This window comes from Myxine glutinosa, chromosome 1 (genome assembly GCF_964187855.1).
Source record: "Myxine glutinosa chromosome 1, kmMyxGlut1.1, whole genome shotgun sequence".
NCBI lineage: Eukaryota > Metazoa > Chordata > Myxini > Myxiniformes > Myxinidae > Myxine > Myxine glutinosa.
Genome location: NC_136261.1, coordinates 412,458,259 through 412,746,616, shown reverse-complemented (window position 1 = coordinate 412,746,616; position 288,358 = coordinate 412,458,259). Strand labels below are relative to the sequence as shown.

General features: G+C 42.7%; 1 protein-coding gene across 1 annotated transcript; it reads right to left on the bottom strand.

Moving 5' to 3' along the window:
* Positions 1-56,304: 56,304 nt before the first annotated feature.
* Positions 56,305-285,991, bottom strand: LOC144888261 (uncharacterized). Its single transcript, XM_078785864.1, has 36 exons — positions 285,868-285,991; positions 275,022-275,454; positions 121,290-121,430; positions 118,390-121,154; positions 118,055-118,102; positions 117,593-117,653; positions 117,428-117,435; positions 115,517-115,558; positions 115,334-115,360; positions 114,588-114,596; positions 112,275-112,345; positions 110,668-110,704; positions 109,137-109,155; positions 108,831-109,002; positions 108,675-108,713; positions 108,415-108,575; positions 108,254-108,261; positions 107,616-107,755; positions 96,503-96,741; positions 96,284-96,431; positions 95,858-96,011; positions 95,432-95,586; positions 95,076-95,091; positions 94,157-94,181; positions 92,154-92,228; positions 77,953-78,092; positions 77,779-77,873; positions 77,267-77,332; positions 74,349-74,528; positions 74,023-74,044; positions 72,494-72,552; positions 72,312-72,389; positions 71,822-71,879; positions 70,861-71,287; positions 57,731-57,871; positions 56,305-57,597 (listed from the first exon to the last, which is right to left on the bottom strand). Exons 2-36 carry the CDS (start codon positions 275,440-275,442, stop codon positions 56,846-56,848), a joined length of 6,999 nt encoding a protein of 2,332 aa, XP_078641990.1. The 5' UTR covers positions 275,443-275,454; positions 285,868-285,991; the 3' UTR covers positions 56,305-56,845.
* Positions 285,992-288,358: the final 2,367 nt, after the last annotated feature.

The following is a 288,358-nucleotide window of genomic DNA, read 5'->3' as shown; positions in this document are numbered from 1 at the left end:
CACTTTTCGCACTTGTGTTGGTGCAGGAAACCACTATTGCACTTGTATTAGTGTGGAAAAAAACACTTTTTGCACTTGTGTTAGTGTTGAAAAACCACTTTTCGCACTTGTGTTAGTGTTGAAAAACCACTTGTCGCACTGTGTTGGTGCAGGAAACCACTTTTGCACTTGTATTAGTGTGAAAAACACTTTTCGCACTTGTGTTAGTGTTGAAAAACCACTTTTCGCACTTGTGTGAGTGTTGAAAAACCACTTTCGCACTTGTGTTGGTGCAGGAAACCACTTTTGCACTTGTATTAGTGTGGAAAACCCACTTTTCGCACTTGTGTAGTGTTGAAAACCACTTTTCGCACTTGTGTTAGTGTGAAAAACCACTTTTCGCACTTGTGTTGGTGCAGGAAACCACTTTTGCACTTGTATTAGTGTGGAAAAACCACTTTTCGCACTTGTGTTAGTGTTGAAAAACCACTTTTCGCACTTGTGTTAGTGTGAAAAACCACTTTTCGCACTTGTGTTGGTGCAGGAAACCACTTTTGCACTTGTATTAGTGTGGAAAAACCACTTTTCGCACTTGTGTTAGTGTTGAAAAACCACTTTTCGCACTTGTGTTAGTGTTGAAAAACCACTTTTCGCACTTGTGGTAGTGTTGAAAAACACTTTTTCGCACTTGTGTTGGTGCAGGAAACCACTTTTGCACTTGTATTAGTGTGGAAAAAACACTTTTCGCACTTTGTTTAGTGTTGAAAAACCACTTTTCGCTTGTGTTAGTGTTGAAAAACCACTTTTCGCACTTGTGTTGGTGCAGGAACCACTTTTGCACTTGTATTAGTGTGGCAAAACCACTTTTTGCACTTGTGTTAGTGTTGAAAAACCACTTTTCGCACTTGTGGTAGTGTTGAAAAACCACTTTTCGCACTTGTGTTGGTGCAAGGAAACCACTTTTGCACTTGTATTAGTGTGGAAAAACACTTTTCGCACTTGTTTTAGTGTTGAAAAACCACTTTTCGCGCTTGTGTTAGTGTTGAAAAACCACTTTTCGCACTTGTGTTGTGCAGGAAACCACTTTTGCACTTGTATTAGTGTGGCAAAACCACTTTTTGCACTTGTGTTAGTGGTGAAAAACCACTTTTCGCACTTGTGGTAGTGTTGAAAAACCACTTATCGCACTTGTGTTGGTGCAGGAAAACACTTTTGCACTTGTATTAGTGTGGGAAAACACTTTTCGCACTTGTGTTAGTGTTGAAAAACCACTTTTCGCACTTGTGTTAGTGTTGAAAAACCACTTTTCGCACTTGTGTTGGTGCAGGAAACACTTTTGCACTTGTATTAGTGTGGAAAAACCACTTTTCGCACTTTGTGTTAGTCTTGAAAAACCACTTTTCGCACTTGTGTTAGACGTTAGTGTTGAAAACCACTTTTTGCACTTGTGTTAGTGTTGAAAAACCACTTTTCGCACTTGTGTTGGTGCAGGAAACCACTTTTGCACTTGTATTAGTGTGGAAAACCACTTTTCGCATTTGTGTTAGTGTTGAAAAACCACTATTCGCACTTGTGTTGGTGGAGGAAACCACTTTTGCACTTGTATTAGTGTGGGAAAACCACTTTTCGCACTTGTGTTAGTCTTGAAAAACCACTTTTCGCACTTGTGTTAGTGTTGAAAAACCACTTTTCGCACTTGTGTTAGTGTTGAAAAACCACTTTTCGCACTTGTGTTGTGCAGGAAACCACTTTTGCACTTGTATTAGTGTGGAAAAATACTTTTCGCACTTGTGTTAGTGTTGAAAAACCACTTTTCGCACTTGTGTTGGTGCAGGAAACCACTTTTGCACTTGTATTAGTGTGGAAAAAAATACTTTTCGCACTTGTATTAGTGTGGAAAAACCACTTTTTGCACTTGTGATAGTATGGAAAAACCACTTTTCGCACTTGTATTAGTGTTGAAAAACCACTTTTCGCACTTGTGTTGGTGCAGGAAACCACTTTTGCACTTGTATTAGTGTGGAAAAACCACTTTTTGCACTTGTGATAGTGTTGAAAAACCACTTTTCGCACTCGTGTTAGTGTTGAAAAACCACTTTTCGCACTTGTGTTGGTGCAGGAAACCACTTTTGCACTTGTATTAGTGTGGAAAAAACACTTTTTGCACTTGTGATAGTGTTGAAAAACCACTTTTCGCACTTGTGTTTGTGTTGAAAAACCACTTTTCGCACTGTGTTGGTGCAGGAAACCACTTTTGCACTTGTATTAGTGTGGAAAAAACACTTTTCGCACTTGTGTTAGTGTTGAAAAACCACTTTTCGCACTTGTGTGAGTGTTGAAAAACCACTTTTCGCACTTGTGTTGGTGCAGGAAACCACTTTTGCACTTGTATTAGTGTGGAAAAACCACTTTTCGCACTTGTGTTAGTGTTGAAAAACCACTTTTCGCACTACCTCCGAGAGGCCTACCCGCCTCGCATAGCACGTGCTGAGACCAAGGAAGCGGGGACGGGGAGTGAGAGTGGCGCAGTGGGCATGCCCCTGGACGAGCCGGCGAGGCGATGGAGGCTCTGATTGGCAGAGCATTGCGCCAATGCTGATGTCACCGGCCAGAGATATTATCAGCGCCGGACGCCTTGGCTGGCAGTTCAGTTCAGAGTTGGATCGAGAGTTCGTGTGCACCAGAGTGAGGAGTGAGATCTGAGTCAAGAGTTCGTGTGCACCAAAGTGAGGAGTGAGATCTGAGTCAAGAGTTCGTGTGCACAGTGGCCATTGTGCAGTTGAGAAGATCTGACCCAGAGCAGTTGGATTCCTGGCACTTCGCAGTTCAGTAGTTCAGTAGTTGATCCCAAGCAGTTGGATTCCTGGCAGCGCAGTTCAGAGACCCCGACCCGAGTTGGGCTGAGGTGTAGCCCGAGTGGAGCTCGCTGTCCTGCTGTGGGACCTCGTGGTGCTTTGGAGCTTGGCGCATGGACCTCGGGTGCAGCGGCGAGGGCGTTGGCTCGGGCCTAGCGGGGCGTGCGAGGCGGATGGAGGATTCTTCCAGGCCGGGAATTGAAGACGACAAGACAGCTAAGACCGAGCTCCGCATACCCAATTACATAACGGACGTTTTTATTTTCGTATTCATCTCCCTCGTCTCGTGTTTGAAATCTGTTGTGTGTGGGATCCCAATTTAGCTACCTTATTTTATTATCGGCACGCATTTTCCTGTCCTGCCTTTTTCATTTGAATAAACCCTTGTATTATTTTGCATCCCCCATTCAAACCTGTGCCGCCTGAGTTAATTTCCTCTCACAGGACCGGAGCTACGCCGGCGTTCTGCAGTTAAGTGCTTTCACCGCAGCCTCCATTTCCCTTCTTCCTCCTGCGCGGCCATAGCCGAATCCGTGTTTGGGTAGTTGCCTCCAATAAGACCGTTTAGGCTATCCGCAACTCTGATGTTAATCGGCGTTGCATGACAATACCATGGTTCTTGAAAGTACGAGTATTATGAAGGCGATTTTTGTTAAATAATATTCAAGTATTTAATTCAATTTAAATGAACATTTGAAAGTGTAAAGTAAAAAAATGTTTCAGGTTTTACCACCATTTTATCCAGTGGCTATTGCACCAACCTTATCATTCTAACATGTTACAAGAAAGGGCATTCTTGGGAAAAATGCCAGGGGCAAAGAAAAGGCTCCTTTATATGGTACGTGCCATGTGGCAAACTATAGAAAAGAAGGGACATTCCTTATCTAGGTACAAAATGCCAAATAAGGCCGAAAAAAATATATTGCTGGTCTCTGGTCAGACCAAAGTTCCAGAATTGATGTGGCGATGAGTTTTTTTCTTTTTTTTCTTTTTTTGAAAAGCATGGATTGCACATATAAAGGTGTTGTTTTTTGTGTCCTCATGCCATGCGGTCCTCCTCATCTGCCGTGGCGCTATCCAGAGAGAAATTAAAGATAGCCAATGGGACAGGTCGGCCTTTTTGTAAATAATGAACACAAGCTTAATAAGTTATTTTAAATGTATTTATTCTGAAAATCATTAAGTTCTTCAAGCATATTATAGACTGCAATTTCGTTCTCATGATCGCCTCGCCGTACCGTCAAACATTCCAATGCATCGATCGCGGCAACACTGCGCAAGCGCAAGTGGTCGAACAGGCCTATGGTCTCCCACGATCTCTTCTCCCAGTCCACCAGATTATCACAGACATGTACAACTTAATGACAGATGAGATAGGATCCAGGCCTAACAAAGGAGTCCACCCGCAGCTCTCTAGGCCTTCTGGTTGCTTCACACGAACCCGACAAAGAACGTCTTCGTTTCAATAAATGACAATATCCAGCCGATTGGATTAATGACGGCACGGCACACAAAACTATTCATATCTTCGGAACGGCTGGTTGGATTTGAATGTCCCAAACTAAGGGGCATTCAAAAATCTCATGTGCATGCTGGATTACCCTTGTGTTCTTAGGAGGAACCAAGTAACGTTCTATGAATGTTCATATGAAGGGGCGCCCTACATCGAGCAAATAAAATAAATTTACTTGTTCATGCAGCTGTATGAATCATTGCCATTTTTCCCAAGAATATCCCTTCTTTTCTATCATGTGCCACATGGCACACACCAAAAAAGGAGCATTTTATTTAGTTTGCCACATGGCACATACCATATAAAGGAGCCTTTTCTATAGTTTGCCACATTGCGCATACCATATAAAGGGGCCTTTTCTGTAGTTTGCCACATTGAGCATACCATATAAAGGGGCCTTTTCTCAAGTTTGCCACATGGCGCATACCAGAAAAGGGACCTTTTCTATAGTTTGCCACATGGGACACACATACCATATAAAGGGGCCTTTTCTGTAGTTTGCCACATGGCACATACCATATAAAGGGGCCTTTTCAATCGTTTGCACATACCATATAAAGGGGCCTCTTCTATCGTTTGCCACGTGGCACACACCATAAAAAGGGCCTTTTCTATAGTTCGCCACATGGCACATACCATATAAAGGGGCCTTTTCTATAGTTTGCCACATGGCACGTACCATATAAAGAGGCCTTTTCTATAGTTTGCCACATACCATATAAAGGGGCCTTTTCTATAGTTTTCCACACAGCACATACCATATAAAGTGGCCTTTTCTATAGTTTGCCACATACCATATAAAGGGGCCTTTTCTCTAGTTTTCCACACAGCACATACCATATAAAGGGGCTTTTCTATAGTTTGCTACATGGCACGTACCATATTAAGGGGCCTTTCTATAGTTTGCCACATTGCGCATACCATATAACGTGGCACATACCATATACAGGGGCCTTTTCCATAGTTTGCCACATGGCACATACCATATAAAGGGGCCTTTCTGTAGTTTGCCACATACCATACAAAGGGGCCTTTTCTATAGTTTGCCACATACCCTATTAAGGGGCCTTTTCTATCGTTCACCACATACCATATACTATAAAGGGGCTTTCTATAGTTTGCCACATACCATATAAAGGGGCTTTCTATACTTTGCCACATGGCACGTACCATACAAAGAGGCCTTTTCTATAGTTTGCCACATGGCACATATCATATAAAGGGGCCTAATCTGTAGTTTGCCACATGGCACATACCATATAAATTGGCCTTTTCTGTTGTTTGCCACATACCATATAAAGGGGCCTTTTTCTAGAGTTTGCTACGTGGCACATACCATATAAAGGGGCCTTTTCTGTAGTTTGCCACAGAGCACATACCATACAAAGGGGCCTTTTCTATAGTTTGCCACATGGCACATACCATACAAAGGGGCCTTTTCTATAGTTTGCCACATCTCTATATATAAAGGAGGAGTGTCTGTGTGTGTGTGTGTGTGTGTGTGTGTGTGTGTGTGTGTGTGTGTGTGTGTGTGTGTGTGTGTGTGTGTGTGTGTGTGTGTGTGTCTGTCTGGATGTCCGCTTACAACTCAAGAACTACACATCGGAGAAAAGTTTTAGACACAGATTCGGAATCAGCATAAAATCCCGGTGGTTTTAGGCTACGTTTTATTTTAATATCAATGGTTTAAAAAAACCGCGCCAGCTGCAATTCCATGGTGTAGTTTGTGGCGGCGCTAGACGTTCGGGGTGTATTGCAATGGTTTGTCGGGTTTGGCTGTGGGTCCAGAATAGCTCCCATTTCCAAATGTTCTTCCACTTTTATTTTGATTCTTCTGTTACAACGCCTTCCTTATCTACCTTATATCCCCCCGACGAGGCCTCTACATAATTTCATGCGGCAGAATTTCGTGCATTTTGAGTGAAAGAAGTGAGGCGAAGTTGTAGGAGGAATAAGAGGCGCGGTCACTGTGGAGGCCTCGATCGTGAGTGGAAATGGCGGGAATTGTGTTTGTATCGCAAAGTAAAGGATCTGCATTCATTTCTGAACTTGCATTGGTGGATTGTTACACATCTGCATTATTTTTCATTAAAAAAACTTTATGTTGAACTTGAAGGCTCCAAGCACGGACTATATATATAGCCCTCATTGAGGTAAAAATAAAAGTAAAAAGCCTGCTATCGCTTGCCAAGCTAGCCGTTCGCCCTCCCCCTCCCCCTCCCTCTCCCTCTCCCCTCCTCCCTCCCCCTCCCCTCCCCCCTCTCCCTCCCCTCCCCTCCCCCCTCCCCCCTTCCTTCCCCTCCACTCCCCCCTCCCCCTCCCCCCTCCCTCTCCCCCTCCCCTCACCCTCTTCTCCCCTCCCCACCCTCTCCTCCCCCCCCCCCCCCGTTCCCCTTCCCTCCCCTTCCTCCTCCCCTCCCTTCCCCCGCCCGGCGATGCCGGGTACTTCCCATGGCCAGCTGTACGTGGGCTGCTCGAGGGTTGGAAAAGCAAGCAATCTTTATGTCTTGGCACCAAGTAAGAAAACCAGAAATGTTGTATACCAAGAGGTTTTGAGAAATTGAAAATTGACAAAACGTCATGTAGGAAATGTACTGTGAAATTGCTCTAAAATATACATGTTCTTTTCATCATATATTTGTATTATTCTTATTCAACCCGGGTACCTCAGCTAGTACCATATAAAGGGGCCTTTTCTATAGTTTGTCACATAGCACGTACCATATAAAGGGGCCTTGGGTATAGTCTGGGACATGGCACGTACCATACAAAGGGGCCATTTCTATAGTTTGCCACATACCATACAAAGGGGCCTTTTCTATAGTTTGTCACATTCCATACAAAGGGGCATTCTATATAGTTTGTCACATACCATACAAAGGGGCCTTTTCTATCGTTGCCACATGGCACATGCCATACAAAGGGGCCTTTTCTATAGTTTGCCACATGGCACATACCATACAAAGTGGCCTTTTCTATAGTTTGCCACATGCCACATACCATACAAAGGGGCCTTTTCTATAGTTTGTCATATCCCATATGGAGGAGCCTTTTCTATAGTTTGCCACATGGCACGTACCATATAAATGGGCCTTTTCCGTCGTTTGCCACATACCATACAAAGGGGCCTTTTCTATGGTTTGCCACATGGCACATCCCATGTAAAGGGGCCTTTTCTATAGTTTGCCACATGGCACATACCATACAAAGGGGCCTTTTCTATAGTTTGTCACATACCATACAAAGGGGCCATTTCTATAGTTTGCCACATGGCAAATACCATATAGAGGGGCCTTTTCTATAGTTTGCACCATACCATATAGAGGGGCCTTTTCTATAGTTTCCACCATATCATATAAAGGGGCCTTTTCTGTCGTTTGACACATACCATGTAAAGGGGCCTTTTCTATAGTTTGCCACATGGCACATGCCATATAGAGGGGCCTTTTCTATAGTTTGCACCATACCATATAAAGGGGCCTTTTCTGTCGTTTGACACATACCATGTAAAGGGGCCTTTTCTATAGTTTGCCACATGGCACATGCCATACAAAGGGGCCTTTTCTATAGTTTGCCACATGGCACATGCCATACAAAGGGGCCTTTTCTGTCGTTTGCCACATGGCACGTACCATACAAAGGGGCCTTTTCTATAGTTTGCCACGTGGCACATACCATGGAGAGGGGCCTTCTCTATAGTTTGCCACGTACCATATAAAGGGGCCTTTTCTATAGTTTGCCACGTGGCACATACCATGGAGAGGGGCCTTCTCTATAGTTTGCCACGTACCATATAAAGGGGCCTTTTCTATTGTTTGCCACATGGCACATAACAAATAGAGGGGCCTTTTCTATGCTCCTGGCATTTTTACAAGAATATATCTAAACACACATCAAGTGAATCTGTTGAAAATTGATGATTTCTGTCACCAAGACCAAAGACATGTTCCCCTCAAAAACAACCCACTTCCAGTTTCGCGCGCGCGCCGCTGATGCAGTGCCCCCTGTTCCCGGGAGCCTCGTACTCATTTTGCCGACTTCAAAAGGACGACACGCTTGGTCAACACACCTGGTGTTATTTTAACGACGTGACCCTGACATATTAAATCAGCCACATTAAACATGAAGCCAACACCAGGATTAGTTTAACAGGTAACGAAGTAGACCGTCACTCGATATCACACAAACCTCCACCAGGATAAACAGGTGACGTTTTGTATCCACTGATAGACATGATCTGGATTCGGCCCTAAACCGAAATCGAATCAGTCCCGTCTTCCTCTTCCTCTTCTTCTTCTTCTTCTCTCTTACAAGTCTCATCCCCCTAGATTCCCAATAATCCATCCACAACTCTTTGCCATATCTTACTCTGTATAATCATAATGTTCGTCCGATCTCTCTGTTAATATTGTGAAGAATCACTTCAAATTATCGTTTTACAGAATATCTTGCTCAGTATTAATAATAAAATGAGAAACTCCGAACAAACCTTTTCCTCAGAAGATCCGACCCGATCACTGTTTCAGCCGCTTGTGGAAAAGAACACGGAGCCGATGTCAGTTCAAGCAAGTCATGTTCCATGTCCTGACCGGAAGTGACGCCGGAAGTACGTCACCACTGTATGCCATAATCACCCACTAGGCGGTGAATGTGTATGTGTTACGGTGTATGTGTTATGCAACAAGTGAACACCCGTAACAACACCCCGTGACGTGTACACATGCATCAAGTTTCCTTGCATTGTATATTTGCATTATAACACCGTTTTCATTGAATCTAATAATCCAGTGAATCCCTGTGAAATGACCAATGTAAAATCATTATGTGACGTAACATTCAATTTGAGGTACAAATTATGAAACAATTAATTGATATTCCCTGTTTTTTAAAATAATTTATTGATATAAAATCAATGTGTCACTCCCCACATTTTATTTACATTCCTGTTATGTTAAAAAGGATTCCGAAAACTTGTCTGACTTTTTAACAGGTAACAAACATGTATCGAGTTCACCTGTAGTCAGGTTCACTATGTTTTTTCGTTCAAAATTTTGGTAGATTAGCAAAACTATACATTTTTGGAATATTCAGTGCATGAGGAATCCAAAAATTAATGTTTACATTTGCGTAGACACCTTTGCGAAAATGCCACTCAGGACAGTGATGAAGATCTGGAAAAGCATATTCCTGAACGGTATAGACCTCGTACATCCTGTGTATAGGACTTATAGTTCAATCTGATACTACCTATAACTTCCTATAACAACCCATAACTTCAACGGACTTGCAATGTCATGTATTATATAATACAGTGAAGGAGCTGGGGCTCCCACGTCGATCGAAAGAATGGACGCGACAAAAAGCTGGAATTCATCCGAGTTGCTTTAATCAAAACCAAACACTCAGGCACTCTGAAAAGCACGTTTATCGGGCAGCAATATATATATACGTATTATCCCGGAGCGTCCGCCCAGGAAAGGCGAGAGGGGGCGTGGCCCAGCGTCCTTGCTGCGGCCTGGCAAGTTGAGGGCGAGCCCGCCCGAGGCCTGGCAAGTTGAGCGCGGGCCTGCCCGGGCGTCCTGGACGAGCCCGGCATGGTGATTGCTCCGCGTCCTTGATAGGTGCAAGGCGATTGTGAAAACCCAGCGGTAGCCGCTACACACGTCCCCCCAGAATCGACTTGCACCGGCAGGGTCAATTTGAGGGGGGTCCTGATGACCCGGCCGAAGCGACCCCTGGCGGGTCGTGGGAGGGGGTACGGTGTGGTGGCGGGCGGTCGAGCGGGGGGCACCATGGACGGGGGGCGGCCTCGCCGCGGCGGAAGGGCCACCCGTGGTGGGTGGTCGACGTCCACGTGCGCCGGCTTGAGGCGGTCCACCGCAATCCGGTCCGACCTGCCGCCGATGTCGATGACGAACGACTTGTCGTCCCGTCGCAGCACCCGGAAGGGCCCGTCGTACGGCGGCCGGAGTGGCCCCCGATGTGCGTCGTGACGCACAAAAACATACTCCGCTGTGCGAAGTGCTGGGGGGACGTAGGACTGGGGGTCACCGTGGTGGGATGTTGGCACGGGGGCAAACCGTCGGGCGGCCTCCTGGAGGTCCGAGCGCTGGTGAGCTGCGGACCAGGGACTAGTAGCGTCGGGCACAAATTCGCCCGGGACGCGTAGCGCCTGGCCATAGACAAGCTCGGCGGTGGATGCCTGGAGGTCCTCCTTGGGGGCCGTGCGGAGGCCCAAAAGGACCCACGGCAGCCGGTCGGCCCAACCGCCGTCCTGAAGGCCGGCCATGAGCGCGGCCTTCATGGAGCGGTGGAATCGCTCGCACAACCCGTTTGCTTGGGGATGGTAGGCCGTAGTACGGTGGAGCTTCACCCCCAGGTTGCGGGCGACCGCGCCCCACAGCTCGGAGGTGAACTGTGGTCCGCGGTCTGACGAGATGTCCGCCGGTGCGCCGAAGCGGGCGACCCAGGTGGCGATGAAAGCCTGCGCCACGTCGGCGGTGGTGGTGGAGACGAGGGGAACGGCCTCCGGCCACCTGGTGGTCCTGTCCACCATGGTGAGCAGGTGTGTGAACCCCCGTGACGGGGGGAGGGGGCCCACCAGATCCACGTTGACATGGTCGAAACGTCGTTCGGGCACGGTGAAAGGTGCCAGCGGGGCCTGGGTGTGTCGGTGGACCTTGGCCCGTTGGCAGGCCGTGCAGGTGCTGGTCCAATCGCGGACGTCCCGACGAAGGCCGTGCCAGACGAATCGCGCCGACACCAGCTTCTGGGAAGCTTTCCGGCCCGGGTGGGAAAGGCCGTGGAGGGAGTCGAAGATGCGGCGTTGCCAGGTGACGGGCACGATGGGGCGAGGCTGGCCTTGGGAGACGTCGCAGAGCAGGACAGTGTCCGCGAAGGGGATGTCGGCCAAGCGGAGGCCCGTGTCCGCCGCCCGGAGGGCTTGCACCGTGGTGTCGGTGGTTTGGTCCGCCGCCATAAGCGCAAAGTCCACGCCCAAGTGGACCGCGTTCGCGCTGGCCCGGGAAAGACAGTCGGCCGCGGCGTTGTGTTTGCCGGCGACGTGCCGGATGTCCGTGGTAAACTCCGACACGGCGGAGAGGTGGCGCTGTTGGCGGGCCGACCACGGCTCCGTGACCTTGGCCATGGCGTAGACCAACGGCTTGTGGTCGACGAACGCCGTGAAAGGTCGGCCCTCCAGGAGGTGGCGGAAATGGCGGACGGCCAGGTGTAGACCGAGGAGCTCCCGGTCAAACGTGCTGTATTTGAGCTCGTTCGGCCGGAGCTGCCGGCTGAAAAAAGCGAGTGGCTGCCAAACCCCGTTCACCCACTGCTCATGTACGGCGCCCACCGCGTAGTCGGAGGCATCCGTGGTGAGGGCGATGGGAGCATTGAGCACCGGGTGAGCGAGCAGTGTTGCGTCGGCGAGGGCCCGCTTTGAGCTTTGGAAGGCCGCATCCATTGCTGCGGACCAGGCGATGTCGTGCTTGGCCGGCTTGCCCCGGAGGGCTTCGTAGAGGGGCCGCATGAGTTGAGCAGCGCGGGGCACGAAGCGGTGATAAAAATTCACCATTCCCAGGAATTCCTGCAGGGCCTTTATGGTGCGGGGACGCGGGAACGTGGTGATGGCCTCGACCTTGGTTGGCAGCGGCACGGCCCCGTTCTTGGTGATGTGGTGGCCCAAAAAATCAACGGCCGTCGTGCCGAAGTGGCATTTGGCCGGGTTGACGATGAGGCCGTGCTCGCTGAGGCGCCCGAACAGTGTTCGGAGGTGGAGGAGATGCTCGGCCCGGGACGTGCTGGCGACGAGGATGTCGTCCAGGTAAACGAAAAGGAACGGCAGGTCACGCAGCACGCCGTCCATCAAGCGCTGGAACGCCTGAGCCGCGTTCTTGAGACCAAACGGCATCCGCAAGAATTCGAATAAGCCGAACGGCGTGATGACTGCCGTTTTAGGGACGTCGGCCGCCCTGACAGGTACCTGGTGATATCCCCGTATGAGATCAATTTTCGAAAAAATGACCCGTCCCGCCAGACGGGCGGAGAAGTCTTGGATATGCGGGATCGGGTACCTGTCGGGGGTGGTAGCATCATTGAGACGGCGGTAGTCGCCACACGGGCGCCATCCACCTCCCGGCTTTGGCACGATGTGCAGTGGCGAGGCCCACGTGCTATCGGAGCGCCGCACGATGCCGAGGTGCTCCAATGCGTCAAATTCGGCCTTCGCCACGGCGAGCTTGGCTGGGTCGAGGCGGCGGGCCCTGGCGTAGACCGGCGGGCCCGTGGTTGGTATGTGGTGCTCGATCCCATGCCGTACTGCGACGGCCGAAAACGTCGGCCGCGTGAGGGCCGGGAACTCCGTGAGCAGGCGAGCAAACTCGTTCGCCGCCGGGACGGCGCATGCCAGCTCGGTCGGCGTGGAGCTGCTCAATGTGCATACCAGGGAGCTGAAGGTTTCGGCGTTGATTAAACGACGCCGTTGGACGTCCACCAGCAGTCCGTGTGCGCAGAGGAAGTCGGCGCCTAGCAGAGCAACGGGCACGTTTGCGGTTACAAACGTCCAAGCGAAGCGTTGGCCGCCGAAGCAGAGGGTGACGTTGCGCGGGCCGAAGGTGCGGATGGTCGATCCGTTGGCCGCAACCAAGGAGGGGCCGCAAACCGCGGATTGCCTGTCCTGGTCAGAGGCGGGTATGACGCTCAGTTGGGTGCCGGTGTCGCACAGGAAGCGCCGTCCGGACGCTTTATCCGTGATGAACAGTAAGTTGCCCATGTGGCCGGCGCTCATGGCTGGTAATGAACGCCGGCCCGGCCGTTTCCCGGCCTGCCGAAGGTGCACGGGGGTCGGCATGTCCGGGCCTTCTGTCCGAACCTGGCATGATAGTAACACCACGCTTGGTCAGGTGGAGGCCCCGGTCGTCGTGCTGGAGGTGGTCGGCTCGGTGTAGCGGCCGCCAATTGCGTCGGCAGCTCGGTCGTCGACCGTGCCGGGTGCGCGGGCGCCATGGGTGTAGTGTCGGACGGCGGTGGGTCCCATGTCGCCGCGGCGATGCGCTGTCCTGCGGCGGAGATCTTGTCGGCTTCTCTGGCAAGGGCCCGGGGATCTGTGATCGTCGTGCTTGCCAGGGCGAGGCGTACCGGGTTAGGCAGCTGACGGAGGAACAGCTCCCGGAACAGGAATGCCGGAGAGTGCTCGCCGAGCAGTGAAAGCATGTAGTCCATTCGCTCGGAAGGGCGCGTGTCGCCGAGCTCGGGCAGGTCGAGTAGGCGCCGTGCGCGTTCCGCCGATGGGAGTGCGAAAGCGTCGAGGAGAAGCTTCTTAATCGCGCCGTATTTGTCAGCGGCTGGCGGACTCTCGAGGAGGCTCAGGGCGCGGGCTGCGGTGGCCGAACCGAGCGCCGCTACCACATGGTGGAAGCGGGTGTCGTCGGCCGTGATGCCGCGCAGGGCGAACAGGGACTCCGCCTGTGCGAACCAAACCGCCGCGTGAGCCTCCCAGAAGGTAGGCAGTTTAAGGGCGACTGCCGTGTCCATGTCGGTAGGTCACCAATGAAGGAGCTGGGGCTCCCACGTCGATCGAAAGAATGGACGCGACAAAAAGCTGGAATTCATCCGAGTTGCTTTAATCAAAACCAAACACTCAGGCACTCTGAAAAGCACGTTTATCGGGCAGCAATATATATACGTATTATCCCGGAGCGTCCGCCCAGGAAAGGCGAGAGGGGGCGTGGCCCAGCGTCCTTGCTGCGGCCTGGCAAGTTGAGGGCGAGCCCGCCCGAGGCCTGGCAAGTTGAGCGTGGGCCTGCCCGGGCGTCCTGGACGAGCCCGGCATGGTGATTGCTCCGCGTCCTTGATAGGTGCAAGGCGATTGTGAAAACCCAGCGGTAGCCGCTACAACAGTTATATTGAAGGAGCTGTGCTCCAACTCGAATCGAAAGAATGGACGCGACAAAAAGCTGGAATTCGTCCGAGTTTCTTTATTGTGTCAAATCAACTCGGGTACTCTGAAAAGCCCGTTTATCGGGCAGCAATATATATACACATTATGCCGGAGCGTTCGCCCGGGAAAGGCGAGACCGGGCGTGCCCGGGCGTCCTGGGCGAACCCTGGAAAGTCGAGTCTGGACGTGCCCGGGCGTCCTGGGTGAGCCCTGGAAAGGCGAGAGCGGGCATGCCCGGGCGTCCTGGGCGAGCCCTGAAAAGACGAGGCTGGGCGTGCCCGAGCGTCCTGGGCGAGCCCTGGAAAGGCGAGTCTGGACGTGCCCGGGCGTCCTGGGTGAGCCCTGGAAAGGCGAGAGCGGGCATGCCCGGGCGTCCTGGGCGAGCCCTGGATAGGCGAGACTGGGTGTGCCCGGGCGTCCTGGGTGAGCCCTGGAAAGGCGAGTCAGGGCATGCCCGGGAAAGACGAGACTGGGCGTGCCCGGGCGGCTCGGGCGAACCCGGGAAAGGCGAGTCCGGGCATGTCCGGGAGAGGCGCGTCTGGGCCTGTCCGGGCGGCCTGGGCGAGCCCGGCATGGTGATCGCTCCCTGGCCGCGTCCTCGGCAGGTGCAATGCGATTGTGTATACCCAGCGGTAACCGCTACACACGCCCCCCCAGAATCGACTTGCACCGGCAGGGTCAATTTAAGGGGGGTCCTGATGACCCGGCCGAAGCGACCTCTGGAGGGTCGTGGGGGGGGGGGGGTCCGGTGTGGTGGTGGGTGGTCGAGTGGGGGGAACCGTGGATGGGGGGCGGCCTCGCTGCGGAGGAAGTGCCGCCATGTGCGCCGGCTTCAGGCGGTCCACCGAAATCCGGTCTGACCTGCCGCCGATGTCGATGACGAACGACTTGTCGTCCCGTCGCAGGACCCGGAAGGGCCCGTCGTATGGCGGCCGGAGTGGCCCCTGGTGTGCGTCATGACGCACAAAAACGTACTCCGCTGTGCGAAGCGCTGGGGGGACGTAGGACTGGGGGTCACCGTGGTGGGACGTTGGCATGGGGGCAAACCGTCGGGCAGTCTCCTGGAGGACGAGCGCTGGTGAGCTGCGGACCAGGGACTGGTAGCGTCGGGCACGAATTCGCCCGGGACGCGTAGCGCCTGGCCGTAGACAAGCTCGGCGGTGGACGCCCGGAGGTCCTCCTTGGGGGCTGTGCAGAGGCCCAAAAGGACCCACGGCAGCCTGTCGGCCCAACCGCCGTCCTGAAGGCCGGCCATGAGCGCGGCCTTCATGGAGCGGTGGAACCGCTCGCACAACCCGTTGGCTTGGGGGTGGTAGGCCGTGGTACGGTGGAGCTTTACCCCCAGGTTGCGGGCGACCGCGCCCCACAGCTCGGAGGTGAACTGCGGCCCGCGGTCCGATGAGATGTCCGCCGGTGCGCCGAAGCGGGCGACCCAGGTGGCGATGAAAGCCTGCGCCACGTCGGCGGTGGTGGTGGAGATGAGGGGAACGGCCTCCGGCCACCTGGTGGTCCTGTCCACCATGGTGAGGTGTGTGAAACCCCGTGAAGGGGGGAGGGGGCCCACCAGGTCCACGTTGACGTGGTCGAAACGTCGTTCGGGCACGGTGAAAGGTGCCAGCGGGGCCTGGGTGTGTCGGTGGACCTTGGCCTGTTGGCAGGCCATGCAGGTGCTGGTCCAATCGCGGACATCCCGTTGAAGGTCGTGCCAGACGAATCGCGCTGACACCAGCTTCTGGGAAGCTTTCCGGCCCGGGTGGGAAAGGCCGTGGAGGGAGGCGAAGATGCAGCGTTGCCAGGTAACGGGCACGACGGGGCGAGGCTGGCCTTGGGAGACGTCGCAGAGCAGGACAGTGTCCGCCGCCCAGAGGGCTTGCACCGTGGTGTCGGTGGTTTGGTCAGCCGCCATAAGCGCGAAGTCCAGGCCGAGGTGGACCGCGTTCGCGCTGGCCCGAGAAAGACAGTCGGCCACGGCGTTGTCTTTGCTGGCGACGTGCCGGATGTCCGTGGTAAACTCCGACACGGCGGAGAGGTGGCGCTTTTGGCGGGCCGACCACGGCTCCATGACTTTGGCCATTGCGTAAACCAACGGCTTGTGGTCGACGAACGCCGTGAAGGGTCGGCCCTCCAGGAGGTGGCGGAAATGGCGAACGGCCAGGTGTAGACTGAGGAGCTCATGGTCAAACGTGCTATATTTGAGCTCGTTCGGCCGGAGTTGCCGGCTGAAAAAAGCGAGTGGCTGCCAAACCCCGTTCACCCATTGCTCATGTACGGCGCCCACCGCGGAGTCAGAGGCATCCGTGGTGAGGGCGATGGGAGCGTTGAGCACCGGGTGAGCGAGCAGTGTTGCGTCGGCGAGGGCGCACTTTGAGCATGTAAATGCCGCGTCCATGGCTGCGGACCAGACGACGTCGTGTTTAGCCGGCTTGCCCCGGAGGGCTTCGTAGAGGGGCCGCATGAGTTGAGCAGCGCGGGGCACGAAGCGGTGATAGAAATTCACCATTCCGAGGAACTCCTGCAGGGCCTTGATGGAGCGGGGACGCGGAAACGCGGTGAAGGCCTCGACCTTGGTTGGCAGTGGCACGGCCCCGTTCTTGGTGATGTGGTGGCCCAAAAAATCAACGGCCATCGTGCCGAAGTGGCAATTGGCTGGGTTGACGATTAGGCCGTGCTCGCTGAGGCAGCCGAACAGCGTTCGGAGGTGGAGGAGGTGCTCGGCCCGGGACGTGCTGGCGACGAGGATGTCGTCCAGGTAGACGAAGAGGAAGGGCAGGTCGCGCAGCACGCCGTCCATCAAGCGCTGGAACGCCTGAGCCGCGTTCTTGAGGCCAAACAGCATTCAAAGGAATTCGAATAAGCCGAACGGCGTGATGACGGCCGTTTTTGGGATGTCGGCCGGCCTGACAGGTACCTGGTGGTATCCCCGTATCAAATCGATCTTCGAAAAAATGACCCGTCCTGCCAAACGGGCTGAGAAGTCTTGGATGTGCGGGATCGGATACCTGTCGGGGGTGGTAACGTCGTTAAGGCGGCGGTAGTCGCCACATGGGCGGCAACCGCCCCCTGGGTTTGGGACGATGTGTAGTGGCGAAACCCACGCGCTATCGGAGTGCCGCACGATGCCGAGGTGTTCCAAGGCGTCGAACTCGGCTTTGGCCATGGCGAGCCTGGCTGGGTCGAGGCGGCGGGCCCTGGTGTAGACCGGCGGGCCCATGGTTGGTATGTGGTGCTCGATCCCATGTCGTACTGCGACAGCCGAAAACGTCGGCCGCGTGAGGGCCGGGAACTCTGCGAGCAGGCGAGCAAACTCGTTCGCCTCCGGGAGGGCGCATGCTAGCTCGGTCGGCGCGGAGCTGCTCAATGTGCATGCCAGGGAGCTGAAGGTCTCGGCGTTGACGAGGCGACGCCGTTTGACGTCAACCAGCAGCCCGTGTGTGCAGAGGAAGTCGGCGCCCAGCAGAGCCATGGGCACGCTTGCGGTTACAAAAGTCCAATTAAAGTGCTGGCTGCTGAAGCAGAGGGTGACGTTGCGCGGGCCGAAGGTGTGGATGGCCGATCCGTTGGCCGCAACCAAGGAGGGGCCGCAAACCGCGGACTGCCTGTCCTGATCGGAGGCGGGTATGACGCTCAGTTGGGCGCCGGTGTTACACAGGAAGCGCCGTCCGGACGCTTTGTCCCTGGTAAAAAGTAAGTTGCCCGTGTGGCCGGCGCTCATGGCAGGTAATGAACGCCGGCCCGGCCATTTCCCGACTTGCTGAAATAGGCCATCAGCCAGACCCCCAAAATAGGGTCCATTGGTACCAAAATGAGGGAGTAAGCCTAATATTGATTTTTGGATAGGTCTTTACCCCTAGAATATGAAAATATGTAATAGCAAATTCAACCATGCAGCTAAATGGGTGTTATCACCTCATTTTCAAAATGGCCGCCAAAATGCATGTTTTTCTTTTAAAAACACCATGTTTCATATTCTTGTAGGAATTTGTAACAAATAGCATTGCGTTTTGAGATGTTTAAGACTTTACAACTCTCTTAAAGTATGAAATACATCATCTGAACTTTAATCCAAGAAGATAGAATCCAATATGGCGCCCAATTTCACAAAATGGCTGCCATCATAGCAACAACTTTATGCACAAAATATGCACGAAAATAACTGGCATTCAGTAGATTTGCAAGTATACAGATGGAAAAAAGTATCGCACCACCACGTATTTTCGACATAGTGGAAATGTATCAATGAATTTTTGCACCTTTTCGTTGCGGTGTAGGGTAATCTTGTGCAACATTTTGTCCAGATGTTGGAACGCAATGAAGAGAACAAAATTGGGTGACACATTCCTGTTTAATGTGATTGTAACAAGGCCATTCGCAAAAGGGTGTTTTTGGTCCAAAATCATGCTTGACAAAAGTTTCAGTGTAAACCAATAATGCAACATGTTACAGGGGCCAAAAACTCAAGTTTGGCGCCAAATCAATAGATGACCATCAATAGCCTCTGTAAGCACCGCCACAGTCAATATCGAGTGTAACCACCATTAGCTTGGATCACTGCCACAACACGTCTTCTCATTGATTGAATGAGACGTTGAATCTGGCGCTGTGGCAGTCTGTTCCATTCTTCATGCAAAGCCTGCTCAAGTTCATGCAAGTTCTGTACAGGAGGTTCCCTCCGACGTACTCGGATACCCAGAAAATCCCATACATGCTCGATTGGGTTAAGATCTGGGCTTCTTGCTGGCCATGGTAGTGTGGTGACTGCTTCTTGCTGAAGGAAATCAATAACTACACGGGCTCTATGGGGTCTGGCGTTGTCGTCCATGAAGATAGGCCTGGTTAGCAATGGGTGATCGTCAAAATGAGGAACAACAATTCTGTTCAAGATTTCTTCTCGATACCGTTCACCATTAAGATTGCCTCTAACTGTCACAAGCTCCAACGTAGTCATGGGACAGACATCCCCATATCATTATGGAGCCTCCACCAAACGGAACCTGCTCCATAATGTGTCTTTGAGCACGTGCTCTTCCATCAGTATGGAATAACAGAAAGCGACTTTCGTCAGACCAATGCACTTTCCTCCAGTTGGCTAAGTTCCATCGTCTCCGTGCTCGACACCACTCCAACCGAGCTTGCTTGTGCTGTCTTGTAAGCAGTGGACATCTGATAGGTCTCCGAGCGTAATACCCAGCAGAATGCAGGCGATTCCGAAGAGTCTTCAGCGAGAATCGTCGATTAGGTAACCACGCTCTCTTAAGGGCATTGCTTGTTGCAAACGGACGAAGTCTAACCAGTCTGGAAAGAGCTCTATCCTCTCTTTGGGTGGTACAGCGAGGTCTTCCTGTACGAGGCCTGTCCTTCACATCATTTGTTTGTTGATACTTTCTTATCAAACGACTAATACTGGTATGGTGATGTCCCAATTGGTTAGCAATCTGTCTCATGGAATTGCCAGCAGTCCACATACCAATGGCCTGCCATCTTTCAGCTGTTGTTAGCTGCGGAGGTCCCATTTTGACGTGCTGTTTGAGATGAAGTTTCAACACAACTTTATCTTTCAATTTTACCGGTGGAATGACTTCTCCCTATACCTGTGTTTAGAGCATGCTGAAGCTAACAGTTGAATATATAGCCACAATGTTAGTTGAAGAGCGACTGACCCTCAGTGGAGCTGTAGAGAGATGCGAGTCTTGGAGTCTTAGCCTATACTGAGTTTTGGTCTAGTTCACCTCAGTTCACATTTCTTTGTGTATTGTGCATGAGGTTTGAGCAAGCATTCAACAATTGCTTAGTAATCCTCATCGTCCTCATCCTCATCCTCATCTTCATCTGTATCTGGTTGGTTGATATCATCATCTGAAGGTCGATTATTGCAGTCCTTCAGCTTACACATATCGGTGCACATGAGTCCATTTACCAAGCATACGCAGCGTGGTAGCTCACACTTTCGCATACACTTGCAAGCGAGAAGATCCAACATAGCGTCAGGTGCGGGCTGACCATCCATCCAGTCAACTCTAAGTTCATCTTTCCCTTCAACCTTTACAGTCTTCCATCCCTTTCCGACATGACTTGGGACTTTGGGATCCTTCTCCAAGCATCTTCTCCATATTGCAGCTTGATAGTTTGCCCTCTGTGCATGTTTGACAAGGCAGTCCCTGCATGGTGGAAGCTGATAACTCTCCATCTCGCCTTTCTTTGCACAGAACAGATGATATCTGAGAGTATTCACCTCGGTGGATAGAGTCTTGGGTGCATAGTTGCGGCATGTGAAGGCCTCTAACTGGTCCATGAGCTCTGGAGAGAGATTCCAATCTTGACCTACTTGGAGGAACATCTCTGTAACATCTCTGTCAGTGGTTAGAAGTGTCAGGGAACTTGATTTCCCTTTACCAGCAAAAGCACTCGTCGTGTCGCATCTTGTGTATGCATGCATTCCAAGCAGAGCTCTGCATGTACTTATTCCAAGTGACCCAGCAACTTTCCTCACATCAACTACTCTTCGTCTGGTCTTAGAATGGAACTTCTGGAATAACGGTGCTCCAAACTTGTCATGGAAAGCAACACAAATGATGAAAACATCTGTGTCCTCTGAAGAGATTACTACAGCTGGGAAGCCTTCCTTAGCAGCATGGGCAGCATGGAAGAGAAGCCTTCCATCTGCTTCTTCTTGTTGGCATTGGAGCTCTGGAACCACCTCATGGCCTTCGGAGGTTATCTTGTGGCACTTGTCACCGACGGTTGCATAAAGGGTTTTCCCTTTGAGCTTGTCTTTGCACTTGTCTGTTTGCCATTCATGTACGATGAATGAGATAAGACGGATTTTGTTGCTTATTCGTGTTAGGATGCTTCTCCACTGCCTCATTTTCTGACTACTTGTTATGTCTTTCACCTCGAATCCAGTCTCTTCACCCCGTAGTGATCGTTCGCTATTCTTGATTGAGTTCTCTACGTACACGTCAAAGACGACATCTATCCGGTTGCTCTTTCTTCCATCGTTTAGTGCCATTGCCAGAATTGTGGTTGCTACTTCTCCGTAAGTACTTTGGTCTCCTCTTATCCTCTGGACTAGGCTCATTCCGTCTATTATTGCAGCAGAATTATCTGGAATTTCATCAACGGCTGAATCTGATACGTTCTTCTGCAAGCTGTGTGCTAGTTTCGCCTTGTCAGTCTTCCGCAACAGGCCATCGGGTGTACAAAGGGACCATGGTACAGGACCAAGTGGATGGGTGAGGACATCTTCCATATGCAGGTTGCGTCCTTGTGCCACCACTATGATGCGACCAAACAACGACCTGTCAGCTTTGAGGATAACCTCCTTTCCACTTGCTTTAACCACCTGTTTCTTGTTCATGTCTTTGAATGTTTTAAGCCTCTGGGTTTTGATGGGGTCGTGGAACTTCTTCTCAGGTGGGTCTTGTTCCAACCGCTCCTTTACGAATGAGTTGTATGCCTTCTCGCCGATTTCTTTTGCCCTCTTTAGATCACTGGCGACTTCTTTGGTGGCAACTTTTGCAGTGGAGATACTTTGAATCTCCCGTTCCTCCGCAAATGGGTTGGTCCATCCTTGGATAAGATTTACAACATTTCTGACAGCTTCTTCATCTTTCTGCATTCTTGGTTCCTGTAGATCAGCATGGTGAAGGTGGGATTTGGTACACTTTGTCATCTTACGCAGGTTTCTAAGGAATGCACTTCTGTATTCTGCGGCAATGTAATACCTCTTGATGGCTCCGGCTTTCAGGCTGAACCGCGCTGTGCCTCCAGCAGTTTGCGTATCCTTGTTCACTGTAACTTCAATGGTCTGGTCAACTGGTATTTTTCCAAAGGGATTATCACCAGACAACTGTACAGAAAAGTGCCCCTCCTTGAAAGCCTCATATACATCTGGATTTGTCTCTGGAAGATTCGTCATCTGAGCAAAGTATGCAGACAAATACCTCGCATAGTTGACCTTGTCGTATGCGAAACACCATGGGATCATAGCTCTTATTGCACCGAGGTGTAAATCCCAGTTTCCTTCACGAGATGCACGAAGTAGACCAAAAAGGACCTCTTCTACCATGTCAATGTAGGACATCCGGTACCCTGACAGCTGTCCATTGTTGTGATGAAGATGATCAAGGAATTCTGCCCATAGCTGCATCAACTCTGTAAACCGTGGACTCTGAAGTAGGCTGTCGAATACCTGTTGGTTTAAATCATCAGTCATCTTGTTGACCTCTTCTAAGACTGCCTCGATTGTAGGACTCTGCTGCTGTAGATGATCATCTATCCATTGTGTAAACTCTGCCCATACCAGTCGCATCAGAGCTTCATAGATACATTTGTGGGTTCTAACAGCACGATTGTATTGTTTTCCATCAAGGACTCCGTTGAGCGAACCCTCAGCTACTATCCCAGATTCGATGCACACCTCTTTCAATCCAGCATCACTGAATCTCTTTCCAATTATTCCAAGAAAGTTCATGATGGTATGGAATGTTCCCATTCTCAAGAGGATATTGCAGAAGCGATCTTTGTGTTTCCAGGCTATTTCAGCAGCTTTTGCATACAGCGCTTGATCCATGACAACTACAATTGTCTCGAGCGAAAGATTCTGCCTGATGTGCTCTGATCGTTTCAGGATATCGAATACTGTAGTCAACTCTGTTGCTGGTGCATTGATAGTTGGTAGATATCCAACCACATCTTCTGATATTGGCACCTCATCTCTGGTTTTGATATTGAACCCAGTCCAACTTGGGAGTGTCTGCTTGTCAGTAGTTGTTTGTCTTGCTACGACCCATAGTAGATTCTTGCTTCTGGCCTCTTGGGATGCTTTTCTGGCGTCTAAGACAAAGTTGTCATTATTCTGGAGAGGCTGGGGACCCACACGTGCACCAGCTACATATACTTCTAGCTCTTCGGACTCCATATTAAGGGTCCTCTTCTTGAGTTTCTTAGCTGGTGGAAGATTTGGTTTGGGAGGAGGAAGCGGTCCATAGATCTTGGATTGCAGTGCTATTCCATTCACGCGATGTGATGTTCCCTTGCCTGTTAGTGTTTCTTCAAGTCTGTCTATGTTATCCCACACCAACTGCGTATGGATATGAGGTTTGATAGATGTTGGAAGAGCAACTTGCTGATTGAGTTCTGTTGCTAACTTTTCAACACACAGGGCTGTGTCATTCTCTTCTAGCTGGTCATAAGACACTCCATGTCCGAACTTGTTCAGTGTGCGTATGATCTCGATGTTGCCAGTGAGAGTTTTAACTGCGTATGAAAGCATCATATGTTTTGGTGGTTGGTGCTTTCCACGTGTCACAGCATATATCATGTCCTGACTAAATGACTGGACCAGGGTGGTTATCCTAGATGATTGAACCTTACTTGTCGGGTCTCCAGTTAGCAGCCCAATGAGAAACCGCTCCAGCTCATATGGAATAGGTGTTACATCCTCAGCATCTAATGGATGGTATGGCCAGGGTGTGGGTTTCATGTCGTCTTTGATTTTTGTACGAATTGTCGCTGATGTTTGATCTATGATCTTGTTGGAGTCTTTCACTTTGTTTTTCCATATTTTGAGTTCCCTTTGCAGACATTGATTTTGCAAGACAGCATCTTCCAATGATACATTGTCTGGTACCATCACCAACTTTCCCTTGTCATCTGGAAATATCTTCACCGAACTCCCCAGCTCATATTCAAGCGTTCTATGAACATGTTTCTTTGTGGACTGCGTTAGGCAATCAATCCCATCAGACAGCATGTATTCTTCTAATTTAGCAGTGAGTGACATGACTGGTATGATGGTCTTGTTTGGGATTACGTCTGTTCTGATATAGGTGAGAAGTTTTGCATATGCTTCTTTCTCGATCCTCTGATACTGTGCAAAATCATCTGTGTCATCGGGTCCATCTGCACCTTCAACCTCAGGCTGTATACATTCTCTGTTGTAATTCCTGTAGCATGAGAAATGGTAACACGCTTCTGCTGCCACAATATCTCTACTGGTAAGCGCTATCATATCCTTGTCATTTTTCTTTATTGCACATTCTCTCAATCTTTCATCTGCTCTGAGTTGAACAACTTGTGAAAGTTTTTCACGTGTATGAGACCCCTTCACATACTTGTCTCTGCGACAGAAGATGCACTCCGTGTCATACACTCTTTTCTCTACTGATGATCTCCTACATGGCCTTTTGGGAGCGCTGCTACCTCCTGCTTCAGATTCAGTGTCTTCATTGGCTTTCCTCTTTAGCATGTTTAAATCTCGTTTCATGGTGAACAGGCTCCTACATTTTCGGTGGTAGAATATTTCTGGCACTTCATTGCCCTCAAGCCCCATGGCAATATTGATGATATGTTCATGGTTCCTAACCTTAGCCGCTTCCAGTAATGTCAACCAAGATGTGTAGTTTTGTGGGCTCACCAGATGATCATCGTCATCCGATCTTGTCATGTGTATAACGCATTCTTTGCTTTCTGTGGCGCTGTTCATTTTGGAAAATTAGTAGACCTCATCACTTGGTGTGTACTATTATTTCTATTCTAATCGTATAGCATCTACTTTCTATCTACTCCGTTGCTCGTTGCTCCGACCACCGTTCCTACAGAAAAAAAAGCAAACAAAACAACAACAACAACGTTAAATTTTGTATGTAAAGTGGTGGCCATTTTGGACGCCATATTGGATTTATAGTTCTCATGAATATCTACTGACATTTAGAAAGATGTAAAATCATTTCTAACCCCTAAAACCAGGTATAAGATACCCAAATTTGGGGTATAGGGTGAATAGTGAAAAAAACACTACATTGACCATTGATATTTTGAGAAATTTGGCGGCCATTTTGAAAATGGGTGATAACACACATTTAGCTACATCGTTGAATTTTATATCACATATTTTCTTATTCTAGAGGTAAAAACATTGTCAAAAATCATTATTAGCCTTACTCCCTCAATTTGGTACCGGTTGACAGCCCTAGCTGATAGCCTAAAAGTGCACGGGGGTTGGCATGTCCGGGCCTTCTGTCCGAACCTGGCATGGTAGTAACACCACGCCTGGTCAGGTGGAGGCCCCGGTCGTCGTGTTGGAGGCGGTCGGCGCGGCGTAGCGGCCGCCAATTGCGCCGGCAGTTCGGCTGCCGACCATGCCGGGTGCTCTGGCGCCATGGGCGTTGCTTCGGACGGGGGCGGGCTCCAGGTCGCTGCCCCGATGCGTTGGCCTGCCGAGGAGATCTTGTCGGCTTCCCTGGCAAGGGCGCAGGGATCCGTGATCGTCGTGCTTGCCAGGGCGAGGCGTACATGGCTAGGCAGCTGACGGAGGAACAGCTCTTGAAAAAGAAAATCCGGTGCGTGCTCCCCGAGCAGCGAGAGCATGTAGTCCATTCGTTCGGACGGGCGCATGTCGCCGAGCTCGGGCAGGTCGAGCAGGCGCCGTGCGCGTTCCGCCGGTAATAGGGCGAAAGCGTTGAGGAGGAGCTTCTTGATCGCGTCGTACTTGTCAGCGGCTGGCGGGCGCTGGAGGAGGCTGAGAGCGCGGGCCGCGGTGGCTGAGCCGAGTGCTGCTACCACATGGTGGAAGCGGGTGTCGTCGGCGGTGATGCCTCGCAGGGCGAACTGGGAGTCCGCCTGGGTGAACCAAACCACCGCGTGAGCCTCACAGAAGGTAGGCAGTTTGAGGGCAACTGCCGTGTCCATGTCGGTTCACCAATGAAGGAGCTGTGCTCCAACTAGAATCGAAAGAATGGACACGACAAAAAGCTGGAATTTGTCCGAGTTTCTTTATTGTGTCAAATCAACCCGGGTACTCTGAAAAGCCCGTTTATCGAGCAGCAATATATATACACATTATGCCGGAGCGTTCGCCCGGGAAATGCGAGACCGGGCGTGCCCGGGCGTCCTGGGCGAACCCTGGAAAGGTGAGTCTGGACGTGCCCGGGCATCCTGGGCGAGCCCTGGAAAGGCGAGAGCGGCATGCCCGGGCGTCCTGGGCGAGCCCTGGAAAGGCGAGGCTGGGCGTGCCCGAGCGTCCTGGGCGAGCCCTGGAAAGGCGAGAGCGGGCATGCCCGGGCGTCCTGGGCGAGCCCTGGATAGGCAAGACTGGGCGTGCCCGGGCGTCCTGGGCGAGCCCTGGAAAGGCGAGTCTGGGCATGCCCAGGAAAGACGAGACCGGGCGTGCCCGGGCGGCTCGGGCGAGCCCGGGAAAGGCGAGTCCGGTCATGTCCGGGAGAGGCGCGTCTTGGCCTGTCCGGGCGGCCTGGGCGAGCCCGGCATGGTGATCGCTCCCTGGCCGCGTCCTCGGCAGGTGCAAGGCGATTGTGTATACCCAGCGGTAACCGCTACAATATCACAAATATAAAGACAATGGTTTTCAATTACCTTTGTTTGTTGCTTTTCTATAATCCTGAGCACTATTTTGAGGCCTTTATTGGATTCCTTGACCCAGAAAACATAGGATTAGCATATTTAATTAAGTCTCTCGGTTGACTCGAAGCCGAGATCGCACAAAATATGTATTTTATGGCGGCCATTTTAAAAATCCAAAATAGCGGCCATGCAGGTGTCTGTGCAAATGCCAACATTGATTTTCAGATTCTCCATGCTCTGAAGATTCCCAAAATGTACAGGTTTGCTAATCCCAAAATTTTGAAAGAAATTATATTTGTTCACATAGTGAACCTCACTCTCTTCATCACTGTCCTGAGTGTCATTTTCGCAAAGGTGTCTACGCAAATGTAAACATTAATTTTTGGATTCCTCATGCTCTGAATATTCCAAAAATGTATAGTTTTGCTAATCTACCAAATTTTTGAACGAAATTATATTTGTTAACATAGTGAACCTGACGACTGGTCCATAGTCAGGTAAACGTATCGATCGAGCTGTGTGTGTGTGTGTGTGTGTGTGTGTGTGTGTGTGTGTGTGTGTGTGTGTGTGTGTGTGTGTGTGTGTATGTGTGTGTGTGTGTGTGTGTGTGTGTGTGTTTGTTTGTCAGTGTGTGTCAGTGAGAGTCAGTGAATTGAAGGAGTGAGTGGGTGTAAGTGAGACAGATAATGAGTGAGTCAGTGAGGCAGACAGTGAATGCATTGTGTGAGTGAGTCAGGCATTGAGTTGAGTGAGTCGGTGTGAGTCAGTGAGTGTGTATGTGCGTGCGTGTCAGTGAGTGAGTCAGTAAGTGAGTGGGTGTAAGTGAGACAGTCAGAGAGTGAGTCCGTGAGAGAGTGAGTCAATGAGTGAGTCAGTCAGTGAGTCTGTGAGTGAGTGAGTGTGAGTTGGTGAGTGAGTAAGTATGAGTCGTTGAGTGAGTGAGTGTGTCATAGTGAGTGAGTGCATCACAGTGAGTGAGTGGGTGTGCATGTGAGTGGGTCAAGCAGAGGCAGATTAACATTTTTTGGGGCCCTGGGCACAAACCCTTTGCACAAACCACCGATATTTACGAAACCTCACCAAATCATAGAGTTGGCGAGAAGGAAAAACAAACCTATTGATTTTGAGGTCAAAAGTTCAGGATAGGCCAAAGGTCAACAATTTTGGCAGATTTGTAAAAATCCTCAATTTTCATCCGATTCACTTGAAATTTAAAGAAGATTTGCATTTCAGGACAATGAATTCAGCCACCAATTATTTTTGACGTCAACATCAGCGAAAAGGTCAACATCGGCCAAAGGCGAACAACTAATTTTAGGGATTTCCCAAGTATCGTTCTGTACACAACAGATTTCTTGTTACTTGCAAAATCGAGGATTTTTCAAGAAAATTGGTCGGTTGTGTTTGTGACTCTGTCTCTTTGTTTGTTTGTCACCGGCCTACAGGTCACAATTTTCAACCGATCTTCACCAAACTTCACCAAGTGGTAGAGTTGGTCAAAAACAAGAAGCATATTGTGTTTGGGGTCAATAGGTCAAAAGGTCAACATAGGCCAAAGGTCACCAAATTTGCCAAATTTCTAAAATCCCCAATTTACATCCGATTGACTTGAAATTTGAAGATCACTTGCATATCTGGTCACTGAATTCAACCACCAAGTATTTTTGAGGTCAACATAGGCCAAATGGTCAACATAGGCCAAATTTCTAAAATCCTCAATTTTCATCCAATTGACTTGAAATTTGAAGAGGACTTGCATATCTGGTCACTGAATTCAACCACCAAGTATTCTTGAGGTCAACTTAGGCCAAAAGGTCAACAAAGGCCAATTCGATCTTCGGCGGAGAGGTGGAACACACACACACACACACACACACACACACACACACACACACACACACACACACACACACACACACACACACACCTCGATCGATACGTTTATCTGACTATGGACCAGTCGTCAGGTTCACTCTGTTAACAAATATAATTTCGTTCAAAATTTTGGTAGATTAGCAAAACTATACATTTTTGGAATATTCAGAGCATGGGGAATCCAAAAATTAATGTTTACATTTGCGTAGACACCTTTGCGAAAATGACACACAGGACAGTGATGAAGAGAGTGAGGTTCACTATGTTAACACATATAATTTCTTTAAAAATTTTGGGATTAGCAAACCTGTACATTTTTGGAATCTTCAGAGCATGGAGAATCTGAAAATCAATGTTGGCATTTGCACAGACACCTGCATGGCCGCCATTTTGGATTTTTAAAATGGCCGCCATAAAATACATATTTTGCGCGATCTCGGGTTCTAGTCAACCGAGAGACTTAATTAAATATGCTAATCCTATGTTTTCTGGGTCAAGGAATCCAATAAAGGCCTCAAAATAGTGCTCAGGATTATAGAAAAGCAACAAACAAAGGTAATTGAAAACCATTGTCTTTATATTTGTGATATTTGTGATATTGTGAAATTAAATTTTCGGTGCTAATTTTTCGTACATGTATACACAATCGTCGGTTAATGGTATCGAGTATTCTGCGGCCTAGTACTCGTAGGCTTAGACTACCGTACCGTCTCCGACCTTGTGGTTTGTTTTTCTCTCAGCGATTCGTCGAATGCGCTGAAATTATTTTCGTTCTCTGTTTCGTACCAGTCGTTCACCCCGTACCTCCTTGTTTAATATCTGTACTCACAAAAAAAAAAAAAAAAAAACCCCCAAAAAAAATATTTCCTTCCCAGGTCTTATTCGTTTATTTGTTGTTCTTTTTGTTCGTTCGTTCTTCGTTCGCGATCACGTGGTTAGAAATGGATAATCTCTCCCCTGAACAACTATTTTCTCTCATATATTATAACACCCTTTTCTTCTTTTCCTACAAAAGGATGCTTTCGTCTTGCTCACCAAATCTATTCATTCCAAAAAATATATATAATACCATCTCTCACAGTTCCTCCTTTCTACATTCCCTAAACTATCCAGAACTCCATCCCTCCTCCAGTGTCCTCAAACGTATTTTTGACTCGAAGGTCTCAAACTCATTTTGCAAAAAATGTTCGTTTCCCATGAATCGTACACTTTTCAAAATCCAATCTCACCCCTCCCCTCCAAATCCTCCCCATCACCCATCCCTTTCAAATCTCCCCCCTTGCCCCTTCCCTCCCCTCCCTCCTAAACTCCCCCCACACCCCTCCCCTCCGAGACTCTCCCTCGCTCCTCCCCTCCTAGACTCCCCTCTCACCCCTCCTCCTCAAAGCATCCTCCCTGCTTCTTCCCCCTTCCAACTTTCACCTTCATCTCCCCAAACCTTCTGCCTTGCTCTTCCCACTCCTCAAGTAACACCTCACTGTACCTCACCCAATCTCCATCAAACCTTTTGTCCGCCCCATTCTTCCCTTTCTCCAAGCTATTCTGAAATCTCTGACACACCTTCAACAGCTCTCCCTACCTCTTCCTCCTCTTCCACATCTTACCCTACCCCTCCCCCCCCTGTTCTGGACCCGATGCTCCCCCTTCCTCTTCATTAATGGTATGGACCTCAAACATCCGGGGCCTTCGCTCAAACTTGACTGACCTCTCCATACAGGTTGCTTCTGACAAACCAGATGTGATCTGCTTAACAGAAACTTTCCTCCTTCATGATGTCTCTGATGCCTTGGTATCTCTCCCAGGTTACTCCCTCCTCCGGTATGATAGACCTGAGCCTCGTCCTGGAGGTGGGGTTGCTATCTTTATAAAAAACTCTCTTCCTCACTCGCCCTCCACTGCCCTCTCTCCACCTCACCCCCAGGAATACCTTTGGCTACGGCTTCCCCTTCGCTCCCACCTTTTGTTCATATGTGTGTTGTACCGTCCACCAATCATCGATGACTCCATCTACATCTCACTGTCTGATAAATATGGACCAACTTCTATCTACCCATCCCAACTCTCTCTTCCTCATATGTGGTGATTTCAATTGTCACCATGCCAGTTGGCTGGGTGTGGGTACCTCTCTCACCAGCCATGGCTCTTCAGCAAAGGACTTCTGCGACTCACTGGGACTGACACAATCTGTCAATTTCCCGACCCGGATCTCAGTCAACGGAGCATCTTCTCTTCTGGATTTGGTTATGACAAACTTCCCTGAAAATGTCTGCTGCTCTTCTTCTGCTCCAATCGGCTCATCTGATCATGTGCTTGTCAAAGTGGACATCTCTCTGACCATTCTCAGAGAGCCTCCTCAGCGTCGACGAGTCTGGCATTTCACTCAGGCCAACTGGCACGGTCTTCAAGCAGCCATCAATCATCTGGACTGGTCTCCCATCTCTACCGCCTCTGACATCAACTCATCCTGGGAATTCTTTCAAAGTAAATTGCTCTCTCTCATGCACAGATTTATACCATCTGGTCTTCAGTTGTCATACCCTTCCTCCCGTCCATGGTACACGGAATCTTGTGGTGAGGCTGTTGCCCTGAAACAACTTGCTTTCGTCTCCTGGAAAGCAAATCCAACGGAAGGAAATCTCATTTCCTTTCACAAAGCCCTAAACAAGTGTGTGTCCACCCTCAGGAGAGCCAGGAAACAATATCTCACCATTCTCAAGACCGAACTCTCTTATCTGTCTCCCTCTTCCAAATCCTGGTGGCGTCTGGTCAAATCTGTTTCTGGTGTTTGTTCCCCCTCCATCCCCTCCCTCACCTCAAACGGCTTAACGGCTGACTCCGCACGTGAAAAAGCTGAATGCCTCAACTCTGTGTTTGCCTCTAAATCTTGTGTCCCAAACCCATCCCTCTCTGTACCCACCGTACCCAGTCGTACCCAGCTGCTCCTGGACTCTGTGTCCTTTCCTCCTGACAAGGTGGAAAAGTTTCTGTCAACCCTCGACTCTGATTCTGCAACTGGTCCTGACGGCATCAGCCCACGGGTCCTAAAATCATGTTCTTCTGCTCTTTCACTCCCTCTTTCTGTTCTCTTCACCCTCTCTTTTGCTCAAGGTCATCTGCCATCTGCTTGGAAATCAGCCAACATCACCGCTTTGAACAAAAAAGGTGCAAAAACAGATCCCAGCAACTACAGACCAATCAGCCTTCTCCCAATTATCAGCAAAGTCATGGAATCCATCATTGCTTCAGATATTAAATCTTTCCTCTTCTCCAATGGCTTGATCTCTGATCATCAATTTGGTTTCAGACCTGGTCACTCTACTCTGGACATGCTGCTTCTGCTTTCTCAACAATGGATGGAGGTCCTCAACGCCAAACAGGAAATTAGAGCTGTCTCCCTTGACATTTCACATGCCTTCGATACGGTCTGGCACCCTGCTCTGCTCTCCAAACTCTCCTCCTTTGGTATCCATGGAAATCTCCACGCATGGCTGGCGGACTTCCTCTCTGGTCGTAGTCAACGTGTGGCCCTGAATGGGTTTCTCTCATCTCCTCTTCCTGTTCAGGCTGGAGTTCCCCAAGGTAGTGTTCTGGGCCCTGTGCTTTTTCTGGTCTTCATCAATGATCTCTCTGACTCTCTTGAAAATCCTCTCTATCTCTTTGCTGACGACTCTACTCTCTGTCGCTCCATTCCTCATCCCTCAGATCGGCAGTCTGCAGCCTCCTCACTCTCTGCAGACCTGGACAAAATCACAGACTAGTCAAACAAGTGGAACATGTCTTTCAATCCTGACAAATCTCACACTCTTACAATGTCTCTCCGAAAGGACCGACTGGACAACCCTCCCATCTACTTTCTCAACAATCCTCTCCAAGAAGTTCTGTCGCTCAAGCTTTTGGGTCTCACTATCTGCCATGATCTTTCTTGGGAAAACCACATTTCCAAGCTGGCCTCCAAAGCCAGTCGCCGACTGGGCATCCTCCGTCGTGCGAAGTCCTTCCTTGGCACACCTGAGCTCCTCACCACATACAAGGCTTTCATCCACAGCACAATGGAATACTGTTCCCCCCTCTGGGCTGGTGCTCCTGCCTCGCACCTTGCTCGGCTTCACGCTGTTGAGGCCAAAGATTTCAGAATCATTGGAATCTCCTGCGATGTAGTCAACGCCGAGGGCCTTTCACTCACTCACCGCAGGCAGGTTGGTGGTCTTTCTGTCTTCTACCAACTCCTCTCTGGCCTTGCTCCCCCAGCTCTCTCTGTGCTCTGTCCCCCCAATATTCCTTCAGGTCGCACAAGATCTGCCTGCAACCCTCTTATGGTTAAACTGCCAAAGTCTAGGCTCTCTGCTCACCTTCACTCTTTCATTCCCCTTTTCTCCCGCCTCTGGAACAAACTCCCCCACTCCCTTCAATCCCACTCCTCCCTCCAGGTCTTTAAAACAGCTGTTCACCACCATCTCTTATCTTCCCCCATCGAAAACCTTGATCTTTTCTACCCCCTGTAATTCACCCCAGAGTCCTTGCAGTGTTCATATGTTTTAATCCTCTCCCACCTCCCCCCAAGTCCTCCCGATGTCCCTGCTCTCAAATGTTGTGTTTGTGTCCTTCCCCCTCTTCCCCTCTCTTTTGTGTCCTTCCCCCTCTCTCCCCATCTTGTCTGCCGCTCCCCTTGTTTTTTGTGTTTTGTGTGTCGGTTTGTCTTTTTGTGTGATTCATGTTCGCTCTTTCACGAGCCTCGATCTTGTATACAAAAAAACAAAAAAACAAAAAAAAAAAATTGTAGCGGTCACCGCTGGGTATACACAATCGCCTTGCACCTGCCGAGAACGCGGCCAGGGAGCGATCACCATGCCGGGCTCGCCCAGGCCACCCGGACAGGCCCAGATGCACCTCTCCCGGACATGCCCGGACTCGCCTTTCCCGGGCTTGCCCGAGCCGCCCGGGCACGCCCGGTCTCGTCTTTCCCGGGCATGCCCAGACTCGCCTTTCCAGGGCTCGCCCAGGACGCCCGGGCACGCCCAGTCTCGCCTATTAGTAAGGGAAACATATGAAAATCTGTTAACTAAATTGTTACCAAAAAATTTCTTCACCAATATGTTTGTAAAGGTGTGTAATAACATGTGTTAAAATGTTGAAGGTCAACTCCCGTGGGAAACCCAGAAAAAAAGCTGTTGAATTCTCGTACCGAAAAATTATTTTCGAGAATTTTTATTTTTTTTAATCGGCCCTTAAGTAACTTATGAGGGGTCAAATAAGGGTTTTTCATGATTCTGAGTTGATTGTTAACATTTATATTTCACCACAGACACTCCTTTGTGGAAAAATAATTTCTAAATATATCTCATTTTCTACTTTGCAGGACATGGAGTCTAGCAATATGGATGAAGACGTTACTCCACCTGTGCTCAATTGCTTCATCTGTGCACGCTCGGATACACCAGCTGAAAGGCTCATACAGGCAACTCCAAAGGGAAACTCAACTTTATTGAAACAAGCAGAAACTGTCGAAAATGTTACTGTTGTGGAACGTATGAAGGAGGCTCAAAAGGAAGGAAAACTGAGGTACCACCAGAAGTGTAAAAATGATCTGTACAACAACTTTGTTGCAACCACCAAGAAGTCAGCTCAAGCATCAAAGGCAGAGAAAGAGTCATCAAAGTTGAAGAGAAGACGCACTACTTGTGAGTTCAGTTCATCAACTGGCTGCAGTTCTAGAAGATCACAGTCAGTTGACCTCCTGTATAAGGATGTATGCATTCTTTGCAACCAACCAGCCCAGCTCTACAAAAATAATCCAGCACAAGCTAGAAAGAAATACAGAGTGCCAGATAATTTGACTGCAGATACACTGAAGGCAAGCTTGCTGAAGACAGCACGGAGTCGCGGGGATGACTGGGGCACTGAAGTCACTGGACGCCTGGAAGGGATCAACGACTTGGTAGCAGAAGAAACACTGTACCATTTGCGATGCAAACTTATGTTTGCGAGAGGTGACAGTTTGTCCAAGACTGATGAGGAAGGAAAAAGGAAGAGAGGACAGAGGAGTATTGATGAGGAGCGAGAGGCAGTTTTTATTGAATTCTGCGAATGGTTAGACTCAGAATTAGAGCATGGGGTAATGAACATGGACCAAGTCCATGAAAAGCTGCAGGAGTTTGATCAGTCACCAGAGAAGAGCCTTTCTTATTCAAAGCATTGGCTAAAGATAAAACTTCTAGAGAAATACGAAGACACCTTGTATTTCACAACACAGGAAAGAAGGGCAGATGTACTCTGTCTCAAAGATGGCACCGACAATATTCTGCGAGAGCATCATGCTAATCTTGACCATGGAGATGAGAAGACTCAGATCATAAAGACGGCACTCAAGTTCATATCCAATGATATTGCCTTGATTGATTTAGGTCCAAAGTCATACCCCACCACACACAGTATGACTGACATCGATAGTCAGCTGACACTTGTTCCTGCAAGCCTTCAGATGTTCTTGAGACCGATTGTCAAGACAGACGAAAGAGTTGCCGTTTGGGGGCAGAATTTTATTAAGGCCTGTCGACCTCGGTCTGGAGTATTGCCACACCAAATGGGGCTTGCCATACAACTTGATCATAGATTTGGGTCAAAATGGATGCTCAACAAGTTCCACCGCCTGGGATACACTGAGTCTTACACGGAGACACAAAACTACAAATACTGCTTCCTTAATAGTAGGAGTGGAGATGATGTTCCAGATACTTCTTGCACTCTTGACACCATTGTGGAGGAAACCGATGAACAGATCAATGATGAGGTTGCGGTTGATGCTGCGCTTGAGGATCAATCAGTGATGACAGCCAAAGTGCCAGCCAGTGAAAGTGAATTGTCAAGTAATGATCAGGTGGTCTTTATGGAGGTTGGGGAAACAAACAATGCAGTCACTCAGTTTGTTGGAGACAATATAGATTTAAACATTGTCTCTATTCACGGAAACACTCCCTTTCACTCAATGGGTTGGATCGAAGTCACCTCTCCGGCACCACCTTTGCCAGATCCACAGACAACAGCAGCTTTCCCCCGGGTGAAGTTGAAGGCACTCGACAAAGCTAAGATCCTGAGAGGAACTGAAATAAAGATTATTCCATTTACGAACAGGAAACAGATAGGAACGAACGCGATCATGTTTCTCCCCCTCGCTGAGCTTTCCTCCTCCCTGGCTCATGATCAGCCACTCCTCACTCCAGGTGACACACCCTGGGCAGCGGCAGGAGTGATCAAACCAGAGACTCTACCTCCAACAGAGGGTGCAGCTGCACAACATTCACTCCGTGCCTACCTGCAGACCCGGGACTGGATCCTTCTACAGAGCATGTCTCTGAACCCCAGTGACTATGGATGGACAATAGGTGTGCATGGGTATGAGCCAGTTCCAACACTGGACCCCACGGCTCCTGAGGAGCTATTGCAGTTCACGAGCTGTAATTGTCATAGAGATTGCAGCAACCGGCGATGCAGCTGCAAGAAGAATGGGGTCACGTGCATCTCGGCCTGTGGAGTCTGTAATGGCATTACATGCAGAAACTGCAGTCATGATGTTGTTGAGTCTGAAGAAGACATAGACAATGACTGTTGAAACTTCTGACATTGTGAATGAGAAATAACTCTTGAGTATTATATATGTATGTGAAATAAAAGCTACTTTGTGTGTAAATGTAAAAGTGAAAATATAAATGTTAACAATCAACTCAGGATCATGAAAAACCCTTATTTGACCCCTCATAAGTTACTTAAGGGCCGATAAAAAAAAAAAAAATTCTCGAAAATAATTTTTCGGTACCCGAATTCAACAGCTTTTTTTCTGGGTTTCCCACGGGAGTTGAACTTCAACATTTTAACACATGTTATTACACACCTTTACAAACATATTGGTGAAGAAATTTTTTGGTAACAATTTAGTTAACAGATTTGTGAAATATCTCATAAAATGCCCTTACTATATCCAGGGCTCGCCCAGGACGCCCGGGCATGCCCGCTCTCGCCTTTCCAGGGCTCGCCCAGGACGCCCGGGCACGTCCAGACTCACCTTTCCAGGGCTCGCCCAGGACGCCTGGGCACGACCAGACTCGCCTTTCCAGGGTTCGCCCAGGACGCCCGGGCACGCCCGGTCTCGCCTTTCCCGGACGAACGCTCCGGCATAATGTGTATATATATTGCTGCTCGATAAACGGGCTTTTCAGAGTACCCGGGTTGATTTGACACAATAAAGAAACTCGGACAAATTCCAGCTTTTTGTCGCGTCCATTCTTTCGATTCTAGTTGGAGCACAGCTCCTTCATTGGTGACCCAACATGGACATGGCAGTTGCCCTCAAACTGCCTACCTTCTGTGAGGCTCACGCGGTGGTTTGGTTCACCCAGGCGGACTCCCAGTTCGCCCTGCGAGGCATCACTGCCGACGACACCCGCTTCCACCATGTGGTAGCAGCACACGGCTCAGCCACCGCAGCCTGCGCTCTCAGCCTCCTCCAGCACCCGCCAGCCACTGACAAGTACGACGTGATCAAGAAGCTCCTCCTCAACGCTTTCGCCCTCTCACCAGCGGAACACGCACGGCGCCTGCTCGACCTGCCCGAGCTCGGCGACACGCGCCCATCCCAACGAATGGACTACATGCTCTCACTGCTATGGGAGCATGCCCCGGATTTTCTTTTTCAAGAGCTGTTCCTCCGTCAGCTGCCTAGCCAGGTATGCCGCGCCCTGGCAAGCACGATGATCACGGATCCCCGCGCCCTCGCCAGGGAAGCCGACAAGATCTCCTCGGCAGGCCAACGCATCGGGGCAGCGACCTGGAGCCCGCCCCCGTCCGAAGCAACGCCCATGGCGCCCGAGCACCCGGCATGGTCGGCAGCGGAACTGCCGGCGCAATTGGTGGCCGCTACGCCACGCCGACCGCCTCCAACACGACGACTGGGGCCTCCACCTGACCAGGCGTGGTGTTACTACCATGCCAGGTTCGGACAGAAGGCCCGGACATGCCAACCCCCGTGCACCTTCGGCAAGTCGGGAAACGGCCGGGCCGGCGTTCATTACCTGCCATGAGCGCCGGCCACACGGGCAACTTACTTTTTACCATGGATAAAGCATCCGGACGGCGCTTCCTGTGTGACACCGGCGCCCAACTGAGCGTCATACCCACCTCCGATCAGGACAGGCAGTCCGCGGTTTGCGGCCCCTCCTTGGTTGCGGCCAACGGATCGGCCATCCGCACCTTCGGCCCGCGCAACGTCACCCTCTGCTTCGGCAGCCAGCACTTTAATTGGACTTTTGTAACCGCAAGCGTGCCCATGGCTCTGCTGGGCGCCGACTTCCTCTGCGCACACGGGCTGCTGGTTGACGTCAAACGGCGTCGCCTCGTCAACGCCGAGACCTCCAGCTCCCTGGCATGCACGTTGAGCAGCTCCGTGCCAACCGAGCTAGCATGCGCCCTCCCGGCGGGGAACGAGTTTGATCGCCTGCTCGCGGAGTTCCCGGCCCTCACGCGGCCGACGTTTTCGGCCGTCGCAGTACGACATGGGATCGAGCACCACATACCAACCACGGGCCCGCCGGTCTATGCCAGGGCCTGCCGCCTCGACCCAGCCAAGCTCGCCATGGCCAAAGCCGAGTTCGATGCCTTGGAACACCTCGGCATCATGCGGCGCTCCGATAGCGCGTGGGCTTCGCCACTACACATCGTCCCAAACCCGGGGGGGAGGTTGGCGCCCATGTGGCGACTACCGCCGCCTTAACGACGTTACCACCCCCGACAGGTATCCGATCCCGCACATCCAAGACTTCTCCGCCCGTTTGGCAGGACGGGTCATTTTTTCGAAGATCGATTTGATACGGGGATACCACCAGGTACCTGTCAGGCCGGCCGACGTCCCAAGAACGGCCGTCATCACGCCGTTCGGCTTATTCGAATTCCTTTGAATGCTGTTTGGCCTCAAGAACGCGGCTCAGGCGTTCCAGCGCTTGATGGACGGCGTGCTGCGCGACCTGCTGTTCCTCTTCGTCTACCTGGATGACATCCTCGTCGCCAGCGCCTCCCGGGCCAAGCACCTCCTCCACCTCCGAATGCTGTTCGGGTGCCTCAGCGAGCACGGCCTAATCGTCAACCCAGCCAAATGCCACTTCGGCACGACGGCCGTTGATTTTTTGGACCACCACATCACCAAGAACGGGGCCGTGCCGCTGCCAACCAAAGTCGAGGCCATCACCGCATTTCCGCGTCCCCGCTCCATCAAGGCCCTGCAGGAGTTCCTCAGAATGGTGAATTTCTATCACCGCTTCGTGCCCTGTGCTGCTCAACTCATGCGGCCCCTCTACGAAGCCCTCCGGGGCAAGCCAGCCAAACACGACGTTGTCTGGTCCGCAGCCATGGACGTGGCATTTACAAGCTCAAAGCGGGCCCTCGCCGACGCAACACTGCTCGCTCACCCGGTGCTCAACGCTCCCATCGCCCTCACCACGGATGCCTCTGACTACGCGGTGGGCGCCGTACATGAGCAATGGGTGAACGGGGTTTGGCAGCCACTCGCCTTTTTCAGCCGGCAACTCCGGCCGAACGAGCTCAAATATAGCACGTTTGACCGTGAGCTCCTCGGTCTACACCTGGCCGTTCGCCATTTCCGCCACCTCCCGGAGGGCCGACCCTTCACGGCGTTCGTCGACCACAAGCCGTTGGTTTACGCAATGGCCAAAGTCACGGAGCCGTGGTCGGCCCGCCAACAGCGCCACCTCTCCGCCGTGTCGGAGTTTACCACGGACATCCGGCATGTCGCCGGCAAAGACAACGCCGTGGCCGACTGTCTTTCTCAGGCCAGCACGAACGCGGTCCACCTCGGCGTGGACTTCGCGCTTATGGCGGCTGACCAAACCACCGACACCACGGTGCAAGCCCTCCGGGCGGCGGACACGGGCCTCCGCCTGGCCGACATCCTCTTCGCGGACACTGTCCTGCTCTGTGACGTCTCCGAAGGCCAGCCTCGCCCCGTCGTGCCCGTTACCTGGCAACGCCGCATCTTCGCCTCCCTCCACCGCCTTTCCCACCCGGGCCGGAAAGCTTCCCAGAAGCTGGTGTCGGCGCGATTCGTCTGGCACGGCCTTCAACGGGACGTCCGCGATTGGACCAGCACCTGCATGGCCTGCCAACAGGCCAAGGTCCACCGACACACCCAGGCCCCGCTGGCACCTTTCACCGTGCCCGAACGACGTTTCGACCACGTCAACATGGACCTGGTGGGCCCCCTCCCCCCCTCACGGGGTTTCACACACCTCACCATGGTGGACAGGACCACCAGGTGGCCGGAGGCCGTTCCCCTCGTCTCCACCACCACCGCCGACGTGGTGCAGGCTTTCATCGCCACCTGGGTCGCCCGCTTCGGCGCACCGGCGGACATCTCGTCGGACCGCGGGCTGCAGTTCACCTCCGAGCTGTGGGGCGCGGTCGCCCGCAACCTGGGGGTAAAGCTCCACCATACCACGGCCTACCACCCCCAAGCCAACGGGTTGTGCGAGCGGTTCCACCGCTCCATGAAGGCTGCGCTCATGGCCGGCCTTCAGGACGGCGGTTGGGCCGACCGGCTGCCGTGGGTCCTTTTGGGCCTCCGCACGGCCCCCAAGGAGGACCTCCGGGCGTCCACCGCCGAGCTTGTCTACGGCCAGGCGCTACGCGTCCCGGGCGAATTCGTGCCCGATGCTACCAGTCCCTGGTCCGCAGCTCACCAGCCCTCGGACCTCCAGGAGACTGCCCGACGATTTGTCCCCGTGCCAACGTCCCACCACGGTGACCCCCATTCCTACGTCCCCCCAGCGCTTCGCACAGCGGAGTACGTTTTTGTGCGTCATGACGCACACCGGGGGCCACTCCGGCCGCCGTACGACGGGCCCTTCCGGGTTCTGCGACGGGACGACAAGTCGTTCGTCATCGACATCGGCGGCAGGTCGGACCGGATTTCGGTGGACCGCCTCAAGTCGGCGCACGTGGGCGTCGACCAACCGCCATGGTTGGCCCTTCCTCCCCAGCGAGGCCGCCCCCCATCCACGGTTCCCCCCACTCGACCACCCACCACCACACCGGACCACCCCCCCCCCTCACGACCCTCCAGAGGTCGCTTCGGCCAGGTCATCAGGACCCCCCTTAAATTGACCCTGCCGGTGCAAGTCGATTCTGGGGGGGCGTGTGTAGCGGTTACCGCTGGGTATACACAATCGCATTGCACCTGCCGAGGACGCGGCCAGGGAGCGATCACCATGCCGGGCTCGCCCAGGCCGCCCGGACAGGCCCATACGCGCCTCTCCCGACATGCCCGGACTCACCTTTCCCGGGCTCGCCCGAGCCGCCCAGGCACGCCCGGTCTCATCTTTCCCGGGCATGCCCAGACTCGCCTTTCCAGGGCTCGCCCAGGACGCCCGGGCACGCCCAGTTTCGCCTATCCAGGGCTCGCCCAGGACGCCCGGGCACGCCAGGTCTCGCCTTTCCCGGGCGAACGCTCCGGCATAATGTGTATATATATTGCTGCCCGATAAACGGGCTTTTCAGAGTACCCGAGTTGATTTGACACAATAAAGAAACTCGGACGAATTCCAGCTTTTTGTCGCGTCCATTCTTTCGATTCGAGTTGGAGCACAGCTCCTTCAATATAACTGTATTACATAATACATGATATTGCAAGTCCGTTGAAGTTATTGGTTGTTATAGGAAGTTATAGGTAGTATCAGATTGAACTATAAGTCCTCTACACAGGATCTACAAGGTCTATACCGTTCAGGAATATGCTTTTCCAGATCTTCATCACTGTCCTGAGTGTCATTTTCGCAAAGGTGTGTACGCAAATGTAAACATTAATTTTTGGATTCCTCATGCACTGAATATTCCAAAAATGTATAGTTTTGCTAATCTACCAAAATTTTGAACGAAATTATATTTGTTAACATAGTGAACCTGACTACTGGTCCATCGTTAAGGTAAACGTATCGATCGAGGTGTGTGTGTGTGTGTGTGTGTGTGTGTGTGTGTGTGTGTGTGTGTGTGTGTGTGTGTGTGTGTGTGTGTGTGTGTGTGTGTGTGTATGTGTGTTTGTCAGTGTGTGTCAGTGAGAGTCAGTGAATTGAGGGAGTGAGTGGGTGTAAGTGAGACAGATAATGAGTGAGTCAGTGAGGCAGACAGTGAATGCATTGTGTGAGTGAGTCAGTCATTGAGTTGAGTGAGTCGGTGTGAGTCAGTGAGTGTGTATGTGAGTGAGTGTCAGTGAGTGAGTCAGTAAGTGAGTGGGTGTAAGTGAGACAGTCAGAGAGTGAGTCCGTGAGTGAGTGAGTCAATGAGTCTGTGAGTGAGTGAGTGTGAGTTGGTGTGTGAGTAAGTATGAGTCGTTGAGTGACTGAGTGTGTCATAGTGAGTGAGTGCATCACAGTGAGTGAGCGGGTGTGTATGTGAGTGGGTCAAGCAGAGGCAGATTAACATTTTTTGGGGCCCTGGGCACAAACCCTTTGCACAAACCACCGATATTTACGAAACCTCACCAAATCATAGAGTTGGCGAGAAGGAAAAACCAACCTATTGATTTTGAGGTCAAAAGTTCAGGATAGGCCAAAGGTCAACAATTTTGGCAGATTTGTAAAAATCCTCAATTTTCATCCGATTCACTTGAAATTTAAAGAATATTTGCATTTCAGGCCAATGAATTCAGCCACCAATTATTTTTGACGTCAACATCAGCGAAAAGGTCAACATCGGCCAAAGGCGAACAACTTATTTTAGGGATTTCCCAAGTATCGTTCTGTACACAACAGATTTCTTGTTACTTGCAAAATCGAGGATTTTTCAAGTATATTGGTCGGTTGTGTTTGTGACTCTGTCTCTTTGTTTGTTTGTCACCGGCCTACAGGTCACAATTTTCAACCAAACTTCACCAAGTGGTAGAGTTGGTCAAAAGCAAGAAGCCTATTGTTTTTGAGGTCAATAGGTCAACATAGGCCAAAGGTCACCAAATTTGCTAAATTTCTAAAATCCCCAATTTACATCCGATTGACTTGAAATTTGAAGAGGACTTGCATATCTGGTCACTGAATTCAACAACCAAGTATTTTTGAGGTCAACATAGGCCAAATGGTCAACATAGGCCAAATTTCTAAAATCCTCAATTTTCATCCAATTGACTTGAAATTTGAAGAGGACTTGCATATCTGGTCGCTGAATTCAACCACCAAGTATTCTTGAGGTCAACTTTGGCCAAAAGGTCAACATAGGGCATAGGCCAAATTTCTAAAATCCTCAATTCTCATCCAATTGACTTGAAATTTGAAAAGGACTTGCATATCTGGTCACTGAATTCAACCACAAATTATATTTTAGGTGAACATAGGCCAAAAGGTCGACATAGGCCAAATTTCTAAAATCCTCAATTTTCATCCAATTGACTTGAAATTTGAAGAGGACTTGCATATCTGGTCACTGAATTCAACCACCAAGTATTCTTGACGTCAACATACGCCAAAAGGTCAACATAGGCCAAAAGGTCAACATAGGCCAAATTTCTAAAATCCTCAATTTTCAACCAATTGACTTGAAATTTGAAGAGGACTTGCATCTCTGGTCAATGAATTCAACCACCAAGTATATTTGAGGTCAACGTAGGCCAAAAGGTCAACATGGGCCACATTTCTAAAATACTCAATTTTCATCTGATTGACTTGAAATTTGAAGAGGACTTGCATATCTGGTCACTGAATTCAACCACGAATTATATTTTAGGTGAAGATAGGCCAAAAGGTCAACATAGGCCAAAAGGTCAACATAGGCCAACTTTCTAAAATCCTCATTTTTCATCTGACAAATCGTCACTTTTCATCCTGTTGACCCGAGCTTTGATCAAGATTGTAAATTTAAATCTTCATGAAATGGACAATTTGCTGTATCATTGGTAAACTTTTGGGGGTGGGGGGGGGGGGGGTGGGGGAGGGCGGATTTTGCAAGTATCGTGCTACGCATGACGTCTTCTTGTTTGTCTGTTTGTATGTCAATTACCCACAAGTTACACTTCCAACCTGATCATCATGAAACTTTACGAAGTTGTAGCGGTAGTCACAACTGAGAAGCCTATTGATTTTTAGGTCAAAGATTATCTTGAGATCAAATTTCTAAAATAGTCATTTTCATCTGATTGCTGTGAAAGTTGAACAGCATTTTCATATTGAATCATCGCATTGGGGAATCAACTATCTTTTGAGGTTAAAAGGTCAAATGTCAACTCAAGGTCAAACTTATAAAATCATCAATTTATGTCTAAAAACTCATCAATTTTCATCCGATTAACCTGAACATTAAAGAGCAATTGCAAAGTGCCTCACTGAATTGGGAAATAAACTATTTTAAGGTCAAAAGGTTAAAGGTCAAACTTTCAAAATCATCAATTTTCATCTAAAAATCAATGAGTTATGATTAAGATTTGTCAACTCAACAAGTTGATTGTCAACTTTAGTCTCAATAAAATGGACAATTTGATGTCTCAGTGGCCACTTTTTGGGGTGGTTTTGGGGTGGATTTTATCAAGTATTGTGCTCTGCACGACGTCTTTCTTGTTACTTGCAAAATCGAAGATTATTCAAGTATATTGGTCAGTTGCATTTGTGGTTCTGTCTGTTTGTCTGTTTGTTACTTGCCGGAAAAAATTCCGGCAAGTATGTTGGTTGGTTAATTTGTCTGTCTGTCTGTTTGTGCACAGTGCTATGTCTACATCATTGCACATAGCATCGCCATACTTTAAACACATATTTGCCTTGCCCTGGAATAGACTGTGCCCAATTTTTAACTCTCTAGGCCCATGGTCAAGCTCAAGGTCACCCAATTAAGGTCGCCCAATCATTTGCACCTTCCAATTGAAGCCCCGCCCTTAGGGCGGGTACCGTTGCGAGTGATATATAATGGCGATACAACAATTTTTACCGCTTTGCTTTGAAGAATGGGAATGAAGGGGGAGGAGCATGTTAATATGTCTGCTTGAAGGCTTTGGGTGGTGAGGGGGCTTGAAGCCAGATTTTAATCTTACAGCCGCCATGTTGGTGCTCGCCGTCACTGCAATGCGAAGCGAAAGACGCCTCAGAGCTGTCACATTCACAATCGCTATGTTGTATGTGTTCCCGATATGTGTTTCCTTCATTGTAAAATCTACCAAGTCAACAGTTAAAAGGATTTTTAGCCGATAGGCATTACAGCCTTGGCAAGATCGATGGAGACAGCGATATGTTAGCTTATACACTGCCCAAATAGTGATGTGGAATTCTCTCATGTAGAGATTAAACCCACGTCGTTTGAACTTTTGCAGAGGTCATTATTTACTTTTAATGAGCCAAAATGGCCAATAAAAAGTACATTCCATCAAGTCCTCAGTCTCTGACTGATTTTTCATTTGTTTGTTTGTTACTTGCCGGAAAAGATTCCGGCAAGTATGTTGGTTGGTTGGTTTGTTACTTGCCGGAAAAGATTCCGGCAAGTATGTTGGTTGGTTGGGTTGTCTGTCTGTTTGTCTGTTTGTGCGCAGTACTATGTCTACATCGTTGCACATACCATCGCCATACCTTACACGCATATTTGTCTTGCCCTGGAATAGACTGTGCCCAATTTTTAACTCTCTAGGCCCAAAGCCTCCATTATGACATCATCATTCGATAATTTGACAAGTACAAAACTTCATCCAATCAAGATGCAATTTCTTGAGCGCCATGTCGGCATAAACTGGTGGAGAAAGTAATAATAATGATGACGTCATCGGTCACGTGGTCAGGCCGCAATCTTGGAAAAACCAAAAAAACTTTGCACCTCTATATCTCCGAAAGTGCTGAATAGAAAAAATTTGAGACATGGCTTATTGTAAAGAACTCTCCACGAATATATCAAGTCACTAAATTGGGAAATGTACTATTTGAGGTCAAAAGGTCAAAGGTCAACTCAAGGTCAACTTTTCAAAATCATCAATTTTCATCTGAAAAGCCGTCAATTTTCAACCGATTGACTTGAACATTGAACAGCATTTGCATATCGAGTCACTAAATTGGGAAACATACTATTGTGAGGTCAAAAGGTCAAAGGTCAACTCAAGGTCAAACTTCAAAAATCATGAATTTTCATCCAAAAAAACCCATCAATTTGCATCCGATTGACTTGAAAATAGAACAGCATTTGTGTGTTACCTCACTGAATTGGGAAACCAACTATTTTTGAGGCCAAATGGTCAAAGGTCAACTCAAGGTGAAACCTCTAAAATCATCATTTTTCATCTGGAAAATCATCACTTGTCATCCTGTTCACCAGAGCTTTGATCAAGATCATAAATTTTAATCTTCATGAAATAAACAATTTGCTGAATCAATGGAAAAATGTATTTTGCTTGTGGCAGCGGCGGCCACGGTTTTCTCGGCGGCGGTGGTGGTGGGCGGGGCGTGGCAGCGGCCATGAGGGGTGCAGCAGCATCAGCCTTGGGATCCACGACGGCCGCACCGTAACTCGCCCGCGTGTCGCAAGCCGCAAAGAACTTGTCGGCCTCTACGGCCAGGGCGCGGGGTTCCCTTATGTTGGAACCGGCCAGCGCGAGCCGTACCTGTGCAGGTAGCTGGCATAGAAAAAGTGCCCGGAATAAAAAATCCGGGGCTTGGTCACCAAGCAACGACAGCATATGATCCATCCGCATGGATGGTCGTGTGTCGCCGAGTTCGGGAAGGTCCAGGAGGCGGTCGGCCCGTTCGATCTCCGTGAGGCCGAACGTGGCGATGAGGAGACGTTTGAGCGCCCTGTACTTGTGGTCGGCCAGCGGGAGCTGCAGGATGGACATGACTTGGGCGGCCGTGCCGGGCCCGAGGGCGGCGACCACGTGCTAGTAACGGGTCTCGTCCGCCGTTATGCCTCGAAGCTGAAATTGTGCTTCGGCCTGCACGAACCACACCTCGGCCTGTGCTTCCCAAAACTCTGGAATTTTACCGTGACTGCGTTGTTGGCCATGGCGCGTTCAGTGGTCAGCAACAGCTGAACCAATCGGGGTCACCAGTGAAGTGTGGTGCTGCGCACATAACTTGCTTGCCAAAGAAGTAGGCCACACGTGTTTGATAAACCCAAAAGAGTCTTTATTGTTAAAGCTCAAACTGCAGCACTGGGCGGGCTCGAGCTTAGAGCCCGCATATATATCCCGAGGTCACGCCTCGTCCCCGGGCGTGGCCGATCGGTCGATAGGCGGGGCATGCTTTTCAGTTCCCCGCCTGGACGTTCGCGCCACCTGCTGGTGCACGGAATTCTTGTTCCATGTGCCCGCCACAATATATATTTTTAGTTTTCCAAAACATTCTTATTCCATTTTCAATTTTCAATTATTTTGAGAAATATATAATTTGTGAATTATATATTTTATTTTATTTACAAAAAATGTAATTCATTTTCAATTTTTTCAATTTTTATTTTTTCTCAATTTCAATTTTAATAATTGCAATGAAAAGTCTGGTAAAATTACTTACGTTATTACTTACAATGTTTCCACATTGCTTGTTTGTGGTGACGTTATTGCTTTAATACTCTGAGTCGTTTGCATTATACATCCCAATTTAATAATATTAAGAGATCCATTCAATGATGTTTTTTGTTGCTGTGTAGCCTGGTGTTGGCTTAGTGGTTAGGGTGCCGGCTTGGTATCCTAGCGATCCTGGGTTCGAATCCCGATCGATGGCTGAATTAACACCAGGGGGGTTGACTCAGCCTGTCATCCTTCTGAGGTTGGCAAATTGAGTACCAGCTTGCTGGGATGAATGATCCTGGTGTGTACCCTGGTTTAGAATAGGTACACCATATCCCTGCGCAACGGAAGAGCGTGACAAAGGGTTGGTGTCAGGAAGGGCATCCGGCCATAAAAACATCCGGCCATAAGGGGCATCCGGCCATAAAAACATTGCCTCAAAACAGGGAACCATGATTGTCATGGAGCCCGCAAGGCTAACCCCCACTCTAGCGGGGAAAATGGCCTCAAAACGATCATTCATCCATATTCTTTCAATGATGTTTTCTCTATTGTCTGATTGTTCTTGATTAATTTGGATTTCATCATTCTCATGCCAGAAAATATATTTAAAAAAAAATGCAGTATATATTTGAGATATTTTACCACTTTTAAGCATTATCGTATTTCTATTGGTAGATTTTATTGTATATCCTCAGCTTTCTCATTACGACCAATAACAATCGATGACTGTATTAGATACATACCTTTTGTTTTCGTAATAATTTTTTATCTTGGATATTAATATGCTCTCCTATATTAATCATTATAATGGGTATTATCTCGCTGTCAGTTTTGGTTATGTCTATCCAACATAAACCTTGATAAATATCTCCTTTTTCTCCCTGTTCACCTTTTTCTCCCACAATTACTTGGGTACTTCTAGGTCCAGTAGCTCCTCGTCTACCAATAAATCCTGGCCCACCCTGGGCACCTTTATCACCTTTTACAAACAAAACCTTTTGAATTATTGCTCCCTTTTCACCTTTAACTCACGGTACTCCTTGGTCACCTATAACTCCCAGTACTCCTTGGTCGCCTTTAACTCCTGGGTCGCCTTTAACTCCCGGTACCACAGGTCTTTTATTAATCTCACGGGTTTCCAGATTTTCCTCCCTTTCCTCCCTCTATGTTTTCTCCCTTTCCTCCCTCTCCTCCCTTCCACTCTCTTCTTCAACTCCATCCTCATCCCTTGCTACCCTAAAAGCATCTCCCCATAGAATATTGTCGCGCAACCGCAAAAATTAATATCAGGCGGTCACGGATGCCGACCGCGAAGGCCTTAGTCCCCCGAGGCGAAAACTGAATGGCAAATTTCCAAAACCAAAAGCTACCCCAAGCGCGCGGGATGGAGGGGAGCCGCGAGACCCCCCCCCCCCCCCGCAGCCTTATCTGTTAAATCAATCACCGGGAAAACTGCGTTCAAGTATGTACAGCAAATAATATAAGGGTTTATTAAAGGAAAACAGCGACAGGAAAAGCACGCGCAGGTAATGAAATATCTTAAATCGGGATCCCGCACACCAGATATCAAATACAAACGAGGGAATCTGAATTAAGGAAAAGAACACGTCATGTACTGGTGAACGTGCAACTCGGTCTTATCTGGTCTTTGTCGTTGACTTTGGCCGCCGTCCAACATGCGGCTCCTTTCGCCCGCGGCACGCCTCGTTCCAAGTTCCAAAGCACCGAGCACCACGCACCAAGCACCGATCACCACGAGGTCGACCCTCATACATGGTCGACAAGCCAACTCGGATCTCACCGGGACGGCCAGCTCAGGCCGTGAATATTCCAGGAATCTGCCAGGAATCTGCTCGGAATCTCACTGGAATCTGCGAGCCAACGCAACTAGGGACCTCACGAAACTGCCAGGGCCAGGAATCTCACTAGAGCGCAACTGCTCAACTCGTCCGTAACTCACTCGGGATCCAACTCACAACTCAACTCTGACAACTCTGCGAACTCAACTCCAACTCGACCGACTAAATGGCGTTCGGCGCTCGTTCATCAACTGCCCAAAAAATGGCGGTCGGCCTCGATAGTATCTGCTGGCCATTGACGTCAGCTTTGGCACACTGCCAACCAATCAGTCTCCTCCGCCGACTCGCCAGCTCACCCAGGTGCACGCCCACTGCGCCACTCCCACTCCCTGCTCCTTATGTCAAAGCGCGTGCTATTCGAGGTGGATAGGCCTCTCGGAGGTGTAAATGGCGGCGGCCATTCGGCGGTGTCCTGGCCTGATTTCTTCCTAAGTCATGTCAGGGGGGAGGGCGTTATTTAGTGTTGCACTAAGGATCCATCGGAATGTCTATGTGGTGTGCGGTGCCAAAAGGGACAATGGTTTGGCTAACCAGCGGAGGATACACAGGGGCGCTACTCCTTAATCCCTACACTACTTATCACTCGAACCTCCTGGTAGATTCACAATTACACATCTTAACCGACAAAACGCCGATACAGGAACTTATTACAAGGTAGTTTTCCTTACCACGACACCTCAAAGCATGTTACCTACTCAGATCTATCTGCTCTACATATTGCTCTACCACATCGACATAACAATATTGTACATATACTCATCTGGATTTTAAGATATTCTGATATGTATAATTATTTTTCTCATAATCGGATACCAATAGGATTTGTTGACAATTTCTAAAAGAGTTTCATATTTCATAACTTTGAGAAGTTGATTTTTATTTAATATTTTCATCAAGTCTCTATTTGTGGGTAATAGTCTTCTTTATGAGACCAATTAAAATAATCTATGTCTTCCAAGTTCATTGAATAGAACCAATTATACCATAAATCAAACATATTGTAACGGTTTTGAGAAGTGTAACAATTTTGGAGGAAGTGTAACGAATGTGAAAACGTTACAATGTGAACGTTACAAAAGTATGGTAACACCCTGGTAATGTAAATAATGGTCGCAGCCGTCCTAGTTAATTCCATGAAACTTACACGCAGGCCACGATATATCTTTTTAAATAGTGTATTTCCTTATTCTATGTAGGCTAAATATGTGTTTCCCACTAGATTGATTTTGCATTGTATCAAACAAAATAAGCGTAGGCCCTTTCAATTCCCAAATCATCTCCGCTCTCCAAAGTTCCTTTCAAAAGGGTGCGAGTTGTTTTCAATCCCGCAAACCGCCATTTGCCCATGTGCTAATCTCGGAGAAGAAAGGCGTCTCCACCTCGTCATAGAGGGGAGGAGTGAGCCAGAGGGTCGCATGACCAATCAGCACCGCGGTGAGCGACCCGGTGGGCGTGCCCTCGCAGCCGGCGGCTTGATTCCGCCAGAGGTGATAAAAGCGACTGTAAGGGACTGCTTCACCAGATGAGCTGGGAGAGGAGCGAAGAGGCAACACCAAGAGGAGCGGTGAGATACGAAACGCTCCAAACCAAAGAGGAGAGGTATTGAGATACTCGGAAAGGAAACCAGCTTTGGAGAGACGCGCTGAAAGGAGGGAGACGGCTCCACCAGACGAAGAGGAGCAGGTGTGCCGAGCCAGCGCGTGACGTCTACAGCAGCGGATACGCGACGGAGGATTTTCCCGCCAAAACCGCGAGGAATTGAGAGCTGCTGCCTCCGACTTTGCCTCCCTCTCCAGCAATCCACCTCAAGCCCTACCTGCCTGCAATATCCCCCGAGTGAGTGTGAACGTCGTCTGTCCTACTCATTGTCTTGGGGTTAAGTAAAATAAATAGTTTAAGTTAACAATACACTGTGTGACTGCTTCTTCCATCCATTGCTTGTAAATAACTTGATTGCTTTCTTTTTGCGTGTGTGTATAATAAATCTGTTCCTCCTCTTCTTCTCTCTTCCTTCTCTTCCGGTCGCATTAGAGGTTTCCCGATTGAATATCTGTGGTGCGATCTGGTCAACGTCGGGTGAAATCGGGTAAACTGTACGGACGCGGTAATACCAAACCGCTCGGTAAAATAACATCCAAAACCGCGTCTGTAACAATATCATACGTTTATTTTTCATATATCCTCCCCAACTATATGTCCTTCTTGATGAAGTTTAATTGTAAGTAGATGGTTAAATTTAATAAGAAAAGGTGTATGGTCTGGAGATCCAGGTGTTGTGGCTGTAAATTCTACTTGTTTGTTAAAGAGTGCTGTAGAATATTTTGTTAAATCACTGAATCTAACTAAGTCATTATCATATGTGGGGCTTGGATTAATTAATTGATTAATTTATAATTATTCTTCATGTTAATATGTTTTGTTATATTATATTTTTGTCATTCAGCCTGTGCCTTTGTATAATAATTTGATAAATCAATATCCAACTATCAGGATAATCCAATGATCGAACCATCTTTTCCAACATAAGTCATTTTTAAAATGAGATTTTTAATAATATCATAAAAATTTACATTATTGTTGAGTTGAAATAATATGTATAAACATAATTGACCACAACATTTGGAATGAATGTCTTGGACTTGAAATGTTTGATAAAGACCATTCTGTAAGAAGTTAATTACTTCAAGAGGCGGTGGAAGGCCATAACTACCGAAATAAAAAAAATTCTGACTATTAAGAATACAAACCCAAATGAGACCCATTCCCATCTTCTAAATTCATAATAATATTCTTTGTATTTTTAGACAGCTTTGTTAATTCATCTCTCATACAAATAATTACATGATCAATTTTTTGTTTTTTGCAATATTTTGCAAATTCTATATTTGATGTTGTATTCTTTCGAAATTGTTTGAACCATTTGTCCATTTATTTATAAGAAAGATGTAATCCATTACCCCTTTTAGTTAGTTTTACACCTGCCTGGGCGATAAAAGAAAGCATATCTCCAACTAACTATCTCGCTTCATCAGGTAGGCTTTGAAGCTTTTCAGCAAAATATACAATAACATCACTTCCACTAATTTGTTTCTCCAACTCCTTATTATGTCTTTCCAATTCTTTTTGAGCTTTTAGTTGTGCCTTCCTATCGTTAGCAGTTTTTACCACTGCTGAAATACCACCGGTCAAAGCCACCGCCGTGCTTAAACCAGAAAATAAAGGAACTAGAAATGGAAGAAATCCTCCTCTGAAATTTTAAATGTCAGTGAACCAGCATCATTCAAGGTTTTCACCTGCTCGCTTGTGAGCAAAACATCAAGTCTTTTATCTCCTTTTCTCTGAATTGTTTTAACGTAAATCACACAAGGCTTTTGATTTTGAATACAAGATGTTCATTTATCATGATTGATTTGACTAACATATACATCAGTTGATACTTTACTCATTTATTTATTATGAGAAAAAAAATCAATGTGATATTAGTCATAACACCATTATCTGTATTAATCCGCAATTCAGTTTCTTCCAAAAGCAAACAATGTGCATCAACTTCTTCACTCTCCCCTCTTTCAATGTATAGAGATGTTTTCCACTCTATTAGACTTTATAGTTTCCTTTTGAGAACTCAGGTCAATTGCATAGAGTGTATAAAGTTTTTGAAACGCAACCATATCCAAAATAGGATCATTATTACCGTTGCTTTCACACACCTTTTGGTTAAGACTTGTAGGCTTCCGCATAATCATTTTTTTCCCAATCAATTTCCAATCTATCTCACGGGTAAAATGTGCCATCAAGAGAAACCCGAAGTTGTTTCACCTTGGCATTATCACTCAGCGCATTATTCTTTTCAGTACCTTCATCTCCATCTGGTTTCTTTAAAATGAGCCATAGGTATCATGGGTTTCCTTCCAGAACACCTAAATTCCAAGTGTAGGTAGTGTGCTCCAGTTTAACATGTTGACATCTACTTTTAAGGTATGACACATTCAGCGGTTTCTTTGAGTTAAGTCTTCTATCTTTCTTTCTCTCTCTCTCATCTCTTTCGTTTTAAGATTAGGAGTATATTCACTCATATACCAACCCATTTCATTAATAAAAATATTATTATTATCACCAAAAGCATTAGCATCCCCAAATAGCAATCTATTTACATTTATCATTCCTTTGTAGTTGAAATCGAATTTTGAGTCAATACAAAACTTTATCATAATCACAAAATCCAAATATACCCTTCAGGGGAACTGCTCCGGTAAAACTATTGTCTGCTTTTGTATCATCGTTATACATTAACCAGGGTCTGCATTTGTTCCTGTTGACATATCAGATATAAAACCTTCAACAGCCCAGTAGTAGGAGAATGGGGGTTCTGGCTCACATAAAATTTGACATTGAAGTCAATGGGAAAAATTAAGGAAACGAATTGACTCCTTCCCCCTCTCTTAAAAAATTACACCCATTTCTACCTCTTTTTAAATTAACTCCCCCATTTATTATTGTGCTCATACGGAGGAGACACAACGAATATCTGATCATGTTTTATCTCCCTGATAAGATCCGTCCTTTTATCAGAGAAATCACCATCTAAAATATTGATAAATATTACATTAGAATTTAACTCTCGGTTTAGGTATCGCTGTTGAGCCAATATGAAATGATAAACTTATCTTCATGACCTCATCTGGCCCCCTTCCGAACCACATATCATTTTGAGATTATAAAAAATTATTTTCCCATTAAGGACTCCAGTCCGCATACCTTTAGTCTTTATTTCTTGACAACCATAAAAGTTCTCAGTCCATTCAAGGATATTGCCTCCTCGAGCCTCCAACTTACCCGTATTTAAATTTATTCGCTTATTTGTTTTATCGACTCTTACCCCTCTTATTTTTTTCAATGAGACTTATTTGATATTTATCACATTCATGATGTTTTCTATTTAAATGCCAAGGTTGTTGTTTTCTCCAATCTTTGGTTTGGTTATTGCTTGGTTCTATCATTTATATATTAGTAAAAAAGGCGCCGGCAACCCGTTAAAATTCCTTACCCCTCACCCCCCTTTTTATCTTATCACTTGTACTTATCACTTATGTTTATCTTAACACTTATAACCATAAGGGAGACTATCAATTCCATTTTCAAAAATAAACCTCTTATCATCAAAAGCTCCAAGAGCTTTCTTATTTACTTCTTCTGAATATAATTGATGTTTATAACTTTTTATCGCATTCATTTTTCTGAACACTTCACCAAACTTTGCCAAACTACATCAAATTAATACAAGGGATCTGATCATCACTCTGTTGCTGACAGGCACACATTGATGTGCACCTCAAATCTAAACAGCGACATTTGCAGTGTCGAGTCTTGCATTGCTTCTGGCATGCACAACAAATCATCTCGAGGCAACTTTCTGGGATTGGACTCGGTGACATCAGAATAGGCTCTCATCCTGAATCACCACGTAGTCAGGTTCACTATGTTTTTCCATTCAAAATTTTGGTAGATTAGCAAAACTATACATTTTTGGAATATTCAGGGCATGAGGAATCTAAAAATTAATGTTTGCATTTGCGTCGACACCTTTGCGAAAATGACACTCAGGACAGTGATGAAGATGTGTAAAAGCATATTCCTGAACGGTATAGACCAAGTAGATCCTGTGTATAGGACTTATAGTTCCATCTGATACTAACAAGGCTGCTTTCTTGCTTTATAAACCCATACCGATAACTTCAAAGGACTTGCAATATCATGTATTATGTTATACAGTTTTATCACAAATACAAAGACAATGGTTTTCAATTACCTTTGTTTGTTGCTTTTCTATAACCCTGCGCACTATTTTGAGGCCTTTATTGGATTCCTTGACCCAGAAAACGTAGGAATAAGCATATTTAATTAAGTTTCTAGGTTGACTCGAAGCTGAGATAGCGCAAAATATGTATTTTATGGCGGCCATTTAGAAAATCCAAAATGGCGGCCATGCAGGTGTCTGTGCATATGCCAACATTGATTTTCGGATTCTCCATGCTCTGGTGATTCCAAAAATGTACAGGTTTGCTCATCTCCCAAATTTTTGAACTAAACCTTTGAGATCCTCACGCCGTTCGTTACAACGTATCTCTGCGAGCATGCGTTTTCGAAACTGGTGGACATTAAAACAAAGATAAGGAGCAGGCGTGCATGCGAAAATGATTTGAGGGTGGCCCTTGCCAAAACAAAACCACGCATTTTCCAGATCGCCTCCCGAAAAGAAGAACAGAAAACGCATTAAGATGTAATTTTTCTTTATTTTTTGGTCAAATTTGAGGGGTTCCGCGAGTGTTCGGTGGGTTTCGTTAGGGTTCGGCACCTTTAAAAAGGTTAAGAACCACTGTCCTAGAACTTAACGGATGTCGTCACGAGGCGAGGAGAAACACGAACTACACGAACATCGCCATTGTCGAAACTGTTTGTTCACGCATGCGCAGGCGCAACATAGCAATACATCACAAAGCTCGTTTTTCGCTCACCTAGACTTTAGTCTGGTCGGTAAATGTATCGATCGAGCAGTGTCCATAGGTAAGTGAGGGAGTGACAGAGAGTGTGTATGTATGTGTGTGTGTAAGTCAGTCAGAGTTGTGTAAGTCAGTCAGAGTTGTGTGAGTCAGTCAGTGAGTTGTGTGTGTCAGTCAGTGAGTTGTGTGTGTCAGTCAGTGAGTTGTGTGTGTGTGTCAGTCAGTGAGTTGTGTGTGTCAGTCAGTGAGTTGTGTGTGTATGTGACTGAGTAAGTGAGTCAGTCAAGGAGTGATGTGATTATGGATTCGATAACCTTGCTGATGATTGGGGTCAGTCAGGGAGTGATGTGATGATGGATTCCATGACCTTGCTGATTATTGGGGGAAGTCAGGGAGTGATGTGATGGATTCCACGACCTTGCTGATGATTGGGAGCAGGCTGATTGGTCTGTCGTTGCAGGGAACTGGTTTTGGAATTTTTTTTTTTTTTTAAATAATTCTTACCTCTTGGTCTGGCCAGTGGCCACATAACTTCGACTTGAATCTCAACTTTGGGGTTTGTTGGAGTGGGAGGGGGGGGGGGGGTGGTGGGGGAGAGGTTCGTTCCCCTCTTCCTTTCTTTAGAAGTCTGTATTCAAAGGTATTCCCTCCATTAACAATGCATTACCATTAATGTTGAGAAAAATGTGGTGGCAACAATCTGTGTGGCCTTTCTTCCACGTTAGGACCTGTATAACCGAGGTGCTTGGCAGCAATCAGTGATGGCATGAAGTGCAGTCATGCCATGATGGTAAATGTTGTGCAAGGTTTTCAACTGGTTAGATCAGGATTACTTCTGGGGATATGCGCACTCCAAACTCTTCATTGACTGATAATTGACCATAATGTGCCATTACATATTCACAATAACACAGACGGTGCATTTGTGCTTTGAGGACCTCTCTTTATTGTGAAACTCTTCACAAATTCAAGTTTCATGAAAAACATAGGCAGGAGTCTTCTTCTGATAAACGATTTTACAACAAGGGTGTTCTGCTAACACACGTGGCAATGAACCATGTACTTCAGCTAAGATTGAGTAAAAATTGATGTTCAAACTGCCAGGGCAAGATCCCATCTTAGCATAACCAAAAAGGGACAAAAAAAACAACTAAATCAATGAGAAAACAAAATTCCGAAACATTGGTCACAATAAAAAAAGAACCAAAAAAAAAAGAAAAAAAAAAGGAAGTTCGCCCAGATCCTTTTTCAGTAAAGGATCATTCATTCATGACCTGGTTTGTGAAACTTCATTCTCATAGCTTTGTTCCAAGGGCTCGTTTTAGAATCTCCACAGAACCTCTGACAGCCTCCACTGTCGTTTGTTTGTTGTCATATTCCCTGGAATGCTTTATTAGTACTGTTCGGCTTTTCTTGATCATCCAGATTCCCTGTTGCTCCAACTATCACTGGTACATATTCAGGTTTCTTCAATTCCGAAATCCTCTTCACCTAATTTTTCATATCCTGGTATTTCAGATTTAAGCTCTCCTGTGTGGATCTTCATATGTGATTTCAAATTGCCTTTTTGAAAGAAACCTTTATCACATATCAAGCATTTGAGAGGATGCTCTCCTGTATGGATCGTCATATGTGATTTCAATTCGCCACTTTCAGAGAAACCTTTCTCACATATCGAGCATTTGTAAGGACGCTCTCCTGTATGGATCCTCATATGTTTTTTCAAACTGCAGTTTTGAGAGAAACCTTTCTCACATATCGAGCATTTATATGGATGTTCTCCTGTATGGATCCTCATATGTGATTTCAAATTGCCTTTTTGCGAGAAACCTTTATCACATATTGAGCATTTGTGAGGGTGCTCTCCTGTATGGAGCTTCATATGTTTATTATAATTGATTTTTGTTAAGAAACCTTTTTCACAGACAGAGCAATTGCGAGGGTGTTTTCCAGTTTGGATCCTCATGTGTGTTTTGATGATACTCTTTGAAGCAAAATCCATTCTGCATACATTACACTTATAACGTATTCGCCTTTTTTGCACCTTTTTGTGTTTGTTTAATTTTATATTAATATTGGTGTTGCGAGGTCCAGACTTGTATTTTACAGGAAGTGAGTCTTGATTTCGTGATCGTTTCTTCAAAAAAGCCTTCTTCTTTTCTGTCAAGCTGTGAATGGACCTCGTTTGTCCCATTTTACTTCTGGATTGTTCTACAGAAACAAAGAACACATTTTATTTTTTGTCAAAATCAAAATGCAAAACATTTAACACTTTTCAGAAAATTTTAGATTTTCTCAACACAAATATTGTTAATTTTTGTGAACTTTTTACATTTCCACTCACCAGTTGCAAAAGAGGAAGCACTTCTGTTTGTCATGTGAATATCATCTGAACCTTCCTTTGCTGAAGCACATGTTGAATCTTCTGTGACAGATGAATCGTTGTTGTGTTGTCTGCCTTCCATATTTACAGGATGGACATCACCTGTGTGCAAATCAGCATCAGTCTTTTGCAGGTAAATGAGATTGAGAACTATCTTTAGAGTTCATCGATCATGTTACGCCATGGAATGTGCACTTCAATTTAAATATAACAATGAAGATAAACATTGTTAAAAACAAAAATTCCGGAGGTGAAGCACGATTGAAACAGTCCTCTACATGACCCTGATGCAGTGTATCAGTGATACACCACCCTATTTAATATGTCGAAGTACTGCTAAACTGTAGGATAGTGGAAATAAGGCGATTTGTGTTCAACAGTGTTTCAGTGTTTAATTCAATTTAAATAAAATAAAGATTGTAAAATTAATCAAAATAAATTTCTGGAATTTACTGGCGGTAAAAATTTCTCAAAATATCCTTTCACACAGCTCGGAACAAGTGCGTATCGACCCTCAGCAGAGCCAGGAAATAATATCTCTCCACTCGCAAGACTGAACTCTCAAACTTGTCTCCCTCCTCCAAGTCCTGGTGGCATCTGGACAAATACGTTTCTCATGTTAGTTCACCTCCAATTCCCTCCATTTCCTGAAATTACTACACACATGACACTGCACGTAAAAAAGCTGAATGTCTCAACTCTGTGTTTGCCTTAAAATCTTGTGTCCCAAAACCATCTCTCTCTGTACCCACATTAACCAGTCGTATCCAGCTGCTCCTGGACTCTGTGTCCTTCTTTACCGACAAGGTAGAGAAGTTTCTGTCAAACCTCGACTCTGATTCCGCAACTGGACCAGGCAGCATCACCCCACAGGTCCCAAAATACTGCTCTGCCGTGCTGTCACACCCTCTCTCTGTACTCTTCACCCTCTCTTTTACTCAAGGTCATCTGCCATATACTGGGAAATCAGACAACATTACCGCTTTACACAAAAAATGTGCAAAAACAGATTCCTGCAACTACAAACCAATCAGCCTACTCCCAATCCATATTCGCTTGTGATATTAAATCCTTCCTCTTCTCCAATGGCTTGATCTCTGGTCATCATTTTGGATTCAGACCAGACCACTCTACCATGGACATGGACATGCTGCTTCTGCTGTCTCAACAATGGATGGAAGTCCTCAATGCTAAACAGGATTTAAGAGCCATCTTCCCTTGACATATGTCGTGCCTTCAATGCAGTCAGGCACCCCGCCCTGCTTACGAAACTCTCCTCTTATGGTATCTATGAAAATCTTCACACATGGCGTGGACTTCCTCTCCAGTCAACGTCAACGTCTCGCTCTGAATGGAATTCTTTCATCTCCCCTTCCTGTCCAGGCGTGAATGCCTCGAGGCAGTGTTCTCGGCCCTGTGCATATTCTTGTCTTCGTTAATGATCTCTCCAACTTGCTGGAAAATCCTCTCTATCTTTTTGCTGATGACTCCACCCTCTGCTGCTCCATATTACAACCCTGAGACCTCTTCCAACCTCTTCACTCTCTGCAGACTGGATAAAATCACAAACTGGTCAAACAAGTTGAACATGTCATTCAATCCTGACAAATCTCACACCCTCACTATTTCTCTTCGTAAAGACGGTTTGGAAAACCCGCTGTCACTCAAGCTTTTGGGTCTGACTATCTGCCATGATCTTTACTGGGAAAACCACATTTCCAAGCTGGCCTCCATAGGCAGCCGCCGACTGTGCATCTTCTGTCGTGCGATGCCCTTTCTTGGCACTACTGAGCTTCTCACCACATACAAGGCTTTCATCGACAGCTTAATGGAGTACTGCTCTCTCCTCTGGGCTGATGCTCCTGCCTCATACTTCATGCTGTAGAAAACAAACCTTTTAGTATCATTGGTATCTCCCACGATGAAGCCGATTCTGAGGGATTTTCACTTTCGCACTGCAGGCAGGTTGGTGGTCTTTCTGTCTCCTAATGGTTCCTCTCTGGCCTAGCTCCCCCTACCCTGTATGTGCTCTGTCCCCCAAATATTCCTTGAGGAGGCACAAGATCTGCCAACAACCCTCTTCTGGTGAAACTTTCAAATGCAAGACTCTCTGCTCACCTTCACTCTTTAATTCCTCTTTTTTCATGCATTTGGAACAAACACCCACACTCTCTTCAATCCCACTCCTACCTCGAGGTCTTTAAAAGCAGCTGTTCACCACCATCCCTTGTTTTCCCCCATCCAAATCCTTGATCTTGTCTACCTCCGTTAATACACCCCAAATCCACCTTTTTCAAATTCTGACTTCTTTCCTGAAAGTCAAAGTCATGTCCATTTGTTTTATACCATTTTATCCCCATTCCCCCACCCCTCCACAAATCTACCAATGTCACTGTTCTCTGCTATTGTTGTGCATATGTACTTTCCTCTCTCTCCCCCTCTCGTCTCCCGCTCCCTTTATTATATATTTTGTGTGTTAACTATTACACGAGCCTCAACTTTGTGTTTAAAAAATAATGAAAAAAATGAAATTGAATGGCACTCAGCAGCGCATCCTTTTGACTTCAAAAGTAGTTGGTGGTTGAATTCAGTTCGTTGATCGGAAAATCTTCTGCAAATTTCAAGTGAATTGGATGACAATTGAGGATTTTAGAAATTCGAATACGTCGTGGACCTTATCGCCGATGCTGATCTGAAAAATAGTTGGCGGTTGAATTCAGTTCACCGATATGAAAATCCTATTCAAATTTCAAGTCAATCATATGAAAATTGAGGATTTTAGAAATTTGAAGAATATGGTTGACCTTTGGCATTTGTTGATCTTTCGACTTATGTTGACATAAAAATAGTTGGAGGTTGAATTCATTCAGCAAATATGAAAATCCTCTTAAAATTTCAAGTCAATCAGATGAAAATTGAGGATTTTAGAAATTTGAATTGTTGACCTTTTGGCCGATGTTGATGTCAAACATTGTTGATGGTTGAATTCAGTTAGCTGATATGTGAATCCTATTCAAGTTTCAAGTCAATCGGATGAAAACTGATGATTCTAGAAAATAAAAGTGGTTGACCTTTGGCCTATTTTGACCTTTTAACATCAAAAATAAAGACCATTCTGTCAGATCACCAACTCTACCATTTGGTGGTTTCATGAAGATCGGTTTAAAACTGTGACCTGCAGACGAGTATAAGTGAGCAGACAGACAAACACACAAACCGGAGTGATCAATATACTTGTCAAAAAAGGATTTTTTGCCAAGTAACAAATAGACAAACAGACAAGGGTGACATGACATGTGTCATTGTGACAAGGGTGACATTCGCGACATGAGCATTGGAGAGTCTGCGCATGCGCAAGATTGGAGGTCACGTCTCTTCAAAGCTGTCCATGCGCGCACGGTTTCGAAGTTAAGTAATTTTTCACAATTGTGTTTTTGTCGAAACTGTATCTTTCCTTCGGTGTGTGTACGTATTGGCGTGTCTTTAATAGGATTCTCGGTGTTGGTTTTTCATACCTGTGTACAGAATCGTCGGTTAGTTCGTGTCGCGTATTCTGAGGCCTAGTGTAGTAGGCTACCGTGTACGACATTGGCTTGAGGCTTTGTTTTTGTCTCAGCGGTTCTTCGATTGCGATGCATTTACTTTCGGTCTCTGTTTTTCCCGGGCTTTTCACCCATACGTCCTTGTTTTCAAATCTCAACTCAACAAAAAAAAAAAAAAAAAAAAAATTTCCTTCTCTGTTCTTATCCGTTTGTTCGTTCTTATTTGTTCGTTCGTTCTTCGACCACGTTGTTAAAAAATGTTTAAACTGTCCCCTGAAGAACTGTATTCTGTCGTATATTCTAACACCTTGGCCAAAAAAAATTCCATCTCTTACAGTGCCTCTTTCATGCATTCCCTAAACTCTCCAGCACTCCACCCATCCTTCAGCGTCCTCAAATGTATTTTTGACTCGAAGGTCTCAAGAAACTCATTTTGCAATAAATGTTCGTTTCCCATTAATCGTACACTTATCAAAATCCAATCTCACCCCTCCCCTCCAAATCTTCCCCATCACCCCTTCCCTCCAAAACTTCCCCATCACCCCTTCCCTCCAAAACTTCCCCATCACCCCTCCCCTCCAAATCTACCCCCTTGCCCCTCCCCTCCAAATCTTCCCCATCACCCATCCCTTTCAAATCTTCCCCCTTACCCCTCCCCTCCAAATATTCCCCATCACCCCTTCCCTCCAAAACTTCCCCATCACCCCTCCCCTCCAAAACTTCCCCATCACCCCTCCCCTCTAAATCTACCCCCTTGCCCCTCCCCTTCAAATCATCCCCATCACCCATCTCTTTCAAATCTTCCCCCTTGCCCCTCCCCTCCAAATCTTCCCCATCACCCATCGCTTTCAAATCTACCCCTTGCCCCTTCCCTCCTAAACTCCCCCCCACACCCCTCCCCTCAGAGACTCTCCCTCGCTCCTCCCCTCCTAGACTCCCCTCCCACCCCTCCTCCTCAAAGCGTCCTCCCCGCTTCTTCCCCCTTCCAACTTTCACCTTCATCTCCCTCAACCTTCTGCCTCACTCTTCCCCCTCCTCAAATAACACCTCACTGCGCCTCACCCAATCACCATCAAACCTTTTGTCCACCCCATTCTTTCCTTTCTCCAAGCTATTCTGAAATCTGACACACCTTCAACAGCTCTCCCTACCTCTTCCACATCTTACCCTACCGCTCCCCCCCCCCCCTGTTCTGTATCCGATGCTCCCCCTTCCTCTTCTTTAACAGTATGGACCTCAAACATCTGGGGCCTTCGCTCAAACTTGACTGATCTCTCCATACAGGTTGCTTCTGACAAACCAGACATGATCTGCTTAACAGAAACTTTCCTCCTTCATGATGTCTCTAATTCCTTGGTATCTCTCCCAGGTTACTCCCTCCTCCGGTATGATAGACCTGAGCCTCGTCCTGGAGGTGGGGTTGCTATCTTTATAAAAACTCTCTTCCTCACTCGCCCTGCACTGCCCTCTCTCCACCTCACCCCCAGGAATACCTTTGGCTACGGCTTCCCCTTCGCTCCCACCTTTTGTTCATATGTGTGTTGTACCGTCCACCAAACAGTGATGACTCCATCTACATCGCGCTGTCTGATAATATGGACCAACTTCTATCTACCCATCCCAACTCTCTCTTCCTCATATGTGGTGATTTCACTTGTAACCATGCCAGTTGGCTGGGTGTGGGTACCTCTCTCACCAGCCATGGCTCTTCAGCAAAGGACTTCTGTGACTCACTGGGACTGACACAATCTGTCAAATTCCTAACCAGGATCTCAGTCAACGGAGCATCTTCTCTTCTGGACTTGGTTATGACGAACTTCCCTGAAAATGTCTGCTGCTCTTCTTCTGCTCCAATCGGTTCATCTGATCATATGCTTGTTAAAGTGGACATCTCTCTGACCATTCTCAGAGAGCCTCCTCAGCGTTGACGAGTCTGGCATTTCACTCAGGCCAACTGGCACGGTCTTCAAGCAGCCATCAATCATCTGGACTGGTCTCCCATCTCTACCGCCTCTGACATTAACTCATCCTGGGAATTCTTCCAAAGTAAATTGCTCTCTCTCATGCACAGATTTATCCCATCTCGTCTTCAGTTGCCATACCCTTCCTCCCGTCCATGGTACACGGAATCTTGTGGTGAGGCTATTGCCCAGAAACAACTTGCTTTCGTCTCCTGGAAAGCAAATCCAATGGAAGGAAATCTCATTTCCTTTCACAAAGCCCGAAACAAGTGTGTGTCCACCCTCAGGAGAGTCAGGAAACAATATCTCTCCGTTCTCAGGACCGAACTCTCTTATCTGTCTCCCTCTTCCAAATCCTGGTGGCGTCTGGTCAAATCTGTTTCGGGTGTTTGTTCCCCCTCCATCCCCTCCCTCACCTCAAACGGCCACACGGCTGACTCCGCACGTGAAAAAGCTGAATGCCTCAACTCTGTGTTTGCCTCTAAATCTTGTGTCCCAAACCCATCCCTCTCTGTACCCACCATACCCAGTCGTACCCAGCTGCTCCTGGACTCTGTGTCCTTTCCTCCTGACAAGGTGGAAAAGTTTCTGTCAACCCTCGACTCTGATTCTGCAACTGGACTTGACGGCATCAGCCCACGGGTCCTAAAATCCTGTTCTTCTGCTCTTTCACTCCCTCTCTCTGTTCTCTTCACCCTCTCCTTTGCTCAAGGTCATCTGCCAACATCACCGCTTTGCACAAAAAGGTGCAAAAACAGATCCCAGCAACTACAGACCTATCAGCCTTCTCCCAATTATCAGCAAAGACATGGAATCCATCATTGCTTCAGATATGAAATCTTTCCTCTTCTCCAATGGCTTGATCTCTGATCATCAATTTGGTTTCAGACCTGGTCAATCTACTTTGGACAAGCTGCTTCTGCTTTCTCAACAATGGATGGAGGTCCTCAATGCCAAACAGGAAATTAGAGCTGTCTCCCTTGACATATCACGTGCCTTCGATACGGTCTGGCACCCCGCTCTGCTCACCAAACTCTCCTCTTTTGGTATCCATGGAAATCTCCACGCATGGCTGGCGGACTTCCTCTCTAGTCATAGTCAACGTGTGGCCCTGAATGGGTTTCTCTCATCTCCTCTTCCTGTTCAGGCTGGAGTTCCCCAAGGCAGTGCTCTGGGCCCTGTGCTTTTTCTGGTCTTCATCAATGGGCCTTTCTCTGACTCTCTTGAAAATCCCCTCTATCTCTTTGCTGATGACTCTACTCTCTGTAGCTCCATTCTTCATCCCTCAGATCGGTAGTCTGCAGCCTCCTCACTCTCTGCAGACCTGGACAAAATCACAGACTGGGCAAACAAATGGAACATGTCCTTCAATCCTGATAAACCTCACACTCTTACGATGTCTCTCCGAAAAGACCTATTGGAAAACCCTCCCATCCACTTTCTGAATAATCCTCTCCAAGAAGTTCTGTCACTCAAGCTTTTGGGTCTCACTATTTGCCATGATCTTTCCTGGGAAAACCACATTTCAAATCTGGCCTCCAAAGCCTGTCGCCGATTGGGCAGCCTCAGTGTGGAAGGTCCTTCCTTGGCACACCTGAGCTCCTCACCACATACAAGGCTTTCATCCGCAGCTCTATGGAATACTGCTCTCCCCTCTGGTCTGGTGCTCCTGCCTCACACCTAGCTCGTCTTCACGCTGTTGAAACCAAAGCGTTCAGAATCATTGGAATCTCCCACGATGAAGCTAACTCCAAGGGCCTTTCACTCACTCACCGCAGGCAGGTTGGTGGTCTTTCCGTCTTCTACTGACTCCTCTCTGGCCTTGCCCCCCTCCCCCCCCAGCTCTCTCTGGGCTCTGTCCCCCAAATATTCCTGCAGGTCACACAAGATCTGCCTGCAACCCTCTTATGGTTAAACTGCCAAAATCAAGACTTTCTGCTCACCTTCACTCCTTCATTCCTCTTTTCTCCCACCTCTGGAGCAAACTCCCTCACTCTCTTCAATCCCACTCCACCCTCCAGGTCTTGAAAACAGCTGTTCACCACCATCTCTTATCCTCCCCCATCCAAAACCTTGATCTTTTCTACCCCCGCTAATTTCGGTCCCCTTGTGTTTTATACCTCTCCCCCCCCCCCCCCCCCCCTTCCCACGCCTCCTGCCCCCAAGCCCTCTCCCTCCCACACTTCTCCCTGCTCTCAAATGTTGTGGTTGTGTGCTTCCCCTTCTCTACCCATCTTGTCTTCCACTCCCTCTTTTTGTATATTTTGTTTGTCTGGTTGATTTGTTTGTGAAATAAATGTTAGCTCTTTCACGAGCCTCTATTCAGTATACAAAAAAATAAAAAATAAAAAATAAAATAAAAAAACAAGAAAAGGAACCTTATCGCAAGGAGGAGAAGGAGTCCATTTACTACTGTAACGTCTATTCAAGACATCAACAGTGGGGGATTCACAATGTCAACATCAACAGTGTCCCCCAATGTCAGTAGAGGAGGTACTTTAATGGACAAGCTGAAAAAGACCACATTGATCACCAGAGCAGCAAGACTGTGCCATCCCAAAAATTCAACAAAGTTGTGTCAACGGCACATAAATCCAAAAATAAAAATAAAATCAGACATAACGGTGAAGGCCAGAAGACAAGCTGAAGAAATTATGAGGTTGGGAGCCACGCGCTCACCATGGATGGGCAGAGGAGAGGTGGAAAAGTGGCCACAATGGCGCTGGGATGGACTGCACAATGAAGCAATGGTTTGGAATGCAGAGCGTTTCTGGTGACCCAGAGGTGAAGTCGTGGTGAGACAGAGGTGGAGGAGACAAAGAACCACCTTAATGGGGAGGGGAAACACACTTGCAATTGTAGACCGAGTGAAAACACCAACATAAATGAATGGGAATGAAAATGAGAATCACATGAGGTCGTGATAAGACACAGAAGGGAACTAGACGGTATTCATAGAATACTTACCCTGCGCAGTCAACTTGGTGCAAGCCAACTCTTCTATTTTTGAACGTTTATTTTTTTTTTTGATCCAATATGGCTGTTCGACCACGTGAGCGATGACATCATAAATTTATATTCTCTAAATAATTGTCGCATAGATCATGCTCAATAAATTTCAAACTGATCAGACTAAGCGTTGGCCCTGTCAAATTATGACATCATAATTATGGCAACAATGATGTCATCGTTAACAACACCTATTCCCCATATGGAATTCTTTGCAATGAGCCACGTTTCAATTTTTAAAATGCTGACATGGCACACACTTTACTTTCCTGCAATGCAGACACAAATGTTATATTTTCATCAAAAATCGTGGGAATTTTGCCAAATCTGTTTTGGTCATGTGTTAATATACCTCAGCAATCGACAAATCTGAAATCAAAATTTTATATGAGGTCAAAATGACCCCGTGAGGTCGCTCCGTACTTTGCCTGCTCATCGTGTGCAGTGTGATAATGAATTCCATGCCCACTCTAGATGAATTCTTCTTCAAACAATAACAACTTCTAGCTTCCAGACCATACATCCAATCATCTTGAAATTTTGCACACTTGTTACACTGCATTACCTCCACTACAATTTAAAGTTTCACGTCGATCAATGAAGCGGTTCAAGAGTTATAAAATTTTTAATATTTTCATTTAATTATTTATATCTGCCAAACCACATGACTCATCGAAAATTCCAACAGGTCATTTTAGCAGACTGACATGCTGAACATATCTGTGAAGCTTCCCCTCGATAGGATCAAAAAATGAGGGAGGAGCTAGGTTTTAAATGTTTATGCTTACGTCACCATGTGACGAATGGCGTCATGCTCGCAGACCTTTTACTTTTTTGTTCGTCTGGGGTATGTGATCCTGCCTGCAAAGTTTGGCCTCGGTCTTTCAGTTGTTTTGGAGAAACTTTGATTTCAGTGGTTTTTCAGGCTTTCCACTCAAAACAATATGGCGTCCAAACCACGTGACCTACAACGTCATTATAATTTTATTTCTGCATCAATTTATACCGAGAAGATGATTAAGAAATTTCATCCTGATCGGATAAAGTTTTTTACTTGTCGAATTATGACGTCGTCATTCACATATGTTATTCCACATGGAGAGTTCTTTGCAATGAGACCTGTCTCAATTATTTATGTGCAGCGCTTATTGAGATAGAGGTGCAAAGGTTTTTGGTTTTTCCAAGATGGCACCCATACCACGTGACCTGTGATCTCATAATATTCACTAAAATATTCTACAGCCGGAGGCCCTCCTATGGCGAAAATTTCATGTCAATCGGACCCACAGTTGCCGAGAAAATGAATTTTTAAAATGCAGACATGCACGTACGTACCCGAATGCTAAACCCTGCCTTTCGCTCCACGAGCGCAGGGTAACAAGGAGGTGAAGGAGAGGAGTACAAGGATGATGAGGAACAACGAAGACTGGAAAAAGAGCTGGCAAACAAAATAGTGGAGATGAGATTGGCACCATTTGGGGAAAGTCCACAACTATATGAGAAAACAACCGATGGACAAAAATGCTGCTTGGACGACACCCAAATACACAAGGAATGTGGAGTAATCCACTCACCCATCTGCAAAAATCTCAACATTTCAGTTCCAGAAAACTCATGCTATCGTTGTCCAAAAGCAATCATGGAAAACAATGAAGTAATCCCTGGCTCAGGTACAACCTAATTATCCCATTGAGCATAGAAAACAAAGGATTGTGACCAGATATCATATGTGGGTTCAAAAAAAGAAGGCAAAACACTGTCTCCTGCAATGCGGAAGAATGGCTAATTATAGGACCCGCATCCGGATCTTCACCAAAATCTAACCAACATGTCCTCGTCACACACACAACCTGTCCACCCACCAAGTTTTGTCAAAATCCATCCATAATGTTTTGAGATATTCTGCTAACAGACAAACAAACAGTGGTGAAAACATAACCTCCATCCACCTTTGGTGGCAGAGGTAAAAATAAATGAATAAATCACAGAACATCAAGGTTACTGCTTGACATGCTATGTTGTTTTAAAAAATACGTCACGTACCAGACTTGGGTGTTAATCCATCATCCTGAAAATGGAGACTGCAGAAATCACTGAGCCCAATTCCAGAGAAACCAGAAACGTTGTCCCAGTGCACATTTTGGGATCTGAAAATCTTTTCACAGAAACTGGAAAGTTCCCGAATAACATTCTCCAAAATTTAGCCAATCACAGCCGTTATCTAATCAGGTTGAGATAATGACATGAGGGATAGAAATCTGCAATAGGAAACCTAAATGCTCAATGGTTTTTTGAAATATCGTGAACACAAAAGTACATGGACAGATGATCGGTCGGTCGGAGCGACAGTAATATAGTAACAAAATTATTTTAGCACAAAAAGTAAAAACAAAAAAGGCGTCGGTTGATGGTAAAAACAATTTAAAACTTTTTTTTTGTGCCCCATTTTTTTGGGCCCTTTTTCTGATCGTCTCCGATCTTGTCTGAGGGGAAACAAAAAAAATACTTTAATTGTTATTTACCATCAACCGACACCTTTTTTGTTTTTACTGTATTAGCGATAATTATTTTGATACTATATTACCTTGTCACTACATTATTTTGTTGCAACACATTACTGTATTATTTTGTTCCTACATATTACTTATTTTGTTGTGATATTACATGCCTGTCCCAAGTTTGGTTAAAAAAAAATCCCATTGACAATTCACAAGTTATTGCAGGAGACACACGGACGGACAACCGAAGAACATGATACCTGCATATCAGAACATAACAAGGTACTGGAACTTTTATTCATGTTCACAAAATGTGGGGAGTTGTTGTTGTTGTTCTCCTCCTCCTCTTCCCTTTATAAGGGGGTCAAACGATACCAAGCTTCTGCCCAGCCTTGACCGTGATACTCCTCCAATCCCCTCCGTCCTCAGCCAACTCTCTCCACCCTCCAACCACCCCCACTTTACTGATATCTTTCTTCACACAATCCTCCCACCTCAACACAGTTTACCTCTCTTCCACCTCGCATATTTGCTCAACCTATCTGCTTTCTTTGCCGTTCTTTCTTCCCCCATCTGCACCAAATGTCAAGCCCATTTCAGCCGACATTTCACCAATGTCCCGGTCAAACTCATCTGCACACCAATCTCCTCCCTCAGTTCTTCCATTCTCCTTCTATCCACCCTCTTCACTCCCACAGTCCTCTTCACTCAGTTGTTCTTGCAAACCTGCAGTCTGTCATTGTATCTCTGTCAGTGCCACTGTCTCCAGACCCTAAAGGTAGGCCGGTGTTACACATCACATCAGAACCTTCCCTTTCATGTCATTAAAATCTCTCCGCCATTACACACTGCACCCTCCTCCACACTTTTGAACCCACCAAAATCCTCCCCCGCATCACTGCCTCTGTTTTACTCAAACCTATTTCCTTATCTGATCTCCTTCCCCTACAAACTGATATTCATTTCTTTTCTCTTCTGCCCAACCCACATCACCTGGGTCTTCTCCATGCTTATTTTCAGCCGATGTTTCTCAAATGCCTCTTTTCACTCACCAAGTACTCCTGCATCTCCTGCCCAGACTCCACCACAACAGTCAGATCATTCTCACACAATATCCTCAGAATATCTTTCATGTATACCTTTCATATTTCATGTGTCCCCCAATGCTGATTGCATATGCAAGGTAACATGAAAAAAATGTTTAAAAATATGCCCCGAATTACATTTTTTGCTATTCTACCATTTGGTATTCCATTTTTGCAAATGCACCAAGGGGGCGGGGTCAAAATGATACTGCTAATACACCTTATTGCCATGTGATCATAACAACCAAGTAGATGAATTTTTACACAATCGTTCAGGAGAAGACAGCATGACAGACAGACATATGGAGGGACAGAGCCAATTACAATATGACTACGATGAAGCGTCTTCATATTTTTCAGAAAGCGTGGTAAAACAAGGAAAAGCCTTCCATGAAAATAACTTCCTACATGCAGATAACTTAAATGTACCGTTAAACATGGAACACAGAGGTATTTAATGCAATTTCCCCCCACCCCCCCCCCCCCAAAAATAGGGGCAAATAGACCCCAATTTTAAAAAATACTGTGAACATCACGGGTGATGAAGGTTGTGGTCAAGTTTTTCAAAATAGTCAATGCAGTTTCAAATAAGAGAGCAAATAACCATTTTAGGATATCAGGCCCGCTCACCAGGCCTCACCCACCATCCCTCCCACCTCCTTGAACTCCAAATTTTTAATGCCGTGTATAAAATTGAGTTCCAACACACAAAATATAATTTTACCCAAGTTTGGTCACAATCCCATCAGCAGTTTTGGAGAAGAAGCTGCAAGTGCTTACGGACAGACTGACGACGCGCCATCCCATAAGCTCCCCGGAAATATGTTCCAGGTGAGCTAAAATTTACCTTGTAATCTCCATCAAAAATCCATTAATATTAGACATTACAAAACTGCACTAAAAGAGATTACACAGGTTAAAATAATACAAAAAAAACAATGGTAGAAGATCAAGATATTTGTTGACGTGTGATGTTGTATTAAAAAAGTCACATACCAGACATGGCTCTTGACCCATCATCCTGAGAGCGGAGGCTGCAGACATCACTGAACCCGATTCCAGAGAAACCAGGAACATTTTCCAATTGCACATTTTGGGATCTGAAAATCTTTTCACAGAAACTGGAAAGTTCCCGAATAACATTCTCCAAGTTGACGAAAATACTTCCCAACAGAGAAGAACCCGCAATCTGGACATCTTGCGGCTTCGAAAAAGAATTAATAAATTTACAGAAGTCAGCATACATTGCAAATTGTAATTTCTCTTTGGAGAGAGAAAGGAGCTCGATTCGCAATGGATCCGACTCAGTACAAGCTCGAATAACCTTCTGATTCTCAATTCCAAGCTTATCGATCACTGCTTGGGCTGTTTCTGCTCTCAGGCCTTGGGACATGAGCCATTCCAAGAAGCTCTCCATTGCACCGATGACCTGCCAAGGATACAATGCTTATGTTAATCACAGAAAAGTTATACATGTTATTTTCTTTACTGGAATGTTTTTGAGTTATTTCCATTGACAATCCAATCAATTATTATCCAATAAATGCGGGGTTTGCATCCAGTTTGTTCACCCGCTGTGTCCCATTTTGAAAGATTTATTATCAATCAGCATCTAATGAATGTGAGTTTTTATAAACAGAGACAAAAACAAACCCAGAGTAAACTAGAGGAGACCATTCGGCCCATTATGCTGCGCCACATCAACACCAGCCAAATTTCATCCACCAAAACGATGCAATTTCATTTGGGGAATGAGGAGAGAAATGTGGATGAGACGATGTGGCAGAACCAGGGATATCCCAAGCGAGTCAAATACAAATGAGGAAACAAAATTATTTTAATTGTTTAAATAACAAAAAGAGAAAAAGCAATCTTTTGTGTTATTTTTTCAGAGGTGGGTGGGGGGGGGGGGGGGGGAAAGATTTGGGTGATGGCGGTTCTTAGATGACAAACACACAACATCAACAATAACCGCTTGTCGAGACCCCCAAACAGGCACGACACTCTTCACTTCACTTCATTCACTCAGATACACCCAATCTCCCAATCCATGCGCAAGTCACAAACGTCTTGCCAATATCCCGACACTCTTCTATCTCTAATGCTTCCAGGTACCTATCTAATCCTAATTTAAACTTATATATTGATTCTCTTGCCACCGCCTTTCTCGGAAACCATCTTATGCATTAACTACTCTCTCAGTGAAAGACTCTTACCTTACTACCGTATTAACTCTTCTTTTCTTTACTCGGCTATGGCCCCTGATCCTGTCACTGTCTCTGCTGAATAATTTTTCTGCACTTAGTTCGTCTATACCCTTAATTATCTTAAACATCTATCATATCCCATCATAACTGCCTCCTTTCTAATGTATAAAGCCGTCTCCTTCAGGCACCCTAAATTAGTTGAGTCTAGCTAGGCCCGGAATCAATCAAGTAGGCCTGTACTGAAGCCTCTCGATCGTAGCTATGTCTTTCCGACTTGTGGTGACCAAAAATGGAAACAATATTCTGGATGAGGCCTCACTAAGTGCTCAAGTACATACTTCAATTTTATTAAAATAATGATATTAAAGATCGTTTTAAAAAATCCAGAAGTGTAGCGCTACTGAAGCAGTCTCATCCATCACCAGTATGGCCTTGCACAATGCAACAAGCCGATGTTGAGCCGCAGTTTAGAAGATGTTCGCTTTATTGATCAACACAGAACAAAGTGTCATTCGGCTTCGTACGACATATCCATATCAGCAGAGTCTTCTTCACCACAATCAAATCCAAATTTAAACTTATCCATTGGTTATGTTGTCATTGACATCATTTTTTTTTTTTGTATACAACATCGAAGCTTGATCGTCAGCACTGAGTGGCCTGCTGACGAGGAGGGGAGTGTCGTTGAAGCTGAAGGGAAAGGTGTATGCTGCATGTGTGAGAAGTGTCATGATTTATGGGAGCGAGACATGGGTAATGAATGTAGAGCAGCAACAAAGGCTGCAAAGGGTGGAAATGCGAATGGTTCGGTGGATGTGCGGAGTATCGTTGAGAGAGAGGAAGACAAATGACAAATTGCGAAAGATGATGGGAATAGAGCCTGTGATGGATGCTCTGAAGAGAAACAGGTTGAGATGGTTTGGTCATGTGTTGAGGCAGGATGAAAGTGACTGGAAGAGAAGAGTGATGGAAATTAATGTAGAAGGAAGTCGAGGACGGGGAAGACCGAGAAAGACTTGGCTAAAGGTGGTGGAAGAAGAAATGCAGGCAAGGGGGTTAACAAGGGGAGATGCTGAAAATAGGGCAAAATGGAGAAGATTGTCATGGGGACCGCAAGGCTAACCCCCTCTCCAGCAGGGAAATAACCTTAAAATGCCTATTGTTGTTGTTGTTGGTCCCTGGTCCTGTCACTGTCTCTGCTGTAGAATTATTCTGCACTTATTTTGTCTGTACCCTTCATTATCTTAAACATCTATCATATCCCATCATAACCGCCTCCTTATAAAGCTGTGTCCTTCAGGCGGTCCTTGTAGTTGAGTCTAGCTCGGCCTGGAATCAATCTAGAGTAGGCCTGTGCTGAACCCTCTCGAAAGCACCTATTTCTTTCCAGACTTGTGTTGACCAAAACCGCAAACAATACTCCATATGAGGCCTCACTAAGTGTCCAAATACATACTTCAATTTTCATAAAATGATGATATAAAAGATCGTGAAAAAATCCAGAAATTTAGCGCCAGTATGGCCTTCATTGTAGAGCACTGAAGCAGTCTCATCCATCACCAGTATGGCCTTGTGCACTTTAACATGCCGACGTTGAGTCACAGTTTAGAAGATGGCCGTTCTATTGATAAACACAGAACACAGCGACAATCGGCCTCGTACTGCATCGAGTCTTCTTCACCACAATCCTGTCCCTCTTACATGCCAGGCCTTCTCATGCTAAATATCAATATATACTGTTACGAATTTGGGTAGTGATATATGTAGAGCAGAGTAGATCTGAGTAGGTAACATGCTTCGACTGTCGCGATAGGGAATCTACCTGTAATAAGTTATGTGTGTTTAGGCGATTTGTCGGTCAAGTTGTATAACTGTGAATCTACCAGGAGACTCGTGTGTTAGGTAGTGTCGGGGTTAATGAGTAGAGCCCTTGTATGTCTCAGCTGTTAACCAAACCTTTGTCCTTTATAGCACTACAGACCACATAGACACAAGTTATGACCTTTAGAACAACAATAATGACGCCATTCCCCCCTGACATGACTCAGGAAGAAATCGGGCTAGAATGCCGCCGATAATGGCCTCCACCATTTGCACCTCCGAGGGGCCTACCCGCCTCGCATAGCACATGCTGAGACCAAGGAAGAGGGGACGGGAGTGAGAGTGGTGCAGTGGGCATGCCCCTGGACGAGCCGGCGAGTCGGTGGAGGCTCTGATTGGCAGAGCAGTGCGCCAATGCTGACGTCACCGGCCAGAGATATTATCAGCGCCGGACACCTTGGCTGGCAGTTCAGTTCAGAGTTGGATCGAGAGTTTGTGTGCACCAGAGTGAGGAGTGAGATCTGAGTCAAGAGTTCGTGTGCACAGTGGCCATTGTGCAGTTGAGAAGATCTGACCGAGAGCAGTTGGATTCCTGGCACTTCGCAGTTCAGTAGTTGATCCCAAGCAGTTGGATTCCTGGCAGCGCAGTTCAGAGACCCCGACCCGAGTTGGGCTGAGGTGTAGCCCGAGTGGAGCTCGCTGTCCTGCTGTGGGACCTCGTGGTGCTTTGGAGCTTGGTGCACGGACCTCGGGTGCAGCGGCGAGGGCGTTGGCTCGGGCCGAGCGAGGCGGACGGAGTATTCTTCCAGGCCAGGAATTGAAGACGACAAGATAGCTAAGACCGAGCTCCGCGTACCCAATTACATAACGGACGTTTATATTTTCGTATTCATCTCCCTCATCTCGTGTTTGAAATCTGTTGTGTGTGGGATCCCAATGTAGCTACCTTATTTTATTATCGGCGCGCATTTTCCTGTCCTGCCTTTTTCATTTGAATAAACCGTTGTATTATTTTGCATCCCCCATTCAAACCTGTGCCGCCTGAGTTAATTTCCTCTCACAGGACCGGAGCTACGCCGGCGTGCTGCAGTTAAGTGCTATCACCGCAGCCTCCATTTCCCTTCTTCCTCCCGCGCGGCCATAGCTGAATCCGTTTTTGGGTAGTTGCCTCCAATAAGACCGTTTAGGCTATCCGCAACTCTGATGTTAATCGGAGTTGCATGACAATACCATGGTTCTTGAAAGTACGAGTATGATGAAGGCGATTTTTGTTAAACAATATTCATGTATTTAATTCAATTGTTAAATTGATGTGGCGATGCGTTTTTTTCTTTTTTTGAAAAGCTTGGATTGCACATATAAAGGTGTTGTTTTTTTGTGTCCTCAGGCCATGTGGTCCTCATCTGCCGTGGCGCTGTCCAGAGAGAAATTAAAGATAGCCAATGGGACAGGTCGGCCTTTTTGTAAATAATGAACACAAGCTTAATAAGTTATTTTAAAATGTATTTATTCTGAAAATCATTAAGTTCTTCAAGCATATTATAGACTGCCATTTCGTTCTCGAGACCGCCTCGCCGTACCGTCAAACATTCCAATGCATCGATCGCATCAACACTGCGCAAGCGCAAGTGGTCTAACAGGCCGATGGTCTCCCACGATCTCTTCTCCCAGTCCAACACATTATCACAGACACGTACAACTTCATGATAGATGAGATAGGATCCAGGCCTAACTAACGAGTCCACCCGCAGCTCTCTAGGCCTTCTGGTTGCCAGAGAACAGAAATATATTTTTCTCGGCCAAATACAAAATAAGGGACATTCAAAAATCTCATGTGCATGCTGGATTACCCTTGTGTTCTTAGGAGGAACCAAGTAACGTTCTATGAATGTTCATATGAAGGGGTGCCCTACATCGAGCAAATAAAATAAATTTACTTCTTCATGCAGCTGTATGAATAATTGCCATTTTTCCCAAGAATATCCCTTCTTTTCTATCATGTGCCACATGGCACACACCAAAAAAGGAGCATTTTATTTAGTTTGCCACATGGCACATACCATATAAAGGAGCCTTTTCTATAGTTTGCCACATTGCGCATACCATATAAAGGGGCCTTTTCTGTAGTTTGCCACATTGAGCATACCAAAAAAGGGGCCTTTTCTATAGTTTGCCACATGGCGCATACCATATAAAAAGGCCTTTTCTCAAGTTTGCCACATGGCGCATACCATATAAAGGGGCCTTTTATATAGTTTGCCACATGGCACATACCATATAAAGGGGCCTTTTCTGTAGTTTGCCATGTCGCACATACCATATAAAGGGACCTTTTCTATAGTTTGCCACATGGGACACACATACCATATAAAGGGGCCTTTTCTGTAGTTTGCCACATGGCACATACCATATAAAGGGGCCTTTTCAATAGTTTGCACATACCATATAAAGGGGCCTTTTCTATCGTTTGCTACGTGGCACACACCATATAAAGGGGCCTTTTCTATAGATTGCCACATTCCATATAAAGGGGCCTTTTCTATAGTTTTCCACATAGCACGGACCATATAAAGGGCCTTTTCTATAGATTGCCACATTCCATATAAAGGGGCCTTTTCTATAGTTTTCCACATAGCACGGACCATATAAAGGGGCCTCTTTCTAGAGCTTGCTACGTGGCACATACCATATAAAGGGGCCTTTTCTATAGTTTGCCACATGGCACATACCATACAAAGGGGCCTTTTCCCTAGTTTGTCACATACCATAGAAAGGGGCCTTTTCTATAGTTTGCCACATGGCACATACCATATAGAGGGGCCTTTTCTATAGTTTGCACCATACCATATAAAGGGGCCTTTTCTGTCGTTTGACACATACCATGTAAAGGGGCCTTTTCTATAGTTTGCCACATGGAACATGCCATACAAAGGGGCCTTTTCTATAGTTTGCAACATGGCACATACAATACAAAGGGGCCTTTTCTATAGTTTGCACCATAACAAATAAAGGGGCCTTTTCTATAGTTTGCCACATGGCACATACAATACAAAGGGGCCTTTTCTATAGTTTGCACCATAACAAATAAAGGGGCCTTTTCTATAGTTTGCCACGTGGCACATACCATGTCGAGGGGCCTTCTCTATCGTTTGCCACATACCATACAAAGGGGCCTTTTCTCTTGTTTGCCACATGGCACATCCCATGTAAAGGAGCCTTTTCTATAGTTTGCCACATAACAAATGAAGGGGCCTTTTCTATGCTCCTGGCATTTTTTACAAGAATATATCTAAACACACATCATGTGAATCTGTTGAAAATTGATAATTTCTGTCACCAAGACCAAAGACATGTTCACCTCAAAAACAACCCACTTCCAGTTTCGCGCGCCGCTGATGCAGTGCCCCCTGTTCCCGGGAGCCACGTACTCATTTTGCCGACTTCAAAAGGACGACACGCTTGGTCAACACACCTGGTGTTATTTGAACGACGTGACCCTAACATCTTAAATCAGCCACATTAAACATGAAGCCAACACCAGGATTAGTTTCACAGGTAACGAAGTAGACAGTCACTCGATATCACACAAACCTCCACCAGGATAAACAGGTGACCTTTTGTATCCACTGATAGACCGGATCTGGATTCGGACCTGAACCTAAATCGAATCAGTCACGTCTTCTTCTTCTTCTTCTTCTTCGCTCCTACCCGTCTCATCCCCCTAGTTTCCCAATAATCCATCCACAACTCTTTGCCATATCTTGCTCTGTATAATCATAATGTTCGGCCGATCTCTCTGTTAATATTATGAAGAATCACTTCAAATTATCGTTTTACAGAATATCTTGCTCAGTATTAATAATAAAATGAGAAACTCCGAACAAACCTTTTCCTCAGAAGATCCGACCCGATCACTGTTTCAGCCGCTTGTGGAAAAGGACACGGAGCCGATGTCAGTTCAAGCAAGTCATGTTCCATGTCCTGACCGGAAGTGACGCCGGAAGTACGTCACCACTGTATGCCATAATCACCCACAAGGCGGTGAATGTGTAGGTGTTACGGTGTGTGTGTTATGCAACAAGTGAACACCCGTAACAACACCCCGTGACGTGTACAGATGCATCAAGATTCCTTGCTTCCTTGCATTGTATATTTGCATTATAACACAGTTTTCATTGAATCTAATAATCCAGTGAATCCCTGTGAAATGACCAATGTAAAATCATTATGTGACGTAACATTCAATTTGAGGTACAAATTATGAAACTGTGGCGGACACGATGGCTCGCTGGCGCGGTGACATCATTCCGCGCACCAAGAGGGTGTCGGCCACGCCCGAGGGGTAGGCGTGGCCTCGGGATATACATGGGGCTCGCAGCCCTGAGCAAGTCAGTGCTACAGTTTGAGCTTTACAATAAAGACTCTTTTGACCCAACGCGTTGTGGCTTACCTTCTTTGGCAAACAAGTTCCGTGCGTAGCACCACGCTACACTGGTGACCCCTTTTGGTTCAGCCGTCGCTGACCACAGAACGCGCCATGTCCAGCAACGCGGTCACGGTAAAGCTCCCTCGCGGTAAAGTTCCCTCAGGTAAAGCTCCCTTCCTCAGGAAGCACAGGCCGAGCGAGGTATGGTTCGTGCAGGCCGAAGCACAGTTCCAGCTTCGAGGAATAATGGCGGACGAGACACGTTACTATCACGTGATTGCCGCCCTCGGGCCCGGCACGGCCGCCCGAGGCATGTCCATCCTGCGGCACCCACCAGCGGAGCACAAGTACAGGGCGCTCAAACGTCTCCTCATCGCCACGTTCGGCCTCACGGAGTTCGAACGGGCGGACCGCCTCCTGGACCTTCCCGAACTCGGCGACACACGACCATCGGTATGGATGGACTACATGCTGTCGTTGCTGGGTGACAAAGCACCGGATTTTTTATTCCGGGCGCTTTTTCTACGCCAGCTACCGGCACAGGTACGCCTTGCGTTGGCCGGTTCCAAAATAGGGGAACCCCGCGCTCGGGCCGTCGAGGCCGACAAGTTTTTCGTGGCTTGTGACACGCGGGCGAGCTTCGGTGCGGCCGTCGCGGATCCGGAGGCTGATGCGCATGCACACCTCGTGGCCGCCGCCATGCCCCGCCCACCACCACTGCAGCGGCGAAAGCCGCGGCCTCCGCCACTCCCGCCGCAAGCCTGGTGCCGTTTCCACACCAGGTTCGGCCACAAGGCTAAGAAGTGTTGCCCGCCGTGCTCGTTTGGCAAGTCGGGAAATGACCGAGCCGACGCTCGGTAGCGGCCCTGAGCGTCGGCAATTCCGGCAGCCTCTTATTCATTACGGACACCTTGTCCGGGCACCGCTTCCTCTGCGACACAGGAGCGCAGGTAAGCGTCATCCCAGCCCACGCGTCCGACAAGCGAACCGCGGGCTGGGGCCCGCGTTGCTTGCAGCCAACGGTACACCCATACGCACATTCGGGAAGCGCTGCCTCTCCCTACAGTTCAGAAGGCAGCGCTTTCAATGGTCGTTCGTAACCACCAGCATGCCCATGGCATTGCTCGGTGCGGACTTCCTATGTGCAAATGGGTTGTTGGTGGATGTGAAGCATAGAAGGCTCGTCCAGGCCGAAACCTTTAGCGCGCTCGCTTGTTCGCTGAGCAGCTCGTTGAGCAGCTCACTTAGCGGCTCACCGAGCGGCTCACCAAGCGGCTTGCTAAACGGTTCCGTCCCGGCGAGTTTGGTTTGTACGCTTCCGGCAGCGGATGACTTTACCCGCCTCCTCGCCAGTTTCCCGGCCCTCACGCGGCCCACGATCTCGGCGGTGGCCGTCAAGCACGGGGTGGAGCATCACATCCCCACCGTCGGGCCACCGGTCTATGCCCGGTCACGCCGCCTCGAGCCGACGAATCTCGCGGTGGCGAAAGCAGAGTTCGCTACGCTGGAGCGGCTGGGCATCGTGCGGCGCTCCAAGAGTGCTTGGGCATCACTGCTGCACATCGTTCCGAAGCCCGGCGGGGGATGGCGGCCGTGCAGGGACTATCGCCACCTCAACGATGCTACCACCCCCGACCGCTACCCGGTCCCTCACATCCAGGACTTTTCCACCCGGTTGGCAAAAATGTCCCTCTTTTCCAAGGTGGACCTCATCCGCGGCTACCACCATGTCCCCGTCAGGCCGGAGGACATACCGAAGACGGCCGTCATTACACGATTCGGCCTCTTCGAGTTTCTGCGGATGCCCTTCGGGTTGAAGAATGCGGCTCAGGCGTTCCAGCGGCTGATGGACAGCATCTTGCGCGACTTGGATTTCGTTTACGTCTACCTGGACGACATCCTCGTCGCAAGCGCGTCCCGTGAGGAGCACCTCCGCCATCTCCGCACGCTCTTCGAACGCCTGGGCCAGCATGGCCTGATCATCAACCCCGCCAAGTGATGGTTCGGCGTCGCCGAAATCGACTTTTAGGGGCACCGCATCACCAGGCACGGGGCCATCCCCTTGCCGGCCAAGGTGGAGGCGGTCAGGGGGTTTCCGTGCCCCCGCACGATCAAGGGGCTCCAGGAGTTCCTGGGCATGGTGAACTTTTATCACCGGTTCCTGCCCCGCATCGCCCAGCTCCTGCGCCCCCTGCACGAGGCCCTCCGGGGGAAGCTGGGCAAAGGTGACGTCGCTTGGTCCGAGCCAATGGACTTGGCGTTCGCGGGTGCGAAGCTCGCCTTGGCCAACGCCACTATGCTCGCGCACCCGGCGCCCGATGCACCGATCGCGCTCACCACCGACGCGTCGGACTATGCGGTGGGTGCGGTGCACGAGCAATGGGTGAAGGGAGCTTGGCAGCCACTGGCGTTTTTCAGCCGGCAGCTCCGCCCGCACGAACGGCGGTACAGTTCCTTCGACCGCGAGCTCCTCGGGCTTCACCTGGCAGTCCGGCATTTCCGCCATCTGCTCGAGGGCCGTTTCTTCACGGCCTTCGTCGACCACAAGCCCCTGGTCTTCGCGATGGCCAAGTTCGCCGAGCCGTGGTCGGCCCGGCAGCAGCGTCACCTCTAGGCCGTGTCCGAGTACATGACGGACATCCGGCACGTCGCGGGGAAGGACTACCCGGTGGCGGATTGCCTTTCCCGGTCCATCGCCCACGCGGTCCACCTCGGGATCGACTATGCCCGGATGGCGGCGGACCAGACCGCCGACTCCGACGTCCAGGCCTTGCGGACCACCGTCATGGGCCTCCGTGACACCGAGGTGCCGTTCGACGGCGCGGGCACGGCCCTCTTATGCGATGTCTCCCTCGGCCGGCCTAGCCCCATCGTGCCCGCGGGCTGGCAGAGCCGGGTTTTTGACGCCATCCACGGCCTGTCCCACCCGGGCACGAAGGCCTCCCAGAGGCTGGTCGCCGACAAGTTCGTCTGGCATGGCCTCCGGAGGACCGTCCGTGATTGGACCAGGGCGTGCCTCGCATGCCAGCGCGCGAAGGTGCACCGCCACACCCAGGCCCCGTTGGCCCCGTTTACTGTGCCCGAACGTCGGTTCGACCACGTTCAAGTGGACTTGGTGGGACCTCTGCCCCCCTCACGGGGTTTCACCCACGTCCTCACCATGGTGGACCGCACCACCCGGTGGCCGGAGGCCGTGCCTTTGTCGGCGACGATGGCAGTGGACGTCGCGCAGGCGTTCATCGCCACCTGGGTTGCCCGGTTCGGCGCCCCCTCGGACATCTCGTCCGACCGCGGCCCCCAGTTCACCTCGGAGCTCTGGGGGCGGTCGCGCGGGGGCTCGGCGTCCAGCTGCACCGCACCACGGCCTACCGCCCCCAGGCCAATGGCCTGTGCGAGCGCTTCCATCACTCCTTAAAGGCCGCGCTCCGGGCCACCCTCCGCGACGGCGGCTGCGTCGACAGGCTCCGCTGGGTCCTGCTGGGCCTCAGGACGGCGCCCAAGGACGACCTGCGCACATCCTCGGCGGAGTTGGTCTTCGGACAACCGCTGCGGGTGCCGGGCGAGTTCCTCCCCGACTCCACGGCACCATGGTCCTCGGCGCAGCAGCGCTCTGCACTGCAGGAGACCGCCCAGAGGTTCGCCCCGGTGCCGATGGCGCACCACGGGTGCCCGCCAACGCACGTCGCCCCAGAACTTCGCACGTCGGAGTACGTGTTCGTCCGCCACGACGCCCACCGGACACCTCTGCGGCCCCCGTACGACGGGCCCTTCCGCGAAACAATTCACCCTGGACATCGGCGGTACTCCTGACAGCGTTTCCGTGGACCGCCTCAAGCCGGCCCACCTCGACGTGGAGCACCCCCCACCAGTGGCTCGGCCCCCGCGTCGGGGCCGCCCCCCGGCGGGCGGACCCCGGCACCGCCCAGCCCCGCCGGCACGCCACCACCCTGTCCTGCACCCATCCCAGATGCCGCCAGTGGCATCCCAGACGGCATCCCAGATGCCGCCAGCCGCCAGAGGGCGCTTCGGCCGGGTCATCCGTTTGCCCCGCAAACTGACCCTTCAGGTGCGCGGGAATTCTGGGGAGGGGGCGCGTGTGGCGGACACGATGGCTCGCTGGTGCAGTGACATCATTCCGCGCACCAAGAGGGTGTCGGCCACGCCCGAGGGGTAGGCGTGGCCTCGGGATATACACGGGGCTCGCAGCCCCGAGCAAGTCAGTGCTACAGTTTGAGCTTCACAATAAAGACTCTTTTGACCCTACGCGTTGTGGCTTACCTTCTTTGGCAAACAAGTTGCGTGCGTAGCACCACGCTACAAAACAATAATTAATTGATATTCCCCGGTTTGTTTTTATAATTTATTGATATAAAATAAATGTGTCACTCCGCACATTTTATTTACATTCCTGTTATGTTAAAAAGGATTCCGAAAACTTGTCTGACTTTTTAACAGGTAACAAACACGTTTCTCGCTCACCTGGTCCATAGTCAGGTAATCGTATCGATCGAGGTGTGTGCGTGTGTGTGTGTGTGTGTGTGTGTGTGTGTTTGTGTTTGTCAGTGTGTTGTCACTGAGTGAGTCAGTGAATTGAGGGAGTGAGTGGGTGTAAGTGAGACAAATAATGAGTGAGTCAGTGAGGCAGACAGTGAATGCATTGTCTGAGTGAGTCAGTCATTGAGTTGAGTGAGTCGGTGTGAGTCAGTGAGTGTGTATGTGAGTGCGTGTCAGTGAGTGAGTCAGTAAGTGAGTGGGTGTAAGTGAGACAGTCAGAGAGTGAGTCCGTGAGTGAGTGAGTCAATGAGTGAGTCAGTCAGTGAGTCTGTGAGTGAGTGAGTGTGAGTTGGTGAGTGAGTAAGTATGAGTCGTTGAGTGAGTGAGTGTGTCATAGTGAGTGAGTGAGTCACAGTGAGTGAGCGGGTGTGTATGTGAGTGGGTCAAGCAGAGGCAGATTAACATTTTTTGGGGCCCTGGGCACAAACCCTTTGCACAAACCACCGATATTTACGAAACCTCACCAAATCATAGAGTTGGCGACAAGGAAAAACAAACCTATTGATTTTGAGGTCAAAAGTTCAGGATAGGCCAAAGGTCAACAATTTTGGCAGATTTGTAAAAATCCTCAATTTTCATCCGATTCACTTGAAATTTAAAGAAGATTTGCATTTCAGGACAATGAATTCAGCCACCACCAATTATTTTTGACGTCAACATCGGCGAAAAGGTCAACATCGGCCAAAGGCGAACAACTTATTTTAGGGATTTCCCAAGTATCGTTCTGTACACAACAGATTTCTTGTTTGTCTGTTTGTATGTCAATTACCCACAAGTTACACTTCCAACCTGATCATCATGAAACTTTACCAAATGTAGAGGTAGTGTTACGTGGTCCTCCCGGTGCCTACCTGGTCTCGGTGACTCCCGGACCGTGAGAGGAACTTCGCCAGAAAGATTTATTATGTATGCGCTTTCGTAACGCAATCCATATGAATTCCAACCAAGAACAAATGATTTGCAATGATATATTTTCAATGGTAATGATACAATACCATACAATACATTTTCAATGGTACAATCAATGATATATTCCCCGAGCAATCAACCATCAACAATCCACCATCAACAATCAATCCCCTAGATGATTAAGATGGCCATCTTACATACGTGTGTCCCCTTTCCCCACTCCCGACCCCTTGGGTACTCACGACCCCTTTGGTACTCACGACCCCTTTGGTCTCTGTCCCTCACAATGTCTCTGGGCCCCTCCTGACCAAGATGATGGTCGGCTTCGCCGCACACGGGCGGTTGAACGAACCCCGGGCGGACGTGCTTCCACCGGGCACGTATCGTACTGGGAACCACGGCTGCAGCACACCCCTCCTGGCCAAGCGAAGCGGGTAATGTAAAGCAGGCAAAGCAACACGCCACTTGCAACGCGTGTTAGGCCCCAAAGTGCGACCCGTACGCGTCCTTGTAGACGGTGCGGCGAACTGTGCCAGACGCTGAGTCTGTGCACGGCCCCACGGCAGCTTGACGTGTCAAAAGGGTAGTTACACGTCCCGGTAACTCCTCTCGCCTGACGGGCTTGGGGACGCAGCTTTTCCACGCGGCTCAATATCGATCCCAACTCTGGTCGGAGCTGGGCGAGGAAGACGAAGCATCGTCGCTTCTCCCGGACCTCGTGTCTTTTCTTCTTCCGTTTCCGGTCTCCTTTTTCCCAGAAGGGCTCCTGACCCTTTAATCACAACAACCCTTAATCGACTACACATTGATAAGCAAAGACCTGAATTGTAATTCACATACATTCACATAAATATGTAACACTCCCCCCCTTCAAGAAAGAAAGTTTGAACCCAGCGAAAACTTTCTTTGCCGGCTAACTTGGATAAACAAACCAGATAACTCACCCCCCCCCCCCCCAACTCATCAGTTCCCCCCGGGCACAGTCATCACTTAAAAATAAAGCAACAAAATTTCACACAATTCCCTAGATTAATTCCCTCTGGACCAAGCGTCAACCACTTCTAGTTTCTCTTGAATGACGGCTAAGAGGTGGTGACCAAAGCCCCCAAATTTAAACCTCTCTATAGCACTTTTTCGGGAGGCCCAGCGGAGTATTCCCTACATGGACGCCTTAAGGAATGTGGAGTTCACGGTTAGTCCGGGGAGGAAAGTTCATTACATGGACGCCTTTAAGAACGGGGAGTTCACGGTTAGTCCGTGCAGGAAAGTTCACTACCTGGACGCCTTTAAGAACGTGGCATTCACGGTTAGTCCGTGTAGGAGCCCCGGCTCGGCGGCTCCCCCGTATATAGAGTGCTTCAACTTCTCCAGACTCCTAACAGTTACGGTGGGACCACTTGTCCCAGCCGTTATCTGACTGGCGGTCTCCTTCTCGGCCAGTGCTCTGACATTCATTTTTTTGGGAGGTGCCGTAACTCTGGGAGCCTCCATAGTAATATCGGCTGCTGCCAACTCCAAAACTACTGCCAAGTTGTCCTCTTCTGTAGACCTCTCGACGCCTACGAAATGCCTTCCCTACTGTTATGGTCCGACCCTCCAAATCCTTACTATTCCAATTCTTCTCTGCCTCCCTGGCGTCTCTTGTGCTTGCAAACGTGACAAAGCCGAACCCTCTTGACCGTTGCATGTCCCTGTCTTTTACCACCCGCACTTCCACCAGCGGCCCATATCTGTTGAAGACAGAGGTCAGAACTTCTTCCTCTGTGTTGAAGTTCAGTCCCCCTACAAATAACTTGGAACTTTTGTCGCCATCCCGAGCTGGTGGGGTGTTATTTTCCCTGCTGTGCTCTTTACCAACCCTCGGGTTACCATAAATTTGCCTCCCGGCCAAATCATTCCCAATAATCACAGATGCTCCCTCTACAGGAAGCGTGGCTTGTAAACCGATGGTGACCGGTCCTGACACCAAATCGGATTCCAAATGGATGACATGAAGTGGGGCACTAACACAGCCACCGATCCCTTGTAACCGAACACTATCACCCGTTGCGGTACTCTTTGACAATGGCAAAATGCCTTCAAGCATTAAGGATTGATGGGCTCCTGTGTCCCTCAAAACCCTAACCGGTCTTGGATTAGTCAAGTCTCCCTTGAGTGAGACCAACCCCTCATAAATAAATGGTCGGTAACTCTTCTGTGGGCGATTTCTTACGCTTGCCATCGCATTCGGAGTGGTAATAGTCGGACTCTGCTCTGGGTCTTCCCTTTTCATGCGGTAACAACTGGACATCAAGTGTCCAGGTTTCTTGCAAAAAGCGCAAGTAGGCCCGGAGGAAAAACTCGTGGTCTGCCTCGGGCCCCCCGAAAAATAAGTTTGTCTTGGGCCCGCAGCCCTCTGATTTCAAACAGGTGGGGTATCCGCGTTGTCCCCATAATCCTCTCGAGGCCGCCGCCATGTATTGTCGTTCTCCGCACCTGCTGTTCCCCACCTCCCCTGCGGAGATCCAGGCGAGGAGTTAGGTTCGTGGACCCCTATTCGGTGTGTTAAGGCATAATCATCTGCCATGGTGGCTGCGTCCCACAACTTTGGTACTTTCTTTTCCTGCAGGTACACTTTGATGTCCTCGTGGACACACTGTTGAAATTCCTCCACCAGGATCAAGTCACGCAATGTTTCGAAGTCTTTCCCGACTCCTTTTGACTCACACCACCGATCAAACATGTTTTCTTTCACTCTGGCAAACTCCACATGGGTCTCACTCTCCCTCTTCCTGGCATTCCTGAATTTTTGCCGGTAAGCTTCCGGAACCAACTCATAGGCTTTGAGGATGTGCTTCTTCAATACCTCATAATCTGCACATTGGTCCATTGGTAGCGCCGAATAAATCTCTTGAGCTTTTCCCACCAGCACACTTTGCACTAGTATGGTCCAGGCCTCCTCCGGCCAGTTTAACTGTGGAGCCACTTTCTCAAAGTGTGGAAAAAATTTCGCGACTTCCTTTTCACTGAAGGGTGGAACCAGCCTCACATGTCTGCCCACATCCCAGGTTTTCTGGCTAGGTGTCGACCCCGTCAGCAAGGGTGGTACCTCTCCCCATTCTCTCCTTAACTCCAGCTCCTTGAATTTAATTTCCTGCTGAAGCTCCATGTCACGTTCCTTTAATTCCCTTTCCGCTTTTCTCTCCTCTGCTTTTCTCCCTTCTAACCTTTCATGGAGTTCTCGTTCCACTCTCCTTTCCTCTGCTTGTTTCTCTTCTCTCCTCTCTTCTGCTTTCCTTTCTTCTTCTGCTAACCTTTCCTGGAGTTCTCGTTCCACTCTCCTTTCCTCTGCTTGTTTCTCTTCTCTCCTCTCTTCTGCTTTCCTTTCTTCTTCTGCTCTTTCCTTTTCTGCTTTCCTTTCTTCTTCTTTTCTTTCCTTTTCTGCTTTCCTTTCTTCTTCTGCTCTTTCCTTTTCTGCTTTCCTTTCTTCTTCTTTTAAACTTTCCTGGAGTTCTCGTTCCACTCTCCTTTCCTGTGCTTGTTTCTCTTCTCTCCTCTCTTCTGCTTTCCTTTCTTCTTCTTTAATCCGTTCCTGGCTCCGTAATTGCAACTCGTTTCCGGAGCTCAACGTCTTCTGGTTCTTCGGGTAGCCACTGCCAGGCTACCTCGTCCCATGTTCCTAATCCCACCATAGACTGTATCACCGTGGTCTGCAACTCTGCCTTCCTCAAATTAGTTCGGACCTCCAAGTTAAAATGTTTGGCCAATTTCAAGAGGTCCGCTTTTAGTAACGCTCGGAACTGTGCCTCACTAGGTGTTACCGCAAAGTTCTGTGCAACAAACGCCATGGTGACTATCGTTAACACCTGTTAACCTTCCCCCAAGACTTTACCCCAATTTCTCAAAAATTTACCAATTAATAATTAATTAATTAATTTTTATTACTAAAAACTATTATTTTATTATGTTATACAATTTTAAATCCCGGACGTAGACCCAATTGCGAATCCGCAAATCGTAATTTGGATGAGCCCCCAATTCTGTTACGTGGTCCTCCCGGTGCCTACCTGGTCTCGGTGACTCCCGGACCGTGAGAGGAACTTCGCCAGAAAGATTTATTATGTATGCGCTTTCGTAACGCAATCCATATGAATTCCAACCAAGAACAAATGATTTGCAATGATATATTTTCAATGGTAATGATACAATACCATACAATACATTTTCAATGGTACAATCAATGATATATTCCCCGAGCAATCAACCATCAACAATCCACCATCAACAATCAATCCCCTAGATGATTAAGATGGCCATCTTACATACGTGTGTCCCCTTTCCCCACTCCCGACCCCTTGGGTACTCACGACCCCTTTGGTACTCACGACCCCTTTGGTCTCTGCCCCTCACAATGTCTCTGGGCCCCTCCTGACCAAGATGATGGTCGGCTTCGCCGCACACGGGCGGTTGAACGAACCCCGGGCGGACGTGCTTCCACCGGGCACGTATCGTACCGGGAACCACGGCTGCAGCACACCCCTCCTGGCCAAGCGAAGCGGGTAATGTAAAGCAGGCAAAGCAACACGCCGCTTGCAACGCGTGTTAGGCCCCAAAGTGCGACCCGTACGCGTCCTTGTAGACGGTGCGGCGAACTGTGCCAGACGCTGAGTCTGTGCACGGCCCCACGGCAGCTTGACGTTTCAAAAGGGTAGTTACACGTCCCGGTAACTCCTCTCGCCAGACGGGCTTGGGGACGCAGCTTTTCCACGTGGCTCAATATCGATCCCAACTCTCGTCGGAGCTGGGCGAGGAAGAAGAAGCATCGTCGCTTCTCCCGGACCTCGTGTCTTTTCTTCTTCCGTTTCCGATCTCCTTTTTCCCAGAAGGGCTCCTGACCCTTTAATCACAACAACCCTTAATCGACTACACATTGATAAGCAAAGACCTGAATTGTAATTCACATACATTCACATAAATATGTAACAGTAGTCACAACTGAGAAGCCTATTGAATTTTAGGTCAAAGATTATCTTGAGATCAAATTTCTAAAATAGTCATTTTCATCCGATTGCTGTGAAAGTTGAACAGCATTTTCATATTGAATCATCGCATTGGGGAATCAACTATCTTTTGAGGTTAAAAGGTCAAATGTCAACTCAAGGTCAAACTTATAAAAACATCAATTTATGTCTAAAAACTCATCAATTTTCATCCGATTAACCTGAACATTAAAGAGCAATTGCAAAGTGCCTCACTGAATTGGGAAATAAACTATTTTAAGGTCAAAAGGTTAAAGGTCAAACTTTCAAAATCATCAATTTTCATCTAAAAATCAATGAGTTATGATTAAGATTGTCAACTTTAATCTCAATAAAATGGACAATTTGATGTCTCAATGGCAACTTTTTGGGGTGGATTTGGGGTGGATTTTATCAAGTATTGTGCTCTGCACGCCGTCTTTCTTGTTACTTGCAAAATCGAAGATTATTCAAGTATATTGGTCGGTTGCATTTGTGGTTCTGTCTGTTTGTCTGTTTGTTACTTGCCGGAAAAAATTCCGGCAAGTATGTTGGTTGATTGATTTGTCTGTCTGTCTGTCTGTCTGTTTGTGCACAGTGCTACTACGTCTACATCGTTGCATATAGCATCGCCATACTTTAAACACATATTTGCCTTGCCCTGGAATAGACTGTGCCCAATTTTTAACTCTCTCAGCCCAAGGTCAAGCTCAAGGTCACCCAATTAAGGTCACCCAATCATTTGCACCTTCCAATTGAAGCCCCGCCCTTAGGGCGGGTACCGTTGCGAGTGATATATAATGACGATACAACAATTTTTACCGCTTTGCTTTGAAGAATGGGAATGAAGGGGGAGGAGCGTGTTAATATGTCTGCTTGAAGGCTTTGGGTGGTGAGGGGGCTTGAAGCCAGATTTTAATCTTACAGCCGCCATGTTGGTGCTCGCCGTCACTGCAATGCGAAGCGAAAGACGCCTCAGAGCTGTCACATTCACAATCGCTATGTTGTATGTGTTCCTGATATGTGTTTCCTTCATTGTAAAATCTACCAAGTCAACAGTTAAAAGGATTTTTAGCCGATAGGCATTACAGCCTTGGCAAGATCGATGGAGACAGCGATCTGTTAGCTTATACACTGCCCAAATAGCGATGTGGAATTCTCTCATGTAGAGATTAAACCCATGTCGTTTGAACTTTTGCAGAGGTCATTATTTACTTTTAATGAGCCAAAATGGCCAATAAAAAGTACATTCCGGCAAGTCCTCAGTCTCTGACTGATTTTTCATTTGTTTGTTTGTTACTTGCCGGAAAAGATTCCGGCAAGTATGTTGGTTGGTTGGTTTGTTACTTGCCGGAAAAGATTCCGGCAAGTATGTTTGTTGGTTGGTTGGTTTGTCTGTCTGTTTGTCTGTTTGTGCGCAGTACTATGTCTACATCGTTGCACATACCATCGCCATACCTTACACGCATATTTGTCTTGCCCTGGAATAGACTGTGCCCAATTTTTAACTCTCTAGGCCCAAAGCCTCCATTATGACATCATCATTCGATAATTTGACAAGTACAAAACTTCATCCAATCAAGATGCAATTTCTTGAGCGCCATGTCGGCATAAACTGGTGGAGAAAGTAATAATAATGATGACGTCATCGGTCACGTGGTCGGGCCGCAATCTTGGAAAAACCAAAAAAACTTTGCACCTCTATATCTCCGAAAGTGCTGAATAGAAAAAATTTGAGACATGGCTTATTGTAAAGAACTCTCCACGAATATATCAAGTAACTAAATTGGGAAATGTACTATTTGAGGTCAAAAGGTCAAAGGTCAACTCAAGGTCAAACTTCCAAAATCATGAATTTTCATCCAAAAAAACCCATCAATTTGCATCCGATTGACTTGAAAATAGAACAGCATTTGTGTGTTACCTCAATGAATTGGGAAACCAACTATTTTTGAGGTCAAATGGTCAAAGGTCAACTCAAGGTGAAACCTCTAAAATCATCATTTTTCATCTGGAAAATCATCACTTATCATCCTGTTCGCCAGAGCTTTGATCAAGATCACAAATTTTAATCTTCATGAAATAAACAATTTCCTGAATCAATGGTAAAATGTATTTTGCATCAAAATATTTTAATTTAAACTTATTAATTGAAATTTTAATTAAAACTCATTTGCTCCACATATACATTTAACATAACGTGTTCTTTTTATTAATTCACATCCCCTGTTCGTGTTTGAAATCTGTTGTGCGTGGGATCCCAATTTAGTCCCTTATTTTATTACCGGCGCGTGTTTTTACTGTCTCTGCTTTTCCTGAATAAACCCTTGCATTATTTTTGTACATATATCTGGACGCAGTTTACCTGGTGGTTGATTTCAATAGTTAAGGCTGCGGGGACTTACGCCTCTTCCCTCCAATCCGCGCGCTTAGGTGTTTTAGATTTTGGAATCCGCCATTGAGTTTCCGCCTCGGAGTTAAAGCCTTCGTGATTGGCATCTGCGACCGCCTGATATAAATTTCGGCGGTTGCGCGACATTTGGTGTCAGGAGTTAGGGATTCGAACCTAGCGGACAATATTTTTGTCCGGAGCAAGGGAGTCGACGCCGGCTGGGTGAAAAACCCTGCCCAGCATTTGGAACCGAAATTTTTATAGTCGAGGCGGAGAAATTTGAATAATCAATTGGGCGTACGGAGCGCGATATCGCGTCTTCGACATATTTAAATTTGTTTTTTTAAGTAAAATAATATGCGCGCGGGGAACGACCTTCCGAAAAGCGGATGTCGGAGATCGACGAAATGGAGGTACGTAGCGAGGCCTCCGTCAGTGTAGGGAGTGAGCCGGAAATGGGGGAAATGGAGGATAGCGTTGGAACTTCCCCCGCCGGAGGGACGGCCTCCAGAGACGACCAGGCCTAAATGAAATTTATGAGGGATTTAATAAACGAGAGCAGTGAGCGAACCAGTAAGGAATTGAAGGGCGAAATGCGAGAAATGAAAAGTGGGTTGGAAAATAAAATGGAGGGAATGAGTAACGAGATGGGAAAAATTAAAAACAAAATGGAGTCCCAGGGGAATGAACTAAACGGAGAAATAAAGAGATTTGGTGCCGACGGGGCACAGGAGAAGCCAAAGGTGGCAAAAATTGAATCTGAACGGGGGGAAGCTAAATTGGGAATGGGAGAGAGTACGGCCCATGCAGATATGCATGTTGCTCACGAGCAGGGAATTGCGCCGGGAATGGCAAAGTTGGGAATTGCACCGGGAATGGCAATTGTGGCATGTGTACAGGTGAGCGTGGAGTGCCCACAGGTAGATGGAGACACTGCAGGTGCAGAGGTGGATGGGGAATGTCCACAGGTAGATGGGGAATACCTGCAGGTAAACGTGGAGTGTGCACAGGTGAGCGTGGAATGTGAAAATTGCAATAGGGAATGTTTCCCACCTGGCCTGGTTGTTTGTCGGGACCGGTTGGATGTCACAACACCTCAACAGGGGGATGAATTGGAATTGGTGCAGCACCAGGGCGGTGGTGCGGAGCAAGAGGTGGGAGAGTTTTTGGGGGTCCGTGTAATGGAGCCGGACCGGGTATTTATTGGGGATATTGATGAAGACCTGGCGGGGCCAGAAATGATTTGTGATGATGATGATGATGAGGATGAGGATGATTTGACGCAGCGGCTGTGGACCTGGGATAGTCCCATGGAGGTAGAGTTTGTTCAGGCCCAAAGGAGTTTGGGGAATGAGGTGAGTTGGTCCGAGGAGGTGGTTGGAATGACCAAGGGGACCCTCACCGTGCTCACCGATTTGGTAACGGAGGCTCCAAAATTACAGAACCAGTTGGGGGAGTGTGTTGACTCCGGGTTGGATTTGGACCTTGGAGGATCGGGGGATAGAGCCTCCAAAGATTTGGTCCCCGCAGGGAATTTGGACCAGCGGCAGGGAGGGGCAGAACAACCGGTGGTAGAGGTTGTTACCTGCAGCTGCGGTGATTGGTCACCTGGAGCCAAAAGTTCTAAAAGAAAATTTAAAATTAAATTTAAATGGGAGTTTGATTTGGCACAGCCATGGGGATAGTTGGTCCCCGGGTTGCGGGATTTGGACATGGGGAGGTCAATGAAGATGGCCTCGGGGAAAAGTTGCCCCTTTCGAAATTTAGTGATGCCATCCAGCTGGGGGGCTGTGCTGGCGAGATTTGGACGTGGGGTCCAGCCATGGGGGGGCATGGTACGACCTGGGCCCCACGAGGGGTCTGGTGGAGTGTGGCGTCCCTTGTCCGTCGGGGCACCGTCAGGGCTTGTGGCTCGGGCCGACAGGGTCACTGGACCCTGGTGGGGGTTAAGACCTCCAGGGGGGTCTGAGGTGGTTTCACTAGCCTGGGATGGCCTTTATTGAGGACCACTAGGGGGAGGTGTTGTGGGTCACGCTTTGGTGGTGGCACTGCGGACGGCCAACTTGGGCCTGATGTGGTGACCACCCGGGCATGCGACCTGACACCCTCTCCCTGAGAATCTGGGACAACCAGCATGTGGTGACCTGGCATGGTGGTTGGTCTATGGACGCGGGTCGTACCGAATGGACAGGAATGAGACAGCCTGCCGGACAACCATTGGGGCATCTGTGGAACGTGAGGGTGTGAGAGTGACCTTCCACAGATGCTCCGTTATGATTTATGGACTCTCGGGTTGGGAAGAGAGCCATGGAGTTGTTGAATTTGGAATGTGTAACGAGCCGAGCACATGGGCCATGCTCGGCTGGCATGTGTATGGCAAAGCATCTTTCTTTGGTTGAGATTAGTAAAATGTGAAAAATGTTTGGCACAGGTAATCTGTGGGTTAGATGTAAATTAAGGGGTGAATTTTTGTGAAGATAAATGGTGGACACTGTATCGTGACGCCATTATTGATCCAGGTGTGTTTGACCAAAGTGTTGGAGGCTGTGATAAAATTAATAAGGTAGCAGGACACAGCTTTCAACTGGTTGCAGGGGCGACTGTGCTGATATTTGGGATGCGGGATCATGGGGATGTAGTTGTGTGGTCTGAGGGTCAACGTGGTGCTATGGGTGTCCGAGGGGCGTGGACCATGTCTTCTGGGTGGGTCACCTGGTGGAGCATGGCTGTTGACTGGACCTTGGTGTGGTCAAGTGTGGGTGAGCACTGGGGGGCTGCGGTTCTGTGGACTGGGGAACGCGAGGGCGGCGTAGGTGACGTGAGGGGAATGACACGCAATGCGGCCGTCTCCCCCAGGGCCGAGGTTGTGTGTGCGCTAGTGTGTGTTGTGGCAGCAGGTGCTCACCACATTGGCCAGCTGGGGCTGGTGCAGCCCTGTTCCTCGCAGGGGGGGGGGGGGGGGCGAAGGATGGATGTTGGGTCACACCCTCATGGACACTCATGGGCCAATGCTGCATGTGTGAGAAGTGTTATGATTTATGGGAGCGAGACACGGGTAATGAACGTAGAGCAGCAACGAAGGTTGGAAAGGGTGGAAATGCGAATGGTTCGATGGATGTGCGGAGTATCGTTGAGAGAGAGGAAGACAAATTATGAATTGCGAAAGATGATGGGAATAGAGCCTGTGATTGATGCTGTGAAGAGGAACAGGTTGAGATGGTTTGGTCATGTGTTGAGGAAGGATGAAAGTGACTGGTTGAGAAGAGTGATGGAAATGAATGTAGAAGGAAGTAGAGGACGGGGAAGACCGAGAAAGACTTGGCTAAAGATGGTGGAAGAAGAAATGCGGGCAAGGGGGTTAACAAGGAGAGATGCAGAAAATAGGGCAAGATGGAGAAGATTGTCATGGCGACCGCAAGGCTAACCCCCGCTCTCGCAGGGAAAATGGCCTTAAAATACATGTTGTTGTTGTTGTACATCTTGAAATATTTTGAAAATGGGCTCATCCATTTTATATACTCTGAGAAAAAAAGTTTGGAGTAAGGAGCATCTTTAAAAGTAAACAGGTTTTCCCACATCTGCTTGAACCAAATATTAGACACCGTTAATGAATTTGGGAGGTTCTTATGATTATTACATTTTATCTTGCTTTCCCACATGGGTAAAAAATCATCCATTTTATATAGGGCTGAAAATATATAGCGGTTAATCATTCATCCTGTGTGTTGTTATCCCTATTATAATTGTGTATACATATTAGAAGTGACTCACCCAACCGTCTAATTGAGTTGAATATATCTTGAAATATTTTGAAAATGGTTTCGTCCATTTTATATACCCCAAAAAAAAAAATTCAATTTTCCGGTGTATCAACCGCGGTTTTTTAACGACGGGAAAACCCTAACAAAGGGGGTGCGGTTGCTACACAGTAACAGAAAAATTTGTGCATTGAAAAACTGTCATATCAACGGGACGTAATCTTTATATTACTTTGGGGTTGCGGGGATACAATGATCGTCAATTACGTTACGAAGGTAGGTTCAACGCCGATTACTGCTGCCAGTCAAAATACAAGAAAGTTTGAAGTTTGTAATATTTGATTTTTCTATGCGTGTTTGTGAAAATGTGTACTTTCACTAGTCCTCTTTGAATGACAGGTCACATAGTGAATAGAGTGTGCTAAATAAAGACAGGATTAAGTCACAAAACAAAAGCGTCAACATGGTAAACAGGATGTCTTGCACGGGACATTATGACGTACCTTTTGTCTAACCAACGCAGTAGTATACCTATTGAAGTCGGCTTTGATGCCGCCGCATGGGCTGGGCGAATGTATAAAACGGAGAGATCAACGGGGAGTTTCACCATTCGTTCTATCCTGTTCGAGCTATCAAGACCAAGCTTCACCATTCGCTTCTATCCTGACCAAGACCACAAGATGGCACCGCGATCATTCACAGCAGCTTTCAAGCTCCGTGCCTGCAGGTTTGCAGAAGAGTTTAGTAATCGGGCGGCCGGCCGACACTTCGGAATCGACGAGTCCGTCATTAGACGCTGGCGGACTAACAAGCAGACGCTGGAGACGAAGCCGAAGAAGAAGAAGGCGATGAGGGGCAAAGCAGCCCAGTGGCCGGCCTTGGAGGAGAGACTGCTAATGTGGGTGAGAGAGAAGCGAGCCGAGGGACACGCCATCGCGACACAAGCGTTGCGACTCCAGGCCCGACTCATCGCCAGGGAAACAGGGGTCGATGACTTCACGGCCAGTACGTCTTGGGCATACAGGTTCATGGGTCATCCTGGCCTTCCCATTCGCCGGCGAACCCACATCGCACAGAGTCTCCCTGATGACATAGCAGAGAAGACTGCTAATTTTCAGAAGTTCGTGATCAAGTTCCGCAAGCAGCACGACTATCCCCTAAGCCACATCGGCAACGCAGATCAGACGCCGCTGACCTTCGATGTGCCTCGAGGGACCACCATCTCGGCCAAAGGTGACAAGTTGGTGTCCATCACTACAACGGGTCATGAGAAAGATTGTTTTACGGTTATGCTAGCATGCACCGCTGATGGGGGAAAGCTGCCGCCGTATATCATTTCAAGAGGAAGACGCTACCAAAGGATAAATTTCCTCCGGGTGTAATCGTTCATGCCCAGGCCAAGGGGTGGATGGACCAAGCACTGGTAGATGACTGGCTCCGCGTCGTGTGGGGGAGACGATTTGGTGGGCTTTCGCGGCGACGGAGCATGCTCGTCCTCGATGCCTTCCGTTGTCACAAGACATAGGAGACCAAGTCAAAGCTGAGGGGGCTCAACACTGATCTGGTGATGATACCGGGTGGCATGACGTCGCTGCTGCAGCCGCTAGACGTTTCAGTCAACAAGCCGTTCAAAGACGGTCTGCGGCGCTGTTGGTCGGAGTGGATGCTGTCGGGGGACAAGACCTTCACCAAGACTGGGAGGATGAGGAAGGTGGACCTCCCGACGATCTGTAGCTGGATACTGAAGGTCTGGGAGGAGTTGCCGGCAGCCATCATCGAGCGGGCCTTCCTCAAGTGCTGCATATCTAATGCCCTTGATGGCACTCAAGATGACATCATCTGGGAGGATGAAGTGGCAGTGACCGACGATGGAGAAGAGGATAACGACGACGATGATCTCGCCTACCCAGACTCGGATGATGATCTTCGTAATGTCTTCCCTGAAGAAACAGATGACGAGGACTTCTTCGGATTTTAGAGCCTAAACCCAATGCCCCTTTTCTGACGATGGAGAAGAGGATAACGACGACGAGGATCTCGCCTACCCCGACTCGGATTGGACTGAAGAAACGGATGACTTCTTCGGATTTCAGAGACTAAACCCAACGGCCCTTTTCAGGGCCCCACATTGGCAAGAAAGAATAATTATAATGTTTTTAAAAATTCTCTTTCAACTCATTTCATGTATTTTCACTCTTTCTCTGTCTTCAGTTTCTCTTTCCTTACATCATATTTCGCTTTCCATTTTATTTATTTATTCTCTTCTCTTTTTTAAATTGTTCCTCTTTTTTTTTTTTTCCATCGAAAATCAGATTTTTATTTTTTTTTGGAAGTCGAAAATCGGCGGTGCGGTTGATACACGGGTGCGGTTGATGCACCGGAAAATACGGTACCCAAAAAAAAAATTCAATTTTTAATTTTTATAATTATTTTAGTGAAAATCAGGAAAATCGAGGAAATCAGAAATTTGAGACATTTTGGAAATTTTGGGAAATTTCGGAAAAATCATGAAAATCGAGAAATTCGAGAAAATTGAAAAATAAATAATTAATTAATTCGACCACTTCCGGTTTGTAACCCACAACTTCCTGTTTTTGGGGCAAGGGGGATACGGGCATTCTGCTCCTGGCCTGGTCTGGATCTTCCTTTTCTATCTACTTATGTGCTTTGGTAATCTTTGAGTATTTCACATCATTTTCTTTATCATGTATCAAAAGTTGATATGCGTTAAATTTCTCATATTTTTAATAGTTTTTAATTTAGTATTGAACGTCTCATATTCCGTTTTAAAGTTTTTAATTATTTTATGATTGATGCTAATAATATCAATGCACATTTTATTAGTCCCCTACCGGTGTACACCGGAGGGGACTATAGGTTTGGACGCCGTCCCTCCGTCTGTCCGTCTATCAGTCCGTCAGTCCGTCAGTCCGTCAGTCTGTCAGTCCATCACGCGAAGAACAGTTTTCCGGACTTTTTTTCTGAACTCTTAATGCTAATAATTTCACACTTGGTACATGGTTTCCTCATGATACGTTACAGATCAAGTTCAAACTTCACGACGTTTCGATCATTTTGGACAAAGTTTGACAAAGACAAAGTTGGTTATTCTCGAGTTCTCCTCAAGCTGCACCGTGCGCCCTCAGCCTCGTCTCGTGAACGTCAAAAGCACGACACAGCGCGCGCTTTCGGGAGGGGCGGAGCCAAGCCAAGCAACATATATATATACACCGATCATTAATTGTGAACCGGAAAATATAATAAATTACTGATATTTAGCGACTCGAAAGGTTCTTTATGAACAACTTATTTTCTCGTGCTTCTGCTGACCCGTCTGCAAGGTGTATAAATCGAAGTCCCGAGTGCGAATCACAGGTGAGCCCGCCCTGTGGTAATTAGCGATTGGGAACGATTCAGAACCTGTGGCTAAATAACCCTTGGTAATTTCCCCAACAGTTTTCCGGACGAAAGACTGCCGGTAGGGGACATGGATTGCAGCGCAATACTCAGAATGCTTGTTTATTTTTAATAATTTTTTTTTTTTTAATTTTCCAAAACATTCTTATTCCATTTTCAATTTTCAATTATTTTGAGAAATATATAATTTGTGAATTATATATTTTATTTTATTTCCAAAAAATTTAATTCATTTTCTATTTTTTCAATTATTTATTTTTTCTCAATTTCAATTATAATAATTGCAATGAAAAGTCTGGTAAAATTATTTTCGTTATTACTTACAATGTTTCCATATTGCTTGTTTGTGGTGAGTTATTGCTTTAATACTCTGAGCCGTTTGCATTATACATCCCAATATTAAGAGATCCTTTCAATGATGTTTTATGTTGTTGTGTAGCCTGGTGTTGGCTTAGCGGTTAGGGTGCTGGCTTGGGATCCTAGGATCCTGGGTTCGAATCCCGATCGATCGCTGAATTAACACCAGGGGGGTTGACTCAGCCTGTCATCCTTCCTAGGTCGGTAAATTGAGTACCAGCTTGCTGAGATGAATGATCCTGGTGTGTACCCTGGTTTAGAATAGGTGCACCGTATCCCTGCGCATCGTAAGAGCGTGACCAAGGGTTGCCGTCAGGAAGGGCATCCGGCCATAAGGGGCATCCGGCCATAAAAACATTGCCTCAAAACAGGGAACCATGATTGTCATGGGGCCCGCAAGGCTAACCCCCGCTCTAGCGGGGAAAATGGCCTCAAAACGTTCATTCATTCATATTCTTTCAATGATGTTTTATCTATTGTCTGATTGTTCTTGATTAATTTGGATTTCATCATTCTCATGCCAGAATTTTTTTTTTTTAATGCAGTATATTGTTACGGATCGCGGTTTAGATGTTACTTTGGGCCGAGCGGATGGTCCACCGCGACCGTTACAGGATCCCCGATTGGCCCGACTCCCCCAACGTTGACCAGATCGCACCACAGATATTCAATTTGGAAACCTCTAAAGCGACCGAATGAGAAGGAAGAGAGAAGAAGACAGAGTACGGAGGAATAACAGGATTTATTAAGTATTTTCACAAGCCAGAGCAACGAGAGCAATCGGTTATATTCAGCGAATGGAAGGAGCAGATACACAGTGAATCGTTAGCTTATACTATTCAATTTACTTAACACCAGGACAACGATTAGGACAGACGACGTTCACACTTACACGGGGGATATTGCAGGCAGGTATGGCTTGAGGATGGATGGTTGTTTTTTGGGAGGCAATGGAGGGTCCAGCGTCGATTGCTGCCTGGCGCGTCCTTTTTGTGGCCTGCGGCCCCTTAGCTGCCCCCTTAGCTGCAGCGCAGCTGGTCGCACGATGGCTCGCACACACCTGCTCGTTCAGGCGGCTTCCTTCTCCTCAGCGACAACGAGGGACAGCAAGCAAGAGGACGGGGTCAAAGCCAGAGCTTGGAGGACGCAAGAGCAAGAGGAGCAAGAGGAGCAAGAGCTGGAGGGGCAAGAGAGTGGAGTGCGTCCCGCGGCGACTTATATTGGTTTCCTCCCCGAACCTTCGCGCACTTTCTCGGGGGTTCCCGCTCCGCCCTCTCTTAGCCAAACCCCTTGTTCTGGGTTGGATGAGCGGGGCCGACTTACTCCTCCCCCCTATGACGAAGGGGGCGACCCGTCTTCTCTAGCCACTCCCCTTGTTCGTAATGGCCGCAAATGGCGAAAACCGGTCAGCAGCTGCAGGTACTGCGCCGTCACGTTGCACAGCAGTTCAGTACTGCAATAAACGTTTGCTGTGAAAGCTCAAGTGGGGGAATCCCTGGCACTTGAGCTGCCATGGATCATCGGAGGGGCCTACGCTTTATTTCGTTTGATGCAATGCAGAGTCAATCTAGTGGGAAACACATATTTAGCCTACATAGAATAAGGAAATAAACTATTTAAAAAGATATATCGTGGCCTGTGTGTAAGTTTCATGGAATTAACTAGGAGGACGGCTGCGACCATTATTTACATTACGAGGGTGTTACACACAACAAAACCATACTTTTCACCTTCGTTACACTTCCTCCAAAATTGTTACACTTCTCAAAATTGTTACACTTCTCAAAATTGTTACACTTCTCAAAACCGTTACACTTCTCAAATTCGTTACACTGCACCCTCCTTTCTTCAGGCCCGTCCTCGGGCCTACAAAACTTTAACTTAGTGTGACACGTAGGTGTAATTCCCTCTACAATTAACCTGACCCTGAGTGTGACAATCTTAAAACACAAATAAGTATGTCCCCCTATTGCATTGCACCCTGTCTAACAGACTCAAGCCCACAGCTAACCGAATTACGGAATTGTTCTCAAACTATACATTTACGGTGGGGAGCATTATTTACAGTGACGTTATTTCTTATTTACAACGCAACCCAGGACCTGTGTTTTTTTTTTCTTTTTAGGGAACAAGAAAAAGAAATTCCTGTTGGGAGGGAGGAGACAGCACGCATTGCATCGATGCACCAGTACCAATACCACCAAAGCACCCAAAAGCACCACAAAGCACCAAAAGCACCACAAAGCACCAAAAGCACCACTCGGTGCACAGTCACCATGGTTCATAATAAACACAACAAAACAACTGGTGGTGGTCTTCTCTTTCTCTGCTGGGCCGATGTTCTTCCCGACGTCTTCTGGCTTCATGCGGCCTACTTGGAAATAATAAAAAGCACAACTTGTGTTCATTTTTATTTAGGGCCTCAGGGGCCAACTAAGGGTGGTCCACCTGTTTGGCATAGGTGCCGCCTTACCGAGGTCCGCAAGCAAGATTCCCTGGCTACTATGGCCGGTCTCCAACAGAGGTGCCCTGCCCCAGAACCTGGGGTCCATCAAGTGGTACTTGGCCGCAGAAAAGCGGTCCATAAAGTGGTACTTGGCCGCAGAACAGCGGTCCATAAAGTGGTACATCAACGCAATGCATGCTGGTTCTGAGAATCTCGTGCGCACAATGGCCATCTCACGCACGCTCCCCTCGGCACCCAATGGCGCACAGGTCCTCAAGTGGGAGACAAAAGGGGGGAAGACAAATGAGCGAGGGGTAAGGTCACAAGGGTACACGTCAATAAAGGCAATGCAGGGTGAAGTGCGTACGGAGAGCGAAGTGAGAAAAACTTGTCCCTACCGTACGTCACCCCCCCTGTCACCTACACTACCCTTGCCCTTACCCCATATTTACAAGAATTTACACCTTTACAAATTCGTCACTACGTCTTGTCTTCCCCATCTTTCCCTTCTACACCAAATTCGTCTCCACAATCCCACTATCCAAAATTTGCCATCATCAATTCATCATCAATCCTCATAAGGAGGGAGAGATGGAATTACGCACAATGTCACACCCACGTCATGATGCGTCTCACAATCCAAAACATTTGCATTAATGAAAAATAATAAAACATGGCATGGTGTGGAGTTACCTCATCTCAGGTGAGTGGATGCAGATGGTGCGAGGAGACTTCAATCCTAACTATCCTCTAAATGACTTTAACACCCTTTACACTACCCGGGGTCTTTCCCTGCCAATCCATTGGCCACTTACTCTATGGGTTCTAACAACCAATTCCCATTGACCAAACTGTGGTGCTTCTCAATTTGGGGTCTCACTCCCCCGATTCATCTCCCGGTGCCCTCGCACAATTTCTGGGCTGTGACGTGGAGCTCTCCCAGCAGGCCTACCCACCTGCACACCTCCACCACTGTAGTTGCCACCCGAGCTTACCTGCTCCTCACTCCAACCCATCTAACTGGGGAAAGCCCCTCCTGGCTCTGTCACCCCTTGGTGCCCTCTGGCACTGGGCCACCCGGGTCCGTCCCCCGGATCATCGGGCCCCATCCACAACTACCGGCTCCCAGAGCCCACCTGCGGCCTCACCTGGCCGACATCCTCACAGTGGTGGAGTGCCCAAACCAACTACACACACTAACAGGCTACACGCCCAGCCATTTCCACAACACTAATGCACCCATCCAAATACCATTCTTTCACCTCGCACCACAGATGCCAATATCCAACCACAATTTACCTATACCCTCTACCTAACACTTACACTACCCGCCCCGGGTATCCGTGATGGGGGTCCACTCTTCCCCCATTCACACCTTCGCACCATCCACTCCACAATTTCCATCATACTCACTCCACGACCATCCATTCCAATACGCCATATATCCCATGCCATTTATTCCACACAACCATTCTCCATACCTGTTGTTGCACACCTGTGCACTCACACCTGGTGCCACCTGCACCCTCCTTTCTTCCTGGACCATTTGGTCAACACAACACGCAATCACCACTACTCCCTCATACACTGCTCCATACACCTGTTCAGTTGCACACCTGTGCAATCACACCTGCTCAATCACACCTGTTCAATCCTCAAACACACGGCATCATCTCATCTACCTACTCCCCTCTGAAACTTGCGCTTCCCAGTCACCCCTTTAAACTATTGCGCTCCCACGTCATTATCATCCACTCTACTCTACCTGCGTCCCCACTACAGGTGTCATTGTCACTAACTAAACCTTAACGTTACCTAATGTCAATCTCTTCTAGATCCCTACACACAATATCCTAACCCACCCGGGCTAGTTTTCACTGCCATCAACCCCATAAGCTAGTGCTCCTTTGCCCCCCTTCTGTGAGGGATCACAGAGTTGCCATCCCACCACATCGGGGAGGTCCTACTATCAATTTGGCACACCAAATTTCAGCCAATCAAAAATTTTACCAATCATCTGCCAATCACCGTACCAATCATCAAATTTCGCCTTTTTTCTAATTTTGGGGCCAAAACACTAACCTCATCACCCGTCTACTTATTAGATCCTCTCGGTGCGCCAATTCACTTCCACAGCCCGGCTTCGTACAGCCGAGCAATGAACGCGGGTTCTTTGGTGCCGGCCGCTGGATGCGTCCGGCACTCGGTGCAGGGACGGGGGCTTACCCGTGCCGAGATCCCACGCACCACCTCGGCGCGGAGCCATCCAATTGCCCGATCTCAACCTGCCGGAACGTCTCAATAAAAAGTGGTCGCCATGACGACCCTTCCTATCGGGCTGCCCGCTCCGCCTAGTGGAGCCCGGACGCGGCCGTTCCAAGCGAGGCACAGCGTGGATCGCGTACGGCGGTCCTTTCGAACCCGCCGTGGCTCGGATCCCCGCTGGTTCTCACGGCACGCGAAGCCCGGCACGCACCGAGGGCCCGATTCGGCTAAAAGTCGCTCTAACCGCTAACCCGGTTACCGTCAATGCCTCACCTGCATGCTTACACGCATACGCTACCCCTTTCTTGCTCATACCTCCAGCTGTTCCCATGCTCCTCGTACCTTTCCTTCCACACCTCGGTACACTCATTCCGCTCACAGACTTGGTCACACACCTGACCACCGAACACTTTGGCACACATTCGTTGTTCGCACACCTCACCAACACACCTCTTCGCGCCCCCTCCTCGGTCACCTCCTCTGTGACAATCACAGGTGTGCTCTCACTCGCACACCCAACCACGTGCCTCACGACCAACTCAAGTGTGCATTCCCACACACGCTCTACCATTCCAGGTGTGCATCCTTCCATTCCAGGTGTACATCCTCGCTCACCTGTCACAACCAACTCACGCTCCGTGTCACTCTCACTACTTTCACCTCCACTCTCGGTCGCGCACTCACCCTTACTCTCGACAGCGCACTCTTTCCTCATGCACCTGTCCGTTACACACCTTTCTCGCGCACACTCTTGCGCACACTCCCCCGTTACATCCTCTGTAACACTCACCACAGGCGTGCATTCTCCTTCACTCTTGACAGCACACTCTTTCCCCATGCACCTGTCCGTTACACACCTTTCTCGCGCATCCTCTTGCGCACACTCTTTCGTTACTTCCTCCGTAACACTTACCACACCGCGCTTCCATGTGCTCCCTCGCACACGCGCTACGACCGACTCACTCTCGACAGCACACTCACTGGTCGGCGCGCACTTTTTCCTCACACACCCCATGGTCGGACATTCTCGCACACCAGACCTGTCGCACACCAGAACTGTCGCACACTTCACCAACGGCCTTTCACGAACACCCGGATCCAAACCAATCCCCAAGCCGACTGAAGCTTTCCTCACATCATGTACATTTCCGATTATATCGCCACTCACCTTGGCACCTCGTCTCCGCACCTCTTTTGCCACCTGCAAACTCTTTATTTGGTTCATAAGCAGAACATCATGAGTTGAGCACCGACCTTGTACCAATTCCATTACCTCCTCCTTTATTTCTCTCTTAGTTTCTGTCCGTCTCTTCTTAATTTCACTCACCTCTTCTTCCACTTCCTCTAATTTTTGCTTCACTTTTATTTCCCGGTGCGTCTCCTCAAGTTCGTCCTCTAAGGCTACTGTGACCGTCTCTATGTGCATCCTCACCTGCCGGTCCTTTGTCTCCATTACCTCTGTCACCTCGTCCAACCTCATTGTCAGTCCCTCACGTACCATCTGACATTGCCTCTGTGTCGCTATCAAGTCATTTTTAATTTCTTTTTGTGTCGCCTTTAACCCTCCTAGTACCGCAGTGTTCCTTTGAACCTGCTCCACTAATTCCGTTTGTCCCTCTGTCAGCTGTTCCACCTCCTCCGTCAGATCTTCTATTCCCCCTTGTAACTTTGCCGTCCCATTTCTCACCTCTTTCTCCATACGCTTCTCACCTCGCTTTACCTCCTCGCGTAGCCCCGAAACCTCCTCACTTACACCTCGTCGTATCCCCTCTTTCATCTCCTCCATCTCTTTTGTAGATGCCACCCTCATCTGTTCCAATTCATCCCTCTGAGCATCCAGTTTACTTTCTAACCCGATTTGCACCTCCTCTATCTGGTTCCCCATTCGTTTGATTTCCCTGGCAGATTGTTCCCCTATTTCCCGCAATTTGTCCTCCATCCTATTTTCTAACCCCATTAACCCATTTTTCACCTCTTTTATCCCGTTGTCTAACCCCTCAAAATTATTGTCTAACTTCCCAAATTTCTTGTCTAACTCCTCAAAATTATTGTCCAACTTCCCAAATTTCTTGTCTAACCCCTCACCGGTACCCCTCGCTTCGTCCCTCATTACCCCCAATTGCTCACTCTGAGCCCTCGCTTCGTCCCTCATTGCCCCCATCATTCTGCTTTCCATTTGTTCCATACTGTCGGTTTTTTTCTGCATTTCCACCATGAATTGGGCCATGAAGGCTTGCATTTGGACCGCGCTCATTGGTTCCGCGGCCGTGGCCCCCTCAACCACGTGCGCGAGAGCGCCATTTTGTGCGCCTGATACCCCCTCAACCGCCTCCTCATTGCTCTCCTCCATTTCTCCCCTCTGATTCTGGGTTACCCCTAACCCGTCTATCTCCCCCACCGACATCCGATCGCCTTGATTGTCCATGGCGCGATCTCAAAATTCGGGTTTTATAAAACAAAATTTCGGTACTTTATAATTTTGACCAAAAATTTTTTTCCTACACGTTTTAAAAATTTGGTTCGGGCCTCGAATCTCACTCCTCGACACCAATTGTTACGGTACTAACACAATTGGTGTCCAAAATTTGGGCTAAATAAATTTAGTCCCAGGTTCGAATCCCAACTCCTGACAACAATTGTTACGGATCGCGGTTTAGATGTTACTTTGGGCCGAGCGGATGGTCCACCGTGACCGTTACAGGATCCCCGATTGGCCCGACTCCCCCAACGTTGACCAGATCGCACCACAGATATTCAATTTGGAAACCTCTAAAGCGACCGAACGAGAAGGAAGAGAGAAGAAGACAGAGTACGGAGGAATAACAGGATTTATTAAGTATTTTCACAAGCCAGAGCAACGAGAGCAATCGGTTATATTCAGCGAATGGAAGGAGCAGATACACAGTGAATCGTTAGCTTATACTATTCAATTTACTTAACCCCAGGACAACGATTAGGACAGACGACGTTCACACTTACACGGGGGATATTGCAGGCAGGTATGGCTTGAGGATGGATGGTTGTTTTTTGGGAGGCAATGGAGGGTCCAGCATCGATTGCTGCCTGGCGCGTCCTTTTTGTGGCCTGCGGCCCCTTAGCTGCCCCCTTAGCTGCAGCGCAGCTGGTCGCACGATGGCTCGCACACACCTGCTCGTTCAGGCGGCTTCCTTCTCCTCAGCGACAACGAGGGACAGCAAGCAAGAGGACGGGGTCAAAGCCAGAGCTTGGAGGACGCAAGAGCAAGAGGAGCAAGAGGAGCAAGAGCTGGAGGGGCAAGAGCTGGAGGGGCAAGAGCTGGAGGGGCAAGAGAGTGGAGTGCGTCCCGCGGCGACTTATATTGGTTTCCTCCCCGAACCTTCGCGCACTTTCTCGGGGGTTCCCGCTCCGCCCTCTCTTAGCCAAACCCCTTGTTCTGGGTTGGATGAGCGGGGCCGACTTACTCCTCCCCCCTATGACGAGGGGGGCGACCCGTCTTCTCTAGCCACTCCCCTTGTTCGTAATGGCCGCAAATGGCGAAAACCGGTCAGCAGCTGCAGGTACTGCGCCGTCACGTTGCACAGCAGTTCAGTACTGCAATAAACGTTTGCTGTGAAAGCTCAAGTGGGGGAATCCCTGGCACTTGAGCTGCCATGGATCATCGGAGGGGCCTACGCTTTATTTCGTTTGATGCAATGCAGAGTCAATCTAGTGGGAAACACATATTTAGCCTACATAGAATAAGGAAATAAACTATTTAAAAAGATATATCGTGGCCTGTGTGTAAGTTTCATGGAATTAACTAGGAGGACGGCTGCGACCATTATTTACATTATGAGGGTGTTACACACAACAAAACCATACTTTTCACCTTCGTTACACTTCCTCCAAAATTGTTACACTTCTCAAAATTGTTACACTTCTCAATATTGTTACACTTCTCAAAACCGTTACACTTCTCAAATTCGTTACAATATATTTGAGATATTTTACCACTTTTAAGCATTATCGTATTTCTATTGGTAGATTTTATTGCATATCCTCAGCTTTCTCATTACGACCAATAACAATCGATGACTGTATTAGATACATACCTTTTGTTTTCGTAAGAATTTTTTATCTTGGATAATATGCTCTCCTATATTAATCATTATAACGGGTATTATGTCGCTGTCATTTTTGGTTATGTCTATCCAACATAAACCTTGATAAATATCTCCTTTTACTCCCTGTTCATCTTTAGGTCGTTGATCACCTTTTTCTCCCTGTTCACCTTTTTCTCCCACAATGACTTGGGTACCTCTAGGTCCAGTAGCTCCTCATCTACCAATAAATCCTGGCCTACCCTGGGCACCTTTATCACCTCCTACAAACAAAACCTTTTGAATTATTGCTCCCTTTTCACCTTTAACTCACGGTACTTCTTGGTCACCTATAACTTCCGGTACTCCTTGGTCGCCTTTAACTCCTGGGTCGCCTTTAAATCCCGGTATCACAAGTCTTTTATTAATCTCACCGATTTTCATATTTTTCTCCCTTTCCTCCCTCTACTTTTTCTCCCTTTCCCCCCTCTCCCCCATCTCCTCCCTCTCCTCCCTCCCACTCTCTTCTTCAACTCCATCCTCATCCCTTGCTATGCGAAAAGCATCTCCCCATAGAATATTGTCGTGCAACTGCCGAAATTAATATCAGGCGGTCACGGATGCCGATCGTGAAGGCCTTAGCCCCCCCCCCCCCCCCCCGAGGCGAAAACTGAATGGCGGATTTCCAAAACCAAAAGCTACCCCAAGCGCGCAGGATGGAGGGGAGCCGCGAGACCCCCCCCCCCCCCCCCCCCCGCAGCCTTATCTGTTAAATCAATCACCCGGAAAACTGCATTCAAGTATGTACAGCAAATAATATAAGGGTTTATTAAATGAAAACAGGGACAGGAAAAGCACACGCCGGTAATGAAATATCCTAAATCGGGATCCCGCACACCAGATATCAAATAAAAACGAGGGAATCTGAATTAAGGAAAAGAACACGTCATGTACTGGTGAACGTGCAACTCGGTCTTATCCGGTCTTTGTCGTTGACTTTGGCCGCCATCCAACATGCGGCTCCTTTCGCCCGCAGCACGCCTCGCTCCAAGTTCCAAAGCACCGAGCACCACGCACCAAGCACCGATCACCATGAGGCCGAACCTTGTACACGGTCGACAAGCCAACTCAGATCTCACCGGGACGGCCAGCGCAGGCCGTGAATCTTCCAGGAATCTGCCAGGAATCTGCTCGGAATCTCACTGGAATCTGCGAGCCAACGCAACCAGAGATCTCACGAAACTGCCAGGGCCAGGAATCTCACTGGAGCGCAACTGCTCAACTCGTCTGTAACTCACTCGGGATCCAACTCACAACTCAACTCGACAACTCTGCGCACTCAACTCCAACTCGACAGACTAAATGTCGTTCGGCGCTCGTTCATCAACTGCCCAAAAAATGGCGTTCGGCCTCGATAGTATCTGCTGGCCATTGACGTCAGCATTGGCGCACTGCCAACCAATCAGGCTCCTCCACTGACTCGCCAGCTCACCCAGGTGCACGCCCACTGCGCCACTCCCACTCCCTGCTCCTTATGTCAAAGCGGGTGCTATTTGAGGTGGATAGGGCTCTCGGAGGTGTAAATGGCGGCGGCCATTCGGCGGTGTCCTGGCCTGATTTCTTCCTAAGTCATGTCAGGGGGGAGGGCGTTATTTAGTGTTGAACTAAGGATCCATCGGAATGTCTATGTGGTGTGCGGTGCCAAAAGGGACAAAGGTTTGGCGAACCAGGGGAGGATACACAGGGGCGCTACTCCTTAATCCCTACACTACTTATCACTCGAATCTCCTGGTAGATTCACAATTATACATCTTAACCGACAAAACGCCGATACAGGAACTTATTACAAGGTAGTTTTCCTTACCACGACACCTCAAAGCATGTTACCTACTCAGATCTAACTGCTCTACATATTGCTCTACCACATTGACATAATATTATACATATATTCATCTGGAATTTGAGATATTCTTATATGTATAATTATTTTTCTCATAATCGGATACCAATAGGATTTGTTGACAATTTCTAAAAGAGTTATATATTTCATAACTTTGAGAAGTTGATTTTTATTTAATATTTTCATCAGGTCTCTATTTGTGGGTAATAGTCTTCTTTACGAGACCAATTAAAATCATCTATGTCTTCCAAGTTCATTGAAAAGAACCAATAATACCCTAAATCAAACATATCATACGTTTATTTTTCATATATCCTCCCCAACTATATGTCCTTCTTTATGAAGTTTAATTGTAAGTAGATGGTTAAATTTAATAAGAAAAGGTGTATGGTCTGGAGATCCAGGTGTTGTGGCTGTAAATTCTACTTGTTTGTTAAAGGGTGCTGTAGAATATTTTTGTTAAATCACTGAATCTAACTCAGTCATTGTCATATGTGGGGCTTGGATAATTAATTGATTAATTTATAATTATTCTTCATATTAATATGTTTTGTTAAATGATATTTTTGTCGTTCAGCCTGTGCCTTTGTATAATAATTTGATAAATCAATATCCAACTCTCAGGATAATCCAATGATCGAACCATCTTTTCCAACATGTCATTTTTTAAATGAGTTTTATAATAATATCATAAAAATTTACATTATTGTTGAGTTGAAATAATATGTATAAACATAATTGACCACAACATTTGGAATTAATGTCTTGGACTTGAAATGTTTGATAAAGACCATTCTGGAAGAAGTTAATTACTTCAAGAGGCGGTGGAAGGCCATAACTACCGAAATAAAAAAAATTCCGACTATTAAGAATACAAACCCAATGAGACCCATTCCCATCTTCTAAATTCATAATAATATTCTTTGTATTTTTAGACAGCTTTGTTAATTCATCTCTCATACAAATAATTACATGATCAATTTTTAGTTTTTTGCAATATTTTGCAAATTCTATATTTGATGTTGTATTCTTTCGAAATTGTTTGAACCATTTATCCATTTATTAAGAAGAAAGATGTAATCCATTACCCCTTTTAGTTAGTTTTACACCTGCCTGGGCGATAGAAGACAGCATATCTCCAACTAACTATCTCGCTTCATCAGGAAGGATTTCAAGCTTTTCAGCAAAATCTACAATAACATCACTTCCACTAATTTGTTTCTCCAACTCCTTATTACGTCTTTCCAATTCTTTTTGAGCTTTTAGTTGTGCCTTCCTATCGTTAGCAGTTTTTACCACTGCTGAAATACCACCGGTCAAAGCCACCGCCACGCTTAAACCAGAAAATAAAGGAATTAGAAATGGAAGAAATCCTCCTCTGAAATTTTAAATGTCAGTGAACCAGCATCATTCAAGGTTTTCACCTGCTCGCTTGTGAGCAAAACATCAAGTCTTATATCTCCTTTTCTCTGAATTGTTTTAACATTAATCACACAAGGCTTTTGATTTTGAATACAAGATGTTCATTTATCATGATTGATTTGACTAACATATACATCAGTTGATACTTTACTCATTTATTTATTATGAGAAAAAAAATCAATGTGATATTAGTCATAACACCATTATCTGTATTAATCTGCAATTCAGTTTCTTCCAAAAGCAAACAATGTGCATCAACTTCTTCACTCTCCCCTCTTTCAATGTATAGAGATGTTTCCACTCTCTTAGACTTTATAGTTTCCTTTTGAGAACTCAGGTCAATTGCGTAGAGTGTATAAAGTTTTTGAAATGCAACCATATCCAAAATAGGATCATTATTGCTTTGTGCTTTCACACACCTTTTGGTTAAGACATGTAGGCTTCCGCATAATCATTTTTTTCCCAATCAATTTCCAATCTATCTCACGGGTAAAATGTGCCATCAAGAGAAACCCGAAGTTGTTTCACCTTAGCATTATCACTCAGCGCATTATTCTTATCAGTACCTTCATCTCCATCTGGTTTCTTTAAAATGAGCCATAGGTATCGTGGCTTTCCTTCCAGAACACCTAAATTCCAAGTGTAGGTAGTGTGTTCCAGTTTAACATGTTGACATCTACTTTTAAGGTATGACACATTCAGCGGTTTCTTTGAGTTAAGTCTTCTATCTTTCTTTCTCTCTCTCTCTCATCTCTTTCGTTTTAAGATTAGGAGTATATTCACTAATATACCAACCCATTTTATTAATAAAAAAATTATCATTACCACCAAAAGCATTAGCATCCCCAAATAGTAATCTATTTACATTTTCATTCCTTTGTAGTTGAAATCGAATTTTAAGTTCATACAAAACTTTATCACAATCACAAAATCCAAATATACCCTTAAGGGGAACTGCTACGGTAAAACTTTTCTCTGCTTTTGTATCATCGTTATACATTGTCTTTCTTTGATTATAACCAGGGTCTGCGTTTGTTCCCATTGACATATCAGATATAAAACCTTCAACAGCCCAGTAGTAGGAGAATGGGGGTTCTGGCTCACATAAAATTTGACATTGAAGTCAATGGGAAAAATGAAGGAAACGAATTGACTCCTACCCCCTCTCTTGAAAAATTACACCCATTTCTACCTCTTTTTAAATTAACTCCCCCATTTTTTATTATGCTCATACAGAGACCCAACGAATATCTGATCATGTTTTATCTCCCTGATAAGATCCGTCCTTTTATCAGAGAAATCACCATCTAAAATATTGATAAATATGACATTAGAATTTAACTCTCGGTTTAGGTATCGCTGTTGAGCCAATATGAAATGATAAACTTATCTTAATGACCTCAACTGACCCCCTTCCAAACCACATATCATTTTGAGATTATAGAAAATTATTTTCCCATTTAGGACTCCAGTCCGCATACCTTGTCTTTATTTCTTGACAACCATCAAAGTTCTCAGTCCATTCAAGGATATTGCCTCCGAGAGCCTCTAACTTACCCGTATTTAAATTTATTCGTTTATTTGTTTCATCTGCTCTTGCCCATGTTATTTTTTTCAATGAGACTTATTTGATATTTTTCACATTCATGATGTTTTCCATTTAAATGCTAAGGTTGTTGTTTTCTCCAATCTTTGGTTTGGTTATTGCTTGGTTCTATCATATATATATTAGTAACAAAGGCGGCGGCAACCCGTTAAAATTCCTTACCCCTCGCCCCCCTTTTTATCTTATCACTTATGTTTATCTTAATATAGTTTAACACTTATACTTATCACTTATATTTATATTAACACTTAACCCGTTAAAATTCCTTACCCCTCACCCCCCTTTTTAATCTTATCACTTGTACTTATCACTTATGTTTATCTTAATATAGTTTAACACTTATACTTATCACTTATATTTATTTTAACACTTATAACCATAAGGGACTATCAATTCCATTTTCTAAAATAAACCTCTAATCATCAAAAGCTCCAAGAGCTTTCTTATTTACTTCTTCTGAATATAATTGATGTTTATAACTTTATATCGCATTCCTTTTTCTGAACAATTCACCAAACTTTGCCAAACTACATCAAATTCATACAAGGGATCTGATCATCACTCTGTTGCTGACAGGCACACATTGATGTGCACCTCAACTCTAAATAGCGACATTTGCAGTGTCGAGTCTTGCATTGCTTCTGGCATGCACAACAAATCATCTCGAGGCAACTTTCTGGGATTGGACTCGGTGACATCAGAATAGGCTCTCATCCTGAATCACCACGTTTCCATCCCATTTCCACAGGTGCAGGAAGATCAGGTTTTTTTTTTTGGTTTTTTTTGTATACAAGATCGAGGCTCGTGAAAGAGAAACCGACACAAAACACACAAATTAAGGGGAGCGGTAAACAAGATGGGGAGAGAGGGGGAAGGACACAAACACAACGTTTGAGAGGAAGGAGATCGAGAGAACTGTGGGAGGGAGAGGGCTTGGGGTGGAGGTGGGAGAGGGATAAAATATATCGACACTGCAAGGACTTCCAGGAAGGAAGTTGGAATTTCAAAAAAGTGTATCTGGGGGTGGAAATTAGCGGGGGTAGAAAAGATCAAGGTTTTGGATGGGGGAAGATAAGAGATTGTGGTGAACAGCTGTTTTAAAGACCTGGAGGGAGGAGTGGGATTGAAGGGAGTGGTGGAGTTTGTTCCAGAGGTGGGAGAAAAGGGGAATGAAAGAGTGAAGGTGAGCAGAGAGCCTAGATTTTGGCAGTTTAACTATAAGAGGGTTGCTGGCAGATCTTGTGTGACCTGTAGGAATATTTGGGGGACAGAGCACAGAGAGAGCTGGGGGACCAAGGCCGGAGAGGAGTCGGTAGAAGACAGGAGGGCGACCAACCTGCCTGTGGTGAGTGAGTGAAAGGTCCTCGGAGTTAGCTTCATCGCAGGAGATTCCAATGATTCTGAAAGCTTTGGTTTCAACAGCGTGAAGCTGTATGGCAAAATGAGCATTTCTCCATACCATGGCTTGATAGTATACTCACATCAAATGGAAATTAAGAGCATCACTTGTCGGTGACAATGCTTCTGGTTTACCTGTCTTGGAGAACAACATATGTCTTGCTGAATCAACAGAGGTTGTTCTGTGCACATTATATATTCTGCAGACGAACGTTTCTGCAGATTTGATTGTCTCCTCTGTGAGTTCACCAATGAATGAATGAATGAATGATCGTTTTAAGGCCATTTTTCCACACCAGAGTGGGGGTTAGCCTTGCGGGCCCCATGACAATCATGGTTCCCTGTTTGAGGCAATGTTTTTATGGCCGGATGCCCTTCCTGACGCCAACCCTTGGACGCCTCTTACGATGCGCAGGGATACGGTGTACCTATTCTAAACCGGGGTACACACCAGGATCATTCATCCCAGCGAACTGGTACTCAATTTGCCGACCTCAGAAGGATGACAGGCTGTCAACCCCCCTGGCGTTAATTCAGCGATCGACTGGGATTCGCACCCAGGATCCTAGGATCCCAAGCCAGTACCCTAACCGCAAAGCCAACACCAGGGTAATATGTGAGTTCACCAATGCCCAAGTTATTCAGAAATTTATGGTGCACTTTGAAGACTTTCCATGATGTTTGTTTGGTGTGATTTGCAAAAAAGGAGGTGGTGTGACACCCAGTTAATGTGTGAAATGGTAGCAGTGCTGTGGACAAACTTCTCGGTAGATTGTTTAGATTAGATTACCACATAGAGCTGCATGTATATACATGAGAAAAAATGCTTTACCCAAGAATGTGTCCAAAAATGGAAATTTGGCGGCTATTTTGTGTATGCTAATGACAAGGTCAAAAACTCTAAATTCGGCTTGGGAAGCGCGTTAATCGAATTCACCATACCCTTATTATGTTAAAAAGTGAGGTTTCCAACTTTTACCCAAAAGTGCACTGAACATTCACATTTCTCAGAAATCCGTCTAGTCTATTAGTAACTAGAACGCCACTCAGTAGAGCGCATACTCGCGCCGTGGGTGGCCGCTGCTGAGCCCCATCTTCCAATGGTAAAAAAATTCCTTCAAAAAATTCCTGGATCCGGAATAATATCCTGAGCTTCACCAAAAACTAATCAATTCTTCCTTATCCCAAGGGCAATCAGCCCACCAACCTTCATCCAAATCCGTTCAGAACTTTTCCAGATATCTTGTTCAGAAACACACACGGATGGACACGATCGAATGCATTACTCCCTAGCGGGAGTAATTATCGAGCTGCCTGCTGCGAAGGTCTCTTATCTTGTATAATGAGGTTTAATAATCATGCACTTAGTAACATGGAGATCACCCATTGGCCCAAGGGATGGAGGGGTGCAACTGTTGGACGTTTGTTATGTAATTACGTCGATCAAATATATAGATATCTCATGGTGTACAATAAACAATGTTCAATGAATGAACAATGAACGGAGCAAAGTACAGAGATATCCTAAATGAAAACCTGAAACAGAGCACTCAGCACCTCAGACTATGTCATGTTAAAGGAGACAAGATCAACGAAGACTTTCTGTTCTGCAAGCCTCTCACAACAACGATGAAAGCAGCTGACGTGAAGAAGCTCATGGATGACTTCTTCAGAAGCAACGGCCTCTCGTGGGAGATGGTGTCTGCAGTTTGCTCTGACGGAGCTGCAGCCATGCTGGGATGCAAATTCGGTTTTGGAGCACTGGTGAAGGCCGATGCACCACACATCATCGTCACGCACTGCGTCCTGAACAGACACGCACTGGCAGCAAAAACCCTGCCTCGAAAACTGGCCAATGTTCTGAAAATCGTCGTTGAAACTGTGAATTAAGTGCGAAGCCATGCTCTGAATCATCGCATCTTCAAAGAGCTGTGCAATGAAATCGGCTCTGAATTCGAAGTCCTTCTCTACCACTCTAACGTTCGACGGTTATCAGACGATGGAAGGTAGTCAGCTGTGTTTTTGCCTTGCGTGTAGAATTAGCCCTGTTTTTGCGAGAACACCAGCATTGCCATGCAACGCACTTCCAAGAGTCAGAGTTCACCCTCACCTTGGCGTACTTGGCTGACATCTTCGACGCACTCAATCATCTCAATTGCCAGATGCAGTGCGGTGGAGTGAATGTCATCGAATCTGAAGAGAAGCTGAGCGCTTTCCGAAAGAAGTTACCATTGTGGAGGCGGCAAACAGAGAACGACAACTTCGCGAACGTTTCGGTACTGGACGAGTGCGTGAGCGGGATCGAAGAAGAGTCTGAAGTTGGAGGCACTGCTGTACCGGGGGAGCTGAAGCAAGCGATTGCCACACACTTGGATGAGCTGGGAAAGTCATTCGACGTCTACTTCCCCGACCATGAGCAATACCCAGCATGGGTGCAGCAGCCGTTTCCTTTTGACATGGCAATGGCAGTTGTCAATGACCAATACCTCGACGACCTCATCGAACTACAGCAGAGCCAGACTCAACAACAACTCTTCGGCACAACAACGCTCTCAATGTTTTGGTGCCACCAAATGGAAGAGTATCCTCACATCGCTAAAATTGCCCTTGAGATCCTCACTCCGTTCGTTACAACGTATCGCTGCGAGCATGCGTTTTCGAAATTGGTGGACATTAAAACAAAGATAAGGAGCAGGCTTGCATGCGAAAATGATTTGAGGGTGGCCCTTGCCAAAACAAAACCACGCATTTTCCAGATCGCCTCCCGAAAAGAAGAACAGAAAACGCATTAAGATGTAATTTTTCTTTATTTTTTTTTGTCAAATTTGAGGGTTTCCACGAGTGTTCGGTGGGTTTCGTTAGGGTTCGGCGCCTTTAAAAAGGTGAAGAACCACTGTCCTAGAACCTAACGGATGTCGTCACAAGGCGAGGAGAAACACGAACTACACGAACATCGCCATTGTCCAAACTGTTTGTTCACGCATGCGCAGGCGCAACATAGCAATACATCACAAAGCTCGTTTTTCGCTCACCTACACTTTAGTCCGGTCGGTAAATGTATCGATCGAGCAGTGTCCATAGGTAAGTGAGGGAGTGACAGAGAGTATGTATGTGTGTGTGTAAGTCAGTCAGAGTTGTGTGAGTCAGTCAGTGAGTTGTGTGTCATTCAGTGAGTTGTGTGTGTCAGTCAGTGAGTTGTGTGTGTCAGTCAGTGAGTTGTGTGTGTCAGTCAGTGAGTTGTGTGAGTCAGTCAGTGAGTTGTGTGTCAGTTAGGGAGTTGTGTGAGTCAGTCAGCGAGTCAGTCATTGAGTGAGTCATTGAGTCAATCAGTGAGTCAGTGAGTGATTGAGTGATTGTGTGTCAGTGAATGTGTGTGTGTATGTGACTGAGTAAGTCAGTCAGTCAATGAGTCAGTCAGGGAGTGATGTGATGATGGATTCGATGACCTTGCTGATGATTGGGGTCAGTCAGGGAGTGATGTGATGATGGATTACATGACCTTGCTGATTATTGGGGGAAGTCAGGGAGTGATATGATGGATTCCATGACCTTGCTGATGATTGGGAGCAGGCTGATTGGTCTGTCGTTGCAAGGATCTGGTTTTGGATTTTTTTTTGGAATAATTCTTACCTCTTGGTCTGGCCAGTGGCCACATCGACTTCGACTTGAATCTCAACTTTGGGGTTTGTTGGAGAGGGCGGGGGGGGGGGGGGGGATGGGGGAGAGGTTCGTTCCCCTCTTCCTTTCTTTAGAAGTCTGTGTTCAAAGGAATTCCCTCCATTAACAATGCATTACCATTGATGTTGAGACAAATGTGGTGGCAACAATCTGTGTGGCCTTTCTTCCACGTTAGGACCTGTATAACCGAGGTGCTTGGCAGCAATCAGTGATGTCATGAAGTGCAGTCATGCCATGATGGTAAATGTTGTGCAAGGTTTTCAACTGGTTAGATCAGGATTACTTCTGGGGATATGCGCACTCCAAACTCTTCATTGACTGATTAATTCACCATAATGTGGCATTACATATTCACAATAACACAGACGGTGCATTTGTGCTTTGAGGACCTCTCTTTATTGTGAAACTCTTCACAAATTCAAGTTTCATGAAAAACATAGGCAGGAGTCTTCTTCTGATAAACGATTTTACAACAAGGGTGTTCTGCTAACACACGTGGCAATGAAACATGTACTTCAGCTAAGATTGAGTAAAAATTGATGTTCAAACTGCCATGGCAAGATCCCATCAGAGCATAACCAAAAAGGGACAAAAGAAAACAACTAAATCAATGAGAAAACAAAATTCCTAAACATTGGTCACAATCAAAAAAGAACAAAAAAAAAAAGAAAAAAAAAAGGAAGTTTGCCCAGATCCTTTTTCAGTAAAGGATCATTCATTCATGAACTGATTTGTGAAACTTCATTCTTATAGCTTTGTTCCAAGGGCTCGTTTTAGAATCCCCACTGAACCTCTGACAGCCTCCACTGTAGTTTGTTTGTTGTCATATTCCCTGGAATGCTTTATTAGTACTGTTAGGCTTTTCTTGATCATCCAGATTCCCTGTTGCTCCAAATATCACTGGTACATATTCAGGTTTCTTCAATTCCGAAATCTTCTTCACCTAATTTTTCATATCCTGCTATTTCAGATTTCAGCTCTCCTGTGTGGATCTTCATATGTGATTTCAAATTGCCTTTTTGAAAGAAACCTTTATCACATATCAAGCATTTGACAGGATGCTCTCCTGTGTGGATCGTCATATGTGATTTCAAATTGCCTTTTTGAAGGAAACCTTTATCACATATCGAGCATTTGAGAGGATGCTCTCCTGTATGGATCCTCATATGTGATTTCAAATTGCCTTTTTGAAGGAAACCTTTATCACATATCAAGCATTTGAGAGGATGCTCTCCTGTATGGATCCTCATATGTGATTTCAAGGTGACGTTATAGGAGAAACCTTTGTCGCATATCGAGCATTGATGTGGACGTTCTCCTGTATGGATCCTCATATGTGATTTCAAATTGCCTTTTTGAAAGAAACCTTTATCACATATCAAGCATTTGACAGGATGCTCTCCTGTATGGCTCGTCATATGTGATTTCAAGCTGACGTTATAGGAGAAACCTTTGTCGCATATCGAGCATTTATATGGACGTTCTCCTGTATGGATCCTCATATGTAATTTCAAATTGCCTTTTTGAAAGAAACCTTTATCACATATCGAGCATTTGAGAGGATGCTCTCCTGTATGGATCATCATATGTGATTTCAAGCTGACGTTATGAGAGAAACCTTTGTCGCATATCGAGCATTTATATGGACGTTCTCCTGTATGGATCCTCATATGTGATTTCAAATTGCCTTTTTGAAAGAAACCTTTATCACATATCGAGCATTTGAGAGAATGCTCTCCTGTATGGATCCTCATATGTGATTTCAAATAGACTTTTTGAGAGAAACCTTTATCACATATCGAGCATTTGTGAGGTTGATCTCCTGTGTGGATCCTCACATGTAATTTCAAATTGCCTTTGCGAGTGAAACCTTTGTCGCATATCGAGCATTTGTGGGGTCGCTCTCCTGTATGGATCCTCATATGTGATTTCAATTTGCCTTTTTGAGAGAAACCTTTATCACATATCGAGCATTTGTGAGGTTGATCTCCTGTGTGGATCCTCACATGTAATTTCAAATTGCCTTTGCGAGTGAAACCTTTGTCGCATATCGAGCATTTGTGGGGTCGCTCTCCTGTATGGATCCTCATATGTGATTTCAATTTGCCTTTTTGAGAGAAACCTTTATCACATATCGAGCATTTGTGAGGTTGATCTCCTGTGTGGATCCTCACATGTAATTTCAAACTGTTGCTATGAGAGAAACCTTTGTCACATATCGGGCATTTGTGAAGTCGCTCTCCTGTGTGGATCCTCATATGTCTATTCAAATTGCCTTTTTGAGAGAAACCTTTGTCACATATCGGGCATTTGTGAAGTCGCTCTCCTGTGTGGATCCTCATATGTTTATTCAAATTGCCTTTTTGAAGGAAACCTTGATCACATATCAAGCATTTGAGAGGATGCCCTCCTGTATGGATCCTCATATGTGATTTCAATTCGCCACTTTGAGAGAAACCTTTATCGCATATCGAGCATTTGAGAGGATGCTCTCCTAGATGGATCGTCATATGTGATTTCAAGCTGACGTTATGAGAGAAACCTTTGTCGCATATCGAGCATTTATATGGACATTCTCCTGTATGGATCCTCATATGTGATTTCAAATTGCCTTTTTGAAGGAAACCTTTATCGCATATCGAGCATTTGTGGGGTCGTTCTCCTGTATGGATCCTCATATGTGATTTCAATTCGCCACTTTGAAAGAAACCTTTATCGCATATCGAGCATTTGTGAGGTCGTTCTCCTGTGTGGATCCTCATATGTGATTTCAATTCGCCACTTTGAGAGAAACCTTTATCGCATATCGAGCATTTGTGGGGTCGTTCTCCTGTATGGATCCTCATATGTGATTTCAATTCGCCACTTTGAGAGAAACCTTTATCGCATATCGAGCATTTGTGAGGTCGTTCTCCTGTATGGATCCTCATATGTGATTTCAATTCGCCACTTTGAGAGAAACCTTTATCGCATATCGAGCATTTGTGGGGTCGTTCTCCTGTATGGATCCTCATATGTGATTTCAAATTGCCTATTTGAGAGAAACCTTTATCGCATATCGAGCATTTGAGAGGATGCTCTCCTGTATGGATCGTCATATGTGATTTCAAGGTGACGTTCTGAGAGAAACCTTTATCACATATCGAGCATTTGTAAGGTTGTTCTCCTGTATGGATCCTCATATGTAATTTCAAATTGCCTTTTAGAGAGAAACCTTTATCACATATCGAGCATGTGTGGGGTCGCTCTCCTGTATGGATCCTCATATGTAATTTCAAATTGCCTTTTTGAGAGAAACCTTTATCACATATTGAGCATTTTTGAGGACGCTCTCTTGTATGGATCTTCATATGTTTATTCAAATTGATTTTTGTTAAGAAACCTTTATCACAGACAGAGCAATTGCGAGGGTGTTTTCCAGTGTGGATCCTCATGTGTATTTTGATGATACTCTTTGAAGCAAAATCCATTCTGCATACATTACACTTATAACGTATTCGCCTTTTTTGCACCTTTTTGTGTTTGTTTAATTTAATATAAATATTGGTGTTGAGAGGCCCAGACTTGTATTTTATAGGAAGTGGGTCTTGATTTCGTGATTGTTTCTTCAAAAAAGGCTTCTTCTTTACTGTCAAGCTGTGACTGGACCTCATTTGTCCCATTTTACTTCTGGATTGTTCTACAGAAACAAAGAATACATTTTATTTTTTGTCAAAATCAAAATGCAAAATATTTAACACTTTTCAGAAAATTTTAGATTTTCTCAACACAAAAGATTTGTTAATTTTTGTGAATTTTTTACGTTTCCACTCACCAGTTGCAAAAGAAGAGGCACTTCTGTTTGTCATGTGAATATCATCTGAACCTTCCTTTGCTGAAGCACATTTTGAATCTTCTGTGACAGATGAATCGTTGTTGTGTTGTCTGCCTTCCGTATTTACAGGATGGACATCACCTGTGTGCAAATCAGCATCAGTCTTTTGCAGGTAAATGAGATTGAGAACTATCTTTAGAGTTCATCGATCATGTTACGCCATGGAATGTGCACTTCAATTTAAATATAACAATGAAGTTAAACATTGTAAAAAACAAAAATTCCGGATGTGAAGCACTATTGAAACAGTCCTCTACATGACCCTGATGCAGTGTATCAGTGATACACCACCCTATTTAACATGTCGAAGTACTGCTAAACTGGAGGATAGTGGAAGTAAAAATAAGGCGATTTGTGTTCAACAGTGTTTCAGTGTTTAATTCAATTTAAATAAAATAAAGATTGTAAAATTAATCAAAATAAATTTCTGGAATTTACTGGCGGTAAAAATTTCTCAAAATATTCTTTCACACAGCACGGAACAAGTGTGTATCGACCCTCAGCAGAGCCAGGAAATAATATCTCTCCACTCGCAAGACTGAACTCTCAAACTTGTCTCCCTCCTCCAAGTCCTGGTGGTATCTGGACAAATACGTTTCTCGTGTTAGTTCCCCTCCAATTCCCTCCATTTCCTGAAATTACTACACACTGGACACTGCACGTAAAAAAGCTGAATGTCTCAACTCTGGGTTTGCCTTAAAATCTTGTGTCCCAAAACCATCTCTCTCTGTACCCACATTAACCAGTCGTACCCAGCTGCTCCTGGACTCTGTGTCCTTCTTTACCGACAAGGTAGAGAAGTTTCTGTCAAACCTCGACTCTGATTCCGCAACTGGACCAGGCAGCATCACCCCACAGGTCCCAAAATACTGCTCTGCCGTGCTGTCACACCCTCTCTCTGTACTATTCACCCTCTCTTTTACTCAAGGTCATCTGCCATATACTGGGAAATCAGACAACATTACCGCTTTACACAATAAATGTGCAAAAACAGATTCCTGCAACAACAGACCAATCAGCCTACTCCCAATCCATATTCGCTTCTGATATTAAATCCTTCCTCTTGTCCAATGGCTTGATCTCTGATCATCATTTTGGATTCAGACCAGACCACTCTACCATGGACATGGACATGCTGCTTCTGCTGTCTCAACAATGGATGGAGGTCCTCAATGCTAAACAGGAATTAAGAGCCGTCTTCCCTTGACATATGTCGTGCCTTCAATGCAGTCAGGCACCCCGCCCTGCTTATGAAACTCTCCTCTTATGGTATCTATGAAAATCTTCACACATGGCGTGGACTTCCTCTCCAGTCAAAGTCAACGTCTCGCTCTGAATGGAATTCTTTCATCTCCCCTTCCTGTCCAGGCTTGAATGCCTCGAGGAAGTGTGCTCGGCCCTGTGCATTTTCTTGTCTTCATTAATGATCTCTCCAACTCGCTGGAAAATCCTCTATCTTTTTGCTGATGACTCCACCCTCTGCCGCTCCATATTACAACCCTGAGATTGGCAAGCAGCAGCCTTTTCACTCTCTGCAGACTGGATAAAATCACAAACTGGTCAAACAAGTTGAACATGTCATTCAATCCTGACAAATCTCACACCCTCACTATTTCTCTTCGTAAAGACTGTTTGGAAAACCCGCTGTCACTCAAGCTTTTGGGTCTCACTATCTGCCATGATCTTTACTGGGAAAACCACATTTCCAAGCTGGCCTCCAAAGGCAGCCGCCGACTGTGCATCTTCTGTCGTGCGATGCCCTTTCTTGGCACGACTGAGCTTCTCACCACAAACAAGGCGTTCATCTTCAGCTTAATGGAGTACTGCTCGCTCCTCTGGGCTGATGCTCCTGTCTCATACTTCATGCTGCAGAAAACAAAGCTTTTAGTATCATTGGTATCTCCCACGATGAAGCCGATTCTGAGGAATTTTCACTTTCGCACTGCATGCAGGTTGGTGGTCTTTCTGTCTTCTAATGGTTCCTCTCTGGCCTATCTCCCCCTACCCTGTCTGTACTCTGTCCCCCAAATATTCCTTGAGGAGGCACAAGATCTGCCAACAACCCTCTTCTGGTGAAACTTTCAAATGCAAGACTCTCTGCTCACCTTCACTCTTTAATTCCTCTTTTCTCACGCATTTGGAACAAACACCCACACTCTCTTCAATCCCACTCCTACCTCGAGGTCTTTAAAAGCAGCTGTTCACCACCATCCCTTGTTTTCCCCCATCCAAATCCTTGATCTTGTATGCCTCCGTTAATACACCCCAAATCCACCTTTTTCAAATTCTGACTTCTTTCCTGAAAGTCAGTCATGTCCATTTGTTTTATACCATTTTATCCCCACTCCCCCACCCCTCCACAAATCTACCAATGTCACTGTTCTCTACTATTGTTGTGCATATGTACTTTCCTCTCTCTCCCCCTCTCGTCTACCGCTCCCTTTATTATATATTTTGTGTGTTAACTATGACACGAGCCTCAACTTTGCATTAAAAAAAATAATAAAAAAACATAAAATTGAATGGCACTCAGCAGCGCATCCTTTTGACTTCAAATGTAGTTGGTGGTTGAATTCAGTTCGTTGATAGGAAAATCTTCTTCAAATTTCAAGTGAATTGGATGACAATTGAGGATTTTAGAAATTCGAATAGGTCGTGGACCTTATCGCCTGTGCTGATCTGAAAAATAGTTGGCGGTTGAATTCAGTTCACCGATATGAAAATCCTATTCAAATTTCAAGTCAATCATATGAAAATTGAGGATTTTAGAAATTTGAAGAATATGGTTGACCTTTGGCATTTGTTGATCTTACGACCTATGTTGAGATAAAAAATAGTTGGAGGTTGAATTCATTCAGCAAATATGAAAATCCTCTTCAAATTTCAAGTCAATCAGATGAAAATTGAGGATTTTAGAAATTTGAATTGTTGACCTTTTGGCCGATGTTGATGTCAAACATTGTTGCTGGTTGAATTCAGTTAGCTGATATGTGAATCCTATTCAAGTTTCAAGTCAATCGGATGAAAACTGAGGATTCTAGAAAATAAAAGTGGTTGACCTTTGGCCTATTTTGACCTTTTAACATCAAAAATAAAGACGATTCTGTCAGATCACCAACTCTACCGTTTGGTGGTTTCATGAAGATCGGTTTAAAACTGTGACCTGTAGACGAGTATAAGTGAGCAGACAGACAAACACACAAACTGGAGTGATCAATATACTTGTCAAAAAAGGATTTTTTGCCAAGTAACAAATAGACAGACAGACAAGGGTGACATGACATGTGACATTGTGACAAGGGTGACATTCGTGACATGCGCATTGGAGAGTCTGCGCATGCGCAAGATTGGAGGTCACGTCTCTTCAAAGCTGTCCATGCGCGCACGCTTTCGAAGTTAAGTAATTTTTCACAATTGTGTTGTTGTCGAAACTGTATCTTTCTTTCGGTGTGTGTACCTATTGGCGTGTCTTTAAAAGGATTATCGGTGTTGGTTTTTCATACCTGTGTACAGAATCGTCGGTTAGTTCGTGTCGCGTATTCTGAGGCCTAGTGTAGTAGGCTACCGTGTCCGACATTGGCTTGAGGCTTTGTTTTTGTCTCAGCGGTTCTTCGATTGGGCTGCAATTACTTTCGGTCTCTGTTTTTCCCGGTCTTTTCACCCCCATACTTCCTTGTTTTAAAATCTCAACTCAAAAAAAAAATAAAAAATTTCCTTCTCTGTTCTTATCCGTTTGTTTGTTCTTATTTGTTCGTTCGTTCTTCGACCACGTTGTTAAAAAAATGTTTAAACTGTCCCCTGAAGAACTGTATTCTGTCGTATACTATAACACCTTTTTCTTCTTCTTCTATAAAAGGATGCTTTCGACTTGCTCACCAAATCTATTCATTCCAAAAAAAAATTCCATCTCTTACAGTGCCTCTTTCATACATTCCCTAAACTCTCCAGCACTCCACACATCCTTCAGCGTCCTCAAATGTATTTTTGACTCGAAGGTCTCAAGAAACTCATTTTGCAATAAATGTTCGTTTCCCATTAATCGTACACTTATCAAAATCCAATCTCACCCCTCCCCTCCAAATCTTCCCCATCACCCCTTCCCTCCAAAACTTCCCCATCACCCCTTCCCTCCAAAACTTCCCCATCACCCCTTCCCTCCAAAACTTCCCCATCACCCCTCCCCTCCAAATCTTCCCCATCACCCATCCCTTTCAAATCTCCCCCCTTTCCCCTTGCCCCTTCCCTCCTAAACACCCCCCACACCCCACCCCTCCGAGACTCTCCCTCGCTCCTCCCCTCCTAGACTCCCCTCTCACCCCCCCCTCCTCAAAGCATCCTCCCCACTTCTTCTCCCTTCCAACTTTCACCTTCATCTCCCTCAACCTTCTGCCTCACTCTTCCCCCTCCTCAAATAACACCTCACTGCTCCTCACCCAATCACCATCAAACCTTTTGTCTGCCCCATTCTTCCCTTTCTCCAAGCTATTCTGAAATCTGACACACCATCAACAGCTCTCCCTACCTCTTCCTCCTCTTCCACATCTTACCCTACCGCTCCCCCCCTGTTCTGTATCCGATGCTCCCCCTTCCTCTTCTTTAACAGTATGGACCTCAAACATCCGGGGCCTTCGCTCAAACCTGACTGATCTCCCCATACAGGTTGCTTCTGACAAACCAGACATGATCTGCTTAACAGAAACTTTCCTCCTTCATGATGTCTCTGATTCCTTGGTATCTCTCCCAGGTTACTCCCTACTCCGGTATGATAGACCTGAGCCTCGTCCTGGAGGTGGGGTTGCTATCTTTATAAAAAAAACTCTCTTCCTCACTCGCCCTGCACTGCCCTCTCTCCACCTCACCCCCAGGAATACCTTTGGCTACGGCTTCCCCTTCACTCCCACCTTTTGTTCATATGTGTGTTGTACCGTCTACCAAACAGTGATGACTCCATCTACATCTTGCTGTCTGATAATATGGACCAACTTCTATCACCCCATCCCAACTCTCTCTTCCTCATATGTGGTGATTTCAATTGTCACCATGCCAGTTGGCTGGGTGTGGGTACCTCTCTCACCAGCCATGGCTCTTCAGCAAAGGACTTCTGTGACTCACTGGGACTGACACAATCTGTCAATTTCCTAACCCGGATCTCAGTCAACGGAGCATCTTCTCTTCTGGACTTGGTTTTGACTAACTTCCCTGAAAATGTCTGCTGCTCTTCTTGTGCTCCAATCGGCTCATCTGATCATGTGCTTGTTAAAGTGGACATCTCTCTGACCATTCTCAGAGAGCCTCCTCAGCGTCGACGAGTCTGGCATTTCACTCAGGCCAACTGGCACGGTCTTCAAGCAGCCATCAATCATCTGGACTGGTCTCCCATCTCTACCGCCTCTGACATAAACTCATCCTGGGAATTCTTCCAAAGTAAATTGCTCTCTCTCATGCACAGATTTATCCCATCTCGTCTTCAGTTGTCATACCCTTCCTCCCATCCATGGTACACGGAATCTTGTGGTGAGGCTATTGCCCAGAAACAACTTGCTTTCGTCTCCTGGAAAGCAAATCCAACGGAAGGAAATCTCATTTCTTTTCAGAAAGCCCGAAACAAGTGTGTGTCCACCCTCAGGAGAGCCCGGAAACAATATCTCTCCGTTCTCAGGACCGAACTCTCTTATCTGTCTCCCTCTTCCAAATCCTGGTGGCGTCTGGTCAAATCTGTTTCGGGTGTTTGTTCCCCCTCCCTCCCCTCCCTCACCTCAAATGGCCACACGGCTGACTCCGCACGTGAAAAAGCTGAATGCCTCAACTCTGTGTTTGCCTCTAAACCTTGTGTCCCAAACCCATCCCTCTCTGTACCCACCATACCCAGTCGTACCCAGCTGCTCCTGGACTCTGTGTCCTTTCCTCCTGACAAGGTGGAAAAGTTTCTGTCAACCCTCGACTCTGAATCTGCAACTGGACCTGACGGCATCAGCCCACGGGTCCTAAAATCCTGTTCTTCCGCTCTTTCACTCCCTTTCTCTGTTCTCTTCACCCTCTCCTTTGCTCAAGGTCGTCTGCCATCTGCTTGGAAATCTGCCAACATCACCGCTTTGCACAAAAATGGTGCAAAAACAGATCCCAGCAACTACAGACCAATCAGCCTTCTCCCAATTATCAGCAAAGTCATGGAATCCATCATTGCTTCAGATATGAAATCTTTCCTCTTCTCCAATGGCTTGATCTCTGATCATCAATTTGGTTTCAGACCTGGTCACTCTACTCTGGACATGCTGCTTCTGCTTTCTCAACAATGGATGGAGGTCCTCAATGCCAAACAGGAAATTAGAGCCGTCTCCCTTGACATATCACGTGCCTTCGACACAGTCTGGCACCCCGCTCTGCTCACCAAACTCTCCTCTTTTGGTATCCATGGAAATCTCCACACATGGCTGGCAGACTTCCTCTCTAGTCGAAGTCAACGTGTGGCCGTGAATGGGTTTCTTTATCTCCTCTTCCTGTTCAGGCTGGAGTTCCACAAGGCAGTGTTCTGGGCCCTGTGCTTTTTCTGGTCTTCATCAATGATATCTCTGACTCTCTTGAAAATCCCCTCTATCTCTTTGCTGATGACTCTACTCTCTGTCGCTCCATTCTTCATCCCTCAGATCGACAGTCTGCAGCCTCCTCACTCTCTGCAGACCTGGACAAAATCATAGACTGGGCAAACAAGTGGAACATGTCTTTCAATCCTGACAAATCTCACACTCTTACAATGTCTCTCCGAAAAGACCGACTGGACAACCCTCCCATCCACTTTCTGAATAATCCTCTCCAAGAAGTTCTGTCACTCAAGCTTTTGGGTCTCACTATCTGCCATGATCTTTCCTGGGAAAACCACATTTCAAATCTGGCCTCCAAAGCCAGTCGTCGACTGGGCATCCTCCGTCGTGCGAAATCCTTCCTTGGCACACCTGAGCTCCTCACCACATACAAGGCTTTCATTCGCAGCTCAATGGAATACTGCTCTCCCCTCTAGGCTGGTGCTCCTGCCTCACACCTAGCTTGTCTTCACGCTGTTGAAACCAAAGCATTCAGAATCATTGGAATCTCCCGCGATGAAGCTATCTCTGAGGGCCTTTCACTCACTCACCGCAGGCAGGTAGGTGGTCTTTCTGTCTTCTACCGACTCCTCTCCGGCCTTGCTCCCCCAGCTCTCTCTGTGCTCTGTCCCCCAAATATTCCTACAGGTCGCACAAGATCTGCCAGCCACCCTCTGATGGTTAAACTGCCGAAATCTCGGCTCTCTGCTCACCTTCACTCTTTCATTCCTCTTTTCTCCCACCTCTGGAACAAACTCCCACACTCACTTCAATCACACTCCTCCCTCCAGGTCTTCAAAACAGCTGTTCACCACCATCTCTTATCTTCCCCCATCCAAAACCTTGATCTTTTCTACCCCTGCTAATTTCACCCCAATTCCACTTTTTTGAAATACCAACTTCTCCAAGGACCTCCAAGTCCATGGACCTCCAAGCCACCATCCCACAAACAGCAAGTTGCCCAGCCCATTCCCATCTCCTTGAGATACTGATCAACCGACTGCAATCACAAGGCAGGTGGTCAGCCCTCGGGCTCGCACATCTGTGATAAAATGTGGAACCATTAATATCACTGCCAAGGTAAGTGAATCTCGATGTGATCTCAATATCCTCGCCACCGACAGGTACTGCAGACCGGATAGTAGTATCCAAGATGTCATTGAAAGCCTGGATCATATATATAGTCCATGGGCCAGAGGGGCCGACCGTGCACCCCCTCCCCCCCCCCCCCCCACCATGATCCTCCCCAATGTGCATAATTATGATCAGTGATGTCTCCTTAGATGGGGAAAAAAATGTTAACATCAAAAAAAATTATTTTGGACGATGTTTTCCTTTGGCATTTTGGGAGACATGTCAAAATGTCCCTTATTTAATATATCGACCATTTCTTGAGGTATGCGAATTACTTGCACCTGCGTTATGTTGTATCTCAATAATTATAAGCTCAAATCTTACTGAATTTGGCATGTCATTGCTTTTGATTATGTTTAACAATCTGACAAAGTTTTACTTTCGTCATGTTTTGATTTTATGTTTATTAAGTCATCTCAGCATACATTGAAATACATCATATCTGCCGCTATTCTCTCTCTCTCCACTGTGAATGAACACAGATAATCAAATGAAAAATGTAGGAATGTGTTATATTTTGCTTTTATTAACATCCAGTCTTCAAATAACTGTTTGAAATATTAACATGATACACCAATATGCTAATTAACCCAGTTGCACATGCAAAAGTATCACAAACACATATTTCAGTTCATACAGATGTTGTTTGTGTAATCCTTGATGACATCACATGACGTCAGCATGCTGAAAAACATCATACATTCTGTAGTTAACCCACATAAAAGGGATTTATTTGTTTTTGTTCTCGTTAGAACAAGTATTGATGTTGCAGTCGGAAATAAATAGCATGCAGTATCAACAACACACATATAACAATGAATTTATTCATAAGCAAACATGCAAATCAACTTGATAACTAATACTCCATGTATTCCAAAAATAATTATCAAGTTGGTCGTGACATTACATTGGACTATTCACTTGTTTCAAAGAATTAAAGACAACCGTGATCATGTCTTCATAAAGAATACTGTCCTGTCCATAGCCGATAAAGACCGGCCTCGGACGGATATCCGATCGAGCTTAACAATCCGGTGCGTTCAGTAAAAATATAGCGGAGAATACACGGGGAGGACAAAGAGCTCACCTTCACGTGTCCCACCGGACTCTTTCGAACCTGCGATGATTAATTCAAGCTGACACAGGATTTAAAATGTACAAAAATACCGAAATTAATGAAGAAATGTCGGTAACAGAATAATACATGGCAAAACTAAAATTCCTAAATGGGATGTCCCCATACAGACTCGTATACTGCAGAAGGGGAAAAATAACTGGTGAAAATAAATGTGTGTATGTGGGCAGTTAGCTCTAAGCGTCTCGTGAACCCAGTCGGGAATCATCCAGGCCCCAAGCGCGGCACAGGCCCTGGCGGGAAGTAGGCCTCAGCGCGCTCTCGTTCACAAACCGCCGCAGCACAGGGTGCTGAGTCCGCCGCTCCCCAAAGCACAAACGAGCCAATGGAAGGACAATGCGGCCACTCAGCCGATCGCCCGGACCAAGAAGAAAGAATGCACGAGCAGGGACCGTCTGCAGGAACTCAGCACACCCCTGGCGACAACTGTGACTGTTCACTATCAACGTCCCAACTCAAGACCTCGTCCCAATGCAAGAGGAGGGAAAATGTCGGAACACGAACATTCGACACCAACCTCACAGCCAAGAGCTCGTGACTTCGACCGTTCATTGAGACTGTCCCACCGCAAGAGAACAAATATCGACCCTTCACTTCCAGATCCAGAAACCGAGAGAGAAAATTAGCCACAGTTCTCTCTCTGGAATCCAAAACGAGAAGAGAATAATAAGCGACCTTTCGCTGTAAAAACCAGGACGAGAAGAGAAAATGTCGGTCCTCTCACTCCTTTGTACTCAAGGCTCTGACGTCATCCTGCGCCGCCCGTGCCTGCTCCACCAATCCAATAGTCCCATATTAGCAGTCCTTGCTCAAACCAATTCCGGACCAATCCCTGCTCTTTGGGGCGTGGCCCCACAGACCTGCCTGCTTGATGTGGCGATGCAGCGGCTGGCAGCACCTGCTGTATTGTTCCATCTCTTGCTTCCGGTTACTTTTATTCAGTTATTAATGCGTGATTTCTTAGCTTTGTGTGTGTGTGTGTGTGTCTGTGTGTGTGTGCATCGTCATAATGAACAGAGGAAAAATAACAGAGGCAATTACATATAGGGGATTAATCACCCATAATCCCTATCTAATTAGCATAACTGCACCCCTCATGATGGGAAGAAAGATACACATACATGACATACGGTCTACCGGATCTATACTTGTGGTACATGGTGGATCTTCTTCTTTATCGTGACATTCGGAGCATGGTAATCTATACACTTCTACCTGGCTCTAAGGCCGTGGTTTCCAACCTGGGGGACATGGCCCCTTGCGGGGCCATGGTGTATTTCTCGGGGGGCCATGGGGTAATTTGAACCACACTAAAAATTAAATATTGTTTTTTTTCTTTTTCCTATTGCAGATTTGACATTATGGCTTCTGGGAGTAAAAAAAGAAAGTATCTTGACGAATACATAAAGCTTGGATTCACGTCCTCTACCGTGTCTGGCCAAGATAAACCACAATGTGTGCTGTGTCACAAGGTTTTGAGTACTGAATCCATGAGGCCATCCAAGTTGAAGTTGCACCTCGAGACGAATCACGCACAACATGCAAAGCAGGATCCCAAATTTTTCAAGCGGCTTGAAATAAATTTAAAGTGACAGAAGTTGGATGAGGGAGGAGTTTTTCAACAACAAAATGTAGCAACTGTCCAGGCTTCTTTTGAAGTTTCTCTTGAAATGGCAGAAGAAAAAAAACCCCCACTCGATTGGGGAGACACTCATCAAGCCTTGTACCCTACTCATTGTCAAACAGGTTCTCGGCAAGGCAGAGGCTCGCAAAGTTGAACAGGTGTCTTTATCGAATAACACAGTGCAGCGTAGTATCCGTGACATGTCGGAAGATGTGAAACAACAGATCATCAATGAGATTAAGGCGGCGCCTTTCGGCTTGTTTTCTTTGCAACTAGATGAATCGACCGATGTTAGTTCCTGCTCCCAGCTACTGGCATTCGTTCGCTATGTTAAGGGAGATGATATCAAGGAAGAATTCTTGTTCTGCAGTGCCCTGGAAACAATGACAAAAGCTAACAACGTCGTGGAAAAAATGAAGTTGTTCTTCGATGCGGGAGGAATTCAGTGGGAGAATTTATGCGGTGTCTGTACTGACGGTGCTCCTGCCATACTTGGTTCCAAATCCGGATTCCAAGCAAAAGTGAAGATGCTGGCACCACAAGTGAAAGGAACACACTGTATGATTCATCGCTACGCCCTGGCTTGTAAGACTCTCCCTCTCTCATTGAAGAAAGTTCTTGAAGTCGTAATCAAGATTGTTAACTACATCAAGGCAGGGGCTCTCAACATCCGAATGTTCAAGGAGTTGTGCAAAGACATGAACGCGGAACATGAAACGTTGCTGCACGATACTGCAGTACGCTGGCTTTCGAAAGGGAATGTTCTGAACCACGTCTTTGAACTTCGTGCGGAAGTCAAACATTTCTTGAATCTTCAAGGGAAACATGACCTCCTGCAGCATTACGACGAAGAATTGTGGAAGGAACGACTTGCTTATCTTGCTGACATTTTCAAGCAGCAAAACCAGCTGAGGCTCAAGCTCCAAGGAAGAGCGACTATTATTATTATTTTCCACGATCATCTCAGAGGATTTGTTGCCAAGATCCAAAACTGGCGCAGGAAAGTGAACACAGGAAACATTGCTATGTTCAAAAGAATGTCTGAATTGCAAGACAGCATGGGAAAAGAGCTTGATCCCGTACTGAAAAATGACATTCTTGAGCATTTGCAGTCACTGGAGCTAGAATTTCTCATAAGTATTTTCCTGGTTTAGATGACAATGAGGCAAAAATTGTGAGGAATCCTTTGTCCATCAACCTTTGCGTGGAGAGCATGCTGGAGGCAAAGCAAGATGAATTCCTGGATCTCCAAAACGATTAATTTGCCAAAGACACATTCGAAGAGAAGAGCTTGATGGAGTTTTGAGTGGGAATGGGTCACCACTCTAATATCAGCTATCCGGGTGCTTCTGCCATTCTCCTCTGCCTATCTCTGCGAAACAGGGTTTTCCACGTTGTTGAATATCAAATCCAAACAGCGTAATCGGCTCCACGTGAACGATGACCTCCGCTGTGCCCTGACTGTGACTCAACCACGGATACCCCAATTGGTAGCTAAAATGCAATTTCAGCCATCCCACTGAGTTTTTAATTCACTTTTACGGCGCATGCGCTACGTCCCTAGTTTTGATTACCTGAGTTGTTGTCGAATTGAGTTTCTTTTTGTGAGATTATAGCACACTGCGTTAAATAAAGACACAACAGAGGTTTTTAGTTTTCACATATTCTTGACTTGGAACATTTTCATACTGTTTTCTTGTGTGACAGTTCTATTTTATGCTGTCCATAGTGTTGCTACTGATAATATTAAAATCTCATATCAAACATGCATCATTCGAGCAACGTTGCTTTGTTTGCTTCTTCCAAAAATGATGTAGTTGGGAGCCAGTAAGGAACAGAAAAAAAAACTATGGAACTAAATGTTCATGTTGGCTACATGGAATTCCTCATTTTCTGTGTAATAATTTACCAACTCTCATACAAGCAAGATAGCCAATTAAAGGAAAAAACACCTCTCAGAATGCACCACAGAGCATCTAGAAATCAAAGTTTTTCTGGGGGTCATGCCCCCAGACTCCCCGAGCCTGCTTACACGCACTCCGCCGCTCTACCCTCATGAAAGGGAGGGGGGGGGGTGCTGAGGATGTGCTCTGGGAGCCAAGGGGGCCATAACACAAAAAGGTTGGGAACCCCTGCTCTAAGGTAATCATTGCCTAATCCCCACAAACGTAACAATACTTTTTTTAATGTGATATTATGTAGATCAGCAAAATCACTTTCATTATCAACTTCTGGAACATATTGTTACGGTCCGCGGATTGGATGTTATTTACCGAGCGGAGGTAACTGCAGCCGAACAGTTGTTCCCCATTTCTTCCCGACTCACCCGATTCACCCAGACGTTGGCCAAATCGCGCTATGCCAAATCAATGATAGAAAGGACACGACGACTGGGAAAGATGAAACGACGCCAGAGGGTACAGTTCTCAAGACTTCTGGAGGAGGGTATAATTACAGTGGTGGAGAAAAGGGGGTAGATTACAAGGCAGAGTGAGGTAAAGACACAGAAGAGATGGGCACTTAAATACAGTCTTATCTATTCCCCGACAGACCACGGACAAACGGACAAGGTAGACTCACACGGGGATTGATGGCAGGAATGGACAGGTAGGTCGCTGGCACAAGGTGCACCCTGGCTCGGGGACAGGATAAGCACGGTTCAAAGATGCAGGGCGGTCTCACAGCGCTCGGAGGTGGTCTTGCTTGCTCCAAGCTCGGTGCGCATCTGACGTCACCTCTCTCTCACTGCGCATGCTCAGCGGGGAGTGACACGCCCTCGGCTGGTTGGTTCCGCCCCAACTGGGGCCGGTCCGCTGCTTCCATTGGGTGCGGGGGTTACCGGGCTCCGCCCTTGATGAGGAGCCGACAGGGAGCCCCTGTTTGGTAACCCCGTCGAGCACATGTCCGATGGCGGCTCATTGGGAAGGCCTGGTGCCCTCCCACCACTCCTACCAAGCCGGAGTGAGGACGCGCACTCCCTGCGCTCATTGTTGTTGTTGCTGTTGTTGAAGAGAACTGTGAGGAAGAGCTGCGGGGAGGTATTGGGAGGTCCTAAACTTCCTAACGGTGCCATACAATCACATTCTGGTGCAACGAAGGGTCAGAATTAATGGAAACGAATCCTTAACTGACATAGTTTAAGAATAACTAGCAAGATGTCCTATAGTTGTCTACCTGAGATGCGGTGGACCTGGATGCGACATTTAATGGGGGAAATAGGGGGAGGTCGGGTCTACAGAGTGTTGTTTACAGAAAATGGGACTAGGGAATGGGGGATTGGGGAGAGTTGGGAAGTATTGAGGAAATAGGGGAATATTTACAAGCGGATATGGATGGATGCAAATCCCATATCCGCAACACTGCACCCTTCTCGACCTCGGGGCGTCCCGACCCGATAAATTTTTACCTACTTTAGTGTGGCACTCAGATGTAGTTCCCTCTACTATTAACTCAACCCTGAGTGCGACAGTTTTACAGATGTTCACAAATGAGTAAATATGTCCCCCTGCGACGTTGCACCCTTCTCCTAACAGAAACACACCCACAGGATAACCGAATCGCGGAAAGCATCCTCAAACTAAACATACAGCCGGTAGGGAGCATCATTTATACAAGACTACACTGATATTTACACTACGATCCAGGACCTGTTCTTTGAGGAACACATGCAGATGTTATGCATAGGGAGAGCACGCATGCCAGCATCGATACACCAACCCACGAGTGCCCGGTGGCCCTACGGCCTTTAATAATGTGCAGAGCACCCCTTCCAAGCACCAAAAGCACCACCCCATTATGCACAGTCAGCACCATCCGGTGCACCAATAAAGTGTTCAATAACAATGCACAATCAAGTGTCCATGGTCACCGGTGGTGTCGCAGCCGGCCGATGTTCTGCCGCTGGTCTTGCCTTCATGGAGTGCACTTGGCCTTCTGGCTTCTTTAGAAATAAAGAAAGGCGCCAACTGCGTCCATCTCTTAATTGTGGCCATCAGGGGGCCAACTAAAAGTGGTTCACCTGTATGGCATAGGTGCCACGTTGACCCAGAGGTCCATCAACGGGTGGTGCTTGACCGCAAAAGAACTGCGGTCCATTGTGGGCGGCCACAAAAATTGCGGTCCATATGGTGTATCGATCCAGGCAGCAAGCAGCGGAAGTACAGGCCCACAACTGCGGAGCCAGCACCTCTCTCTCCTCTCTCTCCGCCCCAAAGCCAGATCATCGGAGGTGGGAGACAAAAGAAGACAGGTGAGTAAGGTGGTAAGGGCGCAAAAGTGCATGCAATATAAGGTAATGCACACTGGGGGCACATGGGAACCAGGTGAGACAGGTACGCCCCCCCCCCCCCACCAGGTAACCTACATTTCCCCTCCCTTACCCCTTACTGTATCCACAAAACACAACACTACCCATAAACATCTACTTTACACATCAACAAACGTCCCTACTGTCTTCCCCGTTCCTCCCATAAACCAAATTCGTCTTCTCTCCCCCCTAACCAATCAAATTTGCCATTTCCAACTCTCATCAAAATTTGCCATTACCAACTCAACATCAAAATTTGCCATCACCAATTCATCATCAGTCCCTCCTAAGGAGGGAGAGATGGAATCACCCCAATGTCTCATCCACGTCGTGATGCGTCTCACAAATCCAAACAGCAATTCTCATCTCCTGCAACACAAAACAAAGAAAACACAGGTGTGGAGCCATCATCATCACCTCAGGTAAGTGGCTGCGTATGGTGCGACAGGTTCATCAATCCTAACTATTTCCTAAATGACTAACAACTTTACATTACCCGGGGTCTTTCTCCTGCCAAACCATTGGCCCTCATTACTCTATGTGGTTCGAAGAACCAAAATCCCATTGACCATCTGTGGTGCACACCATCAGTTTGGGTCTCACTCCCCGATTCAACACTCGGTGCTCCCGCACAATTTCGGTGGCTGGGTCTTGTGATGCTCCCAGCTGGTCCGCCCACCTGCACACCTCCACCACTGTTGTTGCCTACCGAGCTCACCTGCTCCTCACCCTAACCTAACTAACTGGGGAAGGCCCTCTCGCACTCTCACCCCCTCGGTGCCCTCTCTGGCACGGGCTGCCCGATCCACACCCGGGATCCTCAGGCACCCACTGACACTAACGGCTCCCAGAGCCCACCTGCGGCCTCACCTGGCCGACATCTAACAGTGGCGGAGTGCCCAACCATTCACACTCATACTAACAGGCCACACGACCAGCCAATTTCACCACACCAATGCACCCATCCACAATACCATTCTGCAACCGCACCACAAATGCCAATATCCAACCACAATTTCCCTATACCTTCTAACTACTCTTTAAACTACCCTCCCCGGGTACTCGTGAAAAGGGTCCACTCTTCCCCCATCCACACCTTCGCACCACGCACACCACTCCGTACCACTTACTCCAACTCTCTCCACACCACTCATTCTCTGCTCCATATATTCCACACACCTGTACTTGCACACCTGTGCTCTCATACTTGGTGCCGCCTGCACCCTTCTCTCCCCCAAGCGCATTCGCGCTGATCCACAACACTCACTACTCACCATGACACTCATCCGCAATGCTCTCTCATTCATCACTTGTACACTCACACACACCTCGGAGCATTGCCTCACCGATGCCTCATTTGAAGCTGCTCACCAGCACTTCCATTCATACTGCATCATCTGCTCTGTCTACTCCCTTCTAAAACTCGCGCTCCTCCGTCTTCCCTTACACTCAGCGCTCCCACGTCATTATCAAACACAAAGCTACTACGTCCCCACTACAGGTACCAAGTCTCTTACTTAAATCTTGTCACCTAGTCACCTCTAGTCCCTATCAATATAACCAAGCCCTCCCTGGCTCGGTTGTCATAGCCACCCCATAAACTATAGCGCATTTGCCCCCATTGTGAGGGATGACAGAGTTGCCATCCCACCACATCGGGCATCTCCCACTACCAATTTTGCACATCAAATTTCAACAAATCAAAAATTTGCCAATCACTACCCATCATCTGCCAATCATTACTGCCAATCCTTTGCCAATCATCAAATTTTGGCTTTTTCTAATTTTGGGTCCAAAACACTAACCTCATCACCCGTCTACTTACTAGATCCTCTCGGTGCGCCAATTCACTTCTAAAGCTCGGCTTCGTACAGCCGAGCAATGAATGCGGGTTCTTTGGTGCCGGCGGCTGGATGCGTCCGACACTCGGTGCAGGGAAGGACGCTTACCCGGGCCGAGATCCCACGCACCACCTCGGCACGGAGCCATCCCATGGCCCGATCTCGACCTGCCGGAACGCCTCAACAAAAAGGGGTCGCCATGACGACCCTTCCTATCGGGCTGCCCGCTCCGCTTAATGGAGCACGGACGCAGCCGTTCAAAGCGCGGCCCGGCGTGGATCGCGTACGGCGGTTCTTTCGAAACCGCCGTGGTTCGAATCCCCGCTGGTCCTCGCGGCACGCGAAGCTGCTCGGCGCGCACCGAGGGCCCGATTCGGCTAAATGTCGTTCTAACCGCTAACCCGGTTACAGTCGATGCCTCACCTGCATGCTTACACCCCGCAGCCCGTTCCTTGCTCATACATCCAGCTGTTCCCATGCTTCTCGTCATTGCACCTTCTCTTACACACCCAGGTACACTCATTCCGCTCACAGACTTGGTCACACACCTGACCACCGAACACCTTGGCACACATTCGTCGTTCGCACACCTCACCAACACACCTCTTCGCGCCCCCTCCTCGGTCACCTCCTCTGTGACAATCACAGGTGTGCTCTCACTCGCACACCCAACCACGTGCCTCACGACCAACTCAAGTGTGCATTCCCACACACGCTCTACCATTCCAGGTGTGCTTCCTTCCATTCCAGGTGTACATCCTCTCTCACCTGTCACAACCAACTCATGCTCCATGTCACTCTCACTACTTTCACCACCACTCTTGACAGCGCACTCACCCTTACTCTCGACAGCGCACTTTTTCCTCATGCACCTGTCCGTTACACACCTTTCTCGCGCACACTCTTGCGCACACTCTCCCGTCACCGGACCCTCTCGCTCGCACCCTCGTTCCATACACTCCGGACCAGCCATACACCTCACTCTTGGCCTCTCACAAACATCCGGGTCCATCTCGACCCCCAAGCTTAGTAAATCACCTGGCGCATCATACGCACGACCATATTGGTCACCACTTACACCGGGTCCTCTTTCTCTTCGCTTCTCCTCCATCACCTGCGAATCCCTCATCCGGTTAATGAGCACATCATCACGATCCGAACACAGACTTTGGACTAATTCTTTTACTTCCTCTTTTATCTCTTTCTTATCCTCTCTCCGTCGCTTCTTAATTTCGCTCACCCCTTCTTCCACTTCTTCTAATTTCTGCTTCACCTCCTTCATTTCCTCGTGCGCCCCCTTAAGTTCTTCCTCTAACTCCACCTTATTTTTTTCTATGTGCTCCCGCACCTCCCGCTCTTTAACCTCCATCACCTCTACCACCTTGTTCATTTTCCTCGTCAGGTCCTCATGTACCGTCTGACACTCTTTTTTAATTACCCCTACGTCCTTTTTCATCTCCTTCTGTGTTGATTTTAAACCCTCTATTACCGCTGTGTTCTTCTTTACCTGGTCCCCCAACTCCTTTTGTCCCACTGTCAGCTGTTCTACTCCCAGCGTCAACTCCTCTATACCACCTTGCAATTATACAGTCCCCTTTCTCACCTCCTTCTCCATGCGCTCCTCACAGTGCCTCACCTCCTCGCGCACTCCTCCGACCTCCTCACTCACACCTCTTCTGATCTCCCCTCCCATCACTTGCATCTCCTGCCCAGATGCCACCCTCATCTGCTCCATTTCCTCCCTGTGAGCATCCAATTTAGTTTCTACCCCCATTCTGACCCCCTCTATCTGCTGCCCCATTTGTTTAACTTCCCTTTCCGCTTGGTCCCTCATGTCCCTCAATTTGCCTTCCATACTGTTTTCTAACCCCTCTAACCCCTTTTTCATCCCTTCCATTTGATTCTCTTGAGCGGCCATTGTTTTCTACCCCCGTTAACCCCTCCTGTATTTCCCCTAATCTATTGTCTAATCCCTCTATTCTACTCCCTAACCCTCCGATCTGGGCCCCCATGTCCTCCCTCAATTTCTCGCTATTGGACCCCATCCTTTGTTCTAACCGTTGGCTATTGGCCCCCATGTCCTCCCTCAATTTCTCGCTATTCTGGGCCAACAGGGCCCCTATTTGCGCCATGAGGACTTGCATGTCCATCGGCGGCACGGGTACCGCTACCGCAATCCCATGCGCGGTGCCGACGAGTTGTTCGCGCTCCTCTTCCCCATGCCTAGCACCGCCATTTTGCGAACCTGCCGCCCTCACTGCTTCGCTCTCCTCATGTCCCTTAATTTGGTTCTGGATCGACCCTGCCTCACTCTCCTCTACCGGAACCCAGCCGTCTTGATCTCCCATAGCGTCACGGAACGTCAAAACAAACGGCCTGCCGGGGCCGCCCAAAAGTCGGGCGTGAGGGGCGCGTCCACTAATGGAACGCCGCTCGCTTCCCAGATCGAGGGCCACGTGGTCAGGAGAACCTCGTCCCTTCTGGTTGCCTTGCCGTCTCACCGTGAGCGCTGGTCAGGGTATACTTCAAACTAAGCTTAAGTGTCAAGCGTTAAGTTCCTCCTTGCCCTCGCAAGGGAAAGGCTAGGGTCAAGCTCTTCCAAATTTCCAAACACTAGAAATCGGACGTCTCAAATTAATTAATTAATTTGTTAATACATCTCAGTCGCCCGCGACCTCTCCAGCGTGGGCGTCGAACCAGTTCATTCCCGGTGCGACTGGGCCGAGTATCGGCCCGACCGTGGCCGAAGCCGTTGATTCCGCCGTAGCACGCTAACGCGTAGGCTCGCGCGTCCCTGGTCCACCGGGGCTCCGCGGGTGTCCTACCGTGCCTGGCGCCGCTATTCTCTCAAACTTCCGGGAGTATGTGCCGGTGCCCGGGGACGGATTTCGCTGTCTAAACATGGTAGCGCTAGGCCAGTGGGACCGCCGGGACCCACGTGCACTCACAAGTTGTTCTGCGCGTGGGCGGCAGTATCAGACCGGGGCGCCCAAACGCTCCCCGTCTAAAGTTCATCCTGAAGCGCCCACATTGTGCGGACAAACCCCACCAAGTCGAGGGCCACATGGTCAGGAGAACCTCGTCCCTTCTGGTCACACTGTGCCTATCGGCCGGCCTCGAAGACCAAAATTGTGTCGGTTACCGATCCTTCGGGTTCGGTGAAAAGTTAAATCAATTTGGCAAGTCAATCTTTGCCAAATTTCAAAAATCCGCAATTTTCATCCGATTGACTTAAAATTTGAAGAGGACTTGCATATCTGGTCACTGAATTCAAGCACCAATTTCGGTACTTTGTAATTTTGACCAAATTTGGTCTAGCTGTTTTAAAAATTTGGTTCGGGCCTCGTATCTCACTCCCCGACACCAATTTGTTACGGTCCGCGGATTGGATGTTATTTACCGAGCGGAGGTAACCGTGGCCGAACAGTTGTTCCCCGTTTCTTCCCGACTCACCCGATTCACCCAGACGTTGGCCAAATCGCGCTATGCCAAATCAATGATAGAAAGGACACGACGACTGGGAAAGATGAAACGACGCCAGAGGGTACAGTTCTCAAGACCTCCGGAGGAGGGTATAATTACAGTGGTGGAGAAAAGGGGGTAGATTACAAGGCAGAGTGAGGTAAAGACACAGAAGAGATGGGCACTTAAATACAGTCTTATCTATTCCCCGACAGACCACGGACAAACGGACAAGGTAGACTCAAACGGGGATTGATGGCAGGAATGGACAGGTAGGTCGCTGGCACAAGGTGCACCTTGGCTCGGGGACAGGATAAGCACGGTTCAAAGATGCAGGGAGGTCTCACAGTGCTCGGAGGTGGTCTTGCATGCTCCAAGCTCGGCGCGCATCTGACGTCACCTCTCTCTCACTGCGCATGCTCAGCGGGGAGTGACACGCCCTCGGCTGGTTGGTTCCGCCCCAACTGGGGCCGGTCCGCCGCTTCCATTGGGTGCGGGGGTTACCGGGCTCCGCCCTTGAAGAGGAGCCGACAGGGAGCCCCTGTTTGGTAACCCCGTCGAGCACATGTCCGATGGCGGCTCGTTGGGAAGGCCTGGTGTCCTCCCACCACTCCTACCAAGCCAGAGTGAGGACGCGCACTCCCTGCGCTCGTTGTTGTTGTTGTTGTTGTTGTTGAAGAGAACTGTGAGGAAGAGCTGCGGGGAGGTATTGGGAGGTCCTAAACTTCCTAACGGTGCCATACAATCACATTCTGGTGCAACGAAGGGTCAGAATTAATGGAAACGAATCCTTAACTGACATAGATTAAGAATAACTAGCAAGATGTCCTATAGTTGTCTACCTGAGATGCGGTGGACCTGGATGCGACATTTAATGGGGGAAATAGGGGGAGGTCGGGTCTACAGAGTGTTGTTTACAGAAAATGGGACAAGGGAATGGGGGATTGGGGAGAGTTGGGAAGTATTGAGGAAATAGGGGAATATTTACAAGCGGATATGGATGGATGCAAATCCCATATCCGCAACAATATTTTGTGGGGATAGATTGTCTGAGAGAGTATCAATATGTTTGGGATATTTGACTTATTTCCTGGACATTTCATGAAGACTCTGTTGATCTCCGACAAGTTTATCAATCCATGTGATGTTTTAGTGAAAAGGCAGACGAAGATTTTTTTTTCAGTTTATTGTTATCACATCTAAAACAGTCTATGAGCAAACAATTCAATACAATTCATATATATTTTGGAAAATGGAGAAATTCAATGAGAGGAATACAATACACAAAGATATGGTGAATATAATGCAGTAATGGACAAATTGTTCTTTAAAAGCATCAATCTAAACATCCTAGGGGAAGAGTTGCACCTTCTACACATCATGATAAAGAAATAGTTAACTTGTAGAGTGTACACTGCTCATGAACAATAAGATACATAATTACAAGTTTGAAAACAGGAAAACAAAAGATGAAAATGAACCCCCGCTACACCCCCCCCCCCCCCCCCCCCCCCACGACCCACCCTCCATCCCCTCAAAAGGGGAGAAAAAGAGGAAAACAAATATAAATATGGCAGCACATGTTCGTCTTCAAAAATTGTGCAGTTAACTTGCACCATCTGAGAATGGAATTTAAAACTGCATACAGACGTATGTGTCGCCCCTTAGCTCTAAAACAAAATAAAATATCAATATTGAACTCAAAGGAAAATGTCGTGCACCAGACCAAATGTGTAATCAAGATTCTTTTTGGGTTCCACAAAAAATATCTAATCATGCTTCAATATCCGAGATGGATGTACACTACCGGTCAAAAGCTTTGGAACACCTCAATTTTTCTAGTTTTTATTGAAATTTACGCAGTTTAATGTCTCAATGTACAGTACTCTGAAATTAAGCATAGAACAAATAAGCAATTGGAGATAAAAAAAAAAGAAATCATTTAATCATTTTGTTTAACACAATTTCATTTAAATTTTGACAGATATAACTGCCGAACACACTCGTGGCATTCTTTCTGAACATGCTAGGGGAAGAGTCAAAATCAAATATTGGAAATCAAATATTGTTCGGGAAGTTCTTCCCAACTCTGTGGCAGAAGTTCCCACAAATGTGTTGCACTTGTAGGTTGCTTTGCTTTCACCCTTCTGTCCAGTTCATCCCAAACCAGCTCGATGAGGTTTAAGTCTGGAGACTGTGCTGACCATTCCATGATTTGAAGCCTACCGTCTTGTTCTTTTCCTCGAAGGTAATTTTGACATAGCCTGGAGGTGTGTTTAGGGTCATTATCTTGCTGTCGGATGAACCGCTGACCAACTAGGCGTATACCAGAGGGTATTGCATGGCGCTACAAAATGCTGTGGTCGCCCTTTTGGTTCAGGGTGCCAGTCACTTTGTGCAAGTCGTCGACTCTGGATCCAGCAAAAGAGCCCCAGACCATCACGCTTCCTCCTCCATGTTTGACAGTTGGGGTCACTCACTGAGAAACCATCGTTTCACCGACTCGACAGTGTGCAAAAACCCTGCGTGATGAACCAAACATTTCAAATTTTGATTCACCGGTCCATAAGACCTTCTTCCAGTCTTCAGTAGTCCACTGGCGGTGCTTCATGGCCCAGGCAAGCCTCTCTTTCTTATTTGGCATCTTAGCAATGGCTTTCTTACTGCCACTCAACCTGTCAAACCTGCAGCTCGAAGTCTTCTCTTCACAGTTGCAAAATAAGACTTATAACACATATTATAACACCTTTTTCTTCTTCTTCTTCTTTAAAAGGTTGCTTTCGACTTGCTCACCAAATCTATTCATCCCAAAAAAAAATTCCATCTCTTACAGTGCTTCTTTTCTACATTCCCTAAACTCTCCTGCATTCCATCCTCCCTCCAGAGTCCTTAAACGTATTTTTGACTCAAAGGTCACAAGAAACTCATTTTCATTAATCGTACACTTTCGAAAATCCAATCTCACCCCTCCCCTCCAAATCTTCCCCATCACCCCTTCCCTCCAAATCTTCCCCATCAATCCTCCCCTCCAAATCTTCCCCATCACCCATCCCTTTCAAATCTTCCCCCTTGCCCCTCCCCTCCAAATCCTCCCCATCACCCATCCATTTCAAATCTCCCCCCTTGCCCCTTCCCTCCTAAACTCCCCCCCACACCCCTCCCCTCTAAGACTCCCCCTCGCCCCTCCCTTCTAAGACTCCCCCTCCGAGACTCCCCCCTCACCCCTCACCTCACCCCTCCCCACCAAATCTCCCCATATCCCATCCCTTTCAAATCCCTCCCCTTGTCCCTTCCCTCCTAAACTCCCCCCTAACCCCTCCCCTCATAAACTCCCCCCTCGCCCCTCCCCTTCAAATCTCCCCACCCTCATTTCTTCTCCATTTCCCCCCTCTCACCCCTCCTCCTCAAAGCGTCCTCGCCGCTTCTTCCCCCTTCCAACTCTCACCTCCATCTCCCCCAACCTTCTGCCTCGCTCTTCCCCCTCCTCAAATAACACCTCATTGTGCCTCACCCAATCACCATCAAAAACGTTTTGTCCGCCCCATCCTTCCCTTTCTCCGAGCTATTCTGAAATCTCTGACACACCTTCAACAGCTCTCCCTACCTCTTCCACCTCTTCCACATCTTACCCTGCCCCTCCTCCCCCCTGTTCTGTATCCGATGCTGCCCCTTCCTCTTCATTAACGGTATGGACCTCAAACATCCGGGGCCTTCGTTCAAACTTAACTGATCTCTCCATACAGGTTGCTTCTGACAAACCAGACGTTATCTGCTTAACAGAAACTTTCCTCCTTCATGATGTCTCTGATTCCTTAGTTTCTCTCCCGGGTTACTCCCTCCTCCGGTATGATAAACCTGAGCCTCGTCCTGGAGGTGGGCTTGCTATCTTTATCAAAAACTCTCTTCCTCACTCGCCCTGCACTGCACTCTCTCCACCTCACCCCCAGGAATACCTCTGGCTACGGCTTCCCCTTCACTCCCACCTCTTGTTCATATGTGTGTTGTACAGTCCACCAAACCGTGATGACTCCATCTACATCTCGCTGTCTGATAATATGGACCAACTTCTATCTACCCATCCCAACTCTCTCTTCCTCATATGTGGTGATTTCAATTGTCACCATGCCAGTTGGCTGGGTGTGGGTACCTCTCTCACCAGCCATGGCTCCTCAGCAAAGGACTTCTGTGACTCACTGGGACTGACACAATCTGTCAATTTCCCGACGTGGATCTCAGTCAACGGAGCATCTTCTCTTCTGGACTTGGTTATGACGAACTTCCCTGAAAATGTCTGCTGCTCTTCTTCTGTTCCAATCGGATCATCTGATCATGTCCTTGTTAAAGTGGACATCTCTCTGACCATTCTCAGGGAGCAATGAGCATGCTCAGCGTTGACGAGTCTGGCATTTCACTCAGGCCAACTGGCACGGTCTTCAAGCAGCGATCAATCATCTGGACTGGTCTCCCATCTCTACCACCTCTGACATCAACTCATCCTGGGAATTCTTCCAAAGTAAATTGCTCTCTCTCATGCACAGATTTATCCCATCTCGTCTTCAGTTGTCATACCCTTCCTCCCGTCCATGGTACATGGAATCTTGTGGTGAGGCTGTTGCCCAGAAACAACTTGCCTTCATATCCTGGAAAGCAAATCCAACGGAAGGAAATCTCAATTCCTTTCACAAAGCCCAAAACAAGTGTGTGTCCACCCTCAGGAGAGCCAGGAAACAGTATCTCTCCGTTCTCAAGACCGAACTCTCTTATCTGTCTCCCTCTTCCAAATCCTGGTGGCATCTGGTCAAATCTGTTTCTGGTGTTTGTTCCCCCTCAATCCCCTCCCTTACATCAAACGGCTACACAGCTGACTCCGCACATGAAAAAGCTGAATGCCTCAACTCTGTGTTTGCCTCTAAATCTTGTGTCCCAAACCCATCCCTCTCTGTCCCCAACATACCCAGTCGTACCCAGCTGCTCATGGACTCCATGTCCTTTCCTCCTGACAAGGTGGAAAAGTTTCTGTCAACCCTAGACTCTGATTCTGCAACTGGACCTGACGGCATCAGCCCACGGGTCCTAAAATCCTGTTCTTCCGCTCTTTCACTTCCTCTCTCTGTTCTCTTCACCCTCTCTTTTGCTCAAGGTCAACTGCCATCTGCTTGGAAATCAGCCAACATCACCGCTTTAAAAAAAGGTGCAAAAACAGATCCGAGCAACTACAGACCAATCAGCCTTCTCCCAATTATCAGAAAAGTCATGGAATCCATCATTGCTTCGGATATAAAATATTTCCTCTTCTCCAATGGCTTGATCTCTGATCATCAATTTGGTTTCAGACCAGGTCACTCTACACTGGACATGCTGCTTCTGCTGTCTCAAATATGGATGGAGGTCCTCAATGCCAAACAGGAAATTAGAGCTGTCTCCCTCGACATATCACGTGCCTTCGATACGGTCTGGCACCCCGCTCTGCTCACCAAACTCTCCTCCTTTGGTATCCATGGAAATGTCTATGCATGGCTGGCGGACTTCCTCTCTAGTCGGAGTCAACGTGTGGCCCTGAATGGGTTTCTCTCATCTCATCTTCCTGTTCAGGCTGGAGTTCCCCAAGGCAATGTTCTGGGCCCTGTGCTTTTTCTGGTCTTCATCAATGATCTCTCTGACTCTCTTGAAAATCCTCTCTAGCTCTTTGCTGATGACTCACCTCTCTGCCGCTCCATTCCTCATCCCTCAGATCGGTAGTCTGCAGCCTCCTCACTTTCTGCAGACCTGGACAAAATCACAGACTGGGCAAACAAGTGGAACATGTCTTTCAAGCGTGACAAATCTCACACTCTTACGATGTCTCTCCGAAAAGACCCACTGGACAACCCTCCCATCTACTTTCTGAATAATCCTCTCCAACAAGTTCTGTCACTCAAGCTTTTAGGTCTCACTATCTGCCATGATCTTTCCTGGGAAAACCACATTTCCAAGCTGGCCTCCAAAGCCAGTCGCCGACTGGGCATCCTCCGTCGTGCGAAGTCCTTCCTTGGCACACCTGAGCTCCTCACCACAAACAAGGCTTTCATCCGCAGCTCAATGGAGTACTGCTCTCCCCTCTGGGCTGGTGCTCCTGCCTCACACCTAGCTCGTCTTCACGCTGTTGAAACCATTGCGTTCAGCATCATTGGAATCTCCCGCGATGAATCTATCTCCGAAGGCCTTTCACTTACTCACCGCAGGCAGGTTGGTGGTCTTTCCGTCTTCTACCGACCCCTCTCTGTCCTAGCCCCCCCAGCCCTGTCTGTGCTCTGTCCCCCAAATATTCCTACAGGTCGCACAAGATCTGCCTGCAACCCTCTTATGGTTAAACTGCCAAAATCAAGACTCTCTGCCCAACTTCACTCCTTCATTCCTCTTTTCTCCCGCCTCTGGAACAAACTCCCTCACTCTCTTCAATCCCACTCCTCCCTCCAGGTCTTTAAAACAGCTGTTCACCACCATCTCTTATCTTCCCCAATCCAAAACCTTGATCTTTTCTACCCCCACTAATTTCACCCCACATCCACTTTTTTGAAATACCAACTTCTTTCCTGTAAGTCCTTGGTGTCCTTGTGTTTTATACCTATCCTGCCTCCCCCCAAGCCCTCTCCCTCCCACACATCTCCCGATGTCCCTGCTCTCAAATGTTGTGTTTGTGTGCTTCCTCCCCTTCTCTCCCCATCTTGTCTACCACTCCCCTTTTTATATACTTTGTTTGCTTGTTTGTTTGATTTGTTTGTTTGATAAATGTTAGCTCTTTCACGAGGCTCGATTCTGTATGCAAAAAAAAAAAGAGAAAAAAAAAAGAAGAAAAAATAAGACTTGCTTACTTCGACCAGTGTTAGCTGTGCTTGAAGCTGTTGTCCTGTGAGCCGCCTAACACGCAAGCTGTTGACTATCAGACACTTGTCTTCTGATTCTGTTGTGGCTTTGGGTCTGCCAGACCTCTTCCTGTCAGAGTTTCCTCAAGTTTCCAATATACAACTTCCTGTAGTGCAATATTGTCCAAATAATACTTCAGAGGGTGTAATAACAGTGTGTTCCAATACTGCTTTTATACAGACAGGGGGTTTGTAATCAAGTAATCAGCAGAGGTTGGGACACCTGTAGGAATTATTGTTTGCATCAACTTTCAAGGCTTAATTTACTTGCATTGCTGCACAACAGCTGTAAGTTGTTAACACATTGCTTGTTCCCTGAAGAAGGCCTTTTTATACAATATAACTGTGCAATTTACATTATTTTCCCGTTTTTGCTGACCTAAACTTTTTTTAAACCTCGGGAAGTTTACTGGTTACCTTTGTACCATTTCAGGTTATTCACTGGACTTGAATTGCTTAAATTTCAATAAAAACTGGAAAAATTGAGGTGTTCTAAAACTTTTTACCGGTAGTGTTTGTGTCGCAACAAATTTATTGGGTTCATTGCTCTTTTAATGGCTTTATCTACATGGAATGTTGGAACGAAACACCAGGAGACGTTTAAACTTTATTTTGTCATCAAATTTGCCGAATGACAACTTACCCACATACAGTGCATTATGAAAGTATTCAGACCCCTTCACTTTTTTCACATTTTGTTATTTTGTAGCCTTGTGCTGAAATCGTTTAAATTCGTTTTTTCCCTCATCAATCTACACTCAATACCACATAATGACAATGAGAAAACAGGATTTTAGAAAATTTTGCAAATTTATTAAAGAGAAAAAACTTTGAAATATCACATTGACATAAGTATTCATACCCTTTGCTATGACACTTGAAATTTAGCTCAGGTGCCTCCCATTTCTCTTGATCATCTTTGAGATGTTTCTACACCTTGATTGGAGTCCACCTGTGGTAAATTCAATTGATTGATTGGACATGATTTGAAAAGGCACACACCTGTCTATATAAGGTCTCACAGCTGACAATGCATATCAGAGCAAAAACCAAGCCACGAGGTCAAAGGAACTGCCTGCAGAGCTCAGAGACAGGATTGTGTTGAGGCACAGATCTGGGGAAGCCTACAAAAAAAAATCTCTGCTGCATTGAAGGTTCCCACAGTGGCCTCCATAATTCTTAAATGGAAGAAGTTTGGAACAACGAGGACTCTTCCAAGAGCTGGCCGCCCGGCCAAATTGAGCAATCAGGGGAGAAAGGCCTTGGTAAGAGAGGTGACCAAGAACCCGATGGTCAATCTGGCTGAGCTCCAGCGTTCCTGCGTGGACATGGGAAAACCTTCCAGAAGGACAACCATCAATGCAACACTCCACCGATCTGGGCTTTATGGCAGAGTGGCCAGACGGAACACTCTCCTCAGTGAAAGACACATGAAAGCCCGCTTGGAGTTTGCAAAAAAGCACCGAAAGGACTCTCAGACTGAGAAACAAACAAGAGAAACAGACTGAAACAAATATCTAACAGTGCAGCATTGCCGGGGCGCCTCAGGCGCCCGGTAATACCGCAGTGCAGCTCCCAGAGACTGCAAAAAATATTTTCTTAATCAATTGGCTGATAGCATAATTAAACCACCAGTGCTTCATCCGAAGATGTATCCTTTAGAAATTTAATTAAATAAGTCATTAAAAAAATTAAATAATTAATTGATGATTCAATAAATAATTAATCGATTAAATGATAAATCAAAAAATCAAAAATATCCTTTATAGCCACATCACTTGGTCACTGTCAGGTCCAAATATTAGCTTCCAAGCTCAAAAGGTGCCTGAGATATTGCCCAGATGAGAAAGAAAATAAATGAATGATTAATAATGAAAATAAATAAATAATAATCATAAAAAAATGAAATAATTAATCAATTCGATAATATAACACATAAACCACCACCATTTCATCAGAATCTGTTACTAGAAAAAAGAAAAAAAAAAGTCATTAATCAAATACCGCCATGCAGCTCATAGAGGGAGAGGTGCACAATATTTGATTGATTAATTGCATCACTAAAATCAATAAAAGATTGTCATAAAACATTTTCTTAATCAATTGGCTAATAGCATAACTAAACCACTAGTGCTTCATCTGAAGATGTCACTGTTAGGAATTTAATCAAATAAGTCATTAATAAAAAAATTAAATAATTTATTTATTAATCAATAAATAATTAATCGATTAATTGATAAATCAATAAATCAAAAATACCCTTTACAGACAAATCACTTGGTCATTGTCATGTCCAAATATCAGGTTCCTCTTTGAAAAGGTGCCTGAGATATTGGCCAGATGAGAAAGAAAATAAATAAATCCCCAGTCTCCCCTACTGACCTCTCTGAACTCCTCATCGGAATGAAAACTGCCACCTGCACTCTTGACCCCATCCCCTCCAGCTTTGTCAAGGCCTCCCATCCTGCTCTCTCTCCACTTATCATTGCAACAATAAACTCCTCCCTGTCTACAGGCATCGTCCCACCATCCCTCAAAATTGCTGCTGTTACCCCCATTCTGAAAAAACCTGGACTAAACCCTGACACCCTAAATAACTTCAGACCCATCTCCAACCTACCCTTTCTGTCAAAGGTTTTGGAACGCGCTGTAGCCACTCAACTCAAACATCACCTCTCTGCCAATAACCTGTATGAAACATTCCAATCCAGATTCCGCTCCAACCACAGTACTGAAACTGCTCTCCTCAAAATCACCAACGACCTTCTCCTCTCCTCTGACGCTGGCAACCTCAACATTCTCATCCTCCTCGACCTCAGCGCCGCCTTTGACACCATTGATCACACCATCCTCCTCACCCGACTTGAAACCACCTTTAACATTACCGGCACTGCCCTCTCTTGGATTAAATCATACCTCTCTGACAGACGTCAGTTCATCTCCATCAATAACTGCAAATCCCCTACTGCTCCCCTCCCCCAAGGTGTCCCCCAAGGTTCAGTTATTGGCCCCCTCCTCTTCATCCTTTACCTGTCCCCCCTCGGTCACTTAATCCGCCGTCATGGTCTCCAATTCCACTGCTTCGCCGATGATATCCAGCTTTTCATCTCCACCAAGTCCATCTCCACCGCCACCCACTCTATCCTGACAAACTGCATCACTGAAATAAAATCCTGGCTTCAAATCAACTTCCTCAAGCTTAACTGTGATAAATCTGAAATAATCATCATTGGCCCAAAAACGCTCACCAAGTCCACCCATAACTTTGCCCTCAACATCGACGGTTTCCCAGTATCCACCTCCCCTCACATCCGGAATCTTGGCATCATCTTTGACCAAACCCTCTCCTTCGACAAATACACTAAACAGATCACAAAGACAGCCTTCTTTCACCTGAAAAACATCGCCCGTCTCCGTCCATCCCTCTCCTCCGTGGCTGCAGAAACCCTCATCCACGCCTTCATCACTTCCCGTCTGGACTACTGCAATAGCCTCCTTTATGGTTCACCCTCAACAATCACCAATAAACTCCAATACATTCAGAACTCCGCTGCCCGTCTACTCACCCATTCCCGGACCCGTGACCACATCACCCCCGTCCTTTACAAGCTTCACTGGCTCCCCATCTCCCAGAGAATCCAGTACAAAATCCTCCTCTTAACCTACAAAGCCCTCCATAACCTGGCCCCATCCTACCTGGCTGACCTCTTCTCCAGACACACTCCCACCCGCAACCTCCGCTCTGCTGGTACCAACCCCTTGACCCCCCCCCCCCATCCGGACCAAATTTAGATCCTGGGGGGACAGGGCCTTCTCCATTGCTGCTCCCACCCTCTGGAACTCGCTACCTCACACCATCAGAGACTCCTCCTCACTCACCACATTCAAAACATCACTCAAGACCCACCTGTTCAACACTGCATTCAACATTTAACCCACAGCATCTAACCCCTGACTATCTCCTCTCCTTCTCCCTCCTTTGTGCTTTGAATATTTCCCTATTTATTCTTCTTTTTTTGCAATTGTTTTTATGTTTTGCTATGCATTATGTTTTGCACTCTGTCAAAGCGTCTTTGGGCTTCCTGAAAAGCGCTATATAAAATAAATGCATTATTATTATTATTATTATAAACTAGGACGTGCCCGTACGTACGTGCTTGCCCGTACGTGCGTGCAAAAAAACATGCGTGCAAACAACAACAACAAAAAACAACTTTGAAACCACGTGGCAGTAACGACCACAGAACCCCCCCCCCCCCTCTATTTACATGAAATGGTTTGGTCCATTCGCAAAGCCAGTAACGACCACAGAACCCCCCCCCCTCTATTTACATGAAATGGTTTGGTCCATTTGTAAAGCCAAAGCGAACGGCGAACGGCTAAATCGCCATAGCTCGGTAACTACTTGTCCGATTAATATGAAACCTTGAAAAGGCACATCCTCGGGTCCCCAGCAATATACCTGGCAAGTTTCAAGTATATCGGACCGGTCGTTGTCGAGAAACAGCGGTCACAGACACACACACAGACACACACACACACAGACACACACACATACACACAGAGATTACTGGAATTATAGATAGATGATTAATCATGAAAATAAATAAATAATAATCGTAAAAAATTAAATAATTAATCAATTGCCTCATATAACACATAGACCACCACCATTTCATCCGAATCTGTAACATAAAAAAATGTAAAATAATAAGTCATTAATCAAATAATTAGATAATTAATTGATGAATCGATTAATCAATAAATCAAAAATGACCTTGACAGCCAAATCACTTGGTCATTGTCATGTCCAAATATCAGCTTCCAAGCTCAAGAGGTGCCTGAGATAAAGCCCAGAAGATAAAGGAAATGTACAAGTACTTAATTAATCACTAATAATTAAATAACTAATTAATTCATTGATTAATCAATAAATCAAAAATATATTTTACAGCCAAATCACTTGGTCATTGGCATGTCCAAATATCAGCTTCCTAGCTCAAAAGGTGCCTGAGTTAATGGTCAGAAGAGAAAGGAAATTTGATTAATTAAATAAGTACTTAATTAATCGCTAATAATTAAATAACTCCTCAATTTATTGATTAATCCAAAAAAAAATACCGTTTTTGAGAAAGGACTTGCTCTCTATAGTGCAGAAATTTCAGCTTCCTGGCTCAAAGGATGGCTGAGATATTACCCAGACAAACAAACAAGAAAGAAAAGAAGTACACATACATTCAAAGTACACCGCCCCATGCCAACCAATTAAATATGCTGCAGCGCGGCATTGCCGGGGCGCCTCAGGCGCCCGGCAATACCGCAGTGCAGCTCATTGAGGCTGCATTGGGAGGGAGAGGTGTACACTAATTGATTGATTAATTGTATAATTAAAATCAATAAAAGATTATCACAAAATATTTTCATAATCAATTGGCTAATCGCATAACTAAACCACGAGTGCTTCATCCGAAGATGTATCTTTTAGAAATTTAATTAAATAAGTCATTTATAAAAAATTAAATAATTAATTGATTACTCAATAAATAATGAATCGATTAATCAATAAATAATTAATAGATGAAATGATTAATCAATAAATCAAAAATATCCTTGATAGCCACATCACTTGGTCACTCATGTCCAAATATTAGCTTCCCAGCTCAAAAGGTGCCTGAGATATTGGCCAAATAATATTGGTCAAATATTGGCCAAATTGGCCAAATCAAATATTGGCCAAATATTGGTCAATAATATTTTAGATCTTTCACGAGCCTCGATCTTGTATACAAAAAAAAAAAAAAAAAAAAAAAAAAAAAAGAGAAAGAAAATAAATAAATGATTAATAATGAAAATAAATAAATAATAATCATAAAAAAATTCAATTCTTAATCAATTTGGTCAGAGAACACATAAACTACCACTATTTCATCAGAATCTGTAACTTTAAAAAAAAAATTTTTTTGGCATTAATCGAATAATTAAATAATTAATCGATTAATTGATTAATTAATAAATCAAAAATATCATTTGCAGCCAAATCACCTGGTCATTGGCATGTCCAAATATCAGCTTCCTAACTCAAAAGGTGCCTGAGTTAATGGTCAGAAGAGAAAGGAAATTTGATTAATTAAATAAGTACTTAATTAATCGCTAATAATTAAATAACTCCTCAATTTATTGATTAATCAAAAAAAAAAATACCGTTTCTGCAAAGGACTTGCTCACTATTGTGCCGAAATTTCAGCTTCCTAGCTCAAAGGATGGCTGAGATATCGTCCGGACAAACAAACAAGAAAGCAAGAAAACAAGAAAGAAAACAAACAAGTACACATACATTCAAAGTACACCGCCCCATGCCAAATAATTAAATATGCTGCAGCGCGGCATTGCCGGGGCGCCTCAGGCGCCCGGCAATACCGCAGTGCAGCTCATTGAGGCTGCATTGGGAGGGAGAGGTGTACACTAATTGATTGATTAATTGTATAATTAAAATCAATAAAAGATTATCACAAAATATTTTCATAATCAATTGGCTAATCGCATAACTAAACCACTAGTGCTTCATCCGAAGATGTATCTTTTAGAAATTTAATTAAATAAGTCATCATAAAAAATTAAATAATTAATTGATTACTCAATAAATAATTATTCGATGAATCAATAAATAATTAATAGATGAAATGATTAATCAATAAATCAAAAATATCCTTGATAGCCACATCACTTGGTCACTCATGTCCAAATATTAGCTTCCCAGCTCAAAAGGTGCCTGAGATATTGGCCAAATGAGAAAGAAAATAAATAAATGATTAATAATGAAAATAAATAAATAATAATCATAAAAAAATGAAATTATTAATCAATTTGGTCAGAGAACACATAAACTACCACTATTTCATCAGAATCTGTAACTTTAAAAAATAAATTTTTTTTGTCATAAATCGAATAATTTAATAATTAATCGATTAATTGATTAATTAATAAATCAAAAATATCCTTTGCAGGCAAATCACCTGGTCATTGGCATGTCCAAATATCAGCTTCCTAACTCAAAAGGTGCCTGAGTTAATGGTCAGAAGAGAAAGGAAATTTGATTAATTAAATAAGTACTTAATTAATCGCTAATAATTAAATAACTCCTCAATTTATTGATTAATCAAAAAAATTAAAATACCGTTTTTGACAAAGGACTTGCTCACTATTGTGCCGAAATTTCAGCTTCCTAGCTCAAAGGATGGCTGAGATATCGTCTGGACAAACAAGAAAACAAGAAAACAAACAAACAAACAAACAAACAAGAAAGAAACCAGAGTGAAAACTGAGTACTCTCTTTCAGCGTGCGTCACTGCCGAGCCCCCTTCGGTGCCCGGCAATGACGATTTTCAATGCCTGGAGATGGCATAGGAAAGGAGCGGTGTACAATAATCATAAAAAAATTAAATTATTAATCAATTTGGTCAGAGAACACATAAACTACCACTATTTCATCAGAATCTGTAACTTAAAAAAAAAATTTTTTTTTGTCATTAATCGAATAATTAAATAATTAATCGATTAATTGATTATTTAATAAATCAAAAATAGCCTTTGCAGCCAAATCACCTGCTCATTGGCCTGTCCAAATATCAGCTTCCTAACTCAAAAGGTGCCTGAGTTAATGGTCAGAAGAGAAAGGAAATTTGATTAATTAAATAAGTACTTAATTAATCGCTAATAATTAAATTAATCCTCAATTTATTGATTAATCAAAAAAAAAAATACCGTTTTTGACAAAGGACTTGCTCACTATTGTGCCGAAATTTCAGCTTCCTAGCTCAAAGGATGGCTGAGATATCGCCCGGACAACCAAACAAACAAGAAAGTAAACAAGTACACATACATTCAAAGTACACCGCCCCATGCCAAATAATTAAATATGCTGCAGCGCGGCATTGCCGGGGCGCCTCCGGCGCCCGGCAATACCGCAGTGCAGCTCATTGAGGCTGCATTGGGAGAGAGAGGTGTACACTAATTGATTGATTAATTGTATAATTAAAATCAATAAAAGATTATCACAAAATATTTTCATAATCAATTGGCTAATCGCATAACTAAACCACTAGTGCTTCATCCGAAGATGTATCTTTTAGAAATTTAATTAAATAAGTCATTTATAAAAAATTAAATAATTAATTGATTACTCAATAAATAATTAATCGATTAATCAATAAATAATTAATAGATGAAATGATTAATCAATAAATCAAAAATATCCTTGATAGCCACATCACTTGGTCACTCATGTCCAAATATTAGCTTCCCAGCTCAAAAGGTGCCTGAGATATTGGCCAAATGAGAAAGAAAATAAATAAATGATTAATAATGAAAATAAATAAATAATAATCATAAAAAAATTAAATTAGTAATCAATTTGGTCAGAGAACACATAAACTACCACTATTTCATCAGAATCTGTAACTTTAACAAAAAAAAATTTTTTGGTCATTAATCGAATAATTAAATAATTAATCGATTAATTGATTAATTACTAAATCAAAAATATCCTTTGCAGCCAAATCACCTGGTCATTGGCATGTCCAAATATCAGCTTCCTAACTCAAAAGGTGCCTGAGTTAATAATGGTCAGAAGAGAAATGAAATTTAATTAATTAAATAAGTACTTAATTAAACGCTAATAATTAAATAACTCCTCAATTAATTGATTATTCAAAAAACAAAAAATACCGTATTTGACAAAGGACTTGCTCACTACTGTGCCGAAATTTCAGCTTCCTAGCTCAAAGGATGGCTGAGATATCGCCCGGACAACCAAGAAAACAAGAAAGAAACCAGAGTGAAAACTGAGTACTCTCTTTCAGCATGCGTCACTGCCGAGCCCCCTTTGGTGCCCGGCAATGACGATTTGCAATGCCTGGAGATGGCATAGGAAAGGAGCGGTGTACAACAAGAAAGTAAGCAAGAAACCAGAGTGAAAACTGAGTACTCTCTTTCAGCGTGCGTCACTGCCGAGCCCCCTTTGGTGCCCGGCAATGACGATTTGCAATGCCTGGAGATGGCATAGGAAAGGAGCGGTGTACAACAAGAAAACAAGCAAGAAACCAGAGTGAAAACTGAGTACTCTCTTTCAGCGTGCGTCACTGCCGAGCCCCCTTTGGTGCCCGGCAATGACGATTTGCAATGCCTGGAGATGGCATAGGAAAGGAGCGGTGTACAATTAATTGATTACTCAATAAATAATTAATCGATTAATCAATAAATAATTAATAGATGAAATGATTAATCAATAAATCAAAAATATCCTTGATAGCCACATCACTTGGTCACTCATGTCCAAATATTAGCTTCCCAGCTCAAAAGGTGCCTGAGATATTGGCCAAATGAGAAAGAAAATAAATAAATGATTAATAATGAAAATAAATAAATAATAATCATAAAAAATTAAATTATTAATCAATTTGGTCAGAGAACACATAAACTACCACTATTTCATCAGAATCTGTAACTTTAAAAAAAAAAAATTTTTGGTCATTAATCGAATAATTAAATAATTAATCGATTAATTGATTAATTAATAAATCAAAAATATCCTTTGCAGCCAAATCACCTGGTCATTGGCATGTCCAAATATCAGCTTCCTAACTCAAAAGGTGCCTGAGTTAATAATGGTCAGAAGAGAAATGAAATTTAATTAATTAAATAAGTACTTAATTAAACGCTAATAATTAAATAACTCCTCAATTAATTGATTATTCAAAAAACAAAAAATACCGTATTTGACAAAGGACTTGCTCACTACTGTGCCGAAATTTCAGCTTCCTAGCTCAAAGGATGGCTGAGATATCGCCCGGACAACCAAGAAAGCAAGAAAACAAGAAAGCAAGAAACCAGAGTGAAAACTGAGTACTCTCTTTCAGCGTGCGTCACTGCCGAGCCCCCTTTGGTGCCCGGCAATGACGATTTGCAATGCCTGGAGATGGCATAGGAAAGGAGCGGTGTACAACAAGTACACATACATTCAAAGTACACCGCCCCATGCCAAATAATTAAATATGCTGCAGCGCGGCATTGCCGGGGCGCCTCCGGCGCCCGGCAATACCGCAGTGCAGCTCATTGAGGCTGCATTGGGAGGGAGAGGTGTACACTAATTGATTGATTAATTGTATAATTAAAATCAATAAAAGATTATCACAAAATATTTTCATAATCAATTGGCTAATCGCATAACTAAACCACTAGTGCTTCATCCGAAGATGTATCTTTTAGAAATTTAATTAAATAAGTCATTTATAAAAAATTAAATAATTAATTGATTACTCAATAAATAATTAATCGATTAATCAATAAATAATTAATAGATGAAATGATAAATCAATAAATCAAAAATATCCTTGATAGCCACATCACTTGGTCACTCATGTCCAAATATTAGCTTCCCAGCTCAAAAGGTGCCTGAGATATTGGCCAAATGAGAAAGAAAATAAATAAATGATTAATAATGAAAATAAATAAATAATAATCATAAAAAAATTAAATTATTAATCAATTTGGTCAGAGAACACATAAACTACCACTATTTCATCAGAATCTGTAACTTAAAAAAAAAAATTTTTTTTGTCATTAATCGAATAATTAAATAATTAATCGATTAATTGATTAATTAATAAATCAAAAATATCCTTTGCAGCCAAATCACCTGGTCATTGGCATGTCCAAATATCAGCTTCCTAACTCAAAAGGTGCCTGAGTTAATAATGGTCAGAAGAGAAATGAAATTTAATTAATTAAATAAGTACTTAATTAAACGCTAATAATTAAATAACTCCTCAATTAATTGATTATTCAAAAAACAAAAAATACCGTATTTGACAAAGGACTTGCTCACTACTGTGCCAAAATTTCAGCTTCCGAGCTCAAAGGATGGCTGAGATATCGCCCGGACAACCAAGAAAACAAGAAAGAAAGCAAGAAACCAGAGTGAAAACTGAGTACTCTCTTTCAGCGTGCGTCACTGCCGAGCCCCCTTTGGTGCCCGGCAATGACGATTTGCAATGCCTGGAGATGGCATAGGAAAGGAGCGGTGTACAACAAGAAAACAAGAAAGAAACCAGAGTGAAAACTGAGTACTCTCTTTCAGCGTGCGTCACTGCCGAGCCCCCTTTGGTGCCCGGCAATGACGATTTGCAATGCCTGGAGATGGCATAGGAAAGGAGCGGTGTACAATAATCATAAAAAAATTAAATTAGTAATCAATTTGGTCAGAGAACACATAAACTACCACTATTTCATCAGAATCTGTAACTTAAAAAAAAAAATTTTTTGGTCATTAATCGAATAATTAAATAATTAATCGATTAATTGATTAATTAATAAATCAAAAATATCCTTTGCAGCCAAATCACCTGGTCATTGGCATGTCCAAATATCAGCTTCCTAACTCAAAAGGTGCCTGAGTTAATAATGGTCAGAAGAGAAATGAAATTTAATTAATTAAATAAGTACTTAATTAAACGCTAATAATTAAATAACTCCTCAATTAATTGATTATTCAAAAAACAAAAAATACCGTATTTGACAAAGGACTTGCTCACTACTGTGCCGAAATTTCAGCTTCCTAGCTCAAAGGATGGCTGAGATATCGCCCGGACAACCAAGAAAACAAGAAAGAAAGCAAGAAACCAGAGTGAAAACTGAGTACTCTCTTTCAGCGTGCGTCACTGCCGAGCCCCCTTTGGTGCCCGGCAATGACGATTTGCAATGCCTGGAGATGGCATAGGAAAGGAGCGGTGTACAACAAGAAAGCAAGAAACCAGAGTGAAAACTGAGTACTCTCTTTCAGCGTGCGTCACTGCCGAGCCCCCTTTGGTGCCCGGCAATGACGATTTGCAATGCCTGGAGATGGCATAGGAAAGGAGCGGTGTACAAAAACAAGAAAGCAAGAAACCAGAGTGAAAACTGAGTACTCTCTTTCAGCGTGCGTCACTGCCGAGCCCCCTTTGGTGCCCGGCAATGACGATTTGCAATGCCTGGAGATGGCATAGGAAAGGAGCGGTGTACAACAAGAAAGAAAACAAGTACACATACATTCAAAGTACACCGCCCCATGCCAAATAATTAAATATGCTGCAGCGCGGCATTGCCGGGGCGCCTCTGGCGCCCGGCAATACCGCAGTGCAGCTCATTGAGGCTGCATTGGGAGGGAGAGGTGTACACTAATTGATTGATTAATTGTATAATTAAAATCAATAAAAGATTATCACAAAATATTTTCATAATCAATTGGCTAATCGCATAACTAAACCACGAGTGCTTCATCCGAAGATGTATCTTTTAGAAATTTAATTAAATAAGTCATTTATAAAAAATTAAATAATTAATTGATTACTCAATAAATAATGAATCGATTAATCAATAAATAATTAATAGATGAAATGATTCATCAATAAATCAAAAATATCCTTGATAGCCACATCACTTGGTCACTCATGTCCAAATATTAGCTTCCCAGCTCAAAAGGTGCCTGAGATATTGGCCAAATAATATTGGTCAAATATTGGCCAAATTGGCCAAATCAAATATTGGCCAAATATTGGTCAATAATATTTTAGCTCTTTCACGAGCCTCGATCTTGTATACAAAAAAAAAAAAAAAAAAAAAAAAAGAGAAAGAAAATAAATAAATGATTAATAATGAAAATAAATAAATAATAATCATAAAAAAATTCAATTCTTAATCAATTTGGTCAGAGAACACATAAACTACCACTATTTCATCAGAATCTGTAACTTTAAAAAAAAATTTTTTTTGGCATTAATCGAATAATTAAATAATTAATCGATTAATTGATTAATTAATAAATCAAAAATATCATTTGCAGCCAAATCACCTGGTCATTGGCATGTCCAAATATCAGCTTCCTAACTCAAAAGGTGCCTGAGTTAATGGTCAGAAGAGAAAGGAAATTTGATTAATTAAATAAGTACTTAATTAATCGCTAATAATTAAATAACTCCTCAATTTATTGATTAATCAAAAAAAAAAAATACCGTTTCTGCAAAGGACTTGCTCACTATTGTGCCGAAATTTCAGCTTCCTAGCTCAAAGGATGGCTGAGATATCGTCCGGACAAACAAACAAGAAAGCAAGAAAACAAGAAAGAAAACAAACAAGTACACATACATTCAAAGTACACCGCCCCATGCCAAATAATTAAATATGCTGCAGCGCGGCATTGCCGGGGCACCTCCGGCGCCCGGCAATACCACAGTGCAGCTCATTGAGGCTGCATTGGGAGGGAGAGGTGTACACTAATTGATTGATTAATTGTATAATTAAAATCAATAAAAGATTATCACAAAATATTTTCATAATCAATTGGCTAATCGCATAACTAAACCACTAGTGCTTCATCCGAAGATGTATCTTTTAGAAATTTAATTAAATAAGTCATTTATAAAAAATTAAATAATTAATTGATTACTCAATAAATAATTAATCGATTAATCAATAAATAATTAATAGATGAAATGATTAATCAATAAATCAAAAATATCCTTGATAGCCACATCACTTGGTCACTCATGTCCAAATATTAGCTTCCCAGCTCAAAAGGTGCCTGAGATATTGGCCAAATGAGAAAGAAAATAAATAAATGATTAATAATGAAAATAAATAAATAATAATCATAAAAAAATTAAATTAGTAATCAATTTGGTCAGAGAACACATAAACTACCACTATTTCATCAGAATCTGTAACTTTAAAAAAAAATTTTTTTTGGTCATTAATCGAATAATTAAATAATTAATCGATTAATTGATTAATTAATAAATCAAAAATATCCTTTGCAGCCAAATCACCTGGTCATTGGCATGTCCAAATATCAGCTTCCTAACTCAAAAGGTGCCTGAGTTAATAATGGTCAGAAGAGAAATGAAATTTAATTAATTAAATAAGTACTTAATTAAACGCTAATAATTAAATAACTCCTCAATTAATTGATTATTCAAAAAACAAAAAATACCGTATTTGACAAAGGACTTGCTCACTACTGTGCCGAAATTTCAGCTTCCTAGCTTAAAGGATGGCTGAGATATCGTCCGGACAAACAAACAAGAAAGCAAGAAAGCAAGAAAGAAACCAGAGTGAAAACTGAGTACTCTCTTTCAGCGTGCGTCACTGCCGAGCCCCCTTTGGTGCCCGGCAATGACGATTTGCAATGCCTGGAGATGGCATAGGAAAGGAGCGGTGTACAACAAGTACACATACATTCAAAGTACACCGCCCCATGCCAAATAATTAAATATGCTGCAGCGCGGCATTGCCGGGGCGCCTCCGGCGCCCGGCAATACCGCAGTGCAGCTCATTGAGGCTGCATTGGGAGGGAGAGGTGTACACTAATTGATTGATTAATTGTATAATTAAAATCAATAAAAGATTATCACAAAATATTTTCATAATCAATTGGCTAATCGCATAACTAAACCACTAGTGCTTCATCCGAAGATGTATCTTTTAGAAATTTAATTAAATAAGTCATTTATAAAAAATTAAATAATTAATTGATTACTCAATAAATAATTAATCGATTAATCAATAAATAATTAATAGATGAAATGATTAATCAATAAATCAAAAATATCCTTGATAGCCACATCACTTGGTCACTCATGTCCAAATATTAGCTTCCAAGCTCAAAAGGTGCCTGAGATATTGCCCAGATGAGAAAGAAAATAAATGAATGATTAATAATGAAAATAAATAAATAATAATCATAAAAAAATGAAATAATTAATCAATTCGATAATATAACACATAAACCACCACCATTTCATCAGAATCTGTTACTAGAAAAAAGAAAAAAAAAAGTCATTAATCAAATACCGCCATGCAGCTCATAGAGGGAGAGGTGCACAATATTTGATTGATTAATTGCATCACTAAAATAAATAAAAGATTGTCATAAAACATTTTCTTAATCAATTGGCTAATAGCATAACTAAACCACTAGTGCTTCATCTGAAGATGTCACTGTTAGGAATTTAATCAAATAAGTCATTAATAAAAAAATTAAATAATTTATTTATTAATCAATAAATAATTAATCGATTAATTGATAAATCAATAAATCAAAAATACCCTTTACAGACAAATCACTTGGTCATTGTCATGTCCAAATATCAGGTTCCTCTTTGAAAAGGTGCCTGAGATATTGGCCAGATGAGAAAGAAAATAAATAAATCCCCAGTCTCCCCTACTGACCTCTCTGAACTCCTCATCGGAATGAAAACTGCCACCTGCACTCTTGACCCCATCCCCTCCAGCTTTGTCAAGGCCTCCCTTCCTGCTCTCTCTCCACTTATCATTGCAACAATAAACTCCTCCCTGTCTACAGGCATCGTCCCACCATCCCTCAAAATTGCTGCTGTTACCCCCATTCTGAAAAAACCTGGACTAAACCCTGACACCCTAAATAACTTCAGACCCATCTCCAACCTACCCTTTCTGTCAAAGGTTTTGGAACGCGCTGTAGCCACTCAACTCAAACATCACCTCTCTGCCAATAACCTGTATGAAACATTCCAATCCAGATTCCGCTCCAACCACAGTACTGAAACTGCTCTCCTCAAAATCACCAACGACCTTCTCCTCTCCTCTGACGCTGGCAACCTCAACATTCTCATCCTCCTCGACCTCAGCGCCACCTTTGACACCATCGATCACACCATCCTCCTCACCCGACTTGAAACCACCTTTAACATTACCGGCACTGCCCTCTCTTGGATTAAATCATACCTCTCTGACAGACGTCAGTTCATCTCCATCAATAACTGCAAATCCCCTACTGCTCCCCTCCCCCAAGGTGTCCCCCAAGGTTCAGTTATTGGCCCCCTCCTCTTCATCCTTTACCTGTCCCCCCTCGGTCACTTAATCCGCCGTCATGGTCTCCAATTCCACTGCTTCGCCGATGATATCCAGCTTTTCATCTCCACCAAGTCCATCTCCACCGCCACCCACTCTATCCTGACAAACTGCATCACTGAAATAAAATCCTGGCTTCAAATCAACTTCCTCAAGCTTAACTGTGATAAATCTGAAATAATCATCATTGGCCCAAAAACGCTCACCAAGTCCACCCATAACTTTGCCCTCAACATCGACGGTTTCCCAGTATCCACCTCCCCTCACATCCGGAATCTTGGCATCATCTTTGACCAAACCCTCTCCTTCGACAAATACACTAAACAGATCACAAAGACAGCCTTCTTTCACCTGAAAAACATCGCCCGTCTCCGTCCATCCCTCTCCTCCGTGGCTGCAGAAACCCTCATCCACGCCTTCATCACTTCCCGTCTGGACTACTGCAATAGCCTCCTTTATGGTTCACCCTCAACAATCACCAATAAACTCCAATACATTCAGAACTCCGCTGCCCGTCTACTCACCCATTCCCGGACCCGTGACCACATCACCCCCGTCCTTTACAAGCTTCACTGGCTCCCCATCTCCCAGAGAATCCAGTACAAAATCCTCCTCTTAACCTACAAAGCCCTCCATAACCTGGCCCCATCCTACCTGGCTGACCTCTTCTCCAGACACACTCCCACCCGCAACCTCCGCTCTGCTGGTACCAACCCCTTGACCCCCCCCCCCCCATCCGGACCAAATTTAGATCCTGGGGGGACAGGGCCTTCTCCATTGCTGCTCCCACCCTCTGGAACTCGCTACCTCACACCATCAGAGACTCCTCCTCACTCACCACATTCAAAACATCACTCAAGACCCACCTGTTCAACACTGCATTCAACATTTAACCCACAGCATCTAACCCCTGACTATCTCCTCTCCTTCTCCCTCCTTTGTGCTTTGAATATTTCCCTATTTATTCTTCTTTTTTTGCAATTGTTTTTATGTTTTGCTATGCATTATGTTTTGCACTCTGTCAAAGCGTCTTTGGGCTTCCTGAAAAGCGCTATATAAAATAAATGCATTATTATTATTATTATTATAAACTAGGACGTGCCCGTACGTACGTGCTTGCCCGTACGTGCGTGCAAAAAAACATGCGTGCAAACAACAACAACAAAAAACAACTTTGAAACCACGTGGCAGTAACGACCACAGAACCCCCCCCCCCTCTATTTACATGAAATGGTTTGGTCCATTCGCAAAGCCAGTAACGACCACAGAACCCCCCCCCCCCCTCTATTTACATGAAATGGTTTGGTCCATTTGTAAAGCCAAAGCGAACGGCGAACGGCTAAATCGCCATAGCTCGGTAACTACTTGTCCGATTGATATGAAACCTTGAAAAGGCACATCCTCGGGTCCCCAGCAATATACCTGGCAAGTTTCAAGTATATCGGACCGGTCGTTGTCGAGAAACAGCGGTCACAGACACACACACAGACACACACACACACAGACACACACACATACACACAGAGATTACTGGAATTATAGATAGATGATTAATCATGAAAATAAATAAATAATAATCGTAAAAAATTAAATAATTAATCAATTGCCTCATATAACACATAGACCACCACCATTTCATCCGAATCTGTAACATAAAAAAATGTAAAATAATAAGTCATTAATCAAATAATTAGATAATTAATTGATGAATCGATTAATCAATAAATCAAAAATGACCTTGACAGCCAAATCACTTGGTCATTGTCATGTCCAAATATCAGCTTCCAAGCTCAAGAGGTGCCTGAGATAAAGCCCAGAAGATAAAGGAAATGTACAAGTACTTAATTAATCACTAATAATTAAATAACTAATTAATTCATTGATTAATCAATAAATCAAAAATATATTTTACAGCCAAATCACTTGGTCATTGGCATGTCCAAATATCAGCTTCCTAGCTCAAAAGGTGCCTGAGTTAATGGTCAGAAGAGAAAGGAAATTTGATTAATTAAATAAGTACTTAATTAATCGCTAATAATTAAATAACTCCTCAATTTATTGATTAATCCAAAAAAAAATACCGTTTTTGAGAAAGGACTTGCTCTCTATAGTGCAGAAATTTCAGCTTCCTGGCTCAAAGGATGGCTGAGATATTACCCAGACAAACAAACAAGAAAGAAAAGAAGTACACATACATTCAAAGTACACCGCCCCATGCCAACCAATTAAATATGCTGCAGCGCGGCATTGCCGGGGCGCCTCAGGCGCCCGGCAATACCGCAGTGCAGCTCATTGAGGCTGCATTGGGAGGGAGAGGTGTACACTAATTGATTGATTAATTGTATAATTAAAATCAATAAAAGATTATCACAAAATATTTTCATAATCAATTGGCTAATCGCATAACTAAACCACGAGTGCTTCATCCGAAGATGTATCTTTTAGAAATTTAATTAAATAAGTCATTTATAAAAAATTAAATAATTAATTGATTACTCAATAAATAATGAATCGATTAATCAATAAATAATTAATAGATGAAATGATTAATCAATAAATCAAAAATATCCTTGATAGCCACATCACTTGGTCACTCATGTCCAAATATTAGCTTCCCAGCTCAAAAGGTGCCTGAGATATTGGCCAAATAATATTGGTCAAATATTGGCCAAATTGGCCAAATCAAATATTGGCCAAATATTGGTCAATAATATTTTAGATCTTTCACGAGCCTCGATCTTGTATACAAAAAAAAAAAAAAAAAAAAAAAAGAGAAAGAAAATAAATAAATGATTAATAAAATGAAAATAAATAAATAATAATCATAAAAAAATTCAATTCTTAATCAATTTGGTCAGAGAACACATAAACTACCACTATTTCATCAGAATCTGTAACTTTAAAAAAAATTTTTTTTTGGCATTAATCGAATAATTAAATAATTAATCGATTAATTGATTAATTAATAAATCAAAAATATCATTTGCAGCCAAATCACCTGGTCATTGGCATGTCCAAATATCAGCTTCCTAACTCAAAAGGTGCCTGAGTTAATGGTCAGAAGAGAAAGGAAATTTGATTAATTAAATAAGTACTTAATTAATCGCTAATAATTAAATAACTCCTCAATTTATTGATTAATCAAAAAAAAAAATACCGTTTCTGCAAAGGACTTGCTCACTATTGTGCCGAAATTTCAGCTTCCTAGCTCAAAGGATGGCTGAGATATCGTCCGGACAAACAAACAAGAAAGCAAGAAAACAAGAAAGAAAACAAACAAGTACACATACATTCAAAGTACACCGCCCCATGCCAAATAATTAAATATGCTGCAGCGCGGCATTGCCGGGGCGCCTCAGGCGCCCGGCAATACCGCAGTGCAGCTCATTGAGGCTGCATTGGGAGGGAGAGGTGTACACTAATTGATTGATTAATTGTATAATTAAAATCAATAAAAGATTATCACAAAATATTTTCATAATCAATTGGCTAATCGCATAACTAAACCACTAGTGCTTCATCCGAAGATGTATCTTTTAGAAATTTAATTAAATAAGTCATCATAAAAAATTAAATAATTAATTGATTACTCAATAAATAATTATTCGATGAATCAATAAATAATTAATAGATGAAATGATTAATCAATAAATCAAAAATATCCTTGATAGCCACATCACTTGGTCACTCATGTCCAAATATTAGCTTCCCAGCTCAAAAGGTGCCTGAGATATTGGCCAAATGAGAAAGAAAATAAATAAATGATTAATAATGAAAATAAATAAATAATAATCATAAAAAAATGAAATTATTAATCAATTTGGTCAGAGAACACATAAACTACCACTATTTCATCAGAATCTGTAACTTTAAAAAATAAATTTTTTTTGTCATAAATCGAATAATTTAATAATTAATCGATTAATTGATTAATTAATAAATCAAAAATATCCTTTGCAGGCAAATCACCTGGTCATTGGCATGTCCAAATATCAGCTTCCTAACTCAAAAGGTGCCTGAGTTAATGGTCAGAAGAGAAAGGAAATTTGATTAATTAAATAAGTACTTAATTAATCGCTAATAATTAAATAACTCCTCAATTTATTGATTAATCAAAAAAATAAAAATACCGTTTTTGACAAAGGACTTGCTCACTATTGTGCCGAAATTTCAGCTTCCTAGCTCAAAGGATGGCTGAGATATCGTCTGGACAAACAAGAAAACAAGAAAACAAACAAACAAACAAACAAACAAGAAAGAAACCAGAGTGAAAACTGAGTACTCTCTTTCAGCGTGCGTCACTGCCGAGCCCCCTTCGGTGCCCGGCAATGACGATTTTCAATGCCTGGAGATGGCATAGGAAAGGAGCGGTGTACAATAATCATAAAAAAATTAAATTATGAATCAATTTGGTCAGAGAACACATAAACTACCACTATTTCATCAGAATCTGTAACTTAAAAAAAAAAAATTTTTTTGTCATTAATCGAATAATTAAATAATTAATCGATTAATTGATTATTTAATAAATCAAAAATAGCCTTTGCAGCCAAATCACCTGCTCATTGGCCTGTCCAAATATCAGCTTCCTAACTCAAAAGGTGCCTGAGTTAATGGTCAGAAGAGAAAGGAAATTTGATTAATTAAATAAGTACTTAATTAATCGCTAATAATTAAATAACTCCTCAATTTATTGATTAATCAAAAAAAAAAATACCGTTTTTGACAAAGGACTTGCTCACTATTGTGCCGAAATTTCAGCTTCCTAGCTCAAAGGATGGCTGAGATATCGCCCGGACAACCAAACAAACAAGAAAGTAAACAAGTACACATACATTCAAAGTACACCGCCCCATGCCAAATAATTAAATATGCTGCAGCGCGGCATTGCCGGGGCGCCTTCGGCGCCCGGCAATACCGCAGTGCAGTTCATTGAGGCTGCATTGGGAGGGAGAGGTGTACACTAATTGATTGATTAATTGTATAATGAAAATCAATAAAAGATTATCACAAAATATTTTCATAATCAATTGGCTAATCGCATAAGTAAACCACTAGTGCTTCATCCGAAGATGTATCTTTTAGAAATTTAATTAAATAAGTCATTTATAAAAAATTAAATAATTAATTGATTACTCAATAAATAATTAATCGATTAATCAATAAATACTTAATAGATGAAATGATTAATCAATAAATCAAAAATATCCTTGATAGCCACATCACTTGGTCACTCATGTCCAAATATTAGCTTCCCAGCTCAAAAGGTGCCTGAGATATTGGCCAAATGAGAAAGAAAATAAATAAATGATTAATAATGAAAATAAATAAATAATAATCATAAAAAAATTAAATTATTAATCAATTTGGTCAGAGAACACATAAACTACCACTATTTCATCAGAATCTGTAACTAAAAAAAAAAAATTTTTTTTGTCATTAATGGAATAATTAAATAATTAATCGATTAATTGATTAATTAATAAATCAAAAATATCCTTTGCAGCCAAATCACCTGGTCATTGGCATGTCCAAATATCAGCTTCCTAACTCAAAAGGTGCCTGAGTTAATAATGGTCAGAAAAGAAATGAAATTTAATTAATTAAATAAGTACTTAATTAAACGCTAATAATTAAATAACTCCTCAATTAATTGATTATTCAAAAAACAAAAAATACCGTATTTGACAAAGGACTTGCTCACTACTGTGCCGAAATCTCAGCTTCCTAGCTCAAAGGATGGCTGAGATATCGCCCGGACAACCAAGAAAGAAAGCAAGAAAACAAACAAGAAAGAAACCAGAGTGAAAACTGAGTACTCTCTTTCAGCGTGCGTCACTGCCGAGCCCCCTTTGGTGCCCGGCAATGACGATTTGCAATGCCTGGAGATGGCATAGGAAAGGAGCGGTGTACAACAAGTACACATACATTCAAAGTACACCGCCCCATGCCAAATAATTAAATATGCTGCAGCGCGGCATTGCCGGGGCGCCTCCGGCGCCCGGCAATACCGCAGTGCAGCTCATTGAGGCTGCATTGGGAGAGAGAGGTGTACACTAATTGATTGATTAATTGTATAATTAAAATCAATAAAAGATTATCACAAAATATTTTCATAATCAATTGGCTAATCGCATAACTAAACCACGAGTGCTTCATCCGAAGATGTATCTTTTAGAAATTTAATTAAATAAGTCATTTATAAAAAATTAAATAATTAATTGATTACTCAATAAATAATGAATCGATTAATCAATAAATAATTAATAGATGAAATGATTAATCAATAAATCAAAAATATCCTTGATAGCCACATCACTTGGTCACTCATGTCCAAATATTAGCTTCCCAGCTCAAAAGGTGCCTGAGATATTGGCCAAATAATATTGGTCAAATATTGGCCAAATTGGCCAAATCAAATATTGGCCAAATATTGGTCAATAATATTTTAGATCTTTCACAAGCCTCGATCTTGTATACAAAAAAAAAAAAAAAAAAAAAAAAAAGAGAAAGAAAATAAATAAATGATTAATAATGAAAATAAATAAATAATAATCATAAAAAAATTCAATTCTTAATCAATTTGGTCAGAGAACACATAAACTACCACTATTTCATCAGAATCTGTAACTTTAAAAAAAAATTTTTTTTGGCATTAATCGAATAATTAAATAATTAATCGATTAATTGATTAATTAATAAATCAAAAATATCATTTGCAGCCAAATCACCTGGTCATTGGCATGTCCAAATATCAGCTTCCTAACTCAAAAGGTGCCTGAGTTAATGGTCAGAAGAGAAAGGAAATTTGATTAATTAAATAAGTACTTAATTAATCGCTAATAATTAAATAACTCCTCAATTTATTGATTAATCAAAAAAAAAAAATACCGTTTCTGCAAAGGACTTGCTCACTATTGTGCCGAAATTTCAGCTTCCTAGCTCAAAGGATGGCTGAGATATCGTCCGGACAAACAAACAAGAAAGCAAGAAAACAAGAAAGAAAACAAACAAGTACACATACATTCAAAGTACACCGCCCCATGCCAAATAATTAAATATGCTGCAGCGCGGCATTGCCGGGGCGCCTCAGGCGCCCGGCAATACCGCAGTGCAGCTCATTGAGGCTGCATTGGGAGGGAGAGGTGTACACTAATTGATTGATTAATTGTATAATTAAAATCAATAAAAGATTATCACAAAATATTTTCATAATCAATTGGCTAATCGCATAACTAAACCACTAGTGCTTCATCCGAAGATGTATCTTTTAGAAATTTAATTAAATAAGTCATCATAAAAAATTAAATAATTAATTGATTACTCAATAAATAATTATTCGATGAATCAATAAATAATTAATAGATGAAATGATTAATCAATAAATCAAAAATATCCTTGATAGCCACATCACTTGGTCACTCATGTCCAAATATTAGCTTCCCAGCTCAAAAGGTGCCTGAGATATTGGCCAAATGAGAAAGAAAATAAATAAATGATTAATAATGAAAATAAATAAATAATAATCATAAAAAAATGAAATTATTAATCAATTTGGTCAGAGAACACATAAACTACCACTATTTCATCAGAATCTGTAACTTTAAAAAATAAATTTTTTTTGTCATAAATCGAATAATTTAATAATTAATCGATTAATTGATTAATTAATAAATCAAAAATATCCTTTGCAGGCAAATCACCTGGTCATTGGCATGTCCAAATATCAGCTTCCTAACTCAAAAGGTGCCTGAGTTAATGGTCAGAAGAGAAAGGAAATTTGATTAATTAAATAAGTACTTAATTAATCGCTAATAATTAAATAACTCCTCAATTTATTGATTAATCAAAAAAATAAAAATACCGTTTTTGACAAAGGACTTGCTCACTATTGTGCCGAAATTTCAGCTTCCTAGCTCAAAGGATGGCTGAGATATCGTCTGGACAAACAAGAAAACAAGAAAACAAACAAACAAACAAACAAACAAGAAAGAAACCAGAGTGAAAACTGAGTACTCTCTTTCAGCGTGCGTCACTGCCGAGCCCCCTTCGGTGCCCGGCAATGACGATTTTCAATGCCTGGAGATGGCATAGGAAAGGAGCGGTGTACAATAATCATAAAAAAATTAAATTATTAATCAATTTGGTCAGAGAACACATAAACTACCACTATTTCATCAGAATCTGTAACTTAAAAAAAAAAATTTTTTTTGTCATTAATCGAATAATTAAATAATTAATCGATTAATTGATTATTTAATAAATCAAAAATAGCCTTTGCAGCCAAATCACCTGCTCATTGGCCTGTCCAAATATCAGCTTCCTAACTCAAAAGGTGCCTGAGTTAATGGTCAGAAGAGAAAGGAAATTTGATTAATTAAATAAGTACTTCATTAATCGCTAATAATTAAATAACTCCTCAATTTATTGATTAATCAAAAAAAAAAATACCGTTTTTGACAAAGGACTTGCTCACTATTGTGCCGAAATTTCAGCTTCCTAGCTCAAAGGATGGCTGAGATATCGCCCGGACAACCAAACAAACAAGAAAGTAAACAAGTACACATACATTCAAAGTACACCGCCCCATGCCAAATAATTAAATATGCTGCAGCGCGGCATTGCCGGGGCGCCTCCGGCGCCCGGCAATACCGCAGTGCAGCTCATTGAGGCTGCATTGGGAGAGAGAGGTGTACACTAATTGATTGATTAATTGTATAATTAAAATCAATAAAAGATTATCACAAAATATTTTCATAATCAATTGGCTAATCGCATAACTAAACCACTAGTGCTTCATCCGAAGATGTATCTTTTAGAAATTTAATTAAATAAGTCATTTATAAAAAATTAAATAATTAATTGATTACTCAATAAATAATTAATCGATTAATCAATAAATAATTAATAGATGAAATGATTAATCAATAAATCAAAAATATCCTTGATAGCCACATCACTTGGTCACTCATGTCCAAATATTAGCTTCCCAGCTCAAAAGGTGCCTGAGATATTGGCCAAATGAGAAAGAAAATAAATAAATGATTAATAATGAAAATAAATAAATAATAATCATAAAAAAATTAAATTAGTAATCAATTTGGTCAGAGAACACATAAACTACCACTATTTCATCAGAATCTGTAACTTTAACAAAAAAAAATTTTTGGTCATTAATCGAATAATTAAATAATTAATCGATTAATTGATTAATTAATAAATCAAAAATATCATTTGCAGCCAAATCACCTGGTCATTGGCATGTCCAAATATCAGCTTCCTAACTCAAAAGGTGCCTGAGTTAATGGTCAGAAGAGAAAGGAAATTTGATTAATTAAATAAGTACTTAATTAATCGCTAATAATTAAATAACTCCTCAATTTATTGATTAATCAAAAAAAAAAAATACCGTTTCTGCAAAGGACTTGCTCACTATTGTGCCGAAATTTCAGCTTCCCAGCTCAAAGGATGGCTGAGATATCGTCCGGACAAACAAACAAGAAAGCAAGAAAACAAGAAAGAAAACAAACAAGTACACATACATTCAAAGTACACCGCCCCATGCCAAATAATTAAATATGCTGCAGCGCGGCATTGCCGGGGCGCCTCAGGCGCCCGGCAATACCGCAGTGCAGCTCATTGAGGCTGCATTGGGAGGGAGAGGTGTACACTAATTGATTGATTAATTGTATAATTAAAATCAATAAAAGATTATCACAAAATATTTTCATAATCAATTGGCTAATCGCATAACTAAACCACTAGTGCTTCATCCGAAGATGTATCTTTTAGAAATTTAATTAAATAAGTCATCATAAAAAATTAAATAATTAATTGATTACTCAATAAATAATTATTCGATGAATCAATAAATAATTAATAGATGAAATGATTAATCAATAAATCAAAAATATCCTTGATAGCCACATCACTTGGTCACTCATGTCCAAATATTAGCTTCCCAGCTCAAAAGGTGCCTGAGATATTGGCCAAATGAGAAAGAAAATAAATAAATGATTAATAATGAAAATAAATAAATAATAATCATAAAAAAATGAAATTATTAATCAATTTGGTCAGAGAACACATAAACTACCACTATTTCATCAGAATCTGTAACTTTAAAAAATAAATTTTTTTTGTCATAAATCGAATAATTTAATAATTAATCGATTAATTGATTAATTAATAAATCAAAAATATCCTTTGCAGGCAAATCACCTGGTCATTGGCATGTCCAAATATCAGCTTCCTAACTCAAAAGGTGCCTGAGTTAATGGTCAGAAGAGAAAGGAAATTTGATTAATTAAATAAGTACTTAATTAATCGCTAATAATTAAATAACTCCTCAATTTATTGATTAATCAAAAAAATAAAAATACCGTTTTTGACAAAGGACTTGCTCACTATTGTGCCGAAATTTCAGCTTCCTAGCTCAAAGGATGGCTGAGATATCGTCTGGACAAACAAGAAAACAAGAAAACAAACAAACAAACAAACAAACAAGAAAGAAACCAGAGTGAAAACTGAGTACTCTCTTTCAGCGTGCGTCACTGCCGAGCCCCCTTCGGTGCCCGGCAATGACGATTTTCAATGCCTGGAGATGGCATAGGAAAGGAGCGGTGTACAATAATCATAAAAAAATTAAATTATTAACCAATTTGGTCAGAGAACACATAAACTACCACTATTTCATCAGAATCTGTAACTTAAAAAAAAAAAATTTTTTTGTCATTAATCGAATAATTAAATAATTAATCGATTAATTGATTATTTAATAAATCAAAAATAGCCTTTGCAGCCAAATCACCTGCTCATTGGCCTGTCCAAATATCAGCTTCCTAACTCAAAAGGTGCCTGAGTTAATGGTCAGAAGAGAAAGGAAATTTGATTAATTAAATAAGTACTTCATTAATCGCTAATAATTAAATAACTCCTCAATTTATTGATTAATCAAAAAAAAAAATACCGTTTTTGACAAAGGACTTGCTCACTATTGTGCCGAAATTTCAGCTTCCTAGCTCAAAGGATGGCTGAGATATCGCCCGGACAACCAAACAAACAAGAAAGTAAACAAGTACACATACATTCAAAGTACACCGCCCCATGCCAAATAATTAAATATGCTGCAGCGCGGCATTGCCGGGGCGCCTCCGGCGCCCGGCAATACCGCAGTGCAGCTCATTGAGGCTGCATTGGGAGAGAGAGGTGTACACTAATTGATTGATTAATTGTATAATTAAAATCAATAAAAGATTATCACAAAATATTTTCATAATCAATTGGCTAATCGCATAACTAAACCACTAGTGCTTCATCCGAAGATGTATCTTTTAGAAATTTAATTAAATAAGTCATTTATAAAAAATTAAATAATTAATTGATTACTCAATAAATAATTAATCGATTAATCAATAAATAATTAATAGATGAAATGATTAATCAATAAATCAAAAATATCCTTGATAGCCACATCACTTGGTCACTCATGTCCAAATATTAGCTTCCCAGCTCAAAAGGTGCCTGAGATATTGGCCAAATGAGAAAGAAAATAAATAAATGATTAATAATGAAAATAAATAAATAATAATCATAAAAAAATTAAATTAGTAATCAATTTGGTCAGAGAACACATAAACTACCACTATTTCATCAGAATCTGTAACTTTAACAAAAAAAAATTTTTGGTCATTAATCGAATAATTAAATAATTAATCGATTAATTGATTAATTACTAAATCAAAAATATCCTTTGCAGCCAAATCACCTGGTCATTGGCATGTCCAAATATCAGCTTCCTAACTCAAAAGGTGCCTGAGTTAATAATGGTCAGAAGAGAAATGAAATTTAATTAATTAAATAAGTACTTAATTAAACGCTAATAATTAAATAACTCCTCAATTAATTGATTATTCAAAAAACAAAAAATACCGTATTTGACAAAGGACTTGCTCACTACTGTGCCGAAATTTCAGCTTCCTAGCTCAAAGGATGGCTGAGATATCGCCCGGACAACCAAGAAAACAAGAAAGAAACCAGAGTGAAAACTGAGTACTCTCTTTCAGCATGCGTCACTGCCGAGCCCCCTTTGGTGCCCGGCAATGACGATTTGCAATGCCTGGAGATGGCATAGGAAAGGAGCGGTGTACAACAAGAAAGTAAGCAAGAAACCAGAGTGAAAACTGAGTACTCTCTTTCAGCGTGCGTCACTGCCGAGCCCCCTTTGGTGCCCGGCAATGACGATTTGCAATGCCTGGAGATGGCATAGGAAAGGAGCGGTGTACAACAAGAAAACAAGCAAGAAACCAGAGTGAAAACTGAGTACTCTCTTTCAGCGTGCGTCACTGCCGAGCCCCCTTTGGTGCCCGGCAATGACGATTTGCAATGCCTGGAGATGGCATAGGAAAGGAGCGGTGTACAATTAATTGATTACTCAATAAATAATTAATCGATTAATCAATAAATAATTAATAGATGAAATGATTAATCAATAAATCAAAAATATCCTTGATAGCCACATCACTTGGTCACTCATGTCCAAATATTAGCTTCCCAGCTCAAAAGGTGCCTGAGATATTGGCCAAATGAGAAAGAAAATAAATAAATGATTAATAATGAAAATAAATAAATAATAATCATAAAAAAATTCAATTCTTAATCAATTTGGTCAGAGAACACATAAACTACCACTATTTCATCAGAATCTGTAACTTTAAAAAAAAAATTTTTTTGGCATTAATCGAATAATTAAATAATTAATCGATTAATTGATTAATTAATAAATCAAAAATATCATTTGCAGCCAAATCACCTGGTCATTGGCATGTCCAAATATCAGCTTCCTAACTCAAAAGGTGCCTGAGTTAATGGTCAGAAGAGAAAGGAAATTTGATTAATTAAATAAGTACTTAATTAATCGCTAATAATTAAATAACTCCTCAATTTATTGATTAATCAAAAAAAAAAAATACCGTTTCTGCAAAGGACTTGCTCACTATTGTGCCGAAATTTCAGCTTCCTAGCTCAAAGGATGGCTGAGATATCGTCCGGACAAACAAACAAGAAAGCAAGAAAACAAGAAAGAAAACAAACAAGTACACATACATTCAAAGTACACCGCCCCATGCCAAATAATTAAATATGCTGCAGCGCGGCATTGCCGGGGCGCCTCAGGCGCCCGGCAATACCGCAGTGCAGCTCATTGAGGCTGCATTGGGAGGGAGAGGTGTACACTAATTGATTGATTAATTGTATAATTAAAATCAATAAAAGATTATCACAAAATATTTTCATAATCAATTGGCTAATCGCATAACTAAACCACTAGTGCTTCATCCGAAGATGTATCTTTTAGAAATTTAATTAAATAAGTCATCATAAAAAATTAAATAATTAATTGATTACTCAATAAATAATTATTCGATGAATCAATAAATAATTAATAGATGAAATGATTAATCAATAAATCAAAAATATCCTTGATAGCCACATCACTTGGTCACTCATGTCCAAATATTAGCTTCCCAGCTCAAAAGGTGCCTGAGATATTGGCCAAATGAGAAAGAAAATAAATAAATGATTAATAATGAAAATAAATAAATAATAATCATAAAAAAATGAAATTATTAATCAATTTGGTCAGAGAACACATAAACTACCACTATTTCATCAGAATCTGTAACTTTAAAAAATAAATTTTTTTTGTCATAAATCGAATAATTTAATAATTAATCGATTAATTGATTAATTAATAAATCAAAAATATCCTTTGCAGGCAAATCACCTGGTCATTGGCATGTCCAAATATCAGCTTCCTAACTCAAAAGGTGCCTGAGTTAATGGTCAGAAGAGAAAGGAAATTTGATTAATTAAATAAGTACTTAATTAATCGCTAATAATTAAATAACTCCTCAATTTATTGATTAATCAAAAAAATAAAAATACCGTTTTTGACAAAGGACTTGCTCACTATTGTGCCGAAATTTCAGCTTCCTAGCTCAAAGGATGGCTGAGATATCGTCTGGACAAACAAGAAAACAAGAAAACAAACAAACAAACAAACAAACAAGAAAGAAACCAGAGTGAAAACTGAGTACTCTCTTTCAGCGTGCGTCACTGCCGAGCCCCCTTCGGTGCCCGGCAATGACGATTTTCAATGCCTGGAGATGGCATAGGAAAGGAGCGGTGTACAATAATCATAAAAAAATTAAATTATTAATCAATTTGGTCAGAGAACACATAAACTACCACTATTTCATCAGAATCTGTAACTTAAAAAAAAAAAATTTTTTTGTCATTAATCGAATAATTTAATAATTAATCGATTAATTGATTATTTAATAAATCAAAAATAGCCTTTGCAGCCAAATCACCTGCTCATTGGCCTGTCCAAATATCAGCTTCCTAACTCAAAAGGTGCCTGAGTTAATGGTCAGAAGAGAAAGGAAATTTGATTAATTAAATAAGTACTTCATTAATCGCTAATAATTAAATAACTCCTCAATTTATTGATTAATCAAAAAAAAAAATACCGTTTTTGACAAAGGACTTGCTCACTATTGTGCCGAAATTTCAGCTTCCTAGCTCAAAGGATGGCTGAGATATCGCCCGGACAACCAAACAAACAAGAAAGTAAACAAGTACACATACATTCAAAGTACACCGCCCCATGCCAAATAATTAAATATGCTGCAGCGCGGCATTGCCGGGGCGCCTCCGGCGCCCGGCAATACCGCAGTGCAGCTCATTGAGGCTGCATTGGGAGAGAGAGGTGTACACTAATTGATTGATTAATTGTATAATTAAAATCAATAAAAGATTATCACAAAATATTTTCATAATCAATTGGCTAATCGCATAACTAAACCACTAGTGCTTCATCCGAAGATGTATCTTTTAGAAATTTAATTAAATAAGTCATTTATAAAAAATTAAATAATTAATTGATTACTCAATAAATAATTAATCGATTAATCAATAAATAATTAATAGATGAAATGATTAATCAATAAATCAAAAATATCCTTGATAGCCACATCACTTGGTCACTCATGTCCAAATATTAGCTTCCCAGCTCAAAAGGTGCCTGAGATATTGGCCAAATGAGAAAGAAAATAAATAAATGATTAATAATGAAAATAAATAAATAATAATCATAAAAAAATTAAATTAGTAATCAATTTGGTCAGAGAACACATAAACTACCACTATTTCATCAGAATCTGTAACTTTAACAAAAAAAAATTTTTGGTCATTAATCGAATAATTAAATAATTAATCGATTAATTGATTAATTAATAAATCAAAAATATCATTTGCAGCCAAATCACCTGGTCATTGGCATGTCCAAATATCAGCTTCCTAACTCAAAAGGTGCCTGAGTTAATGGTCAGAAGAGAAAGGAAATTTGATTAATTAAATAAGTACTTAATTAATCGCTAATAATTAAATAACTCCTCAATTTATTGATTAATCAAAAAAAAAAAATACCGTTTCTGCAAAGGACTTGCTCACTATTGTGCCGAAATTTCAGCTTCCTAGCTCAAAGGATGGCTGAGATATCGTCCGGACAAACAAACAAGAAAGCAAGAAAACAAGAAAGAAAACAAACAAGTACACATACATTCAAAGTACACCGCCCCATGCCAAATAATTAAATATGCTGCAGCGCGGCATTGCCGGGGCGCCTCAGGCGCCCGGCAATACCGCAGTGCAGCTCATTGAGGCTGCATTGGGAGGGAGAGGTGTACACTAATTGATTGATTAATTGTATAATTAAAATCAATAAAAGATTATCACAAAATATTTTCATAATCAATTGGCTAATCGCATAACTAAACCACTAGTGCTTCATCCGAAGATGTATCTTTTAGAAATTTAATTAAATAAGTCATCATAAAAAATTAAATAATTAATTGATTACTCAATAAATAATTATTCGATGAATCAATAAATAATTAATAGATGAAATGATTAATCAATAAATCAAAAATATCCTTGATAGCCACATCACTTGGTCACTCATGTCCAAATATTAGCTTCCCAGCTCAAAAGGTGCCTGAGATATTGGCCAAATGAGAAAGAAAATAAATAAATGATTAATAATGAAAATAAATAAATAATAATCATAAAAAAATGAAATTATTAATCAATTTGGTCAGAGAACACATAAACTACCACTATTTCATCAGAATCTGTAACTTTAAAAAATAAATTTTTTTTGTCATAAATCGAATAATTTAATAATTAATCGATTAATTGATTAATTAATAAATCAAAAATATCCTTTGCAGGCAAATCACCTGGTCATTGGCATGTCCAAATATCAGCTTCCTAACTCAAAAGGTGCCTGAGTTAATGGTCAGAAGAGAAAGGAAATTTGATTAATTAAATAAGTACTTAATTAATCGCTAATAATTAAATAACTCCTCAATTTATTGATTAATCAAAAAAATAAAAATACCGTTTTTGACAAAGGACTTGCTCACTATTGTGCCGAAATTTCAGCTTCCTAGCTCAAAGGATGGCTGAGATATCGTCTGGACAAACAAGAAAACAAGAAAACAAACAAACAAACAAACAAACAAGAAAGAAACCAGAGTGAAAACTGAGTACTCTCTTTCAGCGTGCGTCACTGCCGAGCCCCCTTCGGTGCCCGGCAATGACGATTTTCAATGCCTGGAGATGGCATAGGAAAGGAGCGGTGTACAATAATCATAAAAAAATTAAATTATTAATCAATTTGGTCAGAGAACACATAAACTACCACTATTTCATCAGAATCTGTAACTTAAAAAAAAAAAAAATTTTTGTCATTAATCGAATAATTAAATAATTAATCGATTAATTGATTATTTAATAAATCAAAAATAGCCTTTGCAGCCAAATCACCTGCTCATTGGCCTGTCCAAATATCAGCTTCCTAACTCAAAAGGTGCCTGAGTTAATGGTCAGAAGAGAAAGGAAATTTGATTAATTAAATAAGTACTTCATTAATCGCTAATAATTAAATAACTCCTCAATTTATTGATTAATCAAAAAAAAAAATACCGTTTTTGACAAAGGACTTGCTCACTATTGTGCCGAAATTTCAGCTTCCTAGCTCAAAGGATGGCTGAGATATCGCCCGGACAACCAAACAAACAAGAAAGTAAACAAGTACACATACATTCAAAGTACACCGCCCCATGCCAAATAATTAAATATGCTGCAGCGCGGCATTGCCGGGGCGCCTCCGGCGCCCGGCAATACCGCAGTGCAGCTCATTGAGGCTGCATTGGGAGAGAGAGGTGTACACTAATTGATTGATTAATTGTATAATTAAAATCAATAAAAGATTATCACAAAATATTTTCATAATCAATTGGCTAATCGCATAACTAAACCACTAGTGCTTCATCCGAAGATGTATCTTTTAGAAATTTAATTAAATAAGTCATTTATAAAAAATTAAATAATTAATTGATTACTCAATAAATAATTAATCGATTAATCAATAAATAATTAATAGATGAAATGATTAATCAATAAATCAAAAATATCCTTGATAGCCACATCACTTGGTCACTCATGTCCAAATATTAGCTTCCCAGCTCAAAAGGTGCCTGAGATATTGGCCAAATGAGAAAGAAAATAAATAAATGATTAATAATGAAAATAAATAAATAATAATCATAAAAAAATTAAATTAGTAATCAATTTGGTCAGAGAACACATAAACTACCACTATTTCATCAGAATCTGTAACTTTAACAAAAAAAAATTTTTGGTCATTAATCGAATAATTAAATAATTAATCGATTAATTGATTAATTACTAAATCAAAAATATCCTTTGCAGCCAAATCACCTGGTCATTGGCATGTCCAAATATCAGCTTCCTAACTCAAAAGGTGCCTGAGTTAATAATGGTCAGAAGAGAAATGAAATTTAATTAATTAAATAAGTACTTAATTAAACGCTAATAATTAAATAACTCCTCAATTAATTGATTATTCAAAAAACAAAAAATACCGTATTTGACAAAGGACTTGCTCACTACTGTGCCGAAATTTCAGCTTCCTAGCTCAAAGGATGGCTGAGATATCGCCCGGACAACCAAGAAAACAAGAAAGAAACCAGAGTGAAAACTGAGTACTCTCTTTCAGCATGCGTCACTGCCGAGCCCCCTTTGGTGCCCGGCAATGACGATTTGCAATGCCTGGAGATGGCATAGGAAAGGAGCGGTGTACAACAAGAAAGTAAGCAAGAAACCAGAGTGAAAACTGAGTACTCTCTTTCAGCGTGCGTCACTGCCGAGCCCCCTTTGGTGCCCGGCAATGACGATTTGCAATGCCTGGAGATGGCATAGGAAAGGAGCGGTGTACAACAAGAAAACAAGCAAGAAACCAGAGTGAAAACTGAGTACTCTCTTTCAGCGTGCGTCACTGCCGAGCCCCCTTTGGTGCCCGGCAATGACGATTTGCAATGCCTGGAGATGGCATAGGAAAGGAGCGGTGTACAATTAATTGATTACTCAATAAATAAATTAATCGATTAATCAATAAATAATTAATAGATGAAATGATTAATCAATAAATCAAAAATATCCTTGATAGCCACATCACTTGGTCACTCATGTCCAAATATTAGCTTCCCAGCTCAAAAGGTGCCTGAGATATTGGCCAAATGAGAAAGAAAATAAATAAATGATTAATAATGAAAATAAATAAATAATAATCATAAAAAAATTAAATTAGTAATCAATTTGGTCAGAGAACACATAAACTACCACTATTTCATCAGAATCTGTAACTTTAAAAAAAAATTTTTTTTGGTCATTAATCGAATAATTAAATAATTAATCGATTAATTGATTAATTAATAAATCAAAAATATCCTTTGCAGCCAAATCACCTGGTCATTGGCATGTCCAAATATCAGCTTCCTAACTCAAAAGGTGCCTGAGTTAATAATGGTCAGAAGAGAAATGAAATTTAATTAATTAAATAAGTACTTAATTAAACGCTAATAATTAAATAACTCCTCAATTAATTGATTATTCAAAAAACAAAAAATAGCGTATTTGACAAAGGACTTGCTCACTACTGTGCCGAAATTTCAGCTTCCTAGCTTAAAGGATGGCTGAGATATCGTCCGGACAAACAAACAAGAAAGCAAGAAAGCAAGAAAGAAACCAGAGTGAAAACTGAGTACTCTCTTTCAGCGTGCGTCACTGCCGAGCCCCCTTTGGTGCCCGGCAATGACGATTTGCAATGCCTGGAGATGGCATAGGAAAGGAGCGGTGTACAACAAGTACACATACATTCAAAGTACACCGCCCCATGCCAAATAATTAAATATGCTGCAGCGCGGCATTGCCGGGGCGCCTCTGGCGCCTGGCCATACCGCAGTACAGCTCATTGAGGCTGCATTGGGAGGGAGAGGTGTACACTAATTGATTGATTAATTGTATAATTAAAATCAATAAAAGATTATCACAAAATATTTTCATAATCAATTGGCTAATCGCATAACTAAACCACTAGTGCTTCATCCGAAGATGTATCTTTTAGAAATTTAATTAAATAAGTCATTTATAAAAAATTAAATAATTAATTGATTACTCAATAAATAATTAATCGATTAATCAATAAATAATTAATAGATGAAATGATTAATCAATAAATCAAAAATATCCTTGATAGCCGCATCACTTGGTCACTCATGTCCAAATATTAGCTTCCCAGCTCAAAAGGTGCCTGAGATATTGGCCAAATGAGAAAGAAAATAAATAAATGATTAATAATGAAAATAAATAAATAATAATCATAAAAAAATTAAATTAGTAATCAATTTGGTCAGAGAACACATAAACTACCACTATTTCATCAGAATCTGTAACTTTAAAAAAAAAATTTTTTTGGTCATTAATCGAATAATTAAATAATTAATCGATTAATTGATTAATTAATAAATCAAAAATATCCTTTGCAGCCAAATCACCTGGTCATTGGCATGTCCAAATATCAGCTTCCTAACTCAAAAGGTGCCTGAGTTAATAATGGTCAGAAGAGAAATGAAATTTAATTAATTAAATAAGTACTTAATTAAACGCTAATAATTAAATAACTCCTCAATTAATTGATTATTCAAAAAACAAAAAATACCGTATTTGACAAAGGACTTGCTCACTACTGTGCCGAAATTTCAGCTTCCTAGCTCAAAGGATGGCTGAGATATCGTCCGGACAACCAAGAAAGAAAGAAAGACAAGTACACATACATTCAAAGTACACCGCCCCATGCCAAATAATTAAATATGCTGCAGCGCGGCATTGCCGCGGCGCCTCCGGCGCCCGGCAATACCGCAGTGCAGCTCATTGAGGCTGCATTGGGAGGGAGAGGTGTACACTAATTGATTGATTAATTGTATAATTAAAATCAATAAAAGATTATCACAAAATATTTTCATAATCAATTGGCTAATCGCATAACTAAACCAGTAGTGCTTCATCCGAAGATGTATCTTTTAGAAATTTAATTAAATAAGTCATTTATAAAAAATTAAATAATTAATTGATTACTCAATAAATAATTAATCGATTAATCAATAAATACTTAATAGATGAAATGATTAATCAATAAATCAAAAATATCCTTGATAGCCACATCACTTGGTCACTCATGTCCAAATATTAGCTTCCCAGCTCAAAAGGTGCCTGAGATATTGGCCAAATGAGAAAGAAAATAAATAAATGATTAATAATGAAAATAAATAAATAATAATCATAAAAAAATTAAATTATTAATCAATTTGGTCAGAGAACACATAAACTACCACTATTTCATCAGAATCTGTAACTTTAAAAAAAAAAAATTTTTTGTCATTAATCGAATAATTAAATAATTAATCGATTAATTGATTAATTAATAAATCAAAAATATCCTTTGCAGCCAAATCACCTGGTCATTGGCATGTCCAAATATCAGCTTCCTAACTCAAAAGGTGCCTGAGTTAATAATGGTCAGAAGAGAAATGAAATTTAATTAATTAAATAAGTACTTAATTAAACGCTAATAATTAAATAACTCCTCAATTAATTGATTATTCAAAAAACAAAAAATACCGTATTTGACAAAGGACTTGCTCACTACTGTGCCGAAATTTCAGCTTCCTAGCTCAAAGGATGGCTGAGATATCGCCCGGACAACCAAGAAAGCAAGAAAACAAGTAAGAAAGCAAGAAACCAGAGTGAAAACTGAGTACTCTCTTTCAGCGTGCGTCACTGCCGAGCCCCCTTTGGTGCCCGGCAATGACGATTTGCAATGCCTGGAGATGGCATAGGAAAGGAGCGGTGTACAACAAGTACAAATACATTCAAAGTACACCGCCCCATGCCAAATAATTAAATGTGCTGCAGCGCGGCATTGCCGGGGCGCCTCCGGCGCCCGGCAATACCGCAGTGCAGCTCATTGAGGCTGCATTGGGAGGGAGAGGTGTACACTAATTGATTGATTAATTGTATAATTAAAATCAATAAAAGATTATCACAAAATATTTTCATAATCAATTGGCTAATCGCATAACTAAACCACTAGTGCTTCATCCGAAGATGTATCTTTTAGAAATTTAATTAAATAAGTCATTTATAAAAAATTAAATAATTAATTGATTACTCAATAAATAATTAATCGATTAATCAATAAATAATTAATAGATGAAATGATTAATCAATAAATCAAAAATATCCTTGATAGCCACATCACTTGGTCACTCATGTCCAAATATTAGCTTCCCAGCTCAAAAGGTGCCTGAGATATTGGCCAAATGAGAAAGAAAATAAATAAATGATTAATAATGAAAATAAATAAATAATAATCATAAAAAAATTAAATTAGTAATCAATTTGGTCAGAGAACACATAAACTACCACTATTTCATCAGAATCTGTAACTTAAAAAAAAAAATTTTTTGGGTCATTAATCGAATAATTAAATAATTAATTGATTAATTGATTAATTAATAAATCAAAAATATCTTTTGCAGCCAAATCACCTAGTCATTGGCATGTCCAAATATCAGCTTCCTAACTCAAAAGGTGCCTGAGTTAATAATGGTCAGAAGAGAAATGAAATTTAATTAATTAAATAAGTACTTAATTAAACGCTAATAATTAAATAACTCCTCAATTAATTGATTATTCAAAAAACAAAAAATAGCGTATTTGACAAAGGACTTGCTCACTACTGTGCCGAAATTTCAGCTTCCTAGCTCAAAGGATGGCTGAGATATCGTCCGGACAACCAAGAAAGAAAGAAAGAAAGCAAGAAACCAGAGTGAAAACTGAGTACTCTCTTTCAGCGTGCGTCACTGCCGAGCCCCCTTTGGTGCCCGGCAATGACGATTTGCAATGCCTGGAGATGGCATAGGAAAGGAGCGGTGTACAACAAACAAGAAAGCAAGAAACCAGAGTGAAAACTGAGTACTCTCTTTCAGCGTGCGTCACTGCCGAGCCCCCTTTGGTGCCCGGCAATGACGATTTGCAATGCCTGGAGATGGCATAGGAAAGGAGCGGTGTACAAAAACAAGAAAGCAAGAAACCAGAGTGAAAACTGAGTACTCTCTTTCAGCGTGCGTCACTGCCGAGCCCCCTTTGGTGCCCGGCAATGACGATTTGCAATGCCTGGAGATGGCATAGGAAAGGAGCGGTGTACAACAAGTAAGAAAACAAGTACACATACATTCAAAGTACACCGCCCCATGCCAAATAATTAAATATGCTGCAGCGCGGCATTGCCGGGGCGCCCCCGGCGCCCGGTAATACCGCAGTGCAGCTCATTGAGGCTGCATTGGGAGGGAGAGGTGTACACTAATTGATTGATTAATTGTATAATTAAAATCAATAAAAGATTATCACAAAATATTTTCATAATCAATTGGCTAATCGCATAACTAAACCAGTAGTGCTTCATCCGAAGATGTATCTTTTAGAAATTTAATTAAATAAGTCATTTATAAAAAATTAAATAATTAATTGATTACTCAATAAATAATTAATCGATTAATCAATAAATACTTAATAGATGAAATGATTAATCAATAAATCAAAAATATCCTTGATAGCCACATCACTTGGTCACTCATGTCCAAATATTAGCTTCCCAGCTCAAAAGGTGCCTGAGATATTGGCCAAATGAGAAAGAAAATAAATAAATGATTAATAATGAAAATAAATAAATAATAATCATAAAAAAATTAAATTATTAATCAATTTGGTCAGAGAACACATAAACTACCACTATTTCATCAGAATCTGTAACTTAAAAAAAAAAAAATTTTTTGTCATTAATCGAATAATTAAATAATTAATCGATTCATTGATTAATTAATAAATCAAAAATATCCTTTGCAGCCAAATCACCTGGTCATTGGCATGTCCAAATATCAGCTTCCTAACTCAAAAGGTGCCTGAGTTAATAATGGTCAGAAGAGAAATGAAATTTAATTAATTAAATAAGTACTTAATTAAACGCTAATAATTAAATAACTCCTCAATTAATTGATTATTCAAAAAACAAAAAATACCGTATTTGACAAAGGACTTGCTCACTACTGTGCCGAAATTTCAGCTTCCTAGCTCAAAGGATGGCTGAGATATCGCCCGGACAACCAAGAAAGAAAACAAACAAGAAAACAAGTACACATACATTCAAAGTACACCGCCCCATGCCAAATAATTAAATATGCTGCAGCGCGGCATTGCCGCGGCGCCTCCGGCGCCCGGCAATACCGCAGTGCAGCTCATTGAGGCTGCATTGGGAGGGAGAGGTGTACACTAATTGATTGATTAATTGTATAATTAAAATCAATAAAAGATTATCACAAAATATTTTCATAATCAATTGGCTAATCGCATAACTAAACCAGTAGTGCTTCATCCGAAGATGTATCTTTTAGAAATTTAATTAAATAAGTCATTTATAAAAAATTAAATAATTAATTGATTACTCAATAAATAATTAATCGATTAATCAATAAATACTTAATAGATGAAATGATTAATCAATAAATCAAAAATATCCTTGATAGCCACATCACTTGGTCACTCATGTCCAAATATTAGCTTCCCAGCTCAAAAGGTGCCTGAGATATTGGCCAAATGAGAAAGAAAATAAATAAATGATTAATAATGAAAATAAATAAATAATAATCATAAAAAAATTAAATTATTAATCAATTTGGTCAGAGAACACATAAACTACCACTATTTCATCAGAATCTGTAACTTAAAAAAAAAAAAATTTTTTGTCATTAATCGAATAATTAAATAATTAATCGATTCATTGATTAATTAATAAATCAAAAATATCCTTTGCAGCCAAATCACCTGGTCATTGGCATGTCCAAATATCAGCTTCCTAACTCAAAAGGTGCCTGAGTTAATAATGGTCAGAAGAGAAATGAAATTTAATTAATTAAATAAGTACTTAATTAAACGCTAATAATTAAATAACTCCTCAATTAATTGATTATTCAAAAAACAAAAAATACCGTATTTGACAAAGGACTTGCTCACTACTGTGCCGAAATTTCAGCTTCCTAGCTCAAAGGATGGCTGAGATATCGCCCGGACAACCAAACAAACAAGAAAGTAAACAAGTACACATACATTCAAAGTACACCGCCCCATGCCAAATAATTAAATATGCTGCAGCGCGGCATTGCCGGGGCGCCTCCGGCGCCCGGCAATACCGCAGTGCAGCTCATTGAGGCTGCATTGGGAGAGAGAGGTGTACACTAATTGATTGATTAATTGTATAATTAAAATCAATAAAAGATTATCACAAAATATTTTCATAATCAATTGGCTAATCGCATAACTAAACCACTAGTGCTTCATCCGAAGATGTATCTTTTAGAAATTTAATTAAATAAGTCATTTATAAAAAATTAAATAATTAATTGATTACTCAATAAATAATTAATCGATTAATCAATAAATAATTAATAGATGAAATGATTAATCAATAAATCAAAAATATCCTTGATAGCCACATCACTTGGTCACTCATGTCCAAATATTAGCTTCCCAGCTCAAAAGGTGCCTGAGATATTGGCCAAATGAGAAAGAAAATAAATAAATGATTAATAATGAAAATAAATAAATAATAATCATAAAAAAATTAAATTAGTAATCAATTTGGTCAGAGAACACATAAACTACCACTATTTCATCAGAATCTGTAACTTTAACAAAAAAAAATTTTTGGTCATTAATCGAATAATTAAATAATTAATCGATTAATTGATTAATTACTAAATCAAAAATATCCTTTGCAGCCAAATCACCTGGTCATTGGCATGTCCAAATATCAGCTTCCTAACTCAAAAGGTGCCTGAGTTAATAATGGTCAGAAGAGAAATGAAATTTAATTAATTAAATAAGTACTTAATTAAACGCTAATAATTAAATAACTCCTCAATTAATTGATTATTCAAAAAACAAAAAATACCGTATTTGACAAAGGACTTGCTCACTACTGTGCCGAAATTTCAGCTTCCTAGCTCAAAGGATGGCTGAGATATCGCCCGGACAACCAAGAAAACAAGAAAGAAACCAGAGTGAAAACTGAGTACTCTCTTTCAGCATGCGTCACTGCCGAGCCCCCTTTGGTGCCCGGCAATGACGATTTGCAATGCCTGGAGATGGCATAGGAAAGGAGCGGTGTACAACAAGAAAGTAAGCAAGAAACCAGAGTGAAAACTGAGTACTCTCTTTCAGCGTGCGTCACTGCCGAGCCCCCTTTGGTGCCCGGCAATGACGATTTGCAATGCCTGGAGATGGCATAGGAAAGGAGCGGTGTACAACAAGAAAACAAGCAAGAAACCAGAGTGAAAACTGAGTACTCTCTTTCAGCGTGCGTCACTGCCGAGCCCCCTTTGGTGCCCGGCAATGACGATTTGCAATGCCTGGAGATGGCATAGGAAAGGAGCGGTGTACAATTAATTGATTACTCAATAAATAAATTAATCGATTAATCAATAAATAATTAATAGATGAAATGATTAATCAATAAATCAAAAATATCCTTGATAGCCACATCACTTGGTCACTCATGTCCAAATATTAGCTTCCCAGCTCAAAAGGTGCCTGAGATATTGGCCAAATGAGAAAGAAAATAAATAAATGATTAATAATGAAAATAAATAAATAATAATCATAAAAAAATTAAATTAGTAATCAATTTGGTCAGAGAACACATAAACTACCACTATTTCATCAGAATCTGTAACTTTAAAAAAAAATTTTTTTTGGTCATTAATCGAATAATTAAATAATTAATCGATTAATTGATTAATTAATAAATCAAAAATATCCTTTGCAGCCAAATCACCTGGTCATTGGCATGTCCAAATATCAGCTTCCTAACTCAAAAGGTGCCTGAGTTAATAATGGTCAGAAGAGAAATGAAATTTAATTAATTAAATAAGTACTTAATTAAACGCTAATAATTAAATAACTCCTCAATTAATTGATTATTCAAAAAACAAAAAATAGCGTATTTGACAAAGGACTTGCTCACTACTGTGCCGAAATTTCAGCTTCCTAGCTTAAAGGATGGCTGAGATATCGTCCGGACAAACAAACAAGAAAGCAAGAAAGCAAGAAAGAAACCAGAGTGAAAACTGAGTACTCTCTTTCAGCGTGCGTCACTGCCGAGCCCCCTTTGGTGCCCGGCAATGACGATTTGCAATGCCTGGAGATGGCATAGGAAAGGAGCGGTGTACAACAAGTACACATACATTCAAAGTACACCGCCCCATGCCAAATAATTAAATATGCTGCAGCGCGGCATTGCCGGGGCGCCTCTGGCGCCTGGCCATACCGCAGTACAGCTCATTGAGGCTGCATTGGGAGGGAGAGGTGTACACTAATTGATTGATTAATTGTATAATTAAAATCAATAAAAGATTATCACAAAATATTTTCATAATCAATTGGCTAATCGCATAACTAAACCACTAGTGCTTCATCCGAAGATGTATCTTTTAGAAATTTAATTAAATAAGTCATTTATAAAAAATTAAATAATTAATTGATTACTCAATAAATAATTAATCGATTAATCAATAAATAATTAATAGATGAAATGATTAATCAATAAATCAAAAATATCCTTGATAGCCGCATCACTTGGTCACTCATGTCCAAATATTAGCTTCCCAGCTCAAAAGGTGCCTGAGATATTGGCCAAATGAGAAAGAAAATAAATAAATGATTAATAATGAAAATAAATAAATAATAATCATAAAAAAATTAAATTAGTAATCAATTTGGTCAGAGAACACATAAACTACCACTATTTCATCAGAATCTGTAACTTTAAAAAAAAAATTTTTTTGGTCATTAATCGAATAATTAAATAATTAATCGATTAATTGATTAATTAATAAATCAAAAATATCCTTTGCAGCCAAATCACCTGGTCATTGGCATGTCCAAATATCAGCTTCCTAACTCAAAAGGTGCCTGAGTTAATAATGGTCAGAAGAGAAATGAAATTTAATTAATTAAATAAGTACTTAATTAAACGCTAATAATTAAATAACTCCTCAATTAATTGATTATTCAAAAAACAAAAAATACCGTATTTGACAAAGGACTTGCTCACTACTGTGCCGAAATTTCAGCTTCCTAGCTCAAAGGATGGCTGAGATATCGTCCGGACAACCAAGAAAGAAAGAAAGACAAGTACACATACATTCAAAGTACACCGCCCCATGCCAAATAATTAAATATGCTGCAGCGCGGCATTGCCGCGGCGCCTCCGGCGCCCGGCAATACCGCAGTGCAGCTCATTGAGGCTGCATTGGGAGGGAGAGGTGTACACTAATTGATTGATTAATTGTATAATTAAAATCAATAAAAGATTATCACAAAATATTTTCATAATCAATTGGCTAATCGCATAACTAAACCAGTAGTGCTTCATCCGAAGATGTATCTTTTAGAAATTTAATTAAATAAGTCATTTATAAAAAATTAAATAATTAATTGATTACTCAATAAATAATTAATCGATTAATCAATAAATACTTAATAGATGAAATGATTAATCAATAAATCAAAAATATCCTTGATAGCCACATCACTTGGTCACTCATGTCCAAATATTAGCTTCCCAGCTCAAAAGGTGCCTGAGATATTGGCCAAATGAGAAAGAAAATAAATAAATGATTAATAATGAAAATAAATAAATAATAATCATAAAAAAATTAAATTATTAATCAATTTGGTCAGAGAACACATAAACTACCACTATTTCATCAGAATCTGTAACTTTAAAAAAAAAAAATTTTTTGTCATTAATCGAATAATTAAATAATTAATCGATTAATTGATTAATTAATAAATCAAAAATATCCTTTGCAGCCAAATCACCTGGTCATTGGCATGTCCAAATATCAGCTTCCTAACTCAAAAGGTGCCTGAGTTAATAATGGTCAGAAGAGAAATGAAATTTAATTAATTAAATAAGTACTTAATTAAACGCTAATAATTAAATAACTCCTCAATTAATTGATTATTCAAAAAACAAAAAATACCGTATTTGACAAAGGACTTGCTCACTACTGTGCCGAAATTTCAGCTTCCTAGCTCAAAGGATGGCTGAGATATCGCCCGGACAACCAAGAAAGCAAGAAAACAAGTAAGAAAGCAAGAAACCAGAGTGAAAACTGAGTACTCTCTTTCAGCGTGCGTCACTGCCGAGCCCCCTTTGGTGCCCGGCAATGACGATTTGCAATGCCTGGAGATGGCATAGGAAAGGAGCGGTGTACAACAAGTACAAATACATTCAAAGTACACCGCCCCATGCCAAATAATTAAATGTGCTGCAGCGCGGCATTGCCGGGGCGCCTCCGGCGCCCGGCAATACCGCAGTGCAGCTCATTGAGGCTGCATTGGGAGGGAGAGGTGTACACTAATTGATTGATTAATTGTATAATTAAAATCAATAAAAGATTATCACAAAATATTTTCATAATCAATTGGCTAATCGCATAACTAAACCACTAGTGCTTCATCCGAAGATGTATCTTTTAGAAATTTAATTAAATAAGTCATTTATAAAAAATTAAATAATTAATTGATTACTCAATAAATAATTAATCGATTAATCAATAAATAATTAATAGATGAAATGATTAATCAATAAATCAAAAATATCCTTGATAGCCACATCACTTGGTCACTCATGTCCAAATATTAGCTTCCCAGCTCAAAAGGTGCCTGAGATATTGGCCAAATGAGAAAGAAAATAAATAAATGATTAATAATGAAAATAAATAAATAATAATCATAAAAAAATTAAATTAGTAATCAATTTGGTCAGAGAACACATAAACTACCACTATTTCATCAGAATCTGTAACTTAAAAAAAAAAATTTTTTGGGTCATTAATCGAATAATTAAATAATTAATTGATTAATTGATTAATTAATAAATCAAAAATATCTTTTGCAGCCAAATCACCTAGTCATTGGCATGTCCAAATATCAGCTTCCTAACTCAAAAGGTGCCTGAGTTAATAATGGTCAGAAGAGAAATGAAATTTAATTAATTAAATAAGTACTTAATTAAACGCTAATAATTAAATAACTCCTCAATTAATTGATTATTCAAAAAACAAAAAATAGCGTATTTGACAAAGGACTTGCTCACTACTGTGCCGAAATTTCAGCTTCCTAGCTCAAAGGATGGCTGAGATATCGTCCGGACAACCAAGAAAGAAAGAAAGAAAGCAAGAAACCAGAGTGAAAACTGAGTACTCTCTTTCAGCGTGCGTCACTGCCGAGCCCCCTTTGGTGCCCGGCAATGACGATTTGCAATGCCTGGAGATGGCATAGGAAAGGAGCGGTGTACAACAAACAAGAAAGCAAGAAACCAGAGTGAAAACTGAGTACTCTCTTTCAGCGTGCGTCACTGCCGAGCCCCCTTTGGTGCCCGGCAATGACGATTTGCAATGCCTGGAGATGGCATAGGAAAGGAGCGGTGTACAAAAACAAGAAAGCAAGAAACCAGAGTGAAAACTGAGTACTCTCTTTCAGCGTGCGTCACTGCCGAGCCCCCTTTGGTGCCCGGCAATGACGATTTGCAATGCCTGGAGATGGCATAGGAAAGGAGCGGTGTACAACAAGTAAGAAAACAAGTACACATACATTCAAAGTACACCGCCCCATGCCAAATAATTAAATATGCTGCAGCGCGGCATTGCCGGGGCGCCCCCGGCGCCCGGTAATACCGCAGTGCAGCTCATTGAGGCTGCATTGGGAGGGAGAGGTGTACACTAATTGATTGATTAATTGTATAATTAAAATCAATAAAAGATTATCACAAAATATTTTCATAATCAATTGGCTAATCGCATAACTAAACCAGTAGTGCTTCATCCGAAGATGTATCTTTTAGAAATTTAATTAAATAAGTCATTTATAAAAAATTAAATAATTAATTGATTACTCAATAAATAATTAATCGATTAATCAATAAATACTTAATAGATGAAATGATTAATCAATAAATCAAAAATATCCTTGATAGCCACATCACTTGGTCACTCATGTCCAAATATTAGCTTCCCAGCTCAAAAGGTGCCTGAGATATTGGCCAAATGAGAAAGAAAATAAATAAATGATTAATAATGAAAATAAATAAATAATAATCATAAAAAAATTAAATTATTAATCAATTTGGTCAGAGAACACATAAACTACCACTATTTCATCAGAATCTGTAACTTAAAAAAAAAAAAATTTTTTGTCATTAATCGAATAATTAAATAATTAATCGATTCATTGATTAATTAATAAATCAAAAATATCCTTTGCAGCCAAATCACCTGGTCATTGGCATGTCCAAATATCAGCTTCCTAACTCAAAAGGTGCCTGAGTTAATAATGGTCAGAAGAGAAATGAAATTTAATTAATTAAATAAGTACTTAATTAAACGCTAATAATTAAATAACTCCTCAATTAATTGATTATTCAAAAAACAAAAAATACCGTATTTGACAAAGGACTTGCTCACTACTGTGCCGAAATTTCAGCTTCCTAGCTCAAAGGATGGCTGAGATATCGCCCGGACAACCAAGAAAGAAAACAAACAAGAAAACAAGTACACATACATTCAAAGTACACCGCCCCATGCCAAATAATTAAATATGCTGCAGCGCGGCATTGCCGGGGTGCCTCCGGCGCCCGGCAATACCGCAGTGCAGCTCATTGAGGCTGCATTGGGAGGGAGAGGTGTACACTAATTGATTGATTAATTGTATAATTAAAATCAATAAAAGATTATCACAAAATATTTTCATAATCAATTGGCTAATCGCATAACTAAACCACTAGTGCTTCATCCGAAGATGTATCTTTTAGAAATTTAATTAAATAAGTCATTTATAAAAAATTAAATAATTAATTGATTACTCAATAAATAATTAATCGATTAATCAATAAATAATTAATAGATGAAATGATTAATCAATAAATCAAAAATATCCTTGATAGCCACATCACTTGGTCACTCATGTCCAAATATTAGCTTCCCAGCTCAAAAGGTGCCTGAGATATTGGCCAAATGAGAAACAAAAAAAAATAAATGATTAATAATGAAAATAAATAAATAATAATCATAAAAAAATTAAATTAGTAATCAATTTGGTCAGAGAACACATAAACTACCACTATTTCATCAGAATTTGTAACTTAAAAAAAAAAATTTTTTTGGTCATTAATCGAATAATTAAATAATTAATCGATTAATTGATTAATTAATAAATCAAAAATATCCTTTGCAGCGAAATCACCTGGTCATTGGCATGTCCAAATATCAGCTTCCTAACGCAAAAGGTGCCTGAGTTAATAATGGTCAGAAGAGAAATGAAATTTAATTAATTAAATAAGTACTTAATTAAACGCTAATAATTAAATAACTCCTCAATTAATTGATTATTCAAAAAACAAAAAATACCGTATTTGACAAAGGACTTGCTCACTACTGTGCCGAAATTTCAGCTTCCTAGCTCAAAGGATGGCTGAGATATCGCCCGGACAAACAAACAAACAAACAAACAAGAAAGAAACCAGAGTGAAAACTGAGTACTCTCTTTCAGCGTGCGTCACTGCCGAGCCCCCTTCGGTGCCCGGCAATGACGATTTGCAATGCCTGGAGATGGCATAAGAAAGGAGCGGTGTACAACAAGAAAACAAGAAAACAAGCAAGAAACCAGAGTGAAAACTGAGTACTCTCTTTCAGCGTGCGTCACTGCCGAGCCCCCTTTGGTGCCCGGCAATGACGATTTGCAATGCCTGGAGATGGCATAGGAAAGGAGCGGTGTACAACAAGTACACATACATTCAAAGTACACCGCCCCATGCCAAATAATTAAATATGCTGCAGCGCGGCATTGCCGGGGCGCCTCTGGCGCCCGGCAATACCGCAGTGCAGCTCATTGAGGCTGCATTGGGAGGGAGAGGTGTACACTAATTGATTGATTAATTGTATAATTAAAATCAATAAAAGATTATCACAAAATATTTTCATAATCAATTGGCTAATCGCATAACTAAACCACGAGTGCTTCATCCGAAGATGTATCTTTTAGAAATTTAATTAAATAACTCATTTATAAAAAATTAAATAATTAATTGATTACTCAATAAATAATGAATCGATTAATCAATAAATAATTAATAGATGAAATGATTCATCAATAAATCAAAAATATCCTTGATAGCCACATCACTTGGTCACTCATGTCCAAATATTAGCTTCCCAGCTCAAAAGGTGCCTGAGATATTGGCCAAATAATATTGGTCAAATATTGGCCAAATTGGCCAAATCAAATATTGGCCAAATATTGGTCAATAATATTTTAGCTCTTTCACGAGCCTCGATCTTGTATACAAAAAAAAAAAAAAAAAAAATAGAAAGAAAATAAATAAATGATTAATAATGAAAATAAATAAATAATAATCATAAAAAAATTAAATTATTAATCAATTTGGTCAGAGAACACATAAACTACCACTATTTCATCAGAATCTGTAACTTTAAAAAAAAATTTTTTTTTGTCATTAATCGAATAATTAAATAATTAATCGATTAATTAATAAATCAAAAATATCCTTTGCAGCCAAATCACCTGGTCATTGGCATGTCCAAATGTCAGCTTCCTAACTCAAAAGGTGCCTGAGTTAATGGTCAGAAAAGAAAGGAAATTTGATTAATTAAATAAGTACTTAATTAATCGCTAATAATGAAATAACTCCTCAATTTATTGATTAATCAAAAAAAAAAAAAACGTTTTTGACAAAAGACTTGCTCACTATTGTGCCGAAATTTCAGCTTCCTAGCTCAAAGGATGGCTGAGATATCGCCCGGACAAACAAGAAAGAAAGAAAACAAGTACACATACATTCAAAGTACACCGCCCCATGCCAAATAATTAAATATGCTGCAGCGCGGCATTGCCGGGGCGCCTCCGGCGCCCAGCAATACCGCAGTGCAGCTCATTGAGGCTGCATTGGGAGGGAGAGGTGTACACTGATTGATTAATTGTATAATTAAAATCAATAAAAGATTATCACAAAATATTTTCATAATCAATTGGCTAATCGCATAACTAAACCACTCGTGCTTCATCCGAAGATGTATCTTTTAGAAATTTAATTAAATAAGTCATTTATAAAAAATTAAATAATTAATTGATTACTCAATAAATAATTAATCGATTAATCAATAAATACTTAATAGATGAAATGATTAATCAATAAATCAAAAATATCCTTGATAGCCACATCACTTGGTCACTCATGTCCAAATATTAGCTTCCCAGCTCAAAAGGTGCCTGAGATATTGGCCAAATGAGAAATAAAATAAATAAATGATTAATAATGAAAATAAATAAATAATAATCATAAAAAAATTAAATTATTAATCAATTTGGTCAGAGAACACATAAACTACCACTATTTCATCAGAATCTGTAACTTAAAAAAAAAAAATTTTTTTGTCATTAATCGAATAATTAAATAATTAATCGATTAATTGATTAATTAATAAATCAAAAATATCCTTTGCAGCCAAATCACCTGGTCATTGGCATGTCCAAATATCAGCTTCCTAACTGAAAAGGTGCCTGAGTTAATAATGGTCAGAAGAGAAATGAAATTTAATTAATTAAATAAGTACTTAATTAAACGCTAATAATTAAATAACTCCTCAATTAATTGATTATTCAAAAAACAAAAAATACCGTATTTGACAAAGAACTTGCTCACTACTGTGCCGAAATTTCAGCTTCCTAGCTCAAAGGATGGCTGAGATATCGCCCGGACAACCAAGAAAGCAAGAAAGAAAACAAGAAAACAAGAAAGCAAGAAACCAGAGTGAAAACTGAGTACTCTCTTTCAGCGTGCGTCACTGCCGAGCCCCCTTCGGTGCCCGGCAATGACGATTTGCAATGCCTGGAGATGGCATAGGAAAGGAGCGGTGTACAACAAACAAACAACCAGAGTGAAAACTGAGTACTCTCTTTCAGCGTGCGTCACTGCCGAGCCCCCTTCGGTGCCCGGCAATGACGATTTGCAATGCCTGGAGATGGCATAGGAAAGGAGCGGTGTACAACAAGAAAGAAACCAGAGTGAAAACTGAGAACTCTCTTTCAGCGTGCGTCACTGCCGAGCCCCCTTCGGTGCCCAGCAATGACGATTTGCAATGCCTGGAGATGGCATAGGAAAGGAGCGGTGTACAACAAGAAAGAAAACAAGAAAGAAAACAAGTACACATACATTCAAAGTACACCGCCCCATGCCAAATAATTAAATATGCTGCAGCGCGGCATTGCCGGGGCGCCTCCGGCGCCCGGCAATACCGCAGTGCAGCTCATTGAGGCTGCATTGGGAGGGAGAGGTGTACACTAATTGATTGATTAATTGTATAATTAAAATCAATAAAAGATTATCACAAAATATTCTCATAATCAATTGGCTAATCGCATAACTAAACCAGTAGTGCTTCATCCGAAGATGTATCTTTTAGAAATTTAATTAAATAAGTCATTTATAAAAAATTAAATAATTAATTGATTACTCAATAAATAATTAATCGATTAATCAATAAATACTTAATAGATGAAATGATTAATCAATAAATCAAAAATATCCTTGACAAGTACACATACATTCAAAGTACACCGCCCCATGGCAAATAATTAAATATGCTGCAGCGCGGCATTGCCGGGGCGCCTCTGGCGCCCGGCAATACCGCAGTGCAGCTCATTGAGGCTGCATTGGGAGGGAGAGGTGTACACTAATCGATTGATTAATTGTATAATTAAAATCAATAAAAGATTATCACAAAATATTTTCATAATCAATTGGCTAATCGCATAACTAAACCACTAGTGCTTCATCCGAAGATGTATCTTTTAGAAATTTAATTAAATAAGTCATTTATAAAAAATTAAATAATTAATTGATTACTCAATAAATAATTAATCGATTAATCAATAAATAATTAATAGATGAAATGATTAATCAATAAATCAAAAATATCCTTGATAGCCACATCACTTGGTCACTCATGTCCAAATATTAGCTTCCCAGCTCAAAAGGTGCCTGAGATATTGGCCAAATGAGAAAGAAGATAAATAAATGATTAATAATGAAAATAAATAAATAATAATCATAAAAAAATTAAACAAGTACACATACATTCAAAGTACACCGCCCCATGCCAAATAATTAAATATGCTGCAGCGCGGCATTGCCGGGGCGCCTCCGGCGCCCGGCAATACCGCAGTGCAGCTCATTGAGGCTGCATTGGGAGAGAGAGGTGTACACTAATTGATTGATTAATTGTATAATTAAAATCAATAAAAGATTATCACAAAATATTTTCATAATCAATTGGCTAATCGCATAACTAAACCACTAGTGCTTCATCCGAAGATGTATCTTTTAGAAATTTAATTAAATAAGTCATTTATAAAAAATTAAATAATTAATTGATTACTCAATAAATAATTAATCGATTAATCAATAAATAATTAATAGATGAAATGATTAATCAATAAATCAAAAATATCCTTGATAGCCACATCACTTGGTCACTCATGTCCAAATATTAGCTTCCCAGCTCAAAAGGTGCCTGAGATATTGGCCAAATGAGAAAGAAGATAAATAAATGATTAATAATGAAAATAAATAAATAATAATCATAAAAAAATTAAATTATTAATCAATTTGGTCAGAGAACACATAAACCACCACCATTTCATCAGAATCTGTAAGTAAAAAAAAAAAAATTTTTTTTGTCATTAATCAAATAATTAAATAATTAATCGATTAATTGATTAAGTAATTAATTAATAAATCAAAAATAGCCTTTGCAGCCAAATCACCTGGTCATTGGCATGTCCAAATATCAGCTTCCTAACTCAAAAGGTGCCTGAGTTAATAATGGTCAGAAGAGAAATGAAATTTAATTAATTAAATAAGTACTTAATTAAACGCTAATAATTAAATAACTCCTCAATTAATTGATTATTCAAAAAACAAAAAATACCGTATTTGACAAAGGACTTGCTCACTACTGTGCCGAAATTTCAGCTTCCTAGCTCAAAGGATGGCTGAGATATCGTCCGGACAACCAAGAAAGAAAGAAAGAAAACAAGAAAGCAAGAAACCAGAGTGAAAACTGAGTACTCTCTTTCAGCGTGCGTCACTGCCGAGCCCCCTTTGGTGCCCGGCAATGACGATTTGCAATGCCTGGAGATGGCATAGGAAAGGAGCGGTGTACAATAATCATAAAAAAATTAAATTAGTAATCAATTTGGTCAGAGAACACATAAACTACCACTATTTCATCAGAATCTGTAACTTAAAAAAAAAAATTTTTTTGGTCATTAATCGAATAATTAAATAATTAATCGATTAATTGATTAATTAATAAATCAAAAATATCCTTTGCAGCCAAATCACCTGGTCATTGGCATGTCCAAATATCAGCTTCCTAACTCAAAAGGTGCCTGAGTTAATAATGGTCAGAAGAGAAATGAAATTTAATTAATTAAATAAGTACTTAATTAAATGCTAATAATTAAATAACTCCTCAATTAATTGATTATTCAAAAAACAAAAAATACCGTATTTGACAAAGGACTTGCTCACTACTGTGCCGAAATTTCAGCTTCCTAGCTCAAAGGATGGCTGAGATATCGCCCGGACAACCAAGAAAGCAAGAAAACAAGAAAACAAGAAAGCAAGAAACCAGAGTGAAAACTGAGTACTCTCTTTCAGCGTGCGTCACTGCCGAGCCCCCTTTGGTGCCCGGCAATGACGATTTGCAATCCCTGGAGATGGCATAGGAAAGGAGCGGTGTACAACAAACAACCAGAGTGAAAACTGAGTACTCTCTTTCAGCGTGCGTCACTGCCGAGCCCCCTTCGGTGCCCAGCAATGACGATTTGCAATGCCTGGAGATGGCATAGGAAAGGAGCGGTGTACAACAAGTGCAGATACATTCAAAGTACACCGCTCCCATGCCAAATAATTAAATATCCTCCAGCGCGGCAATGCCGGGGCGCCTTTGGCGCACAGCAATACCGCCGTGCAGCTCATAGAGACTGTATTTGGAGGAAGAAGTGCACAATATTTGATTGATTAATTGCATAATTAAAATCAATAAAAGATTTTCATAAAATATTTTCTTAATCAATTGGCTAATAGCATAACTAAACCACTAGTGCTTCATCCAAAGATGTAACTTTTAGGAATTTCATTAAATAAGTCATTAATACAAAAATTAAATAATTTATTTATTAATCAATAAATAATGAATCGATTAATTGATTAATCAATAAATCAAAAATACCATTTACAGACAAATCACTTGGTCATTGTCGTGTCCAAATATCAGCTTCCTCGCTCAAAAGGTGCCTGAAATATTAGCCAGATGAGAAAGAAAATAAATAAATGATTAATAATTAAAATAAATAAATAATAATAATAAAAGAATGAAATAATTAATCAATTGCCTCATAGAACACATAAACCACCACCATTTCATCCGAATCTGTAACTAAAAAAAAACAACATTTTAGTCATTAATCAAATAATTAAATAACTCATTGATTAATTGATGAATCAATACATCAAAAATAGCCTTGGCAGCGAAAATACTTGGTCATTGTCATGTCCAAATAGCAGCTTCCTAGCTCAAAAGGTGTCTGAGATAATGGCCAGAAGAGAAAGGAAATGTATAAGTACTTAATTAATTGCTAATAATTAAATAACTAATCAATTAATTGCATGAACAAAAAACAAAAAATACAGTTTTTGAAAAAGTACTTGCTCGCTATTGTGCCGAAATTTCAGCTTCCTCGCTCAAAGGATGGCTGAGATATCGCCCGGACAAACAAAGAAAAAAGTAAACAAGAAAACAAGAAAACAACCAGTGAAAACTGAGTACTCCCTTTCAGCGTGCGTCATTGCCGAGCCCCCTTCAATACCCGGCAATGACGTTATGCAGCGCCTGGAAATGGCATAGTAAAGGTGCGGTGTCCAATTATCCTGGAAAAAAGAAAAAGAAAAAAAAACATTAAATAATTTTCATCTTGCTTTTGAGCGTATATGCAAGCTAAACGAGAACGCCACTTAGTAGAGCACATACTCCCACCGTGGGTGGCCGCTGCTGAGCCCGATCTTCCAATGGTAAAAAATTCCTGGATCCGGAATAATATCCTTCGCCTCACCAAAAACTAATCAATTCTTCCTTATCCCAAGGGCAATCATCCCACAAACTTTCATCCAAATCCGTTCAGAACTTTTCCAGATATCTTGTTCACAAAAACACGAACATACGAAAACACACACACACACACACACACACACACACACACACACACACACACACACACACACACACACACACACGATCGAATGCATTACTCACTGGCGGGAGTAATTATTTATCAAAATAAAGCGAAAGGAGCAAGAGTAGTTGTGCACAAGTGACCGCAGCGATAACAAGGCAATTTCACTTACATTTTCGGATTCAGCGTTCAATTCTATATAAGTGAGTGTATTTTGAGGCATGTGTGACTTCAAATAAAATTGTAAGCCAGGAAAAAACGTTCGTTTCATTCCTTAGGGATACAACATGTAAAACTGGCCCAAACGTCAAAACAAAACTCGCTCGTTTTAGGTCCTACAAGCTAATGCGACCACTCATTCTACTGGGAAGAATCCCGTGCACATGCTTGTCACACTTATAACTCACCTAAGTCTTTATAAGTTCATCAAATACTGACACCGCGATTGACATTCGCTGAGGTAAATGTTATCTCTTCTGAGGTAAAAAAAAAAACGTTTTTGTTTTTTTAAAGCATTATACGTATCAAAGGATACATTTTATGAAACGGGGAAACCTAATACACACTTTGGTGGTTTCAAAATGACAGAATGTCTTTATTAGAAAAAAAGAACCTTGAAGATGCTGCTGCTAACAAAATACACCGCTCTAACGCATAACCACGAGTTTAAACGACATTTACAACAAATATGAAAACTATTTTCATATCACAATGTTAAATATAGAATATATAGAAGATAAAGTTAAAAAAAATGAGCCCTATCTTCCAATGGTAAACAATCCTTCAAAAAATTCCTGGATCCGGAATAATATCCTGAGCTTCACCAAAAACTAATCAATTCTTCCTTATCCCAAGGGCAATCATCCCACCAACTTTCATCCAAATCCGTTCAGAACTTTTCCAGATGTCTTGTTCACAAACACACGAACACACAGACACACGGAAACGATCGAATGCATTACTCCCTCGCGGGAGTAATAATTCATCAAGTTGTAAACTATGCTGCTACAGAATCTACATGCGGAACTTTTTTAGTAAATGAAGTACAGGCTCTCAAAATGACCCAAACAAGAATTGGATGTAAGAAAATGCTTTAAAATGGTGACTGCTTGATAATGTATACATAATTATATGCATGTACATAATTATATGTATGACCAGTGTTTCTATGTAACCATGGGAACCATCATAATTAGTGTGCACGTAATTCGCAAAGCCCAATAAATGGTCGATATTTTGGAAAAGGGTCATTTTGTCATGTCTACCAAAATAATGTTTTTGATGTTAACATGTTTTTCCCATGTAAGTAGACATCACTGAACATAATTATGTACATTGGGGAGGATCAATGGGTGGGGGGTAGGAGGGGAGGAGGGAGCACGTTAGGCCCCTCTGGTCCATGGACTATTAGTGTTGACCCTGGAGTCCCATAATCGCAGTGGCCCCGACTCCTCATTCATCACCTAGAGGGACCGACCCCATAAGGATGTCCAGAGTCTGCGCAACGATGACTGGATCATCTGCAAAATAATAATCCACCTACCCAAATAATCCACCAAGTTTTGTGTCCATCCCAAACTTTTTTTTAAATACCTTTTTTTTTTGTTTGTTTTTTTTGTATAGAGAATCGAGGCTCGTGAAAGAGCTAACATTTATCACAAAAAAGAAAAATCAAACAGACAAACATAACATACTGTTGCGGTTTTGAGAACCCCTCACTTGTAAATAATTATTGTAAATAATATCTCATCATTTAAAAGGTTAAAGGTCACACCCATAGTTAGTCCACAAGCAACACGTAGGACACCATAGGAACTTCTCAGTTATTTCCTTCGTCTGTGTTTAGTTAAGGCTGTGTTCCCAATAGTTGACTCTGCGTTGCATTAATTAAATAAGATAGGTCCTTTTCAATTTCATTCATTTTGCGGCTTAACTCCCTACAAATTGTTACGCGCCTTTGCCTTAGCGCTCGCTCCAACCGCCATGACGCACGCGGTCAAGCTTGGAGAAGAAGGGGGCGGAGCGCCCAGAACGAGGTGTGGCCCTGTCAGTGTTCCATCAAGGGCGGAGTTGGTGAGCCCTCGCCATCCAATCAGGGCTGAGGTGAGCTCACCGGTGGGTGTGGTGTGAGAATATGCGGCTTGATTTGAAAGCGCACTATATAAGCGCAAGCACGGTGCCCTTACACAGTTGAGTTGAGTTGAGTGGAGTGGAGCAGTTGCGCAAGGGGAAGCGACCGATGCGCGGAGAGAGCTCGTTTGTACCAGATGCGCGTGGAATCATTAAGCGGCACTGAGCACCTGAGAAGCTGAGTAAGGAGGTCACGAGCAGAGAACGGCGCATACGGACTTGTGAAGGACTTCCCCCCCCCACCCCCCGCCATATATAAGGTCCGATCGTGCGCCAACGGTACGCGCTCGCTGCCTGCCCGGGTTTTCGCCCCGGTACGAGTCGACACCTGGAGCCGGACCTCAACGCCTGAACCATCTGCCTGGACCTTCCTCCCCTACCATCTGCCTGGACCTTCCTCTCCTACCACTACCATCCCGTGTGAGTCTGTCTGTTTGTCCGGGGTTGTTAAGTTAAGACTGTATAGTTAAGGTTGCCCTGTGTCTGCTTCTTCTTCTTCTTTTTTTTTTTTTCTTTTTTTTTTTGTATACAAGATCGAGGCTCGTGAAAGAGCGAACATTAATCACACAGAAAGACAAACCGACACATAAAACATATAACATCGGGAGCGGTAGACAAGATGGGGAGAGAGGGGGAAGGACACAAACACAACATTTAAGAGCAGGGACCGAGAGACATGGAGACATCGAGAGATCTGAGAGAGGGCGAGGGCTTTGGGGGGGGGGGCATGGAAAGGGGGCGGTGGGAGAGGTATAAAACATATGGACACTGCCAGGACTTCCAGGAAAGAAGTTGGAATTTCAAACAAGGTGGATCTGGGGTGAATTAGCGGGGGTAGAAAAGATCAAGGTTTTGGATGGGGGAAGATAAGAGATGGTGGTGAACAGCTGTTTTAAAGGCCTGGAGGGAGGAGTGGGATTGAAGGGAGTGTGGGAGTTTGTTCCAGAGGCGGGAGAAAAGAGGAATGAAGGAGTGAAGGTGAGCAGAGAGTCGAGATTTTGGCAGTTTAACCATCAGAGGCTTGCTGGCAGATCTTGTGCGACCTGTAGGAATATTTGGGGGACAGAGCACAGAGAGAGCTGGGGGAGCAAGGCCGGAGAGGAGTCGGTAGAAGACAGAAAGACCACCTACCTGCCTGCGGTGAGTGAGTGAAAGGCCCTCAGAGATAGCTAAATCGCGGGAGATTCCAATGATTCTGAAAGCTTTGGTTTCAACAGCGTGAAGCCGAGCTAGGTGTGAGGCAGGAGCACCAGCCCATAGGGGAGAACAGTATTCCATTGAGCTGTGGATGAAAGCCTTGTATGTGGTGAGGAGCTCAGGTGTGCCTAGGAAGGACTTCGCACGACGGAGGATGCCCAGTCGGCGACTGGCTTTGCAGGCCAGCTTGGAAATGTGGTTTTCCCAAGAAAGATCATGGCAGATAGTGAGACCCAAAAGCTTGAGCGACAGAACTTCTTGGAGAGGATTGTTGAGAAAGTAGATGGGAGGGTTGTCCAGTCGATCTTTTCGGAGAGACATAGTAAGAGTGTGAGATTTCTCAGGATTGAAAGACATGTTCCACTTGTTTGACCAGTCTGTGATTTTGTCCAGGTCTTCAGAGAGTGAGGAGGCTGCAGACTGCCGATCTGAGGGAAGAGGAATGGAGCGGCAGAGAGTGGAGTCATCAGCAAAGAGATAGAGAGGATTTTCCAGAGAGTCGGAGAGATCATTGATAAAGACCAGAAAAAGCACAGGGCCCAGCACACTGCCTTAGGGAACTCCAGCCTGAACAGGAAGGGGAGATGAGAGAAATCCATTCAGGGCCACACGTTGACTACAACCAGAGAGGAAGTCCGCAAGCCATGCATGGAGATTTCCATGGATACCATAGGAGTAGAGTTTGGTGAGCAGAGCTGGGTGCCAGACCGTATCGAAGGCACGTGATATGTCGAGGGAGACAGCTCTAATTTCCTGTTTGGCATTGAGGACCTCCATCCATTGTTGAGACAGGAGAAGCAGCATGTCCAGAGTAGAGTGACCTGGTCTGAATCCAAATTGATGATCAGAGATCAAGCCATTGGAGAAGAGGAAAGATTTCATATCCGAAGCAATGATGGATTCCATGACTTTGCTGATAATTGGGAGCAGGCTGATTGGTCTGTAGTTAAAAGGATCTGTTTTTGCACCTTTTTTGTGTAAAGCGGTAATGTTTGCTGATTTCCAGGATGCTGGCAGATGACCTTGAGCAAAAGATAGGGTGAAAAGAACAGAGAGAGGGTGAGATAGAGTGGCAGAGCAGGATTTTAGGACCCGTGGGCTGATGCCGTCTGGTCCAGTTGCAGAATCAGAGTCGAGGTTAGACAAAAACTCCTCCACCTTGTCAGGAGAGAAGGACACAGAGTCCAGGAGCAGTTGGGTTCGACTGGGAAAGGTGGGAACAGAGAGAGATGGGTTTGGGACTAAAGATTTTGAGGCAAACACAGAGTTGAGGCATTCGGCTTTGTCACGTGCGATGTCAACTGTGTGGCCATTTGAGGTAAGGGAGGGGATGGAGGGGGAACAAATACCAGAAACGGATTTGACCAGACGCCACCATGATTTTGAGGAAGGAGACAGGTTTGAGAGTTCGTTCTTGAGTGAGGAGAGATAGTGCTTCCTGGCACTCCTGAGGGTAGACACACACTTGTTCCGAGCTTGGTGGAAGGAACCTTCTTCTTGAATATTCTTTCCCTTTCGTTTCCTCTTTGGGTTTTTGTACATAATTAATAAATCATATTTGTTCTTTCTATACTTTGGTTTCCTCTTATTCGATCGCTTTCGTCTTTCCTCCATTGAGTACCTGTGGCACGATTTGGGAAACCGCTCAGGATCGGGTTTAGTCCTTTGTTAATGACGGTTGTAACAGTTTGTTTGATGGTGCAGCCGCGTGAGCATGCCAAAGTCTGAAGCCTGGGCCGAGTGTCACATGTGCTTTTATCTTTATTTATTAGACATTCTACAGACGTAAATGAAAACTCGGTTTACTCTGCGCGTGTTGCACATCGCATGCAGCAAATTTCACATCCCTGCACCTTTTATATACATTGTGATTATAAAAAAAGCCTCTGTACACCGACCTTGAGGCTTGGTTTGTAAGCCACCATCTACAATTCCAATCTAAGAGACATAATTACTCTTCTTTTGGATATTTGGAGTCCTCAGCAGTCCTTTGGGTCCTCTAGGTCTTCTGGGTCTTCCGGTTCCTCGGGGTCTTTTGGGTCATTTGAGTCTTTGGGGTCCTTTGGTCTTTTCAGTCCTCTGGATCTTTGAGGTATTTTTGGGTATTTGGGGTAATTAGAATTTTTTGTGTTTTTGGGGTCTTTAAGGGTGTTTGGGGTATTCTGGGTCTTTGGGGTCTTCATGGTGATTTCGTATTTGAGGGTATTGAGTTCTTTTTTGTGAATTTTGGGTCTTCAGGCACTTTTGGGTTTTTGTGGTCTTTGGGTATTTTCAATCTTTTTGGTCTTGAAGGTTTAATGGGTCTTTGGGTCTTTATGGGTCTTCGTTTATGGATCTAAGGGTCTTTTGGGTCTTTGGGGTATTTTGGGTTTTTAAGGGTATTGGGGCCTTTTCATTCTTTTGGGTATTTAGGGTCTTTGTGGCATCTTGGATCTTTAAGGGTATTGGGGTCTTTTGAGTCTTCGGGGACTTTTGAGTCCTCAGGATATTTTGGGTGTTTAGGGTCCATTGGGTCTTCAGGGACTTCGGAGTCTTTTGGGTCCTCTTGGTCCAGGGTCATTGGGATCTTTTGGATCCTTTAGATTGTTGGGGTCTTTTGGATCCTTGTGGTATTTTGTGTTTTCTGAGTCTTTGGGGTATTCTGGGTCCTCAGAGTCTTTTAGGTCTTTTAACAGGTGGACAGTAGTGTGCAAAGATTGCCCGTTAAAACCCCACATAAAACCCCACTCCCTCCACGACTAAAACACGACTCAAAGCCTTTAAAACCTACCCTTATGAAGAGGGACAGACACACAAATACACAAACACACATTGTGTTTTATATGGTAGATATCTAACAAAAAATACCCAAAAATTGACAATTTTAGGCGACCTTTAACTTTTGACCACAAAAGCAATGGGCTTCAGCAAACCAATATGCAAACCCTGCTCAATTTTCAAGACAATCGTATGAGAATTAATGATTTTTTTTCCACCTTCACAGTTTGTTCTGAAAAAAAATAATAATAAACAAAACAATCAGCTTCTAGCTATTGACTGGTGAGCCAATGCAGTGACCCAGCATGCAAATTCTTTAAATTCCAGGTCAATTTCATGAAAATTGACGATTTTATGTGACACTGAACTTTGACCTTTTCACCAAATTATTAATTCGTCTTCTCCATATCCTCCAAATAACGTTATGTTGAAAACTTGATGACAAAGCTCAAATGGGACAAAAAAAGTTCGTGGACAGACACAGACAGACAAACCTCATCAATGAGCAAGGACATGGATACACCCTGATGTACACACACAAGATTGGCATCAAATTGGCTGGCACATAATCTAATTTTGAGTTATTATACCCTTAAAGATCCAGGATGCCACAAAGACCCTAAGGATCCAAAAGAATGAAAAGGCCCCAATACTCTTAAAAACCCAATGTTGAATGATCGACAAATGTAATGTTGAGTCGCCAGCTCTGTGATTGCTTCGGTGAGAAACTACTTCCGATGGGCCAAAGGAGGGTGGGTGAAGGTAAGAGCCTTCGACAAACCAAATGAGAGTTGGAAATAAAGGAAAAAACAAATTATGGGACAGACCACCGTGTGGTGTTAGCCTGTGTTGCGGCACCGAGCTCACTTCAAAAAATAAAGCCTGCACCTCCTCCAGTGGGAAGAAAGACCAACTCCCAATTTGCACCAAGCCAAGAGGCTCTGGAGGTGCTACCAATCTCAAAACAAAAAAAACTCAAGAAAAGGAACCTTAGAGCAAGGAGGAGAAGGAGTCCATTTGCTACTGTAACGTCTATTCAAGACATCAACAGTGGGGGATTCCCAATGTCAACATCAACAGTGTCCCCCAATGCCAGTAGAGGAGGTACTTTAATGGACCAGCTGAAAAAGACCACATTGATCACCAGAGCAGCGAGACTGTGCCATCCCAAAAATTCGACAAAGTTGTGTCAATGGCACATAAATCCGAAAATAAAAATAAAATCAGAGATAACGGTGAAGGCCAGAAGACAAGCTGAAGAAATTAGGAGGTTGGGAGCCATGCGCTCACCATCGATGGACAGAGGAGAGGTGGAAAAGTGGCCACAATGGCACTGGGAGGGACTGCACAATGAAGCAATGGTTTGGAATGCAGAGCGTTTCTGGTGAACCAGAGGTGAAGTCGTGGTGAGACAGAGGTGGAGGAGACAAAGAACCACCTTAATGGGGAGGGGAAACACACTTGCAATTGTAGACCGAGTGAAAACACCAACATAAATGAATGTGATGGAAATGAGAATGGCGGATGATAAGACACAGAAGGGAACTAGACGGTATTCATAGAATACTTAGTACTTACCCTGCGCAGTCAACTTGGTGTTAGCCAACTCTTCTATTTTGGAACGTTTCTTTTTTTTTTTGATCCAATATGGCTGTGCGACCACGTGAGCGATGACATCATAAATTTATATTCTCTAAATAATTGTCGCATAGATCATGCTCAATAAATTTCAAACTGATCAGACTAAGCGTTGGCCCTGTCAAATTATGATGTCATAATGATGGCACCAATGATGTCATCGTTAACAACACTGATTCCCCATATGGAATTCTTTACAATGAGCCACGTTTCAATTTGTAAAATGCTGACATGGCACACACTTTACTTTACTGAAATGCAGACACAAATGTTATATTTTCGTCAAAAATCGTGGAATTTCACCAAATCTGTTTTGGTCATGTGTTAATATACCTCAGCAATCGACAAATCTGAAATCAGAATTTTATATGAGGTCAAAATGACCCCGTGAGGTCGCTCTGTACTTTGCCTGCTCGTCCTGTGCAGTGTGATAATGAATTCCATGCCCACTCTAGATGACTCTTCTTCTTCACGCAATAACAACTTCTAGCTTCCAGACAGTACATCCAATCATCTTGAAATTTTGCACACTTGTTACACTGCATTACCTCCACTACAATATACAATATTTTCGACTCATCGAAAATTCCAACAGGTCATTTTAGCAGACTGACATGCTGAACACATCTGTGAAGTTTCCCCTCGATAGGATCAAAAAATGAGGGAGGAGCTAGGTTTTTAAAGTTTATGCTTAAAAACGTCATTACTCTGAAACCATGTGACGAATGGCATCATGCTCGCTGACTTTTTACTTTTTTGTTCGTCTTGGGTATGTGATCCTGCCTGCAAAGTTTGGCCTCGATCTTTCAGTTGTTTTGGAGAAAATTTGATTTCAGTGGTTTTTCAGGCTTTTCACTCAAAACAATATGGCGTCCAAACCACATGACCTACATCGTCATTATAATTTTATTTCTGCATCAATTTATACCGAGAAAATATGCTAAAGAAATTTCATTCTGATCGGATAAAGTTTTTTACTTGTCGAATTATGACGTCATAACAGCGGCACCTCTGACGTTGTCATTCACATATGTTATTCCGCATGGAGAGTTCTTTTCAATGAGACCTGTCTCAATTATTTATGTGCAGCACTTTATGAGATGGAGGTGCAAAGGTTTTTTATTTTTCCAAGATGGCACCTGCACCACGTGACCTGTGATCTCATCATCACTAAAATATTCTACAGGAGGCCCTGCTATGGCGAAAATTTCATGTCAATCGGACCAACGGTTGCCGAGAAAATGAATTTTTAAAATGCAGACATGCACGTACGTACCCGAATGCTAAACCCTGCCTTTCGCTTCGTGAGCGCAGGGTAACAAGGAGGTGAAGGAGAGAAGGAGTACAAGGATGATGAGGAACAACGAAGACTGGAAAAAGCTGGCAAACAAAATAGTGGAGATGAGATTGACACCATTTGGGGAAAGACCACAACGAAATGAGAAAAAAACTGATGGACAAAAATGCTGTTTGGACGACACCCAAATACACGACAAGGAATGTGGAGTAATCCACTAACCCATCTGCAAAAATATCAATATTCCAGTTCCAGAAAACTCATGCTATCGTTATCCAAAAGCAATCATGGAAAACAATGAAGTAATCCCTGGCTCAGGTACAACCTAATTATCCCATTGAGCATAGAAAAGAAAGGATTGTGACCGGATATCACATGTGGGTTAAAAAAAAGAAGGCAAAACCCTGTCTCCTGTAATGCGGAAGAATGGCTAATTAATAGGACCCGCATCCAGATCTTCACCAAAATCTAACCAACATGTCCTCGTCACACATACAACCTGTGCACCCACCAAGTTTTGTCAAAATCCATCCATAATGTTTTGAGATATTCTGCTCACACACAAACAAACAGTGGTGAAAACATAACCTCCATCAACCTTTGGTGGCAGAGGTAAAAATAAATAAATAAATCACAGAACATGAAGGTTACTGCTTGACATGCTGTGTTGTTTTAAAAAATACGTCAAGTACCAGACTTGGGTGTTAATCCATCATCCTGAAAATGGAGACAGCAGAAATCACTGAGCCCAATTCCACAGAAACCAGAAACGTTGTCCCAGTGCACATTTTGGGATCCGAAAATCTTTTCACAGAAACTGGAAAGTTCCCGAAGAACATTCTCCAAAATTTAGCCAATCACAGCCGTTATCTAATCAGGTTGAGATAATGACGTGAGGGATATATATCTGCAATAAGAAAGCTAAATGTTCAATGGTTTTTTGAAATATCGTGTGCACACAGGTACATGGACAGATGATCGGTCGGTCGGAGCGACAGTAATATAGTAACAAAATTATTTTATCACATTCATAACTCCGCTGCCCGTCTACTCACCCATTCCCGGACCCGTGACCACATCACCCCCGTCCTTTACAAGCTTCACTGGCTCCCCATCCCCCAGAGCATCCAGTACAAAATCCTCCTCTTGACATACAAAGCCCTCCATAACCTGGCCCCATCCTACCTGGCTGACCTCCTCTCCAGACACACTCCCACCCGCAACCTCCGCTCTGCTGGTACCAACCTCCTGACCCCCTCCATCCGGACCAAATTCAGATCCTGGGGGGACAGGGCCTTCTCCATCGCTGCTCCCACCCTCTGGAACTCACTACCTCACACCATCAGAGACTCCTCCTCACTCACCACATTCAAAACATCACTAAAGACCCACCTGTTCAACACTGCATTCAACATTCAACCCACAGCATTTAACCCCTGACTATCTCTTCTCCTTCTCCCTCCTTTTGCTTTATTGATTCTTGTCTTTTTGCAATTGTTGTTTTCATGTATTGTTTTGCAATATGTTTTCCACTCTGTCAAAGCGCCTTTGGGCTTCTGGAAAAGCGCTATACAAAATAAATGAATTATTATTATTATTATTATAGTAAAAACAAAAAAGGCGTCGGTTGATGGTAAAAACAATTTAAAACTTTTTTTTGTGCCCCATTTTTTTTGGCCCTTTTTCTGATAGTCTCCAATCTTGTCCGAGGGGAAACAAAAAAAATACTTTAATTGTTATTTACCATCAACCGACACCTTTTTTGTTTTTACTGTATTAGCGATAATTATTTTGATACTATATTACCTTGTTACTACATTATTTTGTTGCAACACATTACTGTATTATTTTGTTACTATATTATTTTGTTACTACATATTGCTATATTATTTTGTTACAATGTTATTTTGTTCCAACATATTACTTATTTTGTTATGATATTACATACCTGTCTGAAATTTGGTTTAAAAAAATCCCATTAACAATTCACAAGTTATTGCAGCAGACACATGGACGGACAACCGAAGAACATGATACCTGCACATCAGAACATAACAAGGTACTGGAACTTTTGTTCATTTTCACAAAATGTGGAGCGTTGTTGTTGTTGTTGTTCTCCTCCTCTTCCATTTATAAGGAGGTCCAACGATACCAAGCTTCTGCCCAGCCTTGACCGTGATACTCCTCCAGTCCCCTCCGTCCTCAGCCAACTCTCTCCACCCTCCAACCACCCCCACTTTAGTGATATCTTTCTTCACACAATCCTCCCACCTCAACACAGTCTACCTCTCTTCCACCTAGCATATTTGCTCAACCTATCTGCTTTCTTTGCCATTCTTTCTTCCCCCATCCGCACCAAATGTCAAGCCCATTTCAGCCGACATTTCACCAATGTCCGGTCAAACTCATCTGCACACCAATCTCCTCCCTCAGTTCATCCATTCTCCTTCTATCCACCCTCTTCACTCCCACAAGCCTCTTGACTCAGTTGTTCTTGCAAACCTGCAGTCTGTCATTGTATCTCTGTCAGTGCCACTGTCTCCAGACCCTAAAGGTAGGCCGGTGTTGCACATCACATCAGAACCTTCCCTTTCATGTCATTAAAATCTGTCCGCCATTACACACTGCACCCTCCTCCACACTTTTGAACCCACCAAAATCCTCCTCCGCATCACTGCCTCTGTTTTACTCAAACCTATTTCCTTATCTGATCTCCTTCCCCTCCAACCTGATGTTCATTTATTTTCTCTTCTGCCCAACCCACCTCACCTCGGTCTTCTCCATGCTTATTTTCAGCCTATGTTTCTCAAATGCCTCTTTTCACTCGCTAAGTACTCCTGCATCTCCTGCCCACACTCCACCACAACAGTCAGATCATTCTCACACAATATCCTCAGAATATCTTTCCTGTATACCTTTCATATTTCATGTGTCCCCCAATGCTGATTGTATTTTTTTTTTTTTTTTGTATACAAGATCGAGGATCGTGAAAGAGCGAACATTAATCACACAGAAAGACAAACCAACAAACTGACACATAAAACAAATAACATCGGGGGCGGTAGACAAGATGGGGAGAGAGGGGGAAGGACACAAACACAACATTTGAGAGCAGGGACCGAGAGACATGGAGACATCGAGAGATCTGTGGGAGGGAGAAGGCTTTGGGGGGGAGGCATGGGAAGGGGGGGTGGGAGAGGTATAAAACATATGGACACTGCCAGGACTTCCAGGAAAGAAGTTGGAATTTCAAACAAGGTGGATCTGGGGTGAATTAGCGGGGGTAGAAAAGATCAAGGTTTTTGGATGGGGGAAGATAAGAGATGGTGGTGAACAGCTGTTGTAAAGACCTGGAGGGAGGGAGGAGTGGGATTTAAGGGAGTGTGGGAGTTTGTTCCAGAGGCGGGAGAAAAGAGGAATGAAAGAGTGAAGGTGAGCAGAGAGCCGAGATGTCGACAGTTTAACCATCAGAGGGTTGCTGGCAGATCTTGTGCGACCTGTAGGAATATTTGGGGGAAAGAGCACAGAGAGCTGGGGGAGCAAGGCCGGAGAGGAGTCGGTAGAAGACAGAAAGACCACCTACCTGCCTGCAGTGAGTGAGTGAAAGGCCCTCAGAGATAGCTTCATCGCGGGAGATTCCAATGATTCTGAACGCTTTGGTTTCAACAGCGTGAAGCCGAGCTAGGTGTGAGGCAGGAGCACTAGCCCATAGGGGAGAACAGTATTCCATTGAGATGCGGATGAAAGCCTTGTATGTGGTGAGGAGCTCAGGTGTGCCTAAGAAGGACTTCGCACGACGGAGGATGCCCAGTCGGTGACTGGCTTTGGAGGCCAGCTTGGAAATGTGGTTTTCCCAAGAAAGATCATGGCAGATAGTCAGACCAAAAGCTTGAGCGACACAACTTCTTGGAGAGGATTGCTGAGAAAGTAGATGGGAGGGTTGTCCAGTCGATCTTTTCGGAGAGACATAGTAAGAGTGTGATATTTGTCAGGATTGAAAGACATGTTCCACTTGTTTGACCAGTCTGTGATTTTGTCCAGGTCTTCAGAGAGTGAGGAGGCTGCAGACTGCCGATCTGAGGGAAGAGGAATTGGAGCGGCAGAGAGTGGAGTCATCAGCAAAGAGACACAGAGGATTTTCCAGAGAGTCGGAGAGATCATTGATAAAGACCAGAAAAAGCACAGGGCCCAGCACACTGCCTTGGGGAACTCCAGTGTGAACAGGAAGGGGAGATGAGAGAAATCCATTCATGGCCACACGTTGACTACGACCAGAGAGGAAGTCCGCAAGCCATGCATGGAGATTTCCATGGATACCATAGGAGAGTTTGGTGAGCAGAGCTGGGTGCCAGACCGTATCGAAGGCACGTGATATGTCAAGGGAGACAGCTCTGATTTCCTGTTTGGCATTGAGGACCTCCATCCATTTTTGAGACAGCAGAAGCAGCATGTCCAGAGTAGAGTGACCTGGTCTGAAACCAAATTGATGATCAGAGATCAAGCTATTGGAGAAGAGGAATGATTTCATATCCGAAGCAATGATGGATTCCATGACTTTGCTGATAATTGGGAGCAGGCTGATTGGTCTGTAGTTGCAAGGATCTGTTTTTGCACCTTTTTGTGTAAAGCAGTAATGTTTGCTGATTTCCAGGATGCTGACAGATGACCTTGAGCAAAAGATAGGGTGAAAATAACAGAGAGAGGGTGAGATAGAGTGGCAGAGCAGGATTTTAGGACCCGTGGGCTGATGCCGTCTGGTCCAGTTGCAGAATCAGAGTCGAGGTTAGACAAAAACTCCTCCACCTTGTCAGGAGAGAAGGACACAGACTCCAGGAGCAGTTGGGTTCGACTGGGAAAGGTGGGAACAGAGAGAGATGGGGTTGGGACGAAAGATTTTGAGGCAAACACAGAGTTGAGGCATTCGGCTTTGTCACGTGCGATGTCAACTGTGTGGCCATTTGAGGTAAGGGAGGGGATGGAGGGGGAACAAACACCAGAAACGGATTTGACCAGACGCCACCAGGATTTGGAGGAAGGAGACAGGTTTGAGAGTTCATTCTTGAGTGAGGAGAGATAGTGCTTCCTGGCACTCCTGAGGGTAGACACACACTTGTTCCGAGCTTGGTGGAAGGAACTGAGATTGCCTTCAGTTGGATTAGCCTTCCAAGAGGCAAAGGCAAGTTGTTTCAGGGCAACTGCCTCACCACAAGATTCAGTGTACCATCGACGGGAGGAAGGGTAAGACAACTGAAGACGAGATGGGATAAATCTGTGCATGAGAGAGATCAGTTTGCTTTGGAAGAATTCCCAGGAAGAATTGATGTCAGAGGCAGTGGAGATGGGAGACCAATCCAGACGATTGATGGCTGCTTGAAGACCGTCCCAGTCGGCCTGAGTGAAATGCCAGACTCATCGACGCTGAGGGGGCTCTCTGACAATGGCCAGAGAGATGTCCACTTTGACAAGCACATGATCAGAAGAACCGATTGGAGCAGAAGAAGAGCAGCAGACATTAGCAGGGAAGTTTGTCATAACCAAGTCTAGAAGAGAAGATACTCCATTGGCTGAGATCCGCGTCGGGAAATTGACAGATTGTGTCAGTCCCAGTGAGTCACAGAAGTCCTTTGCTTCGATTAATCGATAATCGATAATTAATCGATTAATCAATAAATAATTAATAGATGAAATGATTAATCAATAAATCAAAAATATCCTTGATAGCCACATCACTTGGTCACTCATGTCCAAATATTAGCTTCCCAGCTCAAAAGGTGCCTGAGATATTGGCCAAATGAGAAAGAAAATAAATAAATGATTAATAATGAAAATAAATAAATAATAATCATAAAAAAATTCAATTCTTAATCAATTTGGTCAGAGAACACATAAACTACCACTATTTCATCAGAATCTGTAACTTTAAAAAAAAAAATTTTTTGGCATTAATCGAATAATTAAATAATTAATCGATTAATTGATTAATTAATAAATCAAAAATATCATTTGCAGCCAAATCACCTGGTCATTGGCATGTCCAAATATCAGCTTCCTAACTCAAAAGGTGCCTGAGTTAATGGTCAGAAGAGAAAGGAAATTTGATTAATTAAATAAGTACTTAATTAATCGCTAATAATTAAATAACTCCTCAATTTATTGATTAATCAAAAAAAAAAATACCGTTTCTGCAAAGGACTTGCTCACTATTGTGCCGAAATTTCAGCTTCCTAGCTCAAAGGATGGCTGAGATATCGTCCGGACAAACAAACAAGAAAGCAAGAAAACAAGAAAGAAAACAAACAAGTACACATACATTCAAAGTACACCGCCCCATGCCAAATAATTAAATATGCTGCAGCGCGGCATTGCCGGGGCGCCTCAGGCGCCCGGCAATACCGCAGTGCAGCTCATTGAGGCTGCATTGGGAGGGAGAGGTGTACACTAATTGATTGATTAATTGTATAATTAAAATCAATAAAAGATTATCACAAAATATTTTCATAATCAATTGGCTAATCGCATAACTAAACCACTAGTGCTTCATCCGAAGATGTATCTTTTAGAAATTTAATTAAATAAGTCATCATAAAAAATTAAATAATTAATTGATTACTCAATAAATAATTATTCGATGAATCAATAAATAATTAATAGATGAAATGATTAATCAATAAATCAAAAATATCCTTGATAGCCACATCACTTGGTCACTCATGTCCAAATATTAGCTTCCCAGCTCAAAAGGTGCCTGAGATATTGGCCAAATGAGAAAGAAAATAAATAAATGATTAATAATGAAAATAAATAAATAATAATCATAAAAAAATGAAATTATTAATCAATTTGGTCAGAGAACACATAAACTACCACTATTTCATCAGAATCTGTAACTTTAAAAAATAAATTTTTTTTGTCATAAATCGAATAATTTAATAATTAATCGATTAATTGATTAATTAATAAATCAAAAATATCCTTTGCAGGCAAATCACCTGGTCATTGGCATGTCCAAATATCAGCTTCCTAACTCAAAAGGTGCCTGAGTTAATGGTCAGAAGAGAAAGGAAATTTGATTAATTAAATAAGTACTTAATTAATCGCTAATAATTAAATAACTCCTCAATTTATTGATTAATCAAAAAAATAAAAATACCGTTTTTGACAAAGGACTTGCTCACTATTGTGCCGAAATTTCAGCTTCCTAGCTCAAAGGATGGCTGAGATATCGTCTGGACAAACAAGAAAACAAGAAAACAAACAAACAAACAAACAAACAAGAAAGAAACCAGAGTGAAAACTGAGTACTCTCTTTCAGCGTGCGTCACTGCCGAGCCCCCTTCGGTGCCCGGCAATGACGATTTTCAATGCCTGGAGATGGCATAGGAAAGGAGCGGTGTACAATAATCATAAAAAAATTAAATTATTAATCAATTTGGTCAGAGAACACATAAACTACCACTATTTCATCAGAATCTGTAACTTAAAAAAAAAAATTTTTTTTGTCATTAATCGAATAATTAAATAATTAATCGATTAATTGATTATTTAATAAATCAAAAATAGCCTTTGCAGCCAAATCACCTGCTCATTGGCCTGTCCAAATATCAGCTTCCTAACTCAAAAGGTGCCTGAGTTAATGGTCAGAAGAGAAAGGAAATTTGATTAATTAAATAAGTACTTCATTAATCGCTAATAATTAAATAACTCCTCAATTTATTGATTAATCAAAAAAAAAAATACCGTTTTTGACAAAGGACTTGCTCACTATTGTGCCGAAATTTCAGCTTCCTAGCTCAAAGGATGGCTGAGATATCGCCCGGACAACCAAACAAACAAGAAAGTAAACAAGTACACATACATTCAAAGTACACCGCCCCATGCCAAATAATTAAATATGCTGCAGCGCGGCATTGCCGGGGCGCCTCCGGCGCCCGGCAATACCGCAGTGCAGCTCATTGAGGCTGCATTGGGAGAGAGAGGTGTACACTAATTGATTGATTAATTGTATAATTAAAATCAATAAAAGATTATCACAAAATATTTTCATAATCAATTGGCTAATCGCATAACTAAACCACTAGTGCTTCATCCGAAGATGTATCTTTTAGAAATTTAATTAAATAAGTCATTTATAAAAAATTAAATAATTAATTGATTACTCAATAAATAATTAATCGATTAATCAATAAATAATTAATAGATGAAATGATTAATCAATAAATCAAAAATATCCTTGATAGCCACATCACTTGGTCACTCATGTCCAAATATTAGCTTCCCAGCTCAAAAGGTGCCTGAGATATTGGCCAAATGAGAAAGAAAATAAATAAATGATTAATAGTGAAAATAAATAAATAATAATCATAAAAAAATTAAATTAGTAATCAATTTGGTCAGAGAACACATAAACTACCACTATTTCATCAGAATCTGTAACTTTAACAAAAAAAAATTTTTGGTCATTAATCGAATAATTAAATAATTAATCGATTAATTGATTAATTAATAAATCAAAAATATCATTTGCAGCCAAATCACCTGGTCATTGGCATGTCCAAATATCAGCTTCCTAACTCAAAAGGTGCCTGAGTTAATGGTCAGAAGAGAAAGGAAATTTGATTAATTAAATAAGTACTTAATTAATCGCTAATAATTAAATAACTCCTCAATTTATTGATTAATCAAAAAAAAAAAATACCGTTTCTGCAAAGGACTTGCTCACTATTGTGCCGAAATTTCAGCTTCCTAGCTCAAAGGATGGCTGAGATATCGTCCGGACAAACAAACAAGAAAGCAAGAAAACAAGAAAGAAAACAAACAAGTACACATACATTCAAAGTACACCGCCCCATGCCAAATAATTAAATATGCTGCAGCGCGGCATTGCCGGGGCGCCTCAGGCGCCCGGCAATACCGCAGTGCAGCTCATTGAGGCTGCATTGGGAGGGAGAGGTGTACACTAATTGATTGATTAATTGTATAATTAAAATCAATAAAAGATTATCACAAAATATTTTCATAATCAATTGGCTAATCGCATAACTAAACCACTAGTGCTTCATCCGAAGATGTATCTTTTAGAAATTTAATTAAATAAGTCATCATAAAAAATTAAATAATTAATTGATTACTCAATAAATAATTATTCGATGAATCAATAAATAATTAATAGATGAAATGATTAATCAATAAATCAAAAATATCCTTGATAGCCACATCACTTGGTCACTCATGTCCAAATATTAGCTTCCCAGCTCAAAAGGTGCCTGAGATATTGGCCAAATGAGAAAGAAAATAAATAAATGATTAATAATGAAAATAAATAAATAATAATCATAAAAAAATGAAATTATTAATCAATTTGGTCAGAGAACACATAAACTACCACTATTTCATCAGAATCTGTAACTTTAAAAAATAAATTTTTTTTGTCATAAATCGAATAATTTAATAATTAATCGATTAATTGATTAATTAATAAATCAAAAATATCCTTTGCAGGCAAATCACCTGGTCATTGGCATGTCCAAATATCAGCTTCCTAACTCAAAAGGTGCCTGAGTTAATGGTCAGAAGAGAAAGGAAATTTGATTAATTAAATAAGTACTTAATTAATCGCTAATAATTAAATAACTCCTCAATTTATTGATTAATCAAAAAAATAAAAATACCGTTTTTGACAAAGGACTTGCTCACTATTGTGCCGAAATTTCAGCTTCCTAGCTCAAAGGATGGCTGAGATATCGTCTGGACAAACAAGAAAACAAGAAAACAAACAAACAAACAAACAAACAAGAAAGAAACCAGAGTGAAAACTGAGTACTCTCTTTCAGCGTGCGTCACTGCCGAGCCCCCTTCGGTGCCCGGCAATGACGATTTTCAATGCCTGGAGATGGCATAGGAAAGGAGCGGTGTACAATAATCATAAAAAAATTAAATTATTAATCAATTTGGTCAGAGAACACATAAACTACCACTATTTCATCAGAATCTGTAACTTAAAAAAAAAAAAATTTTTTGTCATTAATCGAATAATTAAATAATTAATCGATTAATTGATTATTTAATAAATCAAAAATAGCCTTTGCAGCCAAATCACCTGCTCATTGGCCTGTCCAAATATCAGCTTCCTAACTCAAAAGGTGCCTGAGTTAATGGTCAGAAGAGAAAGGAAATTTGATTAATTAAATAAGTACTTCATTAATCGCTAATAATTAAATAACTCCTCAATTTATTGATTAATCAAAAAAAAAAATACCGTTTTTGACAAAGGACTTGCTCACTATTGTGCCGAAATTTCAGCTTCCTAGCTCAAAGGATGGCTGAGATATCGCCCGGACAACCAAACAAACAAGAAAGTAAACAAGTACACATACATTCAAAGTACACCGCCCCATGCCAAATAATTAAATATGCTGCAGCGCGGCATTGCCGGGGCGCCTCGGGCGCCCGGCAATACCGCAGTGCAGCTCATTGAGGCTGCATTGGGAGAGAGAGGTGTACACTAATTGATTGATTAATTGTATAATTAAAATCAATAAAAGATTATCACAAAATATTTTCATAATCAATTGGCTAATCGCATAACTAAACCACTAGTGCTTCATCCGAAGATGTATCTTTTAGAAATTTAATTAAATAAGTCATTTATAAAAAATTAAATAATTAATTGATTACTCAATAAATAATTAATCGATTAATCAATAAATAATTAATAGATGAAATGATTAATCAATAAATCAAAAATATCCTTGATAGCCACATCACTTGGTCACTCATGTCCAAATATTAGCTTCCCAGCTCAAAAGGTGCCTGAGATATTGGCCAAATGAGAAAGAAAATAAATAAATGATTAATAATGAAAATAAATAAATAATAATCATAAAAAAATTAAATTAGTAATCAATTTGGTCAGAGAACACATAAACTACCACTATTTCATCAGAATCTGTAACTTTAACAAAAAAAAATTTTTGGTCATTAATCGAATAATTAAATAATTAATCGATTAATTGATTAATTACTAAATCAAAAATATCCTTTGCAGCCAAATCACCTGGTCATTGGCATGTCCAAATATCAGCTTCCTAACTCAAAAGGTGCCTGAGTTAATAATGGTCAGAAGAGAAATGAAATTTAATTAATTAAATAAGTACTTAATTAAACGCTAATAATTAAATAACTCCTCAATTAATTGATTATTCAAAAAACAAAAAATACCGTATTTGACAAAGGACTTGCTCACTACTGTGCCGAAATTTCAGCTTCCTAGCTCAAAGGATGGCTGAGATATCGCCCGGACAACCAAGAAAACAAGAAAGAAACCAGAGTGAAAACTGAGTACTCTCTTTCAGCATGCGTCACTGCCGAGCCCCCTTTGGTGCCCGGCAATGACGATTTGCAATGCCTGGAGATGGCATAGGAAAGGAGCGGTGTACAACAAGAAAGTAAGCAAGAAACCAGAGTGAAAACTGAGTACTCTCTTTCAGCGTGCGTCACTGCCGAGCCCCCTTTGGTGCCCGGCAATGACGATTTGCAATGCCTGGAGATGGCATAGGAAAGGAGCGGTGTACAATTAATTGATTACTCAATAAATAATTAATCGATTAATCAATAAATAATTAATAGATGAAATGATTAATCAATAAATCAAAAATATCCTTGATAGCCACATCACTTGGTCACTCATGTCCAAATATTAGCTTCCCAGCTCAAAAGGTGCCTGAGATATTGGCCAAATGAGAAAGAAAATAAATAAATGATTAATAATGAAAATAAATAAATAATAATCATAAAAAAATTAAATTAGTAATCAATTTGGTCAGAGAACACATAAACTACCACTATTTCATCAGAATCTGTAACTTTAAAAAAAAAAATTTTTTGGTCATTAATCGAATAATTAAATAATTAATCGATTAATTGATTAATTAATAAATCAAAAATATCCTTTGCAGCCAAATCACCTGGTCATTGGCATGTCCAAATATCAGCTTCCTAACTCAAAAGGTGCCTGAGTTAATAATGGTCAGAAGAGAAATGAAATTTAATTAATTAAATAAGTACTTAATTAAACGCTAATAATTAAATAACTCCTCAATTAATTGATTATTCAAAAAACAAAAAATACCGTATTTGACAAAGGACTTGCTCACTACTGTGCCGAAATTTCAGCTTCCTAGCTCAAAGGATGGCTGAGATATCGTCCGGACAAACAAACAAGAAAGAAAGAAAGAAAACAAGAAAGCAAGAAACCAGAGTGAAAACTGAGTACTCTCTTTCAGCGTGCGTCACTGCCGAGCCCCCTTCGGTGCCCGGCAATGACGATTTGCAATGCCTGGAGATGGCATAGGAAAGGAGCGGTGTACAACAAGTACACATACATTCAAAGTACACCGCCCCATGCCAAATAATTAAATATGCTGCAGCGCGGCATTGCCGGGGCGCCTCCGGCGCCCGGCAATACCGCAGTGCAGCTCATTGAGGCTGCATTGGGAGGGAGAGGTGTACACTAATTGATTGATTAATTGTATAATTAAAATCAATAAAAGATTATCACAAAATATTTTCATAATCAATTGGCTAATCGCATAACTAAACCACTAGTGCTTCATCCGAAGATGTATCTTTTAGAAATTTAATTAAATAAGTCATTTATAAAAAATTAAATAATTAATTGATTACTCAATAAATAATTAATCGATTAATCAATAAATAATTAATAGATGAAATGATAAATCAATAAATCAAAAATATCCTTGATAGCCACATCACTTGGTCACTCATGTCCAAATATTAGCTTCCCAGCTCAAAAGGTGCCTGAGATATTGGCCAAATGAGAAAGAAAATAAATAAATGATTAATAATGAAAATAAATAAATAATAATCATAAAAAAATTAAATTATTAATCAATTTGGTCAGAGAACACATAAACTACCACTATTTCATCAGAATCTGTAACTTAAAAAAAAAAATTTTTTTTGTCATTAATCGAATAATTAAATAATTAATCGATTAATTGATTAATTAATAAATCAAAAATATCCTTTGCAGCCAAATCACCTGGTCATTGGCATGTCCAAATATCAGCTTCCTAACTCAAAAGGTGCCTGAGTTAATAATGGTCAGAAGAGAAATGAAATTTAATTAATTAAATAAGTACTTAATTAAACGCTAATAATTAAATAACTCCTCAATTAATTGATTATTCAAAAAACAAAAAATACCGTATTTGACAAAGGACTTGCTCACTACTGTGCCAAAATTTCAGCTTCCTAGCTCAAAGGATGGCTGAGATATCGCCCGGACAACCAAGAAAACAAGAAAGAAAGCAAGAAACCAGAGTGAAAACTGAGTACTCTCTTTCAGCGTGCGTCACTGCCGAGCCCCCTTTGGTGCCCGGCAATGACGATTTGCAATGCCTGGAGATGGCATAGGAAAGGAGCGGTGTACAACAAGAAAACAAGAAAGAAACCAGAGTGAAAACTGAGTACTCTCTTTCAGCGTGCGTCACTGCCGAGCCCCCTTTGGTGCCCGGCAATGACGATTTGCAATGCCTGGAGATGGCATAGGAAAGGAGCGGTGTACAACAAGTACACATACATTCAAAGTACACCGCCCCATGCCAAATAATTAAATATGCTGCAGCGCGGCATTGCCGAGGCACCTCCGGCGCCCGGCAATACCACAGTGCAGCTCATTGAGGCTGCATTGGGAGGGAGAGGTGTACACTAATTGATTGATTAATTGTATAATTAAAATCAATAAAAGATTATCACAAAATATTTTCATAATCAATTGGCTAATCGCATAACTAAACCACTAGTGCTTCATCCGAAGATGTATCTTTTAGAAATTTAATTAAATAAGTCATTTATAAAAAATTAAATAATTAATTGATTACTCAATAAATAATTAATCGATTAATCAATAAATAATTAATAGATGAAATGATTAATCAATAAATCAAAAATATCCTTGATAGCCACATCACTTGGTCACTCATGTCCAAATATTAGCTTCCCAGCTCAAAAGGTGCCTGAGATATTGGCCAAATGAGAAAGAAAATAAATAAATGATTAATAATGAAAATAAATAAATAATAATCATAAAAAAATTAAATTAGTAATCAATTTGGTCAGAGAACACATAAACTACCACTATTTCATCAGAATCTGTAACTTTAAAAAAAAATTTTTTTTGGTCATTAATCGAATAATTAAATAATTAATCGATTAATTGATTAATTAATAAATCAAAAATATCCTTTGCAGCCAAATCACCTGGTCATTGGCATGTCCAAATATCAGCTTCCTAACTCAAAAGGTGCCTGAGTTAATAATGGTCAGAAGAGAAATGAAATTTAATTAATTAAATAAGTACTTAATTAAACGCTAATAATTAAATAACTCCTCAATTAATTGATTATTCAAAAAACAAAAAATAGCGTATTTGACAAAGGACTTGCTCACTACTGTGCCGAAATTTCAGCTTCCTAGCTTAAAGGATGGCTGAGATATCGTCCGGACAAACAAACAAGAAAGCAAGAAAGCAAGAAAGAAACCAGAGTGAAAACTGAGTACTCTCTTTCAGCGTGCGTCACTGCCGAGCCCCCTTTGGTGCCCGGCAATGACGATTTGCAATGCCTGGAGATGGCATAGGAAAGGAGCGGTGTACAACAAGTACACATACATTCAAAGTACACCGCCCCATGCCAAATAATTAAATATGCTGCAGCGCGGCATTGCCGGGGCGCCTCTGGCGCCTGGCCATACCACAGTACAGCTCATTGAGGCTGCATTGGGAGGGAGAGGTGTACACTAATTGATTGATTAATTGTATAATTAAAATCAATAAAAGATTATCACAAAATATTTTCATAATCAATTGGCTAATCGCATAACTAAACCACTAGTGCTTCATCCGAAGATGTATCTTTTAGAAATTTAATTAAATAAGTCATTTATAAAAAATTAAATAATTAATTGATTACTCAATAAATAATTAATCGATTAATCAATAAATAATTAATAGATGAAATGATTAATCAATAAATCAAAAATATCCTTGATAGCCGCATCACTTGGTCACTCATGTCCAAATATTAGCTTCCCAGCTCAAAAGGTGCCTGAGATATTGGCCAAATGAGAAAGAAAATAAATAAATGATTAATAATGAAAATAAATAAATAATAATCATAAAAAAATTAAATTAGTAATCAATTTGGTCAGAGAACACATAAACTACCACTATTTCATCAGAATCTGTAACTTAAAAAAAAAAATTTTTTTGGTCATTAATCGAATAATTAAATAATTAATCGATTAATTGATTAATTAATAAATCAAAAATATCCTTTGCAGCCAAATCACCTGGTCATTGGCATGTCCAAATATCAGCTTCCTAACTCAAAAGGTGCCTGAGTTAATAATGGTCAGAAGAGAAATGAAATTTAATTAATTAAATAAGTACTTAATTAAACGCTAATAATTAAATAACTCCTCAATTAATTGATTATTCAAAAAACAAAAAATACCGTATTTGACAAAGGACTTGCTCACTACTGTGCCGAAATTTCAGCTTCCTAGCTCAAAGGATGGCTGAGATATCGTCCGGACAACCAAGAAAGAAAGAAAGACAAGTACAAATACATTCAAAGTACACCGCCCCATGCCAAATAATTAAATGTGCTGCAGCGCGGCATTGCCGGGGCGCCTCCGGCGCCCGGCAATACCGCAGTGCAGCTCATTGAGGCTGCATTGGGAGGGAGAGGTGTACACTAATTGATTGATTAATTGTATAATTAAAATCAATAAAAGATTATCACAAAATATTTTCATAATCAATTGGCTAATCGCATAACTAAACCACTAGTGCTTCATCCGAAGATGTATCTTTTAGAAATTTAATTAAATAAGTCATTTATAAAAAATTAAATAATTAATTGATTACTCAATAAATAATTAATCGATTAATCAATAAATAATTAATAGATGAAATGATTAATCAATAAATCAAAAATATCCTTGATAGCCACATCACTTGGTCACTCATGTCCAAATATTAGCTTCCCAGCTCAAAAGGTGCCTGAGATATTGGCCAAATGAGAAAGAAAATAAATAAATGATTAATAATGAAAATAAATAAATAATAATCATAAAAAAATTAAATTAGTAATCAATTTGGTCAGAGAACACATAAACTACCACTATTTCATCAGAATCTGTAACTTAAAAAAAAAAATTTTTTGGGTCATTAATCGAATAATTAAATAATTAATCGATTAATTGATTAATTAATAAATCAAAAATATCTTTTGCAGCCAAATCACCTAGTCATTGGCATGTCCAAATATCAGCTTCCTAACTCAAAAGGTGCCTGAGTTAATAATGGTCAGAAGAGAAATGAAATTTAATTAATTAAATAAGTACTTAATTAAACGCTAATAATTAAATAACTCCTCAATTAATTGATTATTCAAAAAACAAAAAATAGCGTATTTGACAAAGGACTTGCTCACTACTGTGCCGAAATTTCAGCTTCCCAGCTCAAAGGATGGCTGAGATATCGTCCGGACAACCAAGAAAGAAAGAAAGAAAGCAAGAAACCAGAGTGAAAACTGAGTACTCTCTTTCAGCGTGCGTCACTGCCGAGCCCCCTTTGGTGCCCGGCAATGACGATTTGCAATGCCTGGAGATGGCATAGGAAAGGAGCGGTGTACAACAAACAAGAAAGCAAGAAACCAGAGTGAAAACTGAGTACTCTCTTTCAGCGTGCGTCACTGCCGAGCCCCCTTTGGTGCCCGGCAATGACGATTTGCAATGCCTGGAGATGGCATAGGAAAGGAGCGGTGTACAAAAACAAGAAAGCAAGAAACCAGAGTGAAAACTGAGTACTCTCTTTCAGCGTGCGTCACTGCCGAGCCCCCTTTGGTGCCCGGCAATGACGATTTGCAATGCCTGGAGATGGCATAGGAAAGGAGCGGTGTACAACAAGTAAGAAAACAAGTACACATACATTCAAAGTACACCGCCCCATGCCAAATAATTAAATATGCTGCAGCGCGGCATTGCCGGGGCGCCTCCGGCGCCCGGCAATACCGCAGTGCAGCTCATTGAGGCTGCATTGGGAGAGAGAGGTGTACACTAATTGATTGATTAATTGTATAATTAAAATCAATAAAAGATTATCACAAAATATTTTCATAATCAATTGGCTAATCGCATAACTAAACCACTAGTGCTTCATCCGAAGATGTATCTTTTAGAAATTTAATTAAATAAGTCATTTATAAAAAATTAAATAATTAATTGATTACTCAATAAATAATTAATCGATTAATCAATAAATAATTAATAGATGAAATGATTAATCAATAAATCAAAAATATCCTTGATAGCCACATCACTTGGTCACTCATGTCCAAATATTAGCTTCCCAGCTCAAAAGGTGCCTGAGATATTGGCCAAATGAGAAAGAAAATAAATAAATGATTAATAATGAAAATAAATAAATAATAATCATAAAAAAATTAAATTAGTAATCAATTTGGTCAGAGAACACATAAACTACCACTATTTCATCAGAATCTGTAACTTTAACAAAAAAAAATTTTTGGTCATTAATCGAATAATTAAATAATTAATCGATTAATTGATTAATTACTAAATCAAAAATATCCTTTGCAGCCAAATCACCTGGTCATTGGCATGTCCAAATATCAGCTTCCTAACTCAAAAGGTGCCTGAGTTAATAATGGTCAGAAGAGAAATGAAATTTAATTAATTAAATAAGTACTTAATTAAACGCTAATAATTAAATAACTCCTCAATTAATTGATTATTCAAAAAACAAAAAATACCGTATTTGACAAAGGACTTGCTCACTACTGTGCCGAAATTTCAGCTTCCTAGCTCAAAGGATGGCTGAGATATCGCCCGGACAACCAAGAAAACAAGAAAGAAACCAGAGTGAAAACTGAGTACTCTCTTTCAGCATGCGTCACTGCCGAGCCCCCTTTGGTGCCCGGCAATGACGATTTGCAATGCCTGGAGATGGCATAGGAAAGGAGCGGTGTACAACAAGAAAGTAAGCAAGAAACCAGAGTGAAAACTGAGTACTCTCTTTCAGCGTGCGTCACTGCCGAGCCCCCTTTGGTGCCCGGCAATGACGATTTGCAATGCCTGGAGATGGCATAGGAAAGGAGCGGTGTACAACAAGAAAACAAGCAAGAAACCAGAGTGAAAACTGAGTACTCTCTTTCAGCGTGCGTCACTGCCGAGCCCCCTTTGGTGCCCGGCAATGACGATTTGCAATGCCTGGAGATGGCATAGGAAAGGAGCGGTGTACAATTAATTGATTACTCAATAAATAATTAATCGATTAATCAATAAATAATTAATAGATGAAATGATTAATCAATAAATCAAAAATATCCTTGATAGCCACATCACTTGGTCACTCATGTCCAAATATTAGCTTCCCAGCTCAAAAGGTGCCTGAGATATTGGCCAAATGAGAAAGAAAATAAATAAATGATTAATAATGAAAATAAATAAATAATAATCATAAAAAAATTAAATTAGTAATCAATTTGGTCAGAGAACACATAAACTACCACTATTTCATCAGAATCTGTAACTTAAAAAAAAAAATTTTTTGGGTCATTAATCGAATAATTAAATAATTAATCGATTAATTGATTAATTAATAAATCAAAAATATCTTTTGCAGCCAAATCACCTAGTCATTGGCATGTCCAAATATCAGCTTCCTAACTCAAAAGGTGCCTGAGTTAATAATGGTCAGAAGAGAAATGAAATTTAATTAATTAAATAAGTACTTAATTAAACGCTAATAATTAAATAACTCCTCAATTAATTGATTATTCAAAAAACAAAAAATAGCGTATTTGACAAAGGACTTGCTCACTACTGTGCCGAAATTTCAGCTTCCCAGCTCAAAGGATGGCTGAGATATCGTCCGGACAACCAAGAAAGAAAGAAAGAAAGCAAGAAACCAGAGTGAAAACTGAGTACTCTCTTTCAGCGTGCGTCACTGCCGAGCCCCCTTTGGTGCCCGGCAATGACGATTTGCAATGCCTGGAGATGGCATAGGAAAGGAGCGGTGTACAACAAACAAGAAAGCAAGAAACCAGAGTGAAAACTGAGTACTCTCTTTCAGCGTGCGTCACTGCCGAGCCCCCTTTGGTGCCCGGCAATGACGATTTGCAATGCCTGGAGATGGCATAGGAAAGGAGCGGTGTACAAAAACAAGAAAGCAAGAAACCAGAGTGAAAACTGAGTACTCTCTTTCAGCGTGCGTCACTGCCGAGCCCCCTTTGGTGCCCGGCAATGACGATTTGCAATGCCTGGAGATGGCATAGGAAAGGAGCGGTGTACAACAAGTAAGAAAACAAGTACACATACATTCAAAGTACACCGCCCCATGCCAAATAATTAAATATGCTGCAGCGCGGCATTGCCGGGGCGCCTCCGGCGCCCGGCAATACCGCAGTGCAGCTCATTGAGGCTGCATTGGGAGAGAGAGGTGTACACTAATTGATTGATTAATTGTATAATTAAAATCAATAAAAGATTATCACAAAATATTTTCATAATCAATTGGCTAATCGCATAACTAAACCACTAGTGCTTCATCCGAAGATGTATCTTTTAGAAATTTAATTAAATAAGTCATTTATAAAAAATTAAATAATTAATTGATTACTCAATAAATAATTAATCGATTAATCAATAAATAATTAATAGATGAAATGATTAATCAATAAATCAAAAATATCCTTGATAGCCACATCACTTGGTCACTCATGTCCAAATATTAGCTTCCCAGCTCAAAAGGTGCCTGAGATATTGGCCAAATGAGAAAGAAAATAAATAAATGATTAATAATGAAAATAAATAAATAATAATCATAAAAAAATTAAATTAGTAATCAATTTGGTCAGAGAACACATAAACTACCACTATTTCATCAGAATCTGTAACTTTAACAAAAAAAATTTTTTGGTCATTAATCGAATAATTAAATAATTAATCGATTAATTGATTAATTACTAAATCAAAAATATCCTTTGCAGCCAAATCACCTGGTCATTGGCATGTCCAAATATCAGCTTCCTAACTCAAAAGGTGCCTGAGTTAATAATGGTCAGAAGAGAAATGAAATTTAATTAATTAAATAAGTACTTAATTAAACGCTAATAATTAAATAACTCCTCAATTAATTGATTATTCAAAAAACAAAAAATACCGTATTTGACAAAGGACTTGCTCACTACTGTGCCGAAATTTCAGCTTCCTAGCTCAAAGGATGGCTGAGATATCGCCCGGACAACCAAGAAAACAAGAAAGAAACCAGAGTGAAAACTGAGTACTCTCTTTCAGCATGCGTCACTGCCGAGCCCCCTTTGGTGCCCGGCAATGACGATTTGCAATGCCTGGAGATGGCATAGGAAAGGAGCGGTGTACAACAAGAAAGTAAGCAAGAAACCAGAGTGAAAACTGAGTACTCTCTTTCAGCGTGCGTCACTGCCGAGCCCCCTTTGGTGCCCGGCAATGACGATTTGCAATGCCTGGAGATGGCATAGGAAAGGAGCGGTGTACAACAAGAAAACAAGCAAGAAACCAGAGTGAAAACTGAGTACTCTCTTTCAGCGTGCGTCACTGCCGAGCCCCCTTTGGTGCCCGGCAATGACGATTTGCAATGCCTGGAGATGGCATAGGAAAGGAGCGGTGTACAATTAATTGATTACTCAATAAATAATTAATCGATTAATCAATAAATAATTAATAGATGAAATGATTAATCAATAAATCAAAAATATCCTTGATAGCCACATCACTTGGTCACTCATGTCCAAATATTAGCTTCCCAGCTCAAAAGGTGCCTGAGATATTGGCCAAATGAGAAAGAAAATAAATAAATGATTAATAATGAAAATAAATAAATAATAATCATAAAAAAATTAAATTAGTAATCAATTTGGTCAGAGAACACATAAACTACCACTATTTCATCAGAATCTGTAACTTTAAAAAAAAAAATTTTTTGGTCATTAATCGAATAATTAAATAAATAATCGATTAATTGATTAATTAATAAATCAAAAATATCCTTTGCAGCCAAATCACCTGGTCATTGGCATGTCCAAATATCAGCTTCCTAACTCAAAAGGTGCCTGAGTTAATAATGGTCAGAAGAGAAATGAAATTTAATTAATTAAATAAGTACTTAATTAAACGCTAATAATTAAATAACTCCTCAATTAATTGATTATTCAAAAAACAAAAAATACCGTATTTGACAAAGGACTTGCTCACTACTGTGCCGAAATTTCAGCTTCCTAGCTCAAAGGATGGCTGAGATATCGTCCGGACAAACAAACAAGAAAGAAAGAAAGAAAACAAGAAAGCAAGAAACCAGAGTGAAAACTGAGTACTCTCTTTCAGCGTGCGTCACTGCCGAGCCCCCTTCGGTGCCCGGCAATGACGATTTGCAATGCCTGGAGATGGCATAGGAAAGGAGCGGTGTACAACAAGTACACATACATTCAAAGTACACCGCCCCATGCCAAATAATTAAATATGCTGCAGCGCGGCATTGCCGGGGCGCCTCCGGCGCCCGGCAATACCGCAGTGCAGCTCATTGAGGCTGCATTGGGAGGGAGAGGTGTACACTAATTGATTGATTAATTGTATAATTAAAATCAATAAAAGATTATCACAAAATATTTTCATAATCAATTGGCTAATCGCATAACTAAACCACTAGTGCTTCATCCGAAGATGTATCTTTTAGAAATTTAATTAAATAAGTCATTTATAAAAAATTAAATAATTAATTGATTACTCAATAAATAATTAATCGATTAATCAATAAATAATTAATAGATGAAATGATAAATCAATAAATCAAAAATATCCTTGATAGCCACATCACTTGGTCACTCATGTCCAAATATTAGCTTCCCAGCTCAAAAGGTGCCTGAGATATTGGCCAAATGAGAAAGAAAATAAATAAATGATTAATAATGAAAATAAATAAATAATAATCATAAAAAAATTAAATTATTAATCAATTTGGTCAGAGAACACATAAACTACCACTATTTCATCAGAATCTGTAACTTAAAAAAAAAAATTTTTTTTGTCATTAATCGAATAATTAAATAATTAATCGATTAATTGATTAATTAATAAATCAAAAATATCCTTTGCAGCCAAATCACCTGGTCATTGGCATGTCCAAATATCAGCTTCCTAACTCAAAAGGTGCCTGAGTTAATAATGGTCAGAAGAGAAATGAAATTTAATTAATTAAATAAGTACTTAATTAAACGCTAATAATTAAATAACTCCTCAATTAATTGATTATTCAAAAAAACAAAAAATACCGTATTTGACAAAGGACTTGCTCACTACTGTGCCAAAATTTCAGCTTCCTAGCTCAAAGGATGGCTGAGATATCGCCCGGACAACCAAGAAAACAAGAAAGAAAGCAAGAAACCAGAGTGAAAACTGAGTACTCTCTTTCAGCGTGCGTCACTGCCGAGCCCCCTTTGGTGCCCGGCAATGACGATTTGCAATGCCTGGAGATGGCATAGGAAAGGAGCGGTGTACAACAAGTACACATACATTCAAAGTACACCGCCCCATGCCAAATAATTAAATATGCTGCAGCGCGGCATTGCCGGGGCACCTCCGGCGCCCGGCAATACCACAGTGCAGCTCATTGAGGCTGCATTGGGAGGGAGAGGTGTACACTAATTGATTGATTAATTGTATAATTAAAATCAATAAAAGATTATCACAAAATATTTTCATAATCAATTGGCTAATCGCATAACTAAACCACTAGTGCTTCATCCGAAGATGTATCTTTTAGAAATTTAATTAAATAAGTCATTTATAAAAAATTAAATAATTAATTGATTACTCAATAAATAATTAATCGATTAATCAATAAATAATTAATAGATGAAATGATTAATCAATAAATCAAAAATATCCTTGATAGCCACATCACTTGGTCACTCATGTCCAAATATTAGCTTCCCAGCTCAAAAGGTGCCTGAGATATTGGCCAAATGAGAAAGAAAATAAATAAATGATTAATAATGAAAATAAATAAATAATAATCATAAAAAAATTAAATTAGTAATCAATTTGGTCAGAGAACACATAAACTACCACTATTTCATCAGAATCTGTAACTTTAAAAAAAAAATTTTTTTGGTCATTAATCGAATAATTAAATAATTAATCGATTAATTGATTAATTAATAAATCAAAAATATCCTTTGCAGCCAAATCACCTGGTCATTGGCATGTCCAAATATCAGCTTCCTAACTCAAAAGGTGCCTGAGTTAATAATGGTCAGAAGAGAAATGAAATTTAATTAATTAAATAAGTACTTAATTAAACGCTAATAATTAAATAACTCCTCAATTAATTGATTATTCAAAAAACAAAAAATAGCGTATTTGACAAAGGACTTGCTCACTACTGTGCCGAAATTTCAGCTTCCTAGCTTAAAGGATGGCTGAGATATCGTCCGGACAAACAAACAAGAAAGCAAGAAAGCAAGAAAGAAACCAGAGTGAAAACTGAGTACTCTCTTTCAGCGTGCGTCACTGCCGAGCCCCCTTTGGTGCCCGGCAATGACGATTTGCAATGCCTGGAGATGGCATAGGAAAGGAGCGGTGTACAACAAGTACACATACATTCAAAGTACACCGCCCCATGCCAAATAATTAAATATGCTGCAGCGCGGCATTGCCGGGGCGCCTCTGGCGCCTGGCCATACCGCAGTACAGCTCATTGAGGCTGCATTGGGAGGGAGAGGTGTACACTAATTGATTGATTAATTGTATAATTAAAATCAATAAAAGATTATCACAAAATATTTTCATAATCAATTGGCTAATCGCATAACTAAACCACTAGTGCTTCATCCGAAGATGTATCTTTTAGAAATTTAATTAAATAAGTCATTTATAAAAAATTAAATAATTAATTGATTACTCAATAAATAATTAATCGATTAATCAATAAATAATTAATAGATGAAATGATTAATCAATAAATCAAAAATATCCTTGATAGCCGCATCACTTGGTCACTCATGTCCAAATATTAGCTTCCCAGCTCAAAAGGTGCCTGAGATATTGGCCAAATGAGAAAGAAAATAAATAAATGATTAATAATGAAAATAAATAAATAATAATCATAAAAAAATTAAATTAGTAATCAATTTGGTCAGAGAACACATAAACTACCACTATTTCATCAGAATCTGTAACTTAAAAAAAAAAATTTTTTTGGTCATTAATCGAATAATTAAATAATTAATCGATTAATTGATTAATTAATAAATCAAAAATATCCTTTGCAGCCAAATCACCTGGTCATTGGCATGTCCAAATATCAGCTTCCTAACTCAAAAGGTGCCTGAGTTAATAATGGTCAGAAGAGAAATGAAATTTAATTAATTAAATAAGTACTTAATTAAACGCTAATAATTAAATAACTCCTCAATTAATTGATTATTCAAAAAACAAAAAATACCGTATTTGACAAAGGACTTGCTCACTACTGTGCCGAAATTTCAGCTTCCTAGCTCAAAGGATGGCTGAGATATCGTCCGGACAACCAAGAAAGAAAGAAAGACAAGTACAAATACATTCAAAGTACACCGCCCCATGCCAAATAATTAAATGTGCTGCAGCGCGGCATTGCCGGGGCGCCTCCGGCGCCCGGCAATACCGCAGTGCAGCTCATTGAGGCTGCATTGGGAGGGAGAGGTGTACACTAATTGATTGATTAATTGTATAATTAAAATCAATAAAAGATTATCACAAAATATTTTCATAATCAATTGGCTAATCGCATAACTAAACCACTAGTGCTTCATCCGAAGATGTATCTTTTAGAAATTTAATTAAATAAGTCATTTATAAAAAATTAAATAATTAATTGATTACTCAATAAATAATTAATCGATTAATCAATAAATAATTAATAGATGAAATGATTAATCAATAAATCAAAAATATCCTTGATAGCCACATCACTTGGTCACTCATGTCCAAATATTAGCTTCCCAGCTCAAAAGGTGCCTGAGATATTGGCCAAATGAGAAAGAAAATAAATAAATGATTAATAATGAAAATAAATAAATAATAATCATAAAAAAATTAAATTAGTAATCAATTTGGTCAGAGAACACATAAACTACCACTATTTCATCAGAATCTGTAACTTAAAAAAAAAAATTTTTTGGGTCATTAATCGAATAATTAAATAATTAATCGATTAATTGATTAATTAATAAATCAAAAATATCTTTTGCAGCCAAATCACCTAGTCATTGGCATGTCCAAATATCAGCTTCCTAACTCAAAAGGTGCCTGAGTTAATAATGGTCAGAAGAGAAATGAAATTTAATTAATTAAATAAGTACTTAATTAAACGCTAATAATTAAATAACTCCTCAATTAATTGATTATTCAAAAAACAAAAAATAGCGTATTTGACAAAGGACTTGCTCACTACTGTGCCGAAATTTCAGCTTCCTAGCTCAAAGGATGGCTGAGATATCGTCCGGACAACCAAGAAAGAAAGAAAGAAAGCAAGAAACCAGAGTGAAAACTGAGTACTCTCTTTCAGCGTGCGTCACTGCCGAGCCCCCTTTGGTGCCCGGCAATGACGATTTGCAATGCCTGGAGATGGCATAGGAAAGGAGCGGTGTACAACAAACAAGAAAGCAAGAAACCAGAGTGAAAACTGAGTACTCTCTTTCAGCGTGCGTCACTGCCGAGCCCCCTTTGGTGCCCGGCAATGACGATTTGCAATGCCTGGAGATGGCATAGGAAAGGAGCGGTGTACAAAAACAAGAAAGCAAGAAACCAGAGTGAAAACTGAGTACTCTCTTTCAGCGTGCGTCACTGCCGAGCCCCCTTTGGTGCCCGGCAATGACGATTTGCAATGCCTGGAGATGGCATAGGAAAGGAGCGGTGTACAACAAGTAAGAAAACAAGTACACATACATTCAAAGTACACCGCCCCATGCCAAATAATTAAATATGCTGCAGCGCGGCATTGCCGGGGCGCCCCCGGCGCCCGGTAATACCGCAGTGCAGCTCATTGAGGCTGCATTGGGAGGGAGAGGTGTACACTAATTGATTGATTAATTGTATAATTAAAATCAATAAAAGATTATCACAAAATATTTTCATAATCAATTGGCTAATCGCATAACTAAACCAGTAGTGCTTCATCCGAAGATGTATCTTTTAGAAATTTAATTAAATAAGTCATTTATAAAAAATTAAATAATTAATTGATTACTCAATAAATAATTAATCGATTAATCAATAAATACTTAATAGATGAAATGATTAATCAATAAATCAAAAATATCCTTGATAGCCACATCACTTGGTCACTCATGTCCAAATATTAGCTTCCCAGCTCAAAAGGTGCCTGAGATATTGGCCAAATGAGAAAGAAAATAAATAAATGATTAATAATGAAAATAAATAAATAATAATCATAAAAAAATTAAATTATTAATCAATTTGGTCAGAGAACACATAAACTACCACTATTTCATCAGAATCTGTAACTTAAAAAAAAAAAATTTTTTTGTCATTAATCGAATAATTAAATAATTAATCGATTAATTGATTAATTAATAAATCAAAAATATCCTTTGCAGCCAAATCACCTGGTCATTGGCATGTCCAAATATCAGCTTCCTAACTCAAAAGGTGCCTGAGTTAATAATGGTCAGAAGAGAAATGAAATTTAATTAATTAAATAAGTACTTAATTAAACGCTAATAATTAAATAACTCCTCAATTAATTGATTATTCAAAAAACAAAAAATACCGTATTTGACAAAGGACTTGCTCACTACTGTGCCAAAATTTCAGCTTCCTAGCTCAAAGGATGGCTGAGATATCGCCCGGACAACCAAGAAAACAAGAAAGAAAGCAAGAAACCAGAGTGAAAACTGAGTACTCTCTTTCAGCGTGCGTCACTGCCGAGCCCCCTTTGGTGCCCGGCAATGACGATTTGCAATGCCTGGAGATGGCATAGGAAAGGAGCGGTGTACAACAAGCAAACAAGAAAGAAACCAGAGTGAAAACTGAGTACTCTCTTTCAGCGTGCGTCACTGCCGAGCCCCCTTTGGTGCCCGGCAATGACGATTTGCAATGCCTGGAGATGGCATAGGAAAGGAGCGGTGTACAACAAGTACACATACATTCAAAGTACACCGCCCCATGCCAAATAATTAAATATGCTGCAGCGCGGCATTGCCGGGGCACCTCCGGCGCCCGGCAATACCACAGTGCAGCTCATTGAGGCTGCATTGGGAGGGAGAGGTGTACACTAATTGATTGATTAATTGTATAATTAAAATCAATAAAAGATTATCACAAAATATTTTCATAATCAATTGGCTAATCGCATAACTAAACCACTAGTGCTTCATCCGAAGATGTATCTTTTAGAAATTTAATTAAATAAGTCATTTATAAAAAATTAAATAATTAATTGATTACTCAATAAATAATTAATCGATTAATCAATAAATAATTAATAGATGAAATGATTAATCAATAAATCAAAAATATCCTTGATAGCCACATCACTTGGTCACTCATGTCCAAATATTAGCTTCCCAGCTCAAAAGGTGCCTGAGATATTGGCCAAATGAGAAAGAAAATAAATAAATGATTAATAATGAAAATAAATAAATAATAATCATAAAAAAATTAAATTAGTAATCAATTTGGTCAGAGAACACATAAACTACCACTATTTCATCAGAATCTGTAACTTTAAAAAAAAAAATTTTTTGGTCATTAATCGAATAATTAAATAATTAATCGATTAATTGATTAATTAATAAATCAAAAATATCCTTTGCAGCCAAATCACCTGGTCATTGGCATGTCCAAATATCAGCTTCCTAACTCAAAAGGTGCCTGAGTTAATAATGGTCAGAAGAGAAATGAAATTTAATTAATTAAATAAGTACTTAATTAAACGCTAATAATTAAATAACTCCTCAATTAATTGATTATTCAAAAAACAAAAAATAGCGTATTTGACAAAGGACTTGCTCACTACTGTGCCGAAATTTCAGCTTCCTAGCTTAAAGGATGGCTGAGATATCGTCCGGACAAACAAACAAGAAAGCAAGAAAGCAAGAAAGAAACCAGAGTGAAAACTGAGTACTCTCTTTCAGCGTGCGTCACTGCCGAGCCCCCTTTGGTGCCCGGCAATGACGATTTGCAATGCCTGGAGATGGCATAGGAAAGGAGCGGTGTACAACAAGTACACATACATTCAAAGTACACCGCCCCATGCCAAATAATTAAATATGCTGCAGCGCGGCATTGCCGGGGCGCCTCTGGCGCCTGGCCATACCGCAGTACAGCTCATTGAGGCTGCATTGGGAGGGAGAGGTGTACACTAATTGATTGATTAATTGTATAATTAAAATCAATAAAAGATTATCACAAAATATTTTCATAATCAATTGGCTAATCGCATAACTAAACCACTAGTGCTTCATCCGAAGATGTATCTTTTAGAAATTTAATTAAATAAGTCATTTATAAAAAATTAAATAATTAATTGATTACTCAATAAATAATTAATCGATTAATCAATAAATAATTAATAGATGAAATGATTAATCAATAAATCAAAAATATCCTTGATAGCCGCATCACTTGGTCACTCATGTCCAAATATTAGCTTCCCAGCTCAAAAGGTGCCTGAGATATTGGCCAAATGAGAAAGAAAATAAATAAATGATTAATAATGAAAATAAATAAATAATAATCATAAAAAAATTAAATTAGTAATCAATTTGGTCAGAGAACACATAAACTACCACTATTTCATCAGAATCTGTAACTTAAAAAAAAAAATTTTTTTGGTCATTAATCGAATAATTAAATAATTAATCGATTAATTGATTAATTAATAAATCAAAAATATCCTTTGCAGCCAAATCACCTGGTCATTGGCATGTCCAAATATCAGCTTCCTAACTCAAAAGGTGCCTGAGTTAATAATGGTCAGAAGAGAAATGAAATTTAATTAATTAAATAAGTACTTAATTAAACGCTAATAATTAAATAACTCCTCAATTAATTGATTATTCAAAAAACAAAAAATACCGTATTTGACAAAGGACTTGCTCACTACTGTGCCGAAATTTCAGCTTCCTAGCTCAAAGGATGGCTGAGATATCGTCCGGACAACCAAGAAAGAAAGAAAGACAAGTACAAATACATTCAAAGTACACCGCCCCATGCCAAATAATTAAATGTGCTGCAGCGCGGCATTGCCGGGGCGCCTCCGGCGCCCGGCAATACCGCAGTGCAGCTCATTGAGGCTGCATTGGGAGGGAGAGGTGTACACTAATTGATTGATTAATTGTATAATTAAAATCAATAAAAGATTATCACAAAATATTTTCATAATCAATTGGCTAATCGCATAACTAAACCACTAGTGCTTCATCCGAAGATGTATCTTTTAGAAATTTAATTAAATAAGTCATTTATAAAAAATTAAATAATTAATTGATTACTCAATAAATAATTAATCGATTAATCAATAAATAATTAATAGATGAAATGATTAATCAATAAATCAAAAATATCCTTGATAGCCACATCACTTGGTCACTCATGTCCAAATATTAGCTTCCCAGCTCAAAAGGTGCCTGAGATATTGGCCAAATGAGAAAGAAAATAAATAAATGATTAATAATGAAAATAAATAAATAATAATCATAAAAAAATTAAATTAGTAATCAATTTGGTCAGAGAACACATAAACTACCACTATTTCATCAGAATCTGTAACTTAAAAAAAAAAATTTTTTGGGTCATTAATCGAATAATTAAATAATTAATCGATTAATTGATTAATTAATAAATCAAAAATATCTTTTGCAGCCAAATCACCTAGTCATTGGCATGTCCAAATATCAGCTTCCTAACTCAAAAGGTGCCTGAGTTAATAATGGTCAGAAGAGAAATGAAATTTAATTAATTAAATAAGTACTTAATTAAACGCTAATAATTAAATAACTCCTCAATTAATTGATTATTCAAAAAACAAAAAATAGCGTATTTGACAAAGGACTTGCTCACTACTGTGCCGAAATTTCAGCTTCCTAGCTCAAAGGATGGCTGAGATATCGTCCGGACAACCAAGAAAGAAAGAAAGAAAGCAAGAAACCAGAGTGAAAACTGAGTACTCTCTTTCAGCGTGCGTCACTGCCGAGCCCCCTTTGGTGCCCGGCAATGACGATTTGCAATGCCTGGAGATGGCATAGGAAAGGAGCGGTGTACAACAAACAAGAAAGCAAGAAACCAGAGTGAAAACTGAGTACTCTCTTTCAGCGTGCGTCACTGCCGAGCCCCCTTTGGTGCCCGGCAATGACGATTTGCAATGCCTGGAGATGGCATAGGAAAGGAGCGGTGTACAAAAACAAGAAAGCAAGAAACCAGAGTGAAAACTGAGTACTCTCTTTCAGCGTGCGTCACTGCCGAGCCCCCTTTGGTGCCCGGCAATGACGATTTGCAATGCCTGGAGATGGCATAGGAAAGGAGCGGTGTACAACAAGTAAGAAAACAAGTACACATACATTCAAAGTACACCGCCCCATGCCAAATAATTAAATATGCTGCAGCGCGGCATTGCCGGGGCGCCCCCGGCGCCCGGTAATACCGCAGTGCAGCTCATTGAGGCTGCATTGGGAGGGAGAGGTGTACACTAATTGATTGATTAATTGTATAATTAAAATCAATAAAAGATTATCACAAAATATTTTCATAATCAATTGGCTAATCGCATAACTAAACCAGTAGTGCTTCATCCGAAGATGTATCTTTTAGAAATTTAATTAAATAAGTCATTTATAAAAAATTAAATAATTAATTGATTACTCAATAAATAATTAATCGATTAATCAATAAATACTTAATAGATGAAATGATTAATCAATAAATCAAAAATATCCTTGATAGCCACATCACTTGGTCACTCATGTCCAAATATTAGCTTCCCAGCTCAAAAGGTGCCTGAGATATTGGCCAAATGAGAAAGAAAATAAATAAATGATTAATAATGAAAATAAATAAATAATAATCATAAAAAAATTAAATTATTAATCAATTTGGTCAGAGAACACATAAACTACCACTATTTCATCAGAATCTGTAACTTAAAAAAAAAAATTTTTTTTGTCATTAATCGAATAATTAAATAATTAATCGATTAATTGATTAATTAATAAATCAAAAATATCCTTTGCAGCCAAATCACCTGGTCATTGGCATGTCCAAATATCAGCTTCCTAACTCAAAAGGTGCCTGAGTTAATAATGGTCAGAAGAGAAATGAAATTTAATTAATTAAATAAGTACTTAATTAAACGCTAATAATTAAATAACTCCTCAATCAATTGATTATTCAAAAAACAAAAAATACCGTATTTGACAAAGGACTTGCTCACTACTGTGCCGAAATTTCAGCTTCCTAGCTCAAAGGATGGCTGAGATATCGCCCGGACAACCAAGAAAGAAAACAAACAAGAAAACAAGTACACATACATTCAAAGTACACCGCCCCATGCCAAATAATTAAATATGCTGCAGCGCGGCATTGCCGGGGCGCCTCCGGCGCCCGGCAATACCGCAGTGCAGCTCATTGAGGCTGCATTGGGAGGGAGAGGTGTACACTAATTGATTGATTAATTGTATAATTAAAATCAATAAAAGATTATCACAAAATATTTTCATAATCAATTGGCTAATCGCATAACTAAACCACTAGTGCTTCATCCGAAGATGTATCTTTTAGAAATTTAATTAAATAAGTCATTTATAAAAAATTAAATAATTAATTGATTACTCAATAAATAATTAATAGATGAAATGATTAATCAATAAATCAAAAATATCCTTGATAGCCACATCACTTGGTCACTCATGTCCAAATATTAGCTTCCCAGCTCAAAAGGTGCCTGAGATATTGGCCAAATGAGAAACAAAAAAAAATAAATGATTAATAATGAAAATAAATAAATAATAATCATAAAAAAATTAAATTAGTAATCAATTTGGTCAGAGAACACATAAACTACCACTATTTCATCAGAATTTGTAACTTAAAAAAAAAAATTTTTTTGGTCATTAATCGAATAATTAAATAATTAATCGATTAATTGATTAATTAATAAATCAAAAATATCCTTTGCAGCGAAATCACCTGGTCATTGGCATGTCCAAATATCAGCTTCCTAACGCAAAAGGTGCCTGAGTTAATAATGGTCAGAAGAGAAATGAAATTTAATTAATTAAATAAGTACTTAATTAAACGCTAATAATTAAATAACTCCTCAATTAATTGATTATTCAAAAAACAAAAAATACCGTATTTGACAAAGGACTTGCTCACTACTGTGCCGAAATTTCAGCTTCCTAGCTCAAAGGATGGCTGAGATATCGCCCGGACAAACAAACAAACAAACAAACAAGAAAGAAACCAGAGTGAAAACTGAGTACTCTCTTTCAGCGTGCGTCACTGCCGAGCCCCCTTCGGTGCCCGGCAATGACGATTTGCAATGCCTGGAGATGGCATAAGAAAGGAGCGGTGTACAACAAGAAAACAAGAAAACAAGCAAGAAACCAGAGTGAAAACTGAGTACTCTCTTTCAGCGTGCGTCACTTCCGAGCCCCCTTTGGTGCCCGGCAATGACGATTTGCAATGCCTGGAGATGGCATAGGAAAGGAGCGGTGTACAACAAGTACACATACATTCAAAGTACACCGCCCCATGCCAAATAATTAAATATGCTGCAGCGCGGCATTGCCGGGGCGCCTCTGGCGCCCGGCAATACCGCAGTGCAGCTCATTGAGGCTGCATTGGGAGGGAGAGGTGTACACTAATTGATTGATTAATTGTATAATTAAAATCAATAAAAGATTATCACAAAATATTTTCATAATCAATTGGCTAATCGCATAACTAAACCACGAGTGCTTCATCCGAAGATGTATCTTTTAGAAATTTAATTAAATAACTCATTTATAAAAAATTAAATAATTAATTGATTACTCAATAAATAATGAATCGATTAATCAATAAATAATTAATAGATGAAATGATTCATCAATAAATCAAAAATATCCTTGATAGCCACATCACTTGGTCACTCATGTCCAAATATTAGCTTCCCAGCTCAAAAGGTGCCTGAGATATTGGCCAAATAATATTGGTCAAATATTGGCCAAATTGGCCAAATCAAATATTGGCCAAATATTGGTCAATAATATTTTAGCTCTTTCACGAGCCTCGATCTTGTATACAAAAAAAAAAAAAAAAAAAAATAGAAAGAAAATAAATAAATGATTAATAATGAAAATAAATAAATAATAATCATAAAAAAATTAAATTATTAATCAATTTGGTCAGAGAACACATAAACTACCACTATTTCATCAGAATCTGTAACTTTAAAAAAAAATTTTTTTTTGTCATTAATCGAATAATTAAATAATTAATCGATTAATTAATAAATCAAAAATATCCTTTGCAGCCAAATCACCTGGTCATTGGCATGTCCAAATGTCAGCTTCCTAACTCAAAAGGTGCCTGAGTTAATGGTCAGAAAAGAAAGGAAATTTGATTAATTAAATAAGTACTTAATTAATCGCTAATAATGAAATAACTCCTCAATTTATTGATTAATCAAAAAAAAAAAAAACGTTTTTGACAAAAGACTTGCTCACTATTGTGCCGAAATTTCAGCTTCCTAGCTCAAAGGATGGCTGAGATATCGCCCGGAAAAACAAGAAAGAAAGAAAACAAGTACACATACATTCAAAGTACACCGCCCCATGCCAAATAATTAAATATGCTGCAGCGCGGCATTGCCGGGGCGCCTACGGCGCCCGGCAATACCGCAGTGCAGCTCATTGAGGCTGCATTGGGAGGGAGAGGTGTGCACTAATTGATTGATTAACTGTATAATTAAAATCAATAAAAGATTATCACAAAATATTTTCATAATCAATTGGCTAATCGCATAACTAAACCACTAGTGCTTCATCCGAAGATGTATCTTTTAGAAATTTAATTAAATAAGTCATTTATAAAAAATTAAATAATTAATCGATTAATCAATAAATAATTAATCGATTAATCAATAAATAATTAATAGATGAAATGATTAATCAATAAATCAAAAATATTCTTGATAGCCACATCACTTGGTCACTCATGTCCAAATATTAGCTTCCCAGCTCAAAAGGTGCCTGAGATATTGGCCAAATGAGAAAGAAAATAAATAAATGATTAATAATGAAAATAAATAAATAATAATCATTAAAAAATTAAATTATTAATCAATTTGGTCAGAGAACACATAAACTACCACTATTTCATCAGAATCGGTAACTTAAAAAAAAAAAATTTTTTTGGTCATTAATCGAATAATTAAATAATTAATCGATTAATTGATTAATTAATAAATCAAAAATAGCCTTTGCAGCCAAATCACCTGGTCATTGGCATGTCCAAATATCAGCTTCCTAACTCAAAAGGTGCCTGAGTTAATAATGGTCAGAAGAGAAATGAAATTTAATTAATTAAATAAGTACTTAATTAATCGCTAATAATTAAATAACTCATCAATTAATTGATTAATCAAAAAACAAAAAATACCGTTTTTGACAAAGGACTTGCTCACTATTGTGCCGAAATTTCAGCTTCCTATCTCAAAGGATGGCTGAGATATCGTCCGGACAAACAAACAAGCAAGAAAACAAGAAAGAAAACAAGAAAGAAACCAGAGTGAAAACTGAGTACTCTCTTTCAGCGTGCGTCACTGCCGAGCCCCCTTTGGTGCCCGGCAATGACGATTTGCAATGCCTGGAGATGGCATAGGAAAGGAGCGGTGTACAACAAGTACACATACATTCAAAGTACACCGCCCCATGCCAAATAATTAAATATGCTGCAGCGCGGCATTGCCGGGGCGCCTCCGGCGCCCGGCAATACCGCAGTGCAGCTCATTGAGGCTGCATTGGGAGGGAGAGGTGTACACTGATTGATTAATTGTATAATTAAAATCAATAAAAGATTATCACAAAATATTTTCATAATCAATTGGCTAATCGCATAACTAAACCACTCGTGCTTCATCCGAAGATGTATCTTTTAGAAATTTAATTAAATAAGTCATTTATAAAAAATTAAATAATTAATTGATTACTCAATAAATAATTAATCGATTAATCAATAAATACTTAATAGATGAAATGATTAATCAATAAATCAAAAATATCCTTGATAGCCACATCACTTGGTCACTCATGTCCAAATATTAGGGAGATCTCGCGAGATCTTGGAGACGGCGGCAGCGATTCTCGAAGCTCCACACGGTCTCCACGTTTTTCGAAGTTAAGTCTGTTCACAATTGTATTTTGTCGAAACTGTATTTATCCTTCGTTGTGTGAAGTTATTGTGTGCAACTTTGGTTGTTTCTCGGTGTTTATCTTTCATAAATTGATCGTCTGTTTGCCGTGTCGCGAGCAAGGCCTTTGCCGCGTCGCGAACGATTTGAAATCGAAGTTAAGTGATTGTTCCCATTTGTATTTTCGTTAAAACTGTATCTATTTATGGTGTTGTACGTATAGTGTCCCGACGAAGATTATTCGGTGCAAATCTTTCATACCTGTATTGAAAACCGTGTTAATTCGTGTCGTGTCTTGAGGCTTGTACAGTGTGCACTGTACAACCTTGAGGCTTTGTTTTTCTCTTTTCTCTCAGTGGTCCATCGTTTGTGATCCAATAACTTTCGTTCTCTGTATTCCCAGTCTTTTCACCCATAGCCTACTTCCTTGTGTAAATTTCAACTAAAAAAAAAAAAACAAACAAAAAAAACAACATTTCCTTCTCTGTTCTCATTCGTTTATTTCTTCTTATTCGTTCGTTCGTTCTTCGACCACGTGTTTCTCCCCCATTTCCCCAGATAGTTTTCACTCATTAACCTTCAATGTTTACACTTTCCCCTCAAGTTATGTATTCCGTCATATTTTATAACACCTTTTTCTTCCTCTTCTTTAAAAGGCTGCTTTCGACTTGCTCACCAAATCAATTCATCCCAAAAAAAATATCCATCTCCTATAGTGCCTTTTTTCTACATTCCCTAAACTCTCCTGCACTCCATCCTCCATCCAGCGTCCTTAAACGTATTTTTAACTCGAAGGTCACAAGAAACTCATTTTGCAATAAATGTTCGTTTCCCATAAATCGTACACTTTCAAAAATCCAATCTCACCCCTCCCCTCCAAATCTTCCCCATAACCCCTCCCCTCCAAATCTTCCCCATCACCCCTCCCCTCCAAATCTTCCCCATCACCCATCCCTTTCAAATCTCCCCCCTTGCCCCCTCCCTCCTAAACTACCCCCTCACCCCTCCCCGCCAAGACGCCCCCTCGCCCCTCCCCTCCTAGACTCCTGCCTCACCCCTCCCCTCCAAATCTCCCCCATATCCCATCCCTTTCAAATCCCTCCCCTTGTCCCTTCCCTCCCAAACTCCCCCCCAACCCCTCCCCTTCAAATCTCCCCACCCTCATTGCTTCTCAATTTCCCCCCTCTCACTCCCCCTCCTCAAAGCGTCCTCCCCGCTTCTTCCCCCTTCAAACTCTCACCTCCATCTCCCCCAACCTTCTGCCTCGCTCTTCCCCCTCCTCAAATAACACCTCATTGTGGCTCACCCAATCACCATCAAACCTTTTGTCCGCCCCATCCTTCCCTTTCTCCGAGCTATTCTGAAATCTCTGACACACCTTCAACAGCTCTCCCTACCTCTTCCACCTCTTCCACATCTTACCCTACCCCTCCTCCCCCCTGTTCTGTATCTGATGCTCCCCCTTCCTCTTCATTAACGGTATGGACCTCAAACATCCGGGGCCTTCGTTCAAACTTAACTGATCTCTCCATACAGGTTGCTTCTGTCAAACCAGACGTGATCTGCTTAACAGAAACTTTCCTCCTTTATGATGTCTCTGATTCCATAGTATCTCTCCCGGGCTACTCCCTCCTCCGGTATGATAGACCTGAGCCTCGTCCTGGAGGCGGGGTTGCTATCTTTATCAAAAACTCTCTTCCTCACTCGCCCTGCACTGCACTCTCTCCACCTCACCCCCAGGAATACCTCTGGCTACGGCTTCCCCTTCGCTCCCACCTCTTGTTCATATGTGTGTTGTACCGTCCACCAAACAGTGATGACTCCATCTACATCTCGCTGTCTGATGATATGGACCAACTTCTATCTACTCATCCCAACTCTCTCTTCCTCATATGTGGTGATTTCAACTGTCATCATGCCAGTTGGCTGGGTGTGGGTACCTCTCTCACCAGCCATGGCTCCTCAGCAAAGGACTTCTGCGACTCACTGGGACTGACACAATCTGTCAATTTCCCGACCCGGATCTCAGTCAACGGAACATCTTCTCTTCTGGACTTGGTTATGACTAACTTCCCTGAAAATGTCTGCTGCTCTTCTTCTGCTCCGATCGGATCATCTGATCATGTCCTTGTTAAAGTGGACATCTCTCTGACCATCCTAAGGGAGCCTGCTCAGCGTCGACGAGTCTGGCATTTCACTCAGGCCAACTGGCACGGTCTTCAAGCAGCCATCAATCATCTGGACTGGTCTCCCATCTCTACCACCTCTGACATCAACTCATCCTGGGAATTCTTCCAAAGTAAATTGCTCTCTCTCATGCACAGATTTATCCCATCTCGTCTTCAGTTGTCATACCCTTCCTCCCGTCCATGGTACACGGAATCTTGTGGTGAGGCTGTTGCCCAGAAACAACTTGCCTTCGTCTCCTGGAAAGCAAATCCAACGGAAGGAAATCTCATTTCCTTTCACAAAGCCCGAAACAAGTGTGTGTCCACCCTCAGGAGAGCCAGGAAACAATATCTCTCCGTTCTCAAGACCGAACTCTCTTATCTGTCTCCCTCTTCCAAATCCTGGTGGCGTCTGGTCAAATCCGTTTCTGGTGTTTGTTCCCCCTCCATCCCCTCCCTTACCTCAAACGGCTACACAGCTGACTCCGCACGTGAAAAAGCTGAATGCCTCAACTCTGTGTTTGCCTCTAAATCTTGTGTCCCAAACCCATCCCTCTCTGTACCCACCATACCCAGTCGTACCCTGCTGCTCCTGGACTCCGTGTCCTTTCCTCCTGACAAGGTGGAAAAGTTTCTGTCAACCCTCGACTCTGATTCTGCAACTGGACCCGACGGCATCAGCCCACGGGTCCTAAAATCCTGCTCTGCTGCTCTATCTCACCCTCTCTCTGTTCTCTTCACCCTCTCTTTTGCTCAAGGTCAACTGCCATCTGCTTGGAAATCAGCCAACATCACCGCTTTGCACAAAAAAGGTGCAAAAACAGACCCTAGCAACTACAGACCAATCAGCCTTCTCCCAATTATCAGCAAAGTCATGGAATCCATCATTGCTTCGGATATGAAATCTTTCCTCTTCTCCAATGGCTTGATCTCTGATCATCAATTTGGTTTCAGACCAGGTCACTCTACTCTGGACATGCTGCTTCTGCTGTCTCAACAATGGATGGAGGTCCTCAATGCCAAACAGGAAATTAGAGCTGTCTCCCTCGACATATCACGTGCCTTCGACACGGTCTGGCACCCCGCTCTGCTCACCAAACTCTCCTCCTTTGGTATCCATGGAAATCTCCACGCATGGCTGGCGGACTTCCTCTCTAGTCGTCGTCAACGTGTGGCCCTGAATGGGTTTCTCTCATCTCCTCTTCCTGTTCAGGCTGGAGTTCCCCAAGGCAGTGTTCTGGGCCCCGTGCTTTTTCTGGTCTTCATCAATGATCTCTCTGACTCTCTCGAAAATCCTCTCTATCTCTTTGCTGATGACTCCACTCTCTGCCGCTCCATTCCTCTTCCCTCAGATCGGCAGTCTGCTGCCTCCTCACTCTCTGAAGACCTGGACAAAATCACAGACTGGTCAAACAAGTGGAACATGTCTTTCAATCCTGACAAATCTCACACTCTTACTATGTCTCTCCGAAAAGATCGACTGGACAACCCTCCCATCTACTTTCTCAACAATCCTCTCCAAGAAGTTCTGTCGCTCAAGATTTTGGGTCTCACTATCTGCCATGATCTTTCTTGGGAAAACCACATTTCCAAGCTGGCCTCCAAAGCCAGTCGCCGACTGGGCATCCTCCGTCGTGCGAAGTCCTTCCTCGGCACACCTGAGCTCCTCACCACATACAAGGCTTTCATCCGCAGCTCAATGGAATACTGTTCTCCCCTTTGGGCCGGTGCTCCTGCCTCACACCTAGCTCGGCTTCACGCTGTTGAAACCAAAGCTTTCAGAATTATTGGAATCTCCCGCGATGAAGCTATCTCTGAGGGCCTTTCACTCACTCACCGCAGGCAGGTAGGTGGTCTTTCTGTCTTCTACCGACTCCTCTCCGGCCTTGCACCCCCAGCTCTCTCTGTGCTCTGTCCCCCAAATATTCCTACAGGTCGCACAAGATCTGCCAGCAACCCTCTGATGGTTAAACTGCCGAAATCTCGGCTCTCTGCTCACCTTCACTCTTTCATTCCTCTTTTCTCCCGCCTCTGGAACAAACTCCCTCACTCCCTTCAATCCCACTCCTCCCTCCAGGTCTTTAAAACAGCTGTTCACCACCATCTCTTATCTTCCCCCATCCAAAACCTTGATCTTTTCTACCCCCGCTAATTCACCCCAGATCCACCTTGTTTGAAATTCCAACTTCTTTCCTGGAAGTCCTGGCAGTGTCCATATGTTTTATACCTCTCCCACCGCCCCCTTCCCATGCCCCCCCCCCCACCCCCAAAGCTCTCACCCTCTCTCAGATCTCTCGATGGCTCCATGTCTCTCGGTCCCTGCTCTCAAATGTTGTGTTTGTGTCCTTCCCCCTCTCTCCCCATCTTGTCTACCGCTCCCGATGTTATATGTTTTATGTGTCGGTTTGTCTTTCGGTGTGATTAATGTTCGCTCTTTCACGAGCCTCGATATTGTATACAAAAAAAAAAAAAAAAAAAAAAAAAAATTAGCTTCCCAGCTCAAAAGGTGCCTGAGATATTGGCCAAATGAGAAATAAAATAAATAAATGATTAATAATGAAAATAAATAAATAATAATCATAAAAAAATTAAATTATTAATCAATTTGGTCAGAGAACACATAAACTACCACTATTTCATCAGAATCTGTAACTTAAAAAAAAAAAATTTTTTTGTCATTAATCGAATAATTAAATAATTAATCGATTAATTGATTAATTAATAAATCAAAAATATCCTTTGCAGCCAAATCACCTGGTCATTGGCATGTCCAAATATCAGCTTCCTAACTGAAAAGGTGCCTGAGTTAATAATGGTCAGAAGAGAAATGAAATTTAATTAATTAAATAAGTACTTAATTAAACGCTAATAATTAAATAACTCCTCAATTAATTGATTATTCAAAAAACAAAAAATACCGTATTTGACAAAGAACTTGCTCACTACTGTGCCGAAATTTCAGCTTCCTAGCTCAAAGGATGGCTGAGATATCGCCCGGACAACCAAGAAAGCAAGAAAGAAAACAAGAAAACAAGAAAGCAAGAAACCAGAGTGAAAACTGAGTACTCTCTTTCAGCGTGCGTCACTGCCGAGCCCCCTTCGGTGCCCGGCAATGACGATTTGCAATGCCTGGAGATGGCATAGGAAAGGAGCGGTGTACAACAAACAAACAACCAGAGTGAAAACTGAGTACTCTCTTTCAGCGTGCGTCACTGCCGAGCCCCCTTCGGTGCCCGGCAATGACGATTTGCAATGCCTGGAGATGGCATAGGAAAGGAGCGGTGTACAACAAGAAAGAAACCAGAGTGAAAACTGAGAACTCTCTTTCAGCGTGCGTCACTGCCGAGCCCCCTTCGGTGCCCAGCAATGACGATTTGCAATGCCTGGAGATGGCATAGGAAAGGAGCGGTGTACAACAAGAAAGAAAACAAGAAAGAAAACAAGTACACATACATTCAAAGTACACCGCCCCATGCCAAATAATTAAATATGCTGCAGCGCGGCATTGCCGGGGCGCCTCCGGCGCCCGGCAATACCGCAGTGCAGCTCATTGAGGCTGCATTGGGAGGGAGAGGTGTACACTAATTGATTGATTAATTGTATAATTAAAATCAATAAAAGATTATCACAAAATATTCTCATAATCAATTGGCTAATCGCATAACTAAACCAGTAGTGCTTCATCCGAAGATGTATCTTTTAGAAATTTAATTAAATAAGTCATTTATAAAAAATTAAATAATTAATTGATTACTCAATAAATAATTAATCGATTAATCAATAAATACTTAATAGATGAAATGATTAATCAATAAATCAAAAATATCCTTGACAAGTACACATACATTCAAAGTACACCGCCCCATGGCAAATAATTAAATATGCTGCAGCGCGGCATTGCCCTGGCGCCTCTGGCGCCCGGCAATACCGCAGTGCAGCTCATTGAGGCTGCATTGGGAGGGAGAGGTGTACACTAATCGATTGATTAATTGTATAATTAAAATCAATAAAAGATTATCACAAAATATTTTCATAATCAATTGGCTAATCGCATAACTAAACCACTAGTGCTTCATCCGAAGATGTATCTTTTAGAAATTTAATTAAATAAGTCATTTATAAAAAATTAAATAATTAATTGATTACTCAATAAATAATTAATCGATTAATCAATAAATAATTAATAGATGAAATGATTAATCAATAAATCAAAAATATCCTTGATAGCCACATCACTTGGTCACTCATGTCCAAATATTAGCTTCCCAGCTCAAAAGGTGCCTGAGATATTGGCCAAATGAGAAAGAAGATAAATAAATGATTAATAATGAAAATAAATAAATAATAATCATAAAAAAATTAAACAAGTACACATACATTCAAAGTACACCGCCCCATGCCAAATAATTAAATATGCTGCAGCGCGGCATTGCCGGGGCGCCTCCGGCGCCCGGCAATACCGCAGTGCAGCTCATTGAGGCTGCATTGGGAGAGAGAGGTGTACACTAATTGATTGATTAATTGTATAATTAAAATCAATAAAAGATTATCACAAAATATTTTCATAATCAATTGGCTAATCGCATAACTAAACCACTAGTGCTTCATCCGAAGATGTATCTTTTAGAAATTTAATTAAATAAGTCATTTATAAAAAATTAAATAATTAATTGATTACTCAATAAATAATTAATCGATTAATCAATAAATAATTAATAGATGAAATGATTAATCAATAAATCAAAAATATCCTTGATAGCCACATCACTTGGTCACTCATGTCCAAATATTAGCTTCCCAGCTCAAAAGGTGCCTGAGATATTGGCCAAATGAGAAAGAAGATAAATAAATGATTAATAATGAAAATAAATAAATAATAATCATAAAAAAATTAAATTATTAATCAATTTGGTCAGAGAACACATAAACCACCACCATTTCATCAGAATCTGTAAGTAAAAAAAAAAAAATTTTTTTTGTCATTAATCAAATAATTAAATAATTAATCGATTAATTGATTAAGTAATTAATTAATAAATCAAAAATAGCCTTTGCAGCCAAATCACCTGGTCATTGGCATGTCCAAATATCAGCTTCCTAACTCAAAAGGTGCCTGAGTTAATAATGGTCAGAAGAGAAATGAAATTTAATTAATTAAATAAGTACTTAATTAAACGCTAATAATTAAATAACTCCTCAATTAATTGATTATTCAAAAAACAAAAAATACCGTATTTGACAAAGGACTTGCTCACTACTGTGCCGAAATTTCAGCTTCCTAGCTCAAAGGATGGCTGAGATATCGTCCGGACAACCAAGAAAGAAAGAAAGAAAACAAGAAAGCAAGAAACCAGAGTGAAAACTGAGTACTCTCTTTCAGCGTGCGTCACTGCCGAGCCCCCTTTGGTGCCCGGCAATGACGATTTGCAATGCCTGGAGATGGCATAGGAAAGGAGCGGTGTACAATAATCATAAAAAAATTAAATTAGTAATCAATTTGGTCAGAGAACACATAAACTACCACTATTTCATCAGAATCTGTAACTTAAAAAAAAAAATTTTTTTGGTCATTAATCGAATAATTAAATAATTAATCGATTAATTGATTAATTAATAAATCAAAAATATCCTTTGCAGCCAAATCACCTGGTCATTGGCATGTCCAAATATCAGCTTCCTAACTCAAAAGGTGCCTGAGTTAATAATGGTCAGAAGAGAAATGAAATTTAATTAATTAAATAAGTACTTAATTAAATGCTAATAATTAAATAACTCCTCAATTAATTGATTATTCAAAAAACAAAAAATACCGTATTTGACAAAGGACTTGCTCACTACTGTGCCGAAATTTCAGCTTCCTAGCTCAAAGGATGGCTGAGATATCGCCCGGACAACCAAGAAAGCAAGAAAACAAGAAAACAAGAAAGCAAGAAACCAGAGTGAAAACTGAGTACTCTCTTTCAGCGTGCGTCACTGCCGAGCCCCCTTTGGTGCCCGGCAATGACGATTTGCAATCCCTGGAGATGGCATAGGAAAGGAGCGGTGTACAACAAACAACCAGAGTGAAAACTGAGTACTCTCTTTCAGCGTGCGTCACTGCCGAGCCCCCTTCGGTGCCCAGCAATGACGATTTGCAATGCCTGGAGATGGCATAGGAAAGGAGCGGTGTACAACAAGTGCAGATACATTCAAAGTACACCGCTCCCATGCCAAATAATTAAATATCCTCCAGCGCGGCAATGCCGGGGCGCCTTTGGCGCACAGCAATACCGCCGTGCAGCTCATAGAGACTGTATTTGGAGGAAGAAGTGCACAATATTTGATTGATTAATTGCATAATTAAAATCAATAAAAGATTTTCATAAAATATTTTCTTAATCAATTGGCTAATAGCATAACTAAACCACTAGTGCTTCATCCAAAGATGTAACTTTTAGGAATTTCATTAAATAAGTCATTAATACAAAAATTAAATAATTTATTTATTAATCAATAAATAATGAATCGATTAATTGATTAATCAATAAATCAAAAATACCATTTACAGACAAATCACTTGGTCATTGTCGTGTCCAAATATCAGCTTCCTCGCTCAAAAGGTGCCTGAAATATTGGCCAGATGAGAAAGAAAATAAATAAATGATTAATAATTAAAATAAATAAATAATAATAATAAAAGAATGAAATAATTAATCAATTGCCTCATAGAACACATAAACCACCACCATTTCATCCGAATCTGTAACTAAAAAAAAACAACATTTTAGTCATTAATCAAATAATTAAATAACTCATTGATTAATTGATGAATCAATACATCAAAAATAGCCTTGGCAGCGAAAATACTTGGTCATTGTCATGTCCAAATAGCAGCTTCCTAGCTCAAAAGGTGTCTGAGATAATGGCCAGAAGAGAAAGGAAATGTATAAGTACTTAATTAATTGCTAATAATTAAATAACTAATCAATTAATTGCATGAACAAAAAACAAAAAATACAGTTTTTGAAAAAGTACTTGCTCGCTATTGTGCCGAAATTTCAGCTTCCTCGCTCAAAGGATGGCTGAGATATCGCCCGGACAAACAAAGAAAAAAGTAAACAAGAAAACAAGAAAACAAGAAAACAACCAGTGAAAACTGAGTACTCCCTTTCAGCGTGCGTCATTGCCGAGCCCCCTTCAATACCCGGCAATGACGTTATGCAGCGCCTGGAAATGGCATAGTAAAGGTGCGGTGTCCAATTATCCTGGAAAAAAGAAAAAGAAAAAAAAACATTAAATAATTTTCATCTTGCTTTTGAGCGTATATGCAAGCTAAACGAGAACGCCACTTAGTAGAGCACATACTCCCACCGTGGGTGGCCGCTGCTGAGCCCGATCTTCCAATGGTAAAAAATTCCTGGATCCGGAATAATATCCTTCGCCTCACCAAAAACTAATCAATTCTTCCTTATCCCAAGGGCAATCATCCCACAAACTTTCATCCAAATCCGTTCAGAACTTTTCCAGATATCTTGTTCACAAAAACACGAACATACGAAAACACACACACACACACACACACACACACACACACACACACACACACACACACACGATCGAATGCATTACTCACTGGCGGGAGTAATTATTTATCAAAATAAAGCGAAAGGAGCAAGAGTAGTTGTGCACAAGTGACCGCAGCGATAACAAGGCAATTTCACTTACATTTTCGGATTCAGCGTTCAATTCTATATAAGTGAGTGTATTTTGAGGCATGTGTGACTTCAAATAAAATTGTAAGCCAGGAAAAAACGTTCGTTTCATTCCTTAGGGATACAACATGTAAAACTGGCCCAAACGTCAAAACAAAACTCGCTCGTTTTAGGTCCTACAAGCTAATGCGACCACTCATTCTACTGGGAAGAATCCCGTGCACATGCTTGTCACACTTATAACTCACCTAAGTCTTTATAAGTTCATCAAATACTGACACCGCGATTGACATTCGCTGAGGTAAATGTTATCTCTTCTGAGGTAAAAAAAAAAACGTTTTTGTTTTTTTAAAGCATTATACGTATCAAAGGATACATTTTATGAAACGGGGAAACCTAATACACACTTTGGTGGTTTCAAAATGACAGAATGTCTTTATTAGAAAAAAAGAACCTTGAAGATGCTGCTGCTAACAAAATACACCGCTCTAACGCATAACCACGAGTTTAAACGACATTTACAACAAATATGAAAACTATTTTCATATCACAATGTTAAATATAGAATATATAGAAGATAAAGTTAAAAAAAATGAGCCCTATCTTCCAATGGTAAACAATCCTTCAAAAAATTCCTGGATCCGGAATAATATCCTGAGCTTCACCAAAAACTAATCAATTCTTCCTTATCCCAAGGGCAATCATCCCACCAACTTTCATCCAAATCCGTTCAGAACTTTTCCAGATGTCTTGTTCACAAACACACGAACACACAGACACACGGAAACGATCGAATGCATTACTCCCTCGCGGGAGTAATAATTCATCAAGTTGTAAACTATGCTGCTACAGAATCTACATGCGGAACTTTTTTAGTAAATGAAGTACAGGCTCTCAAAATGACCCAAACAAGAATTGGATGTAAGAAAATGCTTTAAAATGGTGACTGCTTGATAATGTATACATAATTATATGCATGTACATAATTATATGTATGACCAGTGTTTCTATGTAACCATGGGAACCATCATAATTAGTGTGCACGTAATTCGCAAAGCCCAATAAATGGTCGATATTTTGGAAAAGGGTCATTTTGTCATGTCTACCAAAATAATGTTTTTGATGTTAACATGTTTTTCCCATGTAAGTAGACATCACTGAACATAATTATGTACATTGGGGAGGATCAATGGGTGGGGGGTAGGAGGGGAGGAGGGAGCACGTTAGGCCCCTCTGGTCCATGGACTATTAGTGTTGACCCTGGAGTCCCATAATCGCAGTGGCCCCGACTCCTCATTCATCACCTAGAGGGACCGACCCCATAAGGATGTCCAGAGTCTGCGCAACGATGACTGGATCATCTGCAAAATAATAATCCACCTACCCAAATAATCCACCAAGTTTTGTGTCCATCCCAAACTTTTTTTTAAATACCTTTTTTTTTTGTTTGTTTTTTTTGTATAGAGAATCGAGGCTCGTGAAAGAGCTAACATTTATCACAAAAAAGAAAAATCAAACAGACAAACATAACATACTGTTGCGGTTTTGAGAACCCCTCACTTGTAAATAATTATTGTAAATAATATCTCATCATTTAAAAGGTTAAAGGTCACACCCATAGTTAGTCCACAAGCAACACGTAGGACACCATAGGAACTTCTCAGTTATTTCCTTCGTCTGTGTTTAGTTAAGGCTGTGTTCCCAATAGTTGACTCTGCGTTGCATTAATTAAATAAGATAGGTCCTTTTCAATTTCATTCATTTTGCGGCTTAACTCCCTACAAATTGTTACGCGCCTTTGCCTTAGCGCTCGCTCCAACCGCCATGACGCACGCGGTCAAGCTTGGAGAAGAAGGGGGCGGAGCGCCCAGAACGAGGTGTGGCCCTGTCAGTGTTCCATCAAGGGCGGAGTTGGTGAGCCCTCGCCATCCAATCAGGGCTGAGGTGAGCTCACCGGTGGGTGTGGTGTGAGAATATGCGGCTTGATTTGAAAGCGCACTATATAAGCGCAAGCACGGTGCCCTTACACAGTTGAGTTGAGTTGAGTGGAGTGGAGCAGTTGCGCAAGGGGAAGCGACCGATGCGCGGAGAGAGCTCGTTTGTACCAGATGCGCGTGGAATCATTAAGCGGCACTGAGCACCTGAGAAGCTGAGTAAGGAGGTCACGAGCAGAGAACGGCGCATACGGACTTGTGAAGGACTTCCCCCCCCCACCCCCCGCCATATATAAGGTCCGATCGTGCGCCAACGGTACGCGCTCGCTGCCTGCCCGGGTTTTCGCCCCGGTACGAGTCGACACCTGGAGCCGGACCTCAACGCCTGAACCATCTGCCTGGACCTTCCTCCCCTACCATCTGCCTGGACCTTCCTCTCCTACCACTACCATCCCGTGTGAGTCTGTCTGTTTGTCCGGGGTTGTTAAGTTAAGACTGTATAGTTAAGGTTGCCCTGTGTCTGCTTCTTCTTCTTCTTTTTTTTTTTTTCTTTTTTTTTTTGTATACAAGATCGAGGCTCGTGAAAGAGCGAACATTAATCACACAGAAAGACAAACCGACACATAAAACATATAACATCGGGAGCGGTAGACAAGATGGGGAGAGAGGGGGAAGGACACAAACACAACATTTAAGAGCAGGGACCGAGAGACATGGAGACATCGAGAGATCTGAGAGAGGGCGAGGGCTTTGGGGGGGGGGGGGCATGGAAAGGGGGCGGTGGGAGAGGTATAAAACATATGGACACTGCCAGGACTTCCAGGAAAGAAGTTGGAATTTCAAACAAGGTGGATCTGGGGTGAATTAGCGGGGGTAGAAAAGATCAAGGTTTTGGATGGGGGAAGATAAGAGATGGTGGTGAACAGCTGTTTTAAAGGCCTGGAGGGAGGAGTGGGATTGAAGGGAGTGTGGGAGTTTGTTCCAGAGGCGGGAGAAAAGAGGAATGAAGGAGTGAAGGTGAGCAGAGAGTCGAGATTTTGGCAGTTTAACCATCAGAGGCTTGCTGGCAGATCTTGTGCGACCTGTAGGAATATTTGGGGGACAGAGCACAGAGAGAGCTGGGGGAGCAAGGCCGGAGAGGAGTCGGTAGAAGACAGAAAGACCACCTACCTGCCTGCGGTGAGTGAGTGAAAGGCCCTCAGAGATAGCTAAATCGCGGGAGATTCCAATGATTCTGAAAGCTTTGGTTTCAACAGCGTGAAGCCGAGCTAGGTGTGAGGCAGGAGCACCAGCCCATAGGGGAGAACAGTATTCCATTGAGCTGTGGATGAAAGCCTTGTATGTGGTGAGGAGCTCAGGTGTGCCTAGGAAGGACTTCGCACGACGGAGGATGCCCAGTCGGCGACTGGCTTTGCAGGCCAGCTTGGAAATGTGGTTTTCCCAAGAAAGATCATGGCAGATAGTGAGACCCAAAAGCTTGAGCGACAGAACTTCTTGGAGAGGATTGTTGAGAAAGTAGATGGGAGGGTTGTCCAGTCGATCTTTTCGGAGAGACATAGTAAGAGTGTGAGATTTCTCAGGATTGAAAGACATGTTCCACTTGTTTGACCAGTCTGTGATTTTGTCCAGGTCTTCAGAGAGTGAGGAGGCTGCAGACTGCCGATCTGAGGGAAGAGGAATGGAGCGGCAGAGAGTGGAGTCATCAGCAAAGAGATAGAGAGGATTTTCCAGAGAGTCGGAGAGATCATTGATAAAGACCAGAAAAAGCACAGGGCCCAGCACACTGCCTTAGGGAACTCCAGCCTGAACAGGAAGGGGAGATGAGAGAAATCCATTCAGGGCCACACGTTGACTACAACCAGAGAGGAAGTCCGCAAGCCATGCATGGAGATTTCCATGGATACCATAGGAGTAGAGTTTGGTGAGCAGAGCTGGGTGCCAGACCGTATCGAAGGCACGTGATATGTCGAGGGAGACAGCTCTAATTTCCTGTTTGGCATTGAGGACCTCCATCCATTGTTGAGACAGGAGAAGCAGCATGTCCAGAGTAGAGTGACCTGGTCTGAATCCAAATTGATGATCAGAGATCAAGCCATTGGAGAAGAGGAAAGATTTCATATCCGAAGCAATGATGGATTCCATGACTTTGCTGATAATTGGGAGCAGGCTGATTGGTCTGTAGTTAAAAGGATCTGTTTTTGCACCTTTTTTGTGTAAAGCGGTAATGTTTGCTGATTTCCAGGATGCTGGCAGATGACCTTGAGCAAAAGATAGGGTGAAAAGAACAGAGAGAGGGTGAGATAGAGTGGCAGAGCAGGATTTTAGGACCCGTGGGCTGATGCCGTCTGGTCCAGTTGCAGAATCAGAGTCGAGGTTAGACAAAAACTCCTCCACCTTGTCAGGAGAGAAGGACACAGAGTCCAGGAGCAGTTGGGTTCGACTGGGAAAGGTGGGAACAGAGAGAGATGGGTTTGGGACTAAAGATTTTGAGGCAAACACAGAGTTGAGGCATTCGGCTTTGTCACGTGCGATGTCAACTGTGTGGCCATTTGAGGTAAGGGAGGGGATGGAGGGGGAACAAATACCAGAAACGGATTTGACCAGACGCCACCATGATTTTGAGGAAGGAGACAGGTTTGAGAGTTCGTTCTTGAGTGAGGAGAGATAGTGCTTCCTGGCACTCCTGAGGGTAGACACACACTTGTTCCGAGCTTGGTGGAAGGAACCTTCTTCTTGAATATTCTTTCCCTTTCGTTTCCTCTTTGGGTTTTTGTACATAATTAATAAATCATATTTGTTCTTTCTATACTTTGGTTTCCTCTTATTCGATCGCTTTCGTCTTTCCTCCATTGAGTACCTGTGGCACGATTTGGGAAACCGCTCAGGATCGGGTTTAGTCCTTTGTTAATGACGGTTGTAACAGTTTGTTTGATGGTGCAGCCGCGTGAGCATGCCAAAGTCTGAAGCCTGGGCCGAGTGTCACATGTGCTTTTATCTTTATTTATTAGACATTCTACAGACGTAAATGAAAACTCGGTTTACTCTGCGCGTGTTGCACATCGCATGCAGCAAATTTCACATCCCTGCACCTTTTATATACATTGTGATTATAAAAAAAGCCTCTGTACACCGACCTTGAGGCTTGGTTTGTAAGCCACCATCTACAATTCCAATCTAAGAGACATAATTACTCTTCTTTTGGATATTTGGAGTCCTCAGCAGTCCTTTGGGTCCTCTAGGTCTTCTGGGTCTTCCGGTTCCTCGGGGTCTTTTGGGTCATTTGAGTCTTTGGGGTCCTTTGGTCTTTTCAGTCCTCTGGGTCTTTGAGATATTTTTGGGTATTTGGGGTAATTAGAATTTTTTGTGTTTTTGGGGTCTTTAAGGGTGTTTGGGGTATTCTGGGTCTTTGGGGTCTTCATGGTGATTTCGTATTTGAGGGTATTGAGTTCTTTTTTGTGAATTTTGGGTCTTCAGGCACTTTTGGGTTTTTGTGGTCTTTGGGTATTTTCAATCTTTTTGGTCTTGAAGGTTTAATGGGTCTTTGGGTCTTTATGGGTCTTCGTTTATGGATCTAAGGGTCTTTTGGGTCTTTGGGGTATTTTGGGTTTTTAAGGGTATTGGGGCCTTTTCATTCTTTTGGGTATTTAGGGTCTTTGTGGCATCTTGGATCTTTAAGGGTATTGGGGTCTTTTGAGTCTTCGGGGACTTTTGAGTCCTCAGGATATTTTGGGTGTTTAGGGTCCATTGGGTCTTCAGGGACTTCGGAGTCTTTTGGGTCCTCTTGGTCCAGGGTCATTGGGATCTTTTGGATCCTTTAGATTGTTGGGGTCTTTTGGATCCTTGTGGTATTTTGTGTTTTCTGAGTCTTTGGGGTATTCTGGGTCCTCAGAGTCTTTTAGGTCTTTTAACAGGTGGACAGTAGTGTGCAAAGATTGCCCGTTAAAACCCCACATAAAACCCCACTCCCTCCACGACTAAAACACGACTCAAAGCCTTTAAAACCTACCCTTATGAAGAGGGACAGACACACAAATACACAAACACACATTGTGTTTTATATGGTAGATATCTAAGAAAAAATACCCAAAAATTGACAATTTTAGGCGACCTTTAACTTTTGACCACAAAAGCAATGGGCTTCAGCAAACCAATATGCAAACCCTGCTCAATTTTCAAGACAATCGTATGAGAATTAATGATTTTTTTTCCACCTTCACAGTTTGTTCTGAAAAAAAATAATAATAAACAAAACAATCAGCTTCTAGCTATTGACTGGTGAGCCAATGCAGTGACCCAGCATGCAAATTCTTTAAATTCCAGGTCAATTTCATGAAAATTGACGATTTTATGTGACACTGAACTTTGACCTTTTCACCAAATTATTAATTCGTCTTCTCCATATCCTCCAAATAACGTTATGTTGAAAACTTGATGACAAAGCTCAAATGGGACAAAAAAAGTTCGTGGACAGACACAGACAGACAAACCTCATCAATGAGCAAGGACATGGATACACCCTGATGTACACACACAAGATTGGCATCAAATTGGCTGGCACATAATCTAATTTTGAGTTATTATACCCTTAAAGATCCAGGATGCCACAAAGACCCTAAGGATCCAAAAGAATGAAAAGGCCCCAATACTCTTAAAAACCCAATGTTGAATGATCGACAAATGTAATGTTGAGTCGCCAGCTCTGTGATTGCTTCGGTGAGAAACTACTTCCGATGGGCCAAAGGAGGGTGGGTGAAGGTAAGAGCCTTCGACAAACCAAATGAGAGTTGGAAATAAAGGAAAAAACAAATTATGGGACAGACCACCGTGTGGTGTTAGCCTGTGTTGCGGCACCGAGCTCACTTCAAAAAATAAAGCCTGCACCTCCTCCAGTGGGAAGAAAGACCAACTCCCAATTTGCACCAAGCCAAGAGGCTCTGGAGGTGCTACCAATCTCAAAACAAAAAAAACTCAAGAAAAGGAACCTTAGAGCAAGGAGGAGAAGGAGTCCATTTGCTACTGTAACGTCTATTCAAGACATCAACAGTGGGGGATTCCCAATGTCAACATCAACAGTGTCCCCCAATGCCAGTAGAGGAGGTACTTTAATGGACCAGCTGAAAAAGACCACATTGATCACCAGAGCAGCGAGACTGTGCCATCCCAAAAATTCGACAAAGTTGTGTCAATGGCACATAAATCCGAAAATAAAAATAAAATCAGAGATAACGGTGAAGGCCAGAAGACAAGCTGAAGAAATTAGGAGGTTGGGAGCCATGCGCTCACCATCGATGGACAGAGGAGAGGTGGAAAAGTGGCCACAATGGCACTGGGAGGGACTGCACAATGAAGCAATGGTTTGGAATGCAGAGCGTTTCTGGTGAACCAGAGGTGAAGTCGTGGTGAGACAGAGGTGGAGGAGACAAAGAACCACCTTAATGGGGAGGGGAAACACACTTGCAATTGTAGACCGAGTGAAAACACCAACATAAATGAATGTGATGGAAATGAGAATGGCGGATGATAAGACACAGAAGGGAACTAGACGGTATTCATAGAATACTTAGTACTTACCCTGCGCAGTCAACTTGGTGTTAGCCAACTCTTCTATTTTGGAACGTTTCTTTTTTTTTTTGATCCAATATGGCTGTGCGACCACGTGAGCGATGACATCATAAATTTATATTCTCTAAATAATTGTCGCATAGATCATGCTCAATAAATTTCAAACTGATCAGACTAAGCGTTGGCCCTGTCAAATTATGATGTCATAATGATGGCACCAATGATGTCATCGTTAACAACACTGATTCCCCATATGGAATTCTTTACAATGAGCCACGTTTCAATTTGTAAAATGCTGACATGGCACACACTTTACTTTACTGAAATGCAGACACAAATGTTATATTTTCGTCAAAAATCGTGGAATTTCACCAAATCTGTTTTGGTCATGTGTTAATATACCTCAGCAATCGACAAATCTGAAATCAGAATTTTATATGAGGTCAAAATGACCCCGTGAGGTCGCTCTGTACTTTGCCTGCTCGTCCTGTGCAGTGTGATAATGAATTCCATGCCCACTCTAGATGACTCTTCTTCTTCACGCAATAACAACTTCTAGCTTCCAGACAGTACATCCAATCATCTTGAAATTTTGCACACTTGTTACACTGCATTACCTCCACTACAATATACAATATTTTCGACTCATCGAAAATTCCAACAGGTCATTTTAGCAGACTGACATGCTGAACACATCTGTGAAGTTTCCCCTCGATAGGATCAAAAAATGAGGGAGGAGCTAGGTTTTTAAAGTTTATGCTTAAAAACGTCATTACTCTGAAACCATGTGACGAATGGCATCATGCTCGCTGACTTTTTACTTTTTGTTCGTCTTGGGTATGTGATCCTGCCTGCAAAGTTTGGCCTCGATCTTTCAGTTGTTTTGGAGAAAATTTGATTTCAGTGGTTTTTCAGGCTTTTCACTCAAAACAATATGGCGTCCAAACCACATGACCTACATCGTCATTATAATTTTATTTCTGCATCAATTTATACCGAGAAAATATGCTAAAGAAATTTCATTCTGATCGGATAAAGTTTTTTACTTGTCGAATTATGACGTCATAACAGCGGCACCTCTGACGTTGTCATTCACATATGTTATTCCGCATGGAGAGTTCTTTTCAATGAGACCTGTCTCAATTATTTATGTGCAGCACTTTATGAGATGGAGGTGCAAAGGTTTTTTATTTTTCCAAGATGGCACCTGCACCACGTGACCTGTGATCTCATCATCACTAAAATATTCTACAGGAGGCCCTGCTATGGCGAAAATTTCATGTCAATCGGACCAACGGTTGCCGAGAAAATGAATTTTTAAAATGCAGACATGCACGTACGTACCCGAATGCTAAACCCTGCCTTTCGCTTCGTGAGCGCAGGGTAACAAGGAGGTGAAGGAGAGAAGGAGTACAAGGATGATGAGGAACAACGAAGACTGGAAAAAGCTGGCAAACAAAATAGTGGAGATGAGATTGACACCATTTGGGGAAAGACCACAACGAAATGAGAAAAAAACTGATGGACAAAAATGCTGTTTGGACGACACCCAAATACACGACAAGGAATGTGGAGTAATCCACTAACCCATCTGCAAAAATATCAATATTCCAGTTCCAGAAAACTCATGCTATCGTTATCCAAAAGCAATCATGGAAAACAATGAAGTAATCCCTGGCTCAGGTACAACCTAATTATCCCATTGAGCATAGAAAAGAAAGGATTGTGACCGGATATCACATGTGGGTTAAAAAAAAGAAGGCAAAACCCTGTCTCCTGTAATGCGGAAGAATGGCTAATTAATAGGACCCGCATCCAGATCTTCACCAAAATCTAACCAACATGTCCTCGTCACACATACAACCTGTCCACCCACCAAGTTTTGTCAAAATCCATCCATAATGTTTTGAGATATTCTGCTCACACACAAACAAACAGTGGTGAAAACATAACCTCCATCAACCTTTGGTGGCAGAGGTAAAAATAAATAAATAAATCACAGAACATGAAGGTTACTGCTTGACATGCTATGTTGTTTTAAAAAATACGTCAAGTACCAGACTTGGGTGTTAATCCATCATCCTGAAAATGGAGACAGCAGAAATCACTGAGCCCAATTCCACAGAAACCAGAAACGTTGTCCCAGTGCACATTTTGGGATCCGAAAATCTTTTCACAGAAACTGGAAAGTTCCCGAAGAACATTCTCCAAAATTTAGCCAGTCACAGCCGTTATCTAATCAGGTTGAGATAATGACGTGAGGGATATATATCTGCAATAAGAAAGCTAAATGTTCAATGGTTTTTTGAAATATCGTGTGCACACAGGTACATGGACAGATGATCGGTCGGTCGGAGCGACAGTAATATAGTAACAAAATTATTTTATCACATTCATAACTCCGCTGCCCGTCTACTCACCCATTCCCGGACCCGTGACCACATCACCCCCGTCCTTTACAAGCTTCACTGGCTCCCCATCCCCCAGAGCATCCAGTACAAAATCCTCCTCTTGACATACAAAGCCCTCCATAACCTGGCCCCATCCTACCTGGCTGACCTCCTCTCCAGACACACTCCCACCCGCAACCTCCGCTCTGCTGGTACCAACCTCCTGACCCCCTCCATCCGGACCAAATTCAGATCCTGGGGGGACAGGGCCTTCTCCATCGCTGCTCCCACCCTCTGGAACTCACTACCTCACACCATCAGAGACTCCTCCTCACTCACCACATTCAAAACATCACTAAAGACCCACCTGTTCAACACTGCATTCAACATTCAACCCACAGCATTTAACCCCTGACTATCTCTTCTCCTTCTCCCTCCTTTTGCTTTATTGATTCTTGTCTTTTTGCAATTGTTGTTTTCATGTATTGTTTTGCAATATGTTTTCCACTCTGTCAAAGCGCCTTTGGGCTTCTGGAAAAGCGCTATACAAAATAAATGAATTATTATTATTATTATTATAGTAAAAACAAAAAAGGCGTCGGTTGATGGTAAAAACAATTTAAAACTTTTTTTTGTGCCCCATTTTTTTTGGCCCTTTTTCTGATAGTCTCCAATCTTGTCCGAGGGGAAACAAAAAAAATACTTTAATTGTTATTTACCATCAACCGACACCTTTTTTGTTTTTACTGTATTAGCGATAATTATTTTGATACTATATTACCTTGTTACTACATTATTTTGTTGCAACACATTACTGTATTATTTTGTTACTATATTATTTTGTTACTACATATTGCTATATTATTTTGTTACAATGTTATTTTGTTCCAACATATTACTTATTTTGTTATGATATTACATACCTGTCTGAAATTTGGTTTAAAAAAATCCCATTAACAATTCACAAGTTATTGCAGCAGACACATGGACGGACAACCGAAGAACATGATACCTGCACATCAGAACATAACAAGGTACTGGAACTTTTGTTCATTTTCACAAAATGTGGAGCGTTGTTGTTGTTGTTGTTCTCCTCCTCTTCCATTTATAAGGAGGTCCAACGATACCAAGCTTCTGCCCAGCCTTGACCGTGATACTCCTCCAGTCCCCTCCGTCCTCAGCCAACTCTCTCCACCCTCCAACCACCCCCACTTTAGTGATATCTTTCTTCACACAATCCTCCCACCTCAACACAGTCTACCTCTCTTCCACCTAGCATATTTGCTCAACCTATCTGCTTTCTTTGCCATTCTTTCTTCCCCCATCCGCACCAAATGTCAAGCCCATTTCAGCCGACATTTCACCAATGTCCGGTCAAACTCATCTGCACACCAATCTCCTCCCTCAGTTCATCCATTCTCCTTCTATCCACCCTCTTCACTCCCACAAGCCTCTTGACTCAGTTGTTCTTGCAAACCTGCAGTCTGTCATTGTATCTCTGTCAGTGCCACTGTCTCCAGACCCTAAAGGTAGGCCGGTGTTGCACATCACATCAGAACCTTCCCTTTCATGTCATTAAAATCTGTCCGCCATTACACACTGCACCCTCCTCCACACTTTTGAACCCACCAAAATCCTCCTCCGCATCACTGCCTCTGTTTTACTCAAACCTATTTCCTTATCTGATCTCCTTCCCCTCCAACCTGATGTTCATTTATTTTCTCTTCTGCCCAACCCACCTCACCTCGGTCTTCTCCATGCTTATTTTCAGCCTATGTTTCTCAAATGCCTCTTTTCACTCGCTAAGTACTCCTGCATCTCCTGCCCACACTCCACCACAACAGTCAGATCATTCTCACACAATATCCTCAGAATATCTTTCCTGTATACCTTTCATATTTCATGTGTCCCCCAATGCTGATTGTATTTTTTTTTTTTTTTTTGTATACAAGATCGAGGATCGTGAAAGAGCGAACATTAATCACACAGAAAGACAAACCGACAAACTGACACATAAAACAAATAACATCGGGGGCGGTAGACAAGATGGGGAGAGAGGGGGAAGGACACAAACACAACATTTGAGAGCAGGGACCGAGAGACATGGAGACATCGAGAGATCTGTGGGAGGGAGAAGGCTTTGGGGGGGAGGCATGGGAAGGGGGGGTGGGAGAGGTATAAAACATATGGACACTGCCAGGACTTCCAGGAAAGAAGTTGGAATTTCAAACAAGGTGGATCTGGGGTGAATTAGCGGGGGTAGAAAAGATCAAGGTTTTTGGATGGGGGAAGATAAGAGATGGTGGTGAACAGCTGTTGTAAAGACCTGGAGGGAGGGAGGAGTGGGATTTAAGGGAGTGTGGGAGTTTGTTCCAGAGGCGGGAGAAAAGAGGAATGAAAGAGTGAAGGTGAGCAGAGAGCCGAGATGTCGACAGTTTAACCATCAGAGGGTTGCTGGCAGATCTTGTGCGACCTGTAGGAATATTTGGGGGAAAGAGCACAGAGAGCTGGGGGAGCAAGGCCGGAGAGGAGTCGGTAGAAGACAGAAAGACCACCTACCTGCCTGCAGTGAGTGAGTGAAAGGCCCTCAGAGATAGCTTCATCGCGGGAGATTCCAATGATTCTGAACGCTTTGGTTTCAACAGCGTGAAGCCGAGCTAGGTGTGAGGCAGGAGCACTAGCCCATAGGGGAGAACAGTATTCCATTGAGATGCGGATGAAAGCCTTGTATGTGGTGAGGAGCTCAGGTGTGCCTAAGAAGGACTTCGCACGACGGAGGATGCCCAGTCGGTGACTGGCTTTGGAGGCCAGCTTGGAAATGTGGTTTTCCCAAGAAAGATCATGGCAGATAGTCAGACCAAAAGCTTGAGCGACACAACTTCTTGGAGAGGATTGCTGAGAAAGTAGATGGGAGGGTTGTCCAGTCGATCTTTTCGGAGAGACATAGTAAGAGTGTGATATTTGTCAGGATTGAAAGACATGTTCCACTTGTTTGACCAGTCTGTGATTTTGTCCAGGTCTTCAGAGAGTGAGGAGGCTGCAGACTGCCGATCTGAGGGAAGAGGAATTGGAGCGGCAGAGAGTGGAGTCATCAGCAAAGAGACACAGAGGATTTTCCAGAGAGTCGGAGAGATCATTGATAAAGACCAGAAAAAGCACAGGGCCCAGCACACTGCCTTGGGGAACTCCAGTGTGAACAGGAAGGGGAGATGAGAGAAATCCATTCATGGCCACACGTTGACTACGACCAGAGAGGAAGTCCGCAAGCCATGCATGGAGATTTCCATGGATACCATAGGAGAGTTTGGTGAGCAGAGCTGGGTGCCAGACCGTATCGAAGGCACGTGATATGTCAAGGGAGACAGCTCTGATTTCCTGTTTGGCATTGAGGACCTCCATCCATTTTTGAGACAGCAGAAGCAGCATGTCCAGAGTAGAGTGACCTGGTCTGAAACCAAATTGATGATCAGAGATCAAGCTATTGGAGAAGAGGAATGATTTCATATCCGAAGCAATGATGGATTCCATGACTTTGCTGATAATTGGGAGCAGGCTGATTGGTCTGTAGTTGCAAGGATCTGTTTTTGCACCTTTTTGTGTAAAGCAGTAATGTTTGCTGATTTCCAGGATGCTGACAGATGACCTTGAGCAAAAGATAGGGTGAAAATAACAGAGAGAGGGTGAGATAGAGTGGCAGAGCAGGATTTTAGGACCCGTGGGCTGATGCCGTCTGGTCCAGTTGCAGAATCAGAGTCGAGGTTAGACAAAAACTCCTCCACCTTGTCAGGAGAGAAGGACACAGACTCCAGGAGCAGTTGGGTTCGACTGGGAAAGGTGGGAACAGAGAGAGATGGGGTTGGGATGAAAGATTTTGAGGCAAACACAGAGTTGAGGCATTCGGCTTTGTCACGTGCGATGTCAACTGTGTGGCCATTTGAGGTAAGGGAGGGGATGGAGGGGGAACAAACACCAGAAACGGATTTGACCAGACGCCACCAGGATTTGGAGGAAGGAGACAGGTTTGAGAGTTCATTCTTGAGTGAGGAGAGATAGTGCTTCCTGGCACTCCTGAGGGTAGACACACACTTGTTCCGAGCTTGGTGGAAGGAACTGAGATTGCCTTCAGTTGGATTAGCCTTCCAAGAGGCAAAGGCAAGTTGTTTCAGGGCAACTGCCTCACCACAAGATTCAGTGTACCATCGACGGGAGGAAGGGTAAGACAACTGAAGACGAGATGGGATAAATCTGTGCATGAGAGAGATCAGTTTGCTTTGGAAGAATTCCCAGGAAGAATTGATGTCAGAGGCAGTGGAGATGGGAGACCAATCCAGACGATTGATGGCTGCTTGAAGACCGTCCCAGTCGGCCTGAGTGAAATGCCAGACTCATCGACGCTGAGGGGGCTCTCTGACAATGGCCAGAGAGATGTCCACTTTGACAAGCACATGATCAGAAGAACCGATTGGAGCAGAAGAAGAGCAGCAGACATTAGCAGGGAAGTTTGTCATAACCAAGTCTAGAAGAGAAGATACTCCATTGGCTGAGATCCGCGTCGGGAAATTGACAGATTGTGTCAGTCCCAGTGAGTCACAGAAGTCCTTTGCTGAGGTGCTATGACTAGTGAGAGAGGAACCCACACCCAACCAGGTGGCATGGTGACAGTTGACGTCACCACATATGAGGAAGAGAGAGTTGGGATGAGTGGATAGAAGTTGGTCCATGTTGTCAGACAGTGAAATGTAGATGGAGTCATCACTGTTTGGGGGATGGTACAGAACACATATGAACAAAAGGTGGGAGTGGAGAGGGAGCCGTAGCCAGAGGTACTCCTGGGGGTGAGGAGGAGAGAGGGCAGTGCAAGGAGAGTGAGGAAGAGAGTTTTTGATAAAGATAGCCACCCCAGCACCAGGACGAGGCTCAGGTCTATCATACCGGAGGAGGGAGTAACCAGGAAGAGATATTAAGGAATCAGACACATCTTGAAGGAGGAAAGTCTCTGTTAAGCAGATCAAGTCTGGATTGTCAGAAGCAACCTGTATGGAGAGATCAGTCAGGTTTGAGCGAAGGCCCCGGATGTTTGAGGTCCATACCGTTAATGAAGAGAGAGGGGGAGCATCGGGTACAGGACAGGGGAGGGGAGGAGTAGGGTAAGATGAAGGATGAGAGGGGGAGGTAGGGAGAGCAGTTGATAGTGTGTCAGAGATTACAGAAGAGTTCCAAGAAAGGGAAGGATGAGGAGGATGAAAGGTTTGATGGTGAAGGGATGAGGCACAGTGAGGGGTTGTTTGAGGGGGGGCAGAGGAAAGTAGAAGGTTGGGGGGGGTGGAGGTATGAGATAGAAGGGAGACTAAGTGGGGAGGAGGCAGCTTTGAGGAGGAGGGGGGAGGAGGGAGAATTGTAGAGGAATGGTATAGGGGGAGATTTGAATGGGAGGGGTTGGGGGGGAGTTTTTAAGGGGAGGAGTGAGGGTGGAGTTTAGGAGGGGAGGGGCAAGGGTGGAGTTTAGGAGGGGAGGGGCAAGGGGTGAGATTAGAAGTGGAGGGGCAAGGGGGGGGATTTGGAGGGGAGGGGCAAGGGGGGAGTTTAGGAGGGGAAGGGCAAGGGGGGAATTCAGGAGTGGAGGGGCAAGGGGGAAGTTTAAGAGTGGAGGGGCAAGGGGGGAGTTTAGGAGTGTAGGTGCAAGGGGGGGGATTTGGAGGAGAGGGGCAAGAGGGGAGTTTAGAAAGTGGATGATTAATGAAAGACGAACATTGATAACAAATTGGGTTTGTTGTGATTTTCAAGTTAACAATCCGATTCAGAACGATGGAGGAGGGATGGAATGAATGTGAATTTAGACCATGTAGTGAGGGAGACGTATAAGATATTGAATTTCTTTTTTTTGAAGTGGAATGAGTTGGAGAGGAAATTGAGAAAAGCCTTTTAAATCGGAAGAAAAACAGCGTGTTGTAATATACCACTGAATAAAACACTGAAGGGGAAAGGTTAAACATATTTAAATAATATTTAAACAGAACCGTGAACAATCTTATATGCACAAAATACCAACGGGGGGAGAGCTGAGAGGGACCACCATGAGTCACGTGAACAGGGCAAAAGGTGGATGGCAAGGAGATAATGGGGGCGGGGCGAACAGCACACCTGGACAGAAAGTACAGGATGAGACAAACAGCACATGTGGAGAAAGGAAAATAAATGTTTTTTTTTTGTTTGTTTGTTTTTTTTGGGGGGGGGGGGGAGTGGGGATTTAAAACGTTAGACAAAGAGTATTATGTTTGGAGTAGAAGGGAAAAAAGTAAGAGCCAAGCAAAACACGATGTAGGGGACTTAAGTTAACAAACACAGACGGTGGTACAACTACAAGGCCGCACACGAGGAGCAGAACACGATTAATTAATTACGAGTTACAGGAAATTCAAACCAAAACTAACTATAAACAAACAATAACGCATGGACGATAAAATAACGAGTTGAAATTTGACAAACACACGAATGAAAAAATAACCGCTTTGGATGCCCGGAGAGACCCAAGCCTCAAGATCGGAAGCTTCAACAACTAGGCCGCGTGGCCGCATGGCACGAAATACTCGACTATTTTTTACAGGTATGAAGGTATATACAAGGTTACAGGTATATACAAGGTAACATGAAAAAAATGTTTTAAAATATGCCCCGAATTACATTCTTTGCTATTCTCCTATTTGGTATTCCATTTTTGCTAATGTACCAAGAGGGCGGGGTAAAAATGATACTGCTAATACACCTTATTGCCATGTGATCATAACAACCAAGTAGATGAATTTTTACACAATCGTTCATGAGAAGACAGCATGACAGACAGACATATGGAGGGACAGAGCCGATTACAATATGACTACGATGAAGCGTCTTCATATTTTTCAGAAAGCGTGGGAAAACAAGGATAAACCTTCCATGGCTTAAGAGAGGTAACAAAGCACTTCCTACATGCAGATAACTTAAATGTACCGTTAAACATGGAACACCGAGGTATTTAATGCATTCCCCACCCACCCCCCAAAAAAATAATAGGGGCAAATAGACCGCAATTAAAAAAAAAAAAAGTGAACATCACGAATGATGAAGGTTGTGATCAAGTTTTTCAAAATCGTCAATGCAGTTTCAGATAAGAGAGCAAATAACCATTTTAGGATATCAGGCCCGCTCACCAGCCCCCACCCACCCTCCCTCCCTCCCACCTCCTTGAACTCCAAATTTTTAATGCCATGTATAAAATTGATTCCAACACACAAAATATAATTTTACCCAAGTTTGGTCACAATCCCATTAGCAGTTTCGGAGAAGAAGCTGCACGTGTTTACGGACAGACTGACGACGCGCCATCCCATAAGCTGCCCGGAAATATGTTCCAGGTGAGCTAAAATTTACCTTGTAATCTACATCAAAAATCCATTAATATTAGACAATACAAAACTGCACTAAAAGAGATTACACAGGTTAAAATAATACAAAAAAAAACAATGGTAGAAGATCAAGATATTTGTTGACGTGTGACGTTGTATTAAAAAGTCACATACCAGACATGGCTCTTGACCCATCATCCTGAGAGCGGAGGCTGCAGACATCAGTGAACCCGATTCCAGAGAAACCAGGAACATTTTCCAACTGCACATTTTGGGATCTGAAAATCTTTTCACAGAAACTGGAAAGTTCCCGAATAACATTCTCCAAGTTGACGAAAATACTTCCCAACAGAGAAGAACCCGCAATCTGGACATCTTGTGGCTTCGAAAAAGAATTAATAAATTTACAGAAGTCAGCATACATTGCAAATTGAAATTTCTCTTTGGAGAGAGAAAGGAGCTCGATTCGCAATGGATCCGACTCAGTACAAGCTCGAATAACCTTCTGATTCTCAATTCCAAGCTTATCGATCACTGCTTGGGCTGTTTCTGCTCTCAGGCCTTGGGACATGAGCCATTCCAAGAAGCTCTCCATTGCACCGATGACCTGCCAAGGATACAATGCTTATGTTAATCACAGAAAAGTTATACATGTTATTTTCTTTACTGGAATGTTTTTGAGTTATTTCCATTGACAATCCAATCAATTATTATCCAATAAATGCGGGGTTTGCATCCAGTTTGTTCACCCGCTGTGTCCCATTTTGAAAGATTTATTATCAATCAGCATCTAATGAATGTGAGTTTTTATAAACAGAGACAAAAACAAACCCAGAGTAAACTAGAGGAGACCATTCAGCCCATTATGCTGCGCCACATCAACACCAGCCAAATTTCATCCACTAAAACGATGCAATTTTATTTGGGGAATGAGGAGAGAAATGTGGATGAGACGATGTGGCAGACCCAGGGATATCCCAAGCGAGTCAAATACAAATGGGGAAACAAAATTATTTTAATTGTTTAAATAACAAAAAGAGAAAAAGCAATCTTTTGTGTTATTTTTTCAGAGGTGGGTGGGGGAGGGGGGGGGGGATAGATTTGGGTGATGGCGGTTCTTAGATGACAAACACACAACATCAACAATAACCGCTTGTCGAGACCCCCCACAGGCACGACACTCTTCACGTCACTTCACTTCACTCAGATGCACCCAATCTCCCAATCCATGCGCAAGTCACAGACGTCTTGCCAATATCCCGACACTCTTCTATCTCTAATGCTTCCAGGTACCTATCTAATCCTAATTTAAACTTATATATTGATTCTCTTGCCAGCGCCTTTCTCGGAAACCATCTTATGCATTAACTACTCTCTCAGTGAAAGACCCTTACCTTACTACCGTATTAACTCTTCTTTTCTTTACTAGGCTATGGCCCCTGATCCAGACACTGTCTCTGCTGAATCATTTTTCTGCACTTATTTCGTCTATACCCTTAATTATCTTAAACATCTATCACATCCCATCATAACTGCCTCCTTTCTGATGTATAAAGCCATCTTTTTCAGGCACCCTAAATTAGTTGAGTCTAGCTAGGCCCGGAATCAATCAAGTAGGCCTGTACTGAAGCCTCTTGATCGTAGCTATGTCTTTCCGACTTGTGGTAACCAAAAATGGAAACAAAATTCTGGATGAGGCCTCACTAAGTGCTCAGGTACATACTTCAATTTTATTAAAATAATGATATTAAAGATCGTTTGACAAAATCTAGAAGTGTAGCGCTACTGAAGCAGTCTCATCCATCACCAGTATGGCCTTGCACAATGTAACAAGCCGATGTTGAGTCGCAGTTTAGAAGATGTACACTTTATTGATCAACACAGAACAAAGTGTCATTCAGCTTTCTACGACACATCCATATTAGCAGAGTCTTCTTCACCACAATCAAATCCAAATTTAAACTCATCTATTGGTTATGTTGTCATTGGCATCATTTTTTTTTTTTGTATACAAGATCGAAGCTTGATCGTCAGCACTAAGTGGCGTGCTGACGAGGAGGGGAGTGTTGTTGAAGCTGAAGGGAAAGGTGTATGCTGCATGTGTGAGAAGTGTCATGATTTATGGGAGCGAAACATGGGTAATGAACGTAGAGCAGCAAAAAAGGCTGCAAAGGGTGGAAATGCGAATGGTTCGGTGGATGTGCGGAGTATCGTTGAGAGAGAGGAAGACAAATAACGAATTGCGAAAGATGATGGGAATAGAGCCTGGGATGGATGCTGTGAAGAGAAACAGGTTGAGATGGTTTGGTCAAGTGTTGAGGCAGGATGAAAGTGACTGGTTGAGAAGAGTGATGGAAATGAATGTAGAAGGAAGTCGAGGACGGGGAAGACCGAGAAAGACTTGGCTAAAGGTGGTGGAAGAAGAAATGCAGGCAAGGGGGTTAACAAGGGAAGATGCCGAAAATAGGGCAAAATGGAGAAGATTGTCATGGGGACCGCAAGGCTAACCCCCTCTCCAGCAGGGAAATAACCTTAAAATGCCGATTGTTGTTGTTGTTGGTCCCTGGTCCTGTCACTGTCTCTGCTGTAGAATTATTCTGCACTTATTTTGTCTGTACCCTTCATTATCTTAAACATCCATCATATCCCATCATAACCGCCTCCTTATAAAGCTGTCTCCTTCAGGCGCTCCTCGTAGTTGAGTCTAGTTCGGCCTGGAATCAATCTCGAGTAGGCCTGTGCTGAACCCTCTCTATAGCAGCTATTTCTTTCCAGACTTGTGGTGACCAAAACCGCAAACAATATTCCATATGAGGCCTCACTAAGTGTCCAAATGCATACTTCAATTTTCATAAAATAATGATATAAAAGATCGTGAAAAAAATCCAGAAATTTAGCGCCACTGAAGCAGTCTCATCCATCACCAGTATGGCCTTGTGCACTTTAACATGCCGACGTTGAGTCACAGTTTAGAAGATGGACGTTCTATTGATAAACACAGAACACAGCGACAATCGGCCTCGTACTGCATCGAGTCTTCTTCACAACAATCCTGTCCCTCTTACATGCCAGGCCTTCTCATGCTAAATATCAATATATTGTGGCGGACACAAGCAAGGGACACGAATTCAGCGCACCAGCAGGTGGCACGAACGTCCAGGCGGGGAACTGGAATGCATGCCCCGCCTATCGACCGACCGGCCACGCCCGGGGACGAGGCGTGGCCTCGGCACATATATGCGGGCTCTAAGCTCGAGCCCGCCCAGTGCTGCAGTTCGAGCTTTCATAATAAAGACTCTTGGTTTTATCAAATGCGTTGTGGCCTACCTCTTTGGCAAGCAAGTTGTGTGCGCAGCACCACACCTCACTGATGACCCCGACGTGATATGAACACGCAACCTTGATCCGGACCACCCCCCGCCAGCGGCTCTGCCTCCGCGTCGAGGCCGCCCCCCGGCGGTCGGACCCCCGGCACCCCCGCCAGCAGCTCTGCCTCCGCGTCGAGGCCGCCCCCCGGCAGTCGGACCCCCGGCACCCCACAGCCCCCCCCCCACCACACCCCCAACACCCACCTCTGAAAAAATAACACAAAAGATTGCTTTTTCTCTTTTTGTTATTTAAACAATTAAAATAATTGTGTTTCCCCATTTGTATTTGACACGCTTGGGATATCCCTGGTTGTGCCACATCGTGTCATCCACATTTCTTTCCTCATTCCCCAAATGAAATTGCATCGTTTTGGTGGATGAAATTTGCCTGGTGTGGATGTGGCGCAGCATAATGGGCCGTATGGTCTCCTCGAGTTTACTCTGGGTTTGTTTTTGTCTCTGTTTATAAAAACTCACATTCATTAGATGCCGATTGATAATAAATCTTTCAAAATGGGGAACAGCGGGTGAACAAATGGCCTCTAAAGGTGGTTTATATTGAAATGTGGTGCTGCGCACACAACTTGCTTGCCAAAGAGGTCGGCCACAACGCGTTTGATAAAACCAAGAGTCTTTATTATGAAAGCTCGAACTGCAGCACTGGGCGGGCTAGAGCTTAGAGCCCGCATATATGTGCCGAGGCCACGCCTCGTCCCCGGGCGTGGCCGGTCGGTCGATAGGCGGGGCATGCATTCCAGTTCCCCGCCTGGACGTTCGCGCCACCTGCTGGTGCGCTGAATTTGTGTCCCTTGCTTGTGTCCGCCACACGCCCCCCCCCCCCCCCAGAATTCCCGCGCACCTGAAGGGTGAGTTTGCGGGGAAGCCGGATGACCCGGCCGAAACGCCCCCTGGTGATGGGTGCCGGTCTGGGGGGTGGCGGGACGGCGGGGCTGTGGGGTGCCGGGGGTCCGACCGCCGGGGGGCAGCCTCGACGCGGAGGCAGAGCTGCTGGCGGGGGTGCCGGGGGTCCGACCGCCGGGGGGCGGCCTCGACGCGGAGGCAGAGCCGCTGGCGGGGGGTGGTCTGGATCAAGGTTGCGTGTTCATATCACGTCGGGGTCACCAGTGAGGTGTGGTGCTGCGCACACAACTTGCTTGCCAAAGAGGTAGGCCAAAGAGGTAGGCCATTGTGCAACCACACTTCAATATACTGTTACGAATTTGGGTAGTGATATATGTAGAGCAGAGTAGATCTGAGTAGGTAACATGCTTCGACTGTCGCGATAGGGAATCTCCCTGTAATAAGTTCTGTATGTTTAGGCGTTTTGTCGGTCAAGTTGTATAACTGTGAATCTACCAGGAGACTCGTGTGTTAGGTAGTGTCGGGGTTAATGAGTAGAGCCCTTGTATGTCTCAGGTGTTAACCAAACCTTTGTCCCTTGTAGCACTACAGACCACATAGACACTAGTTATGACCTTTAGTACAACATTAATGACGCCCTTCCCCCTGACATGACTCAGGAAGAAATCGGGCTAGAACGCCGCCGATAATGGCTGCCACCATTTGCACCTCCGAGAGGCCTACCCGCCTCGCATAGCACGTGCTGAGACCAAGGAAGAGGGGACGGGAGTGAGAGTGGCGCAGTGGGCATGCCCCTGGACGAGCCGGCGAGTCGATGGAGGCTCTGATTGGCAGAGCATTGCGCCAATGCTGAAGTCACCGGCCAGAGATATTATCAGCGCCGGACGGCTTGGCTGGCAGTTCAGTTCAGAGTTGGATCGAGAGTTCGTGTGCACCAGAGTGAGGAGTGAGATCTGAGTCAAGAGTTCGTGTGCACCAGAGTGAGGAGTGAGATCTGAGTCAAGAGTTCGTGTGCACAGTGGCCATTGTGCAGTTGAGAAGATCTGACCCAGAGCAGTTGGATTCCTGTTCAGTAGTTGATCCCAAGCAGATGGAATCCTGGCAGCGCAGTTCAGAGACCCCGACCCGAGTTGGGCTGAGGTGTAGCCCGAGTGGAGCTCGCTGTCCTGCTGTGGGACCTCGTGGTGCTTTGGAGCTTGGTGCACGGACCTCGGGTGCAGCGGCGAGGGCGTTGGCTCGGGCCTAGCGGGGCGTGCGAGGCAGATGGAGGATTCTTCTAGGCCGGGAATTGAAGACGACAAGACAGCGAAGACCGAGCTCCGCGTACCCAATTACATAACGGATGTTTTTATTTTCGTATTCATCTCCCTCGTCTCGTGTTTGAAATCTGTTGTGTGTGTGGGATCCCAATTTAGCTACCTTATTTTATTATCGGCACGCATTTTCCTGTCCTGCCTTTTTCATTTGAATAAACCCTTGTATTATTTTGCATCCCCCATTCAAACCTGTGCCGCCTGAGTTAATTTCCTCTCACAGGACCAGAGCTACGCCGGCGTGCTGCAGTTAAGTGCTTTCACCGCAGCCTCCATTTCCCTTCTTCCTCCTGCGCGGCCATAGCCGAATCCGTGTTTGGGTAGTTGCCTCCAATAAGACCGTTTAGGCTATCCGCAACTCTGATGTTAATCGGCGTTGCATGACAATACAATGGTTCTTGAAAGTACGAGTATTATGAAGGCGATTTTTGTTAAATAATATTCAAGTATTTAATTCAATTTAAATGAACATTTGAAAGTGTAAAGTAAAAAAATTTTCCAGGTTTTACCACCATTTTATCCAGTGGCTATTGCACCACCTTATCATTCTAACATGTTACAAGAAAGGGCATTCTTGGGAAAAATGCCAGGGGCAAAGAAAAGACTCCTTTATATGGTACGTGCCATGTGGCAAACTATAGAAAAGAAGGGACATTCCTTATCTAGGTATAAAATGCCAAATAAGGCCGAAAAAAATATATTGCTGGTCTCTGGTCAGACCAAAGTTCCAGAATTGATGTGGCGATGAGTTTTTTTTCTTTTTTTTTCTTTTTTTTTCTTTTTTTGAAAAGCATGGATTGCACATATAAAGGTGTTGTTTTTTGTGTCCTCATGCCATGCGGTCCTCCTCATCTGCCATGGCGGTGTCCAGAGAGAAATTAAAGATAGCCAATGGGACAGGTCGGCCTTTTTGTAAATAATGAACACAAGCTTAATAAGTTATTTTAAAATGTATTTATTCTGAAAATCATTAAGTTCTTCAAGCATATTATAGACTGCCATTTCGTTCTCATGATCGCCTCGCCGTACCGTCAAACATTCCAATGCATCGATCGCGTCAACACTGCGCAAGCGCAAGTGGTCGAACAGGCCGATGGTCTCCCACGATCTCTTCTCCCAGTCCACCACATTATCACAGACACGTACAACTTAATGACAGATGAGATAGGATCCAGGCCTAACAAACGAGTCCACCCGCAGCTCTCTAGGCCTTCTGGTTGCTTCACACGAACCCGACAAAGAACGTCTTCGTTTCAATAAATGACAATATCCAGCCGATTGGATTAATGACGGCACGGCACACAAAACTACTCATATCTTCGGAACGGCTGGTTGGATTTGAATGTCCCAAACTAAGGGACATTCAAAAATCTCATGTGCATGCTGGATTACCCTTGTGTTCTTAGGAGGAACCAAGTAACGTTCTATGAATGTTCATATGAAGGGGCGCCCTACATCGAGCAAATAAAATAAATTTACTTCTTCATGCAGCTGTATGAATCATTGCCATTTTTCCCAAGAATATCCCTTCTTTTCTATCATGTGCCACATGGCACACACCAAAAAAGGAGCATTTTATTTAGTTTGCCACATGGCACATACCATATAAAGGAGCCTTTTCTATAGTTTGCCACATTGCGCATACCATATAAAGGGGCCTTTTCTGTAGTTTGCCACATTCAGCATACCATATAAAGGGGCCTTTTCTATAGTTGGCCACGTGGCACTCACTATAAAAAGGGCCTTTTCTATAGTTCGCCACATGGGACATACCATATAAAGGGGCCTTTTCTATAGTTTGCCACACGGCACGTACCATATAAAGAGGCCTTTTCTATAGTTTGCCACATACCATATAAAGGGGCCTTTTCTATAGTTTGCCACATACCCTTTTAAGGGGCCTTTTCTATCGTTCACCACATACCATATACTAAAAAGGGACTTTCTATAGTTTGCCACATACCATATAAAGGGGCTTTCTATACTTTGCCACATGGCACGTACCATACAAAGAGGCCTTTTCTATAGTTTGCCACATGGCACATACCATATAGAGGGACCTTTTCTGTAGTTTGCCACATGGCACATACCATATAGAGGGACCTTTTCTGTAGTTTGCCACATGGCACATACCATATAAATTGGCCTTTTCTGTTGTGTGCCACATACCATATAAAGGGGCCTTTTTCTAGAGTTTGCTACTTGGCACATACCATATAAAGGGGCCTTTTCTGTAGTTTGCCACAGGGCACATACCATACAAAGGGGCCTTTTCTATAGTGTGTCACATACCATACAAAGGGGCCTTTTCTATAGTTTGCCACATCTCTATATATGAAGGAGGAGTGTCTGTGTGTATGTGTGTGTGTGTGTGTGTGTGTGTGTGTGTGTGTGTGTGTGTGTGTGTGTGTGTGTGTGTGTGTGTGTCTGTCTGTCTGGATGTCCGCTTATAACTCAAGAACTACACATCGGAGAAAAGTTTTAGACAGATTCGGAATCAGCATAAAATCCCGGTGGTTTTAGGCTATGTTTTATTTTAATATCAATGGTTTAAAAAAACCGCGCCAGCTGCAATTCCATGGTGTAGTTTGTGGCGGCGCTAGACGTTCGGGGTGTATTGCAATGGTTTGTCGGGTTTGGCTGTGGGTCCAGAATAGCTCCCATTTCCTAATGTTCTTGCACTTTTATTTTGATTCTTCTGTTACAACGCCTTCCTTATCTACCTTATATCCCCCCGACGAGGCCTCTACATAATTTCATGCAGCAGAATTTCGTGCATTTTGAGTGAAAGAAGTGAGATGAAGTTGTAGGAGGAATAAGAGGCGCGGTCACTGTGGAGGCCTCGATCGTGAGTGGAAATGGCGGGAATTGCGTCTGTATCGTAAAGTAAAGGATCTGCATTCATTTCTGAACTTGCATTGGTGGATTGTTACACATCTGCATTATTTTTCATAAAAAAACTATATGTTGAACTTGAAGGCTCCAAGCACGGACTATATATATAACCCTCATTGAGGTAAAAATAAAAGTAAAAAGCCTGCTATCGCTTGCCAAGCTAGCCGTTCCCCCTCCCCCTCCCCCTTCCCCTCCACTCCCCCCTCCCCCTCCACTCCCCCTCCCCTTCCCCCTCCCCCCCTCCCCTTCCCCCTCCCCCCACCCCCTCACTTACCCCCCTCCCCCCTCCCCCTCACTTACCCCCCTCCCCCCTCCTCCTCTTCTCCCCTCTCCTCCTCCCCCTTCCTCCTCTTCTCCCCTCTCCTCCTCCCCCTCACTCCCCCCTCCCCTCCCCCTCCCCCCTCACCTCCCCCCTTCTCCTCTTCTCCCCTCTCCTCCTCCCCCTCCCTCCTCACCTCCCCCCTCCTCCTCTTCTCCCCTCTCCTCCTCCCCCTCCCTCCTCTTCTCCCCTCTCCTCCTCCCCCTCCCTCCTCTTCTCCCCTCTCCTCTCTCCTCTCCTCCTCCCCCTCCCTCCTCTTCTCCCCTCCCCCCCTCTTCTCCCCTCCCCACCCTCTCCTCCCCTCCCTTCCCCCGCCCGGCAATGCCGGGTACTTCCCATGGCCAGCTGTACGTGGGCTGCTCAAGGGTTGGAAAACCAAGCAATCTTTATGTCTTGGCACCAAGTAAGAAAACCAGAAATGTTGTATGCCAAGAGGTTTTGAGAAATTGAAAATTGACAAAACGTCATGTAGGAAATGTACTGTGATATTGCTCTAAAATATACGTGTTCTTTTCATCATATATTTGTATTATTCTTATTCAACCCGGGTACCTCAGCTAGTACCATATAAAGGGGCCTTTTCTATAGTTTGTCACATGGCACGTACCATATAAAGGGGCCTTTTCTATAGTTTGTCACATACCATATAAAGGGGCCTCTTCTATCGTTTGACACATACCATGTAAAGGGGCCTTTTCTATAGTTTGCCACATGGCACATGCCATACAAAGGGGCCTTTTCTATAGTTTGCCACATGGCACATGCCATACAAAGGGGCCTTTTCTATAGTTTGCCACATGGCAAATACCATACAAAGGGGCCTTTTCTGTCGTTTGCCACATGGCACATACCATACAAAGGGGCCTTTTCTATAGTTTGCCACGTGGCACATACCATGGAGAGGGGCCTTTTCTGTCGTTTGCCACATGGCACATACCATACAAAGGGGCCTTTTCTATAGTTTGCCACATCGCACATGCCATACAAAGGGGCCTTTTCTATAGTTTGCCACATGGCACATACCATACAAAGGGGCCTTTTCTGTCGTTTGCCACATGGCACATACCATACAAAGGGGCCTTTTCTATAGTTTGCCACGTGGCACATGCCATACAAAGGGGCCTTTTCTGTCGTTTGCCACATGGCACATACCATACAAAGGGGCCTTTTCTATAGTTTGCCACGTGGCACATACCACACAAAGGGGCCTTTTCTATAGTTTGCCACGTGGCACATGCCATACAAAGGGGCCTTTTCTGTCATTTGCCACATGGCACGTACCATACAAAGGGGCCTTTTCTGTCGTTTGCCACATGGCACATACCATACAAAGGGGCCTTTTCTATAGTTTGCCACGTGGCACATACCACACAAAGGGGCCTTTTCTGTCGTTTGCCACATGGCACATACCATACAAAGGGGCCTTTTCTATAGTTTGCCACGTGGCACATACCACACAAAGGGGCCTTTTCTGTCGTTTGCCACATGGCACATACCATATAAAGGGGCCTTTTCTATAGTTTGCCACGTGGCACATACCATGGAGAGGGGCCTTCTCTATAGTTTGCCACGTACCATATAAAGGGGCCTTTTCTATTGTTTGCCACATGGCACATAACAAATAGAGGGGCCTTTTCTATGCTCCTGGCATTTTTTACAAGAATATATCTAAACACATCAAGTGAATCTGTTGAAAATTGATGATTTCTGTCACCAAGACCAAAGACATGTTCCCCTCAAAAACAACCCACTTCGTTTCGCGCGCCGCTGATGCAGTGCCCCCTGTTCCCGGGAGCCACGTACTCATTTTGCCGACTTCAAAAGGACGACACGCTTGGTCAACACACCTGGTGTTATTTGAACGACGTGACCCTAACATCTTAAATCAGCCACATTAAACATGAAGCCAACACCAGGATTCGTTTCACAGGTAACGAAGTAGACAGTCACTCGATATCACACAAACCTCCACCAGGATAAACAGGTGACCTTTTGTATCCACTGATAGACCGGATCTGGATTCGGCCCTAAACCGAAATCGAATCAGTCCAGTCTTCCCCTTCGTCTTCTTCTTCTTCTCTCTTACAAGTCTCATCCCCCTAGATTCCCAATAATCCATCAACCACTCTTTGCCATATCTTACTCTGTATAATCATAATGTTCGCCCGATCTCTCTGTTAATATTGTGAAGAATCACTTCAAATTATCGTTTTACAGAATATCTTGCTCAGTATTAATAATAAAATGAGAAACTCCGAACAAACCTTTTCCTCAGAAGATCCGACCCGATCACTGTTTCAGCCGCTTGTGGAAAAGAACACGGAGCCGATGTCAGTTCAAGCAAGTCATGTTCCATGTCCAGACCGGAAGTGACGCCGGAAGTACGTCACCACTGTATGCCATAATCATCCACTAGGCGGTGAATGTGTATGTGTTACGGTGTATGTGTTATGCAACAAGTGAACACCCGTAACAACACCCCGTGACGTGTACACATGCATCAAGTTTCCTTGCATTGTATATTTGCATTATAACAGTTTTCATTGAATCTAATAATCCAGTGAATCCCTGTGAATCATTTTGTGACGTAACATTCAATTTGAGGTACAAATTATGAAACAATTAATTGATATTCCCCGTTTTTAAAAATAATTTATTGATATAAAATAAATGTGTCACTCCCCACATTTTATTTACATTCGTGTTATGTGAAAAAGGATTCCGAAAACTTGTCTGACTTTTTAACAGGTAACAAACACGTTTCTAGCTCACCTGTAGTCAGCTTCACTATGTTTTTTCGTTCAAAATTTTGGTAGATTAGCAAAACTATACATTTTTGGAATATTCAGAGCATGAGGAATCCAAAAATTAATGTTTACATTTGCGTAGACACCTTTGCGAAAATGACACTCAGGACAGTGATGAAGATCTGTAAAAGCATAGTCCTGAACGGTATAGACCTAGTAGATCCTGTGTATAGGACTTATAGTTCAATCTGATACTACCTATAACTTCCTATAACAACCCATAACTTCAACGGACTTGCTATATCATGTATTATATTGAAGGAGCTGGGGCTCCCACGTCGATCGGAAGAATGGACGCGACAAAAAGCTGGAATTCATCCGAGTTGCTTTAATCAAACCAAACACTCAGGCACTCTGAAAAGCCCGTTTATCGGGCAGCAATATATTGTTGCGGATATGGGATTTGCATCCATCCATATCCGCTTGTAAATATTCCCCTATTTCCTCAATACTTCCCAACTATCCCCAATCCCCCATTCCCTAGTCCCATTTTCTGTAAACAACACTCTGTAGACCCGACCTCCCCCTATTTCCCCCATTAAATGTCGTGCCCAGGTTCACCGCATCTCATGTAAGACAACTATAGGACATCTTGCGAGTTATTCTTAGTCTATGTCAGTTAAGGACTCGTTTCCATTAATTCTGACCCTTCGTTGCACCAGAATGTGATTGTATGGCACCGTTAGGAAGTTTAGGACCTCCCAATACCTCCCCGCAGCTCTTCCTCACGGTTCAGCAACAACAACAACAACAACAGCGCGGCGGCGGCGTGCACAGGGAGTGCGCGTCCTCACTCCGGCTTGGTTGGTAGGGGGTGTTGGGAGGGCATGAGGCCTTCCCAGCGAGCTGCCATCGAACATGTGCTCGACGGGGTTACCAAATAGGGGCTCCCTGTCAGCTCCACGTCAAGGGCGGAGCCCGGTAACCCCCGCACCCAATGGAAGCGGCGGACCGGTCCCATCTGGGGCGGAGCCAACCAGCCGAGGGCGTGTTGCATGCGCAGGAAGAGGGAGGTGACGTCAGATGCGCGCTGAGCTTGAAGCAAGAGAGATGTCCCTTCCGAGCGCAGTGAGACCTCCCTGCATCTCTTGGACCATGCTTGATCCTGTCCCCGAGCCAAGGTGCACCTTGTGCTATCGACTACCTGTCCGTTCCTGCCATCAATCCCTGTGTAAGTCAGCCTTGTCCCGTTTGTCTGTGGTCTGTCTGGGATAAAATAAGATTGTATTTAAGTGCCTATCTCTTCTGTGCCTTTACCTCACTACCTTGTAATCTACCCCTTTTCTCCCCCACTGTAATTATATCCTCCTCCGGAGGTCTTGAGAACTGTACCCCTTGCGTCGTTTCATCTATCCCAGTCGTTGTGTCCTTTCCATCATTGATTTAGCATAGCGCGATTTGGTCAACGTCTGGGTGGAATCGGGGTCTAGTCGGGGAATAACTGTTAGGTCGCGGTAACACACCACCGCTCGGTCGAAATAACATCTAACCGCGATCCGTAACAATTGGTGTCGAGGAGTGAGATTCGAGGCCCAAACCAAATTTAAAAAAAAAACATCTAGGAAAAAATTTGGTCAAAATTATAAAGACACCGAAATTTGATTTTGTTTTACAAAAAAAAACCCGAATTTTGAAAGTCGCGCTATGGCAGATCAAGACGGCTGGGTTCCGGTAGAGGAGAGTGAGGCAGGGTCGATCCAGGACCAAATTGAGGGACATGAGGAGAGCGAAGCAGTGAGGGTGGCAGGTTCGCAAAATGGCGTCCTCGCACACGAGGTTACGGGCGCGCAAAATGGCGCCTCGCACATGGCTACGGCGACCGCGCCCGCGACCGTAGCAGCGCCGCTGGTGGATTCGAACCTTTTTTTCCTGCAAATGAGGGCCCTTATGGGACAAATGGGAGACCAAATTGGAGGTTTGAAAAACAGTATAGAGGCTCAGAGTGAGC

What these genes read in the sequence shown, in the direction of transcription:
- LOC144888261 (XM_078785864.1), bottom strand. Translation starts at nt 275,442, where the DNA reads ATGGAGAGCTTCTTGGAATGGCTCATGTCCCAAGGCCTGAGAGCAGAA. An exon ending in TGTTGCATAACACACACACC is followed by an intron (nt 77,874 to 77,952) that starts GTAACACCTACA and finishes ACTTCCGGTCAG; the next exon opens with GACATGGAACATGACTTGCT. An exon ending in CTATAAAGGACAAAGGTTTG is followed by an intron (nt 72,553 to 74,022) that starts GTTAACAGCTGA and finishes TGATCAATAAAG; the next exon opens with CGAACATCTTCTAAACTGCG.